Source organism: Amblyraja radiata, chromosome 5, assembly GCF_010909765.2.
Source record: "Amblyraja radiata isolate CabotCenter1 chromosome 5, sAmbRad1.1.pri, whole genome shotgun sequence".
NCBI classification, from domain to species: domain Eukaryota; kingdom Metazoa; phylum Chordata; class Chondrichthyes; order Rajiformes; family Rajidae; genus Amblyraja; species Amblyraja radiata.
Window position 1 is genome coordinate 29,325,520 of NC_045960.1, and position 238,837 is coordinate 29,564,356.

Sequence of the window (238,837 nt, forward strand, 5' to 3'; positions counted from 1 at the left end):
CTGACACACAAGATGCTGCCCCCACCTGACACACAAGGTGCTGCCCCCACCTGACACACAAGGTGCTGCCCCCACCTGACACACAAGATGCTGCCCCCACCTGACACAAGGTGCTGCCCCCACCTGACACAAGATGCTGCCCCCACCTGACACACAAGATGCTGCCCCCACCTGACACAAGATGCTGCCCCCACCTGACACAAGATGCTGCCCCCACCTGACACACAAGATGCTGCCCCCACCTGACACAAGATGCTGCCCCCACCTGACACACAAGGTGCTGCCCCCACCTGACACACAAGATGCTGCCCCCACCTGACACACAAGGTGCTGCCCCCACCTGACACAAGGTGCTGCCCCCACCTGACACACAAGATGCTGCCCCCACCTGACACACAAGATGCTGCCCCCACCTGACACACAAGATGCTGCCCCCACCTGACACAAGATGCTGCCCCCACCTGACACACAAGATGCTGCCCCCACCTGACACACAAGATGCTGCCCCCACCTGACACAAGATGCTGCCCCCACCTGACACACAAGATGCTGCCCCCACCTGACACACAAGGTGCTGCCCCCACCTGAGGCACAAGGTGCTGCCCCCACCTGAGACAAGATGCTGCCCCCACCTGAGACAAGATGCTGCCCCCACCTGACACACAAGGTGCTGCCCCCACCTGACACAAGATGCTGCCCCCACCTGACACACAAGATGCTGCCCCCACCTGACACACAAGATGCTGCCCCCACCTGACACACAAGGTGCTGCCCCCACCTGACACACAAGGTGCTGCCCCCACCTGACACACAAGATGCTGCCCCCACCTGACACACAAGATGCTGCCCCCACCTGACACACAAGATGCTGCCCCCACCTGACACACAAGGTGCTGCCCCCACCTGACACACAATATGCTGCCCCCACCTGAGACAAGATGCTGCCCCCACCTAACACAAGATGCTGCCCCCACCTGACACACAAGGTGCTGCCCCCACCTGACACACAAGATGCTGCCCCCACCTGACACACAAGGTGCTGCCCCCACCTGACACACAAGATGCTGCCCCCACCTGACACACAAGATGCTGCCCCCACCTGACACACAAGATGCTGCCCCCACCTGACACACAAAGTGCTGCCCCCACCTGAGGCACAAGATGCTGCCCCCACCTGACACACAAGGTGCTGCCCCCACCTGAGGCACAAGATGCTGCAGTAACTCAGCTGGGGACAGGCAGCATCTCTGGAGAGAGGACGAGACCCTTCTTCAGACTGATCGCCAGGGGAGAGGGAGATACATTGACAAGGGATTGTAAGGTGTGAAAATAGTACAAAGGGAATGCAGAATAAATCATTAGAATCATAGAGTGATACAGTGTGGAAAAGGGCCCTTCGGCCCAACTTGCCCACACCCACCAACATGTCCCAGCAACACTAGTCCCACCTGCCTGCCCTTGGTCCATTTCCCTCCAAATCATTATTAGCTGGGATTTAGCTGCTTTAAAAAAACAATCTCTGTTCAAAGCAGAGGTAAAATGTAGTCGTAGTCATTAGGACTGGTCAGTGAACTGGGGAGAGAGAGGGAAAGCAAGGGTTACTTGAAGTTAGAGAAGCCAATATTCAATTCAACCAGCGCAGAGCATCCAGTTCAGAGAAAACTCTTCCAGCTGTAACATAGCAAAACAGCGTTAGAGTATTGCGTGCACTTCTGGTCGCCCCATTGCAGGAAGGTTGTGAAGGCTTTGGAGAGTGTTTACCAGAGATGAGGTTTACCAGAATCATTTTAAAAAGATACAAAATGCTGGAGTAACACAGCAGGTCAGGTAGCATCTCTGGAGAACGTATAAGTGACATTTTAGGTCAGGACCCTTCTTCAGACACTTGGTATCGTTTCGTGTAAACCAGCATCTGCAGTTCCTGCTTTCCACTTTTTGACCGCTCCGCTGCGAAATCTTCTCAAGGTATACCCAGGGAGGAAATCGCTATCAAAACATGGGGGGGGGGGGACACAATTTCTTGGTGGCCACACACACACACATGCGAGGCTTTGGCCGTGGGCCCTGTGGACGGTAAGCTGACCTGGTTGGTGACCGACTCCGAACTCCAGCAACAGTAATAATAATAATAATAATAATAATAATAAATACTTTATTGATCCCCTCAGGGAAATTCAGATGTCCAGAAGCTCCCAACCAACAAACCCACAGATTCAAAACGAACGCAGACAGAAAATACATAGAATACAATGTGGACACTACCTGAGAGCAATAAATACTTAAAAAGACCAATAATTAACAGTTAAAAATTAGTAATTGCGACTTCCGGTTGGCGCCACGATGTGAGTGGAATCGCGCCATTACAGCTCCGAAAAAAACTGAATTTAAAACGGGGGTAAAAGGGTCAAACAAACGCACTTACCACAGGAGATCGATTGTGAACGGCTCCGGCAGCGTTTAAAAGGTGCGTGACGTCATCAGGCGCGCGATTTTAAGAAGAAATTATGACCCAGCGCTCCCCCACCCCCACCGCTGGAAAAAAAGCTACGAGAAGGGAAACTGGCCTCAGCTCGGGTGCAACTGCTGCTTCTCAAGAAGATATCTCACAGAGGAAAGCTGAAATGGAGGAACTTAAGACTACCATTCTAGGTGAGATAAAGAAGCAGAGGAAGGAGTATATGGAGGAGATAAAGAAGCAGAGGAAGGAGTATATGGAGGAGATAAAAAGTTTAAAAGCGGATATGCTGGTGTCTCACGAGAAAAATAAAGAAGATAAAGAAGACTTAATAAAACAAGTTATAACGACGGTAAAAAGTATGATGGATGAGTGGAAGGAAAAGGCTAATGCCGAGTTACAAACTCAAATTGAGGATGTAAAGGAAATAGCTGCTGGGATGGAAAGAAAGCTGGATGACAAGATAGATCCTACTATAATTTCGCTAGACCAACAAGGCGAAGCAATTAAAGAGCTAACTAAAATTGCTGAAGTGAATACTAAGGAGACCGAAAAACTCCGTGCCGAGAACAAACGCCTCTTAGAATTATTACATAAAACAAACGAGAAATGTATCGATCTGGAGGGACGCCAACGCCGTAAAAATTTGCGTATAGTTGGTCTGAGCGAAGGTCGTGAGGGGAGTCAAGATCCTCGAAAATTTGTTGCAAAACTTTTAATGGATATTTTGAATTTGGATCATGAACCCCTGTTGAGCCGTGCACATAGGGCTCTAAGACGGGCCCCTGGGATAGGTTCATCGCCCAGACAAATGATTGTAAAAGTGGCCTTTGACCATGTCTTCGAAGAAATGATGAAGATAATAATAAAAAAGAGAAACCTGAAATACGAGGGAGACAACATCAGTATTTTTAGAGACTTCCCTGCAGAAGTGGCCAAGAAAAGAGCTCTATTTAAAGAAACAAAAGGTATTCTGAGGAATGTACAGAATACTAAGAATCTGAGATATGGCTTGATGTACCCAGCAATACTGAGAGTAACTTATGATGACAAGGAATATCGTTTCGTTAAGCATACTGAAGCATTGAAATTCGCCCGAGGCATACAGCAGAAGCCAGAAGATGAAGAGAGAGAAGATGCGGAGGAAGAACCCGAGGGAGAAGGAGAGGACTGAACTTTTATCATCGACCTGTGGTTATGAAATACTCACTTAGAAGGAAGTGGAATAATGGGCATTTAGTAGTAGTTCTGTATTAATTATTAGAAAATATTTAATTATTCCATGATAATAGTATTACATATTATAGTATTAAATACAATTGATATTAGTAATTAGCAAATAGTAATATGAATAATAGAAATAATTACTAAGTACTAAGTATATAAAGTTAGTACCCCACCCCAATATATATAGCATTTGAGATAGGAGCTGGTATAATCAACATCTTTTTTTTATTAAAAAAACGGAAGTCTTTAGATTAATGGCCACGTTAGTGTGGCTTTCACCTTCACATACTACACACTATACAAGTGTAGTTTCTTTTTTTTCTGAGCACCCTATTAACACCCTTTACTTTTTTTTTATTATTGATATTTCTTATTGTTTTTGTTTTTTATTGATCTTATATTATATATTATTTGAATGTAGATGTGAAGGATATTGTGTATTTAGTTTAAGAAGACATAGATGTGGATTAAGGTGGAAAGAAATTCTCATTGGATTGATGTCCGGGTGCAACGGGGAGCTGGGTGAGTCAAGAAGGCTACTCCAAAAAAAGCCGCCCTAATAGTAAAATGCATGATATAAAGGTGAAGACTGGGGGTGATGGAGTAACCTTCTGCAGTTGGAATGTAAAAGGCATTAATGAACCAATTAAAAGGGGAAAGGTATTAGCTCAGTTGAACAGATTGAAGACAGATGTCATTTTCCTTCAAGAGACTCATCTTAAAAAAGATGCTCAACATAGATTAACAGCTAAATGGATTTCTAAGGTGTATCATTCTACATTTATTCATAAATCTAGAGGAGTTGCAATAATTATTCGCAAAGGTATACCTTTCATACAAAGTTCTATTATAGAGGATAAAGAAGGCAGATATGTAATAATTACAGGGGAATTATATTCAAAAAAGGTAATTTTAATGAATATATATGCCCCTAATTTTGATAATCCATTATTTTTTAAGAAAATATTTAATAATATTCCTATATCCACTCAACACAATTTAATAATTGGAGGTGATTTAAATTGTACTTTAGATAATTATCTAGATAGATCATCCGCAAAAAGGAAAGCTGCCTCGAAATCAAGTAAATTCATAAATGCTTTTATCAATACATCTAATATTAAAGACATCTGGAGGTTAGATAACCCATCCGGACGAGAATATTCTTTTTTCTCGCCCGTACATGGAACCTATTCGAGGATAGATTATTTTTTAATAGATTCTAAATTACTTCCTTTTACGTATGATGCAAAATATCATAATATTATCATCTCGGATCATGCGCCATTAACATTTAAGATAAAATTAAAAGATATATCTAATAAAACTACTACCTGGAGATTTAACCCTCAGATATTAAAGGACAATGACTGTTGTAAATATGTGATGGATCAGATTAAATTATTTTTTGAAACTAATGATAATCCTGAAACTTCTCCATCACTATTTTGGGACACATTTAAGGCATTCATGCGTGGCGCAATAATATCCGCACAAGCACATCTCAATAAAGAAAATCGAAAAATAGAACAAAATTTAGAAAATGAGATAAAACGTCTAGATAATGAAAATATAAAACAGCCTTCCAAAGAGTTAAGTAATAAAATTGCATCAGTAAAATATAGATTAAATAAAATATATTCTAATCAAGTGATTAAACTTTTTCAACAAACTAAGCAAGTGTATTTTGAATTTGGAGATAAGCCACAAAAATTACTAGCACGACAGCTTAGAAAATTAGAAGATGAGAAGATGATACACGGAATTAGATCTGAGTATGGAAATATATTAATTACTCCAAAAGATATTAATGATAGATTTTTACAATATTATAAAAATCTTTATTCGTCAAAACTAACAGGACAAACAGATAGTATGGAAATATTTTTACAAGAATGTCAAATCAATAGCTTAGATCAGGAAGGTAGAGAATTGTTAAATGCTGAAATAACAGTAAAATATATTATAGAATCAATTAGTTCGCTTAAGAACGGAAAAGCAGCGGGCCCAGATGGCCTGAGTGCAGAATTTTATAAAAAATTTCAAGATCTGATTTCCCCAAGATTACAAATAATGTATAGATATGCATATGACCAAGGAAAATTACCAGAATCTTTAAATGAATCCACAATTACACTCATCCCTAAAGTAGATAAGGATTTGGAAGATCCTGGATCATATAGAGCGATTGCCCTTTTAAATACAGACCAAAAAATATTAACTAAGGTCTTATCTAGGAGATTAAGTTTAGTGATCTCTAAATTAATACATTATGATCAAACAGGTTTTATCCCAAAACGTTACTCATCCCATAATCTCAGACGTTTGTTTAATATTATATATTCAAAAAGAATACGAGATACGGAACTAGCGGTTATATCACTAGATGCAGAAAAAGCGTTTGATCAGGTGGAATGGATGTATTTATTTAATATAATGGAAAAGTTTCAATTGGGGGATAGATTTTGTAAATGGGTAAGAATTTTATACTCGAATCCTATGGCAAGAATTTTGACTAACCAAATTTTATCAGCCAAATTCAAACTCTCTAGGGGATGCAGACAGGGATGTCCGTTATCACCCTTATTGTTCGCATTGGTGATAGAACCATTGGTGGAAAAAATTAGATCTGAACCTGAAATATATGGCTATAATACTGATACAACAATTAATAAAATTTCTTTATATGCAGATGATGTTTTGATTTATATTACAAAACCGGAAATTAGTATTCCCAACCTGCTAAACATTATAACTAAGTTTGGTGCATTTTCTGGGTATAGGATTAATTGGGATAAAAGCGAGATTATGCCAATAACAGGAATAAATCTTAATACATTACAACAATACCCATTAAAAGTAGTTACAGACAAACTTAAATATTTAGGGATTAACGTAACTAAAACTCATAACTCATTAATAAAATCCAACTATCCTCAACTATTAGATAAACTTAGAAAAAATATTTTATATTGGAAAACACTGCCTATATCCATGATTGGTAGAATAAGTACCATAAAGATGGTATTTCTACCGCAGTTGTTATATTTGTTTCAGGCTATTCCTTTTTTTCTTCCGAAAACTTTTTTTTTAAAAATTGATAATATTGTCAATAGCTTTATTTGGGATTATAAAAATCACAGAATAAATAAAAAACATCTATGCAAAGCTAAGATAAATGGAGGATTAGCACTTCCAAACTTTTTATATTATTTTTGGGCTGTTCAGATTAAGAATATGAATTTCTGGTGGGTAAATATGGATCATGAACCGACATGGTTAAATATAGAAAAGGAGGACTGTCTACCTTTCAATGTAGGTTCGATAATTTTTGCACCAACGGAAGTACAAAAAAAATATTATAAAGACAACCTAATAATATATAATAATAGACGTATTTGGAAACAAATAGTTAAGACTCTACACTTGGATAATCTCTCATTTAGATTACCAATTATGAATAATCCATCGTTTAAACCTGCTATATTAGATGGGGGGTTTAAACAATGGGATGATTTAGGAATTACAAGGATAGAACATCTGTATAGAAAAGGAAAATTTCTTTTATTCCAGGAGTTACAAGATATTTATGGATTGTCTCCACAACATTTGTTTAGGTATTTACAAATTAGAGATTATATTAAATCCAATACACAAGATTATAAAAATAAAGAAGCAGGATTGTTAGATGAACTGTTTAATTTATATCCAAATACAGAAAAATTAATAGCCTATATATATAACATCATTTTGGATAAGGAGAATCCAATAACGGAAGTATATCATCAAGCATGGGAAAATGAAATGGGATTGGCTATAACAAAAGAAAACTGGGAAGAAAGTCTACAACGAATACACCGGTGTTCATTAAACGCCAGACATATACTGATACAATTTAAAGTATTATATAGGTTACATTATTCGAAAACTAAATTAAATAGTATTTTTCCGAATCTCTCCGCTATTTGTGATAAGTGCAAGAAAGCAGAGGCAAATTTAATACATAGTTTCGTTACATGTCCTAAATTGAATTATTACTGGACAGAAATCTTTAAAGTTATTTCTGAAGTCATCAAAGTTAAATTGGACCCTAACCCAAAGCTAATAATATTTGGAATTCCGGATTTACATCTATCACTTACAGTAAATCAAAGAAATTTCTTTGATTACTGTTTAATAATTGGAAAAAAAAATCATATTGAAATTTTGGAAGGGAACATTATCCCCCACAACCAAAATGTGGGCAACAGAGATGATGGAGACGTTACATCTGGAAAGAATTAGATTTGTCCTATTGGACAAGTATAATTCTTTTGAACAGATATGGTCTCCATATATACAGTATTTAGAGAAGTAGCTGTTCTTGGCAACACAGCTCGACGTGCACCCTGCGGGATTTGGTGAGAATAATTCATTTTTATATTGGAATTACATATATGTCTTTATTGATACTATCACTTGTAGTAGTGTTATTAATAATACATATTGTGGTTACTAAAAATGTTTTTTTTTTTTTTTTTTTTTCGTTTCTCTTTTCTTTCTTATATATAATCAAATTATTATTTAATCACTCTCTTAATGATTTATTCTTTCTCTATTCTTTCTCTATCATTATTTCTAAAAAAACAGTAGATAAGTATTACTAGTGTTTTACTTAATGCAAATTGAATTAATTTGATATAAAGTTGTTTGAAACATTGTAATTGATTACCTTTAATAAAAAAATATATTATAAAAAAAAAAAAAAAAAAAAAATTAGTAATTGCAAAATGCATCCCCCTACAGCCTAGCGGTCCGAATTATAAAATCTAATGGCTGCAGGGGTGAAGGATCTCCTGAACCGCTCCGTTCTACAGGGCAGGGAGAGGAGCCGGTTGTTGTTCCGAGTGCTCTTTTGACTCTCCAGAATTATATGGAGGGGATGCCCGGGGTTTTTCAGGATGACCTGCACCTTGTGCCTCATACGCCTCTCAAGCACCTCCATCCCAGAGTCTACTCTCCCCTCCAGCACTGAGCTAGCTCGATTAACCAGTTTGACCAGCTTCCTATTGTTTTTTGCACTAATGCTGTTGCCCCAGCAGACAACAGCGTAGAAAATAACGCTTGCAACCACTGTGTTGTAAAACATGTGCAGCATATCCTTACACACATTGAAGGATTTGAGCCTTCTGAGGAAAAAGAGTCTGCTCTGGCCTTTTTTGTAGAGGGAGTCAGAGTTGACAGACCAGTCCAGTTTGTTGTCAAGGTGCACTCCAAGGTATTTATATGTCTGCACCACCTCAATGTCAGCCCCTGCAGCGTTGACCGGCTGAAGGGGGAGCTTGGACCTGCCAAAGTTAACCACCATCTCTTTAGTCTTTGTTGTGTTCAGGGTGAGACAGTTCTCTTCACTCCAGGCACAAAAGGCACAGTAGCTTCGTTCGCCCCGAATCGTGGGGCTTGAATCGGCCCGTTTGCGGGGCCTTTCATCGCCTGGCATGGCTTAAAACCGGCCGCAGGATCTTCCATCCCTCGGCGGGGGCTTCAACATCGGGAGCCCCGATGCAGCAATTTGACCACGGGGCAGTGGAAGATCCCGTGGCCAATTTTATGCTGCGCCGGACGATGAAAGGCCCCGCGAACGGGCCGATTCAAGCTCCGCTCCATGATCTTTCCTCCACCAGGACGTCTCCCTCGTCCAATCACTGCTCTCTATCCTCAGTCCCCACCCCCCTACTTCCGCTTCTGACCGACACCTCCCTACTCCAATAATCGCGCTGAATCATCATGTCGCCCCCCCCACTGCTGCTGACCAACGTCTCTCTCGTCCAATCTGCGCCCTCGATCATCAGTCCCACCCCCACTGTCTCGCGGAAAGCGGAGATTTTTAATAGTTTTCTTTCACCGAATTTCAAAATCCGGATTAGAAAACATGGGGGGGATTGTCCCCCACCTCTCAAAACATGGGGGGGAAGTGTACCCCTGTCCTGCACGGGATTTCCGCCCATGGAACACCTACTTTGAATATGTTCTCCCGTCTGAAGAAAGGTCTTGACCCAAAACATCAGCTTTCCATGCTCTCCAGATGCGTTGCCTGACCCGCTGAGTTATTCCAGCAGCTTGTGTCCAGTTCTGATATAACATCTGCCCGATGCAACAAATTTGGAGTATTGCATGCAATTCTGGTTACAGGAATGATGTGGAGAGTTGTAAAAGATGCAGAGGTTTACCAGAATTCAATTACCTGAAACTGGAGATTTAGTTTATTATTCATACTGTTGGGTTGTCAGCTATCCAAGTGGAAAATTAGGTGTTGTTCCTCCAGTTTACCAGTAGCCTCACTCTGGCAATGGAGAAGTCTCAGGATAGAGAGGTCAGCATGGGAATGGGAAGAGGAGTTAAAATAGTTAGCAACTGGAAGATCCAGTGACTGGTTGGTGTCTGGTGAAACATTTGCCAAGTCCACACTTGGTCTTGAGAGGTATAGATAGGGTGGACAGTCAGAACTTTGTTCCCCCAGGATGGAAAAATCAAATGCTAGATAGCATAGCTTTACAGTGAGGGGAAAATATGTAAAGGAATTGTGCAAGGCAAGGGAAGAGATTGAACTTTTTTTTTGCCATCCATCACAGTGAGGAATGTGGAGGAGTCACTGTGGTGAATGTTTATGTTAACATGTATTTTGTGTGTTCTGTTGCTTTTTATTTGTATGACTGACTTGGCAAATTAAATTCCTCATATGTGGCAAAACATACTTGGCTAATAAAGTATTATTGTGATTGTGTATTGTAAATTTAGATTTTTCCACACAGGGGTGGGTGCGTGTCTGGAATGTTGTGTGGGATGGGCTGACACAACGGCCGAGGGACACGTTGTGCTGTATTTATGTGTAAGAAGGAACTGCAGATGCTGGTTTAAAACCAAAGGTGGATCCAAAAAGCTAGAGTAACTCAGCAGGACAGGCAGCAAATCTGGAGAGAAGGAATGGGTGACGATTCGGGTCTCAAGAGGGTCTCGACCTGAAACGTCACCCATTCCTTCTCTCCAGAGGTGCTGGCTGTCCCGCTGAGTTACTCCAGCTTTTTGTGTCCATCTTGTGCTGTACTTATGCAGGAAATACTCGGGTCAGGTTGAATTTGTGAAAATAGCACTAATCTCGAAGATTGAAGACCTTTCATCAGAGCTCAGAGGAAGAGAGAGAGAACAAGTTAGCTTTAAGATGAAGGTGAGGGGATAGATAAGAAAGGGAGCAACTCACAGGGAATATCCCCGTAAACCTTTGCTTCATATTATCCAGTCAAGGCAGGCAGCGAGAAAAAAACCCAAATTGAAGCGACGGAATGCGAGTAGAGTGAGACAACAAAGTAATGTAACTGCAGGGCATATGCAGGTGAGACCCTGCTAATGGACAGCGACTATTTGAGCTAATTTCATGCAATCAATTCAGATAAAGTTTTGCTTCATATTATAGGATTTAATTGAACCCTGGAGGCTGAAACTGCTATTCCCTCTCCCCAAGTATTTAAAACGTTTCACACTTGCAGCAAGTGCAGCGTTTTGCATTTTTCTATCTATAAGCGCCCATTCATCTTCCTCTATCTGCACTCCTTCAGACAGTATGATTAAAAAGCATTCATCACCCAGACCGACAACACCAACAGCATTGCTGGCAGCTAGACAATCTGGATCTGCACCCTTTCACTGACAGGTGCTTCGCTTCTGCCTACTCATGCCCTTTTGCAAATTAAACACTAGTTTTCTCACTTTTCCAGCACTGATGAAAGATTATCTGCCCAAAACTCTGCTTCTCTTAACAGATGGAGCCTGACCTTCCATATATCTCGACAGCTGATTCTTTATTTCCTTTCCTATTATGCAGAGTTCTTCAAGTATGCTGGAATATTAATTGCCAACTTTAGCGACTACACCACTGTAGTGGTGATAGATTATACCCATTTTTACTGACATCACTGGCTGTTTAGTGAATACTGTGTGCATTCAGTTGAGTAAGCTTCAATTCTGTCCTGCTTTACTAATTCTGTTTGTTTCGCTGTATCTCTAAACTAAACTAAATAACTACACACAATCCAAAATGTCTTCACAACTTTAAATGGGTCATGTGCTACATCAATAACATGACGCAACCAAGTAGTTTTCAGATATTGCATAATTTTATTGACATTAAAAAAATTCCGAATACAATCTTAAGAAAGAAAGCCATCTCTGAATGACACACTGAAGCTTATGTTTGTAGAAGTCACCTTCGCAACATATATCCACACTACAAAAAAGAAGTGATATTCAAACCTCCGACAGGATTTCTCATTCAATACAATAAACTGTGCCTTTGGCACAAACACCACCATGTGGTAAGATCTCAATGTGAATTAAAAAAATTCACATTATAAGCTCAGGTATTCTCAAATGACAACACACAACAGTAAGTGGATCTACAGTAAAAGTACAATTTTACAGATTGTGCATAATTTGAAACATCAATAGTTGATGACAGCAGGTGGCAACTTCCTACGAGACATTTCATTAATAATCAGACGCTGTCACCAGTTCAAACCATTGCCTGAGTGCATCACTGAGCGTCTCTGGGAGAGCATTCACATCTCGCAGTATTACATAGAAAGGGAATGGAAATTCTTCCATGTACGATTTGATTTCTGGCATTTCTCCTGGAGCCTTGAAGATGGGGACTTTGATGTCCAGGATGGAATCCTATAAGTGGAAGCAAATAATTACAAAGTTGCAGAAGATACAGGCATACAAAGAGAGTTAAGGCCCTGTCCCACTTGGCGATTTTTCCGGCGACTGCCGGCATCATTGACTGACGTATCAGGCCACCGAAAAATTTGTGTCGTGATGCCGCGTGATGACTTGCGGTGTTTTTTCAAGTGTTGCAACATTTTTTTTGTCGCCGCTGGATTTTGAAATGTTCCAAATCCTTTGGCGACACTGATATAACGCCGGCGGTCGCCGAAACAAATCGCCAAGTGGGACAGGTCCTTCATTCATTACAGAAACAGGCCCTTCGGACCAACTTGTCCATGCTGACAATGGTGCCTTTCTGAGCTCGTGCTCAGAACCTGCCATGTTTCAACTTTCCAAGATGCATAATTTCACAGGTATCGAAGTTAAATTCCATCTGCCATTACTTGGTCCACTTTCTCAGTTGATCTAGATCCTGTTATAACCATAGAAAACTTTCTTCACTGTCCACCACACCATCAATGTTGGTGACATGCACAAACGTAGCTCACCCTGGCCACCCTGTGATCTCACCTCCCACAGCACGTGGAACTGTCAAAAGCCGAAATGAAGTCCATGCACACAACGTTTATTGCCCCGTCCTTGTCAATTCTCTTGAACACTCTTTAAAAATCTCAATGATTTTCCATGCACAAAGCAATACTGACTATCCCCAATAAAGCCTTGTCTTTCCAAATGCTGATAAGTGTAGGTTTATTATTGTCACCTTTACATGCCTGCACCTAACAGATGTGCAATGTTTAATTCTCCTCCGGTGCCCCTTTCGAGATAAAATGCCCTGCACTAAGCCAGGTTAGAAATTTACTTCAATATTCAAAACCCTCTACCATCAGCACACATTGGCTATAAAACGTACCATCCACAAAATGCTCTGCAGTTATTTAGCCATTCCCACAACTTCTAAACCTCAAAGCTCCACCATCTACCATCTAGCTCTGCAAATCCCACACATCCTATGTTGGAAATAGATATAACCCACCCTTCATCATTGCTGGCTTTAAATCCTGGAACTCTCTGCACAATAATACTATGGGAATACATTGATCAGAAATACTGCAGAGGTTCAACTCATCATCTAAAAACTGAGTAAAATAAACTAAAACTTCCAAATTCCCCAAATTAATATTATAAAAATCTGTACCCAAGTTGTAACAGGTTAGTTTTTTGCAGTAATTTAACTTTTTAACCACAGCTAATTACAGGCTTGTAATTACACATCTAATGCTACAACAACATAAAAATCAGAACAAAATTGTTCTGCTTCATGCACATGATGCAATGGTTTGTTTATTATCACATGTCTCATGGGCTGGTGCAAGCTTTCATTTAACTAGAGAGATCTTTCTATGTGTAAGAAGAAACTGCAGATGCTGGTTTAGACCAAAGATGGGCACAAAATGCTGGAGTAACTCAGCAGGACAGGTAGCATCTCTGGAGAGAAGGGATGCTGCCTGTCCCACTGAGATCTATCTATGTTATATTTGTATAATTATTTCTTACCTTGGAGTCAGGATTGTCCAGAACAACAAAGATAACAAAGATGTTATTATGTCGAGCAGCCTCAACGGCTGTTGCAACTCGTTCTTTCCCCTCTAAAAACAGACCTCTTCCATCGGACACGATCAATAATAACTGTGCAGTTTCTAGCAGAAGAAAGCATTTGTTATTATATTGCTATGGTTTCACTAGCAGTTTTATACAAGGCATGAAAGTCATTTTCCTTTTATGGACAATATTACATGCATCATGTTATATGTTCCTCATTCACAACAGCCATTATAATTTTAAACAGTTTAGAGACACAAATACAATTTTGGGACATCACGGAAAACAATGCTGCTGGATTACCTCTCAATTATAAACCCGCATGATCTGGAGTTGGATGGTGGGGAGAGCACGTCAAATTTTCACAGCAGTACTAATTTTCAGCCTTCACTATTTAAAAAAAATCTTTTAAAGATAGATGGAAAAATAGCCCCTGTGCAAATAGTCCCTGTGTTCCTCCTTCTCTCCTCTCCCATCAGCCAAGAGGTATACAAGCGTGAAAACACACAGCTCCAGATTCAGGGACAGTTTCTTCCCAGCTGTTGAGGCTACTGAACCATCCTACCAACAATGAGAGAGCGATCCTGAGCTCCTATCTACCTCATGGGAGACCCACGGAATATCTTTAATTGGACTTTACTGGATTTTATCTTACACCAAACATTATTCACATAATTCCCTTTATCACTTCTTTGTGCACCTGGATGGCTCGATTGTAATCATGTATTGTCTTGCCGCCGACTGGTTAGCATACAACAAAAGCTTTTCACTGTACCTTGGTACAAGTGACAACACTGGGCGGCACGGTGGCCAAGCGGTAGAGTTGCTGCCTTACAGCGCCATAGACCCTGGTTCTATCCTGACTACCGGTGCTGTCTGTACGGAGTTTGTACGTTCTCATGGGTTTTTTCCGAGATCTTTGGTTTCCTCCCACACTCCAAAGACGTACAAGTTTATAGGTTAATTGGCTTGGTAGAAATGAAAATAGTCTTTAGTGTGTGTAGGATAGTGTTAATATGTGGGGATCGCTGATTGGTACAGACTCTTGTGGGCCGAAGGGCCTGTTTCTGCGCTGTATCTCCAAACTAAACTCAAAAATACTAATAAACTAAACTCAAACTACACTCAATACTTGGAAACATAATATTTAAGGAGTGGACTGAAGTTGTACTTCCCCGTTCTAATGATATCACCCATACAGTAGACAAAAAAATTCTTATTACTATCAGAAATGCATCACACTGGAGGGCTGTTGCATTTGTGAAGTAAATCTCATTTGTTCAGCAACTACCACTTCATTGAACTATAAATGTGCATTATTTTACAGTCCAACAATACAAAACACTGTAGACCCAAAATGCTGGAGTAACTCAGCCGGACAGGCAGCATATCTGGAGAGAGGGAATGGGCACGTTTCAGGTCGAGACCCTTCTTCAGACTGATGTCAGGGGAAGGGGTGGGACAAAGATAGAACGTAGGCAGAGACAGTAAGAATAGTGGGAGACTGGGAAGGGGATGGAGAGGGAAAGCAAGGGCTATTTGAAGTTAGAGAAGTCAATATTCATACCACTGGGATGTTAACTACCCAAGCAAAATATGAGGTGCTATTCCTCCAATTTGCGCTGGGCCTCACTCTGACAATGGAGGAGGCCCAGGACAGAAAGGTCAGATTGGGAATGGGAGGGGGAGTTGAGGTGCTACAAATAAGTGAAGTAATACAAAACACTGCAGTACAAATGGCCAGCCTACATAAACCATGTCAAGCTGACCTGGATTTCCTTGTTGGGATTGGTGCTGTGCTGCAACAAACATGTTGGCTGCAGATTCCAGAAACTGAAAGTTGAAAATCAGAATTAGCCATATTAGTTCATCTTTAAAACAAATTACGTTTAACCTAATGCAATCACATTTTTATCTTGCGTTTTGCAGGCCAGTTCTTACATTTACCAAAATGGTCTTAAAGTTTACTTTAAAAAGATGCTCCTTAAAACGGTTTAATTTGACAAATGTCATGGTGACTACAATATACACAACTAATTTTACATTACATATGCCATCTAAGGTGTTGAAATTGACAAACTAGCAACAAGCAGCATAGATCTAATCAATTCCACCTCTGCTAAAAAGCTTGATTGCAAAGAGAGGGAAACAATTCATGTTGCAGTGTTGAAAAGATAGAAGCTTGCAATGTGAAAACAATGCTACATTGATAAGCCGTCAACTGCTAGACAGCAATGTATCCCCCTGCATTAATTTTATATACACAGCCAATTCTTGATGGCTTAACGCCTACCAACCTGAGCTATCTTGGTTTTCTTCTGTTGGAACTGACAGCTCCGCAGTATTCTTGCTCCTGATTGATCACTGAACTGCTCGTGGAATGGGTGCAGCAACTGAACACTCTCTCCAAAGCTGAAACAGGACATAACACAGCTGGATGAGGAGTCTGTTACAAGGCTGCTGAGCTCATGCAAAGAAATTAGAAAGTCACAAACAGAGCTCGAGTGAATTGATCTAATAACATCTAGAATAGAATACAATGCATTTATTGTCATTCAAACCTAGGTTTGAACGAAATATCATTTCTACAGTTTTTTACATTACAAAACAATCCAAGAACCACACTTAACACAGTTTACATAAACATCCATCACAGTGAGTCTCCAACATCTCCTCACTGTGATGGAAGGCAAAGTCTTTATCTCTTCCCTTTGTTCCTTCTCCCGTGGTCCAGCAGTCCAACTGCAGTGTCGAGGCGAACTGGGGCTCCGATGTTAAAGCCCCCGGCGGGCGATGGTAAGTCCTGAGGCCGTTTAAGCCCCGCCGGGCGATGTTAGGCCCCGGCTCCATGTAGTTAGACCCGCGATTCCAGCGGGAGAAGTCGCCGTTGCGGAGCTCGGAAAAGCGGTCTCCCACCAGGGACTTGGAGCTCCCGATGTTCCCGTCCACCGGGTCTGCGGCCAGTGCCTCTGAACTCCAAAGTCGGGTCACAGCCGCACGCCACCACAGGTCTTCCCGCTCCGAAGTTGGAAAGCTCCGCGATGTCAGTTCCGCAGGCTCTGCAACTGGAGCCCCCAGGTTAGTCCCAGCCGGAGGTCGCCGCCGGCTGCATGATGTTAGGCCCAACGACATGCGAGACCCGACAGGGAATAGTCGGGTCCCCGCACAGGGAAGAGATTTAAACGGTTTCCCCCACAGCCCCCCCACCACCCCCCACATATACACAGCTAAAAAAATAAAATAAAAACTAACTCAAGACATACATTTAACAAGACAAAAATAAAAAAAGACAGATGACTGTAGTCGAGCCGCTGCCGTTAGGCGCCACCACTCCCACTGATCTAGTACTTCGATCTGAAATTGTCAAATGACAGTTTGACAAAAGCGGCTCTCAAAGATAATATAAAATATTCCCCAGTAAAAAAAGATACTTATGAATGCAGATGGCAACATTCAAATACAGTATCAAATAATATACAGGTTTAATGACTTCATCCACTGAAGTAATTGAGCAAAACCATTGGAGGTTATAACCTGATATGCAGTTTGCATATCGGGCCAATAGATCTGTGGATGACGCAGTCAACTTGGGCCTGAACTTCATCCTCCCACACCTAGACCGCCAGGGGACCTATGCAAGGATTTTGTTTGTTGATTTTAGCTCCATTGTACCAGAGATACTACACTCCAAACTTTCCGAGTTGACTGTGCCTGAACCCCTCTGTCGGTGGATCACCAGCATCCAGACAGACAGGAAGTAGCAGGTGAGGCTGGGAAAGCACATCTCGGACCCGCAGACCCTCAGCATAGGAGCACCACAAGGCTGCGTACTCTATCCTCTCCTCTACACCAACGACTGCACCTCCACAGTCTCCTGTCAAGCTTCTCAAGTTTGCGGATGACACAACCCTGATTGGACTGATCCAGGATGGGGAGGAATCTGCCTACAGACAGGAAGTGATACAGCTGGTGTCCTGGTGCCATCACAACAGTCTGGAGCTCAATGCTCTCAAGACAGTGGAATTGATAGTAGACTTTAGGAGAGCTCACCCCACTCACCATCACCAACACCACAGTCACATCTGTGGAGTATTTTAAGTTTCTGGCAACCATCATCTCCAAGGACCTTAAATGGGGGGCCACCATCGAATCCATAGTCAAAAAGGCACAACAGAGGATGTACTTCCTGCTGCAGCTGAGGAAGCACAATCTGCCACAGGCAATGATGGACCAATTCTATACGGCCATCGTAATCTCTCACCTTCTCCATCATGGTCTGGTTTGGCTCAGCCACCAAGCATGACATCTGGAGGCTGCAGGGAATCGTCCGATCAGCTGAGAAGGTTATTGGCTGCAACCTTCCCCCCCCCAATGACGAACTGTACACTGCAAGGGCCAGGAAGCGAGCGGGTAAGATCACCTTTGACCCTCTCACTCTTGCCACAAACTCTTTGAATCACTTCCCTCTGGAAGGCAACTGCCACAGCCAGACATAAAAACAGCTTGTTTTCCACGAGTAGTAGCTCTGCTCAATAACCAACAATCTGTAGCCTCCTTTTGCTCTGGTAGTTTATTTAATTCACATGTTTAATCAATAATGTTTTATTATTAATGTTTAATGTTTTATGTGTCATTCCTAACTGTCACTGTATGTTATGTTGTCACTTGCGGGCAGAGTACCAAGGCAAATTCCTTGTATGTGAATACTTGGGCAATAAACTTATTCATTCATTCATAAATTATATTGACCATATTCTTGATCAATATTCATTTTCTCTACAAATGCCGCTAGAAAATAGATTCCAATGCCTGTAGGCAGCCATCACTCACCTGCACACAGCAACCTGTCCAACCTCTAGAAGTGAGAGAGCATTACCAATCACAGCCAAGGCTTCAAAGGCTAGCTGCAAAATAAACATACTTATATTAGGGCTTTCAGGAGTTGGTCAGATTAGTTCAAGGAAAAACATTCCTACAAATACATAGTTTCAAGCTCCCCCTCTTGGGCGATTGAATGCATATAACTCAGCAAGAGATTAGCATTGTGAGGATTTACACAGTGAAACATACCAGCTGAATTGGAGTTCAGCAATTTTCCTGTCACTGAATAGCCATTAGCTTTTTTTAAAGGTGGAGATTCATAGGTTCTTGATTAGTACGGATCAATTTCTCTGCTGGGATAAATAATGAATGAATGAATGAAAACGTTATTGTCATTCAGATATACACCTAGACACAGTGCACCTTGAACGAAATTTCGTTGCATTTGACTCTCCAATCAGGTAAATAGTAAAAGTAAAAGTGCTAGGTGCGTCCATAAAAATGCCTCATGTGCATGGTTCTGTAAAATAAATATATATAAAAAGTTTTTAAAAAGTGTCGATATTTAAAAAGTTCTAGCCTCGGTTTTGTTGATTGTTCAGTAATCTTATGGCCTGGGGGATGAAGCTGTTGCAGAACCTGGTTGTCCCGCTCTTCATGCTGCGGTACCTCCTCCCAGAGTTAAGCAGTATAAACAGTCCAAATTGTGGGTGTGTGGGGGCTCTGGTAATGCCCTTAGCTCTAATCAGACAGCGCTTGTACCCCATGTCCATGATGGAAGGAAGAGAAGTCCCAACGTTTTATCGTATCGTGTTGTGTCAGGGGTTAAGAGTAGAAGGCAGGAAAATGGGGTTGAGAGAAAGAGAGATAGATCAGCTATGATTGAATGGCAGAATCGACGATGGGCCGAATGGATTATCCCACTCCTATAACTTATGAACTTAACACTAGAGTTATGGAGACAAGGAATTGCAGATACTGGTTTACAAAAATAGACAGTGCTGGAGTAACTCAGCGGATGCTGGCAAGTTATAGGTGCATACAGGCGGAGGAGGGGGTGGTTGGATTTGTAGATGCTTGTCAAAGGCCCGAGCACTTCGCATTCTGATTAGGTAGCCGACAGGCATCACTCGACTGACCGACTGACTGGATTTCTGTTTCTATAGGACGTGACCTGCCTGTGGAGAGTGGCAAAGGTGGACAATTTGCCTGGCGAGATGGTCCTCTGCTTAGAGCCTTGAAGGCTGGACATTGGATTGTTTTAGACGAGGTGGGTACTGATCAATTGTTATGTTAAACTCTATGCAGTATCTTGTGGGCTGAGTATATTTCCACGATTAGCACCTTTTAATTTCTGATTTGAATGCAAAGTGCCTGTTCTCTTTGGGTATGGAATAAGTACTACCAACATAAAGATCTTATAGAAACATATAAAATTCTTAAAGGATTGGACAGGCTGGATGCAGGAAAAATGTTCCCGATGTTGGGGGAGTCCAGAACCAGGGGGTCACAGTTTAAGATTAAAGGGTAGGCCATTTAGGACTGAGATGAGGAAAAACTTTTTCACCCAGAGAGTTGTGAATCTGTGGAATTCTCTGCCACAGAAGGCAGTGGACGCCAATTCATTTGATGTTCTCAAGAGAGAGTTGGATTTAGCTCTTAGGAATCAAGGGATATGGGAAGAAAGCAGGAACGGAAAACTGATTTTGGATGATCAGCCATGATCATATTGAATGGCGGTGCTGGCTCAAAGGGCCAAATGGCCTACTCCTCCACCTATTGTCTATGTTTGTAAATAAGCCATACCTGTTTGGAGTGGTTATCAACCATGCTGGAAGAATCATCAATAGCCAAACAGATCTGGTACTGCCGCTTGTTTGGCTTTGTTCTGCGAAGCCAGATTTTGTCCTTGCGGAATTGACTTGCGATGTAGGGAATCACTTTGCGCATGTTCAACCGTTTTCCTGTTCGATAATCCCCTCTGGAAACAAGCACATGGGATGAAATGTGTAGGAAGGAACTGAACATGCTGGTTTACACTGAAGATAGACACAAAACGCTGGAGTAACTCAGTGGGCCAGGCAGCACTTCTGGAGAAAAGGAATAGGTGATGTTTCAGGTCAAAACCCTCCACTAGTTTCCCTCTCCCCTGACTCTCAGTCTGATGAAGGGTTCTGACCCGAAACTTCACCTCTTCCTTTTCTCCAGAGATGCTGCCTGACCCACTGATTAATCCAGCATTTAGTTTATCACATGGGGTGAAAGCTAGGTCACCAATCCAGCAAGATAGTCTTCCAAGAAACCTTCATGGACAAATTGTAAACACGTATTGAAGTGGCCACAAAATAATACTGCAGCGATATACGAGGGGGCAGAGCCTATGACCTTACATCAGCCTGCTGAAATGGCCACCCACCAGAAACGTTAACCATTTCTCACTCCACAAATGCTGCCCGACGATTTTGCAGGATATGAGTGTTGTTGAAGTTGTTCTGGTGATGGTTCTCTTGATAGTGTCCCAGGATATAAATGCAGCGATGAGGGATCAGCTGAGAACGGGGGGGGGGGGGGGGGGGGGGGGGGGGGGGGGTGATGCAGAGAATGGAGTGGGGATAGGGAGGGGTGGGGGGCTTCCGCCACGTGGCGGTATCCGGCAGAAGACAGGATTGTTCGGTGAACCAGCACCACTGTGTCGCTAATGTTTTCAACGATGATGAATGAATATATGCAAAACAAAGCATTTCACTGCATCTCGCCACATGTGACCTACATTGATGCAAGACCTGTCAAGTACCCTGTAGGTTGCAATGTTTCTGTGAGCTTGCTGCTCTTCACAATGTTGGTGGTGGGGCTACCATTGTGGAGAATGCAGTCTCTTTACGTAGCAGAGGGAATAAATGTTTTGGATAACTGGTGGCTGCTCTATTCTAAATGCAATCAAGTGTGGAAAGTCATTGGAGTGGCACTCATTCGTACACACAGAGTCTACTCCACCACAATCTTGACACGTAAATAGCAGATAAATTCTAGGCGTGTCAGATCATGAGTAACTTGCTGCATTGTACCCAGCCTATAACCGGGAAAAGCATCTATTGACCGGCAGAAAGTTTCTTAGTACAAGAGTTGTAGCAAAATAAATTGCAGCCCCGATTCAGAATCAGAAATCTGCAGAGGATCAAAGATTTAGAGATAGTTCATTTCAGGGGAATCATTTGATTAAAACATGGCGGGCTGTAAATTGAGCATTTATATCCAGTATTATTTAAATGAAATGTCCACTTGTGGCAATGGTGATAATACTAAATAAGTAATGCATATTCCATTCTGAGTTTGCTATAAATGTGCACAGTTAATCTTTGTTTTGAGGGACCTAAATCGCAGCATTGCCTCAAATGAAAAAGGAATAGAGGCAACGTTTTTCTTATTAATCAACAATGATCCAATTATTACTGGGGCACTTGCTTCATTATTTAATATAAAAGTAAATGGTGCTATATTGATGGACAATTTAAAAAATTGTTTCATAGCCACGTATAGACCATTGCAATCTGCAAGTGCTGTTTACGTCAGTTCTGGAGAATAACATACAACATAGATTCTTGATAAGTACGGGTGTCAGGGGATATGGGGAGAAGGCAGGAGACTAGGGTTAGAAGAGAGATAGATCGGCCATGGTTGAATGGCGGAGTAGACGTGGGCCAAATGGCCTAATTTTTCTCCTATCACTAATGACTTTATGAATGAATGAATTAGGTTATTGGCCAATTATTCACATACAAGGAATTTGCCTTGGTGCTCCGCATCAAGTATGACATAATTTTGCGTGGTCTATAATTTGAGAGAATAAAGGGCATGAGCACTGACCTGAGTTTAGCTGCCTGTGTGGGTTCCAGTATAAGACGAAGTTGTTCACATAGCTGCTGTGATAGAGGAGCTGTCAATGTCTGGTACTGTTGCCACATCACAGCTGCGGCTTTCTCCTGGTAAGGGCAGAAGAGCACAAGGGAAAATAACTTCACGTCAAATACGTGGAAGCACATGATTTTCACACCACAGAAAGGAAACTTTACTTGTACTTCCATTGATTTTGTACTTACACTAATTACAGACACATTCATGGGAGGTGGTCTTGGAGGAGAGGATGCTCCTCAAACTGCAGAGCATCCTGGACATCCCCTCCATGATGCACTGGTCAACCTGAGAAGTACCTTCAGCAAAAGACTGGTTCCACCAAGATGCAGGACTGAACGCCACAGGAGATCCTTCTTACGTGTGGCTATCAAACTTTACAACTCCTCCCCCTTCTGTAGTGGGGTAGACTGAGACTGACTCCTCCCCCCCTCCCCAATCTTTGCACACCCCCCAAGCCTTTCCACTCATCACTTTAATTTCATGTTTCACGTATTTTGTGTTTTTTGAGTTTTTGTAGCTGTTGGCAGATCAATTTCCCTCCTGGGATAAATAAAGTTCTATCGTATCGTAAAATGGAAACAATGAAATCAACATCTGGGTGTGTTACCAATATACTGCATCACCAGGATCAGAATGAGCAATCCCCTTTGAAACCAACTCCAGACATAGGTTTTGTAAAGAAGGTAAGAAGGGACTGTAGATGCTGGTTTACACCGAAAATGCTGGAATAACTCAGCGGGTCCGGCAGCATCTCTGGAGAAAAGGAATAGGTGACATTTCGGGTCGAGGCCCTTCAGAGATGCTGACCAACCCATATATTTTGTTAATTTGCCTTTACCACCCTCTTCCACCAGTACCACTATCCCTTCCGTCATACAACCTTTCTCACCCTTTCCCTTTGTTCTCTCCACCACTCTTCCCTTTCCTTGTAACAGACTCACCACGAATGAAGTCAACAATTTTAATTCCTCTTTTTGCCACAAGACCTGCTGACTATTTCCAACATTGATGCTTCCACATCTAAACTGCAATGGTCATATGAATAGGTACGGTGGAAGTACACAAGTGCAGTCTTATGACAATAATCTCGACTTGACTTGAGTTTCCACTGATTGGACTTTGAGCAGCAGCTTGAGATGTACTCTCTATTCCTGTAACTCTGAGTGAAGCTACATTTGGAAACAGCCTTCAGGCAGTTGATCCAGATGTCCATTTACAGGTGTACACAGGCCCAATTTTGCTTTTTGAATCACTGAAAATCCCATGAACCTAAATACACATGCATTTTTGTAACAGCTTCGCTGGAAATTGATCAGATAAGAATCTGTCTACTTTTACAGTTCTTGATCAGAAATAGCTAACCTGGCAGAAAATTGGTCCTTTAATTAATTTTTTATGACTCCTGTGGTCAATCAGCGAATTTCAGTCTCAAACATCCGAGTACAATTGAAATTCAATAAGTTTACCAAAATACCACAGGCATTTAATTAAACTGCCAGTACCCACGATTTGAGAATTATATTATCTTGATCTTTTCTCTCACAAACTGGCCGCATCTCCACAGCCAAAATTAAAATTAAGTTCAAGTAATTAAACAACGATAGACACAAAAAGCTGGAGGAACTTAGCAGGCCAGGCAGCATCTCAGGAGAAAAGGAATTGGTGATGTTTCAGGTCGAGACCTATCATCAGACATGTCTGATGAAGGGTTCCGACCAGAAACACCACCCATTCCTTCTCTCCAGAGATGCTGCCTGACCCACTGAGTTACTCCAGCATTCTGTGTCCATCTTCAGTGTAAACCAGCATCTGCAGTTCCCTCCCACACATAATTAAACCTGCTGATCACTTACCTTTTCTGGATCACCTGCCTCTTCATTCTGCCAAGCATTCAGTTGCTCTTCCAGCTTTTTACGCAGTTCCTCTGGGTCAAGGACGACGCTCTGAAAAGCAAACATTTCACTCAAACCCCAAACAGTAAAGCAAAGGCGGAGTTTTGAGTCCGTGCTAGTGGCTGGTAAGATACCAGGAGACTGGGCGGCAGCTAAAGTTGTTCCTTTTATTTTAAAAGGGCAGCAGGGATAAGCTAGATAACTATAAGCTGGTCAACCTTCCATCAGAGGTGGCAACATTATTGCAAAACAAAATCTAAGGGATAGGATTTGCATACATTTGGAAATGCAGGATCTGATGGCCAGCATGGCCCAGTGCAGGAGGAATCCCATTACACTCATTTAATTTGACCTCCTTTAGAAAGGAGACTAGGAGGAAATTCTTGTCAAAGGTTATGGGGAGAAAGCAGGGGAATGGGGTTGAAAACGAAAGATAGATCAGCCATGATTAAATGACGGCGTAGACTCAATGGGCCAAATGGCCTAATTCTGTATGAACTTATGTTAGCAGCAGTTCAGAGAATTGATCAGATTGATGCCTGACGTGGATGGGCTTATGAAAGTAAGCTAGGAGAGGTTTTTCTTGTATCTGATGGAAGGCAGGGGAGACTTGATTAAAAAATATAAAATCCCAAGGTGCCTTGATAGGGTAGAAAACACATCTTTAACAATGAAAGATTCATCCCATACCCGATCAAGATTATGGTCTGTAAACCGCAACATGGTGGAAGTGACCATTTCAAGCCTCCTTGTTAAGAAATTCACAATGTTCCAACAACCATCATTCATCAAAACATAGCTCTTGAAATTAATTTTTAACCAAATTAATCCCATCCATTCCAGACATTTTCAACAAAAGATGCCTCCAAAAAGCCTCCAACATTATAAAGGACTTCCCCCATCCATCCCATGGACTCTTTGCCCCTCTGCCGTACGGCAGGAGGCACCGGAGCATCAAGGCCAGCACCACCAGGATGTGCAAGAGCTTCTTCCCCCTGGCTGTTAGAATGAACACCCTGCTGCCCCCCAACGCACATACATCTCACTTAAAGCACATGCAAGCACACGCTGCACTGGCACCTCACATCAATATCAACTACTATGCACCTTGCACCTCAGCTCTGTGAGGAACGACATTTCGTTCAAATGTATACTTATATGTTCGAATGACAATTATTATTATCATTATTATTACTATTATTATTATTATTATTATTATGCCCGTGAAGTTTCCTACTTGTTCCATGTCCTCAGTTAACAGGTCATGCACAGTATGGATTGTGGACTCCCTGCTTCTCTCAGGCTTCGGTTCTTTTTCAGAGTCCAACAAGTCATCTTTGGAAACATCCATATCTTCAGTGTTGGGAAGATGCAGCTCCGATTCAAGACTGTCATGTCCTACAATAACCACAACGGGTTAATACAAACATGCTCCCAAACGGACCAGAGTCAGAGTGCTTTTCAGAAGATAACTAAAAAGGCAATACGGGGAGAAAAGATGAGGTACGAAGGTAAGCTAGCCAAGAATATAAAGGAGGATAGTAAAAGCTTCTTTAGGTATGCGAAGAGAAAAAATTAGTTAAGACCAAAGTTGGACCCTTGAAGACTGAAAAGGGTGAATTTATTATGGGGAACAAAGAAATGGCAGATGAGTTGAACAGGTACTTTGGATCTGTCTTCACTAAGGAAGATACAAATAATCTTCCTGATGTACTAGTGGCCAGAGAATCTGGGGTGACGGAGAAACTGAAGGAAATGTACATTAGGCAGGAAATAGTGTTGGGTAGACTGATGAGACTGAAGGCTGATAAATCCCCAGGGCATGATGGTCTGCATCCCTGGGTACTTAAGGAAGTGGCTCTAGAAATTGTGGATGCATTGGTGATCATTTTCCAATGTTCTATAGATTCAGGATCAGTTCCGGTGGATTGGGTAGCTAATGTTATCCCACTTTTTAAGAAAGGCGGGAGAGAGAAAACAGGGAATTATAGACCAGTTAGCCTGACGGCGGTGGTGGGGAAGATGCTGGAGTCAATCATAAAAGATGAAATAGCGGCACATTTGGACAGCAGTAACAGGATCGGTCCGAGTCAGCATGGATTTACGAAGGGGAAATCATGCTTGACTAATCTTCTGGAGTTTTTTGAGGATGTAACTAGGAAAATGGACAAGGGAGAGCCTGTGGATGTTGTGTACCTGGACCTTCAGAAAGCATTTGATAAGGTCCCACATAGAAGATTAGTGGGCAAAATTAGGGCACATGGTATTGAGAGTAGAATGCTGACACGGATAGAAAATTGGTTGGCAGACAGGAAACAAAGAGTAGGGATTAACGGGTCCCTTTCAGAATGGCAGGCAGTGACTAGTGGGATACCGCAAGGCCCGATGCTGGGACCGCAGCTATTTACAATATTTATTAATGATTTAGATGAAGGGATTAAAAGTAACATTAGCAAATTTGCAGATGACACAAAGCTGGGTGGCAGTGTGAACTGTGAGGAAGATGCTATGAGAATGCAGGGTGACTTAGACAGGTTGGGTGAGTGGGCAGATGCAGTTTATTGTGGATAAATGTGAGGTTCTCCACTCTGGTGGTAAAAACAGTAAGCAGATTATTATCTAAATGGTGTCAAGTTAGGAAAAGGGGAAGTACAACGGGATCTGGGGGTCCTTGTTCATCAGGCTATGAAAGTAAGCATGCAGGTACAGCAGGCAGTGAAGAAAGCGAATGGCATGTTGGTCTTCATAACAAGAGTATAGGAGCAAAGAGGTCCTTCTGCAGTTGTACAGGGCCCTAGTGAGACCACACCTGGAGTATTGTGTGCAAATTTGGTCTCCAAATGTGAGGAAGGACATTCTTGCTATTGAGGGAGTGCAGCATAGGTTTACATGGTTAATTCCCGGGATGGCGGGACTGTCATATGCTGAGAGAATGGAGCAGCTATTATATTGGATATAATACAGGTGATGAATTAAGGAACACTATTTGATCACAGGAACTGAACAGGTAATAACGTGATTTTGATTGGGAACTAGAGAAGCACTTTGGAAATTAAGCAGAAAAAGTCTTGGATTAAAACAGCATAGGGAAAAAAAATCATGTTTCCCTGAGTAATTGTCTCTTAAAAACTGTTGCAAATGTAACCGCAGGTGGCCACTGAAATTGATAACCAATTGCTTCTATTGACAGACGTGCAATGATACTCTTGTTAATGTAAATCTACAACTCCCTAGCCCGCAACCCCTTTCCACTATTGACACAATTGTCTTTTATAACCTGATTTTCTATAACATAAGGTTTCTTAGGAATGCATCAATTGCATTCAGCAGAACTATCTGTAGAAAAGTGCTGAAAGGTGTGGCGTACTGTGGTTGTGTGTTTAATTACCTGATGCTGTTGTAGTTGACGGCCTTTCTTTCTCAGGCTTCAGTTCCTGTACATCCACACACTCCAGTTCCTCTTCCTGAATGGTTTCCATTTGAATGGATTCAGATTCTTCATCTTGCTCTTCCTGGCTTGCTCCACCTACTTTTTGTTGCTCTGTTGTGGCTGCATCTAAAATGGGCATTTTTATAATAATTAGAGCAATGGTTTGCAACCCCCTTCCTCCCGTACACAGCATAAGAGTTTCTCCAGCAGAACGCAAAGATCAGATGGATGGAAAGCAGTAGTTCGGGAATTTGAACAATTTGATCTTACCATAGGTTTGAGTATCATAGGAATCACATCCTTCTTTCACATGTTCATAAATGTCAGCCTCATCGACCTTCTGTTCCGACTGGGATGTGTCTTGTTGACGTGCACTGTCAGCTTCCACAGTCTTGAGGCGCTTACTCACACGTTCATTGCGATCGCCCATTGTCCTCTCATTATCACCATGGCCAGGTTTTCTCTTGTAACTCTAGGGGAAAGAAAAATCAGATTTCAACAAGGTTAGCAAGAAATGCAGGTCAGGTTTTTGCAGCAAAATTGTACAATAAATTTTTCCCTGATGCTCTAATAGATAATAGATATGGATCGTTGTGGAGGAGGTTGTTGACGTCCGGCGATGCATTCTAATCTTCTGGGGTTTTGAAATGCATAACAACTCAAGAAACTTGATGAACGCAAGGCCCTTCATCATTTGTACACATTGTAATATATCCCATCTTAAAACTGACATGGTGTCCTCTGGGATTCCATTGTAAACCAGTACGATAATTAGGTTGCAATAACTGAAATCACAATGCCACTGCATAGCTTTGTGTAGTTTAAGAAATAGATCACATTTGGTGTATCAATTTACTAGAGACGGGCATTTTGTGGCACACACACCCAGATTTTATTTCCAAATTAACAATTTATTGCAATACTGGAAATACAAGTTGATAACTGCAGGATCTGAGACCTCAGCAAACCACAAGATTATTATCGTTTTGCTTTAACATGATTAAAGGATTAAGAAATAACAGGAATGATAAAGACAAAGGCAATTTCAATGTCATGATATATCTAGGTAGGAATACATTTAACTGAGGATTAAATGTAAAACAGTCAAGTTTAACCTTAAAATTTCTTACGTAACCTCACACTTTTGTTTCCTGGGTCACTGATCTTGATGGACGGTCGTTACCAATTAACAAGTCATTACAAGGAGACAGAATACAAATTGGAAGATTATCTTCCATAATCGCTAAACAGGTAATTAATGCACATACTTAGCAATGCACTAATCTCACCAAGGTTAAAAATGCAAAGATGTTTTCAATGAGACAACTTTGGGAAAAATAAAAAGATAAATGACGTGACTATTCCAGAATCATGAGGCAACTATTCTTTGCCATGTCACCGGATGATTTGGACAGTAAGAGCCACATAATTAAGTTGCTTTAATTTCCAGCCAATGCTCTGATCAATTTTAATTAAAAAAATATTCCTGCTGCTTGACCAGAATGATGATCTATACTCCAAAAAGTTTGATGATACTTCAGAGAATCTCAAAATTCTTACTTTCAGCGCTCAAATGACTGACTTTTGCAGAAACCCATGGTGAATTTTCAAAGTTAACCAAGTTCTTCTAATCTGCCAATAAAATTGAAGCACCGTCTTTTGTTGAAGGACAACCTTTGAATCATCAGAACTGCGTTATAACTTCAAGCGCTTGTAATTGAGAATGGTGAAACAGTAAACTTCAGCTATTTGGCAAGCTCCTCAAAAGATACCGCTATGAATGGCGTAGTCATTTTTACCTGTGTTTTGTCCCGAGATTGTCTTTGAGACGAGACCCTTGCTGTGAATTTGGATTCATGGCCCTCTGATTGATTAGCATCTGCAGCCCCACAGCCTTGTTCCTGCAAAATTCAACATAAAACAAACCATTTGGCATCACTGTAATAGCAAATGCAGTACAAGGCAATGGTTTTCTATTGTGGATGATAAATGGTTTAAATCAGATTTCTGTAAATTGTTCTCAAAATTTTCCTCCCTCCTGAGTTCCCATTTTTTTGCTGGGTGGAATATTTTTGAAATCAATTCTGCACTCATAAAGGATTAATCTTAAGTGAAAGCTCAAAAGGTTATGGATAATAATTTGGTTAAGTGCCCTTCCCACCAACTCCACCACTAAAACTCTGGCAAATGTTTTACCTCAGTATCACTGTTTTGCACGTACCCACAATCTCGAGTTGAAATTTATGACAACAAAAGCCTATCAATCGGTATCTCTGATATACTTAAACAACTGGGCCTCCAGAAACCTTTTGGATTGAATTCCAAAGACCCACCGCCCACTTGCAGATCCCCATGGATGGCCGACCTCCAAGAATGCAAGCCTTGCCTCTGGACACCACCGCCATGGTCAACATTTACACCATCTGCAGCTTGGAAGTATTATGTCTACGCACAGACTGCATAATATTTCTTCCCTAGAAAAATTCCACCCTCCCACTTCAGCAATATATCCGATGAACTTTCCTAGCATTCTGTCCGTCAAATATCCTTGGGTAGGAAGGCTATGTGTGCACACAGTATTTCAGATGCCATCTCACCAGCACTAATCTCTGTAAATCTCCACTAATCATAGCTTCCCAATAGAAAAAAATGGCCTGTTTTGTATCCATTCACGAATCCTCAATTAGCATTTATCCCCCCTCCCCCCCCCATCTCAGGTGCTCAGTACCTTATGTCATCATACAAAAGGCCTTCTGAAACTCCAAATTCACCATATGCTCGAGGCCCCTCCCATATCTATTTAACAATATACAACCTCAGAAAAAGCTGAGAGGCCTGCTAGACATCATTTCAGTTTCATAAATTTATGTTGACTCTGGGTATTTAAAAAAAGGTTTAGGAACTGAATTAGGTAATGATCTTTTCTTTAATAATACATAGCAACATTTTATCTCTTGTTTTATATAAAATGGCACCGCCAAGACCAAGGAGCTGATTATTGACTTCAGGAGGTCCCATAATGGATAATACGCCCCAATCTCCATCTACGGGGACAGTGTGGAGAGAGTGTCCAGCTTTAATTTTCGTGGCACTCACATCTCAGAGGACCTCACATGGTCCACCAACACCACTGCACGGGTCAAGAGGGCACAGCACCGACTGTTCTTCCTGAGAACATTAAAAAAGACTGGTCTGCCCCAACAGCTGCTGACAACCTTCTACCGCTAAACCACAGAGAGCATATTAATGTATGGCATCTCTGTGTGGTATCTCAGGTGCACGGAGGCGGAGAGGAGAGCTATTCAGCGCGTCGTCCACAGAGCGCAGAAGATTATTGGGACACCACTACCAGCCTTGGAGGGCATCTACCACACACGGTGCCTCAGGGAGGCTGTCAGCATTCACAAAGACTCCTCACACCCTTGTACAGGACTGTTCGAACTACTTCCCTCCGGCAGACGTTACAAGGCCTTCTACGCCCGAACCTCCAGACTCAGAAACAGCTTTATTCCCAGAGTTATAGCGGCTCTGAACCGGCCCTGCTGAGTGCCCCCCATCCCCCCTGGACTGTCTCCCTCGGATGGTCACGTCGCACAGACACATCTGCACTTTAGTCTGTTTGAACTGTTTTGACTATTTACTGTTGTAATGTTCCTTTTACAATCTATGTTCTCAGGGTATCTAAATCTAAATTTTATTAGTTATTTAAGTTATGACATCGGATGGAAGCTGCATACCAAATCTCGTTGCACTTATGTGTAATGACAATAAAATATATTATTACTATTATTATTATTATCTGCCACGGATGTCACGCTAACTGGTCGACAGTTCTCCATTTTCCCCTCCACCCCATCTTAAATAATGGCTGACCGAATCTAGTGAACCATTCTGGAATATATAACATCTTGTTTAGATGACCTTCTTCAGGCAAAGTCTGTTTTACAAACGTAAACTCGGAGAACTCATGCCATTTTATATAAAACAAGAGCAATATCAAATTGTGCATGAATGCCCACTGTGTACTGGCACATGGCAGTACAGTATAGGTTTAAGGTGAATGGGAAAAGATATAATAGGAATCTGAGAGGTAATCTTTTCTCACAGAGGGTGGTGTGTGTATGGAACAGGCTGCCAGAGGAGGAAGTTGAGGCAGGGACTATCCCAACATTTAAGAAACAGTTAGCCAGGTCCATGGATAGGACAGGTATGGAGGGATATGGACCAAATGCGGGCAGGTGGGATTATTGCAGCTGGGACATGTTGGCCTGTACATGTTGGCCTGGGCCTGTTTCCACACTCTATGACTCTCCATGCTCTGTTGTACCTCCTTAGCCTGGTCTTTCTCCGTTGCAGATCCTGCCAGTTCCACAGCTGTATCACTCTGAAGGTTCTCGTCCCCAGTTTTCCCTGCAGCTTCATGCTCCATTCGTTGCTTGGACTCTGGAACGTCCTGGTCTTCTGCATTGTCATCTTTCTAAAAAAAAAAAAATCATGGAGGCAAAATGAACCCAAACACAATAAAAATAATCTTTCCTTAAGCTGGTTTCCATCAATTTCAACAAGGCAGCAATAACGAACAAGTTCACAAATTTGTAAATAGACAATAGACAATAGGTGCAGGAGTAGGCCATTCGGCCCTTTGAGCCATTCAATGTGATCATGGCTGATCATCCCCAATCAGGACCCCGTTGGCCTGTAAAGTGGTCTAAAACAAAATGCACAAGTGCGAGTTACCCAAGGTCTGAATGTCAAATGCAGTTTATCACTTGTCAACTCAAAATTGCAACTCACATTAGATTACTGAGTAAAGGACACTTGCCTATCGCTGTGAACATAGAACAGTGCGGCACAGTAACAGACCCTTTAGCCCACAGCGTCTGTGCCAAACAGGATGCCAAGATCAAATCTTACCTGCCTGCATGTAATCGATATCCATCCATTCCCTGCATATCCATCTGCCTATCCAAAAATCTCTTCAATGCCACTGTCACGGTTACCTCAACTACAACCCTGGCAACGCGTGGCAGGCACGCACCACCCTCAGTGTGATGAACGTGCCCTGCATATCTCCTTTAAACTTTGTCCCTCTAACCTTAAAGCACTCTAGCATTTGATTTTTCCATCCTGGGAAAAATGTTCTGGCTGTCTACCCAATTTATACCTCATCATTTTATCTACTTCTATCAGGCCTCCCTGCAACCTCTGGCATTCCAGAGAAAATATTCCAAGCCTGGCCAACTCTTCTGTAGCTTAAAACTCCCTAATCCAGGCAAAATGTTGGTAAATGTCATCTGCACCCTTTCCAAAGTCTCCACATCCTTCCTGTAATGGGGTGACCAGAACTGCACGCAACACTGCAACTACAAACTGAAGCTTTGATATGCAATTTGAATGAGGAAGCAACATTGGGTGACTTGCTTGCAGACCATCAAGAGCAGGTAATGAACTGCTAAGCAGTTCCACAACTAACAGGTAAGGTGCTCACAATTCCATATTAGACTGGCTGTCCGTCAGGCTGATGTCATGGAGTTCCATGAGTACTTTGACCTCAACCACGAATAAACATCCCAGCGCACTGAAAAAGGCCAGCCAATCTGGCTCAAATGTTTTATATGGGCATCTTCACCCAACAAAGCAAATGGATAAATACATCTTAATTTGCAAAGCATCTTTCTTTCAATAAAGATGTTGATGAGCAAGCAATAGAAAGCGGCCTTGAGTCTTCTACAAGATTCCAAAATAATGCCAAGTGTTTGATCCACAAGATACAGGCAGTTGCTCCAGCTAGTGAATTCAGGGAGTTCTGATGTAATCAACTAACTCTCACAAGTCTCAAACGTTACATGCTAGTTACATTTGCATGGTTCAAGGTAAACCATTAACCCAGCTGTTAAATGAGTACCTACACCATAACATGTCTTTCCATGCTAGGGGTGCTCAATGAAGTAGCACGTCAAGTATTATTAACTAACAGATCAGCTACTTCACAGAGGTCAAGAGATTTTGGTAAATTTGGACAACTACACACTTCTATGCTCATTGCTATGCTATATTACCAAAGAGGTCACCAATTCCTATTTACAAGTCACAAGAGAATGCAATGACCTAGTTGAAATCCAAATATTCAGATGTCAATGAATCAAGTTTGAATAGGTTAGTTACTTAATAAACATTGAAATTACCTCCAATCTTCTCCTTCCAGCATGAAAAAACCACAGAGTAACAAAATAAATTTGAATTTTGCAATTCCAAAATACTAAATCATTAAATCAAGCACCTGGCACTAATGGAAATCCATATTGCCATGCATTTTCACACAGTGAAGATGATAGGGTAATTATTTGGCAATTTTAGGCCAATGTTCAACATAGATCTACTTACCACTGTCTGATTACCGGAAACAGGCTGATACCTGGAAGGTCACCTGCCCCTTCATTAAACATGTTATATAAAAGCAAATCACTGCTTGTTCTCTCAACATAAATACCAGACCAAAAAGCAAGAATTCTCATACTTTTGACTGTAGCTCTTCATCAGGACCTCCTGCCTCCTCCCTGCCAGGTTCCCTTTGTTCATCCTGTTTAGGCAGTTGTTCGTCTTCTACGTTTTCAGGTGTTTCTTCCTCTGAGGGTTCTTGATCTTGGCATTCACTTTTTTCCTCATTGCCATCCTCCTCCTGCGTTTTCTCATCAGTTTCATCCGCTGTTTGAGCACGATCATTTTGCTCTTGTTCATTACTCTCCTCCATTGTCTGGTCTTCCTCATCCGCAGGGATCTCGTTGAAATCTGTTAGTTTTTCATCTATATTGAGTGGATCGTCCCCTTTATAAAGCAAAAAAAACATTCAAAACACATTGTGGCAGTCCAATAGTAGAACATTTAAGACTTTAAAATGGAAGGGGTAGTCAAAAAACAATGGAATAAACAGTTGTAGGACAAAAGGTAATAGGACCAGAATGATGCCTGGATTCATAAATTCATAACTTATAGGAGCAGAATTAGGCTATTTGGCCCATGAAGTCTGCTGCGCCATTCAATCATGGCCGATCTATCTTTTGCCCCCTCAATCCCATTCTCCTGTCTTCTCGCCATAACCCTGGAGACTCTTATTAATCAAGGAGGTATCAGCCAGAGGGACAGGTTGGACAGACCTGGTTTGTTTCCTCTGGAACGCCGGAGGTTGTGGAGAAACAGAATAGAAGTACATAAAATTATGATAGGCATAGATAGGGTAGACAGTCAGAATCTTCTGACAGGATGGAAAAAAAACAAATGCCGGAGAGCATAGCTTTAAGGTGAGGGGACAAAGTTTAGAGGAGATGGGCAGGGTAACTTTAAAATAAAATACACATAAAGGGTGATGAGCCCTTGGAACGCACTGCCTGGGTGGTTGAGATAAATAAGATTTCAGAGCCTTTGAAAAGGCATAAGGATCCGCAGGGATTGGAGTGATACGGATTATGTGCAGGTAGGTAAGAGATGGTTTTGACATCATATTTGGCACAGACAATGTGGGTCGAAGGGTCTGTTCTTGTGCTGTGCTGTTCAATGTTCTAGGACAGAGTAAAATTAAGCCCCTTTTTTATAAACACCAAAAGCCATATACACGTTTCAACGTCAAATTGATTTGATTTAAATCTTTCATATTAACTTTACACATTCATAATCCCATCCATAACCTCACACCATGGCCACCCAAACTGTTTGCTGGACAGCACAGGGAAGCTTGCAGCTATTTTCCATCCAATTTGGAATGAAAGCAGCCAGCATTCTTGCTCTTGATCTGTATCCGGTAACGACTGCTGGAAGACAAAGTTGCAATAGCTCTTGGGCAAAGGAGGATTGGACTAATCCATAGAATCAATCCAGTATTGCATTCATTTTTCAAAAGAGAAATAACCATATAGTCTGAATATTGCAAAACCTAGTTCTCTACAGTATTTTGCATTGGTGAAAGGTAGCCCCACAGCTAACAAACTCAATACCTTCTTCCTCCTTCTCATTGTCACTTTCTTCTCCATCTTGATTTTCGAGATTGAGATCTTCAGGTAGATCCAAGGCCTCAACGTCTGGTTGCTTCTTGTTGCCCTGATAAGGGTCTATTTCATTTTCATCATACTCACGCTGAAGTAACAAAACACATGGAAACAAAGATAGATTTTCATTTTAAATTCCATCAAAATAGTCCACGTTTGATCAAATGATCTTGTTTCCCCCAACACTGCAATAACCAACTATGTTTATAAGTGCGGTCACGGTGGCGCAGCGGTAGAGTTGCTGCCTTACAGTACTTGCAGCGCGGAGACCCGGGTTCAATCCCAACTACAGGTGCTGTCTGTACGGAGTTTGTACGTTCTCCCCGTGACCTTTCTCCGAGATCTTCGGTTTCCTCCCACAGTCCAAAGACGTACAGGTTTGTAGGTTAATTGGTTTGGTATAAGTGTAAATTTTCCATGTGTGTAGGATAGTGTTAATGCCCGGGGATCGCTGGTCAATGCAGACTCATAGTGGGCCGAAGGGCCTGTTTCCGCGCTGTATCTCTAAACTAAAAAAAACTTAGACTAAATATGCACATTTGCTACTCATTTTTCTACATACAAGCACTTATTTGGAAACATGTTACTACCTCATCCAATTGTTCATGGATTTTATCTATGCTTTCTTCGCTCAGCTCGGTATCCTTCTCCTCCTCCTGTCGACTTTTTGTGTCTTTGTCATTTTTGTTGGCTGCGTCCACATTGTCATCTTTAGCAACAAGTTCTGACTGTTCCTGTAATAAAGAGTTAACAGCCAAGATTACGAGCAAGTCTCATAAAGTCATAAGATCATTAGTGATAGGAGCAGAGCTAGGACATTCGGACCATCAAGTCTACTCCTCCATTCAATCATGGCTGATCTAACCCCATTCTCCTGCCTTCTCCTTATAACGCCCAACACCCGTACAACCTCCAGAAATAGATGATCACATGGGATGCAGGGAGTGCTAGTTAAATGGACAGAGAAGTGACTTCATGGTTGGCAGCAGAGGGTGGTGATGGAAGGTTGTTTCTCGAACTGGACCGAGAATGGCGAATGGAGTTTAATTCAGATATGTGCAAGGTCTTGCATTTTGGGAAGTTAAACCAGGGCAGGGCTTTCACAGTATGCAACCTTCATTCTAAGGTCTAAGGGAGTGCTGTAGAGCAGAGGGATCCACCACAAGCATATATCCTTGTAAACGGCATCGGAGGTAGACAGGGAGCTAAATGCAGCTTTTGGCACGCCAACCATCATCAGTCAGAGTATTGAGTATAGAGGGTGGGACATTAAGTTACTGTCGTACAAAATGTTGGTGAAGCCGCACTTGGAGCATTGTGTTCAGTTTTGGGAAAGACGCCATTAATGCTAGAAAGAGCAGAAGTACGGTAAATTACAATAATACACAACACATATATCTTAATACATTTTTTGTACCGCTTCATTTTTTTGAGCTTTAAGAAAAAGATAGAAGTAAGGAAAGTAAAGAAAGTGCGCAAGAGTCGTGAAGTGCAAGAGAGTGTTGGGAAAAGAAAGCCCCTTAGAAAAGAAGTTAGAGAAGGAAGTAAAGTAAGAAAGTAGACCCTAGAAAAGAAAGAAAAAGAAAGTAGGAACAATCGCTCTATTATAACATTAAACTCCGCAGAAAGGGGACTACCAACCAAGTCTGTTTTTGTTGTTTTACCTCCCATTGCCAGGTCCTGATACCATTTATTTATTTATTTATTTTTAAAAATTACTATTGCACCTCATGCTTGTAAATAGATTTACAAGGATGATGCCTGGATTGGAAGGCCTAAGCTACAGGGAGAGCTGTTGGGAACAGTAGTACTTTATTCCTTGGGAAGCACAGGAGGCAGTGGTGTAATCTTATAGAGGTGTATAAAATCATGAGGGGAATAGATAGGGTGAGATCCAGTAATAAAGCCAGAGAAGCAACTGTTTCCACAGTGGTTAGCACATGGAACGACCTGCCAGAGGAACACGTTGAGGGAGGTTCAAAAACAACATTCAAAAGCATATTTGGACAGGTACATGGACAGGAAAGATTTAGAGGGATACAGGCCAATAGTAAGCAAATGGGACTAGCTTAGATGAGGCACCTCAGTCGGCATTGAAGAGCTGAGCCAAAGGGCCCAGTTTCCTTGCTGTATGATTCTGACTCAATATCAAAGATCACCAATTAATGTTGAAGTTAGAAAGGGGCATTACGCAGCTTTGCTAATGCTCGACATCTTACCATATCCATCCCTGGTCCACTTTCCTCAGGCTTCTCATTAGCATTGTCGTCATCATCATCATCATCATCATCTCCCCAAAGTCTTTCATCCAGTTTGTCAGCTTCAGCATCTCCCAGGTCACCCATCTGTTTATCCAGTTCTTCTTCCTCTTCACTATCTGATTTTTCATCATTATCTTTCTCTCCTGTTGAAAAAAAAAATCAGCAATATATATATATTCCAGATGCAGATCCTGTCACTGTTCATTTCAGAACAGCACTAAAACACAAGTACAGTATTTGTATTAATTTGATTAAGTAGTCCATTTAAAACCCAGCAGCTCGAGCAGTGTAATTGCATTATACAGATTTCAAAATTCAAAAACCTCCAAGTGGAACATTCACTTACTTAGAAATATGAATTTGAGATTTTCAAACAATATCTTAAAGAATTTCACTGTACTCAAGGTAGATTCTAAATTGAAATCAATCTACAATTAAGTGTGAATTGTTGCTAGGTCTGGATGCTACAATTCTATAATCATTTACAATGGAACCAGACTGAAAATCTGGATGTCAAGAGTTATTTAAGGTAGCAACTCAATGGGTTAGGATACAAACTAGAATCTACAAATACTTAGTAAACAGCAAGGATTGCGACTGCTAACTTGATTATGCTGCCATTCAGTATTCATAATGAACTAGCAAATTTCATGTGACTAACAAAGCACAGCAAGGTTAAAAAACAACGTGAATCCTACATTCATGTTTCTTAGGCTGCATTCCAAGTAACTTTCAAAAAGCTGCAACTTTCTAGTCCAAATCAATATTTTAGTGGTGTGATGCAGAGAAGCCACTCTTTATTTGTAACCAATGTATTGGCATCTTGGTTGGCATGAATGAGTTGGGCTGAAGAGCCTGTTTCAATGCCCCAAGAGTTCTTTTTACAAAGGGTTTCATTCTATTTGGCATTTCGGCCGAGTTCAAACTTTCCTCAAAGCATGACATAAGAACCAACCTTGTTCTTTAGGCTCGCCATCGTGCAGCTTTCCCTCAAAATCCTCAGACATTTCTATGGCCTCTTCTTCATCTTTAATGTCTGGCATATTTTCTGGATCCTCTTTCTTTCCTTGGTCTTTGGAGAAGTTATCTTCCACCTGAACACAGGAAAAACACGATGTTTCATTGACCACAATGACCAAGTCATCATTGAATGACCCAGTTCAGAATTTTGCTCAAATTTTATTTCAGCAATGGAGAGAAATTCAAATTTAGATTTTCCAGGAGGTGCAGGAATGACTGAGAAAGGCAGTGAGATGAAAAAAAGAATAGCCATAGAATTAGGCTGAATTGCAGATTTTCCCTTTTCATCTGAATTCAATTGATTTATAATTTAAATAGTGCAAGATTATCAGCTGCATGAAGTGTAAGCAATTGAGACAAATTAAAATTTCACTACTGCCTCGGGGGCAAAGTAGGAGCCAGGAGTATAGAACAGAACTCATTCATCTATTTCTACTGCAGATTCTCCAACTCTTAGAACACTTTTGATAACCTATTCATAAGGTCAAGTGATAGTAGAATTAGGTCATTCAGCCCATCAAGTCTACTCCACCATTCAATCATGACTGATCTATCTCTCACTCCTTACCCCATTCTCCTGCCTTCTCCCCATAACCTCTGACACTTGTAGTAATCAAGAATCTATATCTCTGCCGTAAAAATTTCCACTATTATACCTTCAACTGCAAATCTAACGCCAAGCTCCTCACTAAAACCATTGACTCTGACTGTGATACAAGTTCATTCATACCAAGTCCTGCCTACTGGCCATTTCCCCCGCACTAAATTTAAACCTTAGGAATGTGGGGCAAATGTTTTACAGCAGAGGCTGCCAGATGTAATTAAATAGATGTAGAAAATTAAGCTGATTTCCACCTCCCGAGGCAGTATTTTGGACACAGCCAAGATAAATGAAGAATAATGGGTAGGGAGGTTGGATTATGCATGGAGTCATATTATACCTGATCTGCCAATGTTTTCTTCAAACAATACAAAATTCAAGCCACACTGAAAATGTCAGTAATCAATCTTGCTGTTCAATTACAATGACATACTTGATGAAACAAAGCATTAATACTAACCTTCAGTATAACACACGACACTACGGAAATTAAAAATACACATACACAAAACCTTTGTTAAAAGGAATTTTTTTTTTCTTTTATATTATTGGTTAGTCAGTTGTTGAGAGGTGGCTCTCGACAGCCACAGAAACAGTTGATGCAAGTTTCCATTGTGCAGATCATAATTTTAGAATGTGTAGATCATTTTTTGAAGTGTTACATCTTGCAGTATGTGAAGATTAAAAAAAAAAAAAAAACATACCTGGTCTTCGTTTTCTATCTTGTCGCTAACGTCTTTCACCCCTTCACCTTCTCCAATCCCACCACCCTCATTGTCATGGAATTGGGTTGCACCTTCTCCCATCGCATCCTCCATCAGTTCTTTGGGAAGGCAGAATCCCTGGAAATAAGAGACATCCCTCATAATAACATTGTCACCTCCACAATTAGTTAAACCATTCAAATGAAAACCACATTTCAGCCGACTTCTCCTTCCCCAAATTCTTATGTTCTGCCAAGTGTGACAGCTGTTACAATGAACCCAAATTTTACATTAAAAAAAGATTTCAAATAAGTACAATTTCCCCAGTACATTGCAGTTAAATAATAATGATACAAGCCAATATTTTAATGAAATAGTCTAGTTTAATTTTAAAAGATAAAATATGGAAAAACTTAGTCATATCTCTACATTTGTAAGTTCAACTTTCATGCACATTTATTTTTCCGAATGAGGAAAAAAAATTACAGATATAAAGAACAACTTTTATTCTTTATGGAAGGAGTAGAACAGATATTTGGGAGATCATGTAATTTTAAATAGATAGGAAAAAAAAGTTGAAACAATCTCAAGAGTCAAGAGTGTTTTATTGTCCTATGTCCCAAACTGAAGAATGGATCTGAAACTTCAACATACCTTCACAGCAAGATCCGTAAATAAATGAGCCAAAATGGACAGCAATTTTCCAGTGCTTCTATGAGTTGTGATGGACACTGATAGGTAATAGAGGGCAAGTTCGGAGTAGGAAGTCAACATGGGTAGAAGTCGCACAATGCTACGGCAGTTTTGATTGAACATCTATGGACGGAATTTATAAAAAAGATATTTAGATGCAATTCCCCAACTTATGGCTCGAATGTAATGCAACTAAATAAACCAGATAAAAGATCATATTTATCAAAGGAAATGAAATGTCTCCCTCACCATAAATTTTTAATGATCTGTCAAAGACAAGAGCAAAATTGAGATCTCAGCCCAATATGTGGACAGCAAATTTGCAGGGGCTTGTCTCTGGTTTTCGTTACTTGTCACAGATACTGCAGAGAAATGGTCAACAGTAATGTTGAGCACCAAGTTACTTGCTAGAGTGATGCCAATTTAAGCTATAATCTCTACAGGGAACGGTCACATTTTGCCAATCATCTACTTACTCCATGGGCTCTTCAAAGTTCTATTTGGGATTAGAGTGAAAAGTGTTGCCAACTAAAGTATACATGACACAGACTTTTGCAAATTCCAATAACTAAAGTTATTTAAAAGGCATTGATATTTCATTGTTCGCCCTGCCTACAGAAATCAAGAAATAGTTTTAAAACTCAATAATGTAGAAGGGCATAGAAAGGGTAGTTAATGAAAATCCTTTCCCCATAACCATTCCTCTAAACTAGGCTTAAGCCAAGGCACAAGATATTTGGAGGGGTTTTAGGAACCGATATTCTTCCCACCTAAAAGGGTGGCTGAAATCTGCCTCAGCAAATGTGAGGAGGGAGATACTCAAGATGGGCCCCTCAAACTCAATCACTTGAGAAGTCAATGACATAAAGTTGGTAAACAGGATTGGTACATTTAGGTACTGGAGGGTTGGTATGTATACAATTGGGTTAAAAGGAACTATTTCCGTCATGTATAACTCCACGACCATGGTAATATAACCCTAACTGTAAGAATAACAAACTAAATTAAATTTATAGGAAAAAACTGCAGCTGCTGATTTAAATCAAAGGTAGACACAAAATGCTGGATAACTCAGCGGATCAGGCAGCATCGCTGGAGAGAAGGAATGGGTGACGTTTCGGGTCGAGACCCTTCTTCAGATCCTGTCCCGCTGAGTTACTCCTGCATTTAATGTCTACCTTTGAATTAAATTTAATTGATTACACACAACTATGATTTTTTTTACATTGATAATCTCAGAACTCTGTTAACTCAGCTTGTAGTTGATGAGAGCAGCTTGGTAACCCAGAGGCAAAGTTTAACATAGGACCAACCTGGTACTCTTCCACTGCGCAGTCTTGGCGATAATCTATGAGCTTTTTCAGAAGGTCTGAAACCACAGCAGTAACTTTCTTCAGGTTTAAGGAAGTGATGTCGTTTGCCAATTGATGCTCCAAACATTTGCTTAAGTATCCGGACTGAACTTTACCTTCATTATTTTCATTTTCTGCAGTACATTAAAACAGTAATATTAAGTAACTGATGATATAACAATGCATTTACATTGAATGTCACAAATTTTACTTTTCAACATGGATGCAACAACATGAAGTGTGTGTGGAATAAACTAGCTATATTTGTTGTTAAGTTTAGCCAACGTACAAAGCAAACTGGACCTGAACGCTGTGTGTACTTAGCTGTTATAAACTATCCTCAACAATAGGTTCAGGAAGCTATTCATGCCAATCTAAAAATTGGACATTTCCTTTCAAACTTTCCATGATACAAGAGTAGGAGTAGGATGGGGCGAAGGCAGGAGAATGGGGTTGAGGGGGAAAGATAGATCACCCATGATTAAATGGCAGAGTAGATGTGATAGGGGTGAATGGCCTAATGCTGCTCCTAGAACTTATGAACTTAGGAAGAGCATCAGCAGCCTTCTGCCAGCGAGAAAGTCGGGACGCAACAGTTTTTAGATGGTGGCAATTGTAGTCATTCAAGTTAAGTTCTGACTTAATCTTTCATCTTACATTCATGCAACATTCAAGAGAGTCAAGAGTGTTTAATTGTCATATGTACCAGGTCAGTAACACAATACTCATTAGATAACACGGTAAACAAATGTTCAATAAATTAAGAAGCATTATTAATGCAAAACAAAAGCCCCAAATCCTTCTTCATTTGTACTAGTGTCAGAGGTAATGGGGAGAAGGCAGGGGAATGGGGTTAGGAGCGAGAGATAGATCAATCATGATTGAATGATGGAGTAACTTGATAGGCCAAATGGCCTAATTCTACTCCTATCCCTTATGGCCTTATAAAATCTCTAATGCAATGAAGACAGCTTGTAGTTTAGTTGGTGTTTGTAGTGTTCAAGAACTTGATGGTTGAAGCTGTCATGACTGTAAGAACAACATTGCCTACCAATGACTTGCTCTTGTTCCTGTTCCGTTTCTTCCTTCTGCCCTTTCACTATAGTCTGCACAGCACAAAGCACTGTGTTAATAGCTGGTTCCACCAGTGGGGAGAAATCCATTGCCGAATCCACACTGGAATCTTGAGTTTAAAGAACATGCAAATAGGTCATAATGTGCATCATGGCAGATTTAATTTACAGAAAACTGGGGATATTTCGCTTATGCACAAATGTAATTCTTACCATCAAAAGTCTGGTTTAAGAGTTCTTTCTCCCAGGTTGCAAATTCGGTCACTGCACAGGTAGCTTCCTCCTTAATATATTCCAGACTCCTGAACAATGCAGGACAGCAAGTGTTCTGGGAGCCAGAAACAACAAAAGCAGCCTGTAGATCTTGTAGTTGAACTATGGTTCTACGCAGGCAATTCATCCCAGAAGAACAAGTCTCAAAACATGTCCTGCCGATAAACAGAAAGGAATCACATTGTTTCCACATAAAAGCAATTTCTACTGCCACCCTGTTCTTCCCCCCTTCCCCCCTTTGTATGCTCATACCCGTCTCATAATTCTTCACCCCCGCCCTTTCCCCTCCTCCGCCCCTTCTACCCATTCCCTTCCCTCTGTTTTCATTCCCTCTTTTTCCTTGCCTGGTGTTCTATGGTTTCCTTTTCATTTCTAGCCTTTGTCACTTGTCTGTCAATTACCTCCCTTCACCTGCAACCACCTACACCAGACTTTGTCAGCCCCCCACCTCTTTTTCAGCTTTCTCTTCCCTACTCCACTCTGAAGAGGTATCCTAACCAAAAGCATTGTCTGTCCATTCCATTCACATTTCTGCCTAACCTACTGAATTCCTCTAGTGCTTTGTTCGTCGTTCAAGATTTCTCAGCAGTTTCTTGGGGCTCCTCAATGCTTCAGTGATTTAACCCTGTAAGCAACAGAGTTATACAGCATGGAAACAGTCCCTTTGGCCCAACTTCACCACGCTGATCAAGTTGTGCAATCAAACTTGTCCTACTTGCCGGCACCTGTTCGATATCCCCTCAAACCTTGCCCATCTTCGCGAAGATCATTCAATCAAGTTCTTGATTCAATATGCAACACAGCAGAGGGAAAATACAGGCCTTGCATCTAATCCACTGTTGACTCGGGATGCAGGTAGATTTAACAAGTCCACTTGAGATACTTTCAGCAATAACAAAATTGATAGCAGGAGCTGCAGACGAGTCCCTTCAGTGTTCCTGATTGAAACTAGTTAGTGGGATTCAATCCCTAATTGGCACATCCGCCAGATGGAGGTGTTTTGCTCTAAAATTCCTATTTCCAGGAAAGGAAGAGTATGAACACTAATCTCCATATCTGTATATCAAGTATCCAAATTATCTCGCCACCAAAACTGAAGAAGGGTCTCGACCCGAAACATCACCTATCCCTTCGCTCCATAGATGCTGCCTCACCCGCTGAGTTTCTCCAGCATTTTTGTCTACCTTCGATTTTTCCAGCATCTTAAACAACGGGCCACCAAAACTGATATTTTTGTGAAATTACCACTTACCATGAATACAGCAAGATTTTGCTAGTTTGCTGGCTCATTTCATCTACTTCTGCCTTTGCGACCTTGACATCTTTCAGCGTGTCTGCGACCTGTTGGGTCATTTTCTTCCACACTGCATCGCCTTGCCGCATTTTACAAGCATCGGGTAAGTCATCGTCAACCAAGGGAGTAGGGAACGCAAGGTGCAGTTGGACAAAGTGCTCAGGCTGAGAGGATACTGCCACATTGGCATCACCCGAGTCTCCTTCACAACTATCCATTTTTTGAGCACCCATTGGATTGCCCTGATGTGCTACGGCTGACTGGTCTTTTGGGCAACACTGAAGAAACCACGAAGTTTGCTCCAAAGTCATCACAAGTTTCATTAAGAGAGTGCGAAGTTGGTTCATCCAAAGCCTCACACCATTCTGAGGGGGGAGGGCTACATCATGATCCTGCAATCCTGCCAATCTCTCCCGAATTTTCTGGATGCTTTTCATCAGATGCCTGGTACAGATAATTAAAAAGGAGGATTCAGTGCAAGACTTAAATGTACACTTGGGTGTTAAAGCAGTTAAATACAAAATGTAAAATACACTTGCTCCAGTGAAATAACTACAACTAGATAAGGACTACATAAAGTACACACGGGGGAATTCAAAGTTTATTTACGCCAATAAAAATATACCATTTCAAGCTGAGTTTTATACAGTCAACATACCTTAAGCTGACCCACTGCTCAGTTAGTCTCGTTAGTCGTTGTCTTTGTTTGATCAACAGTTTCAAAAGATGAGCAATAAATCCTTGACAACGGTCGACAGCACCCAAGCCGATTTCCTACAAAACCCAACGAGAATATAGTAACAGCAAAAAAACAACAGAATGCAACGGAATGTAGTAAGGAGCAAGACTAACTTACAAAGCTTATATTACTATGCGGCACGGTGGCGCAGCGGTAGAGATGCTGCCTTACAGCGCCAGAGACCCAGGTTCGGCCCGTAATAGTAAATTGTCCCTAGTGTGTGTGTGTGTGTGTGTGTGTGTGTAGGATAGCGTTGGTGTGCGGGGATCGCTGGTAGGCATGGGCTGAAGAAGCCTGTTTCTGGGCTGTATCTTTAACCTAAACTCAGCAATATAAGTGGATATCACATGGTCAGGTGACATTAAGTCAGTACCCTTCTTCAGTCTGAAGGCAGATCCCAAACTGAAACGTCACCTATCCATATCCTCCAGAGATGCTGCATGATCTGCTGAATTACTCCAGCACTTTGTGTTTTACGCACGATTCCAGTATCAGCAGTTTCTCGTGTCAACACTTTCTTCAGGCTGGGTTCTGTTCAGCGCCAACTATCGCTGGGGATCTTTTCACTACCAATTATTTTGAGATTCTGATCACTTACTAAACTGTGCTTTTTTGTGATGATATGCGCCACCAGGGCATACTGGCATCTTTAACGAGTTAAAAACATGTGTCTTTAATATTATTAAAAGATTACTGTTGTTTAAATATTATTCTTAGTTAAATTGAGCAGTCAGTCCCTTAAACAGCATAAGCAGCTTAAATGATAATGATCCACTGTAGACACCAACAGCAAGGAACAACATGTGTACGCGATCCTTTTTGTCTACTAATCAACACCATTGCTACCAATTATTATTGGGCTTCTGTTCGCTACTAACTATCTTGAATTCATTACCTCCAGCTTGCTAGCAGTAAAGCACTAATGGTAGACTATTATATAGTTGTACATTATAGAAACACTTGCATTAAAACTACTTTCCTTTATAGGTACGACAGCATTGAAATACTTGCACAAATTTAGAACGGAGATGAGGAAACACTTTTTCTCACAGAGTGGCGAGTCTGTGGAATTCTCTGCCTCAGAGGGCGGTGGAGGCCGGTTCCCTGGATGCTTTCAAGAGAGAGCTAGATAGGGCTCTTAAAAATAGCGGAGTCAGGGGAAATGGGGAGAAGGTAGGAATGGGGTACTGATTGGGGATGATCAGCCATGATCACATTGAATGGCGGTGCTGGCTCGAAGGGCCGAATGGCCTACTCCTGCACCTATTGTCTATCATGCCATTAACCGACCACCATTTTCATTATTCTGACATAATATGAAGTGATCTACCCCAAGTTGACAAAATACTCGAACTTTTCTCATTTCGTACCTTGACATCATAGGGGGGACCTCATTGAAACATACAGAATAGTGAAAGGCTTGGATCGAGTGGATGTGGAGAGGATGTTTCCATGAGTGGGAGAAGCTAGGACTAGAGGTCATAGCCTCAGAATTAAAGGATGTACTTTTAGGAAGGAGATTGAGGAGACATTTCTTTAGTGAGAGGGTGGCGGCGCGACCGACGTCACAGCGGCCTCTGCAGTCCGTCTCTTTTTTTATTTTATTGTCCTGTTGAGTGTATAGTTTGTGGTGGGTTTTTGACTGTGTATGTGTGGGGGGGGGCGGTGAAACTTTTAGATCTCTTCCCTGTACGGGGACCCGACCTTTTCCCTGTCGGGTCTCCGTTGCCGTTGGGGCCTAGCACCGTGGAGCTGCCTCCAACCGGAACGACAGCCCAAGTCACGGAGGCTGCGGCGCTGCGGACCTACCATCGTGGAGCTGGCCGGCTTCGGAGCGTGGAGAGCTGTGGTGGCGCGCGGCTGCGATCCAACTCTGGTGGATGGTGGGAGACTGCTTTGCGGGGCACCGGCAACGGCGACTTCTCCCGCTCGAATTGCGGGGTTGAGAGTGACCTGGAGCGGGGTCTTACATTGCCCGGCGCGGCTTTAAATGGTCGCGGACTTGCTAGCGCCCGCCGAGGGCTCTAACATCAAGACCCGGGGCAGGGCCTTCCATCGCCCGGTGCGGCTTTAAGTGGCCGTGGGACTTGCTAGCGCCCGCCGGGGGCTTTGACTTTGGGAGAGGGAGAACAGGGGAGAGACAAGACTTTGCCTTCCATCACAGTGAGGAGGAGACTCACTGTGATGGATGTTTGTGTAAATTGTGTTGGTGTGTGTCTTGGTTCTTTTCTTGTATGACTGCAGAAACCAAATTTCGTTTGAACTTCATGTGAGGTTCAAATGACAAATAAACGGTATTGTATTGTATTGTATTGTATTGTATTGTGGTGAATCTGTGGAATTGTTTGCCACAAATTCTACAAACCCATGCCCACAAAGCCACAAGAGTTATCATTACCTTTGCAGGAGTACGCATCGCTGCCTGGAGACCAGCCCGCCGTGCCAGGGACTGGTAGAAGTACTTCTGACAACCACCCCATGCAGCAGAGATTTCCTGGAACAGCCTGCAACATTAACAAACATCAATTCAAGACAGGCCCAACAGCAAATCATGAAGGAAAAGAGATTTTTCATTAAACTGAATTGTAGAGTCATACAGTGTGGAAGCAGGTCCTTCTGCCCAACTTGTCAACACCGACCAACATGCCACAACTACACTAGTTCCACCTGCCTGTGTTTGGTCCATCTTCCTCTAAACCTATCCTATCCATGTATTTTCCCAAATGTTTTTTTTTTTAACGTTATGGCAGTACCTGCCTCAACTACCTCCAATGGCAGCTTGTTCCATATACCTACCAGCCTTTGTGTAAAAAGGTTGCCCTTCAGGTTTCTATTAAATTTTTTCGCCCCTCACCTTATATCGATGTCCTCTGTTTTTTGATTCCCCTATTCTGAGGTAAAAGACTGTGCATTTACGCTTTGTATTCGTCTCATGATCTGATACACCTCTATAAGATCATCACTCATCCTCCTAGGGTTCAAGGAATGAAGTCCAAGTCTGCTCAACCTCTCCCTATAGCTCAGGGCCTCAAGACCTAACAACATCCTCATAAATCCTCTCTGCTCCTTTCCAGCTTAACATCTTTCCTATACCGGTGAGCAAAACTGAACACTATACTCTAAATGCGGCCTCACCAAAGTCTTGTTCAACTGTAACATGACTTCCCAGCTTACTGATGAGGACCAATGTGCCGAACGCCTGTGACACTACTTTCAAGGAACCCAATAGGCAAGGGATGGCATAGGAAGAAACTGCAGATGCTGGTTTAAACCGAAGATAGACACAAAAAGTTGGAGTAACTCAGCGGAACAGGCAGCATCTCTGGAGAAAAGGAATAGGTGATATTTTGAGTCGCGACCCTTCTTCAGGGGGAGTGATGAGTTTTTGTGGAGTAGGGTGCCAGTTGAAGGAAGGGGGGAGGAAACAAAATGGAGAAAGAGTGCATTACGGGACCTTTGAAGAATTATTTTGCCTGTCTACCACAAGGTGTATATGTATCACAAACAACCCATCCCACAAACGCATCCAACCCACCCACTCCCAGGGACGGATGAATATTCACTTCATGACTGCACAGCAGCAGAATGGCTCTGAGCCACCCATCACGTAGATACGGCCCGTATTCAACAGATACAAGACACTGCACGTTACTAGTTATATCCAACCCACAATTAAAGAGAGTAATTTTTAAAACTATGTAACAAAAAAGTTTTATCAAGTGAGCTTTCCAGAATCCACTATGAGCATACATTTTATTTAACTCATCATCGCTCTCAACCACATTTATTGCCGTTTTCACATCAAGTGGGTGTAGACAAAGCAGGTCCTGAAGATCCTTAGTTCGGGACCAAACCAATCCTTTTCGGTAAGAAAGACCTGAAAAAAAAGTAGACAACATGAAATATACTGCACGCACATTTGCAAAATCTTAACCTCCACGATACATAGTTTTCAGGGATAAGGAAATTGTTATTTTATGCCTCTGCCATTAATCCCTTTATATACCCACTCTCTGTTGTTGACCAGATAACAATGATGAGCACAATGAACCAAAATGACAGCAAAGATTTCCAAGGTAGACAAAAATGCTGGAGAAACTCAGCGGGTGAGGCAGCATCTATGGAGCGGAGGAAATAGGCGACGTTTCGGGCCGAAACCCTTCTTCAATGACAGCAAAGATTTCCATGTCAGTAAGAAAACTGGATGTTTTAGTAGGCAGTCTGAACAATTTTAACCAGCTATTAAGATAATGTTTTGAATTAACTATGGTTTCTTTAAACCTGGATCAGCAAAGTAAAGAAGATTATTTTTGAACATGAAATCATATTGATGACATTTAACAGCAAGTAACTCTTTTTAAATAAACTGTGCGATATTCAACACATTTAACCGACAACTATACGGGAAACCAGGTAATATGAATGAATGAATGATACTTTATAGTCATTGATATGCTACCTTAGTAAGGTGTCACATAGCATCTCAAACTTTCTGTGAAAGCAGCTACAAACTACTGGCATGCATCTCTAGCACAGAAAGTTTGGAGTATGCAAGCAAGGATGTGCACATGTAGAAATTCTTGAATTCCCAGGTCAGATGGTCAGCTAATATTAAAACTGTGCTGCAGCATCATGCTTCTTTGGAGTACAGTAGTGGAGTGACATTTATCTGAGAAGCAGACCTGGTTAGATCAGGGGGTGTATGTGCAAGTCCATTCATTTCAATGGAAAGGAATGGCTTGAAAAGGAGGGGCAAATGGAGCACAAGTCATACAGCATGGAAACAGGTCATTCGTCCCATCATATTCACACTTGCCATGCCTTCTAAAAGCAATTTAATTTATGTTGTTTAATTTAGTTATATAATTTCCAGTAATTTAATATCTTTTAATGTTTAATCATCTTCAAGGTTTGTATGTTCAGAAAACTTTTGGCAGAGGGAAGTTTCACATCAAGAGCCCCTTGTTGCACCAGTAAATTCTGAACCAGCGTTCTGCTGTTGCTTTCTCCAAAATATCTTGACCCATCATCTACAGTTCAGTCATGCTATCCTTTAAAATCAAAATAGTACAAACACCGGAGTTGTTTTTCATCTGGCAAGGAAAGGCAACTGGTACTAGCAAATGTTCAGTTTCAGTTTGAACAAACTCATGCAAGTTCCTAGATATGATGCAGTTCACTTACCAATCTCAGCAAGCTGTTTGAAGAGGTCTGCCAATGCTCTTTGCTTCTGCATCAAGATATGTTTGACTTCTGATCTCTGTACTTCCTTATCAGCATTCTGATTAACAGCAAGGGCCTGGAGATCTTGGACACCAGTAATAACATCTCCTACAAATATAAGAGGTTATAATCTTTCAGTCTTTATTGGGAAGTCATGTGTTGCCACTTTCAGGGAGCTAGATGGACTAGGACCCCAAGATCCCTCTGTTGTTAAGCCATGAATGGTATATGTAATGAGTCTATACTCTTCAGCACAACTATTCCATTCCAAGTTCTAAAGGATAAAGATGATTTTTCAGAGTGTATATGAACAAGATTCCTGCAGCAATTTATAAAATTATACTCTTAAAATAGATCAAGAGTTTAACTTGTGGAAGATGACAATTCAATAAATCCCTGAAATACCACAAGGAATCCTGAAGCTCATTGTCCTATTAAGTGACTGTACCCTTCCCAATTCCACAAATTCCTTCCCACAATATTTAGTCACACCTTGCCACCTCCTACTACTTAAATAATGTTATCCCAATAAGCAGATGCAAGTGTTTTTTTTTCCTTCCAGGTGTCAGTTTCAAAACACCTAATTATTGTAACTCTATTTCCCAACTAGAGCTTGGTACAACAATGAACGATTATCTTTGCACAACTCAAGTTTTAAAATGAATGTTTAAACTAATTGGTATTTCCATTTAGAACATATTTGCACAGTTAGACACAAAATGCTGGAGTAACTCAGTGGGTTAGGCAGCATCTCTGGAGAAAAATAATAGGTGGAACCCTTCTTCAACTGATGAAACGTCACCTATTCCTTTTCTTCAGAGATGTTGCCTTTGTTACACCCGCATTTTGTTTATCTACGGTATAAACCAGCGTCTGCAGTTCCTACCTACACATATTCACACAGTTAAGGAGTGTTTGCTATTTGAGAGGACTGGGAATGCTTAGCTTCATCTTTTTTTTTTTTTTAATATAGCTTTATTAGAAGCAAGCACATATTATAATAAAAACATTTCATGTCTATCAGTCGTACATTAATAATATTATCAGTTGTGTATTGATTCTGCTTCTAGTTTTTTTTTTATAGATAGAGAGAAAGAAAGAGAGAAAAAAAAGGCATGATAAAGAAGAATGGAATAATTTACTAATAATACAACATTGGAGATAGGTTCGTAAATTATATAGCTTCATCTTTTGATACCTGTAAATTGATCCAAACTTTCCACCAATCTTGGAAGGGAACTTTTCATCACCAGTGTCAAGCACATTTTCCTCATTCTTTTACACAGCACTGGCAGACGGGCCTGAAGAGAATTTGCATCTTTACAGAGAATGCTTTTTCCCACTTCCAGAAAAATTGCCTGAAATGTCAGAAATCGAAGTGTTAAACAACAGTGACCTGATGATGATGGATGGATATTCTCCCTGCTTGCAGCAAAGGATACAACAGCTATAATATCTTGCTTTCAAAATTTCCATGATGTTCAACTGTAACCAGGTTGCTGTGCAAATGAGTATTTGAAAACCCAATAAAAGTTCATACTATCAAGACAATTTTTCCCCACCAAAAATATTCTTGCTCAAGTTGTAATTATCATTTTTTTCTCAAGTTTTTTTAGATAAGATTTAACATAAGTATCAAGGTTAATATATTTAGATAAAAGCAGCATGATCTAATGTTCTTCAAGCAAACGGCATTATTTTCATTTTCTTCTGGCACAAGAGTGGCGGAGACTTTCTTGGAAGGAAATCAAATGGCTTTACCAAGAGATAATTTTGCATATGGAAAAAAGGGAATGCATGGTGCTTTTGAGGTATTGCTACTTCTCTAATGTAAAATAATTTTGCAGCAGATCTTCACACAGCAACCTACTGCAAAAGGAACAGGGGGCCATTTCTCATCACAATGGAGGTTACTTTTACTGCACTTCTTCCAAATAGTTCCATGGGACGTTCACTTGAGACACAAACGTGACTTAGTGTTAATATCCCATCTCGAAGACTACCATGAGTTTCAATGTCTCATCTTGTAAACTATGATTATTCCCTCAGTATTGCACTTGATTGATTGTTGGAGGTGGTGTGTAATTGAGAGTAATAATTGCCAGCAGATCCACTGCTGGTACTTGAAAAGATCAAAGTAATAAATGTGGGCAGCAAAGGAAAACCAACATGTTAAACCATGTTAAGTAAAACAAATATGTATGCTGCGTCCCCTACAGTTTCTAAACTACAAATAGTGGTCATTAAAATGACAGATATCAGAACATAGCATTCTACATTAGAAAGCCAAAGGATTTATAAATAATAATTGAATCTTGACAATTTTCAACTCTTAATCTGCTTTAATATACCTTGTTCGATATGACCTCATTATTGACCAACACGTAATAAATTCATAGTCTGCTAATGCGACAAAGTTTCCATTTGCATACCTGTGTTGGATCCGATTTTTCTGTGAAAACTCTCTTTAGAGTACAATTCAGCGTCTCTATATTGGTCCATTTCTGTGGGTCAACACTACTCAAGTCTCCAGACTTTCCCATCTCTGTTAATTCTGGACGGCATGGCTTCTGCAGAACAGTCTCAAACTTCTTCATCAACTTAAACAGCGTCCTATGGGCACACACAAAGTTATTGAGGCAGATAAACCTGGAGTACTGCATCAGTTGAGGACAGGGAACAGCATGCGTTATATATTGACCTGGAAGCAGTTTGTACGCTCGCTGGAACAACAGGCTGAATTAGAAGCGTCATGAGGTCTGATAACAGAAATTTAGCTGTTCTGCTTTTTGTTTGGGAAAATGAGTGAAATCAGAGACTACTTTCCTCCCCAGAGGGACCTGGAAATCAGAAACTCACTTTCTTAAAATTTGTGATTCCAAGTTAACTGAAACTTTGAGTAGACTGATACACAATACAACTATTTAGGTGCACGGAACTAATTCTGTAAATAGGGTTGATCAGTTGAAAGAACTCCTATGATTGCTAATCTGAACAATAACATTTAAATAGCATTATTCATTTCCAAGTTTTATTATCATCACACTATTCTTTTTTCTTTTTTTTATTTATTTTTTATTAGAAGTACGGTAAATTACAATAACACACAACACATATATCTTAATACATTTTTTGTACCGCTTCATTTTTTTTTTTTAAGCTTTAAGAAAAAGATAGAAGTAAGGAAAGTAAAGAAGGTGCGCAAGAGTCGTGAAGTGCAAGAGAGTGTTGGGAAAAGAAAGCCCCTTAGAAAAGAAGTTAGAGAAGGAAGTAAAGTAAGAAAGTAGACCCTAGAAAAGAAAGAAAAAGAAAGTAAGGACAATCGCTCTATTATAACATTAAACTCCGCAGAAAGACTACCAACCAAGTCTGTTTTTGTTGTTTTACCTCCCATTACCAGGTCCTGATACCATTTATTTATTTATTTATTTTTAAAAATTACTATTGCACCTCATGCTTGTAATAGGTCCATAAACGTAGACCACGTCTTTTGGAATTGGTTTGCTTTTCCTGCTAAGAGGAATCTCATCTCTTCCAGATGTAATGTTTCAAACATATTTGATGTCCACATTTTTATTGTTGGTGTGGGCACATTTTTCCAGAATTTAAGTATGAGCTTTTTTCCCATTATTAGCCCGTAATTGAGTAAATTCTTCTGATACACGTTTAATTCAGGGATACCTTCCGATATCCCAAAAATGATCCATTCTGGTTTTGGTACCAGTTTTATTTTAGTTAATTTTGAAAAAATATCAAATATTCCATGCCAGAAATTTTGGATTTTTGTACAAAAAACAAAAGAATGCGCTATGGTAGCTTCTTGACACAGACATTTATCACAGATTGGTGAGACATTAGGAAAGATTTTATTTAATTTAGTTTTTGAATAATATAGTCTATGTAATGTTTTGAATTGGATAAGCGTATGTCGTACATTGATCGAGCATTTATGCACCTGTAGTAAATGATTATCCCAGCTCTCTTTTGAAATTTTTATAGCTAATTCTTGTTCCCAGTCTCTTCTAATTCCATCTGTTGTGGGTATTTCTATGTTTAAAATGATATTATATAAGTACGATATTAAATTAGCTGATTCCGCCTTTGTCTTCATTGCTTCATCCAGTAAGTCGGAAGGCATATTATGATAGTCTTTTGTGTATTTTTTCAAATAATCACAAATTTGAAGATATTTAAAATATTGGTTATTTTTCAAATTATATTTCAGTTGTAGTTGTTGAAATGATAGTAATTTTCCCACTTCATACAGATCTTCGAGCGTTTTGATTCCCATTCTTTCCCATTGTATAAATGATTTGTCTATGATTGATGGTTTAAACGATGGGTTATTGGCTATTGGTATTGAGAGAGATAGGTTTCTTAATTTTAGGTTCTGTTTTATTTGTTTCCATGTTCTAATTGTGCTAATTGGGTTTTTATTATAATTTTTATTATTCAGATTTATTGGTGAGAGGATAATCGCTCCTATATTACTCGGGGAGCAGTCCCCTTTTTCCATTACAATCCAGTCCGCCTGCTGGGCAGAATTGTCCAGCAGGTGAATCATATTTTTAATATTTACTGCCCAATTATAATACATAAAGTTAGGGAGCGCTAGACCCCCCCACTCTTTTCGTTTATTAAGGTGTGTTCTTTGTATTCTATGGGGTTTATAATCCCATATGAAATTTGTAATGTCTGAGTCCAATTTTTTGAAAAACATTTTTGGGAGATATATAGGTATTGATTGAAATAGGTATAGAATTTGTGGTAAGAAAATCATTTTTATAGCATTTATTCTGCCTATTAAGGACATCGGAAGTGTTTTCCAGAATGTAATCAAATTATTTAATTTCTTAAGTAAGGGATTATAATTGGCTTTAAACATATCCTGGTAATTTCTAGTAATTTCAATTCCCAAATATTTGAATTTTTCTGTAGCTATTTTAAAGGGGAATTTCCTGAGGTGTGTTGAGTCTTTTGGTTTTATCGACATAATTTCACTTTTGTTCCAATTTATTCTATATCCTGAAAAGGATCCAAAGTCCTCAATTAAATTTAATATATTCGGTATACTAATTTGTGGTTTTGTGATGTACAGTAGTACATCATCGGCATATAGGGATATTTTGTTATTTGAATATTTTGTATTGTAACCGTAAATATCCAGGTGTGTTCTTATTTTTTCAGCAAGGGGTTCAATTACCAAAGCAAATAACAGCGGAGATAATGAACAACCTTGTCTATTGCCCCTTGATAGTTCAAATTTCGAGGATAATATATTATTAGTTAGTATTCTAGCCGTAGGTTTGTTATATAATAGTTTTATCCATGCAATGAAGTTCTCTCCCAATTGGAATTTTTGCAATACTTTAATCATATAATCCCATTCTTTTTTTAATATATTTTTTTATTAAAGGTAATCAATTACAATGCTTCAAACAACTTTATATCAAATTAATTCAATTTGCATTAAGTAAAACACTAGTAATACTTATCTACTATTTTTTTAGAAATAATGATAGAGAAAGAATAGAACAGTTATAAATCATTAAGAGAGTGATTAAATAATAATTTGATTATATATAAGAAAGAAAAGAGAAACGAAAAAAAAAAAAAAAATTTTGAGTAACCACAATATGTATTATTAATAACACTACTACAAGTGATAGTATCAATAAAGACATATATGTTAATTCCAATATAAAAATGAATTATTCTCACCAAATCCCGCAGGGTGCACGCCGAGCTGTGTTGCCAAGAACAGCTACTTCTCTAAATACTGTATATATGGAGACCATATCTGTTCAAAAGAATTATACTTGTCCAATAGGACAAATCTAATTCTTTCCAGATGTAACGTCTCCATCATCTCTGTTGCCCACATTTTGGTTGTGGGGGATAATGTTCCCTTCCAAAATTTCAATATGATTTTTTTCCCAATTATCAAACAGTAATCAAAGAAATTTCTTTGATTTACTGTAAGTGATAGATGTAAATCCGGAATTCCAAATATTATTAGCTTTGGGTTAGGGTCCAATTTAACTTTGATGACTTCAGAAATAACTTAAAAATTTCTGTCCAGTAATAATTCAATTTAGGACATGTAACGAAACTATGTATTAAATTTGCCTCTGCTTTCTTGCACTTATCACAAATAGCGGAGAGATTCGGAAAAATACTATTTAATTTAGTTTTCGAATAATGTAACCTATATAATACTTTAAATTGTATCAGTATATGTCTGGCGTTTAATGAACACCGGTGTATTCGTTGTAGACTTTCTTCCCAGTTTTCTTTTGTTATAGCCAATCCCATTTCATTTTCCCATGCTTGACGATATATTTCCGTTATTGGATTCTCCTTATCCAAAATGATGTTATATATATAGGCTATTAATTTTTCTGTATTTGGATATAAATTAAACAGTTCGTCTAACAATCCTGCTTCTTTATTTTTATAATCTTGTGTATTGGATTTAATATAATCTCTAATTTGTAAATACCTAAACAAATGTTGTGGAGACAATCCATAAATATCTTGTAACTCCTGGAATAAAATAAATTTTCCTTTTCTATACAGGTGTTCTATCCTTGTAATTCCTAAATCATCCCATTGTTTAAACCCCCCATCTAATATAGCAGGTTTAAACGATGGATTATTCATAATTGGTAATCTAAATGAGAGATTATCCAAGTGTAGAGTCTTAACTATTTGTTTCCAAATACGTCTATTATTATATATTATTAGGTTGTCTTTATAATATTTTTTTTGTACTTCCGTTGGTGCAAAAATTATCGAACCTACATTGAAAGGTAGACAGTCTTCCTTTTCTATATTTAACCATGTCGGTTCATGATCCATATTTACCCACCAGAAATTCATATTCTTAATCTGAACAGCCCAAAAATAATATAAAAAGTTTGGAAGTGCTAATCCTCCATTTATCTTAGCTTTGCATAGATGTTTTTAATTTATTCTGTGATTTTTATAATCCCAAATAAAACTATTGACAATATTATCAATTTTTAAAAAAAAAGTTTTCGGAAGAAAAAAAGGAATAGCCTGAAACAAATATAACAACTGCGGTAGAAATACCACCTTTATGGCACTTATTCTACCAATCATGGCTATAGGAAGTGTTTTCCAATATAAAATATTTTTTCTAAGTTTATCTAATAGTTGAGGATAGTTGGATTTTATTAATGAGTTATGAGTTTTAGTTACGTTAATCCCTAAATATTTAAGTTTGTCTGTAACTACTTTTAATGGGTATTGTTGTAATGTATTTAGATTTATTCCTGTTATTGGCATAATCTCGCTTTTATCCCAATTAATCCTATACCCAGAAAATGCACCAAACTTAGTTATAATGTTTAGCAGGTTGGGAATACTAATTTCCGGTTTTGTAATATAAATCAAAACATCATCTGCATATAAAGAAATTTTATTAATTGTTGTATCAGTATTATAGCCATATATTTCAGGTTCAGATCTAATTTTTTCCGCCAATGGTTCTATCACCAATGCGAACAATAAGGGTGATAACGGACATCCCTGTCTGCATCCCCTAGAGAGTTTGAATTTGGCTGATAAAATTTGGTTAGTCAAAATTCTTGCCATAGGATTCGAGTATAAAATTCTTACCCATTTACAAAATCTATCCCCCAATTGAAACTTTTCCATTATATTAAATAAATACATCCATTCCACCTGATCAAACGCTTTTTCTGCATCTAGTGATATAACCGCTAGTTCCGTATCTCGTATTCTTTTTGAATATATAATATTAAACAAACGTCTGAGATTATGGGATGAGTAACGTTTTGGGATAAAACCTGTTTGATCATAATGTATTAATTTAGAGATCACTAAACTTAATCTCCTAGATAAGACCTTAGTTAATATTTTTTGGTCTGTATTTAAAAGGGCAATCGCTCTATATGATCCAGGATCTTCCAAATCCTTATCTACTTTAGGGATGAGTGTAATTGTGGATTCATTTAAAGATTCTGGTAATTTTCCTTGGTCATATGCATATCTATACATTATTTGTAATCTTGGGGAAATCAGATCTTGAAATTTTTTATAAAATTCTGCACTCAGGCCATCTGGGCCCGCTGCTTTTCCGTTCTTTAGCGAACTAATTGATTCTATAATATCTTTTACTGTTATTTCAGCATTTAACAATTCTCTACCTTCCTGATCTAAGCTATTGATTTGACATTCTTGTAAAAATATTTCCATACTATCTGTTTGTCCTGTTAGTTTTGACGAATAAAGATTTTTATAATATTGTAAAAATCTATCATTAATATCTTTTGGAGTAATTAATATATTTCCATACTCAGATCTAATTCCGTGTATCATCTTCTCATCTTCTAATTTTCTAAGCTGTCGTGCTAGTAATTTTTGTGGCTTATCTCCAAATTCAAAATACACTTGCTTAGTTTGTTGAAAAAGTTTAATCACTTGATTAGAATATATTTTATTTAATCTATATTTTACTGATGCAATTTTATTATAATCCCATTCTACTTGATCAAACGCTTTTTCTGCGTCCAGTGAGATGATAGCTAACTCTTGGTCGTGAGATTTATGTGAGTGCATTATGTTAAGCAAACGTCTCAAGTTATTGAATGAATGTCTCTTAGGTATAAATCCTGTTTGATCCTCATTTATTAGTCTACTAACATACCTGCTTAGTCTACTGGCTAGTGTTTTCACTATTATTTTTTGATCCGTATTTAACAAAGCGATAGCTCTATATGATCCTGGTTCTTCTATATTTTTATCTTTTTTAAGTATTAATATGATCGTTGATTCTGCTAGTGTTTCAGGTAAGCTTTGCTCTTTAAAAGCATATGTATACATTTTCTGTAATCGTGGAGTAACTATGTCATAAATTTTTTTATAAAATTCATTACTGAATCCATCTGGTCCTGGTGTTTTTCCATTCTTTAGTGTTTTTATTGTGTCTTCTATCTCCTTAGAAGTAATTTGTGCTCCCAGTTCCTCTTGTTCCCTCAGTTCTAATTGTGGTAGGTTACAGTTATCTAGAAATTCTGAAATTTTATTATTGTCTATTAACGTTTTAGATGTGTATAGATTCTGGTAAAATTGAGCAAATCTTTTATTGATATCCTTGGGTAGTGTTAATAATTCCCCTCTATCTGATTTAATCTTTAATATTGCATTCTCTTTTTCCCGTTTTTTCAGTTGGCGTGCTAAAAGTTTGTGGGGTTTATCCCCGAATTCGAAGTGTTCTTGTTTTATGATTTGAAATAATGTTATAACTTTCTCTGACAGTAATTTATTTAGTTTGAATTTCAATAATAGGATTTTATTATGTTTATCCATAGTTGGATCTTTAGCATTATCTGTATCTAATTGTTTTATTTGTTCTTCTAAATGTCTTTGTTCATTCTTATTCTTTTTATTTTGATAAGCTTGAAATGAAATAATGACTCCTCTAATAAATGCTTTGAAGGATTCCCATAATAGCGTGGGGGATATATCTGGTGTATCATTTATCTCAAAAAATAGATCCATCTGTTTTTTTAGATATATACTCCCTTGTGGGTCTTTTAAAATTTGCGAGTTAAACCTCCAGAACGATTTATTCATAGACATTCCTTCTAGTTTTAAAACAAAAGTTAACTATTCTGCAGCAGAGTTTCATACAGGTCTCTCCCACATATGGTCATTTACCTGTGATCACAGCCAATAATATCTATCAATCTTGTAAGTGCTCAGCAAAAAGCTCAGGCACCTCGTCAAAGGTGATCATAAACTTCAAACAAACCCTCGCCAATTATGATCTCCAAATAGGCCTTCAACTGATGGTCTGACAAGAGTGAGGTGTTAACACTCACTTTGGTATGTTAAACCAGGGCAGGACGTGCACAGTAAATGGGAGAGCTCTGGAGAATGTTGCAGAACAGAGAGAGATTTGACAGAACTGGTTAATGGCCCCCTGAAAGCAGTGAGTCAAGTGGACTGTGCAGCTGTTGGTGAGACCATACTTGGAATATCGTGCGCAGTTCTGGAAGAATGTCATTGCAGAAGTGATTCACCAAAATGTTACCTGGGCTTGCGAGTCATAGGGAACGTTTAGATAGGCTGAGACCAAAACTGAGGCGTTACCTCAATAAGGTTACGCCTCAGTCTTGGTCCCAGCCTATCTAAACTTTGTACAAGATCATGAGGGGCATGGATAAAGATAACACTCAGACATTTTCCTCCAGAGGATTCTAAAAGTATCGGGCATTGGCTTAAGGTGAGAAAGGGGAGTCAGCTCTCGATGGTTTTCTATATTAGTTTGTGCAAGTGCCAATTAGCAGCACTTTAAAATCTCGAACACCTTAAATTACCTGTGCGTTTTCTCCACTGACTGCTTTACAGCCCAGTAACTGACATCATTCCATCGGCTAACCCTGATGTAGTCCTGCACACAGACATGATCAAATTAGATGGGGAATTGACAATAAAATATCAAGCAGTGCAATACTTCTAAACACAAAAGATAAAACATTTTAAGGCATCACGTAGACAGAGGAGGTTTAATTTATTCAAGAAGGAACTGCAGATGCTGGAAGATCGAAGGTACACAAAATTGCTGGAGAAACTCAGCGGGTGCAGCAGCATCTATGGAGCGAAGGAAATAGGCGACGTTTCGGGCCAAAACCCTTCTTCAGACTCAGAGGTTTAATTTAGTTTAGTTTAGAGATACAGTGCGGAAACAGGCCCTTCGGGTCCGCGCCGGCCAGCAATCCCTGCACATTAACACGATCCTACACCCACAAGGGACAATTTTTACATTTACCAAGCTAATTAACTTACATACCTGTACGTCTTTGGAGTGTGGAAGGAAACCAAAGATCTCGGAGAAAACCCACGCAGGTTACGGGAAGAATGTACAAACACCGTACAGACGGCACCCATAGTCAGGTTCGAACCGGGGTCTCTGGCGCTGCAAGCGCTGTAAGGCAGCAACTCTAGCGCTGCGCCACCGTGACCGCCCATCATATTAGAGATGTATGATTGTTACCAGTTTTGTATAGTACAGGACTTACAATCTTAAAGTTTTTCAGCCCTGTAAACACTGATGCAGGATACCAGTTTTCCTGCAAAACTGGAGATCTTGTGAGAAGCTCTGCAAATCACCAGGATAACTACAAACCTGTCCTAGCATCAGTTGATGATATCAGAGTCTGGGTGGAAGCACTGTGTCATGCGGTAAGTGGGAGTTAAGCAATGCTTTGAGCCCAAGAATCTCGTGCTAAACACCATCTCAATGCCCACACTCACCAGCCTGAGCAAGTCTCTTGCCAGCACAAGCTTCAATTTCACAGCTCTTAGAGATCTGGTATAGGCAAGCAGCTGCAAGATTCTTTGAATTACAGGTCTCGCCTAGACCCTCTCCAAGTTGCTCTGTCGTTATGGATGGGCATGTGTGTGTGTGTGAACTTGAGGACTGCTAAAACAAAACTAATTTGGGAGAAGCTGGGCAGGATAAGACTTTATTTCTTGAAACACAGGAGGCCAAGAGGTGATCTTATTGAACTGTATAGGATCATGAGGGGAATAGATAGAGTGAATGCCAGAGTAGAGGGATTAAGAACCAAGGGACAGAGGGGGAAGATTTAATAGGAAACTGCGGTAACTTTTCTCAACGGTGGGTATATGGAACGAGTTGCCAGAGGTGGTAGTTGAGGCAGGTACTATAACATTTATTAGGCATTTGAGCACGTATGTGGATAGGAAAGGTTTCGAAGGACATGGGCCTAACACGGCCAGGTGAGACTAGTAAAGATGGGGCATCTTGGTTGGCATGGACAAGCTGGGCAGAAGGGCCTATTTCCGTGCTGTATGACTGACTCTAACACACCCTATAAGCAAATAAACATCAACATTGAAACCAAAAACTACTTTCCCGTTATATTCAACTGTCTGAGACAAACAATTTTTCAATCATCTGCTTTAAGGAATTTCAGTCACACTGGCGAACATATTCAACACCCTCTCATTGTTACCTTCAATTCTTTCTCTATAGGACTGCGGCATTCAGTTATTTTAGCGTGAACGGTCTCTGAAAATTGCTTGTAGTAGTTGTATAAATTCCAGAGTAAACTGCACAAGGCATCTGTGATAAAATCATTTTCTCGTCAAAAGTGTTCATGATTTAATAAACAGTTAAATTAAAAGATAGATATATATATATCTATATCTCTGCACAATCAACAATGTATAAATTGCCCAAACATCAATATAAATGCATTGCCTAACGCCTTGCATCTTTCCATTATTTATTGATGATTACTTATAATCAAAACAAAACATTTAGAATAATGCTTTCAGAAATAAGAGCACAGATGCCAAATTTGCCGATTCCATCCCAGAAGATGATTTCTATAGGGTGATTTCACGAAAGGTCACTGGATCATAGATCCTCACCCATGTGACCGCAAAATCCAACTGGGGTACAAACGTCACTTCCAGTACACGTTATTGATGCTGAAAACGCGAACTTTCAAACCCGTTAAAAACCGCGAAAAGTTAGTTTTTGAGCTGTAAATAACTGTGCCAGTCGGGGTGACCGTGAGGCACAGTTATCCTACTTTAGAGTCCAGAAGATAAAGAAAAACGAAGGTAAAGACAAGAGAGCGCTGAAGGGAAAATAACAGCGGAAGTTGTTGGCCGTGCAGATATAAAGATCGAAAATATTGGGAATTATTGCGTTTGCTCACTGCATCAAAACTAAGGCATTATTGATGTTTTGATGAAATGCAGTGAGCAAACGCGATAATTCCCAATATTTTCGATCTTTATATCTGCACGGCCAACAACTTCCGCTGTTATTTTCCCTTCAGCGCTCTCTTGTCTTTACCTTCATTTTTCTTTATCTTATGGACTCTAAAGTAAGATAACTGTGCCTCACGGTCACCCCGACTGGCACAGTTATTTACAGCTCAAAAACGGGCCGTTTTCGCGGTTTTTAACGGGTTTGGAAGTTCGCGTTTTCAGCATCAATAACATGTACCGGAAGTGACGTTTGTACCCCAGTTGGATTTTGCGGTCACATGGGTGAGGATCTATGATCCAGTGACCTTTCGTGAAATCACCCTATAGAGTTGCGTTTCAGCTGAAGCATTTACCTGTACCTTAACTCCCCTACAATCTGCTGGTTTAGAAAACATAGAAAAATAGAAAATAGGTGCAGGAGGAGGACATTCATCCCTTCGAGCCAGCACCGCCATTCATTGTGATCATGGCTGATCATTCCCTATCAATAAACCGTGCCTGCCTTCTCCCCATATCCCTTGACTCCACTAGCCCCTAGAACTCGCTCCAGTCGACATGGGTTAAATAAAGTGCAAGTTATGTGGAACACCACTCTCATTCCATCACACACTAGGTTATGGACATTTATTCAGACTTCACTAGGCACCCATGGTGTTGGAATCCTTCCAATCATGTCCAAATTATTTCTGCAAGTGATTCCACCCACTTCCACAAACAAAGGAAGGATATTAAAACACAAGCTCTTTCTCATCCTGTCCAGTTCCGCTATATTGATCAAACACATCATAAAATAATCCCAAATCACCAGATTTCCTAATTCTTTTGCGCACGCAATGCAGTTGGTAACTAAATGGTGCCATCAAATCATTTTTATATGATCAGGAAAGTAGTTCTATAAACAATGCCATACAGATTTCTAAATAGAATTAGGCCATTCTGCCCATCTAGTCTACTCCGCCATTCAATCATGGCTGATCTGTCTCTCCCTCCTAACCCCATTCTCGTGCCTTCGCCCCATAACCTCTGACACCTGTACTAATCTATCTATCTCTGCCTTAAAAATATCCACTGACTTGGCCTCCACAGCCTTCTGTGGCAAAGAATTCCACAGATTCACCACCCTCTGACTAAAGAGATTTCTCCTCATCTCCTTCTTAAAAGAACGTCCTTTAATTCTGAGGCTATGACCTCTAGTCCTAGACTTTCCCACTAGTGGAAACATCCTCTCCACATCCACATCAAGGCCCTATTACTATAATACAAATTTCTATCATGTAGATAGTTACCTTTTCCTTCCTGCTCTGGGGCTGCCACAACATGACAATGGAATGCTATCAGCATTGACAAGCGAAAGTGAAACTCTGCCAAGGTGGCTCCTTCAATGAAAGCTTGCAGATTGCTGATAATTTCAGTCAGTTTCATCCCATCTTCCACTTCTGTACAGAGTCATAAAGGCACAGGTTAAAAATAGAAACATTTGTTAAGGCACTCCCACCCATTCAATGTCCTCATGTCAGCCGGGAGTACCCAGATGGCGGAATGTGCCAGGGCATCAACAATAAAGCATAAGGAGGGGGGACAGACTTCAGGTAAATCTTGGAGAAGATATATCCAATCCAGGGAACCCAATCCAGTTTGTGGCCATGTTCCTCAATAGCCCATTTTTATCGTATTATATATATAATACACACACACACATAAATATATATATATTTATGCCAAATTTGCCCTGGGGATATATATATAAATAAAATTAAAATGGGCTAATGAGGAACATGATCACAAACCTGAATTAGGTTTTTGAAGGCTACAAAATGACTGACAAAGATAGGGCAGTGGTTGTTTACATACCAAAGTCACTCATAGTGGCCAATTGATTCAGAGATTAAGATACATGGGATCCACTGTGACTTGATAATTTGGATTCTGGCTTACACATAGAAGACTGGGGTTAGAGGTGTAAGGATATCGTTCTCATTGTAGGTCTGTGAACAGTATGGTTCCACAGGGATCAGTGCAGAGACCTCTGATAGTGATTGGTGCCGTTGTAGGTAGTGACGATGATTGTCAAACAATATTACAAGATATAGATCTGTAAAAGATATAGGTGGAGAAATGGCAGATGGAGTTTATTCCGTACAAGTGTGAGGTTTTGTACTTTGTACTTAAAGTCAAATTTAAGGGGAAAGTTCTGCAGTTAATGGCAGGACCCTCAACAGCATTGAGGTATGGAGGAATCGTGGGGTCCAAGTTCCTTGCTCCCTGAAACTGGCAAGCAAGTTCATAGAGTGGTAAAGGCAGTATATGGTATACTTGCATTCATTGGTCATGGCATTGAGTAGGAGAGTCAGTAAGTAATGATATAGGTTTGAATAGACTGCGTTTGGAGTATTGTGTGCAATTCTGGTTGCCTCATTACAGGAAGGGTGTGAAAGCTTTGGAGACTGTGCGGAGAAGGTTAACCTGGATACTGTCTTGACTATCAGGGGACATGGTTCCATGAGGACATCCCGGAATCTAGTGCGAGTGTGGACGGCTTATTGACTGTTCGGGCGGACAGGGACTGCAGAGAGTGACAGCGGTCAGTACAACTCTGGTCACATCACAGCGATGGAGAGTGTGTGTGGCCCAGACACTGAACTGATGGCAGTGGGTCTCCACCTATGCTGTATGCCCTGGGGATTCTCACACACCGTTGTGGTGGCTGTTTAATTTTTATGTAGTTATGTATCTTGTTGCCTTTTTGCATGATTGTTGGCAAATCAAATTCCTTGTATGTTTACATACGTGGCTAATAAATTAATTACAATTAGAATTAGTGGGTATTAGCTACAAGGGGCAAATCTGGATTGGTTTGCATCGAAGTTGAGGTGAGGTGAGACCTGATAAAGTATATACAAGTATGAAAGGCATAGATAGGGTGGACAGCCGGAATTTTTCTCCCCCAGGGTGTAAATGACAAAGACTAGAGGGCATAGGTTTAAGGTGAGAGGGGTAAAGTTTAAAGATGTATGGGTAAGGTTTTTTTGGTGTGGTGTGTGTCTATATTGTGCTGCCGAAGGTGGTGGTGGAAGCAGATCCAACAGGCATCTGAATATACATGGAATGGAAGGATATGGATCACATTCATCAAAATAAATTAATTTAAGTTGATATCATGTTTGGCACAGAAACTGTGGGATGAAAGGTCTGTTCCTGTGCTGTTCTATGTTCCCAAAGTTTCAAATATAATATTGAGGTACTATCATCAAAGGCAACTGAAAGTGACCATTTGATTCATTAAATGGTTTCCAAATATTTTGTCTTCATGAAAATTAATGCAATATCTGTACTACCTTTCACATTTTCTTCAGCTTGCTTCTGAAGGTATTTTTCAACCAATTGATATATTGAAAACCAATGTTTGGCTGACTTCTCCATTTGTCTTTTCCTCACAATGTCAAGACTACTGTACCAGCAGCTGTGGACAGATTTAAAGTAGAGTCATAATATGAACATCTTGAAATTTATGCTTAAACTCAAAACACAACAGCAATGCGAAAGTTGAGAAAAGCACCAACATTTTTTTTAAAAATTGTTCCCAATTAATAACTAAAGCCCCTCGTGAGAATTTAATTTAACTAACCTGTAAGTGTCAACTCCAGCAACTCCTGAGAAAAATGTCAGATAAACAAACCACTTTTTCATCCACTCCTTTCACACTGGCCAATTTTATAAAGGCCATTTATCCTACAAACCCGCACATTTTTGGAATGTGCGAGAAAACCGGAGTACCTGGAGGAAGCCCACTCAGTCACAGGGAGAACGTGCAAATTCTACATAGTCTTACAGAGGTCAGTGTCTCAGGTGCTGTGAGGCAGTAGCTCTACCAGCTGCATCATTTTGCTGCTGTTCCCACCTTAAGAACCAATAAGGTTCTTATTGGATTTAATAAGATTCAATATTTCAAGATTCAATATGAGCTTCCAGTGGAGGTGGTGGAGGCAGGTTTGATTTTATCATTTAAAAATAAATTGGATAGGTATATGGACAGGAAAGGAATGGAGGGTTATGGTCTGAGTGCAGGTAGATGGGACTAGGTGAGAGTAAGTGTTCGGCACGGACTAGAAGGGCCGAGTTGGCCTGTTTCCGTGCTGTAATTGTTATCTGGTTATATGGTTATTTCATTCCATATGGATAACAATATTTATACACATGGATTGACACCATCGGTTTAGGTTGTGGAAAGTGATATTTCAGTTTCTATCTTAACTTCACCTCACGGCTACCATCAGGAAGGTAGTGCAGGATCCCTAGAACCATTACCTCCAGGTTTATGAACAGCTTCTTCCATCAACCATCAAGTTCTTGAAACACCTGGCACAACCCTATCTCAGAACCAAACTAGTATGGACCTCACACTACTACTTTGGCTTGCATTATCACTATCTGATTTACCACAAATAACATAATTTATTATATATAGATGTGTTGTGTGATTATATTTAATGTGTCTGTAAAGGTACAGCAAGTAATTTCATTGTTCTGGTCCCAGAGCATGATAATTAAACACTGTTGACTGTACGACGGTGACGGAGAAACTGAAGGAAATCCACATTAGGCAGGAAATGGTGTTGGGCAGACTGATGGGACTGAAGGCTGATAAATCCCCAGGGCCTGATGTTCTGCATCCCAGGGTACTTAAGGGAGTGGCTCTAGAAATTGTGGATGCATTGGTGATCATTTTCCAATGTTCTATAGATTCAGGATTAGTTCCTGTGGATTGGAGGGTAGCTAATGTCATCCCACTTTACGAAAGGCGGGAGAGAGAAAACAGGGAATTATAGACCAGTTAGCCTGACATCGGTGGTGGGGAAGATGCGTCAATCATGAGTCAATCATAAAAGATGAAACCGCGGCACATTTGGATAGCAGTAACAGGACCGGTCCGAGTCAGCATGGATTTACGAAGGGGAAATCATGCTTAACTAATCTTTTGGAATTTTTTGAGGATGTAACTAGGAAAATGGATAAGGGAGAGCCAGTGGATGTAGTGTACCTGCACATTCAGAAAGCATTTCATAAGGTTCCACATAGGAGATTAGTGGGCAAAATTAGGACACATGGTATTGGTGGTAGAGTGCTGACATGGTTAGAGAAGTGGTTGGCAGACAGGAAAAAAAGAGTAGGGATTAACGGGTCCTTTTCAGAATGGCAGGCAATGACTAGTGGCGTATCGCAAGGCTCGGTGCTGGGACCGCAGCTATTTACAATATATATTAATGATTTAGATGAAGGGATTACAAGTAACATTAGCAAATTTGCAGATGACACAATGCTGGTTGGCAGTGTGAACTGTGAGGACGATGCTATGAGAATGCAGGGTGACTTGGTTGGTTGAGTGGGCAGATTCCGTTTAATGTGGATAAATGTGAGGTTATGCACTTTGGTCTCAAAAACAGGAAGGCAGATTATTATCTAAATGGTGTCAAATTGGGAAAAGGGGAAGTACAACAGGATCTGGGGGTCCTTGCTCATCAGTCAATGAAAGTAAGCATGCAGGTACAGCAGGCAGTGAAGAAAGTGAATGGCATGTTGGCCTTCATAACAAGAGGAGTACAGGAACAATGAGGTCCTTCTGCACTTGTACAGGTCCCTAATGAGACCACACCTGGAGTATTGTGTGCAGTTTTGGTCTCCGAGTTTGAGGAAAGACATTCTTGCTATTGAGAGAGTGCAGCGTAGGTTCACAAGGTTAATTCCCGGGACTGTCATATGCTGAGAGAATGGAGCGGCTGGGCTTATATACTCTGGAATTTAGAAGGATGAGAGTGGATCTTATTGAAACACATAAGATTACTAAGGGTTTGGACACGCTAGAGGCAGGAAACATGTTCCCGATGTTGGGGTAGTCCAGAAAAAGGGGCCACAGTTTAAGAATAAGGGGTAAGCCTTTTGGAATGGAGATGAGGAAACACTTTTTCACACAGAGAGTTGTGAGTCTGTGGAATTCTCTGTCTCAGAGGGCAGCGAAGGCCGGTTCTCTGGATACTTTCAAGAGAGCTAGATAGAGCTCTTAAAGATAGCGGAGTCATGGGATATGGGGAGAAGGCAGGAACGGAGTACTGATTGTGGTTGATCAGCCATAATCACATTGAATGTCTGTGCTGGCTCGAAGGGCCGAATGGCCTACTCCTGCATCTATTGTCTATTGCATAACATTAGGTCTACCTTAATGGTGTCATTATCCCTCTTGTTCTAACACCTCTGCAAAGCCAGAATCATTAAATTCTTAGTAGAAACAAGGAGCTGCAGATGCTGGTTTGCAAAATAAGTCACTCAGCGGGTCAGGCAGCATTTCGGATCGGGATCCTTCCTCAGAATGTTGAAGGGTTTGGACCCAAAACGTCACTTATCCATGCTCTCCAAAATTGCTGCCTGACCTGCCGAATTACTCCAGCATTTTATACAAAGCTGTTTAACACTTGAGTCAAATTAAGTCTACACCACCATGCATTTGAAGTACTTGACACATGTTACGACTCTTACTTTAGCTCCAGTTTACGCCACTGAATAATTAGATGGGTAACATCATCGAGGCGTTCTCGCAAGGACACAGATCGACTAGCATTCTCTTCCCAGTCCTACAAAACAGAAAGTGGAAAATTATCCAGAGAGCAAACATCGCTGGAGCACATTTTGATGGATTGAAATGAGTGGCTATTGAGAGTTTGGAGCTGTGAAAGGAAGAATAGCTTACCTGGGCTTTGCTCAAGAGGATCTCCATACCATTTAAGAATTTTGCCAAAGCACTGGAAATGGGAAAACCTCGAATTCTGTCCATTACGACCAACAACTATAAAGCAAAAAAAAAAAAAAAAAAAATCAGTCTACCTTGAGTTTCATGGCTCACAGCTCTCATAATCAAGCCAAGCATAACTTTCAATCTCAAGAAGATGCCTGCTGACATGTGAAATTGAAACTTAAAAATCCAATTTCTGTCATTAGGGTAAAGCAAATTTATTGCTAGATTAGAACTTCAGATATAGCAGCAACTTTTGGATATCCACAGCAAACACTGAAATATAGAAGCTTAAAGCAATGGAAGGCATTTGCATAATGTAAATTACAAAATTGCTCTTGTCGTTTGCTTATTGTGTTGTTTCACTCTCTTCAGAAACCCTGTCTAACCCCAGATTCATCGAGCATGGGTCTGAGATCTCGGTGTATCAAGGAGGCATTCAGCATGGTCATGTTGCTCAAAACAAACCATGCAATACAAAGAATGTGGTGACCGGATTCTCCTTACCTGCAACAGCACTGGATGTTCAGGCCACTCTATTAGTAATTCCTTCACCTTTTGGGTGAAATTTCTCAGAACAGGCAGACATTTCTTGACCTCCGGAATATTTGGATGGTGATAGAAGTCATATGTTTCCTCCTGGGGCAGGATGAGCTCACAGGCTCCTTCTCGAGAAACAGCACTTTGGATGAGGGAACTCATCAGCAACTGACTGCCATGAAGTTGTCCACTCAAGGAAGCATCTAAACCCAAATAAATATAACACGTTAATGAAAACAATTTATGATCAGCTAAATTATTACAACTAGCATCTTCAGACCAAGCTCCTAATTTTCAGTTTATCAAGGTTTATTTTTTATTTATATTTCTTTTGAGGGAAATAATTTGGCTGAGAATTTATATTCCAGAAATCTCATGCTCCACAATTATTTTTATCCCTCAATAGGTGTACATTTCACCCCCCCCACCCCCCACATTTTTGATCAATTGCACTTTCCAAACATTTGGGATAAAAGTCTTCAATCGTTTATCTACCATCTCAAATAGCAAGAAATAAATCAAATTTATATACATTTGAATCGGAGATTCACTAGCCAAAACATTGCTCAGAAGGGAGTTTTGTTTCAGCAACCAATTGTCTTGTCAACTCAGCTATTTGTAGCCAAGAATAAAATTGGTTACCGGCGACCATATTCTAACACTTCCAATGATAAAAAATAATTAAATTCATCCAAAAAATTTCTAACAGGAGCTTGCCAAATGTTACATCACTCCATGTCGTAACCAAATCTTTTAATTCCTTGATTTTCATTGTTCTGTAACCTCAAAGTTATTTTCATTTTACAAGAAACATTTATTTGTCACATGTACCAATTCTTACAGTGAAATGTGTGGTCACCATACAGACATACGAATAAAAAAGAGCACAGAGCACGATAGTCTTTAACATAGCCATCCCCACACAGCGGAATCAAAATTTCCCACTGTGAGGGAAGGCACCAAAGTTCAGTCATCCTCCTCTGTTGTTCGGGATTTCCCGAACCCCTCGCTGTCGCCGCTACGGGTGGCCCGATGTTCAGGCCCTCTCGCCGGGATGATGGAACTCCGACGTCAGAACGGGAGAACAACCTCAACGGCTTGAACATCTGATTCGGCCACTTCCTACCGGAGTCCGCAGCTCCCGAAGTCCACAGGCCCCGCTGGGCAGAGATTCACGCTGGCGGCCCTCAGCAAAAGGTCCGAGGACACCGCGATGTTGAAGTCAGCACCACCCGCGCTGGAAGCTCTACAAACCACAGCTCCTCGATATTGAAGCAACAGGCCCAACACTCTGGAGCTTCAAACGGCGATCCAGGTAAGGCATCGCCCGCCCCGCGGTGAATCCAGCGCTGCGCCGCCGCTGAAGGTTTGGCCGGTCCCCGGCAGGAAAGGCCGCGCCAATCCAGTTGGTAGGCCGCGAGGAGGGGGACGAGGACGCGACTCGGAGAATAGTCGCGTCCTCGCCAGGAAGTGACTGGGAAATAGTTTCCCCCTTACCCTACCCCCCTCCCCCACATAGAAAAACTAAAGAAACCTCCAAAACATACTTTTAAAACAGACATTTACAGAGGTACTCTGTCTGGTAATGTATTAACACAATATTAACCATCTAATACACACCAACATGTGCTCTGATTTTATCCAATGCTATCAAACATTGGCAAGATAAACTCAACCACCATTTTATATAGTCATTGTTTAAATGGATAACAAATGATGCACACAAAAAGACAAGTTTTCATGTACATTGCCATCCAAACAAAATGACATCTTACTTCATTGAAATTTTAAAACTTTACAGCCCAACTATATTCAATTCCACAAGCAACTACATTTTCTTACATTTAGTATTCAACATCTTCATTTGCTTCAAGCAGGTACTATCACAACATTTTAAAGAAACATTTAGCTGGGTATGGAGATAGAATAGATTTGGAGGGATATGCTCCAATCACGTGGGACTAGTATAGATGGGACATGTCGGACGGTGTGGGCATGTTTGGCCAAAGGGCCCGTTTCCACGCTGTATGGTTCTATGACTAAATACGCAACACAAGAAACTGGAATCATATACATTTTCCCAATTAACTGATTTAAAAATCTGTGCAATAAATAAGAACATACAGCAATAATTAACCAGACTCACCAATGAGAGAATAGAACTGTGTAATTAGCACAGCAGCTGTATGATAAGAGGACACTAAAGCGCCTAAGTAATCACTGTTCTGATGTGCAGGCGCTCCCTGGTGGTACCACAAGGATTGTGTAAATCCCAAATACATTTGCTGGTGAATTTTTATCAACATCTGAATTGAACTTGGCGAGATTGGTGCACGGTGCCCTGCTTTAGCCGCTGGGGTCTTAACTTCAGTGTCCATCTCTTCTTGTTCAAGACTGGGCTGGGATGTAATATCGGTGAAATCCTATAGAAGGAAGAAAAATTACTACATTAAATAATAGGCAGGGGAGGGTTTAGTTTTGCATATACATTGTGCAAAAACCCTGAAAATTGTCAAGTATGGCAATCCCAACCTAAAGCCATATCAGGAAAACTATTCAACTTGAATGTACAAGTTAATGTGTCTACTGTAATACAAATGACAGTACTACAAACAAACACAGGATCCAAGTGAGATTAGTTGTATCTTGATTGAAAGTTTCTTTCACCCTACCGTGCTATATTGTGGGAAATTCTGCTTGAATTCCTGTTCTTCCTCCTCTACCTCTGAAAGGCCATGCTGCTTATTCTTGTACTTGTACAGGCTGGCTTCCTGTTCCTCCTTCAATCGCCTGCATTCTTCTTGCTCATCCCAAGCATTTACCATTGCCTTTTATACAAAACAAAATGATCCAGGTTACAAATAATTAATACGGTTTTGTTGATAGCAGCTAACCACAAAGAATACACTACTCCAGTTTAGATACCATTTTGATCGTCACAGGTTTACGCAAAACAATCCTTCATCTACTGCCAATATTATTTCCTTTTTTATTCATCTCCAGGTTGAAGTTCAGATATCTTAAACCACACCACAAATGGATAAATGCACGTTCTATCAACATATCCTGGATTGAGATGAGCCAAGTTCAGTTCAAAAAGAGGTTTATAACCAAAATGGGAGTATTACACCATGTGTGTGTATAAAATTATGAGGGACATATTTAGGATAGACAAAACATTTTTACCAGCATGGGAAGAAAAAAATCAAATACTAGGGGCATAGCTTTAAGGAGAGAGGGACAACATGCATTTTGATTTCCCAATATATATATATAATTAGCAAATTGCATAAAAGACAGCATTTCAATTACTTGATGTATGTGCCTGAGAAGTTGCAGTGAATCCTGATCCAGTTCACCCATGGAAAGTACATGGCAATGCAAGTATAGTAGAGCATTCATTAGCAGCTGTTCTTGTGTTGGCAGCATTCTTTGCTCCTTGACCAAAGTCTTCTCTTCAGATTTTGCTGGCAAGCTCTTACCCAGGAGCTGAACAAGCCCTTGTATGGTTTCCATGAAAGTCTTTGAACATAACGCTTCTGCAAGGCTGAGGTAGGTTGGGAATTCACGGCTGACGGAAGGGAAGACCAAAAGGCAAGTGACAAGCCGAGTAAGATCAGCCTGGTTGACAAACTTGTGATTTAATGCAAGATGGACTTCTGATGTCAGAAGTCTCATGCCATGCTGCATTTGCAGGACTGCAGCATTAAGTGGCTCGACAACATCGGGGTATTGCCAGTACTCTTCGGCAATTCGCCTCCTGAAATGGTGCTGAGATTGCTGCCAAGCCGCCTCTTCCTTCAACATGGTCTGGAAACTCTGCCGTGTTTTTGGTCGCTTCGCCAGCAAATGTTGCAGCAGACGCAGCAGGAGGATTTTGATTCTTGAACCGTGTCCAATACTCAATATGTAATGATGGATGTCCTGGTATAAACGTACGTACTGCGGCACATTGGGACGATGTGCTTGTTTTCTGGAAAGTTCTGCACCCTTCTCTTTCAGGTGCTTGATTCTCTGCTGCAAAAACCTGCGACACATAAAATAATTTTAAAATCAGTGACTCTGGAAAGCAGTATAGGAATGAAAATAGCTTTATAGATGCAATCAACATAACCACACGCAGCATTTACACAACTATCACTGCCCATAACCCAATGCTTCCGTGCTATGGTATAAACCACAAGAGGGAAACAGGTCACAAATGATCACAACACCTGCTCCACAGATGGAAACCAGGACTTACCAAGCATAGACAATTCCTGCTATAAGTTTCATTGTGAAGTTGAATGATTCAGGGCATTTTTTACTCAGCAGAAGCAAAATAGGTCAACTTTTTAAGTTCAAGGAGCAGAATTAGGCCATTCAGCCCATCGTCTACTCCACCATTCAGTCTACATTTCCCTCTAAACCCCATTCTTCTGCCTTCGTCCCATAACCCTGACACCCTTACTAATCAAGAATCTGTCCATCTCTGCCTTAAATGAATGAATTCCACAGATTCACCACCCTCTGACTAAAAAGAGATTAAAACCAATGACGCACACCCCTTTCGGACAACATACTCATCAACCCAAAACATTAACTGCATTTCTCTCCATGGATGTTCCCTGACCTATAGAGTATTTCAAGCACTGTGTTTAGTTCCAAGTCAGTGAGCTTGGTGGTGGAAAATTTACAGCCATAGAAACCACAGTAAGGAAGTCATGGACTAAAAGTAAATATTTTGCAAGCTCGAAGAGTAGGAAAAAATGAGTCGATGTGGCACCTAATTCTGGGATGGCAATGCTCATTCTCTCCTTCCTGAGAATGTTCTCGGCCAGTGAATAACTTTTCCGATAGGTTCCGACACTTCCACTCAGTCTCCAATTGTTGTAACTAGGAGGGGGTGAAATTAACACAAAAACATTTACATTTGCAATAATTGATATTTACAGGTAACCTTCAAATGTCTGAAGGCAAAACAGAACAGACAGCTCCCTCAGATTCAAATATCATTTATAAAGTGCTATCATTTATCAACCACACTGAACAGCAATTAAGGATTTGAAAGTACAATTGTTTGTTTCACCCAAAATAATCTTCCATACATTGAATTATCAATGGGTATAAGTGAGGTAGACCTTACGTCCACACTGTACCCAGCATCAAGGGGATCATTAATCAATTTATCAATTTTAGAAAATAATGTGAGAACGTGCATGCAATTCCATGGAATTTATAACTTTCGCTCAAATTTCAGGGACAGGAGTCTCAGTTTAAAAAATAATCTGAAGGACACCAGTGCAGTCTCTTATTGTGTGTAGGCTATCATGTTTGGCATAAACATTGTGCGCCAAAAGGCCTGATCCGGTGATGTTCTATGTTCGGCAAATAAGGTTCAAAGGTTCCAATTCCTATGCATATTCAACAAGATATGATTAAATTAGAAATTGCATTATCATAGTGTTTTATCCTAAACAGCTCAAAATATCTTGTCATCCAAATTGAGTTAAACCTGATATTTTTTAACTTTGAAATCAGAAAATGGATCATTTGTCAATTTTCTGTCTGATGACTGATGGTCGCTTCTTTGGAACTATGTGGAAGCTCAACATTTTCTCCCATGTCTTCCTTCTGTACCTTCTGACCTACGCGAGTCTTTAAGACGTCGCCCACATCCAAGATGGAGCCTCATCACAACCAACCATCTGTTATTTGTCAAGTAGCTCCATTTTCATCGTGAAGTATTGAAAAAAATGTTTCAATTTTGAAAACACCATAATTGAAGCATTTTCTACAGATATGTTTTTTTTGCTTGGGGCGGCACAGCGGTTGCCGCCTTACAGCGGCAGAGACTCGGGTTCGATCCTGACCACGGGAGTTATCTGTACGTGGAGTTTGTATGTTCTCCCCGTCACCACGTGGGTTTTCTCCGGGAGCTCTGGCTTCCTCTCATACTCCAAAGATGTACGGGTTTGTAGGTAAATTGTTTTCAGTAAGAATTGTAATTTGTCCTTAGGGTGTAGGATAGTGTTAGTGTACAGGGTTCGCTGATCAATGCGGACTCAGTGGGCAAATTTCTGTGCTGTATATCTAAGCTAAACTGAAGCTCAGATCAAAATGCAATTTAATAAGAGGTCAAATGTAAGAGGAAAATACAGTTAGTGGCAAGACCATTAACAGCACTGATGTGCATGGGGATCTTGGGTCTAAGTCCATAACTCCCTCAATGTGTTGTAGATTTAACAGGGAATAGATGTAGCACTAGCATACCAGGGGGGGGGGGGGGGGTTGGTACAATCACAAATGCTGTGGAACATCGGCTATCAATGGCTTAAATGCCACAAACCTTCAAAATTACAACGGTGAGCATCTCAAACTGCACCACCATCAAGGGCAGCGGTAGAGTTACAGCACCAGAGACCCGGGATCGATCCTGACTACGGGTGTTGTCTGTAGGGAGTTTGTACGCTCTCCATGTGACTTGCTTAAGTTTTCTTCTGAATCTCCTGTTTCCTCCCACACTCCAAATATTTATAGGTTTGTACGCTAGTTTGCTTGGTAAGATTGTGTGTGTGTGTGTCTGTGTGTGTGTGTGTGTGTGTGTGTGTGCGTGCGCGCGCGTGCGTGCGTGTGTTGTTGGTTGGCGTGGACTCGGTGGGCCGAAGGGCCTGTTTCCGCCTTGTATTCCAAAACTAAACTAAAGATTTTGAGTCATCTTCTACACCAAGTTAATCACGACAAAAAATTGTGAAGACTCACCTCCTCAGTAACATAATTCAGCTTGTACTGCCTTTTAACAGCAGGGTCAAACTTGGTCTGTGGTGTCCAAATCAGAATTTGCAACAACCCTAGGTGTACCCACAGACAACCACTCTGGGCCTGACTGGAAAGGCTACTGAAATCCTTTTCTTTCCCCACAAATTCCTGTATGCATGTCACAAAAAGCGAAACAACATCTTCAGTCAGTGCTCCATGTCCTGCAAGACCTTTGAGCGACCCCAGAACAGAGTCACAGGCTGCGTCATCTTTGTCAAAGACCAATTGGTCGCACGTCATTAGGTATTCCTCCTGAATTTCTCCTGGCAAAAGATCCTTCACTGCCTGGAGCTGTTTATGTAGTATGATACGCTGCAATCTGGAATCTGTAGATCTGCAAAGAAAACATCATATTCTTCAAGTGTTTCATGAAATGTTACATAAAATGACACCCTAAAGTTTCTCCCTAAACTTCACTTGCAGGGCATTAATTCAAATGTATTATCAGAAAATAACTTACACAAGTAGGTTGGGTGGTCAAAAAGGCTTTTGGCACATTGGCCTTCATTAGTCAGAGTGTTGAGTATAGAAGTTGGGAGGTCATGTTGCTGTTGTATAAGACGTTGTTGAGTCCGCAGTTAGAGTATTGTGTTCAGTTCTGGGCACCATGTTATAGGAAAGATGTTGTCACGCTGGAAAGGTGCAGAGAAGATTTACTAGGTTGTTGCCCAGACGAGAGCCTGTGCTTTAGGGAGTAGGCTGGGACTCTATTACTGGCACCAGCAGTCACAATGTGAGATGAAGAGGAGCTCAACTGATCCAGAAATTCAGCATTTGATGCATCCTTTCCTTCCACTGAGAAGAGCAATAAAAGGTTGGAATCTAAGTGTTTCACTAAGCAAAATTACACCTGATGCAGAAAAGCAACAAACCAGAAATAAGTAAATGTGATGAATAAAATGATCTTTGTCACTGGAGTTAACTCCACTAAAAATTGGCAATTTGCAGGAGCACTTTATAAAAGATGGAGATGTTTAAAGATTCAAGCAACAAAAGAGACAGCAGATGTGGAAATCTGGACAAATCTGCTAGAGGAACTTGGTGGGTCAAGCAGCATCTTTGGGTTGAAAAGAATGGTCAACGTTTCCAGTTGAAATCCTGCATCAGGACCGAGAATGGAGAGGGGAGTTAGCGAGCAACAAGACAGAGGGGCGATTGGCAGACCAGGGTAGAGGGAAGGATGACAGCACACAAAGTCAGGGAGAGGAGTGGGAGTTATAGAGATGGGCAAACAAGAGGAGGAAAATAAAAGGCAGATGGAGCCAAGTGAGGAGCTGGCGAAGGTAGCAATGGCTGATGGAGGCCAAGAAGCAAGAATACAACGACTACCAGAGCTGTAACATTGCACGCAAGGAAAGATAAAGAGAACCATTAGGGGAGAGGTGAAAGGCAAATAGAATCAGATTGGGGAAGGGGAAGAAAGTGGGAAGGAAAGCTTATGAGTGAAATGTGTGTAATGTGGATGGGAAGGAAACAGGAGGGGGAAGTGATAGGAAAGTTCATGAGTGATAGTAGCAGAATTAGGCCATTCAGCCCATCAAGTCTACTCCACCATTCAATCATGGCTGATCTATCTTTCCCTATCAGCCCCATTCTCTTGCTTTCTCCACATTAACCCCTGACACCCGGACTATTCAAAAATCTATCTATCTCTGCCGTAAATAGTAAAAATATATCGATCGATCCACAGCCTTCTGTGGCAATGAATTCCACAGACTCACCACCCTCTGACTAAAGAAATTCCTCCTTATCTCCTTCCTAAAGGAATGTCTTTTAATTCTAAGGCCATGACCTCCCACTAGTGGAAACATCATCTCCACATCCACTCTATCTAGGGGACAGAAAAAGAAAGAAGAAGGCCACATCTTTTACAAACACTATATATAGTGATTTCCATCTGCCTCAATGTAGTTCATTCTGTGGAAATCCCTTAGAAAATGTTCCCAAAACCTTGAGCAACCTTTCCCATGTAACAAAATACAAAACGCTTCATACCTGAATTCGGCAAAGGAATTAACAGCCATATTTGTCCACAATATAGTGCTGACATCTCGTAACTGCCTGGTCCGCTCATGCCACTCTCCCAGAGCAACGTGGGATGCTGTTATTCCACCAATTCCCTCCACGGTCTTGCGATTGTCTTGATTACCAATCAGAACTTCAAAGATACATTTTGACTGAACAGCTCTACACAAAACAGCAGGGCCCTATTTGGGAAAATGAAGAGTTTCGTGGAATAAAAAGCACATTTCAAACACTGACTTCAACCTTTGAGCATTCAACTAGCATAGTCCTAGCCAACACTTTTTAATGAAAGCACTCCCCTTGCTCTTGCTATTCAGAGCACCATCTGCAACCAAGACACTCTGGAAACAACTATATTTTATTCAAGATTCCAGCATTTGCACACTGCTGGAGTAACTAATTCAGTGGGTCAGGTAGTATCTCTGGATGCAATGGACAGGCAATGTCTACACAGACTACTGGAAGTAGGGTCTGAAGAAGGGTCCTGATCTGAAACGTCCTCAGTCCATGTCCTCCAGAGATGCGGCCTGGCACGCTGAACTACTCCAGCGCTTTGTTTAATACTCTAGTTGTTTTAATAAGTTCATAAGACATAGGTGCAGAATTAGGTGATTCGACTCATCGCGAATGCTTCACCATCCAATCAAGGTTGATCTATCGTCCCTTCTCAACCCCATTCTCCTGCCTTCTCCCCTCAATCTTAATGTTCTCCCCATAACATTCATGGTGTTACTCATTTCACAGTGTCACAGGCACAATACACACCACCAACCTGGGTTGCAACAGATCAGTAACTTTTCAATTAAGGCTTTAACTATTCTTTAGAAAACCAAAAACAAGGTGCATGTTCATAAACAGATTATATGGACCAAGATGCTGCATCATATACCGACTGACCAAACAAATAGAAAATCAAAAAAAAAACTTTAGATGCTAGATTGATGCAGTGAACAGAACAAACTGGAAGCTCTCTCTGCAGATCAGGCAGCACTTGGACAGAAGCAGTTAATGGATCAACTCAATAAGTCTTCATCATTACTAGCAGAAAAAGAAAACAAGTACATTTTAAGTACTTGTCTCTACATCAAAAGGTATCCAACTTGAAAAGCGAACAATTCCTCTTTGCACAGATATAATTTGACCAGCTGAGCGAGTCTTTTTTAGATTTTCACTTTTTAAGTTGCAGAAAGGGAGTTGACACAACAAGAAAGGATGTGTGACAGGATGGAGACTACGATCGGCCAGATAATCAATTGTTTTCAGGGCAATCCATGGGGAGCGAAATGAACATGGTCTTGCCATCTATCAGTGTATTTGATATACATTTTGATAGGCTGCAAATTTTCCAAGTGGCTGCCTCTACACAGGTTATTTACAGATAAATAACAAACCTTTAAGGATTTGTCTGTGAAAGCCTCCAGCACCCATTCATTTTGTACAGACTTTGGGGATTTCCACGTCAGCCAATAGTCAGGGTCTGTTGTCACAGAACTGGTCCAACATTCTCCGAACACGGCCGACATCAGCACCGAACGCAACATGTTCAATTCCTCGGCAGAAAGCTGGAACGTCAAGTTAATTTATGAATATCTGAGCAAATAATCACTTTCCCTTTGTGGATATTTCAATTGTGAAAGTGGCGAGTGAAGAATTTAACTCGAGCCAGGAGAGTCACATGGGTTGAATTATATCTAGGCATTGGAAAGAGGAATTTTAATGTTCTACTCACATCTCTCTGTATCAAGTACCAAAATCCCTGAAGACCTTGTGCATTGGCTGGTGTTGATCGTATGCAGAATGATACTAATTGACGCAGTTCTGCACATACCTTTGACCTATCTGGTTTAATTCTGCTTCTGTGGATGATAATGAAAATTTGAAACTTTTTTTAAAATAACAGGGTATTATTCTTTAACTAAATAGAATATACGCAAGCCGATAAAATTACTTGCAAGCATTGAAATGGATTTCTTTTGTTTGCAAAAGTGCGAAGAACAATTAACTTTTACAGTATTTAAACGGCAGCAAACATGTTCAGCCAATGAATCTACATGGAACATAGACACACATGTATCATGTTAACAGAGATTTGTCAAAAGTGACCCTAAGCCATAAAATTAAACCAGAATGATCAGGTCCATAAATAAGGACTGGAGTGATAGGGTAAATCTCTCGCAAAGCAACTTTCAAATTCTTCAACTCAACTGAGATAATGTCAGGTGTTGGTACTTCCCCAGTTAGGGGCAAGTGAAGAATTAAACACACTCACGTTTAATTTACTTCAGTTTAGAGATACAGCACTGAAACAGGCCCTTTGGCCCACCGAGTCGACCTGCAATCCCTGCACACTATCGTACACACACTAGGGACAATTTACTATTTCACAGAAGCCAATCAACCTACAAACCTGTTAGTCTTTGGAGTGTGGGAGGGGGCGGGAAATCACAGAAAAAACACACGCAGGTCACGGGGAGAACGTACAAACTCCACTCAGACAATCACCCGTAGTCAGGATCGAACCCGGGTCTCTGGCACTGTAAGACAGCGACTACTGCTGTCCCAACATGCCGCCCTTAAAATTGCCAAAGCCAACGAATAATGAGAAACAAAGAAACGTGCATTTTTTAAATTTTGTTTTAAATCTCAATGAACAAATGTTCTGCACTGTGTTTAAGAAGGAGCTGCAGATGCTGGAAAATCGTAGGTACACAAAAAGGCTGGAAAAACTCAGCGGGTGCAGCAGCATCTATGGAGCGAAGGAAATAGGCAACGTTTCGGGCCGAAACCCTTCAGAGGGTTTCGGCCCGAAACGTTGCTTATTTCCTTTGCTCCATAGATGCTGCTGCACCCGCTGAGATTCTCCAGCATTTTTGTGTACCTTAAATGTTCTGCACTGCTTTCTGTTTTTTTGAAGTAATATGGGAAGTGTGTTTAGCAGTTAATGTTTTTGTTTTGCTTACCTGGGTATTAATGATAGGTCCAAGAGGTCAGCCAACACTTTAAACTTGCAAAGTAATGACAAATATTCCACCGCAGGCCACAGCTGAATATTGCTCTGTAATTGATTCAAACAATCCCCATCCAGTTCGAGTGGCCTTGGCTCAACGCCCTTGGAATTGGGAGAGTTGAGCAGACACCGAGATTTCATCACTGAAGTTAAAGAGCTTACCACACACCGTATTTCATCTGTAATGGCAGAGGTTTACAACATAGCAGTTTAATATCAACTGATTAGGAATCAGCAACTTGAAATAAACATTTATTGTTTCATTCATTGTTGGTCTCAATTGAACAAACTCTCTCTCAGCAGCAATAGCTCCATATTACCACCAGGCATCAAGGATCTCAAACATTTCTGACCCATGCTTTTTAGTTTAGTTTAGTTAGGGATACAGCACAAAAACAGGCCGTACAGCCCACCGAGTCCAATGCGACCAGTAATCCCCACACGTTAACACTATCCTACACACGAGGGGTAGGATAGTTAGATAATTAACTTACAAACCTGTACGTCTTTTGGAGTGTGGGAGGAAACTGGAGCTCCCGGGAAAAACCCACGCAGGTCACGGGGAGAACACACAAACTCCGTACAGACAACACCCGTAGTCAGGATCGAACCTGGGTCTCTGACGCTGTAAGGCAGCAACTCTACCGCTGCGCCACAGTGCCACCCTTTTATTTGCCCATTTACAATTCTGCATTTATGTTCACTGTTTTGTGAAATGCCTTGACCATTGGGTCTTAGCTGCACTATGTATAGTGAAACATTATTCATGAACAAACCAGCTTGGTTACAGTTTGGTCACTCAAGGGAAATTTATGGATAAATAAATGAACTGGTTTGTCATCTTGAATTCCTCAACCCAATTAATAACAAAAAGCAAAAAAATAGAGAAACTATGGAAAAAGTAGTTGGCATCTGACATCTGGGATCCTTCATTATTTTGTTTTAAATTCAGATTTACAGTATCTGAAATACTGCAGTTTGAATTTTAACACAACATATTGACAATATTTCCAGATCAGTCCTTGTGAATAGATATAATAGGCAAGTTTAAGGAACTAAAAAAAAGCATCAATTTATCTAATGGGATTCAAGCTTAAATGCAGGTTTCAAATATTCAAGAATTAAAGAATCAAAAAGAATCAAAAAGAAAATTCGAATCAAGAAGCAAACTTGCAAAATACTTTTAAGAATTAAGGAGAGTGAAAAGGAATTAGTAGTATAGTTAAGAGCCGGTTGGTCATTTGAAGGAACCTTTGGAAGAGGCCGGATGCTTCCATGAGAAACATAGAAAAATAGGTGCAGGTGTAGGCTATTCGGCCCTTCGAGCCAGCACCTCCATGCAATATGATCATGGCTGATCATTTAATATCAGCACCCCGTTCCTGCTTTTTCCCTATATAAGTAAGTATAATTATAAGTAAGTTTATTGACCAAGTATTCACATACAAGGAATTTGCCTTGGTGCTCCACCCACAAGTAACAACATGACATACAGTGACAGTTAAGAATGACTCAGAAAACACAAAACATTAATAATAATAAAACATTAATGATAAAACACCATTTGATCAAGCATGTGAACCAACAAAACACCAGATCAAAGGGAGGCTACAGATTTTTGGCTGTTGAGTAGAGCAACTACTCGTGGATAAAAACTGTTTTTATGTCTGGCTGTAGCAGCTTTGACAATCCGTAGTCGCCTTCCAGAGGGAAGTGATTCAAAGAGTTTGTGGCCAGGGTGAGAGGGGTCAGAGATGATCTTGCCTGCTCGCTTTCCTGGCCCTTGCAGTGTACAGTCAATGGAGGGAAGGTTGCAGTCAATACCCTTCTCTGTATATCCCTTAATTCCTTCAGCCCTAAGAGTTAAATCTAACTTTCTCTTGAAAACATCCAATGAATTGGCCTCCACTGCCTTCTGTGGCAGAGAATTCCACAGATTCACAATTCTCTGGGTGAAGTTTTTCCTCATCTCAGTCCTAAATGGCCAACCCCTTATTCTTAAACTGTGACCCCCTGGTTCTAGACTCCCCCAACATCGGGAACATTTTTCCTGCATCTCGCCTGTCCAATCCTTTAAGAATTTTATATGTTTTTATAAGATGCCCTCTCATCCTTCTAAATTCCAGTGAATACAAGCCCAGTCGACCCATTCTTTCATCATGTCAGTCCTGCGATCCCGGGTATTAACCTGGTGAACCTACACTGCACTCCCTCAATAGCAAGAATGTCATTCTTCAAATTAGGTGACCAAAATTGCACACAACACTCTTGGTGCAGTCTCACCAGGGCCCTGTACAACTGCAGTAGGACCTCCTTGCCCCATGGAACTAACAAGTTTCATGATAAGTGGAAGACTTGTAGTAGTTTAAATAAAGGTATGCATTCAACTAGATACAACGAAGAATGTAACCACCTTTCAGTGCTGAAGTTTGTAAAGGTTGGACAGAGAAAGCATGATTAAGAGGCAGGGAATGTTTAGTTTAGTTTAGAGATACAGCGTGGAAACAGGCCCTTCGGCCCACAGAGTCCGCGTCGACCAGCGATTCCCATAGACTAGTATTGTCCTACACACTAGGGACAATTTACAATTTTGACTGAAGTCTATTAACCTACTAAGTTGTACGTCGTACCCGTACAGACAGCAACCATAGACAGGACCGAATCGGCGACTCTGGCACTGTAAGGCAGCAACTTAAAAGGCTGCCACCTAAAAGGTTGAAGATTTTAAATCAGAGCCAGTGAAGTTAGAGTTTGGAATGGAACAAGGACTGACAGCAGCTGCCGGCTTCAAGCATACCGATGACTCAAAATCTAGACAGGGACGTTTCACGTATACAAACAGAATAAGCTTTAACCTTGAAATTCTAATATGTGAATGCAACATTGAATTCTATTTAAACCAATGAATGCAACATAACATTAAATTAAGATACTCAATTTCATTAATCTTCTGGAAAAAATCATGAATCATACCAATGTCAGATTCTGTAAGGTAATTGGCTCGAAGTACAAGACCCCAAGCCAACAGCAAGTCCTTCTTGATATTCCAGTCAGTGGCAACTGCTTTTATTCTACAAAGTTGCTCTTTCCAGGCCATGTCTGTCATTTTTGGTCTCAGGCTTAGCACATCCAGGGCAGAACTTAGTGTCTTGAGATTAGATGCACATTCCAAAACAGATTCAACCTAATAACAAAAGCATATCCATTTTCACAGCGCACCAATGCTTCAAATGTTTCTTTATTGTCGCGTGTAGCAGGTAGAGCGTGTAGCAGAAATACATGTTTTGCATACAGATCAGCAAGACTATCCCCGTACATGAACACAATCACCCCGGTCAGAACAGAATGTACAGAACCGCCCACTGAGTCCATATGCAGGAGGCTCCATTTCACAGTCCCCAGCTGCAGCTGGCTATCGAGTCGTATTTGTTGATGCTTAAGTAGGAAAGCGTGATAAGTAACATTGTGATCAAGCCAACCTTTTGCCTAATTACCCATTTTCCTGCGAGCTAGCTTTCCTAAATTATTCTTTCACATCAACTACAAGTCTAAGATCCAATTTGCAAACAAAGTAACAAAGGAACAAATTGCTAGAATTCCCTTTTGTATATAAACTGATAATATTCATCAACTGTTCCATTTTGTAAAAGACAATTTCATGTTATTATGCCCCAACCTTATTGCTGCAGGGACATATCTGACACTATAATCAGCCTGAAGGGCCCAGACACAAAACTTCACCTATCCTCGTTTTCCAGAGATGTTGCCTGACCCACTGAGTTACTCCAGCAGTTTGCGTCTTTTGTTTTGTAAACCAGCAACTGTGGTTTCTGGTATCACCGTTATTTCGGTTTACTCCAAATGCGTTGCAGCCTCACAATTTAAAAGATTTCCATTTCTTTAAGATAACCACCAGGTTTTCACATTCTGGAAAATCAATATCAAAATGCACAAGCTTGACTGCCCTGGCAGACCCAAATGTTTTTGCTTGCTCTGCTTTTGTTTGCTCATGGGTTCTCCGAACTTATCTAAAGATACTTCAATTCTATCTGAAAACCCTTGTCCAGTCATTCACGACCTGCATTCAAGACACCTCACATGTCCTTCCCCTCTTCAGTAACTTCCAATTCTTAGGCCACCTCCCTAGCCTCATCTTTAACATGAATACCCAGTCCCTAAACACCTCCATTCCCCATCAGCAAGGCCTCGGGGCCCTCCGTTTCTTCCTTGAACAGAGACTCTCAACTAACAAGTGTCTTCAATTGGTAACAGCATTTAACTCTTCACAAGGCTATTTCAAAATATGTTTTATAGACAACCCAGACTAATGGGCCAAATGGGAGCAGTGTAACCTACTTATTCAGTCAATTACATTTCTTCCAGTTGACTGTTGTTCGAAAATAGTACTGTTTTCGTAGACCACGCTCACTATTTTATCTCTAAAAATAACTTGAGCAATTAGAGTGCATCAGGAATGTTACAGCAATGAACATTCCTGATGTTTCCATTTGGCCCACTGTCTATGCTGACTCAACGCAAGAGCAATCCAGTTAGTCCAAGTCGCCTCATAAACTAAACCATAGCCCCCCCACCCCCACCCCCCTCCTTCAAGCTCTTATTTCCTTTTGAACACTGTATAAATGCAGTGAGCAGGAGTTCTAGGTAACGGTAAGTCTTTTCTTTGCCTTTTATTTCAGAGGTTCAAACGGCAGGCAATCTTGCCCAGATTTACTGCGAATGCAGGCAATGAATTTCAATAAAGAATTTACACTTCTGGCTGCTAAATGAATCACAGTGCTGCCATATGTGCGCACGGCAGCCAGCCAACAGTCGCTTGTCTTTTTCTTTTTGTTTTTCACTTTTAATTTCAAGTTTCCGTGTACCTCGTTGTGTGTTGTGACTCTTGGCAGACCAATCTCCCTCCAGGGATGAATAAAGTTTTATCATATCGTATATTCCACAGATGCTCCACAAACAGAGAGACAAACCCAATGTTAGATTTCACTGACCTTGAACGGTGAGGGGAAACCCAGTGATTTCTGCATTCTCTTTATGCCGAAAGATATTCCACTCTGACTCGCCAGATGACTTTGGAGGTTGACTGAAATGGTGTGAATTTCTTGAGAAATTCTAAATAAGCAATAAACAGAAATGTGCCATCAATATATTTCTTAAAACGTTTGGTCATACAATATTTTAAAGAATTAAATTCTTGTATCCTGGAACAATATTTTTCAGTTCAGCAAAAATAAATGTAACTGCAAATATTAATTCCGAGGAGGTGAAGAGAAACCAGGAAATTGTAAATCTGTTAAATAAATTTATTTTTTAAAGGGTGAAAGAGGAAAAGGGTGTATCTCAGGTGCATAATTCATTGGACCTTTGATATTAGTCAGACTCAAAGAAGCACAAAACGTAGACACATCTAAAATGACTGTGTAACTCAATCCTTGGGTATTCCAGAATCCAGTGAATGTATCCAGATTCTATACGGTCACCTACCCATTGGGTCTAATTGCTCTTCCATTGAAGATTTTTCATTGTACTTATAAACCATGTCACATTTGCTCCACAAATCTTCAATTAAATTTTTAGTGGCTGTTGTTAAAGGTGAAAGTTAGCTAGCACATATAGATACTCATACAGCATGGAAATAGGTCCTTCTGACCATCTCGTCTCTGCTGACCAAGAAGCCCCATCGACGCTAGTTCCACCTGCTTGTGTTTAATCCATGGCTGTATGGCTTTATTAATATATTATATATATATTTTAAATTATATATATTTAATAATAACATTAATGTATGGCTTTGTAAATATTTGATTAGAGTTCAAATGTAAATAATTTGGTGTACATATAGTGGCTGGTGTACATATGGTGTACATATAGCTGCTAGATTTGTATAAGATAATTACAAGCAGTTGAATAAGGGGTGGGAATTAATAAGTTTTGGCTTCTTCCTGCTCCTTTTCGGACATATATGATTTCATTTATTTATAGATATTGTTTATGACACTTTATAAATATTTTTGTTTTATTTTTAGTATGCTGTTTCACACTTGCTTTTTATTCTTTTATTCTGTTCGAAATAAATAATAAAATAAAAAAATAAAAATAAAATCCATGTCCCTCTAAACATTTCCTATCCATGTACCTGTCCAAATGTTAAATGGAAAATGTTTTTAAATTGTTGTTTGAGCAATTAATAGTATCAACTAAATGAAGAACTTAAATGTCATCTTAAAATGAAGAAAACACTTAAATGTGCAATTGTTAACACATCTATACTGTCCAAGGATTACAGCGGGAGACAAGTTATACTTATTCATACTGAGAAACACAAGAGAGCTGCTGGAGGTGATCTTTCAGGAGGTGCTTCATGATCCAGTGCCAGTGCAGTGACAGCAGGGCTATGCCTTCAAACTCCGAAGTGACTTTATCTGCAACCGCCCAGAACCGATCCCTCCACAAACTGTTACACTGCACCTAAAGGGCATCAGAAAGTTGTTAATGTTACTAAAGAATATGCTACAATGGAGGCTGAACACAGAGAGGTCGTTTATCGGTCTCACTTCAGTGGCGCATGGAAGCGGAGTGGCTCTGCGGGAGGCCGGCACGATCGGGGTCGATGGGGTGGCACTAAAGCAGCCGGGGGGGGGGGGGGGGCGCGTGAATCAAGGTCAGACGAGTGAGCAGATTGGACAGAGTCTGCAGTAGCAGCGGAGGATGCCGACAGCATCGCCAGGCCAGGCCAACCTCCACATTAGTGACGGATTAGTGCCGTCGACAGGATAATGGGCCTGTAATTCTATATTTTTAACTTGAAATGTGGGAATTACAAGATAGCGCCTGAAAAGTGGCGATTCCATGCACTCCATTTGAAGAAATCTACTATTTCTTACACTACAATCATGTACGATTGTGCTTATGCACAGTATGATTTTACTGGATTGCATGCAAAACACAGCATTGCACAGTATCGAGGTACATGTGACAATAAAATACCATTGATGCTTGAAACATGGTTTAAGAGATGATATGGTCTGCAACTATTCAAATAGTAAAACAGAACCACTTCAATATTTTTAACAGCATCAACTTCAGAATTGTTATCCAAATTGTAATACAAATTGACATTTAGAAACAGAAAAATAGGTGCAGTAGTGGGCCATTCGGCCCTTCGAACCAGCACCGACAGTATATGATCCTGGCTAAAATCAGTACCCCGTTCTTGCTTTTTCCCCCCATATCCCTTGATTCCATTAGCCCTAAGAGCTAAATCTAACTCTCTCTTGGAAACTTCCAGTGAATTGGCCTCCACTGCTTTCTGTGGCAGAGAATTCCACAGATTCACAACTCTCTGGGTGAAGGAGTTTTTCCTCATCTCAGTCCGAAATGGCCTACCCCTTATTCTTAAACTGTGACCCCTGGTTCTGGACTCCCCTAACATTGGGAACATTTTTCCTGCATCTAGCCTGTCCAATCCTTTAAGAATTTGATGTTTCTATAAGATCCCTTCTCTTCCTTCTAAATTCCAGTGAATATAAGCCCAATCGATCCATTCTTTCATCATATGTCAGTCCTGCCATCCCGGGAATTAACCTGGTGAACCTATGCTGTGCTACCTCAATAAAATACCATTGATGCTTGAAACATGGTTTAGGAGACAAATTGACATTTCCAACTATAATTACAAGATTATCTGGCATCTCTCATATCCTTAATACTCAGTGCAGAGAAATGGTACACAAACTAACTGAACCTCAGTCCCTTAAGAACATGTTTTGCCATAGAAACATAAAATAAAAATATTACAATTATAATGTATGACTTGTGTAATTAAAGTTCAACAACTTGTTTTGGTTTAGGGATATAATTTGGAAATAGGTACCTTCAGCCCACCGAGTCCACATAGACCATCGATCACCATTCTCGGTGGGCGGCGCGACTCTCGTCAGCAGCGGCCTCTGCAGTCCGTCTGTGTTTTATTATTTTTTGTCTCGTTTTTATGTAGTTTTTGTTATTTTTTTGTTGGGGTATGTGTGGGGGGGGAGGGGGTAACTTTAAAATCTTTCCCCTGCACGGGAGACCCAACCTTTTCTTTGTCGGGTCTCCGTTGTCGTTGGGGCTGCAACGTGGAGCGGCCTCCAACAGGAACGACCTGGGGTTCCAGCTGCGGAGCTGCCGACTACTCACCGTCACGGGGCTGGCCGAGTCCGGATCGAGTGGAGCTGTGGTTGAGCACTGCTGCCACCCAACCTCCGGAGGTTCGGAGGCTGCAACTGCGGGTTTGGCGGACGGCGGCACCGGGAGCCCGCGGGTCCCTGCTGGGTGACCGCTTTTCGGGGCTTCCGCAACGGCGACTTCTCCCGCCCGAGTTGCGGGGTTGAAGAGCACCTGAGCGGGGCCTTACACCATCGCCCCGCGCGGCTTGGAATGGCCGCGGGACTTTGCGAGCGCACGCTGGGGGCTCTAACAACAAGACCCGGTGTGCGACCTTGTTTTGTAATGTATGGCTGCAGAAACGACATTTCGTTTGGACCTCAAGGGGTCCAAATGACAATAAATTGAATTGTATTGTATTGTATTGTACCTGTAGTTCTACGTTATCCCACTAGATAATCTACACACTTGGGTCAATTTCCAGTAGCCAATTAACCTACAAACCTGCATATCTTTGGAGTATGGGAGGAAACCGGAGGACCTGGAGAAAACCCACGCAGTCACAAGGAGAGTGTACAAACTCGGTACGGACAGCACCTGTAGACAGGATCGAACCAAGGTCTCTGGCGCTGTAAGGCAGCAGCTCTACCGCTGCGCTACCCTTCTTATGTATATTATAAAGTAGTGCTACTTTAACACACTGTTCTACATACATGAAAGATTAACACATCTAAACAACACAACTAAAATTTAATTAAGTTTGTGTCAATTATCTCTGCATTCCACCTCTCCAGGATTTAGTGCTTGTGCATTATTTGGCATGCAATATACTTCAAAACAAATTACAAATAAACGTGTCTACCATGCAAGTCAAAAATATCAAATTAACACTTACTTCATTGAAGACATCATCTTCTAATTGATGAAACTGTGACTTGATGCAATGTAACACACAGGCATCCCAAACTTCAAAGAAAGCAGCAAGATGAGCCAATGCAGGGTGGGGTAGATTTTCAAAACTTAGCAAACCTGAAAAATGAAGCAATAATTTGACATTTATTTCTCTCACCAGTTAAATGCCCCTCTCAAATGACTTAGCAGATGGCCAAGCCATTGCTAGAAAATGTGCATATTATATAAAGGTTATTTCATGCTATTGTTTCAAAGAGTGCAGGAAACTTACTACACTGAAGATTTGCAAACATGTCTGAATCCTAACAGCTGAAAATATAAGTTCAGGTAATTGATTTTTAAAAGCTCGATAATGCAACAAACAGATGGTCATAAAAAACTATTTTACTCGTCTTCAGGGAAGGTATTCAGGCATCCTTATTCATTCTAGCCTTCAGGACATAACCTACCAAAACAAGAGTTTTTTTGATAGACCTTAAATGACTCAGCAAACGACCAAGATGACAGGTTAGAGAGGGAAATGGAGATGAGCAACAACTGGTGAGTTTGATAATAAATGAATAAATCAAAAAATTATCACTGCAGGCTTGGATTCTCCAAAGTTTGGGATTGACTTTCTACATATACCGATTCTGATTTACATTTTGTCTACCTCTGATTTACATCAACCAGTTCCAATAATAGAGGAAATGCTCAAAACTGCAAAATATATTTTCATACAGTTATTTACATTGTAGATGGCAAACAAACCATTGTGGCACAATGTTCCAATTACCTGCTTCACACATTTTGATTGTTACCTTTATGAAATGCTATTGATATCCTCAAAGCACTGCGTTTCCCTGATTTTTTTGCACTTTCAGACGCCAGTGCTGCCTTCTCTATATAGCCCTTTTCTTCTCTGTTCATTAGAAGTGCCATCCTATAAAAATGAACCAAAGTTTAGCATGATACAGACTATTTAGCACCACCATAGAAAGGATGGTCAATTTACACTAATTCACATTTAAATCTCTATTCAAAAATGCATCAAAATGAATCTAATTAATCAATAGATTTGAACTATATACAAGCAATAGTCTTGGACAGAGTGAATGTGGAGAGGGTGTTTCCACCAGTGGGAGAGTCAAGGACCAGCGGCCATCACCTCAGTATAAAAGGAAGCATCTTTAGAAAGGAGATGAGGAGGAACTTCTTTAGTCAGAGGGCTTTGAATCTGTGGAATTAATTGTCACACATGACTGTGGAAGCCAAGTCAATGGATATTTTTAAGGTGGTGATTGACAGATTCTTGATTAGTTAGGGCGTCAGGGGTTATGGAGAGAAGGCAGGAGAATGGGTTTGAGAGGGAAAGGTAGATCAGCCATGATTGAATGGCGTAGACTTGATTGGCCGAATGGCCTAGTTCTGCTCTTTGAACGTATGAACTGAACAAGAAAGACTCTGATGCCCCATCATACCTTGATGTCAGACCGTCATTGTCATCTCACCATGAATTCAGCAGTTGCACCTGTATTTTTGCAGAAACTGCAAGCTGTAATGAAGATTTAGATGTGGAATGGAGTAATGGACAAATGCTATCCCTAGCATAACCCAACATTTGGCAAGCAGGTTCAACTGCATGGAAGGAAAACGACACCACATTCAGAGGGGTCAAAATGGCTACATCTAGTTACCTATTAGCAATGGAGCTGAACCGTGCTTGAAACGCTTTCAAACAATGGTCTCCATTTTCAAAATCAACAGAATGAAATGAAATAACCAATTGTTGCTGGTTCCATCGTGGATCCAAAGGGACTGAGGAAATCTCTGGTGCAGATCAGGGAGAGAATTAAATCAAAGATTAGTTATCACAAATATAGCCAACATCTTGTATAATCATCTGTTCAGCCCCATTTACCCTCCCCGCCACCTTTCCCCCACTGCCCTGTTATTTATTTTTCCTCTCATTCATTTCCAATTTTCTTTTCACGGCTCTATTTGGTGTTTCAAACCACCTTTATACCAGTACGTTTTTTTTCCGCATATATCTTCCTCGCGTCTTTTTCGAAGCCTTAAAGATATATTATTTGATACCAGAACAAGAGCTACTTATAGGAATGGAATTTATTGAAAGAAAGAATCAACATGAGAAAAATAACAGTACATTCAGGTTATCAATTTAAGGCTAACGATGCCCATATAGTTGAAATGGCACTATGTATTTTAGAATCTTTATACAGTCCACCGCCGATTTTCCGGCACCCTTTCTGAATTATCCGTTTTGCCGGACAAACAGAGGTCACGGCCTCAGGGAGGAGGCGGACGGTCCTGGAACGGCCCTCCGAGGGGCCAAGAAACCGGCCCGCAAAGTCTGCCTCGGAAGTTGGCTATGGGGATGGATCTGCTGGCGCCAGCTGGGCCAGAGTTCTAGAACCCGGCCGCTGGGGGTGAATTCAACTCACCAGTCAGCCTCGGAAGTCCAGATGAGGTCAAGAGTGGCACAATTACCAGTACTCTCTCGTAATTTTTATTTGCTTTCTAATCCAACATTAACAGTCAACCCATTTAAGAATTTATCTGGCTTTCTATTAATTGTATTGAATGAAACCTAAACTCATGTTTCAGTGGGCAACAGATCACAAAACCAGTTTTGTGGCTCTGCCAAATGAAATTCTACATCAGTGTCCAATGGATCATCTTGCACAAAAGAGAGCCAAGGCTCCATGATTAATGAATTTAATGTGTCTGGGGTTATGGGGAGGAGGCAGGAGAATGGGGTTAGGAGGGGGAGATAGTTCAGCCATGGAGTAGACTTGATGGGCTGAATGGCCTCATTCTGCTCCTGTCACTTATGAATTTAAAGAAATCTGGCAAGTCATGCGGTCCAGATTTTCCACCTAAACCTTTACCTAATCAACCTCTTAATTTGATATCCACTGGTGTTCTAGCATGTGTCGCATCATTCCAAACTTTTCCAGCTTGTTGAAAAAGCAGTTTGTATTAATCAATGTGCTTACAGTCTTGATATTCCTCCCCACACACTTGTCTGATACAAATCAAAATGTAAAATTTTCACCTAATATCACCTCTTCCAAATTGTGTGCAGAACTGCAAATTTGCAAACTTGCTGCCTCTCAGAGCAAAAAATTAAAATTAACACGCAAATGGTTCGTGAAAATTCATTTCATGTTGTTCATTCCCATTCACTGACGTAGATTACTCCCCATTCTCCAATGGTCATCAATTAATCTTAAAATATAATGCACAGGAATAGTTCAAGTAATGAGGAATAGATTGGGGAAATGCAGTCTTTTGCCCAGAGTAGGGGAATTGAGAACAAGAGAACATAGGTTTAAAGTGAGGGGGGGGACAGATTTAATAGGAACCTGAGGGGTATGTTTTTTACACAAAGGGTGGTGGGTCTATGGAGCTGTCATACGAGGTAGTTGAGGCAAGTACTATTGTTGCGTTTAAGAGACATTTGGACAGACACATAGATAGGATAGGTTTAGAGGATTATGGGTCAATTGCAGGCAGGTGGGACTAGTGTAGATGGGGCATGTTGGCCGGCGTGGGCTAGTAGATGGGGCATGTTGGCCGGCGTATGCTAGTTGGGCCAAAGGACCTGTTTCCATGCTGTATGACTATAACAGCAATGAAAGATCAAAACATGAACCTGTTAATCAGGAGTACGTTACCGTTTTTATCAAGCTGCAGTTGATGAATAACTTCTTTCATTCCTGTTGGCAGGGCGCTGGAATAAACTGCATTGAGAGCTTTCGACCCTGCTTCCAGTTGTACAAGCATCAGGTCTGTGATTCAATTAAACAAAAAGCCATACAAGTTAATCAACAAAACATACAATTAGGAATCTGCTGAGTGGAAACAACTCACCACTTAGAGCTGCAATAAAAAAGGCAAGATTTTATATATAGCCTTTATATTTCAAATGAATGTTTTGTAAATTTGTTTTAAGTCCAAAATCAGAATTCCAGAAGTACATTTCTACTTATAAATCTACTACGCCCAAGTACTTAAAATAACTCAGATTTCTGTTAAATTATATAAAATTGAGATTATAAACACAATTTTAAGACTGCACATCCATGCTACTTAGAGTTTACAATTTCAAGTTCAATTTTATGCAAGGTATCAGACATGTTAATCTTCAGTAAGTGGTATGGCAACATAACCCCCTTTATGCAAGCAAACTCATTGACTGAATGAACCCACACAGCAGCAAGAATTAATTGCACGACAAATATTTACATGCTTGAACACCAGTAGTGGTACTCTACCTGCCAACTGTTTGTGGGATTTTGCCATGTGGCACAACCACTTGGCCCTCAACAGCCAATCTTGATTTGATGCCTTCTCCGTGACCAGTCTGACAGCAACAGGAATCATATCAATCTCACTGGCAAATTCAGCTGCTGTCCTATTGCCGTGGAATGACAGACGGTCCGCATTACAGGACTGCAAAACTAACTCCAGGTCAGTCAGAGTCAATGGTTGAAACCTCAGTTGGGAAAAAGGACAGAAAACAGATACATTACAATGGGGTCTCCCGCGACCGATTGACAGTTCAAATTCACCCCCTGCAGCCGGGGCTGTGGAACTCCTTCACAGATGGAGCTGGCAGATTCATTCCTATAGACAAATTCCGAGGCCGACTTAGCGGGCCGGTATCCCAACTCTTGATGGCCCAGGCGGACTGTTTGGCCCCTCTCGGAGGCCATGACCTCCACTGGTCCGGCAAAACGGATAATCTGGAGCCAAGGGTGCCGGATAATCAGTGGTGGACCTGAATATCTGCACACAGACTGCAATTCAAACTGAAGAAAAAATGCACAAGTACATTTTAATCTTTCCCCAACAAGCCGTGTGCAAACAGTGGACTCCCACCTACCTGTTATTGTCGAGACTAAGTTGATTCAAACAATAAGCAAGGACCTGCCCATCTTGATGGACCATTGACAGCATTGCATCCTCTGCTGTCAGCATTGCTGATGGAATGGAATCTGGCCACAACCCTAAAGTGGTCAAGGATTGAGCCTGGAATTCGGGCGATGCCAATGTCAACACATGCTTCTCCACAAGTTCTTGTACTTGCTGTAACACAAACAGATGAGTTTTGCTGGTGGTTCTTAAATCATCCATTTGTTTCAATGGTTTACCTTAAACTCGTGAATGTTGTTATAAACAAGATGGCAGACTTTAGATAGCTTTAAAAAAAAGGTCAGAGAGCTTTAGTTTAGTTTAGAGACAGAGCATAGATACAGGGCCTACGGCCCATTGATCCCTCGTTCACACTGGTTCCGTTATCCCACTTTTTCCATTCACTCCCTGTGCACTAGAGGCAATTTAGAGGCTAATTAATATACAAAAAACGGCATTTCTTCGGGATATGGGAGGAAACTGTGGCACCTGGAGGAAACTCACCGGCATTCAATTTGTGGAATCCATTGCCATGTCACTGAGTGTTTTTAAAGCAGAGATGGATAGGTTCTTCATAGGAAGAGTGTCAAAGGTTATGGGGAGAAAGAGGGAGAAAGGGACTGAGGGGGAAAAATAGACATGATCGAATGGTGGAGTAGACTTGGGTCAAATGCCTTAATTCTGTTCCTATGTCATATGATCCCTGCCTTCAAGCCAATTAGCTAGATCATCTTGGACTCCATGCGATCCAACCTTCCAGACTAGCTTAGCATGTGGGATCTTGTCCAAGAGAAAAGTTTAATTCAGCATTAAAAGAGAATATGCTTGTTTGGTCTCAAACATCAACACTGTTGTTACGTACAACTCAAAACTTATAATTAGCCATAAGAACAGCAGCGTTATTTCAGACATTAGAATTCTGGCAATTCTTTAATCTTAATTTACCAAATTTCTGACCAACAAAGAAAAAAAACACGCCTCACCTTCTGATAAGCTTGAGAACTCTGTGATGAGATGAATACGTCTAAACAAGCTCGACGGAACGCCTCTGGTAATCCAAGACCACGCTTGAGATGTTGGACAATGAGAACAGCTGCCCGAAGAAGTGAATTTATGGAGGGACTACCTTTGTTTTAAAAAGAGCAAATAAAACAAGGTTTGAAGACAATTGTCATCTATGCAAATACTTAATATACAAGGTCATGACATCATAAGGAATAGGAGTAGAATTAGGCCATTGGGCCCATCAAGTCTACTCTGTCATTCAATCATGGCTGATCTATCTCTCCCTCCTAACCCCATTCTCCTGCCTTCTCTCCATAACCTCTGACACCTGTATTAATCAAGAATCTATCCATCTCAGCTTTAAATATATCCACTGACTTGGCCTCCACAGCCTTCTGTGGCAAAGAGTTCCACAGATTCACCACCTCTGACTAAAGAAAACCAATAAACGCACGCAAGCAGAGTCTCCGATGAAATGTTAGAATATGTAACAAAGATTTAATAGCCTGATGGCTGTGGGGAAGTAGCTATTCCTGAACCTGGTCGTTGCAGTCTTCAGGCTCCTGTACCTTCTACCTGAAGGGAGCAGGGAGATGAGTGTGTGGCCAGGATGGTGTGCGTCTTTGATGATACTGCCAGCCTTTTTGAGGCAGTGACTGCGATAAATCCCCTCGTTGGAAGGAAGGTCAGAACCGATGATGGACTGGGCAGTGTTTACTACTTTTTGTAGTCTTTTCCTCTCCAGGGCGCTCAAGTTGCCGAACCAAGCCACGATGCAACCGGTCAGCATGCTGCATACTGTGCACCTGTAGAAGTTAGAGAGAGTCCTCCTTGACATACCGACTCTCCGTAATCTTCTCAGGAAGTAGAGGCGCTGATGTGCTTTCTTGATAACTGCAATTTTTGATGTATTGCCCCATGACAGGAAGGATATGGAGGTTTTGCAGAGGGTGAAGAGTTTGGAGAGAATTAGCTATAAGGAGAGGCTGAACAAATTTGGATTGTTTACTCTGAAACATTACTGGTCAGGGGGAGACCCGATTTGCAGTTTATAAAAATTAGAGGTAAAGGGGCCAGCGTATGCATCTTTTCCCAGGGTTGAAATGGGAAAAGTTTAGCTCTTAGGGCTAACGGAATCAAGGGATATCGGGAGAAAGCCGGAATGGGGTACTGATTGTGGATGATCAGCCATGATCATATTGCATGACGGTGCTGGCTCGAAGGGCCGAATGGCCTACTCTTGCACCTATTTTCTATGTTTCCATGTTTCTTACCTACTGCCGTTTCTTTGATTTTGGAGTACAAAGTCATCAGCTGAGTGCACGGTTGTTCTCCCATTAAGCCAAGCCCATGTAGTAACATTTTCATATCTTGTTCATCCAGAGGATCTGCATTGTGCTCGCCTGTGATATAAATTTCAATTCCACGATTCCTCATGGCTCGGGAGATTTCCCCATGTGCTGGGTCCATGGTCATAAACAGCCTGGTGCAAATAAAAACAAAAGCATTTTAAATTAAAGCCACAGCTCTAGGTTGAGATATTACCTTCAGCATCAATTCATTTTAATACAATTCATCCCAGCCAGTGGAAAGCATAATTTTAAAAAGATCAAGCTCAGAAAAAAAAATTCATAAAACCCTCCATTGTTATCAAAAGTGGTGAAGGAAATCATCAAATCAAAACTAGAGCATACATAGGGACAGGGATTTATTGTAGACCAGAGAATAGGGAATTTTCTTAGTTGCAGCAATAGTCTAAAAAGCTAGTAGGGAGAAAGAGAAAACTAGCAACTAATAACAAAGCAAACAGTGAGTGTGTCTTAGAGTCATGGAGCATGCAAGCAAGCCCTTCAACCCAACTCCTGCATGCCCACCAAGATGCCTATCCCATTTGCCAAATTTCCCTCAACCTTTCCTATACAGGCATCTGTCCAAAATGTCTTTAAATGTTATTTTTCCTGCCTCAAGCAGCTTGTTCCATATCGAAGATAGACACAAAGTGCTGGAGTAACTCAGCGGGCCAGGCAGCAACTCTGGAGAAAAAGGACAGGTGACGTTTCAAATCGGGACCCTTCTTCAGACTCGTATGTTCCATATACCCACCACCTTTTGTGTGAAAAGTTACCGCTCAGGTTTCTATCAAAATCTTTCTCCTCTCATGGTAAACCTTTGGCCTCTGGTTATTGATTACCCAATCATAGAGTCATAGTGTGATACAGTGTGGAAACAGGCCCTTCGGCTCAACTCGCCCATACCGGCCAACAATGTTGCAGCTACCCTAGTCCCACTTGTCTGCGCTTGGTCCAGATCCCTCCAAACCTGTCCTATCAAATGTCCTCCCTATCAATGTACCTGTCTGTTTCTTAAACAATAGGATAGTCCCAGCCTCAACTACCTCCTCTGACAGCTTGTTTCATACACCCACCGCCCTTTGTGTGAAAAAGTAACCCCTTGAATTCCTATTACATCTTTTCCCCTTCACCTTGAACCTATGTCTGCTCCTCGATTCCCCTACTCTGGGCAAAAGACTACCCGATCTATTCCTGTCATGATCTTATACACCTCTATAAGATCCCCCCTCATTCTTCTGCATTCCATGGAATAGAGACCCAGCCTACTCAACCTCTCCCTATAGCTCACACCCTCTAGTTAGTCCTGGCAACATCCTCGTAAATCGTTTCTGAACCCCTTCAAGCTTGACAATATCTTTCCTATAACATGGTGCCCAGAACTGAACACAATATTCTAAATGTGGTCTCACCAACGTCTTATACAACTGCAACATGACCTCCCAACTTCTATACTCAATACTCTGACTGATGAAGGCCAAAGTACCAAAAGCCTTTTTGACCACTTTATCTACCTGTGACTCGACCTTCAAGGAATCATACACCTGTACTCCTAGATCACTCTGCTCCATAACACTTCCCAGGGGCCTACCATTTACTGTGTAGGTCCTACACTTGTTCGACGTCCTAATATGCTACACCTCACACTTCTCTGTATTAAATTCCATCAACCATTCCTCTGCCCACATTGCCAATCAATCCAGATCCTACTGCAATCGTTCACAAACATCTTCATTATCTGCAAAACCACTAACATTTGTCCTGTGGTAAAAGACTGTATTCACCCCATCTATACCCCTCATGATTTTATACACCTCTATAAGATCACCCCTCAGTGTCCCAAGAGGCAAGGAATAAAGTCTTAGCATTCCTAACCTCTCCGTACAACTCAATCTCGAGTCCTGCCAACATCCTCTTCTTTGCAAGCTTTCCAGTTTAATAGCATGTTTCTTATAGCGTGACGCCCAAAGTTGAACACAATACTCCAAGTTCAACCTCACCACTTTATCTTTAGATAAATAAAAGGGATGCTAGACCCCTGACGGTGAGACTGGAGAATTAATAACCTGGATGAGAAAAGTCCTTATGGCTGAGGACTTTGCAAATAACTTCAAAGATATCAAATGGGCTAGTTAGGGTGAAGGAATAACAAAAAGCAACTGGTATCTAAAGGTCTGTTTAAAGGTCTGTGAGTCTGAAGAAGGGTTTCGGCCCGAAACGTCACCTATTTCCTTCGCTCCATGGATGCTGCTGCACCCGCTGAGTTTCTCCAGCATTTTTGTGTACCGTCTGTTTAACATTTATCTGTTTAACATGTTGGTGGCATGATGCTGGAGTCTACAATCAAAAAAGTAGCTAGTCATTTGGAGACAATTAATGTAATCAAGCAAAATCAACATGGTTTATGAAAGGTAAATTAGGTTTGACAAATTTACTAGAATTTAAGGATGCACAGAGTCGAATTGATTGAGGGAAACCTGCAGCTAGAGCTTATATGGATTTCCAAAAGACATTACATTATGCAACATGGAAAAGCAGTGCACAGGAGCTCATGTTCAATACTCAATACCCAAAGTCTGTAGCCTCCTTTTGCTCTGGTATTTTATTTCATTCACATGTTTAAACTATAATGTTTTACTCTTAATGTTTTATGTTTAATTCTTAATTGTTTTCTGTATGTTATGTTGTTACTTGTGAGCGGAGCACCAAGGCAAATTCCTTGTATGTGTACATACTTGGCCAATAAATGTATTAATTAATTAATTCATTCATTCCTGTTATTGGGGGAATTGTGTTAGCACGGATTGACAATTGGCTATCACCTTGAAGACCCTCAAAATAAGTATATGTTTTTCAGGCTGGAGATGCAAATGGAATTTAAAATCTCCAGCTGAAGGGGGTGTCCCACTGCGGCGACCTAATCTGCGAGTTTAGAAGAGTTTGCCCTCGACTCAAACTCGCAGCATGGTCGACACATGGTCCTAAGAGGTCCTATGAGGTTACTGGAACTCTCCTTCGTGCTCGAGGGAAGTTCCCGAATACTTGTGGCCTCAGCTTAGTCGCGGAAAAATTTTCAGCATGTTGAAAAACTTTCCGCTAATAGCTCGCGGTTTCAACGCTGACGGTCGATCCAGCCCGAGGTTTTCCAGGCGAGTGCCCTCGAGCTTGAAGGTCGAAGACACTATTCTTAACTCGCGGATTAGGTCGCCACAGTGGGATAGCCCCTTAATGCTAATATAACAATATTGCAATCTCCAATGGGATAATCCAGATGGGGACTGAAAGAGCCATTAAGTTCGTAAATGCTGTTTGTAGAAACATAAAATCTAGCGACATAAAAACGGGTTTATTATCCCTGAATTACCTCGAAAAATGTTGTCATCATACCTGAAATTTGGATGTGGTACAATAGTTGGGCTGGTGCCATCAAGCACTCCTCTTTCACCTATGGTCAGGACTCCTCCAGGTTCCAGAAGAGCATTAAGACGATCAAGCACAGAAGGACTGTTTAAAAGAAATGCAGCATACAACTAGCAACATAAATACATTTTACATTAGTAGTTCCCTGAATGTATCATCCAGTAAATCCCATTCCAAATTGCATTGACTGAACAAGCCATTTCCCTCAACTTCCAAATCTATCAGTCGAATACCAAGCACGAGACGATAAAAGATTCTATAACAAGTGTTTCCATAATACTAATTGGATATGACACCATAGATGAATTAGGAACACTATTTACCATTATGCGGGCCAAATTGTTACAACGGGATTTCAACTGGGAACCAGAGAAACACAAAAAAAAAAGAAATTGACAAGCAGAAAAAAAGATGTCTTGGGAGAGAAACAAGTGTAGGAAAAAAAAGACTGTTTCTATTTCTATGTATCCTCCCTGCAGTAATGAACCACCATCTCTTAGCAACAGTGTATGTTTCACCACAGGGCATTGACAAGTATTCGCTTCTATTGACACAGGTGAAACTATACTCTTTCAAACAGTGTAAAATAGAGACTTTAGTATTTTGAGCTTGCGGTAAAAATAAACTTACAGCCATTGAAAAGGCCTTTATTTTTTTTAAACTTTGCATGAAAAAAAGTGTGTAATTCAGAGTCTGAAACTCTAGCTCCTCACCCCCTTATCCCCATTGACACATTAGTTTTATATCACTATATAACACAAGGTTTCTTTGGAACACAACTTTTGCATTATAGGAGAAGAACCTGCACGTGATTAATCACGCAAGCATTTTATCAAAATGCCTTTATTAAGAAGCTGCGGCAGAACCTTCAATTTTATCAAAATGTTAGAGCCAACACAAAGAAGGATCTTACCTGCAAAAATTAACATTGTCCAGCAGTAGCCAGTCTCCAGAATTCAATGCCTGTACAAGCATCCCATCAACCCATTCAAAGGTGCCACGCTTTTTACCATCCAAAAACTGACTGCGTTGATAGTTGAATTGCTGGAATTCTGCAATCAATTCTTCAAATTCTAAAACACAACATTCAAGACAAGAGAAAATATTCCTGAGAAAGGCAGTCAACGTGCAAACAGAACGATTAAGCTGTCCAATTATGGGCAGCTCATGGGCTGAATGAGATGGTGCCCAACCCAGGTGACTATTTTCGTGCTAACCACAGAAGCAGATCTACAAACACATATTAAAATCGCTCAACTTTTTAAAATCACCGTAAGTGGCTCGACTGTAATGTATTGTCTTTCCTCCGGCTGGTTAGCGTGCAACAAAAGCTTTTCACTGTACCTCAGTACACGTGACGCTAAACGAAATGGAACTGAACTACTAAACGTTATTTAATTCAACCATCAAATCACTTTCCTAATGCAAATACAGACCAAATACAATTAAAGCTGTCATCTGGCACAATCTCTTGATGATTGCTAAAATATTGGGTGTGTCAGCAGGTCCATCATTAACAACCCACCAAGATATGATCCATCTGTGCACAGATGAACAGTGAAAGCACAGTGGGTAATCAATGAAATAATTCACCCCGTTTAAGAAGGAACTGCAGATGCTGGAAAATCGAAGGTAGACAAAAGTGCTGGAGAAACTCAGCGGGTGCGGCAGCATCTGTGGAGCGAAGGAAATAGGCAACGTTTTGGGCCTTCTTCAGACTGATGTAGGGTGGGGAGGGGGCGGGAAGAATAAAGGAAGAGGAGGAGGAAATCATTCACCCTTCAAAGTTCTGTGGGTAACTAGGTGGATGTGGAAAAACAATCTGCAGAAATATAAAATACATCAAGAAGAATAAGCCGAGGGACCTCGCACCAGTCTTCATTGGCAAATTGGTGAAGGAGAGAGTCAACAACTTGAAGTTCTATGAATAAATATCTCTGATGATCTAACCTGGGCCCAGCATATTGATACAAGCACAAAAAATGGTCCTCAACACCTCTACTTCCTCAGAAGAATAGATAGGTCGCCGAAGTCTGTACTGAACCTTGAAAAGCCAACGGTGGAAATCACACCGACTGGTGACTTGATGGACTGTTAGGACAAGTTAAATAGTCAAGAACGAAGTAGGCTGCAAAAAGTGAAATAGACATTGCCATCACTGTCTCTCATTATCAATCGGATCTGCAGGAGGAGCTGCCTCAAGAAGGCAACTAATATCAAAGACATACCATCCTGGCCACACTTTCATCTCACTGCTATCATCAGGAAGGTGGTACAGGAGCTAGTGATCCATTACCTCCAAATTCAAGAACAGCTGATTTTATTACGTCACAAGTGATAGGAGTAGAATTAGGCTATTCGGCCCATCAAGTCTACTCCACCATTCAATCATGGCTGATCTATCTCTCCCTCCTAACCCCATTCTCCTGCCTTCTCCCCATAACCTCTGACACCCGTACTAATCATAAATCAGGTTCTTAGACCACCCTGCACAACCATACTAAATCACGATTGATATTGCATTTACCTACTTGGTTTTCTGCACTTTCATGGTCTTACAATTACTGGTCATTTATTGTATATTTATTTTTATTGGTGCCTCCAAATTGTCTCTGAAAAACGTGTAACCCTACAAACAATGCAGAAATGACTGCAACTCAACTTTTAGAAACTCCGTTTTTTCAATTTTGCATTGTTAATTTTACTTTCTCAAATATACCAGAATCTTCTTTCCAAAATATTTAAATAGCAAGCAATACAGAAATTTTAATTGTGTTGCCTAATCTATACATAACTCAGAAATATGTACCTGATGATGAGAGTGTGTTCAATTTGTTGTTGAACTGGTGAAAAACAGCAAGCAAATCCTCTAATTTGTTCACTGCATCTGTGGAAATGCCAGCACTGTGTTCCTTTTCAAGTGACTGAGAATCGCTCATCAGGAATGAATTCCAGAGTTTGAGAAGATTACTGCATTCATGGAAAGAATCCAGAGAGAGCAGCATATTTTTAATGATGGCAAAGACAGCATCTTTCACCTTCCCAATTAAACTTTGCCAAGGACGTAAAATATCAACCTGCAAGCACAAAAGACCACTTAAACAAACAACACTTTGCAACCACAGGAGATGCAACATCTGTCCCTATACCTCCTCCCTCAACTCTGTCCAGGGGTCCAGACTGTCCTTTCAGGTTAGACACAGGTTCACCTCCAACCTCATCTACTGTATCATGTACAGTTCCTTCTTACACAATGTACACGGCTTGTATATCTCACCTGTTCATATCCACCAAGTAGTTCTGTGGTGTCCATAGCACTGTTCATTGCCATAACCTTTAAATTTTGTCCTGTCAGGAGGGCCAAGAGCTGAATTAGGCTGGTTTTCCCACTGGCAGCTGGTCCCACCAAAATTACCATCCAGCTCATCTGAGTGCACTTCATGACAGACTCCAGTGGTTGGAGGGAATGGTGAAGGATGGACAGATGTTTGCTCGACATGGGAACATTGAAAGCACTGCGTGAGAGGATAGAATAGCCAACCTGAAACAGAAGGGCGACAGCAAGGGTTGTGAACATTTTTTTTTCCATTTTTAAAAATGCATGATCTTGTTACTTGAGCAAATTGAAGTTCTCATAATCAAGTCACATACCTGAACCTGCTGTGGTGTGATATGGAATTTTCTGGACCCGGTGTAGGGATGCAATTGAATTTCATCATCACCAGAGAAGGTTTCTTTAAATACAGCAAACATCTTGGAAGAAATAAAACATAAAAAGAGTGTAGAATACAAGCTTGATTATTTCACCAAATTTTGCAAATGATGTAAATCTTGGGGAACAATCTCAGTTTAGGTGCATCTGCCTTGTAACCTTAACAGTTTTAAGGCGAGGGGGGAAAGATTTAAGGAACCCAAGGACCAACATTTTCACTGATAGGGTGGTGGATATAGGAAATGAGCTGCCTGGGGAGGTAGGTGAGGCACGTGCTATAACAGTATTTAAAATACATTTGGACGGGTTCACGCATAGAAAAGGTTAGAGGGATATGAGCAAAACGGACAGTAGAAGGCCTTTGATAAAGTACCACAAGGTAGAAGGCAAAAAGGTTTTCAGAGGTTGGCAAATCTGTGGAAGTCATTGTCACACATGGCCATGGGAGGCCAAGTCTTTGGGGATTTTTGAAGTGGAGATTGACAGGTTCTTGATTAGTACGGGTGTCAAAGATTGCAAGGAGACACATCCGAATAGGGATCAGAGGGAAAGATAAACCAGCCATGATTGAATGGTGTAGACTCGATGGGCCGAATGGTCTTCTTCTGCTCCTATGACACATGAACAGATGAACATGGGCAGATGGGTCTAGTGTAGATGGGGCAGCTTGTTCGGCAAGGGGAAGTTAGGCTAAAAGGCCCATATCCGCACTGTATGACTCTCTATTCTTAATCTGATTGATGCGGCTGTACAACCACTGCCACAACTGCAGCTGAAAATTGGGGAAGAGACAGTTACGCATCCTCTCTGTCAAAACTGGAAAATGTATAAACTTTAATTGTCACGCATGCTGCAGTACGGGGAACAAAGGCGAAAAACGATTCTCAAGTTCAAAAAGGAGGCAAAGGAAGGAGAAATCACAACTTAACTACCCCAACTGTAAAGGACATATCATTGCAGAGGTCGGATTTATTGCAAGAATTGGCTGAAAATAGAAGCTGCAATAGAGTGTCACTCTTACATTCCTCCTGTCTGCTTCCGTTCTCATTCGGTCTGCATACACCAAAACAACATGTTGGCCTGGATCATAGCACCCTGGCATTTGGTCTACCAACATTAATTGGCACCATCGGAAGAGATCACGTAGGTTGAACTCCCATGGTCCTCCTTTTTGTCCCCATTTCCTTTCTACCATTACTTCTTGGTTAACCTTTAACAAAAAGTAGTTTGAATGACAATGAGTATTCAACTTAAGAACTCATTCAAACATGAATCATTAAAGTAAAAATAATACTTTACCTTATGATTAAAATGAACCATTTTACTGATGATGTTTTTACCAATAGCAGGAAAGATCGTTTCAGCAATATACTCCATGTCAGAAACTGAAAGTTGATCCACATAAACCTGCATTAAAAAAAAATCAATATTAGTCTTAAACAAAGTACATTGGGCACAACGCACAAAGTAGCAACCAATTTTCTGAATTATCACAAGCAAGAGAAGGAGTTGGTTCAAGTACATTTTCTATTTGGTACTAGCGAATTACTTAAATGCAATGAATCAGTGAAAACTGCAATATAAATTACTGCTTTTGTACAAAATGTCGGTCCTGATCCGACTTTGAGCAGGAACACAATGCCCAAACCAGATACAATGCTAAGTGTGACACAAAGTGCTAGAGTAACTCAATGGGATGGGTAGCATCTCTGGAGAGAAGGAATGGGTGACGTTTCGGGTCAAGAGGCTGACGAAGGGTCTCGACCCGAAACGTCACCCATTTCTTCTCTCCAGAGATGCTGCCTGTCCTGCTGACTTACTCCAGCATTTTGCGTCTATCTTCGGTTTAGACCAGCATCCGCAGTTTCTTCCAATACAATGCTGTGTGGCAAATTAAATTGAATGACTACCTTTGCTCAGGCACACATTAAAGAACAAGGGAGTTCCAGATCCTGACCAGTCTTCACATTTCAGGTTAATTTAAGGTTAAAACAACTAAACAGGTCATAAGGTTCAGCATCTGCAGTTCCTTCTCAAACAGGTCATAAGATAATTTGGCATTGCAGAGTTGCTGTGGGGCTTTGCAAACCAGTTCCTGTCTTGTCCCTCACTACCAGTGTGGTTATTGTTCAAATGTCCCTCCCGGATTACACATGTTTATGGGGTGTATTTGGCTCTGGAAGTAAAATGTATAATTGTAATATTTTTATGCTATATGTGTGATTCTGGTAACAAAGGTTTGCAGAAATCCCTGAATTAAACATTAAGGAGAGGCAAGTCCCCCCAAATGTTGCAAACTGCATATCAAATAACCAGATAATGTTGCTTTAAATAGTCTTGATTATTCAGAATTTTTGGAAGGAGTATCTTTCTAAATATTATGTGGACAGAAAATACGAACGACAAATTTCAGAAAAATTCCAAAACTCAGCTATTCAAATTAATGCTGCCAAGTTAATGCTTTGAACAATCGCTTAATTATTATGCAGACAGTGTCAACATCCAAATATAATCAAAGTCAGGCTTTTTCCTGTTTGCCAAGTGGCTTGTGAGTTTCCACAGTGACCCATGTTTACTGCCAAAACGTCAAAATGTACTCATTCTCTTGCCTCACCTGAGTGAACCTGTTGAGAAATGACTTGGGGAGGCCTTTCCTTCCACCTCCTTGTCTGTAAGGATTCTGGCAGGCAAAGATCTTGGTCTTCGTATGTTGCACTTTAAAGTGAAGTCCCAGCTCAGGAATAAAAACCTCAGCACGATGATCAAAGCAAGCATTCAGTCCCTCCAGAACAGATTGAGATGCCAGGTTTAACTGAGAAAAATAAATAATTCCAGTTACTTCATTCCCTTTTGAAGTTTAATACTAGACAAATTTATTGAGTACCATTTTCCTCCTTACACGTGTAATTCATAACATTGTTGAACAACACAAACACTGCATTATCTATATTCTCTGTATGTATCATTTCATTCAATGACAAATTAAATATTGGATCAATATGGCACCAACCTTTAATTCCCAAACATTCTCAGGGCAAGCATAGATATTAGTTATGTCGGAAGGAACTGCAGATGGTGGTTTATACCGAAGGTAGATACAAATTTCTGGAATAATTCAGCGTGTCAGGCAGCATCTCCAGAAAAAAGGAATAGGTGACGTTTCGGGTCAAAACCCTTCTTCAGATTGATTTTATGTCTGTAGACATTAGTTCATAATTCCTGGGCCTTCGACATCTAATTATGGGAGAACCTCAAAATAATTGTTTGCACACAGAACCTTCGCAATGACTGCACCAAACTTCAGTGTGTTGCGGGATGCAGTCCTGCACCCAGTAAAGTGCCAGCTAACAGCTTTTAATGACGGATAGATGCTCATGCTGTAAGATCAACAAGTTCCGGGCAGACTAAGGTATTTGTGCACGAAGGAACTGCAGATGCTGGTTTAAACCGTAGACACAAAAAGCTGGAGTAACTCAGCAGGACAGGCAGCATCTCTGGAGAGAAGGAATGGGTGACATTTCAGGTAGTGACCCTTCTTCAGACTGGTTAGGGACAAGTGAAACAAGAGATATAGATGGTGATGTGGAGAGATAAAGAACAATGAATGAAAGATGTGCAAAAAAGTTACAATGATAAAGGAAACATGCCATTGTTAGCATTTTGAAGGGTGAAAATGAGAAGCTAGTGCGACTTGGGTGGGGGAGGGATAGAGAGCGAGGGAATGCCGAGGCTACCTGAAGTGAGAGAAATCAATATTCATACCACTGCCCAAGCGAAATATGAGATGCCTTTCCTCCAATTTGCGTTTAGCTTGACTCTGACAATGGAGGAGACCGAGGACAAGGTATTTCACTGCACTGATCTTCCTGCAGATGTCAACATTTGTATCTCTGGGAATAGTCCACTGAGTTTACTCCCTCTGCTGCGAATGAACAATTGTATTCCATTCCAGGCCTCCTTGGCAAACACACACTTCCAAAGACGGGCAACAGTTTCAGCTGGACTGTAGCCAGTTGAAGGGTTACCTACAGTAATGCTGAAGCATAAATTGTGAATAAAGGATCATAAGACCATAAGACATACTGTAGAAGCAGAATTAGGCCATTTGGCCCATTGAGTTTGTTCCGCCATTCGATCATAGCCAATCTATTTTTCTCTCTCAACCCCATTCTCCTGTCTTCTCCCCGTAATCCTTGACGCCCTTTCTAATCCAGAACCTATTAATATCCCCTTTGAAAATACCCAATGACTTGGCCTCCACAGCTGTTTGTGGCAATGAAATCCACAGATTCACCACCCTCTGGCTAAATAAATTCCTCCTTGTTTTCATTTTAAAAGGTACATCCTTTTATTCTGAGGCTGTGCCCTCTGGTCCTAGACTCTCCCACTGGAGTCAAGTCAAGTCAAATCGAATTTATTGTCATGTGCTGAAGTATGATGATGTACTGGAGGAATAAAACATCTTGCCAGCAGCAGCATCACCAGCACAGACTCAGTCAGACGCAAAATTGTACTGATAGGTACTTGATGCCATGCACAGAAAAGCTGAGCCGAAGGGTCTGTTTTCACACAATGTGACACTATGACAAGGACTTATCACCAGTACTTAAACAGTGATTTCCCCAATGCAGACTTCATATTTCAAAAGTCCTGTAAAGCTAGCGTTAAGAGCTATAGAACAAACACAAATTCAATAGGTGACAAAAATATTAACAACCTCTCCAAAAAAAAAAAACTAGACTCACATAGTTTGGACAAGGGTAAAAAAAATGAAAGGTTTCAACAATTTTCTTTTTCAGGAGGGCCAGAAATACTATTGCAAAATTGAAATGAGCAAAAGCAGGAATTTCTTATGAAAATGAGCCATTGTCAAGAAAGCCTTCTACAATGACTCACTCACTATACTTGGCCTCAATATTACAGGCCCATTTATTCAGTCATTTAGAAGCCCTGAGGAATTGCTTGGTGAGGTACAGTTTTAAGGGGCAGAAAGTGAGAAACATGAAAAGTATCTAAAAGGTTTAGTATACCAGTTTCTATCTCCATACAGTGCTCCTGGTCCTTTTAATAGTATCAAAACATAGAAAAATAGGTGCATGAGTAGGCCATTCGGCCCTTTGAGCCAACACTGCCATTCAATATGATCATAGCTGATCATCTAAAATCAGTACCCCATTCCTACTTTATTCCTTTAGCCCCAAGAGCTAAATCGAACTCTCTCTTGAAAACATTCAGTTAAGTGGCCTCCATTGCCTTCTTTGGCAGAGAATTCCACAGCTTCACAACTCTCTGGGTGAAGAAGTTTTTCCTCATCTCAGTCCTAAATGGCCTACCCCTTATTCTTAAACTGTGACCCCTGGTTCTGGACTCCCCCAACATCGGGAACATTTTTCCTGCATCCAGCCTGTCCAATCCTTTAAGAATTTTATGTGTTTCTGTAAGATCCTTATGAGTTGCTATTACTTGTTCCATACCCAAAGAGAACAGGCACTTTGCATTCAAAGAAAGCAGAAATTAAAAGGTGCTAATCGTGGAAATATACTCAGCCCACAAGATACTGCAAAGAGTTTATCATAACAATTGATCAGTACCCACCTCGTCTAAAACAATCCAATGTCCAGCCTTCAAGGCTCCAAGCAGAGGACCATCTCGCCAGGCAAATTGTCCACCTTTGCCACCCTCCACTGGCAGGTCCGTCCCAAACAAATCAGTCACATCCTATAGAAACAGAAATCATGCTCAATTTTCAAAGCAATGGGTCAAAATTAATAATTCAACCAAGCAGCAGAAATACGGCATCAAAATAATGTTTCTAATTTATAATTTAGTACATATCTCTGGTTCCAAATTACCTCTGGTTCCAAACACAGTGATTTACTCACTTATCTCAGCACTATTTAGTTTAGAGACACAGCATGTAGACAGGTCTGTCGGCCCACCGAGTCCACGCCGACCAACAATCACACGCACACTAGTCCTATGTTGTCCCAGTTTTTCATTAGGGGCAATTTACAGAAGCCAATTAACCTGCAAGCCTTTGGAATGTGGAAGGAAATCAGAGAACATGGAGAAAACCAACTGTCACAGAGAGAACATATAAGGTTTGTACAGACAGCACCAGTAGTCAGGATTGAACCTGTGTCTCTGGTGCTGTTAGGTAGCAGCTCTACCGCTGTGCCACATTGGTTGCGATTAACGGTCCTTTACCCATATTAAAACATTGACAAAAATTCAAAATCTATTAAATACAAATTACTTAGAGGCAATGTTATGTACAGAAACAGGCCATTTGGGTCGCCTTGCCCGTGCTGAACAAGATGGCATTTAAGATTTATCCTATTTGCGCTGAGTTGGCTTAGAACCCACTATACCATTTCTATCGATATATCTGCCCAAGTGTATTTTCAAAGTCACAATTATATCTGCTTCTATAGCTTCCTCTGGTAGCACATTCCAGAAATGGACTATCCTCAGAGTAAAACAGGTGCCTAAAGTCCCTTAAAGTGCCTCTCCTTAAATATCTCCCTGGATCTCTATCATGCCTGTAGCATCTCTACCCTCCAAAATTGAGTTGCCAGCCCTGCCCTTTTCTCAGACATGTTTCATTTATGGCGATAATCACCCACTCCCAGATTCAATCCACACCATTTGTCTAGCTTGATGTTAAGCACCTATCCCTTAAGCCCATGCCCCTTTACCTGCAAACAGCATCTCCCAATTGACTTCTGCAATTTCCTGCCTAATGCTAAAAAACAACAACAAAAAAGCCTTACCTTAATTTCAGACCATCCCTATAACCAATGGAATTATGGTCACTCATCCCAAAGTACTCCTTCATTGAGGCACTTGCCTTACTTAGTTCCCTAAAAGGAGGTCCAGTGTTGTGCCCTCTCTACTTGGAGCCTCTGTATATATTAAGGAAGCTTTCTTGGAGACATTTTATAAATTCCTCCTCATCCAAGCATTGAGTTGCCACAAAAGTATGGGAAACGCAGTCAATATTAGGGAAATTGAAATCACCTTCTTTTTTTTACATCTGCTGCTCTAATTCAGATCGACTATTGGGATGCCTATAATACAATCCCATCAAAGTGATCATTCTCTTCCCTTTTCTAAAGTACAGCGCCAGAGACCCAGGTTCAATCCTGACTACGGGTGCTGTCTTTATGGAGTTTGCATGTTTTCCCTGTGACCATGTGGGCTTTCTCAGGGTGCTCTGGTTTTCCTCCCATATTCCAAAGACGTGCAGGTTTGTGAGTTAATTGACTATTGTAAAATTGTCCCTAGTGTGTAGGATAGAACTGGTGTACTGGTGATAGCCCATCGGCGCAGACTCGGTTGGCTGAAGGACCCTTTTCCACGCTGTGTACGTCTAAATTAAACTTCCGCACAAAGCATCACTGAACGATCCCCGCCAAGAATATCCACTGAGCACTGCAGATACGTTCTCACAGTACAAAAAGGCAATTCCCTTCCTCTCTTCCCTGGATCTCTATCATGCCTGTAGCATCTGTACCAGCCAAAATTGATGGCGATAATCACCCACTCCCAGATTTAATCCACACCTTCTGTCCAGCGTGATGTTAAGCATCTAACCTTCAAACAAATAGTTTAAACCACTGAGGGAGGGGAAGAGGGTTACTTTGTCAACCAAAAAATTGAGAATTGAATGTTCATACCATTGGATTGTGGGCCAAGCAGAATACAGTTTCTCCACATACAGTCACCTCACTCTGACAACGGAGACGGCCCAGGACTGAAATGTCCATATGGGAATGGGAATTAAAATTGATAGCAACCGGGAGACAGGCTGGTTAACATAGATAAATAATGCAGAAAAATAATTTTAGCATGGTACTTTCATCTTGTTTTCAAATTCCCTTGTAATAAAGGCCTGCTTTTCCTGTGTATTATTTGATGAAGCACGTACAAGAGCCCCCAGGTCCTTCTGAATGCAACACTTTTTGATCTTCCGCTATTAAAAAATTATGCTCAGCAGTTTTTCCTATCACATTGGGATATGGATTTGTGCAGTAAAGTGATCGCAGGGTGAAAGATCAGCCATGATTTACTGACAGGCCGATCACAAGATTAAATATTTCCATAACAAACTTACTGTTTGCTCAGAAAGGTTAATTCGGACTAGTTGGTTTCCTGAAGCCTTTGCCAGAGCTGCTACCAGGCTTGTCTTGCCAACTCCTGGTGATCCTTCCAAGAGAATTGGCCTGCTTAACTTCAGGGCCCGCAGTACTCTCTGAGCATTCATTGCCGTCGTGCCGGCATTCAGTGCATAGTCGTCAAGAGCGACACTTTCTCCGCCTGCCCCTTCTGAAAACATTAATACACAGTCATTGTTCATAAACACTCAAGATATAAATCCATTTACTCAACAGAAGGTTAAAAAAAAGAAATTGAACAAAATATTAATTGAAAGATGTTATATTTTAAAAAGACAAGCATTCATAATTGAGGAAGCAAGACTGGGCTTACAACAATAAAAACAAACGCTGCTGTTGCTATATTAAAATGTATTTCAGCTGGAAAAGATGCAGTTAAAATAAAAAGATGCTGTGTGGGTGGCACAGTGGCGTTTCTACCTTACAGCACCAAAGACCCTGTTTCGATCCTGACTACTGTTGTCTATATGGAGTTCGTACGCTCCCCCTGTGAGATTTCTCCGGATGCTCCGGTTTTCTCCCATACTCCAAAGATGTAGATGTTTGTAGGTTAATTGGCATCAGTAAAATTGTAAATTGTCCCTAGTGTGTAGGATAATGCTGGTGATTGCTGGTCAGCGGGACTCAGCACAAAGGGCCTGTTTCCGCGCTGTATCACTAAAGTCTAATCAAATCCACTAGCAGAATCCAAGAATGCAAACGTTCTTACGGGAGGAAGAAAACAGTTTTGCTTTGAAGAAAAATTATCCGCAATGTCTTTGAAGGCTTTGATCTGCTAGTATGACTACTAGTATAGCTATATCCGCCTCATACCATACTGTCAGTTGCCTACGGTAATGGTGAGCAAATTATCGTAGCAAATCAATTGGTCAACCAACAACTCAGATCAAAGTAAAGAACAACACAAAATATTAGACTATTTGGGAATGATTACCTGGCCAGAATGTCATGCAAACTTCCTACTGCAAAGTCATATTAGAAATTAGGCACAGCTGAGAACAGAGTCAAAATTGGAATTTGCTTGATCTTGTACTACTGTGGTCTAAAAACATGGCTTCAAAATCTTGAAAAAATAGTAATCTGTTGGCATTGAACAGTGTACTTGCTATACGACTTGGTTGAAGAATAACTTTAATTTTTAGTCAATACAAACTTGAGGGAACAAGTCTATTAAAAAAATTACAAGAGTTTTAAGATATCACTTGCTGAAGCTGCAAAGAGTTGAAAAAGTGGTTGAAAAAGCACCAACAAACCCTGGGTCCTTTAACGAGGCATTGACGCTATCAGCAAGGAAGAACCAGCTTTACAAGAATGTTTTGCGCACAGATTGTTTCGTTTAGAGGTACAGCATGGAAACAGGCCCTTTGGCCACCGTCCATGCCAACCATCAACTACCCATCATACTAGAATGTTATCACACTTTCTCATCCACTGCTTACACACTAATGACAATTTAGAGGTTAGCTAACCTATAAACCCGCACGTCTTTGGGATGTGGGGGGAAACCAGAGCACCCAGAGGAAACCCACACGGTCACAGGGAGAATGTGCAAACATGACACAGACAGCACCCAAGGTCGCGATCGGACCTGGGTCTCTGGCGCCATGAGGCAGCAACTCTACCAGCTGTGCCACTGTATTGCAAAAGGCTCCAAGAACACAACATTCACTTCCAGGGATGAGGAAATGGAATCCAGAGGAAGAAGCTGGTGGTGATCTGATCAACATATTTTAAATCAACAACAGCAACACAATTTTTATTCATTTAAACAGAGTTCAAGAAAGAGGAAACATAAAGAAGCAGTCTAGCAAAGCAAAGGATTGTTTTTGTTGAAGTAATGTTCAGAACAATAGAAATTTCTCCACACATGAATGACCTAGCCTTTTTAAACTTGGTGACCAAAACACAACTTAGGCTCTTTAAACAGAAGCTCGGGTGAAGGGAAGTTTTATTTTCCAATCCTGAAAATTGCTTTTCGACCACATGCTCACCTACAGGGATGTAGAAAGGATGAATTCCAAAATAGCGTTTGGTCGCTAAAACTTTCCTTTTTCTCTTCTCATCATAACAGTTTAGCATGCTCCACAGATGTTTCTTCATCCGTGTAATCGCTGATAGCTTTTTAAAAAGAAATTCCAAGCACGCTTTGCGAGCAGCCAAAGTAGCTGCAGGTGAACAAACTGTGGAACCTGGAGGAAATTAAGTCAAAGAGGATAAAATATCTTTACTTTGGAGAAAAATCTGCAAATAAGCCCAATTACTCAGGAAAACAAAGATCTATTTGGCCCCTACACATGACATGCACTGAACTTCTGCACTGGAAATTTCTGTTGAAAATATTCATCCAAGAAATTTACAATTCATTCATTTTCAGAATTTTGAGGAAAGAAATATGCCGAATGTCCCAATACCATGCTCTGTGGTTGGGTGCATTTTAAAGCTTTCCTCAATCATAATTGTGACTGTTTGATTCAGAAGTGGAGCGTTTTAAATACTGAACATTTCTTCCTTCCACTCCCTCCGTCCCATTCCCTGCTTACACCAACACATACCTGATCCAAGGCCATCAATACAAATGAGACAGGCAGCATGTATGAATGCAGTGACAGGATCGAGCTGGAACCCACTGCGTTCATCCAGATCCACTTCTGGGGTCACTCTCTTAGTTGTAACATTCATGAAGTTTACCCAAGACAAAATATCACGAATACTCAATATACATCGACGTCCAAATTCTTGATTTTTTAGCCAGTCAATGAAATCCAAAATGAGCACAGCAATATCTTTGCCTAAAATGCACAGAGAAAAATTAGTTACCTTTCAGAACAGTATTAGCAAAAATAAAAAGGTAGCTGAGGCAAGAACCTTCGCAATATTGATGAAACATTTAGACAGGTACATGGATAGGATAGGTTTAGAGGGCTATGGGCCAAACACAGGCAGGTGGGATAGTGTAGATTGGACATTTTGGTTGTTGTGGGCAAGTTGGGCCGAAGGGCCCATTTCCACACTGTAAATCCATATATTTCCTAAAAATAGAGAAGACCATTCAAACTTACCAAGCCTGTAACTCATTCCCACCTACCTCCCCAGATGCTCCACTCAACTACAGAAGTGGCAATTTACAGTTGACAGTCAGCCTATCAACCCACTCATCTTTAGGATGTCTGAGCAAACCAGAGCACAAAAGAAACCTATAAAGTCAAAGGGGAGAAAATAACAACTCCATATGGACAGCACTGGAAGGTTAGGATTGAACCAGGGTCTCTGGAACTGCGTGGCAGCACCTCTATTTACCTGTGTAGGAAGGAACTGCAGATGCTGGTTTAAACCGAAGGTAGACGCAAAAAGCTGGAGTAACTCAGGGGTACTGATTGGGGATGATCAGCCATGATCACATTAAATGGCGGTGCTGGCTCGAAGGGCCGAATGGCCTACTCCTGCACCTATTGTCTATTGACAGGCAGCATCTCTGGAGAGAAGGAATGCGTGAAGTTTCGGGTCTGAAGAGGAGTCTTGACCCGAAACGTCACCCATCCCTTCTATCCGGAGATGCTGCCTGTCCCACTGAGTTACTCCAGCTTTTAGTGTCTAACCTCTATTTACCTTGATGGAGCTCTTAGCCTACACTGCGGGATATTCAGCAACCCCAAGTCGACCAATCTGAGGGACCTGGAGGTGGAGTGATGGGTGAGAAGACTTTTAATGTAGGTGTGGGCAAGCCCATTGAGGGCTTTGTAGACATAGAGGAGAATAAATTTTATTAGCCAAGTATGTATACAAACAAGGAATTTGCCTTGGTGCTTTGCTCGCAAGTAACAACAGGATATACAATAAAACATTATAATTTACACATGATTGGGATACTTCCTCAGTCTGATTGCATGGGTGGGGTAGGGAAAGAGGGACGACAAAGCATACCAAGTAATAGGTAAATCAAGTCAAGTCAAGAGAGTTTATTGTCATATGTCCCAGATAGGACAATGAAATTCTTGCTTTGCATCAGCACAACGGAATATAGTAGGCATGAATACAGAACAGATCAGTGTGTCCATATACCATTATATAAATATGTACACACATCAATAAATAACCAGATAAAGTGCACGGGACGACAGATGGCACAATGGGCTAAGTGTTCGGCTGGCAACCGGAAGGTAGTCGGTTCGAATCCCGCTTGGAGTGCATACTGTCGTTGTGTCCTTGGGCAAGGCACTTCACCCACCTTTGCCTGTGTGTGAATGTGTGTGAATGTGTGTGAGTGATTGGTGGTGGTCGGAGGGGCCGTAGGCGCAGATTGGCAGCCACGCTTCCGTCAGTCTGCCCCAGGGCAGCTGTGGCCACAGAAGTAGCTTACCACCACCGAGTGTGACTGAGGAGTGAATGAATAATGCGATGTAAAGCGCCTTGAATATTAGAAAGGCGCTATATAAATCCCATCCATTATTATTATTATTATTGTTATATAAACAGATAATGGTCTATTAGTGTTCAGAGATTTGTTTCAGTTGAGTTTAATAGCCGGATGGCTGTGGGGAAGCAGCTATTTCTGAACATGGACGTTGCAGTCTTCAGGCTCCTGCACCTTCTACCTGAAGGTAGCGGGGAGATGAGTGTGTAGCCAGGATGGTGTGGGTCCTTGATGATGCTGCCAGACTTTTTGAGGCAGCGACTGCGATAGAGGCGGGGGGGGGGGGGGTGGAAGGTTGATAGGTAGATGGTTGGACATAGGCCGGATATAAACACTCACAAGGAATGAGAAGGATAGGGAGTTGCGAATTATGGTGCTGGAGGATTGACGAGGTGTGAATTGCTTAGGAATGTAGATGAAAGAGGTGGGGGTGGGAGAGAGATAAGTGCAAGGTCAGCCAGGAGTTATGGGGAAGAGACGTTTATGGGGATGAAAGGGGATGGGCCTCACTCTGACAATGGAGAAGGCCCAGGAAAGTAAGGTCAGTATGGGAATAGCAAGTGGGGTTAAAATGATTGACAACCGAGAGTACCCACACGCCTTGGCAGACCAAGCACATATTGGGCGAAATTGTCGCCGAGACTATGTTTGAAGACTTACTAAGAGTAGTCACTTAATTAAATTTGTTCCACAGTCAAACAGAAACTGTGTATGCCCTAGCACCGATGGCAAATGTCAAATCGTGAAGTGAAGTTTAGTTTAGTTTAGAGACACAACATGGAAACAGGCCCTTCGGCCCATCAGGTCTGCGGCGACCAGCGATCCTCGCACATTAACACTATCCTACACCCACTATGGGACAATTTTTACATTTACGAAGCCAATTAACCTACAAACCTGTACGTCATTGGAGTGTGGGAGGAAACCGAAGATCTCGGGAAAAAACCACGCAGATCACGGGGAGAATGTACAACCTCCATTCAGACACTGGTAGTCAGGATCAAACCCGGGAATCCGGCGCTGCATTTGCTGTAAGGCAGCAACTCTACCGCTGCACCATCATGACCGCCCTTCCAAATAATCTTCCCGAATTTATGAAGCAGACAGAAATTCAGCAGTGTTTTCAAAACAAATCTAAATGTACAAGCAGTGTTTTATTATCTTCCCACCTTCATTATCTTCTCCATTCAAAGAAAGTCGGGGGCAGATGTTATGTTGAATAATCTCCATCAAATCATCACGGCTATTACACGGTGGGCACCAGATCTCGGTAAATCTGTTCCTCAGGGCTGGCGAAAGCTAATGTTTCAAGTAAAGAAAGCAGAGATGGAGGAAGGGGAAGACGTACATTAACCTGCAGCAAATAATGTTTTCACTGGAATAACTGAGCATATCCTAATCTCCAGACCAATTCAGACCAACCTTTGTGGAAAATCCCCCCGTTGGATTGCAACCTTGTCGTGGTCAGGGAGCTTGTGTGTCTTAGTGACCCCTAGAACTATGCCAGCGGGAGATTCATCTCCTGTTAGGGTCTCCCATGCTGGTCAGGTCAAAAGGTAGAGACGAGATGAAGAGTGATCCACTGGTCCTCCAGGTTGGAGGTTGAGCACAGGGCTAACAACCCTGTCTCGTAAAACAAATGTGTTACGGAAACAGCAACTGAAGGAATCAACACTACTGGGCGTGATGGACTTCCAGGGCTATCGACAGATGCTAGGATGAATGTCAATGGTGAAAGCCGAAAGGAAGATACTGAGAAGAGAACCAGACAGCATCCCAAGAATAGCCCTGCATTGGACACCAGATGGGAAAAGGAAAAGAGGGAGACCCAAAACCACCTGACGTCGAACTGTAGAGGAGGAAATGAAAACAATGGACCTGACCTGGGGTAGTGTCCAGAAGCCAGCCCAGAGCAGACAGGAGTGGACATGCCAGGAGGCAATAATAGGCAGTTTGTAAGTAGTAAGTAAAAAAGTTTGTGGAAAATGCAAAAATGACTTAAGGGATCTCAGTAATTTAAAAAAAAATGAATGGGAAAGATTGCACACAAAATATATTCCTCTTTAGAAACACCTAATGGAGCCAGACATTATGGAGGTGGAATTCCACGGCACAAAGATGAATCCGAGGTAGATTGCTGACATGGATAGAAAATTGGTTGGCAGACAGGAAACAAAGAGTAGGGATTAACGGGTCCCTTTCAGAATGGCAGGCAGTGACTAGTGGGTGCTGGGACCGCAGCTATCTACAATATACATCAATGATTTAGATGAAGGGATTCAAAGTAACATTAGCAAATTTGCAGATGACACAAAGCTGGGTGGCATGCTATGAGAATGCCGGGTGACTTGGGACAGGTTGGGTGAGTGGGCAGATGCATGGGAGATGCAGTTTAATGTGGATAAATGTGAGGTTATCCACTTTGGTAGCAAAAACAGGAAGGCAGATTATTATCTAAATGGTGTCAAGTTGGGAAAAGGGGAAGCACGACGGGATCTGGGGGTCCTTGTTAATCAGTCAATGAAAGTAAGCATGCAGGTACACCAGGCAGTGAAGAAAGCGAATGGCATGTTGGCCTTCATAACAAGAGGAGTTGAGTATAGGAGCAAAGAGGTCCTTCTGCAGTTGTACAGGGCCACAGGAAGACCACACCTGGAGTATTGTGTGCAGTTTTGGTCCTCTAATTTGAGGAAGGACATTATTGCTATTGAGGGAGTGCAACGTAGGTTTACAAGGTTAATTCTCGGGATGGCGGGACTGTCATATGCTGAGAGGATGGAGCGGCTGGGCGTGTATACTCTGGAGTTTAGGATGAGAGGCTATCTTATTGAAACATATAAAATTGTTGTAGATGAAAGGAAAACATAACTGAAACGCACGCCAAAAGGCTGTGATGAAAACAGATTGATTGAGGTGGTGTTTGGGAATTAACACGGGCACAGATAAGCCAAGGTGGCTTATTTTATCATGGAACTAGGCCACGTGGCTTGTTCTATAATTATTGGATGATGATGATTGTGCTTGCACGTTTCCCTACACTGTCCACCTCCTTCAGCACACAAACTTGCTTCACACACGGAAACATTGGCACACCGCATGTTCTGAGGTCACAAATGCACTCTCGGGTGCATATATTAAAGTCACTATTTTAAAGTTCTTTTAAACACAATAAATAATTACCCGGTCATTGTCACCAATAGTGGGAGTTTACTGTGTGCATATTTTCTCCATTATAACACCAGCTGTACTTGAAAAGTACTTTTATCGGGCTACAAAGCAGTTTGAGACACCTGAAGTTACAAAAATCAATTTTTTCCTTTTTTCCCCCAGGGTCATTACCAACAGTGTCGATATGGTTGCAATATTTAAGCTCAGAGGACATCAAAATTGCCGTTCTCAAATAGTACTCTCACCTCTTTCTTCCCAAAATCACCACCGGGATTCATTGTTGCAAGAATCCGAAATTTGTTTCCGCCAGTTATGAGCTCCACTTGATCATCTTCCCCACTTCCCTTCTCTGCAAGCAAAAGGGTCTGCTCAGCTTCCAGGACACTGCACGACACATATGCACAAACGTCAGTGAGCAACTAAATGGAAAAGTGACACAAAAACATCCTCTATCCTATACTTAGCATCCAAATATTAACACTCAAATTTGATAAGTGCTTCACCTATTCAGCCTTTCCAAAACAGAGTCATCTGCCAAAGAAATCTCATCCATCAGAAACATGTCATCTTCCTTCATGGCGAGTACAAGAGGACCATCGTGCCACTCAAACAGCCTGCTGGGGTTGTCGCCGTCCTGACAGGGAAGAAATAGTTTTATGAAATAAGGATTGGGTAAGAGGGCACTACCATCAACTCTATGTAGACACAAAATGTTGGAATAACTCAGTAGACCAGGCAGCATCTCTGGATAAAAGGAACAGATGACGTTTCTTCAGACTGAACATCCTCAATCTTATACTCAGCCGCTGACCGAGTATAAGATTGATGTCTCAGAAAATGACATCTGAAATGTGTAATATTTCATCCTGAGGGGACCACCTGGAGCTTCGGCATCGGCGGCACCGGCTCAGCAGCGGCGGCGGCACCGGCTCAGCGGCACCGACTCAGCACCGGCTCAGAGGCGGCACCGGCTCGGCGGCGACGGCACCGGCTCAGCGGTGGCGGCGGCAGCACCGGCTCAGCAGCGGTACCGGCTCGGCATCGGCGGAGCTGCGGGTCGGAGGACGGCGGTGCAGCGCTGGAGCGCCATTGCGGGGCTGGCGGTGACTTCGCTGAAACCCCGGTAACTGGAGCTGGGTCCGTTGCGGAGCTGCGGGTCTGTGGAGCGGCTGCGGGCGGCGGCGCTGAACTTTCCATCGGGAGCCTGGGATCTCTTGTTGAGATCGCCAGTTGAGCTCCATTCGGCGCGGCCCTGTCGGCTCCGGAAGCCACGGTCTCGAGTAAGGAGGCCCAACTATGGGTGGACATGGGGATGGGACTGGACTTTGTGCCTTTCCCCACAATGGGAACCATTGTGGGGGGATGTTTTGATGTTGAAACTATCTATTACTGTCATGTTGTATTCTTTTTTTTTTTTTATGTGCTGCATGGCAAAAAGAATTTCACTACACCTAAAGGTGAATGTGACCAAATAAAATTTGAACTTGAACTTGAATATAATCAGGATTTATTTTGCAAATCTGCCAAATCGTACAAGGTCTTCAACTTCTAGTTATCTATGTGCTGGAATTATCCTGGTAGAGGATAATTTGTGCTGCCTTTTTCAGACTGGAATTACAAGAGGTCTGCATCTAACCATCTCTTAATAAATCGGAGGCTGAAGAGCAAGATGCAACATTGTGTGCAATAGCACAAATGAGTCTTTTCAGGCAACATTGACTTCTCCAATTTCAGATAATTCTTGCTTTCTCCCTCCTTCCTCTCCCCTTCCCAGCTCTCCCACAGCCCAATGTCTCCGCCTCTTCCTTTCTTTTTCCCGCCACCCCCCCACCCCCACAACAGTCTGAAGAAGGGTCTCGACCCGAAAGGTCGCCTATTCCTTCGCTCCATAGATGCTGCCTCATCCGCTGAGTTTCTCAAGCATTTTTGTCCACCTTCGATTTTTCCAGCATCTGCAGTTCTTTCTTAAACTTTTCAGGCAAGTATTGTGAAATGTTCATGCCACCAAGCATTCTTAATAGTTTCAACATTACTTCAAAAAGGTTGCTCTCCACCACCACTTTGCCATGTAGAATCTGGCAATCAGACTTGTTGACACTTGATAAACAGATCAATTGCTTGCTTTGCTTTTGAATTCCAGATCAGACAATTGACTTACATTTTCACTGGAAGTATGCCTGACAGGCCTTAGACCTCCAAGGAAGTCTGATGTCTCCAGGTGCAGATGGCAGTTTACTGTACGTAGCTTCTGGTTGGTCAGGGCAGCAAACATTTGACAGATTGTAGTCTTACCACACCTACACAAGAAGAAAAAAAACCCTACATTTCATTATAACATCACGGCATGGTGGTGCAGCTGTAGAGTTGCTACCTTACAGCGCCAGAGACCCGGGTTTGATCCTGACTATGGGTGCTGTCTGTACAGAGTTTGTACGTTCACCCCGTGACCAAGCGAGTTTTCTCTGGGTGCTCCGGTTTCCTCCCACACTCCAAAGACAAACAGGTTTGAAGGATTAATTGGCTTGGTAAAATTGTAACTTATCCTTTGTGTGCGTGTGTAGGATAGTGTTAATGTGTGGGGATCACTGGGTGCAGACTCGGTGGGTCGATGGGCCTGTTTCCGTGCTGTATCTCTAAATTAAAGCATGGTGGCGCAGCGGTAGAGTTGCTGCCTTACAGCAAATGCAGCGCTGGAGACACGGGTTTGATCCCAACTACGGATGCTGTCTGTACGGTCTTGTATGTTCTCCCCGTGACCTGCGGTGGGTTTTCTCCAAGATCTTCGGTTTCCTCCCACACTCCAAAGACGTACAGGTTTGTAGGTGAATTGGCTTGGTATAAATGTAAAAATTGTCTCTAATGGGTGTAGGATAGTGTTAATGTGCGGGGATCTCTGGTCGGCGCGGACCCGGTGGGCCGAGCGGCCTGTTTTCGCGCTGTATCTCTAAACTAATCTAAATCAGTAAATTAAAAAAAGTTTCAAACAATTTTAGTCACAAATATTTTGTGACTAAACATCAGCTTGTCAGATGGCATGCCTGTAAATCACCTCAGCAAACTACTGCCTTGACAAAATGTACTCAATAAATGCAAGCTTTTTAAAGCCACAAGGATAAGCAAATGGAAAAAAGGTGAATGATTGTACTTGGGAGGCAAAACTAGGACAAATGTTGCATTAATTAGCACAGTTTAAATTGGGTTAAAGGAATTTACAAACAAAGCCAAAAAAAAAAAGCAGCAAAGCAAAAAAATGAACTCTGCGTTGTAATTAAACAGGCTTATTAAATACTTGGATTTTATTTCATATGCTTTTATACAATGGCAATAGCATCACAGAATGGTTGTTGCCACCAGTCTTGTGTTGCTCTTCATAAGAGCAACTTATTCTACTACCCATTCTCCCAACATCCCTCAGAATTCTTTCATATCATATACTTTTCCAGTTCCCTTTTGAATCAACCACCAACGACTTTGACAGCACATTCCAGATCCAAACCACTCACTTCTGCATTCCTTCCTGAAGTTCAAACATCATTGGAAACTATCAATCCACATGTTTTGCCTTTTAAGATTGTATTAAGCCTTTCTAAATAATCCCTGCAACTTCCTTTGTTCTAAAGTGAACAATCCCAGCTCATTCAGTGCATCTGCATAACTAAATTAGTTATAGTTCTAAGCTCATTGTTTCAAGAGAAGAAATAGAGAAGTTTCCATTAGAATTTGGACATCAACTGCAGAAGCTGGGATCTTGAGCATAATACAAAGCGCTGGTGGAACTGAGCAGGTCAGGTAGCCTTTGGGAAGAATGGACAGCCAATGTTTCAACTCGGGGGCATTCATCATCTGCCAGTTTTTTGTCTACTCAACAGACCCAACTAACCCATTGTGAAATGGAAATAGGAGGCACAACATATTTGCCTGTTTATCATCAGCAAGTTTACCAACCATACATTTGGTGCTTTAATTATAAATTAAGTGGAGGCTCCATCACTAATCCTGTGGCATGCATCTTAATGCATTTGCCAGTCAGAACAAGTTAGCCAGGCAATCTTGTACACAAGCCATTCACTTTGTTGATTAATGCAACAATCGCCAGGATTACAGAAATGCCTGAATTTGCCAAGAATCAAATTGTTTGGTTACCCAGTTTCTCCAACAAGGAGCACAGCTTCTCCAAACTGCAAAGCCTGTCCCACCAACATTGCTAGTTTTCTCATCCCATACGTCCATACTACATGTCGAAACTCGTCAGGCATGACCGACTTTAAACTTGTCCAGTGACCTGTGCATTGGGAAATGTGAAACAAGGTTACAAAGACATTAGAGAGCTTCTGTAGAAACACGAAACTGCAGATGCTGGTTTACATAAAAGGACACAGAGCACTGGAATAATTCAGCAGGTCAGGCAGCATCTCTGGAGAACATGGACAAAGAAAACATCACCGATCCATGTGCTCCAGAGATGCTGCCTGACCTGCTGAGTTACTCCAGCACTTTGTCCTTTATTTAAAAAAGTTATTGCTTTGCTCAAATTGTATGAACTTGTAACTACAATTAACTACACATAATATAGGAGTGATTATTGTCAGAGCAAATCAAGAATATGCAAGGTATTTAGAAAGTACAACTGCACAAAACAATAGTAACATCAGAAAACCGTGAGAAAATGTAGGGAGGGTTGAGGAACACCCAAGTGCCACACTTTCCATGATCATTAAGTTTTAAACAATAAATAACGACTACACAACCAGCAAAACTCAGCACGTGTCACACAATTTTCCAGGAAGTCCTTTGTCAATACTCACTCCATTTTTTCTCAAAATTCTCTTTTGAAAAAATGGTTTCCGGAACAAGCTTCTTTTTGAAATGTTTTTCAAGAATATGTTGAATGACAGCAACTTCTTCCTCCTTTCTCACACGCCCAGCCAAGAGCATAAACGCTGCACAGAAGATTGAACAAATGAATACCTATTATGCTGCAGTTCTATGATTGCAACAGAGTTAGGAAACATTGTCAAATGCAGTTTTCTATTCCTGGAAGCCACCGGATAACATCAAGAGGAACATGAATGAATGAATGAATGAATACATTTTATTAACCAAGTATGTTTCATACAAGGAATTTGCCTTGCTGCTTTGCTCGCAAGTAACATGATATACGGTAGGCAATTAAAAATAAAACATTATAATTTAAACACGTGAAGAATGAAATTAAATGCCAGAGCACAAGGAGGCTACAAACTTTTGGCTGTTGATTAGAGCTACTGCTCATGGAAAAAGGCGAAAATATTGGTCTTTCACACCTTATTTCAACAATTACACAAATAATAAGCACTGGAGTTTAATAGAGGGGCTGGAAACATATAAACCTATGACTTTCCATGGAAAAAAAATTAATATCCTTTCGTATTTAATTTTGATTGGAATTGAACAAGGTAATGAAAGGGTCATTTGGATGTGACAATTGGCAGCTCTCGCTTGACCAGGTGCAGAAGAAGTTTGTGGGAATCGGCAAAGTAAGATTAGACGTATTACGTAGTCTGGGTATGTGATGAATTGTGGATGGTAAGTGTAAACATGAAGTGGGAGGAGATAACGAAGCTTGTTTACTTTTCTGAGAAGTTACAGTGGATCACCCGTGCCCCCTACCGATAGTAGCGTAAATACATTCCAGTAAATGGGAGGCTTATGATTGGCTCGAAATGGGGATGGTGACGTGGGCCGCTTGAAAGATGAGATGGAATAATGTCAAGATGCCCTTGTATTGCGTTTCAGACTTGTATTAACCATTTGTTGTTGAATAAAATTAACATGCAAACAAGTATGTTATGACTAATGAAATAATTGGTATCCATGTGGTGATAGAATGTTTTTGTAGAATAGTATCTAACAGTATAACTGTTGGCTAATTCTGCTTGGAAGTCAGAGAACTGTTGAACAGTTTTTTGCTGCCATCTCTCCATGATATCATGCAATAAAGTCTCTTGAAGCAAACCTGCGAAGTCAGTAATTTTTCGTTTTTCCTTTTATTTGCCTCTAAATTAATTTCTTCCACACTTTCCTAAAAAGCACTGGACCTCTATCACAACAGTATAATGAAAATAATTGAAGGGTCTAAGTTTCTGGCAAAGAGAGAAAGGAAAGTTCAAATCACCTGGAAGACCTTGGATGTGGATGTGTTTCCACTTGTGGTAGAGTCTAGGACAAAATGTCATACTCAGAAGAAAAGGACATACTTTTAGAAAGGAGATTAGGAGAAATTTCTTGAGTCAGAGGGTGGTGAATCTGTGGAATTCATTGCCACGGAAGGCTATGAAGGTCAAGACAATGGATATTTTTAAAATGGAGATTGATAGATTCTTGATTAGTATGAGTGTCAGGGGTTATGGGGAGAAGGCAGGAGAATGGGGCAGAGAGGGAAAGATAGATCAGCCGTGATTGAATGGCGGAGTAGACCTGATGGGCCGAATGGCAGAATTCTGCTGCTACACTTTTGAACTTAAGAAATTATGACTATGGCAAACATAATTTTTCAATGACGATTGATAGCACAGAAATCTGTTTTGGTTTTTTTAAACTCACCATCAGTAGCTATGTGCTTAATCCAGTCGTAATTTTGTGCAGTTACTTCAGACAACCTGTAGCGTTCAGCCCATCTAAACAGCTCTCGCAAAGTAATGAAGCCATGTTTTCCAGCAAAAACATTTGACCCTCTCCGATAAGACTGTTATAAAGAAACAAACTTGTTAAAAAACCATGAAAAAATTATTTGTCCCAGCCTTTTGTTTCTGGTTAAAGTCAGACATCACCACCCCACATTATTTATTCTTTGAATTATCTTTAAGTAGGTATAGATAAAATTGTTTCATCAACAGATTTAAACAATTGATCAGAACATGTTAGATCACTAATCATTACCACTCAGTGAACCTGTGAAATTACAAAATACCTGTGTTTTAAAAATATATTGCTTTCTGAAATACCTGCAGGTCCAGCATAACTTTAACCAATTTGGCACAGTACGATGGGGGCAAACTGCACCTCTTGTGAATGATCACTTCAAGCTCAGCACTTGGTAGCTCATCAAAATGCAACTCCACAAAGCGGTTTCTAAATGCTCTTGACAACACCTGCAAGTGTAATTGAGTCAGTAATCGAATAGCATTCAAAAAAAAACTTCAGATCCTACATTAATCTGTGAGCCTAGTGCCAAGCACAGAATCAAAATATCATAGAAAATAAACAAATATCAGAATAATTAATATCCAGCTTCATTCCTGTTAGAATACAGCTGACTTAATACCGACTTTGGAACTCTGATGAATATCAAAGTTGGGATGGACTTTTATACCTCTTATACTTCTCTATTTCCCCATGTTATTTAGTTTCACAGTGAAAGGGCAACAAAACATCAAACTTTAGCTAATTCTTCAATTATAGTGGATTATACCAATGCCAACCAAGTTTTGGAAGAAATACTAATATAATATATACAAATATGCTAATTACAATGCGTGTTTATGGGCGGTACGGTGGCACAGCAGTAGAGTTACTGCCTCACAGCGCCAGAGCCCCAGGTTCCATCCCGACTATGAGTGCTGTCTGAACGGAGTTTGCACCTTTTCACCCGTGACCTGAATGTTTTCTCCGGGAGCTTCGGTTTCCTCATACACTGCAAAGACGTAAAGGTTTGTAGGCTAATTGGCTTGGTAAAATTGTAATTTGTCCCTAGTGTCTGTAGGATAGTGTTAGTGTACGGGGATCGCTGGTTGGTGCGGACTCGGCGGGCCGAAGGGCGTGTTTACGCACTGTATCTCTAAACTAAACGTAGGTCAACCAAGGGATTTCCAATATGCACCCCATCCTGTGTCTTGAAACTATAAACTGGAAAATCACATCAAAAACAAACCTTTCTACCTCCATACAGTCCAGGAGGGTTCTGGGTTGCAAAAAGCATGAACCTTGGATGTGCTTTTACCACTTCCTGTGTCTCGGTAACAAAGAGCTCGCGGTTATCATCAAGTAGTCGATTAAGTGCTTCTAAAACTTCAGTCGGGGCCAAATTCAATTCATCGAGAATTATCCAATGGCCTTTTCGCATGGCATTAATAAGCACACCTAAACATTTAAAATACAAGTGTGGAATTAACTGGCCACATTAAATGTCAGAATACCAAAACATCACGTGTGGTTTTCATTTTCATTTCATGTTGTGCAGAATCTATCGAATATCAATCAAGCTAAGCAATGCAAGCATTGTAAAGTGTATTGTATTCTTAATCTGCAAAATAAATGCACAAACCTTCCTTAAATACTAGTTTTCCCATGTCATCGGATGCATAGCAGCCAATATATTCCTGAATGTCCGTATGTTCATGATTATTGATCCGCACACAGTTGTTTCCAGTCGCAGATGCCAACCAGTTGATCAGACTGGTTTTACCGACTGACGTCTCTCCTTGAATAAGCACCGGATGAATTCTTCAAATAAAACAGTATTACATTACTTAAACTTAGCTTTAAAGCAAATTACCCAAATATCATTTCATTTGATTTAATGGAGGTTAAAGTTGGTTGGACAAAAAGCAGTATTCCTGCAGGTTTACTTTCAAAAAGGAAATGGTTGAATTTGTCTTAGTATTTAAAGAGGCAGTAAGGGAAAGGAAGGCAAAATAAATATGTATATTATTATATTAATTGGAAACTTCTTAAGCAACATTTTAAGTGGCTTTTTTTTTGCTAACAAGAATGTTAAAAAAATAGCTAATTTTATACAGAAAATGAGATCCTTTTGGCTTGGTATCTGGGATGGCTATGCTTACTTGGCTGGTCAATTGGTTGGAAAAATTCACATTAGAGATGTAAAAAAACTCCGCGTTCAAGCCTCAGACCAGGATCCCAGTATAAGGTAAAGAGAGACACAAAATGCTGGAGTATCTCAGCGCGTCAGGCAGCATCTCTGGAGCGAAGGAATGGGTGACGTTGCGGGTCAAGACCCTTCTTCAGACACCAGTATATGATCTTTGGCATGAACTGTGCCCATACTTTCGATTGTGGAGAAAAAAAATTACTACTACAAGGACCTCAAGTTTCAATCTAGCCTCAGAGCACTATTTTGTCAGTGGCATACATATACAATCTTGAGAAAACCCATCTCATTTAATAGACTGCTAATTAAGTATTCTTACCTTGCTGCAACCACTCTCACTAGATCCCTCAAATTGAGTTTAACAGAAGGTGTGAGAATGTACAATTTATCATTGGAAGGTTCTTGATCTCCTATCGTAATCCAGTAGCCTTCAATCTGCACTGTGCCAACTCCTTTTGGTTCTGGGATGGGCTGAAATATTAACAGGCTTTAAAATTAATTTCAGACCGTTCAGCAATTTGGGATATAATCTCACCAGCCCACAAAAAAAAAGTATTTAAATCAGGCATAGTTTTGCAAAATACAGTTTGTCCAAAAATGCTCAAACTATCACCAGTGACTAGATGTATCAAGGCTCCCATGCAACTATGTGGATATAGTTACATTGTTGGACTAATTATCCAGAAGCCTTGATCAAATTTGATCAGAGATCAAGTACACGTAGATAAAAATGCTGGAGGAACTCAGGGGGTGAGGCAGCATCGATGGAGAGAAGAAATAGGCGACATTTCGGGTCCAGACACCTTGTTCAGACTGATGTCGGGGTGGGGCGTAGCTTTTTCTCTCCCCCCCCCCCCCCCGACATCAGTCTGAAGAAGGTTCTCAACCCGAAATGTCGCCTATTACTTCTCTCCATAGATGCTGCCTCACCCGCTGAGTTCCTCCAGCATTTTTGTCTACCTTCAATGTTTCCAGCATCTGCAGTTCTTTCTTAAACAGAGATCAAGTACATCATTCCACGGCACATTTACACTTTAGGGGAAAAAGTGTTCGTATTATCTTGATATGTGACATCTAAGCTTTCAAATTGTGATAAAACACCAACTCATACACAGATTTCAAAGTAAATAGGATGTATTTACCAGTCCTGGACTATGCAAAACCCATGTCATTGCTCACCAGTTTATGTAACTATCACAAGTGGCTGATAACCTCTCAATTGTATCCAGATATTGATTCCAGGGGAACAAGAGGCCATAAAGCCCCATGGTATCATCAGCATTTATTAACAATATTTATTAGAAATATTTAAAATTGTATTAATCAACTCCTTGGGCTCCAGATTGCAATCATTTCTCAATTTTTATAGGCAAACATATCTATTATGAATTGCACATTTCAAGTTATTCCCAAAAAAACCCCCAACCACTATTCATCCCAGATTGCTTTAGAAATCTGCTGACTAGAGCTAGAAACCACAACAATATAGAGGCTGATACCTGCTGGAGAACAGCTTTGGCGTTAGCTCCAATAACATGACGACAGATTAACTTCTCCACAACTGGGTGAGATGTGCGATCCAGCTGTGTCAGGAAGCTCATGCAGAACCCCTGTTTTTAGAAGAAAAAAAACAATTTTAGATATATTGTAACAAGAATTCCTGATCCTGAAGAACTTCTAAATATGTAATTGCAAACAGAATCAATTCGAAGATCTTTACTCCTGCCCTCACCCACCTCATCTCATTCCAGAATTCCAAATTAGGGAATTACATCTATTCTTCTTTTAAATTCGAACATTGTGCTACAATATTTCTGCGTCTGGAGAAGTAATGGGTAACATTTCGGGTCAAGACCCTTCTTCAGACCAGCATCTGCAGTTCCTTCCTACACAAATTATTTTCCAAGTTGGCCCAGAACTGCCATTTATACTGAAAAGCAGGTTTCAGAAACAATTTCCTCTGTTCCCATTTACTTTTCCTCTGAATTTAATTTCTCCATTGTTCTATTACAATCCTTTTCACACTTAGCATATAATTTATCTTGCCTTTCAATCTATCAGATTTTCCTTTGCTTTCATCCACTGACTTCCTCAGCATCTTAAAACATGTTTCCTTCTTCAGTCCAGAGACAATAATTGTACATATGGCCTGATATGCTGAGTATTTTCAACATTCCTTTATCTAGTTACATTGCGTATGTTAGAACACTTGGCTAAAAATAAACTAAAACAACATTCAGTAACATTTGTTGAAGGTACAGGAGCCTGAAGACTGCAACAACCAGGTTCAGGAATAGCTACTTCCCCTCAGCCATCAGGCTATTAAACCTGGCTCGGACAAAACTCTGATTATTAGCAACCACTTTCTGTTATTTGTACTACCAGTTTATTTATTCATGTGTGTATATATTTATATCATGGTATATGGACACATTTATCTGTTTTGTAGTAAATGCCTACTATTTTCTGTGTGCTTAAGCAAAGCAAGAATTTCATTGTCCTATACAGGGACACATGACAATAAACTCACTTGAACTTGAACTTGAAATCAAGGTTTGTAATCTCCACATGAGCCAGGGTGATTGTGGGCAGCTGTAGAGATGCTGCCGTACAGCGCCTGAGACACGGATTCAATCCCGACACGGGTGCTGCTGTCTGTGTGCAGTTTTTATGTTCTCCCTGTGACCACAACGGTTTTCTCCGGGTGCTCATGTTTCCTCCCACATCCCAAATGACGCATCTCCGGAGAGAAGAAATGGGTGACGTTTTGGGTCGCGACCCATTCCTTCTCTCCAGAGATGCTTCCTGTCCCGCTGAGTTACTCCAGCATTTTGTGTCTACCTTCGATTTAAACCAGCACCTGCAGTTCTTTCCGAAAAACTGTAGGCAAATTGGCTTTGGTAAAATTGTAAGTTGTCTCTAGCGTGTAGGATAATGCTAGTATATAGGGTAATTGATGGTCGGTGTGGACCGAAGGTCCTGTTTCTATGCTGTATCGCCAAGTTGAAAAGTCTAAAGGCAATCATCATTTACCTCGTATAGCGAGCGTTGAACACTGTTGTAAGAGTTCAATGCTGCAAATCTGAGAGCACGGCAGAGGGTCCGAAGGCTATAGTGGGGTCTGTGCCCTGTTCCATCCATTAACTTGACGTCTGTCTCCTTACGGACTGATAAGTAAAACCTAGTAAAAGTAAAATGAAGATGTAACACAGATAATACTACAATTGTCTCCTGTCAATTGAAGAACATCTCAAGGCTGCTGGCTTAATCCCATACTCTATATTCACGACTCAACTGTTCCTACTCCACCTTTAAATTGGCTGGTGATACCACTGTCGTTGGATGAGCAATGGATAACAACACGTTTTGAGTGAGATTGATTATCTGATTGAATGGTATCAGAACAACAATCTTGCTCTCAATGTCAGCAAGTCCAAGAAGACGACTGTTGACTCCAGGAAGGGAAAGCCCGAGATCCATGAACCTGTCCTCCTAGGTCGGATGGCGGTGGAGAGAAACCTTTTACTGCACGTTCCTTCCAAATATTTTTAAAAAGCTAGAAATCAAAGTTATTCTTACTCAATGATCCCTTGAATAGTTTTTTTGCTGACATTTAATCCTTGGAGGTAATCAGATACGAGGATTCTGAGATCTCCCTCAGTTTCCAGTTCATCAACATACAGTTCTGTAAACCTGCAAACAAAAAAACATCGTCAACACAAGTTAGTCAGATTTTTTTTTAAGAATGGCAACTACATTTAGTTTGTTCTCTATTTGTAAAGAGGCAGTGACACAGCGTTAGAGTTGCAGCCTGGGTTCGATCCTGACCACGAGTGCTGCCTGTACGGAGTTTGTATGTTCTCACTGAGGCCGCATGAGTTTTCTCCGGGTGCTCCACTCACATTTCCAGGTTTGTAGGTTAACTGGCATTTGTTAACATGTCCCTCGTGTGTAGGTTAGAATCAGTCTACAGGTGATCAGTGCTCAGTGCGGACTCGGCAGGCCAAAGGGCCCATTTTCACGCTGTATCTCAAAAACTAAGCATGCAGATGGTCTACATAAAATGTCCAAATGAACCATTGAATAGTATGGAAAAGTAGTCAAGATGTTCTAGTTGTGTTACCAATGTACAATTAGATTGTGGAAAAAAACATATTCTTGTTGGAAAAAAAGTTATTCAAATATCAGGCAGCACCAATGTCCAAAAAACCTGACTTCGAGTTGCATTCATGCAGAAGAACCAAGTGATTTCATAAAATGTAAAGTTCAGTATGTGTGGAAGGAAAACTATCAACAAATGGCAGAAAACAATTTGCTTTTTATCATTGGATGCAAATGATTAAAGGGTGGTAATAACATCCAGGAATGAAACAAAAATTCCCAATTCAGAAAGACTAGGCCCTGCAATTCAAGACCATTTAGCCTGAACTCCACAATAAACAGATTGGTTTTTTGAAGACTACATTGTCAGTTTCAGTAGTTCTGCTACTTTACATTCTAAGCACTTAGAGAATACAGTTGATTTAACTAATCCAAACTATTCTGTTTTCTTTCTAGTTTTTCCTGAAAATAGAAAACAAAATGTTTCCTTTTCAAACCGACAGGCTTAGATAGCATTCAAGAGTAAAAACGGAAGAGATATCTCTTGAAAAGTGGATTGCAGAAAGAAAATTGTGCTGTTAAATATTATCAAAAATCTCAGTGACAGGTGGAACTGAAAAGAACGAAGCAGGTGAGGGAGAACTATTTAATTGGTGACTCCATTCAAGATTCACTCTCTGTCTCAGAGATTAAACATGCTGAAAGGTTTAACTCAAACTCTTGGGAGTTTATAATGATGATTGCCCTCATACTGCAGTAGGATTTGGAGATTGCTCTTTCCTTAACATGAGGCTGCAAAAGTACAGAACAAAAGTTGAGTGCTTTCCCTGCCACTGCACCTGGTGAGGACATATGCATTTTCCATGCAAACACCCCTCCATGGAACTCTGCTGCCTCCTGCTGACAGATGCATATAAACCAAGTGATTTGAAAGCATGAAGGAACCAGGTTGAAAGGAGAAGTGCCCAATAATCCCTAGACAGCAAATACAAATAAACCTGTGCCCAGCATTTTTAACTTTGTAAACTGAGTGTTCTCTGTAAACCGTAATGTACAACTGACATAATGTAATAGTGTCTGAAGAAAAGTCTCAACCCGAAACATCACCTATTCCTTCCCTCCAGAGATGCTGCCTGACCCGCTGAGTTACTCCAGAATTTTGTCTTTCTCCAACATACAAATGACCATCGGAATGCTTCAGGTATATTTTAACGACGTTTGATACTTGGAACTCAATACATGCCCATCAAATGTAAACTGTTCAACTGCAAATTTCCTGCCAAACACCATCCACTTTGTCGGCTCAAATCTGTCCACGATTCTTCGTGAAGGCAGACCAGACACCAGAACCAAACTATACTAAAATATGTTTTATTTACCGATTACGTATGCCTGGTGGTAAGTTTCTCTTGCCTACGTCTGTTGCTGGATTCATGCAGGCAAACAAACGAAACTCTGGGTCACGGTGTATTGGCTCTGCAACAGCACGGAGATAAAAACAAAATTATATGGGTAACAAGACTAGTTTATTATTAAAGCAACTTATCCAAACATAAATTACTGCTTAATTATCCAACAACCAAAGTAAAATGGTTCTATCAGCCAAATAAACTATTGCATGAATTGAGTGCTAGAAGGCTTTGACTTAAAAAACTCCACCAGTTCTGTTTAGTCTTAAATATACTTTTTCAGAAGATGCTTCTTTAAGATCCTAGAATGATCTCCTAGAATGCCCACAGCACACACAAGTTGGACTGAGGTTCCCAGGCTCACTTTGTGTGTAATTTTCTCATGCTATTTTGCGGTATCACAGCGATAACCCACCATGCCATTGTTTAGAAGTCTCAATGGTTCAGCATCAGTCTCACCGCATGCTGATTCAGCATTACCTTTGGTACACTGGGACCCATGTTCCCATACTCCCGTTGTCACACATGGGACAGTTATAGTACAGGCAAGCCCCAGCGAGCCAATCTGCTTATGGCCATTTGGCTAATGGAAATTCATCCTTACAAATGTCGTCCCAAATCATGACATTAAAAATTGAGTTATGGAAGACAATCGAATTTGTGTAAAAAATGTACTTTGTTTTTCAGCGTAATTTTTCAATTCATGTTATGGAACATTTTCAAGGAAAGCAATAGACTCTTCCCTGTACAAGCGTCACTTGTACTGTGTAATAAGCAAATTTAAAGTAATAATAGATAACATTCAAGAGTCCAGTAATCCATCATTTTCGATACCAAAATCCCAAGCATGCCAGATTAACATATTGACCATATTTTAAAATAAACAGCATGAAAGTCCTAACTTCACTAGAAACAAGTTATTGAGTTGGATAACATCCAAACGCTCCCATACCAGTATCTCCTCGATCTAAAAGCACAAGGGAACTTTTATTTCCTTCCAGTAGTCCACTCAAACACTCTAGTGTCTCTGCTGAAGCCAAGTTAATCTCATCCAACAATATCCATTCGCCATTTTTCACAGCTTGTGCTAAGGTGCCCTAGTAAAAAGAGAAAATACCAAAATGTCATAGAAATGCCCAGGTCTGGAGCAAGTTATTAAATTCCGACAAGTAGTGACAGCAGTGCTGTTTTATTCAGAGCCCTTTGGTCAGTAACAAATATGTTTCGGCCCGAAACGTTGCCCATTTCCTTAGCTCCATAGATGCTGCTGCACCCGCTGAGTTTCTCCAGCACTTTTGTCTACTAACAAATATCCAAACACAACTATACCAGCCAACCCTGGCTGGAAAGTGCATATGTGGTATAGAAGGTGATCTAAAGGAGGAATTTCAACTATTTCTTCTCAGTGCAAGTCAAAATAATCCAAGATAATGCTTAATTTGTAGCTTATTGGAATTGCACAGATGAAAGTGAACAGAAGAATATGGTTCCCACCTCTTATACACCTTGTATACTCTGGCGTTTAGAATGATGAGAGGGTTTCTTATTGAAACAAATAAGATTATGAGGAGTTTGGACACACTAGAGGCAGGAAACATGTTCCCGATGTTGGGGGAAGTCCAGAACCAGAGGCCACAGTTTAAGAATAAGGAGTAAGCCATTTAGAACGGAGACGAGGAAACACTTTTTCACACAGAGAGCTGAGTCTGTGGAATTCTCTGCTTCAGAGGGCGGTGGAGGCCAGTTCTCCGGATACTTTCAAGAGAGAGCTAGATAGGGCTCTTGAAGATACGGAGTCAGGGGATATGGGTAGAAGGCAGGAACGGGGTACTGATTGTGGATGATCAGCCATGATCACATTGAATGGCGGTGCTAGCTTGAAGAGCCAAATGGCCTACTCCTGCACCTATTGTCTTATTGTCTTAAAATTAGAAAGGCATAATTTAAACACTAATTAATTCTAAATTTAGAATTATCTGTGTTACTAAATTGCATTGGAACATAGCAAGTGTGATGTCTGGGAACGTAATGTAATATATGTAATATAAATATATAGGTGTAATCTATAGCTCGTAGAAGCTCGTGAAACTCGTGCCTGAGCCTCATGACTGAGGCCAAGTAATTAGATTGTGTAATTTAAAGTGGAAACTCGTGCCTGAGCCTGGGGACTGAGGACAGGTGACCTTTAATTATAAAAAGCAGTGATTGCTGAATAAAGAGGGTCTTAACAATGACTCGGTGGTGGACGTGTCTTCTTGTGCTAGTCACAACAGAGCCTTGCCTTCATCTGAAACGTTTACATGGTGTCAAAGTAAAAAAACGTTTACAGCAAGCATCATAATAATACAACTACTGAAGTGTCAAACAATAACTTAGATGTTCAATTTGCTGTTTAAAATTGCAAGAAAGAGCAATACGCAAAACATATAATTGAGGTTTATACGATTTCACCACATGTCTAAAATAATGAGGGGAATAGATAGGGTGAATGCAGTGTCTTTTACCCTGCTTAGGGGGATGCCGAAACTTTTTCCACTCAGAGGATGGTAGGTATGTGGAACGAGCTGACAGAGGAGGTGGTTGATGCACGTACGATAACGGCATTTAAAATATACTTGGACAGGTGCATGGATAGGAAAGGTTTAGTGGGATTATGAACCAAACGTGGGCAAATATATCCACCTTAGAGATTGCATATTGGGTGGCATGGACGAGAGCTGAAGAGCCATTTCCATGCTGTATAACTCAACAACCTCACTTTCCTCCCTCCCCTCCAGTTAAATCTTTCCCAATTAAGTCATTAAAAAAAGTGGGGTGATAAAGTATCGCAGTATGTGAATGCACCAGTTTTACGTACTCCAAAATGGGCTGCACACTTGGCTCCACCAGCAGCTGCATTTTAATTTCTTTAAATTTCCCCCAGCACCACCTGAAATCGTACCAGAAGCCCTAAACCTTCCATATTGGAGATTAGGCCTGGGAGAGCGTCAGTGAGAATCATTCCTCAATGCCAGCATGCAAGTAAATGCATCAATGGGCAGCATGGTGGTGCAGCGGTAGAGTTGCTGCCTTACAGCGCTTGCAGCACCAGAGACCCGGGATCGATCCAGACTATGGGTGCTGTCTGTACGGAGTTTGTATGTTCTCCCCGTGACCGCGTGGGTTTTCTCCGAGATCTTCGGTTTCCTCCCACACTCCTCCAAGGACGTACAGGTTTGTACGTTAATTGGCTTGATATGTGCGAATTGTCCGCAGTGTGTGTAGGATAATGTAAATGTGCGGGGATCGCTGGTCGGTGTGGACTCAGTGGGCCGAAGGGCTTGTTTCCGCGATGTATCACTAAATTAAACACAAACATCATCTACACCTTACCTCCACAAAGGCAAACACCAACGATGATTCGCTCAGTTTCATCTGCTGCTGAGCCTGGGCCAGACGCAGACCGAGCAATTCCCACTTCACTTTCAGGCAGGCACCTGAAACACACAAACCACTCTTGTAAACAAACTATCATCTAAATTAAAAGTTCAGAAGGTGGTTGATTAAGTTGACCATTATTCATCTCCTTTTCAATGAAGGTTAAGCCATGGCCATTTTGCACCAGCTCGTGTGATAATGACCCGGTTATTTATTTAGAACATGGAAGAATACAGCACAACAACAGGCCCTCCAGTCCACAATGTCTGCACCGAACATGATGCCAAGACCATCACTTATCTATCTTGCACATAATCCATATCCCTCCGGTAGACACAAAATGCTGGAGTAACTCAGGCAGCATCTCTGCAGAGATGGAATGGAAATGCTGCCTGTTACTCCAGCATTTTGTGTCTACCTTTGATTTGTCTACCTTCGATTGTGTCTATCTTCAACTGCATCTGAGTTCTTTCCTATCCATATGCCTACCCAAAAATCTCTTAAACACCACTGTTCTACCTGCCTCAACCACTACCCTGGCAGTGTGTTCCAGGCACTCACCGCCCTCTGCGTAAATAAATTGCCTCACACTATTCCGTTAAACTTTGTCTCTCACATCTTAAAGCTCTGCCCTCTAGTGTTTGCCTTTTCCATCCTGGGGAAAAAGGTTCTCACTGTCAACCCTATCTATGCCTCTAAATTTTATATACAAATTTATTTGTTGTTGATTAAATTGCAATATTGGCCTGGGCTTCAAGCACCAAGAAAATTTAAAAAAGTTATGGCAGAGAATGAGTATCATAAATGGACTCCATTTTGAACAAGCTTTTTACTCCCCAATATCTATTACCACTGCCCCAATTGAAAATGTCCATTTGGCAGAAGCAGCAATAGAAACAATTGATACCAAATTGGCTCTATCACACCATTTTCACACCAAAATCTTATGCATTAATCTCTCACCAGTCTCTTTAGATTTCATCTCCTTACTGACGGCCATTTTGTGGACATGCAACATCAGCTGAAGCAAATCTTGCCATCGTTTCTGCTTGCAGCACATTTGGATATGTCCCAAGAAGGTGGTATTTTGCTTCCTTGAGTACGTGTGAATGAAAAGTTCTTCGAACGCTTCACGCAATGGCAACATAATAAGTCTACGGTCCATAGGCTTGTATCTGCATAGGTACAAATCCAAAACAGGCTGTTAACAGGATAAACTTGAGAGCATGCACTTCAGATTAACCAATGTCACTTAAGCAGCTTTTAATATTTTTCCATTATATTTCTCCTTTGCATATTAGATGCTCTTTGGGACAGTTAGGGCCGAGCGACATCCCAGGGAAAACGGAGTATGACAAACATACAAATCCCAAATCCAGGTCGATTCCTGAAATCAACATGGGTAGTCAAGATATGTGAGGGGACTCCTGTGTTTTGTACAAGTGTGTTCGAACCCTATTCCTCTCTCTTTTAACAAACAGTAAGCACTTTACATTCTTTGCAGCAAAACAGATAGGATCGAAAAATTCCATGAGGATATCAATGATGAAGCCATCAATTAAAAGTACAAAACCCAATAGAAAAAATACATTAATCATTTCCATTTTCAATTTGCCGCCACATAAATAGGAGTCAGGTTTTAATTAATAACTAATTCATCATACAGCATGGAAATGGACACAATTAATAAGTCATCTACAATCTTATTTTCAGAATTTCTAGGAAACCCTTCAAATGTTATACTCACCCTCCAAGCAAATCAGCCGTGTCACTCTGTTGGTTCATGTTTACAACCTTCAGCTTGTGGCCTGAAACAATAGATACACCAGAATGCTTGTCAAAGGTCCAGCATTAAACACGACACATTTTTAAATATATTTGTCAAAATGCCAACAGATTGAATTTTTCAAAGTCTGCTTCATAGAAATATGCCAACACTTGGGACTAATCTTGCCAATCTGCCACTAATAATTAGAAAGTTAAGTGTAAATCTGGTATCATAAATGGACAACATTTTGACATTGTCCATGAACACACACTCATGAGGCGAGGGCAGCACAGTGGCGCAGCGGTAGAGTTGCTGCCTTACAGCGCTTGCAGTGACAGCGACCTGGGTTCGATCCCGACATACGGGTGCTGTCTGTACAGAATTTGTACATTCTTCCCGTGACCACATGGGTTTTCTCGAAGATCTTCGGTTTCCTCCCACACTCCAAAGACGTACAGGTTTGTAGGTTAATTGGCTTGGTATAAGTGTAAATTGTTCCGAGTGTGTGTAAGATTGTTTTAACATCTGAGGATCGCTGGTCGGTGTGGACTCGGTGGATTACTGCAGGGATTGCTTTTTTTTTTTTTTTTTTTTTTTAAAAAGCTTACAAACATGAAATTAGAAATCAGAGTAAATTGTAATTTCCAATCAGCATTGCCCTCAAATACTGCTTAACTGGTTTGGATGGAAGGGTATCAGATTTGGTTGAACTTTGCAACAATTCAAAAGGTTTAATCCAAGAGTAGTTACAACCACCCAATAAATTCTGAAGACATAGGACCAGCATTCCCTATTTCAGTACAGTCATCTAATACTTCATTTCAAAACAGTGTACTTTATGATGCAATGTTCTCCCTTCTCCATTGTCCTGCAGAGCAACTCCACAACTTTACTTTTCACCAATCACCCAATATTGGCCCTAATATCACAAATTGAACTTCATTCTGCATGCCAGTAAGTGAGTCGACAATCTGTTCAACTCACCAGTAATCCTGGCAAGGTACTGGACAGTGGATGTCTTTCCAGTGCCTGTTTCACCAACCAATAAGACAGGCTCCTCTTTGCTAAGACAAACAGCCAACTGCTCTAGGAGAAGAGATGAGGGTCTTGTAGCCGAAAACGTCTGGGTTTCCCTTAAAACACAATGCAAGAATCTCAGTCTTATAAAATAAACAACAGTGCTATTGAAAATATCTGTAACAATGCATTTCAATGCCCCTATAATTTTAGGACAAGGCTTTAAATATTTTTCATGGAAAATAAATTACACTGAACATTTGAAAATTTATGATTGAATAAAGAAAAAGGGAATATTTGAATTGCTCTTCAATAAAGTTTGATTATTCAGAATGGATATCAAAAATAAAAAATAAACTGCTCAGGTCAGGTTGCATCTGTGGACAAAAAGCAAATGTTTTCAGGTTGAAGATCCTTCATCAGAATGTTCATGGATACAGTGAGACAGAACAGAAACAGGCCCTTCGGCCCAGCTTGTCCATGCTAACCAAGGTGCCCCATCTACACTGGTCCCACCTGGCCATATCCCTCCAAACATTTCCTATCCATGTATCCATCCAAATATATTTTAATGTCTATCAATTATGTTCACAAAAGTACTAATAGATACAAAGACAATAGGTGCAGGAGTAGGCCATTCAGCCCTTCGAGCCAGCACCGCTATTTAATGTGATCATGGTTGATCATCCACAATCAATACCCCATCCTGCCTTCTCCCCATACCCCTTGATTCCGCTAACCGCAACTCTCTTTTGAATGCATCCAGTGCAGCGGCCTCCACTGCCTTCTGAGGCAGAGAATTCCACAAATTCACAAAGTTTTTCCTCGTCTCCGTTCCAAATGGTCTGCCCCTTATTCTTAAACTGTGGCCCCTGGTTCTGGACTCCCCCAACATTACATGTTTCCTGCATCTAGCGTGTCCATCCCTTAGTAATTTTATATGTTTCTATAAGATCCCCTCTCATCTTTCTAAATTCCAGTAAATACAAGCCCAGTCGCTCCATTCTTTCATCATTTCACAGTCCCGCCATCCCGGGAATTAACCTCATGAACCTACGCTGCACTCCCTCAATAGCAAGAATGTCCTTCCTCAAATTAGGAGACCAAAACTGCACTCAATACTCCAGGTAATCCAAAACAAAATACCAAGTCAGTATTTCAAAGACATCAACTCGAAATAAATTGTTGCTACCCCACTGAAAATAGGTTAGACGTAAAACCTTGGTAGATTGCTAGTTTGTAATTGTTCTTTGGTCTTACATTCCTCTGATAAGCTAAGAGATAATCTAATTGGAAAATATGCAGAAATAAGTGTTGGGGGGGGGCAGAATTATTCCGAATGCACTGAAAATACTCAGGTCAGGCAGCATTTTCGGGGAGAGGTTAACATTAACTTTTCTGATCAATGGCACATTAGAACCCATTAGACCTTTCTCTCCACAGAATGCTGCTTGATATGATGAGTATTCACAACCTCTTTTTATTTCATGTTTCTAACATGCTTGACATTCAAGAACAATGAAGCCTTTAAGAAATAATGTAATAATCTTAAAACATCCATCTAAACAGACAAATAACATCTCATTTTCAGAAAGTACAGAGCAATTTATGATTGATAACCTATTTAATAGCCAAACATTTTGATAACAACAGGACAGTTGGAATTTCTACAACTGATATTGACCACGGCTTAACACCTTTGAATAGTGCAATTTTCCACGGTGCTTCACAAACAGCAATATCAAACCAGTTTTGATAATAAGAGGGTCATAGAGATGGGAGACCAGAAGTGGAGCGGAAAGAAATTGGAAAAACACCACCATGAAAGCTGAAAATCAAAATGGCATGAACAGAGGAACAAATAAAAAATAAAATCAGGGATACGAGGATTGTACTGGATATCATCATGAAGTCTAGGTAAAGAGGTGACAAAACAGAAAGGGGTTTATAAAATTATAAATTATAAGAATTACAAAATAAATGGCGTTTTTTCTGAGAAAAAGTCGATACTCGAGCAGGTGCTAATTATGGTCAGTGAACAAAAGGCTAATAGTGCTAGTTAGAACGTGAGCTGTAATGGTTTAGACAGAGCGATATTATGTGAAAGGAAATAATGTTTAAACAGTTCATTGGGGTTTCGATAAAGGGAATCCGAGGAAGCACAATACTCAGATATCCAGAAGACATTTGATAAGGTGCTGCATCAAAAGGTTATTGCACAAAAATAGTTAATGTTTCGTAGGAGGCAATATATTAATGTGGTTATACTAAACAGTGATATCTATTTGGCAATGTTTGCAAGAATTAAGATTCCAAAGCATTTCATTTTATATTTAAAAGTCACAATGAAATAATAAAATGAAATAAAATAGAAGAACTAAAAGAAAAGAAAAGCAAAATTAAAAATGCATTATAAAAAGTGCAAAAGTTAAAAGTGCAATGTAGTTAAGATTTAGCTGAAAGCTAAAGTAAACATAAAAGTTTTCAGTCTTGTTTTAAAAGTGGTCAAAGTTGAGGCAAGTCTTAAATCTTCAGGAAGTTTATTCCAGCTATTTGTTGCATAGTAACTAAATCCTGCTTTCCCATGTTTTGTATTTACTCTGGGAATCACTAGCAGATTGGTTTCAGAAGATCTTAGCAGTCTAGAAGGCTTATATAGTGGAAGCATGTCAGTGATATACTTTGGCCCTAAACCATGTAGTGATTTATAGGTGAGCAGCAGGATTTTAAAATCAATTCTCTGACATACAGGGAGCCAATGTAAGGATTTAAGAATTGGTGTAATGTGTTCAAATTTTTTGGTCTTTGTTAGAACTCTAGCAACAGCGTTCTGAACAAGCTGTAGCTGCCTGACAGTTTTTTTCGGAAGACCTGCAAGGAGACCGTTACAATAATCTAGCCTACTAGTAATAAAGGCATGTACAAGTTTTTCTAAGTCTTGAGCTGACATGAATCCTCTTAATCTTGCTATGTTTTTGAGGTGATAGTAGGCCGATTTTGTTACTGATTTGATGTGACTGTCGAAATTTAAATCTGAATCCATAATGACCCCAAGATTTCTGGCTTTGTTTGAAGTTTTCAGGGACAGAGAGTGAAGGTGTTGGGTTACTTTAAGCCTTTCTTTTTTAGCACCAAAAACAATTATCTCCGTTTTGTCCTTATTTAGTTGGAGAAAATTTTGGCACATCCAGTCTTTGACTTGCTCAATGCACTGGCACAACAGATCTATGGGGCGATAGTCATTTGGTGATAGCGCTACATAGATTTGAGTGTCATCGGCATAGCAGTGGTGGTCAATATTATTATTTCGCATGATTTGCCCTAGTGGGAGCATGTAGATGTTGTATTTACTGAAAAGAATACAGAGCAAGTTAAAAAGCAGCAATATTTTAATAATTACAATGTGCTGGAAGAAACCAGAAGGTAATGCCCAAAATATTTATATAATAAAATATAGAACATTGTCAGAGGATCTTGACCCAAAATGTCACCAGTCCAATTTCTCCCAAGATGCTGCGTGACCCGCTGAGTTCCTTCAGCAGCTTGATTTGTACAGAATTGTATTCACCAGGTTGCTGAAAGCAACAATAAACTGGAAAATGTTGGAAACACCCTACAGGTCAGGCAGCATATGTGGAATGAGGCAAGAGTTAACACAGAGGGCCTCGCGGGGATGGGGCCTCGCGGGTCGGAGACTCATGAGTCGATGAAGACTGCAGCCAATGGCCCCTGGGTCTGCGGCTGAGGACGGGTCGTCGCCATGGAGAGGACCCGCCGGCGATAGTGGAGAGGTCAGTGCGGCGCACAATGATGGCAAAAGAGCTGGACCACATTGGAAGTGAGGACGCTGCTGCCAGGGGAAGAAATAAAGGAGGACCCGGCGTGGGGGGGACCGCCGTGAGGGAGGGGGAAGAACAATGGACAATAGAGGACCCAGCGTGGGGGGGAGAACAAAGGGGGACCTGACGTGCAGGTCCTTTGTAACTTCGTAAGCGCCCTTTATGAGCGACTATTTTCATACCCTTGGTTATGCAAGCAAAGAATTTCACTGCGACTTGTGACAATAAAGTATTCATTCATTCATTTCAGGTTGAAGTCCTTTCATCAGAACTGGTTCAACCCAAAAGATTTTTATTCATTGACCTTACATTGGTTATATTATCACTTTTGCTGTAATTGCCAATCAGGATATTTAAAAAAATTGCAACACTTACAACTGCAGCTGGATGATATCACTGATTCTTCGAGGAAGAACAGACCGCCCTACAATCACTGCATCTTCATTCAGCTCAACAGCAGGTTTATACAACTGACAGAAGTACTCAGCCTGAAATATAAATACAATTAAATTATCGCACAGGTTTAAATGCTGTACTTTCAATAATTGCCAAATACAAGGTGAGGGGAAACCAAATTCCTCGTTTTTTTCCTTCCACACAATAAAATGATAATCAAGTTACCAAAAAAGACAGATTAGTAAAGATATAAACGTGATTGGATTCAGGACAGACTGCCCAGGTGTCAATTGCCAGTTTATATTAATGTAGACATATTCCTAACAATTCCAGGGGAGAAGTATAAACCATCTTTTCCCCATAACTTGTACTGCAAATTCAGTACCTACTGTAAAGATTCACATTTTGCCAATTATTTTCCTCATTAGTCATATATGGGCATATCTAAACCAAGCAAATGCTCAATGGCGCCAAAATACACCAAGAGTCAAGAGGAGTGGTGAACTGAGAGTGTTGCCAGGGTGCTGTGGGTGTTTGGTGATGCTGGCTGCCTTTGCAGCAACAACTCTTGATCCCTTTCATGGTGGGGAGGTCAGTACCCGTGATGGATGGACAGTGTTGACCACTTTTGAAATCATCTTCCCTCCTGGGCGTTCGAGTTGCCGTGATGCAACCGGTTTATATGCTCTCTACAGTACACCTGTAGAAGTTCATGAGAGTATCCATTGACATACCGAAACTCCTCAATCTTCTAAGGAAATAGAGTTTTTTTAACGATTGCATCAATGTGCTGGGTCCAGGACAGATCTTCAGAGAACCGCAGGCCCAGGAATTTGATGTTTTTGACTCTCTCCACCACCATCCCATTCATGAAGACAAGTTTGTGGCTCCCCGACTTTCACCTTCCAAACTCAACAATTAGTTCCTTGGTTTTACCGATGTTGAGAGCAAGGTTGTTGTTGTGGCACCATATGATCAGTCGGTCGATCTCCCTCCTACAGCGATCTCCATGAAAGTCCTTTCATCCGACAGCACTCTGGCACAGTAGTTGCTGCTGCCTCAGCTGCAGTGACCCAGTCCCCAGTGCAATCTATGTAACGTGTACATGACCCCATGACCAAATTACCCAATGCCCAAATTACATTTAGCCTAAAATCTGTATTTATGCACACAGTATTATGATATTACCACACAATAAACAATATCATAATACAATGCTAACTATTATGAAATATAGCCAAAAATCATTTCAAATGTGCAATGAAATGTGTTTCAGTCAATCAAGATTAAAATCAGTAAAGGAAGCCAGGGCAAAATATATTATAATGTGACAAACCTTAAAAGTTTACTGGCTGTGATCATGTCAAAGGAGTCACGTGAGATTTACTGCCTCGCCACAGCCCAACTCATCTATGCCATCCGTATATTAGAGCTCAGCTCATCCCATGTTCCTGTCCTCTTTCTGCCTTCCTTTTTTTCCCTGTCTGTATTTCTACATCTCTTACATTCTGCTTGATCCTAGCAGCTTACACTTGAAATATGCCTTCTTTATTCTGACTACAGCCTCAATATCCCTTGTAAACTAGGAGTTCCTAAACAAACCCATGATGCCGTGAATTTGGAAAATGTATTTTACCAAAAAATCGAGTTCAACTAAATTATACACATAGAAAACACCGTGAAGGATTAAAATGAAAGCCCAATAACAAAGTGTTACCTTTTCTTTTGAAATATTTAGTTTGCTTCCAATGATCTCTGCCATTTTCTGTCTACTCTTCAGCTTGGATATCATGGCTGTGAAACAATCCAGTGCCTGTTAAATAAAAAAGACAACAATTTGAAAATGCCTTCCTCTAGTCACTAAATGTTACCCATGTTTCTTTATAATTGCAAGCTGAAGCTGCCTGACATTTCAGTTATCTGCAGATGGAATTACCACCTTATTCTCATTAAGCTATCATCAAATTATGCATTTGAAATGGCCAACAACTTATTAGATCAGTCCTCAAACCAAGCTTTCCGTCCTGTGCAGCCCAAGTCTTCTCGGTCTTCTCTTGGTAAGTTGGCTCCCATTTCACAAACAAACCACCGAATTTCCAAGTGGCCATCTCTACACAAAATGGCCGCTAGAACCAGTGAACCCTTGCCAGCGTGTTCACCAGCTGTCAATTCATCATCATCTTTGAAAACATTAGCAACGCAGTGGTGCTGGTTTCAAACGGGAACGGTGACAGACGCACCACACAACCCTGTCCTCCAGTTCCTGCGGTCTTCCGCCGCTGGAAGTATAGGATTTTGGCGTGTGTGCTTTATCAAATAGCACACAAAAACAATAGCACACAAAAAGAACAAAAATCACAGCAAAGACTAAGTCCCCCAAAAATTCTACAAGCATACCAATTATCAAAGTGCTGTAAAAAGGTGCACACGAGAGACTAAAGAAATTGGAACGCAAACAAAATCTAATTCCAGTCATAATATGGAGAACGTGAACATGTGCTTTAAGATCACCGATTAAAAATACTTCTGATGTAGACCTATTGCAAACATTTGTATTGTGCTAATTCACCTCCTCCTTACCTCGTGGAAAATGCAGAGAGCAGTGGAAGATGATGTCCCATCAAAGTTAGGAATTATTCTCTCACACCATTTCAGTAAATCTCTGGTTAAAATAAAAAAGTAAAGAGTAAGTAAAGTAAGCAATGAATTATATTAGCCATGTGCCCAGTCTTTCTGTACCCATGGTCAGGGCTCCAAGCTTTGTAAATAACATACATATGGCACCAGATGTAGTGCTACCATTAAGGTTATCACTAAGATTTTGGCAATAGTGAACATCACAATAATGGAGAGATTTTGCTCACGACCTCATTACAATATTATTAATAAAATCAGTGAAATGGAGACAAACAAATCCAAAAAAATAGATTCAAAACATAATGCCCGAGGAATGACAGGTGCAGATTCAATTGCAACTTCTTGAGTAGTACGGATGTCAGGGGTTATGGGCAGAAGTCAGGAGAATGGGTTTAGAAGGGAGGGATTGATCAGCCATGATTGAATGGCGGAGTAGACATGATGGACCGAATGGCCTAATTCTGCTCCTATCACTTATGTCCTTTTGACTTCCAATAAGGATTTGGATAATGTCTTCAAATGAATAAATTGTATAACTATGAAGAAAAAGATTGGGACAAAATCGTTCAAATGATTCACCATTACACCATGTACAAACAGCCTTCTCTTGTGCTATGTCATTCTTTCACACTACATTTTAGTGGCACAAACCACCACCCGATTTACGTTCTCCCATCTCCCCTCAACCTCCTTTCCCACACACAAAAAGAAGAAAAATCTTGTTCAGATGCCCAAGACATGAATACAATCAAGACAAACCACAAAGTAATTATTAAGAAGGATAAAGTGAGACATCTGCATGCACCAGTCAAAATGTACAGAAAAACACTTTAGCGAAACTAAAGTTAAACCAGATTCCACGATAGCAGTATAATAATTCAACAACTCTGGATAAATATCTAAAGGGCCTGTCCCACGAGCATGCGACTCCATGCGGCAAGCGCGACCTAAAGGGCCTGTCCCACGAGCATGCGACTCCATGCGGCAAGCGCGACCTAACGTGGTCGCTTGAGCCGTACGGCCTCGCGGGGCCGGTCCCACTTCGATCGCCGGAGCCGTATGGAGTTGTGTGGAGCTGGTCCCGACATCGCGCGGGGCTCCAAAAAACTAACCGTGTTCAAAAATTCGGCGCGGCAACGGCCTGCCAGCCCGCAGCCGCCTCGACGCCGTACGCAGCCGCCTCGACGGGCATACGCAGCGTCTTGACTTCGCTCGAACTTCACATCACTCACTCGACCTCCGCGCGGCCCCCGCTTCCAGTTTGGTCGCGCTTGCCGCATGCAGGTCGCATGCTCGTGGGACAGGCCCTTTAGCGAATGCTTCCAACCCACTGGCTGATCAGCATACAATTTTAGGAAAATAGAAAGAATAGCAATGTGTCCAAGAGCAAATCATTATCAAAAAATGCTTCAGAATTTAAAAAGGACAGTTTAAATCTTAGGGCCAGGATCACATTATTTATAGTCACTCACTCGCATACAATATTCTTCAATCATCTGCACAAAGGAGTACCTTTCATCCATTGTCCAACACTGACAAATTTTGATTTTAAACGTGAACTGGGTTAAACAATATCGGTGGTGTTAGATATTATTTTGCAGGCAGGAACAGTAAATACTTCTACCTCGAAGAAGGTTACGATTATAGTTGCAAAACAATGGCACGTTCAGAATGTTGACACACGGCATTGAATATTTGGTCTCCTGAGAACAGAGGACCAAAGTTCTTCTGTTTTAAATCATTTAGGAGTGGCACGGTGGCGCAGCAGTAGAGTTGCTGCCTTACAGTGCTTGCGGCGCCGGAGACCCGGGTTCGAACCCGACTACAGGTGCTGTCTGTACGGAATTTGTACGTACTCCCCGTGACCACGTGGGTTTTGTCCAAGATCTTCGGTTTCCTCCCACACTCCTAAGATGTGCAGGTTTGTAGGTTAATTGGCTTGGTATAAGTTTAAATAAATTGGCCCTAGATGAGCGTAGGAGAGAGTTAATGTGCGGGGATTGCTGGTCAGTGCGGACGCGGTGGGCCGAAGGACCTGTTTCCGCGCTGTATCGCTAAACTAAACTAATGCAAACCTTAAAGATAATCCTCTTCCCTCAAGGCAGAAGTCTTTCTCTTCAGGTTTTGCCGCACAATCAACTGATTCCATATTTTCGTGATTTCCAGCCAAATTGATTTTCACTTCTTGATGTTTCTTGCCAGTTAGTTGGCAGTAAATGTCCAAAAGTCGGTCTATCACCATTTCTAGGCTTGGATACTGGTTCACTAACACCTATAAAATAAGAGAGTGTCATTATATTTGCCATTTCATTGCCTAAGATCAAGATGAATACATTTTAATACCAGGAATACATTTTCCAAAATGTTTCCATGGATCTGAACATCATTTATTATAATAAATAATAAAACTGAAATATAACTAGAGCAGAAAAAGACACAAAGTGCTGGAGTAACACAGTGGGTTAGGCAGCATCCTGGAGAATATGGACAGGTGATGTTTCGGGTCTGAAACTTTCTTCAGACTCGAGCAATACATTTAATACTGCAAGTAACTGCCAGGCTGTTTTTAAACCCACAACACTACCGAGTTGAGTTTAGTTTATTGTCACGTGCACTGATGTACAGTGAAATGCTTTCGTTGCATGCCAACCAGTCTGCGGAAAGACAATACATGTTCATAATAGGGCCATCCACAGTATCCATGATAAAGGGAATACGTTTGGGCATGGTAATATTCCTTTTATTTAGTTGCTTTTTCCAAAATAATACAAATAATACACAAATGCACAATTCGTATTTGAAAACAGATAAAAGAGCAATTAGAATCTAGTTCAGCAGTAAAGTTTCACATGACAACAGTTAAAGCGACTATTTTAGCTACATACCACATCCAACTACAGCAAGTGCTGCACATGGGACCTCATGTTGCAATTTACAACGTGATTTGGAGCAACGTGCATAATGGCAATTCAGCTGGAATGAGTGCAGAAAAGAGTCATGAGGATGTTACCAAAATTGGAAGGCTCGAGTCAAGGAGAGACTCGCTCTTTTTTTCCTTGCATCATTGAAGGAATGAAGTAGAGAAGATAGTTAGAAATTGGTACAGAAGAGGAGATTCACCGGGATGTTACCTGGGCTTGCAAACTTGAGTTACAGTGAGAGGTTGGAGAGTTTGCCATTTTATTCATTTGGAGCTTTGGAGGCTGCGTGGCCTTATCAAAGAGTACAAGATCATGAGGGACATGAATAAAGTCATTAAAAGACTCAGCCTTTCCCCCCAAGGGTGGAGGATTCCAAAACTAGAGGGCATAGGCTTAAAGAAGTGAGGGGAGAGCTTTAAGAGGGACCTTAGGGACAATCCCTTCACTCAGAGGGTAGCCCATATCTGGAATGAGCTTCCAGAAGAAACAGTGGATGCAAAAAACATTTGGACCGATACACTGATAGAAAAGGTTTTGTTTTGGTTTAGTTTAAAGCGAACAAATGATGATGTTAGCAGAATTCCAAAGACTCGAGACATTAAGGAAAACAAATGCACCCTTATTTTTAAGTCGCCACTCCTACTTCTTGTTTCTCCCACGAGTGGAAACTTCTCTGCCACATGCATCCTTCCACTACCACTCAAAAATAAAGGCATTTTGCATACTTCCAAATTCCATCAGATCAAATCCTGGCCTGTGCATCCTTCCCTCAGGGCAAAATATCCATTCTAGGAATTAGTTGGAACACCTTACCAAACTGGTAACTTAGTTACTAACACTAACTTCCTTTTTTAAAGGCCAATACTATAATGAATGAATGAATAAGTTTGTTGGCCATGTATGTACACATGCAAGCAATTTGCCTTGGTGCTCCGCTCACAAGTAACAACACGACATACAGTAAACAATTAAGAATGTAACATTAATAATAAATCATTATAGTTTAAACATGCGAATAAAAAAAATACCAGAGCAAAAGGAGGCTACAGACTTTTGGTTATTGATTAGAGCTACTGCTCGTGGAAAAAAGTTGTTTTTATGTCTGGCTGTGGCGGCTTTGACAGTCCGGAGTCGCCTTCCAGAATAAAGTGCTTCAAAGAGTTTGTGGCCTGGGTGAGAGGGGTCAGAGATGATTTTACCCGCTCGATTCTTGGCCCTTGCAGTGTACAGTTTGTCAATGGGGGGAAGTTTGCAGCCAACAACCTTCTCAGATGATCAAACGATCCTTGTCTTTTTGGGTACAGGGACAATAGTGGAGACTTTGAAGCAGGCAGGGACAGTATAGGTTTGCAGGGACTGGTTAAAAATGTCATTGTAGACCGGTGCCAAGTGTTCGGCACATAGCTTAAGGGTAGAGGAGGTAACATTTCCTGGAGATTTCCGGCTTTTCTGTCATCTGAATAGCCTCTCTACCTCCTCAATTTCTATTGTTGGTGATGGAGAAATGGCCAGACTGATGTTGGGCAGCAAGGAGGGGGTGGGTAGTGGACGAGGGCCCAGTCTTTGCAGACTGGAGTCAGGCTGTAAGTGGGTGTGAAGTGGTGATAGGGGGGGGTGGGGGTAAGGGGAAGGGGTACCAGGGTTAAGTTTCTATTTATCGAACCTGCAGTAGAACTTGTTCAGGTTGTTGGTCAGCTGACGATTGTCCAAGGAGTGGGGGCTTTTCCTCTTGTAGCTGGTGATTTCTTGCAAACCCAGCTAAACAAACTGTTTACTACTCCACTGTACACTGTACACCAGATGAAGTCACCTGTCATTTTCCCTCTACAGATGCTGCCTGGCTTGCTGAGTTCTTCCAGCACTGTGTTTTACTCGACATTATAACATCAGAGGTTTTGTGGCTCTAAGGCCACAAAACAGTGTTCAAACAAGACAAAAGCAGCCAAGGCATCAAATCAATAAACCAATGAAAACCGACCGTAAAGTAAACTCACTTCTTTTAATTCTGCTCTGTGCATATTATCCAACTGGATTTTGGTCCATAGTTTGTCCAACAAATTTGCATGACTGTTTTGTTGTCGGTACCAACCTACATTGCTACTGAACAACCTAAAAGGAGGTCAAATAGAAATTCAGCAATTTGTAGGTAAAGAAAAAAATAGTTCAGGTTTTAGCACAATTTGGTTCTCTCTAAATCATGTTCATTAGTATATGATTTCTAGCAACAAAACGCATACATTTATGAGTACATATGTCTTGGTGGGTGTGGGGGTATGGGGTGGGGGTATGGGTTAGGGGTATGGGTTGGGGGTATGGGTTGGGGGTATGGGTTGTGGGTATGGGTTGTGGGTGGGGGTAGTGGTGGGGGTAGTGGTGGGGGTAGGGATGCCGTTAGTGATGCAGCATCCAACAACTCCAACGACCAGTGCTCAGTTGTGTCGCCTTGTGCATTACGTGCACTTTGCATGTTCCCCTCATGACTGCATCTATTTTCCTCCCATATTCCAAAGGTAGACTGATTTACTGGTTACAGTAGGTGTTGAGCAGGAGAATCAGTGGGGTAGAGGATTTTTTGATGAACATGCAAGACAATATGTAACACTTGGAAATGGGATTACTCTCAGCTTGTAGTGACTTATGGGGACAAATGGCATGAAAAAGGAAATTATTCAAAAATAAACAGGCCTAGGAACAACTCATTAGTTTAAATTTGGAGAGGGGAGTAAAATGTAATAAAAATTAAATGAAATTTCAATTAATTATAAGTACAATACGATAAAAGTACCCAGTGGTTTTATTTTCACTGTCAACTACATAGACCTTCAAGCAGAATGTATGGGTACCTGGGTATGTGTATTACAGGCTTGCTGCTAGATTTTCATTTTACAGAGCATTGAGCAACAATGAAAAACAAAAAAATCAAGAGACTGCAGATGCTAGAAATTTGAGATGCAGAATTCTGGACGGACTCAGTGGGTCAGCTAGCATCAGTGGGGGAAATGGACAAACAGTCTGAAGAAAGGTTCTGGTCCGAAACATCTGTCCATGTCTCCCCACGGACGCTGCCCGACAGACCAAGTCCTTTATGCAGGTTTTTCCCCTCATACTAGATATTTTGCTCACTTTAGCCAATAGTCATCATCCAGTTTGTTGCATTAAAAAGATAATCAAGCCTAAACTACAAGTTATACTAGATTTGATACCAGACCTTCTTGTTGCAAAAAACTGAAATCCAGGTGCTGCTTTTATGCAATCACCATGTCCGGGAATTAAGAGCTCCCCAGTCTCCAGCAAAGGGATCAGCACAGATATCTGCAGGGTAGAAGGAAAAAAATGTAGTCAGTAGTGAGATGAATAGCTAAATGTGAAGCAGACTGATAAATGCATAATTTGGGTATTTTTAAAATGGAGATTGATAAGTTCTTGATTAGTAAGGATGTCAAAGGTTACAGGGAAAAAGCTGGAGAATGGGGCCGAGAAAGAAAAATAGATCAGCCATGATTGAATGGTGGAGCAGACTCCATGTGCCGAATAGCCTAATGGGCCTATACCTCCTTAGGCGACTTTTTAGGCGACTGCAGGAGACTATGCAGTCGTCATATGGTCACCACATGTTCGCGCGTAGTTGCCGGGGAGTCGCCTTCATGGTCGCAAGGAGTTCCCGCATTCTGGGAACTAGTCACGGCCTCATTATGGTCGCCGCAAATTTTTCAACGTTGAAAAATTAGCGGCGACTAGAATGAAGCCGCCATGGAGAGTAGCGAGAATTCTCGTGCCGTAGGTGGGTCGCCAGGAGCTCCTAGTGGGTTGACAGGATGTTGAAGGTTCTAGGAGGTTCTCGTAGCTGGTGCTGACCGGTGAATTTCATTGGCTCATTGGGAAAAAAAACGTAAGCAGTCGTTTTCAGAAGCAAGGATGACCGACCGTTAAATGTCCGCCGAGCTTCACAGCCGTGTATCTCTGGCTTATTAAAAGTTGGCTCGACTCCATCACCCCCCCCCCCCTCTTTTAAAGGACTGACCATACACTGTGCTAGCCGTCTTAATTACAGCACCAACCTTCCTGTTCATCGGGGGGGGGGGGGGGGGGGGGGGTGTGTGCGTGTGTGTGTGTGTGTGTGTGTGTGTGTGTGCGTGCGCACAGTCGCCGCCAGTCCGCTGAAAAATCGCCTAAGTGGGACAGGTCCATTATACTTCTCCCATGTCTTGTGGTTTACTTTCAACATTTCTTTTTCTCCACATCTTATTTTCCTGCTATAATTGAAAGGAAGCTTGCAGAGTGAAAGTTACATCCATCAGCTGGTTAGCTTCAAGATTGCAAGGGCCCACTAGTGATTCACTGGTTTATTGTTAAACCCAGGATGGGATACAAGCAATACAAGTTTATTGAGTTCAGTTTATCGTCATTTTTTGTTACTGTCAACTTTTGTTTGCGTGCTAACCAGTCAGCGGAAAGACAATACACGATTACAATCAAGCCATTCACAATGTACAGTTACATGATAAAGGGAATAATGTGAATAACACTTAGTGCAAGATAAAGCCCAATCAATAATAGTCTGAGGGACTCCAATCAAGTGGATAGTAGTTCAGGACTGCTCTCTAGTTGTTGGCAGAATGGTTCAGTTGCCTGGTAACAGCTGGAAAGAAACTGTCCCTGAATCTGGAGGTGGGGAGAGGGAGTGGCCAGGGTGCGACTCGTACTTGATTATGCTGCTGGACTTGCCGAAGCAGCGTGAGGTATAAACTGAGCAAATGGAAGGGAGGTTGGTTTGTGTGATGGTCTGGTCTGCGTCCACAATTCTCTGCAATTTCTTGCGGTCTTGGATGGAGCTGTTCCCAAACCGTGCTGTCATTGCAAACAATCTAAAAAAAATCCCTGCGGCGAAAACGTTGTCCTATCATGACCCATTAAATAAATTGTATATATACTCTTTGGATTTAAGAATGAGGGTGATCGTGTTCATGCAGAATTCCAAGGAGACATATATCAAGATGTTTTCATAGCAAAAGGATTTGAGTATAGGAGCAGGGAGGTTCTACTGCAGTTGTACAGGGTCTTGGTGAGACCACACCTGGAGTATTGCGTACAGTTTTGGTCTCCAAATCTGAGGAAGGACATTATTGCCATAGAGGGAGTGCAGAGAAGGTTCACCAGACTGATTCCTGGGATGTCAGGACTGTCTTATGACGAAAGACTGGATAGACTTGGTTTATACTCTCTAGAATTTAGGAGATTGAGAGGGGATCTTATAGAAACTTACAAAATTCTTAAGGGGTTGGACAGGCTAGATGCAGGAAGATTGCTCCCGATGTTGGGGAAGTCCAGGACAAGGGGTCACAGCTTAAGGATAAGGGGGAAATCCTTTAAAACCGAGATGAGAAGAACTTTTTTCACACAGAGAGTGGTGAATCTCTGGAACTCCCTGCCACAGAGGGTAGTCGAGGCCAGTTCATTGGCTATATTTAAGAGGGAGTTAGATGTGGCCCTTGTGGCTAAGGGGATCAGAGGGTATGGAGAGAAGGCAGGTACGGGATACTGAGTTGGATGATCAGCCATGATCATATTGAATGGAGGTGCAGGCTCGAAGGGCCGAATGGCCTACTCCTGCACCTAATTTCTATGTTTCTATGTTTTCACCAGTGGGAGAATCTCAAACAAGGGGAGATGGTTACAAGATTAAGGACAGCCATTTAACACTAATGTACATAGGAACTTGATCAGCTTCTGTGACAATCTCTGGAATTCTCTATCCCAAAGGGTTACGCAGGCAAGATCAGTGAGTGGATGGGGAGGGGGAATAGGAAGAGAAAATAAATATTTTTAAAGATCAGATAATTGTGGGCTTTGGGGAACTGGCCCAGACGAGGATACAAGGCCTGGGGCAATCAGTCATGATTGTATTGAATGGCACAGCATCATGATTGTATTGAATGGCACAGCAGGCTTGAAGTGCTCATTTTTCTATTGCTCCTTTGATTCTTATAATCTAATGGTGTAAATTAATCCGAATTTTGCACACTTCGACGAAACCTCTTATCTTTTCACACCACTATAACTCCAGTTTACCCAACCTTGAAGTTAAAAAGCGCTCATTCTTAAAATCAAAACTTCCCCTTAACTCAAGTATAATAGAGGTAGTACATACAACATCTAGTGGTGCATAGTCAATGTCTTCCAGGAGAAGCCAATATCCATTCATCACAGCTTGAGTCAGTGATCCAGGCTGCCAAACAAACTCCCCAGGAACATCTGCACAGCGATACATTCCCAGCAACATCTATAAAATGTAGCAGCAATTTAAACAAAAGTAGTTCAGTCAGAGCAACTAAAATATGCAATTTTATATCCTTCCCAAGATTATTCATGAAAATGCAAAATTAAAAACACCAAGTACAAGTCGAACAATCCCCTTGTTTATGCATCTTCAAGGATCATCATCATCATTGTTGAAAACATCAATGGGCATGGTGCCTCGCAATGCTATGTACGACAGTGATCGCAACTTCTAATGAAGTGTGGATGGCCGCTGGCTCGCTAGGAGCTCATCCGCCCTTTGACAGGTTTTGTTTTTGGTCCTGCTGGGGGTCCACAGCCCCCTCCTCACCTGGCAAACCAGGTTGGGAGACGGTTTAGTCGCCGACTATCCGTGGCAGGGGGAACACCAACCCCCCCCGACCTGACCTGACCTGAATCTTCAAGGAACCCCAATGAAATAGTTGAGAAAACTTTGATACCAGCAGATTGAAGAGACAAAATAAAGTCAAGATTTGGCTACCATAAGCACAACTTCAAAAAAAATAGAAAGACAAGTTATCTGCAAAAAAAAAACTGTTTTGCCAAATTCTATTTGCACAAGTCAATCAATCTTACAAATGTTATAAAACAACCTAATGACTTGCATAGAATTATTGGACTGTGCTGCAACATAAGATTCAACTCATGATCCACCCACAAAGTGGGCTGCCCATCACAACTAAGTAGAAGAGTTAGAAATCTATATTTAAAAAATTGGATTAATTGTGTACTTCCATGGAGTCAGGCCATGGTTCACAAAAGCCAGAACTTAAAGAAAAGAAAACCTCAACATTGACTCCGCATAAGTAAATTCATACCTTGCTGTCAGTCTGGTCTCCAAGTTGTACTTTCAAGAAGTCAGGAGCCTTCTGTCGACCCGTGACCGCTGTCAAATATTCTACTAAAGCAGTTTTACCACAGCCAATTGGCCCTTCTAGCAACACCGCATTCTGGGACAACACCGCCATCGCCAGGTTCTGCAGGTAACCGTAGGTCGAAGCCACCAACACAAGCGACTTATTGATGCACTGCAGAGAAAGGATAAAATAAATAAATCACCAAAATAAGGTAAATCCCAAGAAGGGGAATCAAGAAGTGAATGACATAGGTTTAAGGTGAGTGGAGAACAGGAGGGGGTGGGGGGAGCAATTTTTTGACATTAAGTGCATGGAACAAGCTAAAACTAGAGGGCATTGGTTAAAGTTGAGACAGGAGAGATTTAAGAGGGACCACTCAGAGGGTAGTCTGTATCTGGAATGTGCTGCCAGAGTAAGCTATAGAAGCACATACAATTACAACTTTTAAAATAAATGTGACCAGGTAAACAAAGAGTTTAGAGGACAATGAGCTAAATGGGACCAGCACAGGTGCCACCTTGGTTGGCATGGACCACAGGGGCTGTTTCTGTTTTAATCATTATTAAAAGTTAAAATTGAAAAATTGTTGTTCCTTCAACAAAATAACAGAATGAGCAATCAGAAAACAGAAAAGAAGATTAAAAACATTGAGGGGACTGCAATTAAAAAAAAGTATCTAGTCCATACCATAATGAGCTGCAGATATATAACTGAAGTATACATTGATGAAGATGGCCACAAATATTCATTAATTTTCTGGTTATTTCCTGCCAGTAATTTTTACTTGGCAAGGCATAATACAACCCCCACAATGGAATCAGTGTTCTTGTTAAAAAGACAAGTAAATGCCAACCTGGTCCTTTTGGGCGAGTTGGTTCCGTGGTAACACGATTCCACACACCACCACAACACTCTCAGACAAATCTCCAGACAACACGTGCCCTTGGGTATATTTTTGTTGTTTCTCTTTCTGCCAAATACCAGTTTTGGAATTTGCCAGTACCAAGGCCTTCTCCACATTCAGCAACATGTCATCTTCCAATAATCTATGAAATAAAAAGGGAAGCAAAAATAAGTTTCTCATCATAAACTGTTAATTGTGAATGTAAAGTGAGAGAAATAAGCAACACAAGCATGTTCTACAAAATAAAGTAGAACCATTTTCAAAATTCCTGTACAGAACGAGAGCTAAATATATATGGTGCAATTGTGTTCTATTTCTCCGTTTACATTAATTGATATTTGTGCTGCCGAACCAAAAATTAAACGAGAAAAAACAGGTACAATCCTCCTATGTCCTCATGACAAAGGAACGTGCGGCTGAAGTCCAGCTTAATAATAAAAAAATGAAGTGGGAATTATCTACATCACAGCCTTCTTCACAATTATCCAATACAATGGACAACTATCATTTTCCCTTAGACGGTACCACAAATCAAAGTGTACGAAGTTTACAAATCAGCATAATTTTTGTGGGGGAAAAGCAGCCTACTTTGCCAGCTTGCTGCACTACCAATTCTAAAAGCCTTATATTTGACAATCTTCATCGTCAGACTACAATGTGCTAAAGCAGCTAACCAATTAAAGGACAGTTTTCACCCTGGTCATTTCCTCTACTCCCCTCTCCCATCAGGCAGAAGAAACAAAAGTTTGAAAGCATGTGCCACCAGTATTAGGGACAGTTTCTTCACGACTATCAGACTACTGAACACTGCACCCGCAAGCTAAGGCCTAGTCCTGATCCCCCAACCAACGTCTCTGCAGATCTTGCACTTTTTAAAAATCTGCACTTTCTTTGTAACTGTAAGGCTTTAACACTGTAACACGATACTTGGTACTCTGGTGTTTTTCCATAAACCCATTCAAAAGCTTTTGAGTCAAGTTTTTGAAAAATGTAAAGTGTTCATTCAGTCCCCAATTCATAAAATAATTTAGTTCATGCAAGGATTTAGAAGCCATTCAGCAGTTATAAGAAAGCTACTATTAAATTGAAATGTGAAATAAAACTGGAAACGCTGCAATAGTCCAATCAATGGTCATTGATCAGAAACATTAACAGCTTCTCTCTCTGGACAATAGACAATAGGTGCAGGAGTAGGCCATTCGGCCCTTCGAGCCAGCACCACCATTTAATGTGATCATGGCTGATCATCTCCAATCAGTATCCCGTTCCTGCCTTCTCCAAATATCCCCTGACTCCGCTATCTTTAAGAGCCCTATCTAGCTCTCTCTTGAAAGTATCCGGAGAACCAGCCTCCACCAACCTCTGAGGCGGAGAATTCCACAGAATCACAACTGTCTGTGAGAAAAAGTGTTTCCTCGTCTTCGTTCTAAATGGCTTACCCTTATTCTTAAATTGTGGCCCCTAGTTCTGGACTCCCCCAACATCGGGAACATGCTTCCTGCCTCTAGCGTGTCCAAACCCTAAATAATCTTACATGTTTCAATAAGATTCCCTCTCATCCTTCTAAACTCCAGAGTATACAATCCCAGCCGCTCCATTCTCTCAGCATATGACAGTCCCGCCATCCCGGGAATTAACCTTGTGAACCTACGCTGCACTCTGCAATAGCAAGAATGTCCTCCCTCAATTTAGGGGACTAAAACTGCACACAATACTCCAGGTGTGGTCTCATTAGGGCCCTATACCACTGCTGAAGGACCTCTTTGCTCCTATACTCAACTCCTCTTGTTATAAAGGCCAACATGCCATTCGCTTTCTTCACTGCCTACTGTACCAGCATGCTTACTTTCATTGACTGATGAACAAGGACCCCCAGATCCTGTTGTACTTCCCCTTTTCCCAACTTGACACCATTTAGATAGTAATCTGCCTTCCTGTTTTTGCTACCAAAGTGGATAACCGCACATTTATCCACATTAAACTGCATCTGCCATGCATCTGCCCACCCACTCAACCTGTCCAAGTCACCCTGCATTCTCATAGCATCTTCCTCACTGTTCACACAGCCGCCCAGCTTTGTGTCATCTGCAAATTTGCTAATGTTACTTTGAATCCCTTCATCCAAATCATTGATGTATATTGTAAATAGCTGCGGTCCCAGCACCGAGCCTTGCAGTACCCCACCAGTCACTGCCTGCCATTCTGAAAGGGACCCGTTAATCCCTACTCTTTGTTTCCTGTCTGCTAACCAATTTTCTATCCATGTCAGCACTCTATCCCCAATACCATGTGCCCTAATTTTGCCCACTAATCTCCAACGCGGGACCTTATATAATGCTTTCTGAAAGACCAGGTACACTACATCCACTGGCTCTCCCTTGTCCATTTTCCTAGTTACATCCTCAAAATATTCCAGAAGATTAGTCAAGGCATTTTTTGAGGATGTAACTAGGATAATGGAGCCAAACCAAGGAGTTTTTACAATATCTTTTGATTTAACTGTGAAGTGATTAGCTTACTGCAGTCTAAAATTTGTCAGGTCTTCTGTAGTGAGAATTTTTTTGAAGAAGTGGTTCTTTTGTTCATCACTCATGTTTGTTACAACTGCAAGACATCTTGCCGTATACCTGAAAGATGAAGAAAATGCACAAGGTCGTTATAATGTCAAAGAGAGCAGATAGTCTCAGTAAAAGGGCTAACAATTTTGTTTTGAACTCAAAGTATGCTCGTTGTTTCTCTGTAACAGCACCCCTTCCCCCCTTCCTATCCCTGAAGCTTACTTTGGATAACTTTTCTTTCTGAAAGAAATAGAAATACATATTTTGGAAATAAATATGAGAAAAAGAGAAAGTTGCAATTCGTAAACAAGAGAAACGCAGTACTGCCGGTTCTGGTTTACAAAGAAAGACACAAGATGCTGGAGTAATTCAGCAGGTCTGGCAGCATCTCTCCATATGTCAAACAATATTGTTTGGACAAAGTGTTTAGAAAAATATCACTATATTCTTTAAGTATTTTTGAATTTAAATGTCAAGGAAGAGAACAAAAAAAAGTGCATACCCTGGATTTTGCTCGGAATTTAGTCATTCATCCCAACACATTACATTTGTTTTCTCCCCTTCTGCAGTTCTTTTAGTACAGAGAAGCACCTGCAACTTTCAAATGTTTCAATGCTATATGGATATTCATGTACTTTCAGTATTTTTGACCAGTAAGGGGTTCGACAATGTGCCGCATGGTAGGCTGCTCTGGAAGGTTGGATCGCATGGGATCCAAGGAGAGATAGCTGAATGGATAGCAAATTGGCTCCATGGAAGGAAGCAGAGGGTAATGGTGGAAGGTTGCTTCTCAGACTAGATGCCTGTGACTAGTGGTGTGCCTCGGGGTTCGGTGCTGGGCACGTTATAGTTTGTCATCTACATCAATGAGAACATATAGGGAAAGATTAGCAAGTTTGCTGATGAAACAAAAGTTATTGGTTTTGCAGATAGTGAAGATGGTTGTGCACGATTGCAGCAGGATCAGGATCGATTGGCCAGGTGGGCAGAGGAATGGTCGATGGAATTTAATACAGAGAAGTGTGAGGTGGTGCATTTTGGGACGTCGAACAAGGGCCGGACCTACACAGTCAATGGTAGGCTTCTGGGTAGTGTTGTAGAGCAGAGAGATCCAGGAATACAGATGCATGGTTCCTTGAATGTCGAGTCGCAGGTAGATAAGGTAGTCAAAAATGCTTTTGGCACTTTGGCCTTCATCAGTCAGAATATTGAGTATAGAAGTTGGGAGGTCATGTTGCAGTTGTATAAGACGTTGGTGAGACTGCATTTAGAATATTGTGCTCAGTTCTAGGCACCATGTTATAGGAAAGATGTTGTCAAGCTTGAAAGCGTTCAGAAAAGATTTACGAGGATGTTGCCAGGACTGGAGGGTGTGAGCTATAGGGAGAGGTTGAGTAGGCTGGGTCTCTATTCCATGGAGCACAGGAGGATGAGGGGAGATCTTATAGAGGTATACAAAATTATGAGTGATCGGGTAGATGCACAGAGTCTTTTGCCCAGAGTAGGGGAATCGGGGACCAGAGGACATAGGTTCAAGGTGGAGGGGAAAAGATTGAATAGGAATCTGAGGGGTAACTTTTTCCACACAAAGGGTGGTGGGTGTATGGAACAATCTGCCAGAGGAGGTAGTTGAGGCTGGGACTATCCCATCGTTCAAAAAACAGTTAGACAGGTACATGGATAGGACAGGTTTGGAGGGATATGGACCAAGCGCAGTCAAGTGGAACTAGTGCAGCTGGGACATTGTTGGCTGGTGTGGGCAATTTGGGCCGAAGGGCCTGTTTCCACACTGTATCACTCTATGACTCATAGTTTCAAAGCACTGGTTAAATTGGAAATATAAAAGGAAAGAACAGTTAAATGTAAAATGAAAAAAAAAAGTAAAATATAAAAAATACTTAAGTCAAGAAAAATTAATCGAGAAAGAATTAACACTGGTTTCATCATCAATCTGTAATGACTCAAAATTCTCTCTCCTATGATATTGTCTGATCTGTCAAGTATGTCCAAAATGAATGTTCTGCTTATATTATCAAAATACATAAAGGGAATTTTCACCCAATTTGCTGTTTCAATACAATTTCAGCACTGGAGGATTTTAAATGCTAATAATTGAACATAAATATATGGAGTTTTTTGACGTACCAACGAACCAAGGCATCATGGCTTCCCAACAATGGAAGGCACACACTCCAATCCCATAATTCACTGAACATTATCCAGTTTTCCTTCAAGAATTTGCTCGCTGCGCACATGAGGTCTCGGAGTTTCATTCGCTTCCGACCATAGCGGACTGTATTGGAATCCGAACTCTCCAGAAACAATCTCTGAAAGACTGGCGGAGAATCCTTAAAGTACCTCAGGGCAAACCTTGAGAAAACAAGTATGTTACAGAAGTTACAAAATTATCGCTGGGTATTTGCCCAAATATATCCCGATATGAACAGCCTATGTAAGAATAATTATCGGAGGGACATGGGCAACAGATGCATCGAAACATCATTACCATCAAGCCACACGACACACTGTCCTGTCAATGTATTATTATCTATTTCCACATTGCCGGGTCAAAAATCCTCAAATTCACGACCCATAGTAGAACACAATGTGCTGGATTAACTCAGAGGGTCAGGCATCATCTCTGGAGGACATGGATAAGCAACATTTCGGGTCAGGGACCATCTTCAGACTGCAACTGCAGTTCCTTGCCTCTACAATCCCCTACCCATGACAGACTATAGCTGTTCAAACTAGTGAATCACTTTCATCTTATCAACAGATAGAGTATAGGCAATAAATGGTGGCATTTATGGCCTTTTAACCAAGATAGGATATTTAAAACCCCCCAAAATAATGGATCAATAAAATCTCTTGGCACACATTTGTTCCTTGGTACCGAGCTTGCTCCGTGATAAATTTCATTCTGTTGCACAGGTAGACACTTTTCCTCTGTTTAATATGATATAGCCGGAGATGAAAAAGACTGTTAAATGTTAGATTGGACGTGTTTGAATTATAGTGTAAAATTTGGGGTTGGAGAAAGGGTTAGTAAAAGAGACGATGTCTGATTCAACTCTCCCCAATTGTAGATATTGGAGATTATCTATGGCAGTGGTTCTTAACCTGGGGGTCAGGACCCCCATGGGGGAATCGTTTGGGGCTTTACCGGGGGACAGGAAGGGGTCAAAAATAACATATCCATTTGTTGAGTCCATTTTTAGGAACCCAACAAAGGTACATAACACATACAGTATTTTGTTCGCATATGCATGTACATATGCCAAAAAGGTTAAGAATCACTGATCTATGGAATTGTCACGCTACAATACTGAGAGTTATATTCACGTTCACAAGTTATAGGGGTAGAATTAGACCAGTTGACATATAGGGGTAGAAATAGACATCAATAGACCATTGAGTCTACTCCGCCATTCAATCATGGCTGATCTCTCCCTCCTAATCCCATTTTCCAGTCTTCCCCCACATTACCCTTGACACCTATTGCAATCAAGAATTTGTTTATCTCTGCCTTAAAAATATCCACTGCATTCTGTTTTTTTCCCCTTTGCTCAATCTGTTGTACTTGAGTTTTACAATTGCATTTATGCAAAACAAAGCTTTTCACAGTACCTCGGTACATATGACATTAATAAAGCTAAATCTATGAATGCTATTCCAAGTTGTCTCAATGTCCCTCATCACAAAGTGTCTTCACCTAGACATCACCCGATCACGATAGTTGGTATTTAAAGGGACTGGTGCTTTTATGTTGACAGTCTACCAACACTCATTTGAGGGCACATGAAAGATTACCTGGATGCTACAAAGGTAAATAAGACCCCAACTAGTAACAATTTATTTAATAAAACACAGGATGAGAAAATCAACTTAGCTGATTTAGTTGAGTTTAGAGATATAGCATGGAAACAGGCCCTTCGGTCCACCAAGTCCACACTGACCATCAAACACCCGTTTACACTAGTTCTATGTTATCCCATTTTCGCATCCCTCCCATCACAAAAGGGCCAATTTACAGAGGCCAATTAGCCTACAAACCTGCACGTGTTTGGGATGTGGGAGCAGATGGAGGAAAGCCACAGGGTTATAGGAAGAACGTGCAACTTCCACACACATAGCACCCGAGGTCAGAATCAGACCCGGTCTCTGGTGCTGTGAGGCAGCAGCTGATCTTTTGAGTTCTTTAACTTCACGCGTTAAAGTGCAGCTAATTACTTAGCAAGTTAATGTACAATGCAGATCTTTACACGCAAACTAGTAAAGAAAGAGGGATGACTTACAAAATGACATCAGGGCTGATATCAATAAGCTTGCTCATTGCTACACATAACCGCTCGTGCAGGTCATGGTTGAACACGGGCCCTTTGATCGCCTTCACGTTGCGTTCAAGAAGATCCAACAGCAGAGGCCTGAGATGGCGTCCGATCAGCAGTGTGCATTCCTTATCCAGCAACAGCTGAGCCAAGACATTGAGTATATACTGTCGATCCTGCTTGTTCCAAATCTGATTGAAAAACAAAATGTTTCTTGTTAGTCGTTGGTATTGTGTATTGTACAATGTGATCCTCAGGAAAAACACAAACCCAATATACTGCCAATCTACTGCCATACATCTAATCCCATTCTTCTGTCTCATCAGGCACCGCTGATAAGAACTAGTGCGCGGATTGGAATTAGAAAATAGCACCAAAACATGGCGCCTCTTGTAGACTATTTCTGTACAATGTGCTTAGGTTTGGCAATACTTTACTGGACTGTAAGAAAAAAATGTCACTGCGTATTTTCACATGTGACAATAAAAGCAGCATCATCATTCTTTCAGTTAAACAATTGCCTGAGTATTCCAATATTTTCAGCATTGGATATGATGTCAAGAGTGTTTAATTGTCATATGTACCGAAACAGAACAATGAAATTAGTTTAATTTATTATTATTATGGTCACGTGTACTGAGGTACAGTGAAAAGCTTTTTTGTTGCGTGCTATCCAGTCAGTGAAAAGACTATGCATGAATACAATCAAGTTGTCCACAGTGTACAGATACAAGATGAAGGGTATAATGTTTAGTGCAAGATAAAATCCAGTAAAGTCCAATTAAAGATAGTTTGAAAGTCTCCAATGGGGTAAATGGTAGCTCAGGACCGCTCTCTAATTGGTGAGAGGAAGGTTCAGTTGCCTGCTAACAGCTGGAAAGAAACTGCCCCCGAAACTGGAGGTATGCATTTTCAAACTTCTGTACCTCTTGCCTAATGGGAGAGGGGAGATGTGGGAGTGACCGGTCCTTGATTATACAGGTGGCCCTGTCGAGGCAGCATGAAGTGTAGATCGAGTCAATGGAAGGGAGGTTGGTTTGTGTTCACAATTCTTACTTACAGCAGCATAACAGGTCTTTAAACACTGATAGCTCTGGCAGATAACATTGGAAATTCAATGAGATTTTACAAGTGCATTAAGGGAAAGAGGGCGACTAAAGAGAGAATAGAGCCCCTCGGAAACCAAAGCAGTCATCGCCGTCTGGAGTTGAAGGAGATGAACAAGCCCTTAATGAGTATTTCTCCTCTGTTTACTGTGGAGAAAGATGTGAAGACTGGGGAACTTGCCACAATTAATGGATGTGTCTTGAGTTCAGTCAGTTTTACAGTCAAGCAGGTACTGAACATCTTCGGGTATATGAAGGTGGATAAATCTCCCAAGCCAGATCAGATATCTCCGAGGACATTGTGAGAAGCTGGAAAATAGATTGCAGGTGCCCTGACTGAGATTTATGAATCATCATTATATGGGTGAGTTGCCAGAAGGCTGGAGGATAGCTAATGTTGTGCCTCCATTTAAGAAGGGTTGCAAGGAAAAGGTTGCATTTTTGGACGGCAAATCAGGGCAGGACCTTTACCATAATACATGTACATGATCCTTGAAAGTGGCATCACAGGTAGATAGAGAGGTCAAAGTTTTTTTCAACACACCAAGGGTGGCTGGTGTATGGAACAAGCTTAAACAGGATGTAGCTGAGGCAGGTACTATCACAATGTTTAAAAGCCATTTGGACAGTTACATGGGTCGGATAGATTTAGAAGGATATGGGCCAAACGCAGGTAGGTGGGACTAGTATAGACAGGGCATGTTGGGGAACATGGACAAGTTGGGCCGAAGGGCCTGTTTCCACACTGTATGACTTTACTCAAAAGATGTTTAATTGGGACATTTTGTATTCCTTCATCATTCTTCAAAAGAATATGCTTATGGTCTGAAAAGCCTGCTTATTTTATACAGGTTTATAATAGCAACATCTAAGTTATTTGTTTCCTGGCTTTTGTCTCAACGGCCTTATCAACATGATATTGCCTTCAGTACAAAGAACCATCTCTACTCAGTCTACATCAATCCCAACCTCATAAAGCCTGCAGACAAAGGCAGCGCTGTTGTGGTCTGGTCTCTACCGTGCTGAGTCATCTCTTCATACCTACTCCTTGACCATGACCTCACCAATGAACACCAGGCCTCCTTCTCCCCAAGCATCAGAAATCTCATCATTCCAGCAATCATCTTGAACCTAATAGCTCCTCAACCCTGATTGGCCTTTTCCATCTTCTACCCCAAATCCACAAACAGGACACCCAACAGGCCGAAGATAGACACAAAATGCTGGAGTAACTCAGCGGGTCAGGCAGCATCTCTGGAGAAAAGGAATAGGTGATGTTTCGGGTTGAGACCCTTCTTCACGTCACCTATTCATTTTCTCCAAGGATGCTGCCTGACCCGCTGAGTTACTCCAACATTTTGTGTCTATCTTTGGTGTAAACCAGCATCTGCAGTTCCTTCCTACACAACCCTATTACACCCTTTGTTTCTGCTGCTCCTGCCCCACTGAATTCATCTCATTCTTTGACTATCTTCTTTCCCCTTGTGAAATCCATTCCCAACTACATCAGGGACATCTCCCCACCACTTCCAGGTTGGTAGAAGGGTCCTGACCGGAATCACCATTTCCCTTCACCGATGCTGCCTGACCCACTGGATTTCTCCAGTAGTTTGTTTTTGCTCAGCCCATTAGATACAGTCCCCTCCATAATGTTTGGGACAAAGACCCATCATTTATTTATTTGCCTCTGTACTCCACAATTTGAGATTTGTAATAGAAAAAAAATCACATGTGGTTAAAGTGCACATTGTCAGATCTTAATGAAGGCCATTTTTTATGCATTTTGGTTTCACCATGCAGAAATTACAGCAGTGTTTATACATAATCCCCCCATTTCAGGGCACCATAATGTTTGGGACACAGCAATGTCATATAAATGAAAGTAGTCACGTTTAATATTTAGTTGCATATCCTTTGCATGAAATGACTGCTTGAAGTCTGCGATTCATGGACATCACTGTCTTATCTGGTGATGCTCTGCCAGGCCTGTATTGCAGCCATATTTAGCTTATGAATCGGAATCTGATCTGAATCTGATGCTTGTTTTGGGTGGCTTGTCCCCTTCAGTTTTCTCTTCACCATATAAAAGGCATGCTCAATTGGGTTCAGATTGGGTGATTGCCTTGGCCAAAGAAGAATTAACCATTTTTTAGCTTTGAAAAACTCCTTTGTGCTTTAACACTATGTTTGGGATCATTGGCTTGATGTAGAATTAACTGCCGGACAATGAGTTTTGAGGCATTTGTTTGAACTTGAGCAGATAGGATGTGTCTATACACTTCAGAATTCATTATGCTACTATCATCAGCAGTTGTATCATCAATGAAGATAAGTGAGCCAGTACCTTCAGCAGCCATACATACACAGGCCATAACACCCCTACCACTGTGTTTCACAGATGCTTTGGATGCTTTGGATCTTGGGCAGTTCCTTCTCTCCTCCATACTTTGATCTTGCCATCACTCTGATATGTTAATCTTAGTCTCATCTGTCCACAAGACCTTTTTCCAGAACTGTGGTTGCTCTTTTAAATACTTCTTGGCTAACTGTAACCTCAGACAGGTGTTTGGGAAGTTTTCTTTTTTATAGAGAGAATTCTTATGTTATCAGTTGTGGAGGTCTCCCTTGGCCTGCCAGTTCCTTTGCAATTAGTAAGCTCACCGGTGCTCTCTTTGTTCTTAATGATGTTCCAAACAGTAAATTTTGGTAAGACGGAGGTTTGGCTGATGTCTCTAACAGTTTCTCAGTCTCATAATGGCTTCTTTGCCTTTCATTGGCACAACTTTGGTCCTCATGTTGATAAACAGCAATAAAAGTTTCCAAAGGTGATGCAAAGACTGGAGGAAAGTGGTTGCTGAGAGCTCTCTTATACCTGCATTAAGGAGGCATTTAAACACACCTGAGCAATTACAACCACCTGTGAAGCCATGTGTCCCAAACATTATGGTGCTCTGAAATGGGGGGACTATCTATAAACACAGCTGTAATTTCTACATGGTGAAACAAAAATGTATAAAAATGGCTTTTAATAAAATCTGATAATGAGCACTTTAATCACATGTTTAAGAAGGAACTGCAGATGCTGGAAAATCAAAGGTAGACAAAAATGCTGGAGAAACTCAGCGGGTGAGGCAGCATCTATGGAGCGAAGGAAATAGGCAACGTTTCCGGTCGAGACCCTTCTTCAGACCACATGTGATTTTTTTCTATTACAAATCTCAAATTGTGGAGTACTGAGGCAAATAAATGATGGGTCGTTGTCCCAAACATTATGGAGGGCACTGTACCTCGACTCTATAGAAACATTTCTGTACTCATTTGCTCCCCATGCTTTCATGTTTTGTACAAAATGCTGCCAGAGATCTTTTGAAATGATAAAATATACCAACACTCTGTTTTACTCTTTCTCCTTGCACCCAAGAGACAGCAAGAATTTTTCAGAAGGTCCTCATTATCATGTAATAGACTACTCAATTCCCCTGGAGTAACTCAGCGGGACAGGCAGCATCTCTGGAGAAAAGGAATAGGTGACGTGAAGAAGGGTCTCAAGCCGAAACATCACCCATTCCTTCTCTACAGAGATGCTGCCTGCGCTGCTGAGTTAGTCCGGCATGTTGTATCGACCTCCGATTTAAACCAGCATCTGCAGTTCTTTGTGTAGGAAAGAACTGCAGATGCTGCAGTTCTTCACAGGGACACTTAAGTCAACACCTTTGCAGTGGCTCCCTGTCCTCTCTCATATCGCCACTCCCAGCATACGCAGAAGGGAGAGGATGTTGAAAGATTGGTGCACCATCGAGGCTAACCCTGACCTTCCCATCCATGCTGACTTGAACAATCTGCCCAACATGCGCCTGAAGTCCCGCAAACCCTTCTGGTCTTCCATTAAATCCCTGGAAGACTGATTCCAAGACTGAGTGGAGCAGAGCCTGGAAAGATGCCAACACCAACAATGGAGAGGTCATCACAGACCCCACAGTGAAACCACCGGGTTTTGACCTCCATCGCAAGCAATGGCTAACCCTGAACAGAATCCGCACCCACCATACCAGAACAGCTCATCGCCAGCATAAGTGGGGGATGACAGATAGCCCTACTTGCGACTGCAGACATCCAGACCAAACCATCCCACACATCGTGAATGACTGCCCACTGAGGCTTTTCCCTGGTGGCATCAAAGTCATCCACCCAGCAACTGATGCTGTCCTGGCCTAGATGCCTACCCTTGATCTACAACTTTAGGCTGTGCACGCCATACACAAGAAGAAGCTGCTGCAGTTCTTTCCTACTCAATTCCCTTTATCACTATATTATGTTTACAAACCTTATCAAGCAATAACTATGACTGCAACAGAAAGTTAATACAACCCAACAGCCCAATTTTCAGTAGTCAAATATTCAAAAACAATATCTGAATCCTGGAAGTGTTAGAACCATGAAATAGAAAATACTGGAGCTATTTAGCAGGTTGATAGTTATCATGCATTTTTCCACTTGAAACTACTTTTACAAAATCTTTTCCTTTTTTCTAACGGTCTTCGAAACTAAACTAGCTGTTTTTCCTACTTTCAACACTGTGTGACCTACTGATCTGCCAGCATTTTGTTTTTAATTTTACGTTCCATGTTCTCCAAAGATGCTGCCTGACCCGCTGAGTTACTCCAGCACTTTGTGCCTTTTTATTTTGCCTTCAATTTACCGTTGCAAATTCTGAGAGCAAAATATATTACACAAAAATATTAATTTCAAATAACATTAGCAACCTGACAACCTAACATAACAACCTGAAACCTAAGCATCATTTCAAAAATGACAAAAAGGTATAGGAACTATGCTGCTCAAAACACTGTCCACTCGATCCCATTTCTGGATTGCTCACTTTAAGATTCATATTGAGCAAGCAGCTAATAATTTTGATGATAAATCCAAAAGTCCCTCCTGTCAGTAATTATGCTGAATGAAATGCACCAGAATGCAAACCTATACATACATGGAGGCACAGATGTATTTGCAAAACAATTGAAATTTGCTAAGTGTGTGGGAAGGAACTGCAGATGCTGGTTTACACTGAAGATAGATACAAAAAGCTGGGGTAGCTCAGCGGGTCACTCAGCATCGCTGGAGGGAAGGAATGGGTGATGCTTCGGGTCGAGGCCCTTCTTCAGCCTGACAGAGATGCTACCTGTCCTGCGGAGTTACTCCAGCATTATCTAATTGCAAATTGTTAACATTTTGCAAATATATCTGTACGTGTATGCAATACGAGCACGTTGCAAAACAATTTGCCCAAATCATAATCAGGTACAATCCACAATGTCTGAAGTAGACAACCCGGTGCATTCAATTCCACCCGGTGCCTCACACTTCATACCCTCTCTGCCCCCTTTGCCTGGGCGACGCGTCCCGGCATTTTCTTTACCTGCTTGGCCAAGTACTTGCTCAGCTCGCTGCGGCTCCTCTCGTTCAACTTGGCGACGAGGGGGAGGGCCGCCAGCTGCAGGGCCTGGTCGCCCATGGTGTTAGCGGACTGTGGGCTGGAGCTGGAGCCGGTGGAGAGGGAGAGAGAGGGAGAGGAGCTGTCAGTCAGGCCGCCGCCGCCGCCGCCGCCAGCAACATGCGGGCCCCGCCGCTGCACAGACACACGTGGAACACAGCGAGTAGAGCACTTCCGGGGCATCAGCTGGACCCTGTCCCGGGATGCCCTTTAAACACCTCGGCTTTGCTGCAGACCAAAGGCACCAGGATCGTTGCTGCAGACTCACACACCAGCCGACACAACTATTTCAAAATGCAATGCAAAGGAAATGCAATGCAATTTTACACCAATGCATCTCCGGCAACCAACCCAGAGCTATAAGTATTTGTGTCAGAAGGAACTGCAGATCAAAGATCCTATAGCGGGATCTTTGCTGCAGATGCTTCTGCTCTCCAACATGTCCCCGGAGCACTGCCATGCATGGTAAAGGTCCTGCCTGATTTGCCGTCCAAAAATGCATCCTTTTCCTTGCAGCCCTTCTTAAATGGAGGCGCAACATTAGCTACCCTCCGCTCTGTAATCTTTGACCACCTCCTCTCTGTCTCCTCCTCCTCCTTGCCTCAAATATTTAGCGCCAAACATCACCGTCGTTGCAATTCTTCGGTTGCTATTTATTTATTCACTTCGCTTTGTGCATTCTGCTTCTACTTTGACCAGAGAAGAAACCCGGGGGGGATCGTTGACTCCATAATCACGCCGTAAGTAAGTGAAGGATTGTGAGGGAAAAGGTTGCAGAGTCAGTGCCGGAGTAACTCTGCGGGCCGGGCAACATCTCTGGAGGACATGGAGAGGCGACTTTTCGGGTCAGCGCCCTTCTAATTGTAATTGTGGATTCATGTGCGGTCTCCCGGGGTTGTGACTGTCATTCCAGTTCACCCTGAAAGCAGGGACAACTTTGACGGCCTTGTTGAGACCCAGTCAATAGCGCGCACCCCTTCTCTCCTGAATGCTTCTGGCCTGTCGCTGGTTTGCAGCTTTATAGTGTTCTTTGTCTAAAACCCTGGATATCTGGGCTAAAAACCCACCCCCATTATACTAGGGTGGGGAAAAAGACCCAGTTTTCCGCACAATCTATAGTTCAATATCTCTCTGGCATGTTCTGCACATCATCATCATAGTATTCTATCGTCTTAAGGGGAACGTATTCACCTTCATCCCTTATCACCAAAAGCTGCTTGGCAGTGACTCTCACTAGAAAAGACTTAATACAGGGCAAGACACAGCTCCAATAATCACCCCCATCTTCGTCAGCCATGCCCCCCACCCGCCTAACATTTTCACCAGCCAACTAAAGGTGTCATGTCCAAAACCTGCATTCTGCTTGATCTCTTTCCTCAAATTTCTCAACTTAACCATTGCTTTAGTGAAAGATTCCTCCGGACTAGTATTGTTAGGTATATAGGTGCAGCATTGTTCCCCAAACAAGAAACATACACCCCATTTCTCTGCTAACAACCAATCTAGCGCCTGCCTGTTCTGCCACGCCATCTTACTAGTGGCATCAAGCTGGTCCCCCTAGGGCTGATAGTGCATCCTCAGTATCTATCTATCTATCTATCTTCTATATTACTAAAAGTAGGATCTTGGCCACTTCCTGTTTTTCTGTTTCATGATTTTTGAAAAAACGCTGCAATTTACGGGTGTGATTTTTGGCCATCTTATTCAGAGTCCCCCTCGGCTGTGCAGGACAAGAGGATTTTTCCCATTGATGAAAAATAAAGTAATTATTAATGTTTAAATAATGTTGACATTCTCTCTGCTCGTGGGAGGGGGGAGGGACTATAAAACCCAGAAGTGTTGTGCCTCAGTTTCTGCAAGATGGAGGAAGTGTTATTCAAGTCTCTCTGAGCTGTGAATAACACTGAACACATGTCTACTCAACTGTGAGTGCCCTTAATGTGGTTTAAAAATGAAAATGTGGTTGCTTTGAAAGGCTGTACTGCAAATGCTTGTTGCTGGTGGTAACTGCTTTGAAATGCTGCATTGCAAATGGTTGTTGGTGGTGATAACTGCATTGAAATGCTGCACTGAAAATGGTTGTTGGTGGTGGTAACTGTTTTGAAATGCTGCACTGAAAATGGTTGTTGGTGGTGGTAACTGTTTTGAAATGCTGCACTGCAAATGGTTGTTGGTGGTGGTAACTGAACAACTTCCTGTTTGCACTATATTGATTTTAGATAAAACGCTACCACTTACGGCTGTGATCTTTGCCATCTTACTCAGTCCCCCTCCGCTCATCAGGTGCATAGGATTCTTCCCAACAATGAAAAATAAAATGCGATTAGTGTTTAAAAATGTTGAGAATCTCTCGCCTGTCAATCATGCCATGAAAGCCACGCCCCTTCCAGTGGGAGGGGAAGGGATTATAAAACCTGGAAGTGTGGGTGTGGCTCAGTCTCTGCAAGATGGGGGAGGGAGAGATCACGACTCTGAGCTGTGAATCAACTGAACACACTGAATGTCTACTGAACTGTGTGTGGTCTTCTGGTGGTTTCACCCTGCTTGTAATGATATGAAACTGCATTTGAATGTGGTGGCCTTGTACCCTGCATGAAATGGTATGAAACTGCATTTGAATTTGGTGGCCTTGCACCCTGCATGAAATGGTATGAAAGTGCACTTGAATTTGGTGGCCTTGCACCCTGCTTGAAATGGCATTAAACAGCACTAGCATTTAGTGGCCTTGCACCCTGCTTGAAGTGGCCTGAAACTGCACTTGAGTTTGGTGGCCCTGCATACTGCTTGAAGTGGTAGGAAACTGCACTTGAGTTTGGTGGTCCTGCATACTGCTTGAAGTGGTAGGAAACTGTACTTGAGTTTAGTGGCCCTGTACCCTGCTTGAAGTGGTAGGAAACTGCACAAATTTGGTGGCCTTGCTTGAAATGGCAGGAAACTGCATTTGAATTTGATGGCCTTGCACCTTGCTTGAAATGGAATTTCAAGGAATAGCCGTAAGTCAACTGCTCGCCCAGCAGCCGTGAGTGAGCTGCCAGCACATCAGGCTTGAGTGACTGAGCTGTCACCCCAAGAATCCATTTGACCCACAATATCTGTACTAGCCCTCTGCCCATAATACCCATACTAGTGCTCCATAAAGCACCCCCCCCCCCCACTAGCCACCAATATTGGAATTGGTGGAGAGGTGGAATATTGCATTGAAGGTCCGTGTGAACATGGGACTCAACGGGTCCCACTTAGTAATTAATAAATCTCTGCTGGTTGTAATAAATATAGTTAATCCATTCTACATTTTTCGCAGGCGCGATCCAAATGATATTGACTCGAACTCGGCAGTAATCGCATTCCTAGCTTTAAATTCATTGGGGATTCCCCTTGGTTGTCCTATTCCATCTATATAAACTCCTTCAGGAAGGTTCTCAAATGCTCTCTTCTTATGGGTCTTGGCAAACACTTCCTTTGGACTTAGGATGGTGATGGACCGTGCTAACATTACCCTAGCACACAATCCAGACCAGTCGGTTGGGAGTGTGTTCCTTACTCTACCCCCACACATCCAAAATCTATCCGCTACTGCTGCATCAGCTGCTGGAACAGTCATGCAATCTAGCAGTGAAACAGGGCGATTAGGCCTGGGCATATATTGGGCAACCTGATCTGTGTTTGAGTGATTGCATGTCCAAACTGTACCGCAATTACCTGGGAACTCTCCTACTGGGTGTGAACCACTCGCCGCATAGTACCACTCGTACTGTTTTGCAGTTGCAATTTCTACCTCTTCAGGATAGGGTTCTTTGAGTCGTGTGAAATTCCAGTGTGCATCTTCTTGCTTCAACTGTCCCGTGTGTTAATCCAGCTGCGTTTAGACAATGTATTGGACATTGAGGCCTGATCATCCAGTGTGCTACACTTTGCATGAAATCTGCACATTGTGTATAGTTATGAGGCTCTGGTACAGCCAGTAGTTTTCCTATGGCTTTAATACATATTATGCATTGTGGTACTTTCAATGTCTGTGCCGTATACTGTGCCCACTTATACCAATTATATCTGGACCATTCGGCTGAGCTATTACCATTCATTACCCCAAAGTCTCTATGGACTCGCACCTTGTCCCCTAACCTTGGTGAGGTGGTGGAGTCACCAGGCCATATCGGCCATGTTGATGGTCTCCAGGTCTGTGTGGAGAGGGGCAGTATGGGCATCCCCCAGCACACCCCTGTCCACACTATCAGGAGAAGGAAAATTGCGCATAACCTCATCTACAACAGCCTCAGTCACTAGTGTCTCCAAAAATCTCACTTACTATCCGGTTAAAGCTTTGCTCTTCCCCCACTTCTTTGTCCTCCTGTTCACTCACCTCAAGGTTATTATCAAGTTGTACCTATGGAACAGCCCTTGTGCAATGATTCAGATGGTACCATGTAGATCGACCTTCTACTTGAACAGCAGTGGGTGAGACTTTAATTACTTTTTGGACAGAATTCTTTTATACACGTGAAGATTGGCAATACTGACATAAACATCAGCAACTGCACCTGGGTCTTTCGTGAAACAGATGGCACCTTACTCAAGTTGTCATCCTGTAACTAAATCTTTTTTAACTGATTTTATTTTTCTCCAGTTTTGTTTTTTAACTTCTCCATACAGAGTAGAGTGCGGAATGAAGTACTTGGAATCATAATAATTCAGTGCCAAAACGGATGCTTCAGCCCAACATGCTTTTGCTGACCAATGTCCCCTCCAAACTGGTCCTATTTGCTCATTCCTGGCCAATGTCCCTCTCAACCTCCCATATCCATCTACCTGTCCAAATATCTTCAACATATTGTTATTGTACCTGCTTCAAATACTTCATCTGGCAGCACATGTGATAGTTCCAAAAAAGCTCCTGTTAAATCTTTCTCCTTTCACCTTAAATCTATACTTGTGTACATCTTCATTCATAGTATTGGATTATTACTATTGTCATGTGTACTAAGGTGCAGTGAAAATCTCTGTTTTCTGACTGGGCCTCGTTCACAACTTTCCGCAACTTCTTGCGATATTGGCAGAGTAGTGGCCCAGCCAAACTGTAAATCGGACTGAAAGAGTGCTTTCTATGGTGCATCTGTCAAAATTGGGAAGAGTCATTGGAAACTTGCTGAATTTCCTTTGTCGCCACCTGAAGATCTGTTAGTATGCTTTCTTGGCTTTAGTGTCAATGTGGTTTGGCTAGGATAAATTGTTCGCAATATTTATGTCTGAGGACTCGCTCTTGACCATCTCCACTTCACCACCACAATTAAAGATCAGGGAGTGCACACTACCTCACTCCCTGAAGTTAATGAGTAGCTCCTTTATTTTGCTGACATTGAGGGAAAGGTTGTCTTGACACTACATTACTTAGCTCTCTCTCCTTCCTGTACTCTTTCATCATTGTTCGAGATCCAACTCACTACTGTGGTGTCATCAGCAAACTTGTGAATGAAGGTAGACTAGATTTTCACAGTACTGTCATGAGTGTAGGGAATTTAGTGAGGGGCTGAGAATGCACTGGTGTTGAGATTTATCATGGAGGTTGTTTTGTCATCTAACCTTATTCAATGTGGTCTATGGATCAAGTGCCTTTAAATAAATATAAAGAGGTACACATAATTATGAGAGGAATAAATTGGGTAGCTGGTTAAATCGAAGGTAGACACAAAATGCTGCAGTAACTCAGCGGGTGAGGCAGCATCTATGGAGAGAAGGAATTGGCGACGTTTCAGGTCAAAACCCTTCTTCAGACATAGGTTTAAGGTGAGGAGGGAAAGATTTAATAGGAACCTGAAGGGTAACGTTTACACACAAAGGGTGATGGGTGTATGGAACGAGCTGCCGGAGGAAGTAGCTGAGGCAGGTACTATGGCAATGTTAGAGAAAAATGTAGACAGGCACAGGCGCAAAGTAGGGTTAGAGGAATATGAGCCAAATGGAGGCAGGTAGGACTAGAGTAGATGGGACATGGTCGGTGTGGGCAAGATGGGCCGTTTCCATGATGTTTGACTATGACTCTAAATCAAGGTTCCAGTTGCAGAGGGAGTTATATAATCCAAGGTCCAGGAGTTTGGAAATGAGGGTTAAAATTATTGTGTGGAAGGCATTGCGGTGGTCAATAAATAGGAGTCTTTTTTTAATTAATATTTTTATTAGAAGCATGTGCATATCATAATACAAACATTTCTTATATATCAATCCTACGTTGCTAATAGGTGGGAATCCAGCTAGCAAAATAATAGTGGTCCTCCTTTATCAGTTGTATATTAACTCTGCTTCTATTTAGTTGTTTTTTTGCTAGATATTTTGTGAGAAAAAAAAAAAAAAGAATGGAGTAATTTACCAATAATACAACTTTGGAGATAGGTCCGTAAGTTAAAGCATAACTATTCATCTAATCCTGAGCTCGGGTTTCAGTCAGATTCCCGTGCTGAACCAATTTACCCTTTCAAAAAATCAATAAATGGAGACCATATTCTATCAAATAATTCTTGTTTGTCAATTATGACAAGTCTAGTTCTTTCCAAATGTAGGGTTTACGACATTTCAATAATCCACATTTTAATTGTGGGGGTTATAGGTCCTTTCCAAAATTTTAATATTAATTTTTCCCAGTTATTATACTATAATCAAGAAAGTTTATTTGGTTTGTTGTAAGTCTTAGGCTTTGTTCTGATATTCCTAGTATTATTAGTTTTGAGTCGGGATCCAATTGGGTATTGACAACTTCAGAAATTATTCTGAAAATGTCCGTCCAGAAATTTTTGATTTTTATACAATTTACAAAGGTATGCGTTAAGTTAGCCTCTAAATGCTGACATTTATCACAAATAGGAGAGATGTGGGAAAATTCTATTTAATTTTGTTTTAGAGTAATGTAATCTATGTAATACTTTAAATTATATTAAGGCATATCTTGGATTTAACGAGCATTGATGTATATATTGTACACTTTCGTCCCAAATATCTTTCGTTATATGTTGGCCTAATTCATTTTCCCATGTGTGTCTATCTAATTCCGTCGGCGGGATCTCAATATCTAAGAGGGTATTATAAATATGAGATAATAATTTTTCTGTATTAGGATGTTTATTCAAACATTCATCAAGGGTTTCTGGCTCCCTAGTTCTATAATCTTGTGTATTTGATTTACATAATCTCTAAATTGTAAATATCTGAAAAAGTTATTTGAATATAGTCCATAAATCTGTTGTAACTCCTGAAATGAAAGAAAAATGCCTTTCTTATAGAGATGTCCCATCTTTTTTATTCCATAATTTTTCCATAAAACCTTTATCCAATAGAGGGTTTAAATAAAGGGTTGTTTACAATGGGGAGGCAGAGTGATAAATTGTCCAATTTTAAAGTCTTTTTTAATTATACCACTATCTATCTATATTACTAAAAGTCTGATCTTGACCGCTTTTGGCTCGCTGTGGTGTGATTTCGGAGAGAACGCCGCCACCTACGGCCGTCATTTTTGGCCACCTCGATCAAAGCCCCCCTCCGCCTTCCGGGACCGGAGGATATTTCCCATCGATGAAAAATCAGAGAGATATTAATGTTTTTCTTTAAATTGCCATTCTCTCTGTGGACCCTGCTGGTGGGAGGGGGGAGGGACTATAAAACTTGTAAGTGGTGTGCCTCACTCAGTCTCTGCAAGATGGAGGAAGCCAGAGGGTCACGTCTCTCTGAGCTGTGAATAACACTGAACACATGTCTACTCAACTGAGTGCCCTTAATGTGGTTCTAAAATGCTTGCACAAAGTGTCTATTGGTTCTAAAATGCTTACAACAATGGTCGTATTTGGTTATAAAATGCTTGCAAAAATGGTCGTTTCTGGTTCTAAAATGGTTGCAAAAAGTGTCTATTGGTTCTAAAAGGCGCAAAAAGTGTATATTGGTTCTAAAACGCTTGCAAAAAGTGTCTATTGGTTCTAAAATGCTTACAAAAAGTGTCTATTGGTTCTAAAATGCTTGCAAAAAGTGTCTATTGGCTCTAAAGTGCTTGCAAAAAGTGTCTCTATTGGTTCTAAAATGCTTGCAAAAAGTGTCTCTATTGGTTCTAAAATGCTTGCAAAAAGTGTCATTATTGGTTCTAAAATGCTTGCAAAAAGTGTCTCTATTGGTTCAAAATGGTTGCAAAAAGTGTCTCTATTGGTTCAAAATGGTTGCAAAAAGTCTCTATTGGTTCTAAAATGCTTGCAAAAAGTGTCCCCATTGGTTCTAAAATGCTTGCAAAAAGTCTCTATTGGTTCTAAAATGCTTGCAAAAAATCTCTATTGGTTCTAAAATGCTTGCAAAAAGTGTCTCGGTTCTAAAATGCTTGCAAAAAGTGTCTTGGTTCTAAAATGCTTGCGAAAAGTGTCTATTGGTTCTAAAACGCTTGCAAAAAGTGTCTATTGGTTCTAAAACGCTTGCAAAAAGTGTCTATTGGTTCTAAAACGCTTGCAAAAAGTCTCTATTGGTTCTAAATGTTGCAAAAAGCGTCTATTGGTTCTAAAATGCTTGCAGAAAGTGTCTCTATTGGTTCTAAAATGCTTGCAAAAAGTGTCTATTGGTTCTAAAATGCTTGCAGTGTCTCTATTGGTTCTAAAATGCTTGCAAAAAGTGTCTATTGGTTCTAAAATGCTTGCAAAAAGTGTCTATTGGTTCTAAAATGCGTGCAAAAAGTAGCTATTGGTACTAAATTGGTTGCAAAAAGTGTCTATTGGTTCTAAAATGCTTGCAAAGTGTCTCTATTGGTTCTCAAATGCTTGCAAAAAGTGTCTATTGGTTCTAAAATGCTTGCAAAAAGTGTCTATTGGTTCTAAAATGCGTGCAAAAAGTAGCTATTGGTTTTAAATTGGTTGCAAAAAGTGTCTATTGGTTCTAAAATGGTTTCAGAAAGTGTCTATTGGTTCTAAAATGCTTGCAAAAAGGGTCTCTATTGCTTCTAAAATATGTGTGTGCGTTCGTCTGTATGTGTCTGTGTAAGTGTCTGTGGATGAGTGTGTGTGTGCATGTTCTGCTTAAAATGCTGTGAAATTGGCTTGGAGTGCTGTTAGGTTGCACTTGCTGCTTGTACTCTGCTTGGAGTGTTGTGAGGCTGGACTTGCGGCCTGTACTCCATGATGACTTTTGAGGTAAATTCTCAGATTTTCTTTGTTAAAATTTGTTCGTTTAATCTCTCTATATTAAAATTGTCTTTTTTTTAATATCAAAAGCAAAGTGTTATCAAAAGGCAGTGAGCAGCAGAACACAGCAAGAGACACAACAAAAAAGAACTTAATAAATCTCATCTTTAACATTTAAATTGTTATATTTTAAGTCATTCACATTTTAAACTTTAATAAATCCTTTTTCCACTTGCCATGTCAGTGTGCTCTTCATCACAATAATAACCTAATAGAATGGTTGTGCTGTCGGAGAGCCACTAAGAGTGCATGGGGGGGGGGGGAGGTTGAGGGGAGATGGACTGAATGCGTGTGGGGGAGGGGAATGGCATGGAGCAGAGTGGGGGGTGAAGGGAGGAGGGGTGACTGAGTGAACTGCCACCACCAGCCGTGAGTGACTGGGCTGCCAGCCCACCAGCCATGAGTAAGTGAAATGCCAGCCCACCAGCTGTAAGTGACTGAAGTGCCAGCCCACCACCCATGACTTAGTGAACAGCCAGCCCACCAGCCATGGCTCACTGAACTGCAAGTCCAAAAATCCATTCAGTACACAATGTCCATACTAGCCCTCTGGAAACCAGTCCCTTCAGCGCACAACAGCCGTAGTTTACTGAGCTGCCCGGACAGAGTGACTGAGCTGCCCGGACAGAGTGACTGAGCTGCCCAGACAGAGTGACTGAGCTGCCCAGAGTGACTGAGCCGCCAGCCCAAGAATCCATTCGGCCCACAATGTCCATACTAGCCCTCTGAAAACCAGTCCCTTTGACCCACAACACACATACTAGCGCTCCAGAAACCCCCCCCCCCCCCCCCCCCCCCCCACTAGCCAGCATGTAATTGTTATATGGTTAATATTGGAATTGGTGCAAAGGTGGAATATTTCATTGGAGGACCAGCCCTCCCGTGTGAAGCTGGGACCCACTTAGTCTAGTATTTCCTCAGTCTCTGCCATTTAGCTTTTATTAGGCTGTGTGTATACCAACTTGCAGCACAATACATTGTCATGACTCAAAAAGGCAGCCAGCATCATCAGAGACCCTGATGGAAAATGTATGTAATTGTTACATTGTTACATTGTGTATTCTATCTGTGTCGGTACCTGTAAGGTAATTACTTGTGCGACGAGAAGTCGTTTTGCAAGATCGCTTACCGAAACTGCCTAGGGCGCAAGTAATTAACAGGTCTCGGTCGCGTGATTAAGAGTAATCACATAGCGTGCAGAACTGCTAATCTTGCGCCGGAGAAACATTCTGCAGCTATCTGTTATTTCCTTTAGCTCCGAGTGACTTATCAGTTGCCATTGTCTCGACGCTCTTTGGCTTCAATCAGTGTATAAAAGAGATGTGTTGCAGCATTAGCACAGGGGGACTCGTACAGACTCCTGTGCTCTGTATGACTCTCTCTCAATAAAGTTCGTTCAGTTGTACCTCAGTTTTTGTAATAGTCGTTTGTTGGAAAATTTCTAATATAATTGGCGCCCAACGTAGGGTCCCAATACCTCTGTGCCGGTTTCCAGGGGAACCAAGAGCGCTCATTTTAAGGTTCCTTACGGACGCCGGGGCAGAGTGACGGGGCCCAACCGACACGCCGGAGGTAGGACTGAACGTTCCGTAGATAGTGGGGCCCCAGCTAAGTAATTTTGACTTTGCCGAGTTGTATTTTGTTACCTTCCTCAGAGACCCGGGACAGCATACAGAATTGTCGGGGACAATTGAGAAGAGTAGTTGGACTACTCAGGCGACGGGGTCGCCAAAGGTAAGAAGTCTGGGACTTCGGAGTCAAGTTGGGCTTTACAGGGAAAAAGTATAGCCGTAAGTCTCGAGGAGGGAATCAGAATGGGATTGACAAACTCAAAAGGTTATGAAGGTGATGAGAAATGTATGTTTATACAAAGTAAGCGTAATTGTAAGTACTTAAACATGTGAAAAAAAGGTATGATTTTAGTGGTAAGTTACTTGTTGATGATTGTTGTAAATTAATGTCTGCTATTGCCAAAGATGCAACAAAAAGAAAGAAGGATAAAGACAAGTTGGGCTACCATGAAGCACGTCTGTGGCTTCAGGAAGCCAGATCGCGGAGAGACGGAAAGGAAAAAGAGAAAGAACAACCTACCAAAAACGAACCATCGACAAATGCATTCCTCCAGCAGGGGGACAACGAGGTCTTCCACCGGTCACCGGGTTTGGCGCGTGCCCCTCCTCCGTACACACCGGAGAAAAAGGGGGTGGTCTTACCACCGGCGACGTCGGACCGAACTCAACAAGGGCTCCAACCCCCGTACTGGAACAAAAACCAACCATTAAGGAAAGCGGCCAGCTGTACCCAGGTTTGCAAAGTCCGAAAACCACTCGCTCAGGTACCGTTTATAATCTTTATTCAGGTCCTATATTTGAGCATAAATCTCCACGGTCAATAAGACCAAGCGGGACCGAAACGTATCCTATGATTGCAATGCCTAATCCAGATGCCGGTGCAGTGGGGCCAATGTACGTATACAGGCCATGGAATATGGAGGATATTAAAAAGGCACTGGAGGGCATTCCACATCCTAGAGATAATTTCGCAAAGTGGGAGAGGGACTTTGGAAACCTGGTTGTAAGTTATCGTTTAAATACTGTAGAATATGAACAAGCGTTGCGAAGTCTTATTGGGTGCGATTGGTGTTTAATTGAAGGAGATTGGAATGCTATTGTAAATGGAGCACCCCTTCAGTGGGCACCAGGTCAGAATGATTATCATAACAGACAAATAGCTATTGAAAATCGAATAAGAGCACACTTCCAGAGAGGAGTCGATTACAATAAAATTAGGGAATGTACACAAAATAAAGATGAGCCTGTGCTACACAATTTCTCCAGACTTAGGGTTGTCTTTGAGGCAAATAGTGGACAAGAAGTACCGATCCCGAACAGTTAAAAATCGAACTGTTAAACGGACTAAGACCAGAGATTAGTTCATATATAAAAAAGCACATGGTGGGATGGAAAACAAAGGCACTCAATGATGTAAAAGGTTGGGCAGTACATGCGGAGGAAAACACCAAACAGAAAAAGATTCTAAAGAATGCTTATCTGGCCGATGTTGAGGAAATAAGCGAAAATACCGTCTCTGTATTCTACTGGGTAAAACAAGGAGATCAAGGGTGGGGAGGCCAGAGAGGCAGAGGCAGAGGGAGTAGGTCCCCAAGGGGGGAGGGATGTTTTGTCAGCGGAAAACTCGACCATTGGGCTCGAGATTGTCCCCAGGCTAAGCATATTCCACCAAAAGATGGCGAGAAGGGTCCAAGGTCCCGAAGCTATGACTGATGCTGACTGACCGAAGCTGAAGGGAGGGACAAATCTAACAGAGATACTCCCACTCCCCCAGCCGACAAGGAGCCTCTGCAAATATTGGATCTAGAAGAAATCTTCTATGTCTTACCTAAAGCCTACGATAAGTTTAATAGTGAATGGGAAAAGGATGATATTCTTATGCGATAGCGGAGCATGTAAAAATGTCATAAAAGACGAAGAGCCCCCGGGAACACTATACTCCAAGAATTCAATAACAGTAAGGTCTGCCACCGGACATACTAACGTGGAGTTCTTGACGAAACCACTTAAGTTCCAAGAACCAATATCTAATGTGTGTTGTGAGGAACAGGTACTGGTCTCAGCGACTTGTCCAGTAAATTTGCTAGGCCGAGACATTATGATGGGATTGCGGATTGGTAAAATACCCACCACACAAGGGATGAAAGCTATACGGCTGTCACGAGGGACAACTGAGACAACTGAAATCTTTGTCCAGGAGGGAGCAGGGGAGCCGCACTATTATTATACCATCGACTTAGCGAAAAACGGACCAACCTCGGTAGTGGAAGATCTGGTCAGGAAAGTAAGGGAAAGAATAATACCAGAAGCTGTCCTACATGCACCAGACGAGTTACATTGCACCCTGTGGTTTAAATACACCACGGGGTCGGATAAAAAGTATGAGACAAAGCTTCTGAAAGAAAGATACTCTACCCTACACTTGACTGACTTGTATTTTGACCAACAAGATAATGCCGCCATAGCAGTAAGGCTAGCTAAGAATGACTACGAATTGTTCCGCGGCTACCCTTCAAGACCCCACGTTTCTGTCTCCAAAAAGCAAGGAGGGAGGTGGAGATACCTAGGAGAACTAGTCGCAAAAAGGGAAGCAGAAAATAATTGAACACTGGTAGACAAGAAAGCACTGGTCTACTGAAGTAAACGTGCAGGACTATAGTGCAGATCCGGAAGTGGCGGCGCTGGGAACGGCTGCGGCTCGCCTGCAGTCCGTTTGTCTTTTACTTTTTTGTGTTGTTTTTTTCGTTTTGTCTAGTTACGTTTTTGGTTTTTAGGTCGTGTTTATGTGGGGGGGGGGGGGGTGGGGGGTGAAACGGGGCTTGCTGTCTCTCCCTTCGGGGGAATACGACCTTTTTGTCGTATCCCCCTTCTCTGCCTCCGTCTACGCTGAGGCCTAATGGCGGAGCTGGCGACCTCGGGACTCTGGAGGCAGCTGACAGGGCTCGCCCTGAGCTCCCGTGAGGGTGGCCCAGCCCGGGGCTGGAACTGCGCTCTCGTGAGAGCGGCCTGGCGAGGGGCTGAGAGACTTTCCCGTGAGGGGCTGTGGCCCGTCGGAGTGGCCCAGCCCGAGGGAGAACGGCACTCCCGTCGGAGTGGCCCAGCCCGAGGGTGGAACGGCACTCATAGAAACATAGAAATTAGGTGCAGGAGTAGGCCATTCGGCCCTTCGAGCCTGCACCGCCATTCAATATGATCATGGCTGATCATCCAACTCAGTATCCCGTACCTGCCTTCTCTCCATACCCTCTGATCCCCTTAGCCACAAGGGCCACATCTAACTCCCTCTTAAATATAGCCAATGAACTGGCCTCGACTACCCTCTGTGGCAGGGAGTTCCAGAGATTCACCACTCTCTGTGTGAAAAAAGTTCTTCTCATCTCGGTTTTAAAGGATTTCCCCCTTATCCTTAAGCTGTGACCCCTTGTCCTGGACTTCCCCAACATCGGGAGCAATCTTCCTGCATCTAGCCTGTCCAACCCCTCAAGAATTTTGTAAGTTTCTATAAGATCCCCTCTCAATCTCTTAAATTCTAGAGAGTATAAACCAAGTCTATCCAGTCTTTCTTCATAAGACAGTCCTGACATCCCAGTAATCAGTCTGGTGAACCTTCTCTGCACTCCCTCTATGGTAATAATGTCCTTCCTCAGATTTGGAGACCAAAACTGTACGCAATACTCCAGGTGTGGTCTCACCAAGACCCTGTACAACTGCAGTAGAACCTCCCTGCTCCTATACTCAAATCCTTTTGCTATGAAAGCTAACATACCATTCGCTTTCTTCACTGCCTGCTGCACCTGCATGCCCACTTTCAATGACTGGTGTACCATGACACCCAGGTCTCACTGCATCTCCCCTTTTCCTAATCGGCCACCATTTAGATAATAGTCTGCTTTCCTGTTTTTGCCACCAAAATGGATAACCTCACATTTATCCACATTATACTGCATCTGCCAAACATTTGCCCACTCACCCAGCCTATCCAAGTCACCTTGCAGTCTCCTAGCATCCTCCTCACAGCTAACACTGCCCCCCAGCTTAGTGTCATCCGCAAATGAATGGCATAGATGTTTTTATTTCCAAGATGGTCCAGAGCTAAGTGTTGTGCAAGAGCACTGTAGACTATCGCACAAGTCTAGATTGTCCAGAAGATTGGTGCAGATCTGAGCCATTATTGGTCTACCAAACAACTTATGGTCTATATTAGAGCTACTAGGCTATAGTCATTGAGACAAGTCACTGGAGAGTGACTCCATTAGGGAGTGGAATGATGGAAGGTTCTTCTCATCTCGGTTTTAAAGGATTTCCCCCTTATCCTTAAGCTGTGACCCCTTGTCCTGGACTTCCCCAACATCGGAAGCAATCTTCCTGCATCTAGCCTGTCCAACCCCTCAAGAATTTTGTAAGTTTCTATAAGACACTGCCCCCCAGCTTAGTGTCATCCGCAAGCTTGGAGATATTGCCTTCAATTCCCTCATCCAGATCATTAATATATATTGTTAATAGCTGGGGTCCTAGCACTGAGCCTTGCGGTACCCCACTAGTCACTGCCTGCCATTGTGAAAAGGACCCGTTTACTCCTACTCTTTGCCTCCTGTTTGCCAGCCAGTTCTCTACCCCCAATGCCGTGTGCTTTAAGTTTGTAAACTAATCTCTTATGTGGGACCTTGTCGAAAGCCTTCTGGAAGTCCAGATACACCACATCCACTGGTTCTCCCCTATCCACGCTACTAGTTACATCCTCGAAAAATTCTATAAGATTCGTCAGACATGATTTACCTTTTGTAAATCCATGCTGACTTTGTCCAATGATTTCACCACTTTCCAAATGTGCTGCTATCCCATCTTTAATAACTGACTCTAGCAGTTTCCCCACTACCGATGTTAGACTAACTGGTCTGTAATTCCCCGTTTTCTCTCTCCCTCCCTTCTTAAAAAGTGGGGTTACGTTTGCTACCCGCCAATCCTCAGGAACTACTCCAGAATCTAAAGAGTTTTGAAAGATTATTACTCCACTCCCGTCGGAGTGGCCCAGCCCGAGGGAGAACGGCACTCCCGTCGGAATGGCCCAGCCCGAGGGAGAACGGCACTCCCGTCGGAGTGGCCCAGCCCGAGGGAGAACGGCACTCCCGTCAGAGTGGCCCAGCCCGAGGGAGAACGGCACTCCCGTCGGAGTGGCCCAGCCCGAGGGAGAACGGCACTCCCGTCGGAGTGGCCCAGCCCGAGGGAGAACGGTACTCACGTGAGGGCGATCCGGCTCGGGGCTGGAACAGTGCTCCGGTGGCTGGGACGGCGTTCTGGCGGCGGTGACCTGAGTCCTGGGTTCAGCTGCGGGCTGAGTGTGCTGGACTGGAGGGCGGCAGCTTCGACCACCCCCGGGCCGCGGTGTTTGAACCGGCCCGTTTGCGGGGTTCGGTGAGCCGCGGGACTGTTGTGCCATCGCCCGGTGGGGAATCGCCTCAGCGCAGAGGGAGAAGAGGCGGGAAGAGACAGTAACCCTAAGATTTTTGCCTCCACCACAGTGAGGAGGTGCTTGGAGGATACACTGTGGTGGTGTTAATTTGTGTTTATTGTTGTTTATTATTGTATGATTGTATGTATGACTGCAGGCACGAAATTTCGTTCAGACCTTACGGTCTGAATGACAATAAAGGTATTCAATTCAATTCAATTCAATATATACACGAGCATTGAACTGGACGACAAGGGGGACCAAGGGGGTCCACCTAGTCGACGGCGGAAGGTGACTAGTCCTGAACCTCACGGAACAGGACGAGGAACTGATAGCACAGATTCCCAAACACCTGTGGTCAGCCGGACCGTCCGACGTTGGACTCATAAAAGGAATCAGTCCTGTACGGGTAACCCCAAAAACATCCTACCGACCGTACCAAAGGCAGTACCCTTGCGAAAAGAAGCAATCGAGAGGATAAGACCAATCTTTGAGGCATTAAAAGGAAAAGGAGTCATGATTCCATGTGAAGACTCTCCGTGTAACACACCGATGTTCCCGGTAAAGAAAGCGGCACCGTCCAACGGATGGAGAATGGTCCAAGCCGTAAACCGAGCTGTGATGCCAAGAGCTCCGTGTGTTCCCGGCCCTGGTACCCTCCTGAGTGACATCGAACCTAAACATAGGTATTTCACTTTGATCGGCCTAGCTAATGCCTTCTTCTCTATACCAGTACACCCGGATTGTCAATTCTGGTTTGCTTTTACCTTTGAAGGAAAAAGATGGACCTACACATGACTACCTCAAGGATACACCGAGAGTCTGACAATATTTTCTATGGCAATGAGTTCAAATATTGAGAAGTTTACACCCCCCTGTGGTAGCAAAATTCTCCTGTACATGGATGACGTGTTACTCTGCTCCCCGACGATGGAAGACTGTGAGAAGGATACAGTAACATTACTTAAGTTCCTGTCAGAACAAGGACATAAGGTTAGTAAAGGAAAGCTACAACTATGTAAAGAAAAGGTTAAGTACTTGGGGTACGATATATCCCAGGAAGACAGGAACTGGATGGGAACCGAAAAAAAGCAATCCTAGCCGCACCAAGGCCCACAACCAAGAGAGAAATGATGCAATTCTTGGGAATGGACAATTTCTGCAGACAATGGATCCCAAGCTATGCCGAAATGACGCGACCACTTCTGCAACTCATCTATCACCAACCAATGGCGGCAAAAGAACAGATAACTTGGACCAAAGAAGGTGAGCGAGCATTTGAGACTGTAAAACAAGCACTGGTATCATCCACTGTACTAGCCTTACCAAATTCAGAGAAGCCATTTATCCAAACAGTGGACAGCAAACAGGGATACAGACGTCCGTACTGCTGCAAGACCATGGAGGGAAATTGAGACCCATAGCCTACTATTCAACCAAGCTGGATCAAGTGGCACGAGCCTTTCCAATGTGCCTACAATCGATCATAGCCGCAGCATTAGCAGTACAAACTTCTGCAACGATCGTCTTACATAGGCCACTGGTATTGAGGGTGCTGCTATATAGCCTATGTTGTTCCCTATATGAGGATGGTCCAGGGTCTTACACAGGTAGCTAAAATCACAAGTCAAAAGGGGTATCTCGGAAACTGGGAGGTATTGGATGATTGTTTCCCCCCCGTATGGTGTAGCTAGAGCAGCTAAGGGATTAAAAAATATGGCATTGGCTATGGAAACTTTAGCTAATTCCACTGCACAGGCTTTTATGGATGTACGGCAATCCATTCAGGACATCACTGCTGAAATGGTGGCATGAGAGTAGTAGTCCTCCAGAACCGAATGGCATTAGATTTTATTCTAGCAGAGAAAGGGGGCACTTGTGCTATTATAGGGCGCGAATGCCCTATAATATCCCGATGAATCCTCTAACATTACAGAATGGGATCAACAGTTTTATGATTGAAAGAAGCACAGGATGGCAAGACTGTTGTATCAGTGACAAGCATACTTTGAATGGGTAGAGCTGTGATTGATTTGTATTAAACATCATTGCTGCCATTCTGTATGAACATGTGACTGTTTCCAAAATAGTATTAAAAAAAAGCTGTATGTCTTCATTCATTAGAGTGTTAGCCCAGGGAGAGCCAAGTGTCGGCTGTAAACTTGGCTTTGTATCTCCTAACACTTTCGCCGGCTCAATGCTCAGTAAAGCTTGTTGGTTTTACCTAACTTATTGTGAGTTGTCTGTTTTAAGAAATGAACTTTAACATTGGCGTAGTCGGCAGGATCAAGCTGGGACCCCATCAACAGCTGACTGTGCAAGAAGTTGCAGAGGTTGCCGGGATTGGAAGGGAGACAACTGAGCTCTATCGGCCCCCTTGTAAGAACGACTCCCCTAGAAACTCCCGGGAACATCTGTGATCCTTCATCAGAGGTTGATCCAGGTTCCCCGTCGAGGTTCTTAATACAGACAACAAAGGTAAGACCAGTTGGGCTTTGTGTATGTATTTTTCAGAAGGAATTGTGTATGTATTTTTAAGGGCTTGTGTATGTTTTTTTAAAAGGAATTGAGCAGTTTCAATTTGTTTTTTCCCTTTCTCTCTTTCTCTTTCTGTCTCTCTCTTTGTTTTCTCTTTCTCTCTCTCTCTCTCTCTACAAAGGGCTCGTCGGTCTTGTTGAGATCCGTGGTTTGTCGGGTTGAGATACAGGGGATGATGTGTGCGCCTGGCTTGTTGAGACATCCGAGGAGTTGTCGGGTTGAGAAATAAGCGGTGGTGTGGCGTCAGCCTAAACACGGGCCACTCATGCTCAAACCCTCGTCAGGAGATACGAGGGCGGGCACGTGATGTCGTGGGCTAGAGGGAGTGTCCTGATACTAAAGCTCTCTCACCGCGAGACCTTGGGCAGGCAACCAGTAGCTGAGCATGAGGGAACAACCTCGCTCAGCTGCAACAACATTGTATTATAGTTAGCGCACCAACTACCACTGAATAAATGATTCCTTGAACCGGCCTGACGTGTCTCCTTTATTCGCCACGTATGGTGCCGCTACAGTGGTGTTTTTTTTATTAAAGAATTAAGAAGTCTGCCAAGTTGAGAAACTGGGGTCTCGATTAGCGGGTCTGCCTGGTTGAAATACTTGGGGCGTTTAAAAAAAAAAAAGAGTTGAGAAGTCTTTCTCTCTCTTTCTCTCTCTCTTTCTCTCTCTTTCTCTCTCTCTTTCTCTCTCTTTCTCTCTATCTATGGGGAATAATCTGGATAAAAGTGATGGGGGGACGCCCATCCAATATATGTGTTATTTGAATCCTAAAAGTAACAAAGACTATAGAATATTAAGTTAAAAGCTAACCAAACGTTTGGGAGATGAATTCTGGCCAATAGGAGGCACTTGGAATGTAGAGACAATTAAAAGAGCAGAGATGTTGATATGGGAAAGGGATGCAGGAAATAAATGGAAAAAAAGAATTAAGGAATGGAAAGCGGAGGCAGAGAAGAAGCAAGAGGAGAGTAGGGATCAGAGTTGGATGGATAATGTATGTAAGAGAGGGATAGAGCTAAGGAACAAGGATGGCACTATGAAAGGATGGAAAATGTTGCAGCTAGAATGCCAGTGGGCAGAGGGACAAGAGAAAAGAACTAAGAGACAGGCGGAAGGGAAAAAAACAGGTGATGGTTAATAAAAAAAAAACCAGTACTGGTAAATTCTCCAGAGGAGACCTCATGTCTGGCACGGCGACCCTGTTTGGTAGTGAAGATGAGGATTTAGATAATCCCGGGAGGCACCCACCTCCCTATGCCTCACCAGTAGCAATGGCATCCTAACCTGTAGCAGCTCTGGTAGTAACACCCATATACCTCGAAATTCCAGCCTTCAGGAAGATACCATGCAGATATATGGACTATGGAAACCACACGAACAATGTATGATACGGGATAAAGCCCCAAATCGCCACAAGACCCCTCAGGACTTTGTAGACTACCTCCGCAGTACAGTAGAATATTATCAGGCTACGGACCATGATATTTGGTCCATGTCTATGTCGCTTCTGTCACCAGCCGAACAACAGAAGTGGAAGAATACTATGGAACATCAGACATGGCAGGCACTAAAGAACACGCCAGGGCATGCAGACCAGGCAGTTTGTGTAAACTTTATGATGACCAATCTATTTGAATGTTTGAAAAAACCAATTAACATGTCGGTGGTCCTCGACTGTAAGCCCGGTCCAAAAGAAGACCCCCAGTCGTATCTGGATCGTTTCACTAGTATCTATGGAACCCATGCAGGAGACCCTGTATACAACGCTGGAAAGAAATCCCCAGCTTTTAATGCTATATTGATGAATTGTCTCCCGCTCAAAGTGCAGGCAATGGTTAAAACAAACTTAAACTGGGCGGACAATGACATAACCCAAATGAGACGTGCAGTAACTGCCTTTTGGGCTGATAGTGCCGGAAGCACGGCTGCCACTAGTTCACCCAGAATAAAAACAGAATATTAGATGTGGGAACCAGCAGCTGAGGAATGCTCACAGATTCTGGCCATGAGACCAGGGAATGGGATGCGCCCTGGTAGAGGAAGGGGTTTTCAGCCTAGACCACAATGGAGCGGAGAATTCCGGGGGGGGACGAGGACAAAATCACCCAGGGCAGGGAAGACCCCAAGGTGAGAGAGGAGCTGGAGGAAGCTGTTTTAAGTGTGGGGGAATAGGGCATTGGGTGAGGGACTGCGCCTCTCGTGACACAGAAGGACGGGGAAGACAGGCTCCGTACTCCACCAACAACCCGTTTTCCCAATGACCCACCCACTCCCCTGTACAACACCTATTCCCACTAATCGCCAACCCCGATGAAGAACCCATAGTAAACATGATGCTGGGGGACACCAGAGTTCCGTTTTTGATTGATACAGGAGCAACCTCATCTACCCTGAATCAGGAGCTTGCGGCATATCTGGGAGTTCCCATGTCAGACCATGTAACACGATTATCAGGATTAGACGGGAAAGTACGGTGTTACCCCCTAACTCAGCCTCTGACTGTAACCTATGGACAGGAACATTGCACCCTCCCCTTTTCCGTTACCCCATATCTTGGCTGCAACCTCGCAGGCAGAGACCTATTAATAGGATTAAAAGCAGGAATTACCTGCACTGACGAGGGAATTCACCTCCAGACCCAGAAGATGATGCACACACACTTCCCAACATCTCAATGGTGGGCCATTGATCTTTTGTCAGCACCAGTCTTTGGAAATACACCAATCCACATGTGAATCTATTTTATGATCCCACGGGTTACAATCCTGAAATGGGAGATTACTTTAGGCCACTGATAGGGAAAGCGACCACAGTCCGCTTGATAGGAACAGTGTCAGGCGAACCTGGCACTGCCGTGATAGTGCAAGTGGAAGAAGGGTTGTGGAAACAGAATGCTTCCCTAGTGGCACCACATGTAACCACCTCAGTGAGGGCAGATCACTCAGCAAAAGAGCTGGGGTACCTCACCTACGAATTACGCAACCAAGCAGATAACATACTGGGTGAGCAATATTTTTCTCAGGGAATACTAGAGTACTGGAAAGAGTGCCAGATTGTTGAAGGAATCATCCGATGCCACCAGCCGCCGAAGAACGACATAGACAAACATCAGATTTTGTCGACATCGCCGCATAAGGTAGGACTGACTTATTGTGCTCCTGTAATGATCACGCTCAAGCCGGATGTCCGCCTCCCTGCGGTCCACCAATATCCATTAAAACCAGAGGCAGTGGCAGGAATACAGCAACTGGTACAGTCACTTTTATACCAGGGTATATTGGTGCAGTGTCACTCACCATGTAACACCCCGATCTTCCCGGTACCTAAGCCCAGACGCTCAGAGTGGAGGCCAGTACAGGACCTCCGTGCAATTAATGACATTGTTAAGCCAATGCACGCCATTGTACCAAACCCCGCTGTCCCTCTACATCCCGATTGGCAATACCTTTTTGCCTTTACATATGAAGGACAACACTATACGTGGACACGCCTACTGCAAGGCTTTGTACATTCACCCATGATATTTTCCCAAGTGCTAGCAGACCAGTTAAAGACATTAACCCTCCCACAATGCTCATCTGTAATTCAGTATGTTGATGACCTACTCCTCACCTTCTCTGATGAGGCTAGCAACATCACTGACACAGCAAAGTTATTAGAAGCCTTACGCACTTGGGGGTATGTGATCCCTCAGAGGAAAGTTTCAGTGGGCAAAAAGGAGGTTAAATTTCTCGGAGTTATGATTAGTGCTGCTAATAGGGTCCACTCTGGCAAGAGTGGACCCTATTATCCGATACCCAAAACCAGAAACCCCCAAACAAATGAGAGCCTTTTTGGGGTTAGTGAACTTTTCCAATGGATTCCTGATGTTGTGCTCTATACAAAGCATCTATCACCACTGGCTTCTGCAAATGCTGATCAACATTTTTCCCTCAATGAGAAACAGGCTGAGGCTTTTATAGCCCTAAAAGATGCATTAGCCTCTTCCCCAGCCATCGGCAGACCACTGTATGACAGATCGTTTCAGCTATATGTAACAATAATTCAAGACTGTGTATCAGCCGTACTGACGCAAACACATGGGGATGTTAAACGACCAGTAGCTTACTTCTCAGTTCGCCTGGATGCGGTAGCACGCGGCTACCCTCCTTGCACCCAGATTTTGCCTGGTATACATGCCGCTGTCTCGACCGCCGCAAACATAACTATGCATCAACAGTGATCGTATTTACGACTCATTATGTCACCGCATTAATGAATGTGGGCCAAACAAAATACCTCTCCCAGGCACGCCTGGGCCGTATGAACTGACATTGTTGAATAATCCAAATTTGACCTTTCAGCATTGCTCTACAATAAATCCATCTGCCTTTTAGACAGAGCCACCTGAGCCTTGCACAGAGCCGCCCCACAATTGTGAGTTAACCAAGGCGCAAAGGAAATCCACTTCATCAGCAAAGAAAGCTGACAAAAAGACAGATGTTACACCGAAGAAAACGACAACCAATGCTTGTCAGTCCACTGTGGCATTGGCAACCAGCTTCTCTGCTAAGAATGTTATCAAGAAGAATGGTGAAGTTGTGATTGCATGGACAAGGTAGGATCTCAATTTGTGGCTTATCAGTTGTACAAAGTCGGTTAAAGCACAAAGTGTAACTCAGTGGGGTCTTTTCTGGAGGAATTGATTTCAGGCGAAGGAGTTTGGATTGGCAGACGGGTAGATTCCCCTCACCTGTATCCACTTATCAGTTTGCTGACTTTGTTTTCAACCGTCACCTGAAGAAGGGTCTCGACCCGACACGTCACCATGAAGAAGGGTCTCGACCCGAAACGTCACCTATTCCTTCGCTCCATAGATGCTGCCTCACCCGCTGAGTTTCTCCAGCATTTTTCTCTACCTTCGATTTTTCCAGCATCTGCAGTTGTTTCTTAAACAGATAAACAAAGGAGAGTCAGTGGATGTTGCTGATCTAGATTTACAGACAACCTTTGATAAGGTGCATAGAACCATAGTTCAACTACAAGATCTACAGGCTGCTTTTGTTGTTTCTGGCTCCCAGAACACTTGCTGTCCTGCATTGTTCAGGAGTCTGGAATATATTAAGGAGGAAGCTACCTGTGCAGTGACCGAATTTGCAACCTGGGAGAAAGAACTCTTAAATCTTCCTGGGAAAAAGAACTCTGAATCTTCTCCCCTCAATCTTAATGTTCTCCCCATAACATTCATGGTGTTACTCATTTCACAGTGTCCCAGGCACAATACACACCACCAACCTGGGTTGCAACAGATCAGTAACTTTTCAATTAAGGCTTTAACTATTCTTTAGAAAACCAAAAACAAGGTTCATGTTCATAAACAGATTATATGGACCAGGATGCTACATCATATACCGACTGGCCAAACAAATAGAAAATCAAAAAAAAACTTTAGATTAGATTGATGCAGTGAACAGAACAAACTGTAAACTCTCAGGGTCTCGCACCAAGGTCTCTTCCATACCCCGCAACACTGCTCTCTCTCCCCATCCCCGCACTCGCAACAAGGGCAGAGTCCCCCTAGTCCTCACCTTTCACCCCACCAGCCGGCAAATACAACAAATCATCCTCCGCCATTTTCGCCACCTCCAACGTGACCCCACCACTCGCCACATCTTCCCATCTCCCCCCATGTCTGCCTTCCGCAAAGACCGCTCCCTCCACAACTCCCTTGTCAATTCTTCCCCTCCCCTCTGAACCACCCCCTCCCCGGGCACTTTCCGTTGCAATCGCAAGAAATGCAACACCTGTCCCTTTACCTCCCCCCTCGACTCCATTCAAGGACCCAAACAGTCGTTCCAGGTGCGACAAAGGTTCACCTGTATCTCCTCCAACCTCATCTATTGCATCCGCTGCTCTAGATGCCAGCTGATTTACATCGGTGAGACTAAGCGGAGGTTGGGCGATCGTTTCGCCGAACACCTCCGCTCAGTCCGCAAGAACCTACCTGAACTCCCGGTGCCTCAGCACTTCAACTCCCCCTCCCATTCCTAATCCGACCTCTCTGTCCCGGGTCTCCTCCATTGCCAGAGTGAGCAACACCGGAAATTGGAGGAACAGCACCTCATATTCCGCCTGGGTAGTCTGCGTCCGGCGGGCATGAACATTGAATTCTCCCAATTTTGCTAGCCCTTGCTGTCTCCTATCCTTCCTTAACCCTCGAGCTGTCTCCTCCCATCCCCCCCACCCTCGGGCTCCTCCTCCTCCCTTTTTCCTTCCTTCTCCCCCCCACCCCCTATCAGTCTGAAGAAGGGTTTCGGCCCGAAACGTCACCTATTTCCTTCGCTCCATAGATGCTGCTGCACCCGCTGAGTTTCTCCAGCATTTTTGTGTACCTTCGATTTTCCAGCATCTGCAGTTCCTTCTTGAACAAACTGTAAACTCTCTGCAGGTCAGGCAGCACTTGGACAGAAGCAGTTAATGGATCAACTCAATAAGTCTTCATCATTACTAGAAGAAAAAGAAAACAAGTCCATTTTAAGTACTTGTCTCTACGTCAAAAGGTATTCAACTTGAAAAGCGAACAATTCCTCTTTGCACAGATATAATTTGACCAGCTGAGCGTGTCTTTTTTAGATTTTCACTTTTTAAGTTGCAAAAAGGGAGTTGACACAACAAGAAAGGATGTGTGACAGGATGGAGACTACGATCGGCCAGATAATCAATTGTTTTCAGAGCAATCCATGGGGAGCAAAATGAACATGGTCTTGCCATCTATCAGTGTATTTGATATACATTTTGATAGGCTGCTAATTTTCCAAGTGGCTGCCTCTACACAGGTTATTTACAGATAAATAACGAACCTTTAAGGATTTGTCTATGAAAGCCTCCAGCACCCATTCATTTTGTACAGACTTTGGGGATTTCCACGTCAGCCAATAGTCAGGGTCTGTTGTCACAGAACTGGTCCAACATTCTCCGAACACGGCCGACATCAGTACCGAACGCAACATGTTCAATTCCTCGGCAGAAAGCTGGAACGTCAAGTTAATTTATGAATATCTGAGCAAATAATCACTTTCCCTTTGTGGACATTTCAATTGTGAAAGCGGTGCAGTGAAGAATTTAACTCAAGCAAGGAGAGTCACATGGGTTGAACGGTTAACAGTACCTGCTGAGGATTCCACAAATAGAAGCTGTCTTCGGAATTAATTGTGTGCATGCACCCATATTAGTAATAATTTACAAATACCCCAAAACCATTTTTTTTCAACTAATATCCTGGATGTCTCCGATAGTCTGTCATTTTTTACTAAAACAAGGGGGAACAGGTTTGCCTGCTGTCAAGGAACATTTCAGATGCCCTGTGGGGACAGACACAAAATGCTGGAGTAACTCAGCGGACCAGATAGCATCTCTGGAGAAATGTAATCGGTGACGTTTTGGGTCAAGACCCTTCTTCTTCAGGGGAAAGGGAATGAGAGATATCGACGGTACTTAGGACAAATGAAAGTAAGATGTGCAAAAAGCAACAATAATCAAGAAAGTGTGGAGCCCACGATGGTTCATTGTTGGCTGTGGGATAGGTGGAACTGACACAGACAGTGGAACTTAACAGGACGAGTAAAACGAGTAAATCTCCTGCAGTTGCAGGGGAAGGTACCTGGGGAGGGGGTGGTTTGGGTGGGAGTTGATGAGTTAATCAGGGAGTTACAAAGGGAATGGTCTCTGCAGAAAGTAGAAAGGGCAGGGTATGTGAAGATGTGCCTTGTGGGGAGTGTTCTGGGCAACGCAGGTGACCATATTACATTGCACATGGCTCTGCTGCCTTACTGGGCCTTGCAGAATGAGCCCCTGATTGCTTATCCAGCAAGGATCCTTGTACATCGGTCACTAAAAGTAAGCAAGCAGGTACAGCAGGCAGTGAAGAAAGCTAATGGCATGTTGGCCCTCATTGCAAGAGGATTTGCCTGGTGAGGCCACACCTGGAGTACTAATGTGTGCAGTTTTGGGCTCCTAATTTGAGTGCAGCGTAGGTTCACCAGGTTAATTCCCGGAATGGTAGGACTGACATACGAGGAAAGAATGGGTCGACGGGGCTTGTATTCACTGGAATTTAGAAGGATGAGAGGTTATCTTATAGAAACATATAAAATTCTTAAGGGATTGCACAAAATGTTCCCCATGTTGGGGGAATCCAGAACCAGGGGTCACAATTTAAGAATAAGGGATAGGCCATTTAGGACTGAGATGAGGAAAAAAAATTTCACCCAGAGAGTTGTAAATCTGTGGAATTCTCTGCCACAGAGGCAGTGGAGGCCAATTCACTGGATGTTTTCAAGAGAGATTTAGCTCTTAGGGCTAAAGGAATCATGAGATAAAGGGGAAAAAGCAAGAACAGGGTACTGATTTTGGATGAACAGCACCCGTAGTCAGGATCGAACCTGGGTCTCTGATGCTGTAAGGCAGCAACTCTACCGCTGCGCCACCGTGCCACCCTTTTATTTGCCCATTTACAATTCTGCATTTATGTTCACTGTTTTGTGAAATGCCTTGACCATTGGGTCTTAGCTGCACTATGTATAGTGAAACATTATTCATGAACAAACCAGCTTGGTTACAGTTTGGTCACTCAAGGGAAATTTATGGACAAATAAATGAACTGGTTTGTCATCTTGAATTCCTCAACCCAATTAATAACAAAAAGCAAAAAAATAGAGAAACTATGGAAAAAGTAGTTGGCATCTGACATCTGGGATCCTTCATTATTTTGTTTTAAATTCAGATTTACAGTATCTGAAATACTGCAGTTTGAATTTTAACACAACATATTCACAATATTTCCAGATCAGTCCTTGTGAATAGAAATAATATGCAAGTTTAAGGAACTAAAAAAAAAAAAGCATCAATTTATCTAATGGGATTCAAGCTTAAATGCAGGTTTCAAATATTCAAGAATTAAAGAATCAAAAAGAATCAAAAAGAAAATTCGAATCAAGAAGCAAACTTGCAAAATACTTTAAGAATTAAGGAGAGTGAAAAGGAATTAGTAGAATAATTAAGAGCCGGTTGGTCATTTGAAGGAACCTTTGGAAGAGACTGGATGCTTCCATGAGTAACATAGAAAAATAGGTGCAGGTGTAAGCTATTCGGCCCTTCAAGCCAGCACCTCCATTCAATATGATCATGGCTGATCATTTAAAATCAGCACCCCATTCCTGCTTTTTTCCCCATATTCCTTGATTCCTTCAGCCCTAAGAGTTAAATCTAACTTGCTCTTGAAAACATCCAATGAATTGGCCTCCACTGCCTTCTGTGGCAGAGAACTCCACAGATTCACAACTCTCTGGGTGAAGATTTTCCTCATCTCAGTCCTAAATGGCCAACCCCTTATTCTTAAACTGTGACCCCTGGTTCTAGACTCCCCCAACATCGGGAACATTTTTCCTGCATCTCGCCTGTCCAATCCTTTAAGAATGTTATGTTTTTATAAGATATCCTCTCATCCTTCTAAATTCCAGTGAATACAAGCCCAGTCGACCCATTCTTTCATCATGTCCGTCCTGCCATCCCGGGTATTAACCTGGTGAACCTACGCTGCACTCCCTCAATAGCAAGAATGTCCTTCTTCAAATTAGGAGACCAAAATTGCACACAATACTCTTGGTGCAGTCTCACCAGGGCACTGTACAACTGCAGTAGGACCTCCTTGCCCCATGGAACTAACAAGTTACATGATAAGTGGAAGACTTGTAGCAGTTTAAATAAAGGTATGCATTCAACTAGATACAACAAAGAATGTAACCATTCAGTGCTCAAGTTTGTGCTAAAGGGACTGGTGCTTTTATGTTGACAGTCTACCAACACTCATTTGAGGGCACATCAAAGATCACCTGGATGCTACAAAGGTAAATAAGACCCCAACTAGTAACGATTCATTTAATAAAACACAGGAAGAGAAAAATCATCTTAACTGATTTAGTTGAGTTTAGAGATATAGCATGGAAACAGGCCCTTCGGTCCACCAAGTCCACACTGACCATCAAACACCCGTTTACACTAGTTCTATGTTATCCCATTTTCGGATCACTCCCATCACAAAAGGGCCAATTTACAGAGGCCAATTAGCCTACAAACCTGCACGTGTTTGGGATGTGGGAGCAGATGGAGGAAAGCCACAGGGTTATAGGAAGAACGTGCAACTTCCACACACATAGCACCCGAGGTCAGAATCAGACCCGGTCTCTGGTGCTGTGAGTGCAGCAGCTGATCTTTTGAGTTCTGTAACTTCACTCGTTAAAGTGCAGCTAATTACTTAGCAAGTTAATGTACAATGCAGATCTTTACACGCAAACTAGTAAAGAAAGATGGATGACTTACAAAATGGCATCAGGGCTGATATCAATAAGCTTGCTCATTGCTACACATAACCGCTCGTGCAGGTCATGGTTGAACACGGGCCCTTTGATCGCATTCACGTTGCGTTCAAGAAGATCCAACAGCAGAGGCCTGAGATGGCGTCCGATCAGCAGTGTGCATTCCTTAATCAGCAACAGCTGAGCCAAGACATTGAGTATATACTGTCGATCCTGCTTGTTCCAAATCTGATTGAAAAACAAAATGTTTCTTGTTAGTCGTCGGTATTGTGTATTGTACAATGTGATCCTCAGGAAAAACACAAACCCAATATACTGCCAATCTACTGCCATACATCTAATCCCATTCTTCTGTCTCATCAGGCACCACTGATAAGAACTAGTGCGCGGATTGGAATTAGAAAATAGCACCAAAACATGGCGCCTCTTGTAGACTATTTCCGTACAATGTGCTTAGGTTTGGCAATACTTTACTGGACTGTGAGTAAGAATAAAATGTTACTGCGTATTTTCACGTGACAATAAAAGCAGCATCATCATTCTTTCAAAGTTAAACAATTGCCTGAGTATTCCAATATTTTCAGTATTGGATATGATGAGTCAAGAGTGTTTAATTGTCATATGTACCAAAACAGAACAATGAAATTAGTTTAATTTATTATTATTATGGTCACGTGTGCCTTTTTGTTGTTTTGTTGCGTGCTATCCAGTCAGTGAAAAGACTATGCATGAATACAATTAAGTCGTCCACAGTATACAGATACAAGATGAAGGGTGTAATGTTTAGTGCAAGATAAAATCCAGTAAAGTCCGATTAAAGATAGTTTGAAAGTCTCCAATGGGGTAAATGGTAGCTCAGGACCAAAGATTATAGAGGAGCAAGATAGACCACTCCTCGAAAAACGCGTAGTATGACGTGTGTGATTGTCGACGCCATTTTATTGAGCATTTTATTGGGCTGTCACGGCGTCCTCATCTAAATCTTCATCTCACTGCTCCGCTATCAATTGTTCTAATCGTAAATCTAAACGACCAGACCTGTCATTCTTTAGGTTCCCCGATAAAAAAGAAAGGTTAGAAAATATTATTATTATTTTTTGTCGATATTCTGTCGTGAAAATGTTATTTTCTGTTCTCCCATCAACGGCCATTGTGAAACTAGTTTTGTCGGTACATTAGAAAGTTAGTAGACTTATTTTTAATAGATCTTTACTTACCACTATAATAAAGACAATTTTAACACTTCTGTACGTTTTTGGTTTTGTTCTTGTAAGGGATTGGTCTCCAAAATATGGCCCGCGGGACACATTGGGCCCAGTGACCACGAGATTTTTCGAGCTCAGATTCAAGTCCGAGAACGCGGCGGCTGTTACCCGTTATAGCCCTCGAATTGTCGATACATCACAAGCAAAGATCACAAGCCCGCCGTGAAGAAGGGTGCAATCAAAGATTATACAACTCTGCTCTATCATCTTTGGGTGCAATGGTGGGCCGGGGGGTTCGGCGGCGGTGGCCGCAATCAAAGATACGAGAGGAGCTCTGCTCTATAATCTTTGGTCGGAATGGGACGGCTGAACGTTATAACATGCTATCGTTCCACCCTCCCTCTCCCCCTTCTCCCTCTCCCCCCTTCTCCCTCTTCCCCCTTCTCCCTCTCCCCTCTCGATCCCTCTCCCTTCTCTCGATCCCTCTCTCCCCGCGTGTCGCTTAAAGAAATGGCGGCCGTGACGTTCCGTCACGTACTACACGTCAGTCCATTGGATTTCGGAGGAGTGGTCTATCTTGCTCTGCTATAAGATCTTTGCTCAGGACCGCTTTCTAATTGGTGAGAGGACGGTTCAGTTGCCTGATAACAGCTGGAAAGAAATTGCTCCCGAAACTGGAGGTATGCATTTTCAAACTTCTGTACCTCTTGCCTAATGGGAGATGTGGGAGTGACAGGTGGCCCTGTCGAGGCAGCATTATACCAGTGCCCAAGAAGAGCAAGGTGACATGCCTCAATGACTATCGACCAATGGCACTAACGCCGGTGGTGATGAAGTGCTTTGAGAGGTTGATCATGGAGCAAATCAACTCCTACCTCGACAAAAACCTGGACCCACTGCAGTTCGCTTACCGCCACAACAGATCAACGGTGGATGCGATCGCGGTGGCCCTCCACTCCGCTCTGGACCACTTGGACATCAAAAACTCGTATGTCAGGCTGTTATTCATCGATTACAGCTCGGCATTTAACACAATCATCCCCTCCAAGCTGGTTACCAAACTCGCAGAACTGGGTCTCTGCGCATCCCTCTGCAATTGGATCCTAGATTTCCTCATTCACAGACCACAGTCTGTTCGTATTGGTGGAAATGTGTCAGCCTCGATAACAATCAGCACGGGAGCACCTCAAGGCTTCGTGCTCAGCCCCCTGCTGTACTCACTCTATACTCATGACTGCGTAGCCGGTCATAGTGCGAACTCCATCATCAAGTTCGCTGACGACACCACTGTTGTGGGACGTATCACTGATGGGGATGAGTCAGAGTATAGAAGAGAGATCGAGCAACTGTCCATATGGTGTCAGCACAATAACCTGGCCCTCAACACCAGCAAAACCAAGGAACTGATTGTGGACTTTGGAAGGAGTAGGATGGGGACCCACAGCCCCGTTTATATCAACGGGTCGATGGTTGAAAGGGTCAAGAGCTTCAAATACCTGGGCGTGCACATCTCTGAAGATCTTTCCTGGTCCGAGAACACTAATGCAATTATCAAGAAAGCTCATCAGCACCTCTACTTCCTGAGAAGACTACGGAGAGTCGGTTTGTCAAGGAGGACTCTCTCTAACTTCTACAGGTGCACAGTAGAGAGCATGCTGACCGGTTGCATCATGGCTTGGTTCGGCAACGAGCGCCCTGGAAAGGAAAAGACTACAAAAAGTAGTAAACACTGCCCAGTCCATCATCGGCTCTGACCTTCCTTCCATCGAGGGGATTTATCGCAGTCGCTGCCTCAAAAAGGTTGGCAGTATCATCAAAGACACACAACATCCTGGCCACACACTCATCTCCCTGCTACCTTCAGGTAGAAGGTACAGGAGCCTGAAGACTGCAACAACCAGGTTCAGGAATAGCTACTTCCCCACAGCCATCAGGCTATTAAACCTGGCTCGGACAAAACTTTGATTATTAATAACCAATTATCTGTTATTTGCACTTTATCATTTTATTATTTATGTGTGTATCTATTTATATTATAGTATATGGACACATTGATCTGTTTTGTAGTAAATGCCTACTATGTTCTGTGTGCTGAAGCAAAGCAAGAATTTCATTGTCCTATCAGGGACATGACAATAAACTCACTTGACTTGAGCTTGAAGTGTAGATCGAGTCAATGGAACGGAGGTTGGTTTGCGTTCACAATTCTTACTTACAGCAGCATAACAGGTCTTTAAACACTGATAGCTCTAGCAGATAACATTGGAAATTCAATGAGGTTTTACAAGTGCATTAAGGGAAAGAGGGCGACTAAAGAGAGAATAGAGCCCCTCGGAAACCAAAGCAGTCATCGCCGTCTGGAGTTGAAGGTGATGAACAAGCCCTTAATGAGTATTTCTCCCCTGTTTACTGTGGAGAAAGATGTGAAGACTGGGGAACTTGCCACAATTAATGGATGTGTCTTGAGTTCAGTCAGTTTTACAGTCAAGAAGGTACTGAACATCTTCGGGTATATGAAGGTGGATAAATCTCCCAAGCCAGATCAGATATCTCCGAGGACATTGTGAGAAGCTGGAAAATAAATTGCAGGTGCCCTGACTGAGATTTATGAATCATCATTATACGGTTGAGTTGCCAGAAGGCTGGAGGGTAGCTAATGTTGTGCCTCCATTTAAGAAGGGTTGCAAGGGAAAGGTTGCATTTTTGAACGGCAAATCAGGGCAGGACCTTTACCATAATACATGTACATGATCCTTGAAAGTGGCATCACAGGTAGCTAGGGAGGTCAAAGTTTTTTTCTACACACCAAGGGTGGCTGGTGTATGGAACAAGCTTAAACAGGATGTAGCTGAGGCAGGTACTATCACAATGTTTAAAAGCCATTTGGACAGTTACATGGGTCGGATAGATTTAGAAGGATATGGGCCAAACGCAGGTAGGTGGGATAGATAGGGCATGTTGGGGGACATGGACAAGTTGGGCCGAAGGGCCTGTTTCCACACTGTATGACTTTACTCAAAAGATGTTTAATTGGGACATTTTGTATTCCTTCATCATTCTTCATAAGAACATGCTTATGGTCTGAAAAGCCTGCTTATTTTATACAGGTTTATAATAGCAACATCTAGGTTATTTGTTTCCTGGCTTTTGTCTCAATGGCCTTATCAACATGATACTGCCTTCAGTACAAAGAACCATCTCTACTCAATCTACTCAGGTCTACATCAATCCCAACCTCATAAAGCCTGCAGACAAAGGCAGCGCTGTTGTGGTCTGGTCTCTACCGTGCTGAGTCATCTCTTCATACCTACTCCTTGACCATGACCTCATCACTGAACACCAGTCCTCCTTCTCCCCAAGCATCAGAAATCTCATCATTCCAGCAATCATCCCCTCCACAGTCTCGAACCCAATAGCTCCTCAAACCTGATTGGCCTTTTCCATCTCCTACCACAAGTCCACAATCAGGACATCCCTAATAGCCCAAAGATAGACACAAAATGCTGGAGTAACTCAGCGGGTCAGGCAGCAATTTGTTTTTAATTTTGCGTTCCATATTCTCCAGAGATGCTGCCTGACCCGCTGAGTTACTCCAGCACTTTGTGCCTTTTTTATACAACTTCAATTTACCTTTGCAAACTCTGGTGAGAGCAAAATATATTACACAAAAATATTAATTTCAAATAACATTAGCAACCTGACAACCTAACATAACAACCTGAAACCTAAGCATCATTTCAAAAATGACAAAAATGTATAGGAACTATGCTGCTCAAAACACTGTCCACTCGATCCCATCTCTGGATTGCTCACTTTAGGATTCACATTGAGCAAGTAGCTAATAATTTTGATGATAAATCCAAAGGTCCCTCCTGTCAGTAATTATGCTGAATGAAATGCATCAGAATGCAAACATATACATACATGGAGGCACAGATGTATTTGCAAAACAATTGAAAATGGCTAAGTGTGTGTAAGTAAGTATATTGGCCAAGTATTCACATACAAGGAATTTGCCTTGTTGCTCCGCCCACAAGTAACAACATGACATAGTGACAGTCACGAATGACTCGGCAAACACTAAACATTAATAATAATAAAACATTAATGATAAAACACCATTGATCAAGCATGTGAACCAACAAAATACCAGATCAAAGGGAGGCGACAGATTTTTGGCTGTTGAGTAGAGCAACTACTCGTGGATAAAAACTGTTTGGCTGTGGCAGCTTTGACATTCCGGAGTCGCCTTCCAGAGGGAAGTGATTCAAAGAGTTTGTGGCCAGGGTGAGAGGGGTCCGAGATGATCTTGCCTGCTCGCTTCCTGGCCTTTGCAGTGTACAGTTCATCAATGGAGGGAAGGTTGCAGCCAATAACCTTCTCTGCTGATCAGACAATTCGCTGCAGCCTCCAGGTGTCGTGCTTGGAGGGAGAAACATTGTCAGGTCCTTGAGATTTCTGGCTTTTTTGTCCTCTGAAAAGCCTCTCCACCTCCTCCATTTTTATTGTTGATATTTGATAAGTGATGTTTTGCAGCACAGATGGTGTGGGTAATTGGGTGTGAAGTGGTGATTGGAGAGGGGTGGGTTATAGAAAGGCCCCATTCTTTGCGGACTGAGGTCAGGCTGTGAGTGGGTGTTAAGTGACAGTCTTTTCATACTGGAGTCTTTGCCTTAAATAGGTGTGAAGTGGCGAAAGGGAAGAAGTGGGTGCAGGGTCCATTCTTTGTAGACTGGGGTCTGGCTGTGTTGGTTGGGAAGGGGGTACCAGGGTTACGTTTCTGATGTTCAAACCTGCAGTAAAACTCATTCAGGTCACTCTTGTAGCTGGTAATTTCTTGCAAGCCCTTCCAAACTGAAGAAGAGTCACTAGCTGAGAACTTGCTCCTCAACTTCTCAGAGTACCTTTCCTTGGCCTCTCTGATTCCTATTCTCAGCTTGTACTTGGCCTGCCTGTAGAGGTCTGCATCCCCGCTCCTGTAGGCCTCCTCTTTAGACCGTCTTGGCCTGCTGTCTGAGTTCTGCAGTGAACCAGGGCTTGTTGTTGTTGAACCATGTCCGGGTCCTAGTTGGAATGCAACTGTCCTCGCAAAAGCGACATATGATGATACAGTGTCCGTATACTCATCGAGGCTTGTGGTTGCTTCCCTGATCACTTTCCAATTCGTGCAGTCAAAGCAGGATTGTAGGTTCTCAATGCCCTCGCTTGTCCACCTTTTCGTTGTTCTGACCACAGGCTTAGCAGCTTTTAGTTACTGCCTGTAGGTCGGAATAAGGTGAACTAGACAATGATCAGAGAGACCCAGTCCCGCCCGGGGAATAGAGCGATATGCGTTCTTGATTGCCGTGTAACAGTGATCGAGTGTTCTCTCCCCTCTGGTGGGGCATGTAACACGAAGTCTGTATTTTGGAAGGTCACGGCTGAGGTTAGCCTTAGACCATGGAGTCCGGGAAGTTACTCTCATAATCTGGTCAGCGAGTTCCGTTTGCACCTCACGTACGTGAGGGACAGACGGAGAGGGAGAGACGGAGAGGGAGAGACGGAGAGGGAGACGGAGAGGGAGAGACGGAGAGGGAGAGAGACAGAGGGACAGAGGGAGAGGGACAGAGGGAGAGGGACAGAGGGAGAGGGGCAGACACAGAGGGAGAGGGGCAGACACAGAGGGGGAGAGGGACAGAGGGAGGGGGCAGAGGGAGAGGGAGAGGGACAGAGGGAGAGGGGCAGACACGGGCAGAGGGACAGAGGGAGAGGGGCAGACACAGAGGGACAGAGGGAGAGGGACAGACAGAGGGGGGAGAGAGGGAGAGAGGAGGAAGGAAGAAGGAAGGTCAGCGCTCCTCAGGCATTACGAGCACGTTGCAAAACAATTTTCCCAACTCATAATCAGGTACAATCCACAATGTCTGAAGCAGACAACCCGGTGCATTCAATTCCACCCGGTGCCTCACACTTCATACCCTCTCTGCCCCCTTTGCCTGGGCGACGCGTCCCGGCATTTTCTTTACCTGCTTGGCCAAGTACTTGCTCAGCTCGCTGCGGCTCCTCTCGTTCAACTTGGCGACGAGGGGGAGGGCCGCCAGCTGCAGGGCCTGGTCGCCCATGGTGTTAGCGGACTGTGGGCTGGAGCTGGAGCCGGTGGAGAGGGAGAGAGAGGGAGAGGAGCTGTCAGTCAGGCCGCCGCCGCCGCCGCCAGCAACATGCGGGCCCCGCCGCTGCACAGACACACGTGGAACACAGCGAGTAGAGCACTTCCGGGGCATCAGCTGGACCCTGTCCCGGGATGCCCTTTAAACACCTCGGCTTTGCTGCAGACCAAAGGCACCAGGATCGTTGCTGCAGACTCACACCCCAGCCCAAAGGAAATGCAATGCAATTTTACACCAATGCATCACCGGCTACCAACCCAGAGCTATAAGTAAACCAAATATTATCCACATTTGTGTCAGAAGGACTGCAGATGCCGGTTTACACCGAAGATAGCCACAATATGCTGGAATAACTCTGGGACAGGTAACATCTCTGGAGAGAAGGAACGGGTGACGTTTCGTGTCTATTCCACATTTGTGTAACGCGTCTTCATTGTAAGTATTCAAGAAGGAACTGCAGATGCTGGAAAATCGAAGGTACACAAAAATGCTGGAGAAACTCAGCGGATCTGAAGAAGGGTTTCGGCCCGAAACGTTACCTATTTCCTTCGCTCCATAGATGCTGCTGCACCCGCTGAGTTTCTCCAGCATTTCTGTGTACCTTCATTATAAGTAACTCATCCGTTGCAGCTCAAAATATCTGCACTCTCTCCCTAAAACTTGCAGGGATAGCAAAACAGTTTTTTTTCGTTTTTAAGATTTAAATAAAAAATTGAGGACCCGTGCACAAGGTACATTTGGAAGTACAGCCAGAATAGTTAAGAAGTGAGTTATTCAGGTACAGAGGGTGGGAAATGCCTTCTTTGAAATATTAAAATAATTTGAATACTGCATTAGTGTGCACAAAACAGAAATACCCAAAGTGCAATAGGAAACCAGCTGGAGGACTGTACTGGAGCAAGGCCAAGCATTTAAAGTAATAGAGTCATACGCACAACTTGCCCATACTGACCAAATGCCCCATCTATGCTGGTCCCATTTGCCCACGTTTAACATATCCCTCTAAATCTTTCCTATCCATGTACCTGTTCAAGTGTCTTTTAAATGATGTTATAATATCTGCCTCATCTGGCAAATCATTATCTATACCCACCCCCCTATGTGTGGAATAAAATGGCCCTAAGGTCTGTATTAAATTTTGCCCCTCTCGCCTTAAATATATGTCCTCTTGTTTTTGATTCCTCTACCCTGGCTAAAATACTCTGTGTATTCACCCTGTCTATTATCCTGAGTTTATGCATTTGGAAGTATTAGGGCAAGCCTTCTAGGCCATAACTTATGTCCATGCCATGTAGAGTGAGATCTCAGCTCTTCCTCTGCTATTGGCGCTCATCTTCAATTTCAAATTGCATTTCAGTTCCATTTTACCGAGCTTTAGGCGCATGATATAGGCAGGCCGGACTATCAGAGCGAGGGAACAACTCATGGCCCTGCAACTTAATCTGTCCATGACGGCCATTACAGATGCATCAAATGAGCCAACCAGTGTGTTCATTTGGACTGACTACCTGTCACTCCACTGAGCTTAAACTCTTTCTGGCAACCATGTCCATCGCGTGTGTATACGGCTTTCTACAACACAAGAGAGCCTGTAGCACCATTGGTGTTGCGAATAACATTTTAAGTTTTCATTTTTAGTTTAAATCTGAAATACTTAGTTTACAAAAACTAACCTCATTTACCTGCTCATAATCCACATCCCTCTATTCCCCACACTTCCATGTGCTATCCAAAACACCCCTGAAGAAGGGTCTCGACCTGAAATTTCACCCATTCCTTCTCTCCAGAGACGCTGCCTGTCCTGCTGAGTTACTCCAGCATATTGTGTCTATCCTCTTTAAAAGCCATTCTGTTGATTTACTATTCATTTCGGGACTTCGGGCTTTTGTTCAGCATGATATTGTTTATTTATTTATTTATTTTGTCTATTGTGTTATTTATTGACTACTGTGTTTACAGACATATAAGAATTTAATTGTACATTTTGGTACACATGACAATTAAACACCAGAAATAAAGAACAGCAGCTGTTGATTTACCAAAATACAGACACAATGTGTTGCAGTAACTCATGGGTAACTCATTGGGTGAGTTGGGTGAGCTGCTGGGTGGTTGGAATCTGAAGAAGGTTCCAACCTGAAACATCACCTATCCGTGTTGACAATTAAACACTCTTGACTTCCCATTCCCCATTCTCCTCTCCTCTGGTGTATCTGCTCCTTTCATTTTCTATAGAATCAAGGTACTTCAAATGCTGGTTTACACCAAAGGAACAAAGTGCTTGAGATTAGTTGAAGTGTGAAGAAACTTTGAGTTTGAAGAAGGGCCCAGACCCAAAATGTCACCTATCCACATTCTCCAGAGATGCTGCCTGACCTACTGAATTACTCTGGCATTTTGTGTCTTTCCTTGGTACAGCAACACTTGCAGTTACTTGTTTCTATTTCCCCAGGAACAACACTGGGATTGTCAAACGGGCCCATCAGCGACTGCACTACCTGAGGAAACTCAAACAGGCCTCACTCCCCACCAACATCCTCAGGACTTTTTACAGGCGCACGGTGGAGTCTGTACTCACGTACTGCATTAACATGTGGTACTCCAACTGCAACTGCTCAGACAGGAAGGATCTGCAGAGGATAGTGAGGGGAGCAGGGAGGATCATTGGCGTCTCCCTACCCTCGGTACAGGAACTGTTCCAGAGCCGCTGCCTGAAAAAAAGCACTGAGCATAGCAAAGGACAGACTGCACCCCTTCCACACACATCTGGATCTCCTGCCATCAGGCAAGAGATACCGTAGCATCAAAGCCCGGACAACCAGACTGCTAAACAGCTTTCTTCCACAGGCTGTGAGGCTGCTAAACTGTCACTCCACCTGATTCTGCTGCTTTTTTGCACTGACAATTTAATAACAACTCTGACACTGGCCACTTAAATCAGCTGCCCTGGACAATTTATGACTGTTTTTACTTGTATTTTAATGTTGCTTTTTTTTACCTGCACTTTTTAACTATTCGTATTGTTTTTATCAGGGACTGGATTGTTTTTATTATTTTTATTTATGTTTGAAGTTAAAATTAAGTTTTATGTGCGATGCTCTGGTATTCCCTGCGAAACCTCTTCTCATTTTGCACTGTACAACTGTTGCTTTGCAAGATGACAATAAAGGTTGATTGATTGATTGATTATTTTACATATAAACGTGCTTCTTAGGATTACCTTAATCCAAATTTTACGTTGCCAAGAGGTGACTTAGGCCCCATACGAACCAGCAGTATTTTTCCTGCCGATATGGGGTTTAAATTCACTGCAACCACAACGTTCCAATCGATCCCGTTCCACAAAATCCTACTTGCAAGATGATTTAAATGCCCATTAATTTACGGGAATTAAACATAGAAACATAGAAAATAGGTGCAGGAGTAGGCCATTCGGCCCTTCGAGCCTGCACCGCCATTCAATATGATCATGGCTGATCATCCAACTCAGTATCCTGTACCTGCCTTCTCTAAATACCCCCTGATCCCTTTAGCCACAAGGGCCACATCTAACTCCCTCTTAAATATAGCCAATGAACTGGCCTCAACTACCTTCTGTGGCAGAGAATTCCAGAGATTCACCACTCTCTGTGTGAAAAATGTTTTCCTCATCTCGGTCCTAAAAGATTTCCCCCTTATCCTTAAACTGTGACCCATTGTTCTGGACTTCCCCAACATTGGGAACAATCTTCCTGCATCTAGCCTGTCCAACCCCTTAAGAATTTTGTAAGTTTCTATAAGATCCCCCCTCAATCTTCTAAATTCTAGCGAGTACAAACCGAGTCTATCCAGTCTTTCTTCAAATGACACTAAATTCCTTCTATTTGGCCTATAAATTCATGACAATGAGATTTAAAAATCATGTTATATTGTGAATTTGTGTGTGAATGTTATTTGGACATTTAGGCTATTTAAAAATGTTAATCTTTTCTTAAGAAATGGATAGATGCTTAGATCTAGTAATTGAATTTTGTCATTAGCTACAAATAGGTAACTAACTAATTATATGCTTTAATTTCAGGTCATCCAGGGAAGATTGTTTCATATTTGTTTCAGAATGCTTCAATCTATAATAACTGAAAATGTATTTCAGTTCTCATAATTTTTAAGAGAGTTATGGGCTTTTGACTGTCCTCCATCACAGTTTTTGTGTTAAGTCAATGGAAAAGCAATAGGGAACAAGATGCTAATTTCTGAATATGAAAATGGTCATAACTTTTTAAATACTGAAGATAATAAAGTGAATTAGGTGTCAAATTAAACTTCTTTTTATGCTTTATCTGATGGGATAAGTTGCAGACTTAATTTTTAAAATATCAAGATGTTGTAACATTGCTATCTTTATTCAGCAATCACTGTTTTTTTTATAATTAAAGGTACCTGGCCTGTCCCGAGGCTCAGGCACGAGTTTCCCACTTTAGATTACACAATCTAATTACTTGGCCTCAGGCACGAGTTTCACGAGCTTCTACTTTAGATTACACATATATATTTAGATTACATATATTACATTTCGTGCCCAGGCATCACCAAAGATCTTATAAGCTATAAGATCTTTGGGCATCACATCAGCGTTGCTGGAGGGGGTGTCCAGGCCGATCGGCAGCAGCGGGGAAGATGACGAGCGGGCAGTGACCAGGCACCGGGCCCACCGTGCACCACAGGCAGGTCCCCCTCTTCCAGACCCGCTCCCCCTGGATTATTGCAGCCTATATTTTAATGTGCACGACAGAACACCCCCTCCCTCCCTCCCTCTTCTCTGTCTCCTCCTCTTCTCCTCTGTCTCCTCCTCCTCCTCTTCTCTGTCTCCTCCTCTTCCCTGTCTCCTCCTCCATCTCCATCCGGCAAATATTTAGCGCCAAACATCACCGTCGTTGCAATTCTTCGGTTGCTATTTATTTATTCACTTCGCTTTGTGCATTCTGCTTCTACTTTGACCAGAGAAGAAACCCGGGGGGATCGTTGACTCCATAATCACGCCGTAAGTAAGTGAAGGATTGTGAGGGAAAAGGTTGCAGAGTCAGTGCCGGAGTAACTCTGCGGGCCGGGCAACATCTCTGGAGGACATGGAGAGGCGACTTTTCGGGTCAGCGCCCTTCTAATTGTAATTGTGGATTGATGTGCGGTTTCCCGGGGTTGTGACTGTCATTCCAGTTCACCCTGATAGCAGGGACAACTTTGTCGGCCTTGTTGAGACCCAGTCAATAGCGCGCACCCCTTCTCTCCTGAATGCTTCTGGCCTGTCGCTGGTTTGCAGCTTAAAACAAATATTCAAATCGAGTTGTGGAAGCCATTGAATGGTGTTTGCCTGCACAGGTTGTTGGTGATTTTCATTTTATATTTGCTGCTTTTGTGCGTCTGGTGATCAAATCTGCCCCCGCCATGTTTGACCGATTCATTACCATGTCCTACACTTCCCCGCTGAAGCAATGGCGAAAATAAGTCTAATTACACCAAGTGGCCTAACAAGACTTACTCAAAAGGACACAGAGTGCTGGAGTAATCCAGCGGGGTCAAGGCAGCATCTCTGGAGAACATGGATAGGCGGTGTTTCGGGTCGAGGCCCTTTTACCGACGCCAAGTGTTGCTCATGTTGACTGGGGATGAGCAGTAAATACTGGTGATAAACACACAATACTGAAGTAACTCAGCGGGACGGGCAGCATCTCTGGAGGGAAGGAATGGTTGACGTTTCGTGTCGAGACCCTTCAACAAATCCTGGTGTTTGTGACATCCCCGACCTACATTTAAAAAAGTGCAGTGGGTGCTGAGTATAGTTGAAGGCAGTCAGGTCTTTACATTGATTGAGGGGTGGTTAAGAAACATATTAACAGCATTAAACATTATAGTACTAAATTTAATATAGGTTCAATATCAAATAATTTAACACTTCTAACAATGTTAATTTAGAGTTTCACCAGGAAAATTTGATGATATGCCAATAATAGATCAGCAATCAACAGTCATATAAAGACAGTTAAGATAACAATTAGTGATGAACCAATTCAATATTTGCTCAACTTAAATTAACATTATTACAAAGATTTTTGTTAAAATAGGAAATGATGCTGCCTGAGTAGTGATTGAATAGTGTTCTTCCCATAAACCAGTTGGATTAATTGTAGGAAAAATAATAGACTCTTCAATCAAGATGTGTTATAACGTTGTTGAAAAGACAAAGCAGACCATGAAGTTCAAATCAAATGTCATACTTGATCCTGAAGGTTTCCCGAATGCAAATTAGCCATGACTTGGGAATGCCTTGCAGTTGAATATACCTCAAGATTCTTTGGTGTATTTCATGTAATTGGGAAGTATCAATGGCATTAACATTATAATATGTTGGAACATTGTAAGCATGATCTCTTCAAGAAAGCTGGGGGGGTTTTTAAAGCGCTTTTCGCTTTTGCAAGTATAAAACTTCACTGTACTGAGCTTTAGGTATTGAGGAATTTGGACCAAATTCAGGCAGGTGGGACTAGTGTAGATGGGGCACCTTGGTTGGCATGGGCAAGTTGGGCCAAAGGGCCTGTTTCCATGCTGTATAACTGACCTTTTACTCAGAGGAAGTTTGCAGACTAAAAGCAGATATGTGTTTGCTAATGTGGTTGCTGATGTCAATGCCTGCAATTAATGAAGAAGGCACATTTTCTGATTGGAAGCTAACGCAGACACTAAATGGTGATTTCAAACTTTTTGTTCGCTCAGATGGAGAATTTCTAAGGACATGATGGACGGTGCAAAGACCAGCAATGCAGATTATCTTTATGGTGATCAATGGAACGTGGGCCGTTTTGGTAAGAAAAGTTTGAATGCTCTTTATCAATGTGCATCATTTTCAAAGGAAATTCAAATGTAGTTAGACTAGACATATGGCATGGAAACAGGCCCTTCGGCTCACCGAGTCTGCGCCGACTAGTGATCATCCCACACCCCAGCATTATCCTACACACTAAGACAATTTACAGAAGTCAATTAACCTACAATCTTGTACGTCTTTGGAGTATGGGAGGAAACCGGAGCACGATGGCGCAGTGGTAAAGTTGCTGCCTTACAGCGCCAGAGACCTGAGTTCTATCCTGACTATGGTTGCTGTCTGTACGGAGTTTATACGTTCTCCCCGTGATCCTGTGGGTTTTCCCCAGGTTCTCTGGTTTCCTCTGACACTCCAAAGAGTGACAGGTTTATAGGTTAATGGGCTTCAGTAAAATTGTAAATTGTCCCTAGTGTGCAGGATAGTGCTGCGGGAGATCGCTGGTCAGCATGGACTTGGTGGGCTGAAGGGCCTGTCTACGCGCTGTAGATCTAAACTAAACAACCAGATAAAACCCACAGGGAGAATGTGAAAACTCCATATGGACACGATCGAACCTGGGCAACTGGCGCTGTAAGGCAGCAACTCTACCATGTGCTGCCCATTTGGCTGCAGTTCTTTGGAAATCGCCTCCATGTTGTGGGTTGGTTGTTAGTTGGATTCCTGATACCTGTCGCTTAGAATTACATGAGTTGAATGCTTGGCCGAGTACCTGCTCAGCTCGCTGCGGCAATGATTTGCAAATTTCAAAAACTTTTCTGCAAACATATTGTCCAGTCTTTCCTTTATTCTTGATGGATCGAAGGGTTTGTTTAATTGCATTTTATTTGTGACGTGGTTCCACGGCTGTGGTTAATGATGTGTTCAATGTTTTAATTTTATTGTGATGTTAACAATTTTGAAATAATTGTTCGCCTTCTCTCTCTGTATGTTGCAGATTCACCAGTGAAGGCAGACAGTGAAAGCTCTTTTGACATCTATGATGGCCTGGACACAGACTATCAAGGTGAGTCGTAGAGTTTTTAATTGTCATATGCACCCACAAAGAGAAGAATCAAATTCTTACTTGCAGCAGCTTAACAGCATAACTGAAACATCCTACCAACAACTAGAGACCAATCATGTCATAAGATCATAAGTGACAGGAGCAGAATTAGGCTATTCGGCCCATCAAGCCTACTCCACCATTCAATCATGGCTGATATCTCTCCTTCCCAACCCCATTCTCCTGCCTTCTCCCCATAACCTCTGACACCTGTAGATAGTCCTCAGATAGTTCTGAGCTACTATCGACCTCATTGGAGACACTTGGACTATCTTTGATTGGACTTTACTGGACTTTATCTTGCACTAACGGTTCATCACTTTATCAGGTATTTGTGCCTGTAACACAATACACATAGTTAATATATAATAAACAAAAATTCAATAAAGGGTGGAGAGAGTGGTTCAAGTTTGTATGATATTCACATATATTTCAAAGATAATGTAACATGTTCAAATGGTGGGCTTGACCACAGAATGTTCTCCAATCTTGACGTTTCCCCAATTGCATCTTGGAGAAAATGGCTTCTGTTTGGAGGAATGTTTTTTATAGTTTAAAGTCTAGGTAAATCGCCACCTTGAATTACAAACGTGATTGAGATAATTGGACACAAAGCAGCCAAGTGTTTTTAACATGATGAATGTATGTCACTGGGCAATTAATTTCTGGCTACACTGTAAAATAAATAGCACCTTCTCAGACACCAAAGGTAGCATTTGTGTGCATTGAAACTTGTTGCGTCAACAAACGTGCAGTTTTGAGGACTTTTCAGTCTGCCAGTTGTTTTTAAAAAAAAAAAAAAAAAAACCTGTTAATTGTCATTTTGGCTTAAAATGTGGGAGAAAACCCGATTCTAATTAAGATCACTCCATAAGAAAGGCAGTCGATCAGTATGCAATTACATTTCCTCTTTGTTTCAGAAGTGCGGGGGGATGCCATGGCTTGTCAGATTATATTGAATGGTTGTACTGCCTTACAAATTACTTGTTCAACAAGTCTTAATGAATTGGTTGTACAAAGAAAATAGTTGCATTTTAAATTGTGCTGTTTAAAAGAATGAAAGTTGCATTAAAATTACTTCATCAAAACTGGGTTGGTTCAGTAAATAGGAAATTCCTGGTCCTTGGCCTAATACAACTTTATCAACTATGAGCATTACGATGCATTTCTTATCAAAGCCTGACTCTTTTTTGCACTGGCACCAAATAAAGAATCTCAACATGTAAATTAACATTTTTCACAAAAGAGCTCATAAACCTGAAAAACCAAAGCTGGAATAATGAAGCAAGAAGATAACAACAAAGACTGCATTGGCTGCACCTATTGAAACCGTTCAGAAGTGCATTAACGTGGATGGAGTTGCAGAATAATAAAGTGATTTTACTTGTTTCAGAAGTGTAATTTTTTGTTTCTCTCATTATCTTCCACCATGTTAAAATGGAAAGAACCCATCACCATCAAAACAAAAAATCAAGGGATTTCCAACTTGAGTGAAGTACATTGTGGTCAAACTGGTAGAAAGGAATGGCGAGTGTCTTGGCAAATATGGAACATAAATACTGGCATAGTTTGGGGTTACTTGTGGAATTAGCGCATGGGCCGACTGGACTTTGGAAATGGCACAAACAATGGCGCCGCCTGCTTGTGTAATATGTGCAAAAAGAATTTCACTGTGCAGTTGCATATGTGGCAAACAAAGCACTATTAAACCATAGAAATGACTTAAACGTACATCTATTCTGCAAACTTTGTTTCAGAGAGTTGATTGTACACCTCGCATTCCAGCAATATGATGCCATTTAGGCCTTGCTGCACCTGCACATTTTCTGTGCTGTTTGCCTTGCATAAGAAATAATAAAATTTAAGTTTTTCAAGAAGCACCGCTGAAGGGAGGTAATTTATGCTATGTAACGCACCCAGAAGAAGAAGCAGTTTTTAAAGAAGAATAAACCATTTATAATTTACTCATCCATGTCTATTAAGATGCTTTTTTTGTTTTCAGGTGATATTGCAGGAAAGAGTAAACCTGTTAAGGATTGCTTTGATTTGTATGAGGAAATCCTTACGGAAGAAGGAACAGCAAAAGACATCTCTCTGAAAGAGGTACATGTTTGGTTATAGTACAATTTGATAGAAGGAAGGTTTGCTTGTGCTTTTGTCGGTAAATGACAGGGAACCAATAACTAATTTGCTCTTCAATCTGTACTGACAGTAGAATCGAACTTTATCTTGCACTAAATGTTGCACCCATTGGCTTGGATGTACACTGGATGGCTTGATTGTAACAAAGCTTTTCAGTGTACTCCCGGTACACATGACAATAAAAAACAAACCTAAAGATTCTGGATCTTAGTATATGTTAAACATACAAGCTGGGTGCTCACTGAAGACGGGAACTCTTTATACTGTGTTTATGTGGTAGTTTGGAGCAAGCAACATAATCTATTTTACAACCTCTTATATTAGACAGCATTATTTCCATGTCCCAACTCAAAATTGGCCAAATGATTTACTGTTTTTTCAGCATATACTCTATGTCAGAAGCAATGTAGCAGTTCAAAATTGCTAAGACATCCTGGGTTTTAGTTTTAATGTGCAAAACCTTTTTTAATTCGCTAAATAGTTCTAATGCTCCTCTGATAAAACTTGAAACTATTTAAACTCTGATAATAGTTATTTACTTATCCAATTATATGTGGCTGCTCTCTGTCTTCCTACAAATACTGAATATATGCAACTTTTTAAAATTTTCGTTTGCAGTGTACCAATTTTTATTTTTTATTCTGACAGTTTCAGGAGAAGTCCGTAGAAAGAGAGAAACAAGTTGAGGAGTTGGTGCAAAAGCTGCAAGAAGTGGAAACCAAGGTAACTGACCCATATAAGTCAGCTCGTGTGTTCAGACCAGACCTTTGATTTACCACTTTGTTGTATCATTGTCAGAGGTGACAAAATACACAGACCAAACAATAATTATTTCTGGTAGACGTAAAATGCTGATGTAACTCAGCGGAACAGGCAGCATCTTTGGAGAGAAGGAATGGGTGACGTCTCGGGTCGAGACCTTCTTTAGATTATTTCTGACGGTTAATAATTATTTTTGATCAGTTGCATTGAAATTCAGTAGGCTGGAAGAGCTATTCAAAGCAGCAAGCAATATTAAGATTGGAGTGAGATGCAAACAGATTTTGAGACGATGATTTACCAAATAATGTCAAACATGAGATCATGATTTTATAATCAAGAACAAACACATACCCACAACGTAGGATCGGGGTTTGAATGTAAATGGTGGCATAGTTGAACCACTGCCTCGGGCGCAGTATTCAATCCTGACTTTAGGTTCCATCCATGTGACTGCATGGGTTTTTGCTGGTCCTTTGTTTCCTCCCACATCCCAAAGATGTACATGTTGTTGGGATGATTAGCCAGTGTAAATTGCCTATAATGTGTAGATGAGTGCTAGAATTTGGGCAGTTCATGAGAATGAGGCGGCGGGGGTAGGGTTTAACGTGGGATTAGTGTAAATGACATGGTGGTTGGAGTGTATTCAGTGGCCTGGTTAAATGCTGTATGTCCCTAGTGAACAACAAAGTTTATGTCTTTGCAAAACACTGGAGTCAATTTACTCAAGTAGCTATAGGAGAAGCAACTTTATTTGAGAATTAAGGTCCAAAATTCAGTTATCTCTATTTGTTATCTACTGAACGTAACATGGGAAAACAAAATGCATTTATATTATTTAATAAAAAGGAACTGCCGATGCGGTTTATACCAAAGATATAGACAAAATGCTGGAGACAAAACGCAGGCAGCAACTCTGGAGAAAATGGACAGGCGACATTTGAAGTTGGGATTCTTCTTCAGACTGATTCTGAAAGGAGGGTCCTGACCCGAACCGGTGCATGTTCCTTATTTTATTTGTTAAATGCACTTGGAATTCAGCATCATCAATCTGTTAACCATTTAATCTGTGGTTACGAGGCATGTGCCCAGAGTTTCCGCTGCTGTTATACACATGTGCTATAAGCAATGCCATCAGATGGAGATTAGAACCTATCCATTTTGTTTCTGCCTAGAATTCCTCTCTGTCGAATGAAAATATCCAGCTGAAAAAGAACATATCAGCCCTCATAAAAACTGCTCGTCAGGAAATTATCCGCAAGGATGAAGAAATTAATAGGCTGAACAAAAGGTGAAACAGACAAGACTTAAATTCAAATTTATATAAATTGGTTACTTGTATTCTGCAAAACATATATAATATGCTTTAGCGGTTTGGCTGCAGAATTGTGGAGTCACCATTAGAGAATGAGGATTTCACAAAGGAGTGAAAGACCAGTGGATACCCACATATGTAGGAACATTAGTCCTTTGTGTATGTTCTGCCATTCATCCAGGCAGTGACTGGTTTTTTCACCTTAACTCCACACTCCTGTACTATCTCCATATTTTTATTTATTTATTTAAAATAAATTTTTATTAGAGGCATCTACATTTCATAATCCAAACCAGTACAGACTTTGTTTAACGGATACATATTAAATATCCAGGTTTCCAGGGACCCAGTTACCAAAGTAGCTGGGATCCTCCTTTATCGGTTACCTATTAACATTGCCTCTAATTATTTATTTATATTTATAGATAGGAAAAATAAAGAAAGAAAGAAATTAGAAAAATAAAATAAACTATCAATAATACAACTTGGGAGGTAGGTCAGAGAACATAACTATTCATCTAGTCCTGGGTTCAGGCTTCAGTCCGGCCTCCGTGCCGGTCCGATCTACCCCTTCAAGTAATCTATAAATGGAGACCATATTCTAATGAATAATTCTGGTTTGTCAATTAAGACCTATCTAATTTTCCAAATGTAAGGTCTCCGACATCTCCATAATCCACATCTTGATTGTGGGGGTTCCCATATTTATATTTAGAGATATGTTTTTAGAGATACAGCATGGGAACGGGCCCTTTGTCCCTAAGAGTGCACGACAACCATTGATCATCTGTTCATACTACTATGTTATCTAACTTTGCATCCACTCCCTGCTTGCTAAGGGCAATTTATAGAGGCCAATTAACCAACAAATGCCACATGTCTTTGGGATGTGGGAGGAAACTGATGCACCGGGAGTAAACCCACGCGGTCACGGGGAGAATGTGGAAGTTGACAGCTCACGAGGTCAGGATCGAACACGGGAATCTGGTGCTGTGAGGCAGCAACTCCAGCGGCTGTGCCTTTGATTCCCTTAATCTGCAGAAATCTACGGCTGCCCGTTTAGAATGAACTCAATGACTGAACCTCCTCTGCCCTCCATCATAGAGAATTGTGAAGATTCAGCACTTCGACATAAATAGATTTCTCATCTCAGTCCTGAATTCCCTATCCTTTATTCTAAGACTGCAACCCCTTGTTCTAATCCTCAACCAGGTGAAATATCCTCCCTGCATGCAGCCATTCAATCCCTGAAAGAGTTTTATAAGCTTCAGTGACGTCTTATTTTTCTAAATTCCAGAGAATACAGTCCTAGTTTGCTTAGTCTCTCCTTGAATGGCAAACACAACAATCTTGTGCATCTTTATTTATTCCCTAGATACACAAAATGCTGGAGTAACTCAGCGGGACAGGCAGCATCTCTGGAGAGAAGGAATGGGTGACTTGGGTCGAGACCCTTCTTCAGACTTGACCTGAAACATCACCCATTCCTTCTCTACTGAGATGATGCCTGTCACGCTGAGTTTATTCCAGCATTTTGCATCTATCGTCGGTGTTAACCAGCATCTGTAGTTCCTTCCTACATATTTTATTTATTCCCTTTCTGGCAATCATTATAATGCCATTTGAATGCTAAATGCTTCTTTTCGTACTAATTTTCAGTAACGTGCACAAGAACACCCACATTACTTTGATCATCAACATTTCCCAATCTGAGACCAGTTTGACAAAAAATACACAGCTTTGCTGTTTTGTGCACCAAAGTGAATGACCTTGTGGCTTTCCACTTTGTTGTCCAACTCTCACTTGCCTTTCAACTCCCCTTCGATTATTTTGATATCTGCCCACATTAAGGGCTATTTTAAAGTAACTAATTAACCAACCAGCACACATTTGAAAATTGGGAGATGACTGGAGCACCTGTCAGACACCCTTGCAAGTTGCAAGGAATGTGCAAACTCTGTACAGGCAGCATCTAAGACCAATATCAAGCTCACTTCGCTGGAGTAGTGAGGCAGCGATAATAACCAGCAAGCTCTTAAACCCCGAGAGATTTTATGGAAGCAAAACCTATAACCCATGACTTGCATTCATGCTTAGGAATATGTTAAGGGCGTCTGCACGCCATTCTTTTGCCCATGTATATCTGTGACCTGCGGCTTAGTAAATTTTTTTTTTTTTAATTCAGGCAATCGGTGAATTGGATTGGAAACTCGCATCTCCGACGTTACCAGAATCATCCCACAGTGTCGTCAAATGTTCCGATAGCAACACAGAACGATGGCATCTATTCCAGACAGAGTCTTCCTTGTCCATCCTGGTCTGCAAATTTTGTGCAGTGCATGTCTAAACCTCACCTAAATGAAGAGAGAAACTGTCCCAAAGATAGACCACTTGACTGTGGAAGTACGATTTTGGAACCAAAAAACCAATGTAATTTACCAAGAAATGTCAAATCTCTTTCTAACCTTCATTCAGTTGTCGGCAGAGAGCATTCCTGTAAGACTCCCTCGCATACAAGTATTGTACCACCTCTTAAACCAAATGCCATCAAAGATAAAGCAGAACTGCCTCCTTGCAAGGAGGGAAGGGGAACTGAGAAATTGAATGGAGAGGATTTGGCTAAACATGGAACTGTTGAAAAGTTTGAAAAGTTGTACATTTCTGAGCTATCAGGCTCTGGAAAGAAAAACAAAGAACTCCATGCTACGGAAAAGACTGAGAAACAAGGGCAAACTTCTCTGAGTACAAAACCACATTCTGAAGTTAATTGCACAGCTCGACATACTCCAGAAGAAAGGTCAGACAAAGTCAGACATCGCCTTGGTTCGGCCTCATTTTCTGGCACGTTTGTAAATAGTGCAGGTTCAAAAGAATCAAAAAGCAACGTTGAAAAGGAGGAAAGACGTAAAGAGAAAGAGGCAAAGAAAAGTGATCACAGAAGCAGGGAGCAGGTAACGGACAAAAAAAAGGAACAGAAAAGTAGTCGCGAAGAGGCCAAGGACAAGCAAAGAGATGACCGGTTAAGAAGTCGGTCTTCTCAAAAGGAGAGAGAGCCGGAGAGACGGCATTGTGAAAAAATAAATGATTCATCAAAATTGACAAGTCCTGCTAGCCCCTGTAAGAGTTCTCGATGGAGCACTTGTGTGGCAGTGAACCATTCTTCCTCAAAAGAGAAAAGAGACAAAAAGACTGAGTGTAAGAGTTCGGGAAAGGAAAAGAGCACCGGGGACAGCAGAGACCGAAAAAGTAAATCGTCAAACGGGAAAGTACAAGATGACACCGGCAAGGAGAGTGTCAGGCAGAGTGGCAAAAATGACAACCGAAGCTTAAAAAAAGATGAAAGGAGAAAGGAAAAGGGTAAGTGTGAGCTCAAAGAAAATCAGAAGGACCACAGTGTTCACAGACACTCGTTACGGAATGGAAGGGACCACGTTGACAAGGAGCATCAAAGTAAAAAAGTCAAAACGAGAGTGACTGAGGGGCATGAAAGAACAGCGAAAAGACGTTGTACAGGAGATCCAGCGCATGGTCACGGTACAGGCAGCCAGCAGAGCCTAACAGGTGAACAAAGCTCAGTAAGGGACTCTGATCCCAAATTGCATTTTATGGAAACATTGCAGCTTACCATTTCTCCTGTGAAGAGACAACCTGCTGCTCCTCCTGTTCCTGCTCCTCCTGTTCCTGCTCCTCCTGTTCCTGCTCCACCTGTTCCTGCTCCTCCTGCTCCTGCTCCTCCTGTTCCTGCTCCTCCTGTTCCTGCTCCTCCTGTTCCTGCTCCTCCTGCTCCTGCTCCTCCTGTTCCTGCTCCTCCGGCTCCTGCTGATGCTTTTCCTGCTGATACTTTTAGTGCTGATGCTGTTCCTACCGATGCTGATGCTGCTCCTGCTGTTGTTGATGCTCCTGCTCCTGCTCCTGTGCCTGCTTCTGTACCTGCTGCTCCTGCTGCTGCTTGTGAGTTGGAAGTGTCTTGCACTCGGGTGCTCGATGTGGATGAGGTGGTGGAGCATGTTGGCGGAATGGCGCCTGCTTCAAAGAAGAGTGACACGAGTAACGAGGGAAGTTCCAACGAGGCTCAAGCAAAGAGCGAAGAATCCGAATCTGAGGTGCAGTCGGCAGAAACTGGGGCTTCTGCTCCACTAGCTATTCGGGAACCTGCAGAATGTGAAATGATGCCCTGTGCCCTGCTAAAGGGAGAAGAAATGGAGGAAGACTTTGAAGTAATATTAGTGGACGATTCTGACACAGTCAAGTTAACTCAACTTGTTGTGGAGACTGTGGGAACAGTGGAAGTTATCAGTGAAGCCATTTCTGAAGAGGATGCAAATTCTGCACCACTTGTGGAAATTGATGCTTATAAGCGTTCTGCATCTGTGGAAAGTCCATCGGAAGTTAACAAGAATGAACTGAACACAACATCCCAACCGCTTATAGAAATTGACTGTACCATTGATGGGCAATGTGTGGATTTGGATTGTCCAGTTGAAACTGACAATGCAACCAGTGGTGAAAATATTCTGTCGCTCTCTTGTGCTGGGATCCCTGAGGTTTCTGGTCAGCCTCTTATTGTCGCTGGAACACTTATTGCACAATTGCCAGCTATCTCCGAACCAGATTCCACTGCCCACGAACTGCACCAGACACCTGCCAGTGTGACAGACTCTTTAAATGTTGCCCCATCAGTTAAAAGATCTTGTGTACCCGAAGACCAGGAAGACAACTCCATTCAGAGCATTGACTTCACCTACATTGGGTGCATCGGTGCCCCGATTAGTCCTTTATCCAGTCCGCAACGTCCTGTCAGATCTTCAGCATTGGAGAAATCGGGTATATCTGCAGATAGAGATGTTGACCACAAAGGTAAAAGCATGTGGTTTTTTTCCCTTGGTGTGTGGATTATTGGACAGAATTCTTTTATACACGTGAAGGTTGGCAATACTGACATAAACATCAGCAACTGCACCTGGGTCTTTCGTGAAACAGATGGCATCTTACTCAAGTTGTCATCCTGTAACTAAATCTTTTTTTAACTGATTTTATTTTTCTCCAGTTTTGTTTTTTAACTTCTCCATACAGAGTAAAGTGCGGAATGAAGCACTTGGAATCATAATCATTCAGTGCCAAAACGGATGCTTTAGCCCAACATGCTTTTGCTGACCAATGTCCCCTCCAAACTGGTCCTATTTGCTAATTCCTGGCCAATGTCCCTCTCAACCTCCCCTATCCATGTACCTGTCCAAATGTCTTCAACATATTGTTATTGTACCTGTTTCAAATACTTCATCTGGGAGCACATGTGATAGTTCCAAAAAAGTTCCTGTTAAATCTTTCTCCTTTCACCTTAAATCTATACTTGTGTACATCTTCATTCATAGTATTGGATTATTACTATTGTCATGTGTGCTAAGGTGCAGTGAAAATCCTCTGTTTTCTGACTGGTCCTCGTTCACAACTTTCCGCAACTTCTTGCGATATTGGCAGAGTAGTGGCCCAGCCAAACTGTAAATCGGACTGAAAGAGTGCTTTCTATGGTGCATCTGTCAAAATTGGGAAGAGTCATTGGAAACTTGCTGAATTTCCTTTGTTGCCGCCTGAAGATCTGTTGGTATGCTTTAGTGTTAATGTAGTTTGGCTAGGATAAATTGTTCACAATATTTATGTCTGGGGACTTGCTCTTGACCATCTCCACTTCACCACCACAATGAAAGATCAAGGAGTGCACACTACCTCACTTCCTGAAGTTAATGACCAGCTCCTTTGTTTTGCTGACATTGAGGGAGAGGTTGTCTTGACACTACATTACTTAGCTCTCTCTCCTTCCTGTACTCTTTCATCATTGTTCGAGATCCAACTCATTACTGTGGTGTCATCAGGAAACTTGTGAATGAAGGTAGACTAGATTTTGACTGTACTGTCATGAGTGTGTAGGCAGTTTAGTGAGGGGCTGAGAATGCACTGATGTTGAGATTTATCATGGAGGTTGTTTTGTCATCTAACCGTACTCAATGTGGTCTATGGGTCAAGTTTCCTTTTGAGATCCTTCAAATAATTTAAACCCTAATTTGATCAGGCAATCTGTAAACCAGGGGTCGGCAAACTACGGTCCCTGCGCCGAATGTGGCCCGTAACCCGAAATCATCAGGCCTGCAGGCAGATTTTTTTCCCGTAATCATCTGGCCCGCCGAGCTCTGGGTGTGCCGCATGCTGCGCAAAGCCGCCGGCACGGCCGTACACCTTCTGTGAACACGTTTAAGAAAGAATGCTGGAAAAATCGAACGTAGACAAAAATGCTGGAGAAACTCAGCGGGTGAGACGTAAGGATTGCATGAGGCTGCCTCACCCACTGAATTTCTCCAGCCATTTTTGTCTACCTTCTGTGAACACGTGATTTGATGCCTGCCATCTGGGGCGGGATCCATGTGTACATGTGATAGATGTGGCCCGCCATCCGCTCACTGACATGCGTCCTGGCCCCTATGCAGAACAAGGTTGCCAACCCCTGCTGTAAAGAATGTTAACTTTCTTTTCTTGCCCAAGTAGAATACAAGTTGCACAGTTAATGGTTTTGGAAGTCAAAATCCTTTCTTGAATGATAACTGAATGAGTCACTTTTTTTTGTGAAAGTGGTCGCTGTTATTTGTAAGACTTTATTATTTATAATTATGAATGACAAACAATATTGTATGGAGGTTGTATGAAATAGTAAATGCAACTTACTATTCCTTAAATTTGTTTGTCTCCAGATTCTAAAGAGAAAATCCAAGAGAGTTCCTTAAGCAGTTGCACTCTGGAGTTGAATAAAGAAAATCGGGAGCCTTTGTGTAAAACAGGAGTTAAAACCTTGGAAATTTCAGATGAAATAGAAGAAGGAGAAATTTTGAGTGATGTGGATGAATGTGCACCTCAAGAGCAGAAACCAGCTAGTAATGTTCAAGAGGTGAAAAAGAGCAACAATGAAGAGAAGGGTAATCCTGGTCGAAGCCCAAGTGAAAAGGAAACTGGTCTGACAAATCCTGATGAATCTGCTGTAAAATCTCACAGTGAAGTATTACCCAAAATTAAATCCGTTAAAAAACGAGGAAAATCAAAAGGTGTGTCATCAAGTCAAGATTCTGAAGGATTGAAAATATCTTCACTGAGTACTATAGAAAAAAAGCGAATTAAATCCTCGGTTACTGATTTAATGGAAGCCCTAAAGGTTGCCCGAAAGGTAATCCGACAGAAGTACATGAAACTTCATAAACAATTTGAAATCTGCAGGTTTAAACGGATTATTGAGATTGCCATTGCAGAATTCATCTCCATAGTTAAACAGTCCAAATTCCCCAAATCCAGGAGAGAGCAAAAGAGTTCCATCTGTTCAATGATTGAGGCAAAACTATCACAGGTTAAATCTAATGGGATTGTAAGCAGTATTTTCTCACAACAGGCCCCGAATATGAAAGAAAAACTGTGGGTGTTTGTGGAAAAGCAGTTTGATTTTATGTTTGCTAAGGCACGCGAGACCTTCATATCTTGTGAGAATATAAGTCTCGAATTGGCCTTGGAGGAGGAAAGAAAAAATGAGAAGTTGATCAAAAGTAAGAAGAGAAAGATGATGGTTAAGCACAAAGTTGACAAACTTTCAAAGTTGAAAAGATCCCTGTTCTTGGAGCCACTTTTGGCAAATAATGTTTCGAGCAAAAGGAATTCTAAGAGAAAGAAACTAACTGCAGATGAGAGCAGACAAAAAGAAACCACACAATCAAACAAACATTCAAAGAATTGTATTGAGCTTACAGCTGGGGATGTCTCCAAAGAAAACTCCAAGTCTTCCACTAAAGTCAAAAACCTGGTGTCCTTGAATCAGATGAATTCAAATGCTTCAAGCGACTCACTGATAAATTCCAACTTCACTAAAGACTCCCATGAGAAAGCTGAACTTGGCATTCTAACGGAACAACAGGCCTCTACTCTAACTTTTAACCTGGTAAGCGATGCTCAGATGGGTGAGATATTCAAGTGTTTGTTGCAGGGGTCCGATCTGTTGGAGCAAGGGATTTCAACGCTGGAATGTAATTCTTGGCCTGTCCCTGATAAGATGAACCATGATAGCAACTCGCATCTGTCTGGTGTTACTTCCACATCAGAGAAAGTTCCCTCAGTGTCCCAGGGCGATAGTATATCTTGGCCTCCCAGCACACCAAATAAGCACACTGTTGGGTTGAGACCGCCACTCAATATAGATATTTTGGATGAAAGCTGCATGCTAGAAATCCCTGATAAGGTGGTCCACAACAAAGACGTTCGGATGATCAGCCCACCTGAAGGTTCAATTAGCCAGAAGGTAATAGAAACTAGTTCAGCTCTACAAATGCCTTCCACTGTGTCCTCTATTCTGATGGAGGATCTGGCAGTTTCTCTTACAGTCCCCTCGCCTCTTAAATCAGATGGGGAAATCAGTTTCTTAACATCACAGAATGAATTATCCTTGCCTGGTGAAGTGAGCGAGGCCATTTTGACCAGCCATTACAGTGAAAACGCTGTCCTCGACGAGGAGGATGTCTTGGAGCAAGATATTCACTTGGCTTTGGATTCGGACAATTCTAGCAGCAGGTCCAGCAGTTCCTCGATGTGGAACAAGCAGATGTCTTCCTTTCAGTATCAGGGCCACTCCCCGATGCAGGCTGTTGTAATGGAAAAATCAAATGACCATTTCATCGTCAAGATAAGGTGCAGGGCATCCAAAGCTGACTCTCCACTACAGAGCTCGCCCTCTGTTCCAGCAGAGCAGACGAATGCGACATCCAAGTTGGAACCAAGTGGAGGATCCGTTATGGAGACCATTGATAAGCAGACAATATTACCCGGCAACAATGTGCAAGATGTAATTGAGCAGCAAGATCGCCTGATGTCCAAAGCATTACCTACACATTCTCGGGTTGTGGAGCATCCAGCAGGTGGAGGCAAAACTCTGGAAGAGTCAGGAATGGAGGTTGCGATGCAGACACCTCAGTCGGAGAAAGATCAACCATTAACCAAACACTGTACAGTTCATGAGCCATCACTTGAAACCCCCAGTGGGAATATAAAAGGTGTCGCATTATTGACTGCAACAATCTTGGAACCTGATCCTAGCTCCAGGACCAAGAAGAGAAAACGTAACGCGAAAGTGGATTCCACGCAGAAAAGAGCGCGTAAAGAATCTTTGAAAACCAGTGAGAAAAAAAATAACCAAACCAAGGCGCAAAGAAAATCCATTTCATCAGCAAGGAAAGCTGACAATGATGCTACACCGAAGAAAACGACAACCAATGCTTGTCAGTCCACTGTGGCGTTGGCAACCAGCCTCTCTGCTAAGAATGTAATCAAGAAGAATGGTGAAGTTGTGATTGCATGGACAAGGTAGGATCTCAATTTGTGGCTTATCAGTTGTACAAAGTCGGTTTGAGCACAAAGTGTAACTCAGTGGGGTCTTTTCTGGAGGAATTGATTTCAGGCGAAGGAGTTTGGATTGGCGGACGGGTAGATTCCTCTCACCTGTATCCACTTATCAGTTTGCAGACTTTGTTTTCAACCCCCCCCCCCCCCCCACATACTCTTTTCCAGCTTTCTCTCCCATACTACAATCAGTCTGGGAAAGGGTCCCAACCCAAAACATCGATTATTGAAGAAAGACTGGATAGACTCGGCTTGTACACGCTGGAATTCAGAAGATTGAGGGGGGATCTTATAGAAACTTACAAAATTCTTAAGGGGTTGGACAGGCTAGATGCAGGAAGATTATTCCCGATGTTGGGGAAGTCCAGAACTAGGGGTCACAGTTTAAGGATAAGAGGGAAGTCTTTTAGGACCGAGATGAGAAAATCATTTTTTACACAGAGTGGTGAATCTGTGGAATTCTCTGCCACAGAAGGTAGTTGAGGCCAGTTCATTGGCTATATTTAAGAGGGAGTTGGATGTGGCCCTTATGGCTAAAGGGATCAGGGGGTATGGAGAGAATGCAGGGATGGGATACTGAGTTTGATGATCAGCCATGATCATATCAAATGGCGGTGCAGGCTCGAAGGGCCGAATGGCCTACTCCACCTATTTTCTATGTTTCATGTCCTCCAGAGATGTTGCCTGACCCGCTGAGTTACTCCAGCACCTGATGATCTATGCAAGATCCATCATCTGCAGTTGCCTGTATGTACGGAATTGGTTGAAAGGTGGTTCCTGGATTATATATACTGTTTGCATTACCAAGCATTTTCATGGAATGTTTAAATTTCTTCAATGAGAATTTCTTCATAAGGGACTCGACCCGAAACGTCACCATGATGAAGGGTCTCGACCTGAAACGTCACCTATTCCTTCGCTCCATAGATGCTGCCTCACCCGCTGAGTTTCTCCAGCATTTTTGTCTACCTGGATTTTTCCAGCATCTGCAGTTCATTCTTAAACAGACAGACAAAGGAGAGTCGGTGGATGTTGCTGATCTAGATTTTCAGAAAACCTTTGATAAGGTGCCGCACATGAGGCTGCTAAGGAAGATGAGAGCCAATGGTATCAAAGGGCAGATACTAGCATGGATAGGGCAGATACTAACATGGATAACAGGTTGGCTGGATGGCAGAAGGCAAAGAGTGGCAATAAAGGGGGCTTTTTCTGGTTGGCAGTCAGTGACCAGCAGAGTTCTGCAGGGGTCGGTGCTGGGGCTTTTACTCTTCACGTTGTATGTTAATGATTTGGATGTGCGGATTGAAGGTTTTGTGGCCAGATTTGCAGAGGATACGAAGATAAGGAGGGGCAAGAAGTGTAGAGAAGGCAGGGACTCTGCCGAAGGACTTGGACAGGTTGGGAGAGTGGGCAGAGAAGTGGCAGATGGAATACAGCGTGGCAAAGTGTGGAGTCATGCATTTTGGTAGTAGGAATAAAGGTGTAGACTTTGGAATATTGTGAGCAATATTGGGCACCATATCTGAAGAAAGATGTGCAGGCTCTGGAGAGGGTCCAGAGGAGGCTTACGAGAATGATCGCTGGCGTTTAGAAGGATGGGGGGGAACCTCATTGAAACAACAAATAGAGAAAGGCTTGGATAGAGTGGATATGGAGAGGATGTTTCCATTAGTGGGAGAGACTAAGACCAGAGGTCATAGCCTAAGAATAACAGGACGTTCCATTAGGAAAGAGATGAGGAGGAATTTATTTAGTCGGAGCGTGGTGAATCTGGAATTCTTTCCCACAGTTGGCTGTGGAGGCCAAGTCGGTGGATATTTTTACAGCAGATATATAGATTCTTGATTAGTACTGGTGTCAAAGGTTATGGGGAGAAGGCAGGAGAATGTGGTTAGGAGGGAGGGTTAGATCAGCCATGATTGAATGGAGGAGTAGACTTGATGGGCCAAATGGCCTATTTCTACTATCACTTATGACCGTCTAAAATTTCCCTCAATGTTTTGTAAATTACAATGAGTAGGTAGACTCGCCCTCGGAACACGAGGTACCTTTGATAAGCCTTGCTTTCGGCGTTGTCAAGACATTGTCTGGAATGGGAAGGGGAGGAAGGCACACAAGTTAATTCAATCTAGATGTAGGAACTGATTTCTTGGCTGGCCTTGGGGCTTTCAAAGAACGAGTTGGCATTAAAAGGGAAACCAGCTTTGTTATTATTAATCTTGAGCATTGCTGGAGGATTTTGAGCATAAAACAAAGTACTGGAGAACACTGCTGGTCAGTCAACATCTGTGGAGGGAATGGGCCATCAATATTTTGGATGAATTAAGGTCCCGACCTGAAACGTCACCTGTCCATTCCCTCTGCAGATGCTGCCTGACCGACTGAATGCTTCCGGCACTTTGATTTTTGCGCAAGATTCCAGCATCTGTGGTTTCTAGCATATGTCTTCTTCTAAATTTCTGTTTGGCACTTGCATGGTTTCCCAAGGATTTGTCATTATTCTCAGTCTTCTAACATGCTTCCCTTTTTTTGTTGTCCCTCGTGTAATTCTGAAGTGAAACCAAGGTTGTCAAGATGACACTAGATGCCATAGATGCTGCTGCACCCGCTGAGTTTCCCCAGCAATTTTGTGTTGTCAAGATGCTATGGTTCTCGGTTAATTCTCAATCTCCCGTGTAAAGTTTTATGTCCGTGTTTATATTTTTGTTTCCCCATTCTAATTTGCAGTTCTCCCTTTTACACAGTGGATTTCACAATCTTTCCACTTCATGGAATGTTGCTACCCTGAAGCCCCGAGTCATTATTGCCAGGTCTCTGCCATTTAGCTTTTATTAGGCTGTGTGTATACCAACTTGCAGCACAATACATTGTCACACTTTCATTTCACTCCTGCCGTCGGGAAGAAGGTATAGGAACTTGAAAACTGTAACGTCCGGGTTCAGGACCAGCTTCTACCCTGCAGGCAAAGTAAACCTAAATTATTCCAGTGCCTTGTGCTGTATGCAAGATGCCAGCTGATGCAGTTCCTTTTCTCTAATCCTAACTAAAGACTTATCCTTTTAAATAACTCGTGCTCCCAACCAATGTTCTCTGACTGACTAGCACTCTGCTTTTGAACTTCATTTGGACCATGGAAATTTTATTTGACAGGTGTGTTTCTCTTTTGTCTCTTGTTAAGTTTGGTTTAAATTATGTTGTGTAATCCTGTTTTACGGTTTATTTTTCAGGGAAGATGATCGAACAATACTGTTGGATTGCCGACGGAAAGGGGCAAATGAAGAAACTTTTAATTACTTAGCGAGAAAACTGCGAAGATCTCCACGACAGGTAAACACGGGTTCCTGAAAGATGAAGAGTAATTTAACAATAATAAAGCATATGTGGGCGGCAAGGTGGCGCGTCGGTAGAGTTGCCGCCTTACAGGGCCCTTGATCCTGCTTACGGATGCTGTCTGTACGGAGTTTGCATGTTCTCTTCATGACCATGCTCCTGTTTCCTCCCACACTCCAAAGACGGAGGTTAATTGATTTTGGTAAAGATTGTAAATTGTCCCCAGTGTGTGTAGGATAGTGTTAGTGTGCGGGGATTGTTGGTCGGTGTGGGCTGAAGGGCTGCTTCTGTGCTGTATCGCTGAACTAAAAAACTATAAACAGCGATTTAAAGGTGCAGAGACACCCCAGATTACAGATGGCCTGACGTATGGAGGTCTTGCTTGACGCACATTCTCACATACAATTGGAAAGCATTTTTCAAGATAGTAACAATAAAATGTTTCATAATGTTCATTAATGATTGGCTGCAGCCGACATTGCCCTAATTCAGGGATCGGCAACCTACGACCCGAAATCACCCGGCCCGCAGGCGTAACCCAACACACGCACAACACTTATCCGAGAGAGACGCACGCGCGCACACACACACAGACACAGCTGGAGGAAAGCGAAGTATCAGTGGAGTCGCTGAGGAATTCCGCTCCAGCCAGTGTTGCACTTTAGTTGCAGTTTGTCGTGGTGGTAATTGTTTTTTTGTTACATTTTTGTTGCAATTTTTTAAACTATCATTAAATATTTATTAACTATGGCCATAGATGTGGCCCGCCATCTGCTCAGACATGTGTCCTGTCCCCTATGCATAACAAGTTTGCCGACCCCTGCCCTAGTTTAATTATGGGTAGCTAGGGTGAATATTTGAGTCCATCAAGTCAATTTAGTGCCGTATTGATGTAGGAGTATCACCCTTGTTAGTAGTTGCCGTGATGCTCTGTTTAATGTAAATCCCTTAAACAAGATATTCTGATTATGAATAATATTACAGGATTATGAATAATATTACAAGAAATATTAGAAAATAAATCAACATGTGACCAAAGACATAATTCAATTGTATTTTTGTTTCAGGTATCGGAAAGATTCCTTTGTTTGATGAAGTTATTCAAAAGGACAGGAAACATGAATAACTGATAACATATGCATCTGAGACTTGTATTTGTTTCTCTGAGATGATTTTGGTTTTTGTGAAGATTAAGCACAGGATTGATGTTGTGATGCAGACAGAACACAGAGCTTCATTGCCATGGGGGTCTGCCCTTTTTCTTTCCAGCAAACATATTTCTTAAGCATCGGTCTTCGTAGATCACACTTTGAAATGGCATGCACACATGATGCAAGCAGCCGTTACACCAATTATAATCTCATCAAGTATTGCCACCTGCCTTCCCCAGTCCCCCAAATTGAAATGTTTCTACTGGACTGACCATTGAGAAGTTCGCAACAAGTTCAATGCAGCAGAATGCCATGATTTGTTTCCTCTCCTTCAGTGATGTGATGGAAGTGAATTGCTTTAATAATGTTGACCTTTTTGTACATTTAGCTACATTAATGACCTATGACTGCCGATCTCAGTACATTCACCAGTGTGCTGTCAGATTAGTGTGGTTTGTAAAGTATAACATCCGTGTGTGTGTGTGTACATAAATCTGTTCTTGCGTTTCATATTTTTATGTGAATATCTTTGGAAGCAGGTTTGGAACTTTTTGAAATTGCTTGCTTTCGTACCTGTTTTTATAGAGTTGAACAATGCTGTACATTTGTTAATATTATAAATAAACGGTTTTAAAATTTACATAAGTTGTCTTAGTATGTTTCAAACTGTGAAGATTGAAACCTAACAAAAATAAATAAGTCAATGTGAGAACTTACAAAGCTTTTTAATCTTTGTTCCTGTTGTATCATGTCCAGAATGTTTGTAATGCTTGATGTCACTGCAAGTATTCTTGCCCTTTTTTTAAAATCATTGTCTTGTTTGGACATTACTTAAATACATTCTGTATATTAAAGTTTTTATTTTTATCTTTTTTCCTGGGTCAGGCAGGACACGTTTAACTCTAGTGGTTTCCAGTTGGTATTCCATTAGATTGAAGACTGGAATATTAAACTGATGATGCTGTCTTAAAAGTAACTGGCAGAATAATAACCATTGGTTATTATTGTCATTATTAATATAATCTTATAAATCATAAATACAGGGACGCTGCAAATTAAGAATCTGCTAAAACATACCTTTTTTTTTTTGCCCAAGAATGTTTGGAGTCCAGTGGTAGGTTTCAAGGCTTCCTTATTCACAGCTTAGTTGTTATTATTGTCTTCAGACAAGAGAGCACCGACAAACTAAAAATCAGCAAACTACGCTACTGTACAAGCGTAATTTATCTACATAGATAATTTTGACTATCTCTGGTTTAGTTTATTTTCACGTGTGCAGAGGTACAGTGAATAGCTTTCATTATCCATTCAGCTGAAAGACAATACATGATTACAAATCGAGCCATTCACAGTGCAGAGATACATGAAAAAAGGGAATAGCATTTAGTGCAAGATAAAGCAAGTAAAGCCCAATCAAGGATAGTCTGAGGGTCTCCAATCTCTAGTTGTGGTAGGATGGTTTAGTTGCCTGATACCAGCTGGTTGTCTTCTCATTGGCTCGATTGTCCTGCTCTCAGTGGGCTGTCGATTGGTAATACCTCATTAGCATTGAGGAAATAAGGGTTTGGGCTACACAGATCCAAGTTAGTTTCAGGATGGTAGATGTACTGGGGTTACCCGAGGTCTTTGTCCCTGGGCTCAAGTTGCTTCAGCTCACAGATGGTTCTTTTCGAGGAGTTCGCATTTATCGAACAGACTCACTCCAGGAATTCCCTCCTCCAGTCACGTTTATTGCCATGTGTACAAATACGATGAGGTACATGTGCAATTAAAAATCTTACCAGTAGTACTATCATTCAGCATGGAAACAGGCCTTTTGACCCAACTTGCCTATGTTGACCAAAATGGCCCATCTTAATGCTGTTAAATGTTTTGCTATTAACTGTACCACCCATTGTAGACCCGCTGAGTTACTCCAGCATTTTGTGGTCTGCTGAATTACTCCAACA

General features: G+C 41.8%; 3 protein-coding genes across 3 annotated transcripts; 1 reads left to right on the forward strand and 2 right to left on the reverse strand.

The window, feature by feature from the left end:
* Positions 1-11,810: 11,810 nt before the first annotated feature.
* mdn1 (midasin AAA ATPase 1) lies at positions 11,811-174,619 on the reverse strand. Its single transcript, XM_033020868.1, has 102 exons — positions 174,347-174,619; positions 167,789-168,012; positions 165,636-165,860; positions 163,452-163,559; positions 160,882-161,074; positions 159,990-160,199; positions 159,023-159,154; positions 156,083-156,186; positions 154,869-154,983; positions 152,029-152,225; positions 149,897-149,978; positions 149,034-149,129; positions 147,296-147,408; positions 143,049-143,197; positions 142,044-142,104; positions 141,260-141,471; positions 140,252-140,355; positions 137,832-137,976; positions 136,850-136,946; positions 134,949-135,062; positions 134,403-134,550; positions 132,869-132,979; positions 131,689-131,840; positions 130,803-130,981; positions 130,410-130,618; positions 129,484-129,630; positions 129,083-129,224; positions 127,306-127,440; positions 126,644-126,782; positions 124,659-124,797; positions 123,004-123,134; positions 122,746-122,884; positions 120,502-120,631; positions 117,474-117,710; positions 116,913-117,110; positions 114,861-115,072; positions 112,340-112,462; positions 109,359-109,556; positions 108,044-108,151; positions 107,766-107,954; positions 106,684-106,785; positions 106,310-106,573; positions 105,842-106,109; positions 103,946-104,105; positions 103,000-103,116; positions 99,538-99,746; positions 98,242-98,384; positions 97,230-97,432; positions 96,619-96,839; positions 96,019-96,132; positions 94,015-94,147; positions 93,139-93,260; positions 92,322-92,455; positions 89,595-89,749; positions 88,273-88,393; positions 86,237-86,447; positions 83,217-83,442; positions 81,986-82,112; positions 81,648-81,818; positions 80,227-80,438; positions 78,175-78,565; positions 76,199-76,308; positions 74,746-75,460; positions 74,106-74,261; positions 73,580-73,856; positions 71,401-71,636; positions 70,852-70,947; positions 70,641-70,735; positions 67,448-67,572; positions 65,399-65,548; positions 63,344-63,453; positions 61,682-61,755; positions 53,744-53,924; positions 52,510-52,669; positions 51,273-51,419; positions 49,839-49,965; positions 48,487-48,592; positions 46,008-46,123; positions 45,308-45,793; positions 43,996-44,210; positions 43,761-43,892; positions 42,671-42,843; positions 41,319-41,480; positions 40,665-40,802; positions 39,295-39,433; positions 38,298-38,482; positions 36,669-36,812; positions 36,028-36,166; positions 34,557-34,864; positions 32,367-32,516; positions 29,839-29,940; positions 28,310-28,511; positions 27,998-28,165; positions 25,847-26,007; positions 24,571-24,660; positions 22,670-22,785; positions 20,612-20,786; positions 18,815-18,888; positions 16,282-16,396; positions 15,754-15,817; positions 13,940-14,082; positions 11,811-12,388 (listed from the first exon to the last, which is right to left on the reverse strand). Exons 1-102 carry the CDS (start codon positions 174,602-174,604, stop codon positions 12,203-12,205), a joined length of 16,857 nt encoding a protein of 5,618 aa, XP_032876759.1. The 5' UTR covers positions 174,605-174,619; the 3' UTR covers positions 11,811-12,202.
* A 28,906-nt stretch (positions 174,620-203,525) lies between these two features.
* On the reverse strand, positions 203,526-211,185 carry LOC116973730 (midasin-like). Its single transcript, XM_033022039.1, has 2 exons — positions 210,736-211,185; positions 203,526-203,753 (listed from the first exon to the last, which is right to left on the reverse strand). The coding sequence occupies exons 1-2, from the start codon at positions 210,988-210,990 to the stop codon at positions 203,526-203,528; spliced, it is 483 nt and encodes a 160-aa protein (XP_032877930.1). The 5' UTR covers positions 210,991-211,185.
* Positions 211,186-215,473: 4,288 nt separating this feature from the next.
* Positions 215,474-237,688, forward strand: casp8ap2 (caspase 8 associated protein 2). Its single transcript, XM_033022040.1, has 11 exons — positions 215,474-215,579; positions 217,624-217,712; positions 218,667-218,735; positions 220,777-220,877; positions 221,565-221,639; positions 222,851-222,966; positions 225,176-226,733; positions 226,821-227,847; positions 229,731-232,371; positions 235,635-235,734; positions 236,805-237,688. Exons 2-11 carry the CDS (start codon positions 217,643-217,645, stop codon positions 236,865-236,867), a joined length of 5,820 nt encoding a protein of 1,939 aa, XP_032877931.1. The 5' UTR covers positions 215,474-215,579; positions 217,624-217,642; the 3' UTR covers positions 236,868-237,688.
* Positions 237,689-238,837: the final 1,149 nt, after the last annotated feature.

Coding starts and splice junctions, on each gene's coding strand:
- mdn1 (XM_033020868.1), bottom strand. CDS start 174,604: ATGCCCCGGAAGTGCTCTACTCGCTGTGTTCCACGTGTGTCTGTGCAG. Junction 117,711..120,501: donor GAATGGAGAAGATAATGAAG/GTGGGAAGATAA, acceptor TGTGCATTTTAG/GCAAAGATATTGCTGTGCTC. Junction 106,574..106,683: donor TCACACCACAGCAGGTTCAG/GTATGTGACTTG, acceptor CTTCTGTTTCAG/GTTGGCTATTCTATCCTCTC.
- casp8ap2 (XM_033022040.1), top strand. CDS start 217,643: ATGATGGACGGTGCAAAGACCAGCAATGCAGATTATCTTTATGGTGAT. Junction 220,878..221,564: donor AAGACATCTCTCTGAAAGAG/GTACATGTTTGG, acceptor TTATTCTGACAG/TTTCAGGAGAAGTCCGTAGA. Junction 221,640..222,850: donor TGCAAGAAGTGGAAACCAAG/GTAACTGACCCA, acceptor GTTTCTGCCTAG/AATTCCTCTCTGTCGAATGA.
- LOC116973730 (XM_033022039.1), bottom strand. CDS start 210,990: ATGCCCCGGAAGTGCTCTACTCGCTGTGTTCCACGTGTGTCTGTGCAG. Junction 203,754..210,735: donor GCAAGTACTTGGCCAAGCAG/GTAAAGAAAATG, acceptor TTTTTCAATCAG/ATTTGGAACAAGCAGGATCG.